General features: G+C 39.8%; 2 protein-coding genes across 3 annotated transcripts; both read right to left on the bottom strand.

The window, feature by feature from the left end:
- Nucleotides 1–37,807: 37,807 nt before the first annotated feature.
- TXNDC2 (thioredoxin domain containing 2) lies at nucleotides 37,808–40,713 on the bottom strand. The gene is made up of 2 exons (XM_036009443.1): nucleotides 39,793–40,713; nucleotides 37,808–39,708 (listed from the first exon to the last, which is right to left on the bottom strand). The coding sequence occupies exons 1-2, from the start codon at nucleotides 40,711–40,713 to the stop codon at nucleotides 38,755–38,757; spliced, it is 1,875 nt and encodes a 624-aa protein (XP_035865336.1). The 3' UTR covers nucleotides 37,808–38,754.
- A 10,988-nt stretch (nucleotides 40,714–51,701) lies between these two features.
- RAB31 (RAB31, member RAS oncogene family) lies at nucleotides 51,702–221,585 on the bottom strand. Of its 2 annotated transcripts, none has more exons than XM_028524670.2 (7): nucleotides 221,211–221,585; nucleotides 131,010–131,089; nucleotides 119,546–119,627; nucleotides 100,886–100,957; nucleotides 99,298–99,404; nucleotides 68,338–68,447; nucleotides 51,702–55,030 (listed from the first exon to the last, which is right to left on the bottom strand). In XM_028524670.2, exons 1-7 carry the CDS (start codon nucleotides 221,247–221,249, stop codon nucleotides 54,933–54,935), a joined length of 588 nt encoding a protein of 195 aa, XP_028380471.1. In that variant the 5' UTR covers nucleotides 221,250–221,585; the 3' UTR covers nucleotides 51,702–54,932. The 2 variants fall into 2 exon arrangements, with proteins under 2 accessions (XP_028380471.1, XP_035865217.1); XM_036009324.1 differs by lacking the exon at nucleotides 221,211–221,585 and adding an exon at nucleotides 145,696–145,875.
- Between the last annotated feature and the right edge of the window lie 1,182 nt (nucleotides 221,586–222,767).

The raw sequence follows: 222,767 nt of genomic DNA, 5'->3' as shown, positions 1-222,767 counted from the left end.
CTAAGTTGACATTTGCAAACCAAGCTTGAGCTCTTTTCTCCTCTTTCAGCTGGTTGTACAGAACCTCTACGTGGCCAAAGGTATGAGCTAGGGGAGAGGCACAGGGGCAACCACCATGGGAAATGTGGGTTTTGGGTTACCTGCTCATGTATGTAGTTTACTTGTGCTCTCTTTTCCTGTTTGGGCTCAATCCCAAATGTATCATTTCCATCTCATTATGAACTGCCCTGGGGTCTGTCTGACTTTATGACTTGGTTGTCCGACAGAAATTCTTATGACAGTTCCTGAGGAGCACCCCCAGATACATAGTTACTTCATGCCCCAGTAACACATCAGGATTTGTTCTTCAAAAGGTGTCAGATTCTCTGCTGCAGATGATATGGTTATACTCCGAAATACCAGAGCTTGCTATCAACATTAACAAGGTGCTACTGCATCTTTTCCCACCACAGACACCTCCAATGCCATGGACTCCACTGGATTTCATGGGCCACATAGCAAGCCTCAAAGCTCCACTCAAAATTGGCAACCTCCCTTCTGTCATCTGAATTGGAGCAGTATTCCCAGTGTGGAATGTGTTACATCCAGAAACCAAAGAGACCTCCCAGATACTGTTCTTTCTTCTTGTGGTAGAGGATGCAAGAGCAAGAATTTGGAGAAGATATCTCGGCACACGTATGATCACTGGACCTCTAAACATTTTTCTAAATTGGCAAGTTTCTGAATCTTCACTACCCTCCCAATCCCTCCAGTACACTAGCCTGTCCTACTATCCTGTTCAACCAGCATGATGTCATCAATGTAAATGGATCATGGTGACATACCACAGTATGTCCAGACAGTCCCAATTTCCTCATACTGTAATATAATAGAAGATGGAAAAGTTCATTATGCCCTGGAACAGAACAGTAAATGAAAATTGTCTGTTCAACATGAAATACAAATTCTCTTCAAAATGGAAAAGAACATATTTGCCAATTCAGTGGCCACAGATCATGCATAATAAAGCTCTATTAATCTGCTTTAGCAACAATGCTGCTCTGTTCAGCAGCTGCAATGGGACTACAGTTTGATTAAACTTGTGGTATTCTACCATCGGTTTCTGCAGGTGCCAGACCTGCTAGTAAAAAGGAGGCATGTTAGGAGGGACTACCACCTTGTGTCATTTCAGAATTTAATAGAGGCACTAATCACTATCATGTAATATTGCTTTAATTTACTATTTTGTCCTGGGAAGAAGAGATAGTTTAGAGGCTGGTGCTTCACCTTCTCCACTATGATAGCTCTTATCCACAAGCCAAGTACCCAAAAGGGTGTTAGTCTAACTGCTAATTATATACTCAAGGTCTAAGAAATGACCACTGAGTGCCTATATAAGGACCAACTATAATCCAGGTTTTAAGAAGAATGCTAAGGTTGGAAAAGGAAGAGGGACATACACAATATGACATTTCAGATCTCAGCCTAGATTCTGTCCACAATCCTTGGAAAGTCAAGGTGTTCCTTTTTTCCCATCATATACTGATCCAAACAAATGGCCAGTGATCTCTTTGGGATTGTTTTGAGAGAATTACCACAGTATTTATTTGCAACAATGTTGCTGAATCCTTTCCTCTGGAGATTTACCTACCTCTTCAGTCAATGGGTTCTGAATGTGAATGGTCTACCTCTGGAAACTGAGCAAGGGAACATGATTTTTCACTGGAACAACTACCCTTGGCTTACAGCTCCTCTATTCCTGCATTTCTAAACATATGCTTTCTCCCCTTCAGGGTGAAATTCCAAATTATCTCTCACTTTAATCCTTAGAAATGCCTTCTGCTCAAAAACCATCTTACAGTCCCTTATTTTCCTCAAGCTTTTTATCTCCCTTCCAATGAATGTGTTAATATTCATAGGCCATCTTTCATATGTGCCATACATTTGCCTCTTTGTTTAGAACGCTGATGTAGAAGCTAAAGAAAGAGAAATACAACACAGTACACAATTGGTTTTTGCATGCAATGCTGTATAGATTCTTTTAAAATAACCAACTTTCTATGCCACATTATCCTATGAAAAATGAAAATAATTAAAATATCTGTGTGAATAATATTCTCATAATTGGGCAGAATATAAACTTCTTAGGCCATTAAAGCAAACATCATACTGAATATGCTTATTTCATATGCTGAAACACATTACTTTTAAGTATATCTTAACACTGACCTATCATTGTTACTCTATATTTACACATTTTTTGCAAAAATATTTTATTCATGAATATGTTCATTTTCTGTGACTGCTGTAACAAATTACTAAAAACTGTTCCTCAAAATAACAGGTACTCATTTTCCCACAGCCCTGGAGACCATAAGTCTAAAATTAAATTAAGGTGTGGGCAGTGCTGTGCTCTCTCTGGAGGCTCTAGACCAGAATGTGTTCTTTGCTTCTTTCATCTTCTGGTGGCTGCTGGAAATCCTTGACTTGTAGCCCCTCTACCTCTGTTTTCTTCTGTGTGTGTGTGTGTGTGTGTGTGTGTGTTGAGTTTCCTTCTCCCTCTCTTGGATATGGACACATGATAGCATTTTGAGTTCACCCAGCTAATCTAGGATAATCTTCTAATTTCAATAGCCCAAACTGAAGTACATCTGCAAAGACGGTTTTTCCAAATATAACTTTTACAGGTTCCTGGGGTTAGGAACAGAAATCTCTGGGGTGACCATTCAGCCCACTACAGTTGGTAGTAATAATCTTCACATCAGTTTAAGATCTTGCTTAAAATTATCTCTGACACTTCCAGCCAAGATGGAGGTATAGGTAAATACACTGTGCCTCCTTGTATAATCAAAGCAAGGACAAGAAATTTAAAAACAAAAAACAATCAGAATTCCTGGAAAATCAAACTCTGTGGAAGTCTAACAACCAAGGAGTTAGAGAAGAAACATTCATTCAGAATGGTAGGAGGGTTGGAGACAGGCAGTCAGGGTGGAGAGGACTTGTGGCAAGGCAGTAGCTGGCAGACCAGGTGAGGCAGCGGCTGGTGGACCAGGGGTCCCACATTTGTGTGCAGATAAAGCTGGTGGAACAGGTGGGGAGTGAGACAGACTGCACAATGCAGGGTTCCAGCATGGGGAAATAAAGCCTCAAAACCTCTAACTGAAAAAAGCTGTGGGGGTTGAAGCAGTAGGAGAAACTCCCAGCCTACAGGAGAGTTCATTGGAGAGACCACAAGGTCCTAGAACATACACAAACCTACCCACCTGGGATTCAGCACCAGAAGGGCCCAATTTGCTTTTGGGTAACAGAGAGAGTGACTGAAAGCCCCCTGATGGCTCAGCAAGAGGCATTGTTCCCTCTCAGACCCCTCCACCACACAGTGCCAAATGCAGCAAAGTGGGTTGCCCTGCCTTGGTGAATACCTAAGGCTCTGCCCCTTATGTAACAGGTGAGCAGAGACAAAAATATGGCCCAAATAAAAGAACAGATCAAAGTTCCAGAAAAAATACAACTAACCAAGGAAGAGAGAGCCAAACTATCAGATGCAGAGTTCAAAACACTGGTAATCAGGATGCTCACAGAAATGGTTGAGTATGGTCACAAAATAAAAGAAAAAGTGAAGGCTATGAAAAGTGAAACAAAGGAAAATAAGCAGGGAACCAACAGTTATGGGAAGGAAATGGGCTCAAATAAATAGTTTGGACCAGAAGGAAGAAAGAAACATTTAACTGGAACAGAATAAAAAAAAACAAAACAAAACAAGAATTCCAAAAAATGAGGAGAAGCTTAGGAACCTCCAGGAAAACTTTAAACATTCCAACATCCAAATTGTAGGGGTGCTAGAAGGAGAAGAGGAACATCAAGAAATTGAAAACTTATCTGAAAACATAATGAAGGAGATTCCCCAATATGGCAAAGGAAATACATTTCCAGGAAGTCCTGGAAGCTCAGAGAGTCACAAAGAAGTTGGACCCAAGGAAGCACACACCAAGACACACCATAATTACATTACCCAAAATTAAAGAGGAGGAGAGAATCTTAAAAGCAGCAAGAGAAAAGGAGAGAGTTACCCACAAAGGAGTTCCCATAAGACTATCAGCTGATTTCTCAAATGAAACCTTACAGGCAAGAAGGGGCTGGAAAAAAGCATTCAAAGTCTTGAAAGGCAAGGACCTACACCTAGATTATTCTATCCAGCAAAGCTTTCATTTAGAATGGAAGGGCTGATAAAGTGCTTCCCAGATAAGGTCAAGTTAAAGGAGTTCATCACCACCTAGCCCTTATTATATGAAATGTTAAAGGAATTTATCTAAGGAAAAGGAATTTATCTAAGGAAAAGGAGAAGATCAAAATTATGAACAGTAAAATGACAACAAACTCACAACTATCAACAACCCAACCTAAAAACAAAAACCAAAACAAACTAAGCAAACAACTAGAACAGGAACAGAATCACAGAAATGGAGATCACATGGAAGGTTTTCAGCGGGGAGTGTGAAGGGGAAGAATAGGGGAAAAGATACAGAGACTAAGAAGCATAAATGGTAGGTACAAAATAGACAGGGGGAGGTTAAGAATCATATGGGAAATGGAGAAGCCAAATAACTTATGTGTACACATGGACATGAACTAAGAGAGGGAAATGCTGGTGGGAGAATGTACAGGGTGGAGGGAAATAAAAGTGGGAAAATGGGACAACTCTAACAGCATACTCAATAAAAATATATTTAAATAAATAAATAATAATAATCTCTGACAAATTACCCAACATAGAGAAATATAAGAGGTGCTTACTTAATATTACTACCACTAGTTGAAAATATTTTTAAAAAATCAATCAGGTTATTTGCCTGATTCTAATTCTCTTATAAAAAATAGCTGAGGCACTGTGAAAAATAATATTTTACCTAAATTATGTGTATATTTGCCAGTGATTAGTAAGCAAATCTAGCTATCTCTGCTTCTTAAATAATAGGGTTGAAAATTATCCAAAGATGAAGTGCAAAGTATACCAAAGCCAGGCTCAGACTCAAATGCTCATTTTTCCCCTACACATTAGTGAATATTGTTTTGACTTTTATGAAAAGATAGCAAACTTCATTATAGAATTAAATGTCCTGTATTTCAAATGGACTTTTTAGCCACCCATCCTATTAACTAGTTTACAGTGAGATTGGTAAGTATCATCTAATTACAGCTATCCACTTGCTAAAACTTTCTGATACAGTCCAATGATCTACTTAGGAAAGAAACAGCAAGGGTATTGCTAGGGTGGCACTCGAATGCTAAGATCTTTTTCATTCTGACCATGATCTTTGAAGTCAGGGGGACCAAACTCTGCATCATACCTCTGCCCCCTTCATTCATAGTTGTCCAAGGTAACAACCTTCTCCTCTTCCAACATCTTCCTTCCATTCTCTCACCTCAGTCCATCTTGTCTCTACACCCAGTAACCATACTTTGACTTTTATACCACTGCTCACCCCTATAGTTTGGCAAGTTCTGAAGCCCCCTCCCAATTTCATGGGTCTTATCCTAATGTTACAAGATGAGAGCCAGGCACAAAGCGGGTCTGCCTCAAGAAGGCCTGTAGTGTGTGGGTTCTTGACTTCATGCAAAAAAGATTTCATGATACAAGTGGGGGCAGTGAAACTAAGCAAGGGCTTAGTATAGAAGAAGCAACAGGAGAGAACCTATGCAGGCCTGCTTTTGCTCACTGGAAAGTAAAAATAGCAGTGACTGAAGTGAGCCAAGTCAGAGCTACTGTTAGCATAGTAGAAAGTCATACAGAAAAGGGGCCTTGGACACAGATTCAGATGATAAGCCTGGGATGAGCTGCCACTTCCTGCTGCTCCCCTGATTGCAAGTCTCGAGGAGACCCTTTGAGTTTAGAAGGAAAATAAAAGTTCATACCTGAGAACAGGCACAGGCGTGCTCCCATGTGAGTCTGCACTGGTATCCTTTTTCTTTAGGGCTTTTTTTTCTCTTCTGCAGGCAAAAGTCATACGGGCTGGCCCCAGCAGAACATTCACTAGTTTTCCAGGTGCATTTGTATGTGCCGATACATCAAAATGGACATATAAGGGAGTTTGGGATTATTTTTTGGTCAGCTTTACTGTTTTACTTTTACCTTGGGTCTGTCTGGCTCTAATTGGTTTTTTGGTTTTTGTTCCCTTGAATTCATCTGTTCTTGGGTTTGGCTGGCAAAAATGGCATTAATTGGGTCTCTATCCGCTAGATCCCTGACCAGAGTGATTTAAGCTACTTATTCTCTGGTCAGAAAGGAGAGGTACAAACCATCTGTTCTCAAGTTTTCTTGGTTAGGGAAGATAAGGTCTTGCAATTCACTAAACTGCCTGTAAATTGGTCAAATTGTTTGGCCTTATTTAATTATCTTTTCTGAGTTTCCCCATTCCACTTGCCCAGGAATTTCTGTAGCTTCTTACTATCCTGCTTCATTCAGTGCTTCATTTTCAGCTTTGTTGGGTTCTCTGCTATCTGATGAGAGAGGCCTCTACTCTCAGCCCTTAACATTCAGGAATTACTCATTTCCCTGTTGGTCAGAGGAACTCCTATCCCTCCCAGAGAGGGGCATATGGATAAGTTTCACTTGAATTGTTGAAAAGGCATCTAATCTCTATCCAAGGGAATCAACTAGGTTTATCAAGATCTGGTATTTAAGCAAGTCAATAAAGTATATTTGGTACCTATTTTTCTCTCAAACTCTTCCAAAAAATTGAAAAAGAGGCAATACTTCCTAACACATTTTATGAGGTCAACATAACCCTGGTACAAAGATCTGACAAGGGTAACACACACACACACATGCAAAACTACAGATCAATATCTCTCATGAATACAGATGCAAAAATCCTAAACAAAATACTAGCAAATCAAATAAAATAATACATTAAAAATATAATACTGTATTTTGTCATGTATAATGCACACCCATGTTTTTGGCCCAAACCTTCAGGAAAAAAAATTTTATTTTAATTTTTAATTCAATTATTTATTTTTTAACACATTATGGTACAAAAAATTTCATGTAATAAATAATTACAAAACACAAGGACAGATACAAGGTATTTAAAGTACTATCCATGTATAATGAGCATCCTTATTTTTTCCCTCAAAAATTTAGGCAAAAAAGTGCACACTATACACAGCAAAATATGATATCTCATGAACAAGTGAAGTTCATTCCAGAGGCACTAGGAGGGTTCACCATATGCAACTCAACCAATATAATACACAACATTAACAAAACATGGTAAAAATCATGTGATCTTATCAAAAGATGCAGAGAAGCATTTGATAAGGTACCAACATCCATTTGTGATTCAAACACTCAAAAAAGTGGGTATAGAAGGAAAGTACTGCAACATAATAAAGGCCATATATGACAAACTATCAGCCAACATCATACTCAGTGGTGAAAATTGAAAGTTTTTCCTCAATCATCAGGAAAAATACAAGGATGCCACTCTCACCACTCTTATTCAACATAGTTCTAAATGTCCTAGCCAGAGCAATCAGACAAGACAAAAAAAAAATGAAAGGCATTCAAATTGGAAAGGAAAATATAAAAGTGTCACTTTTTGCACCAAAGAACTATTAAAAACAATAAATAAATACAGTAAAGTTGCAGGACACAAAATCAGTGTACAAAAATCCACAGCTTTCCTACATACTAATAATGAAACTTCAGGAAAAGAATGAAAAAAAATTCTTTGTCATTGCAACAAAATATAATAAAATACCTAGGAATAAATATAACAGGGGATGTGAAGGAACTATATACTGAAAATTGCAAAGCATTTATTAAAAGAGACTTAAAAATACACAACAAAATTTAAAGATATTCCATGTTCATGGATTGGAAGAATCAACATAGTTAAAATGGCTGTATTACCCAAAGCAATATAAAGATTTAATGCAGTCCCCATCAAAATTTCAATGTCATAAAAAAAATAGAACAGGGGGACTTCCAATCAAGATGGGGGTGTAGGTAGACATGTTTCACCTCCTTGCACAACCATAGAGAGAATTACAACCAGAATCCAAAACTAGTAACACCCAGAACTGTCAGGAAATTTAGCCGTATGAAAGTCTGACAACCAAGGATTTAAAGAAGACACATTCATCCTGATAGGTAGGAGAGGCAGAGTTGTGGAGACAGGTGGAGAGGCAGTGTGGTACAGAAAGGTAGTGGCAACAGTAGTGGTGGAACACACAGGAGGGACACCTTAGGAGCAAACAATCCCAGCCCCAGGCCAGATGCACAGCCCAGTGTTCCAGCACAGAGAAGATAGATTCCCTTACTTCTGGCTGTGAAAACCAGCAGGGGTTGTGGTGGTGAAAGAAACTGCAGAATATTCACCACTTAAAGGGCCACCATGGTCTTAGAATATACACAGACCCACCAACTCCAGGATTCACCACTGAGACTGCAGCTAAGAACCACCAGTCGTACAGGGGAAAGGGGAAAGGGACAAGGGACTAGAAGTGGGGCAAGTTGCCACGCAAACCACCAGAAGCCAGGTGGTGGCAGTTTCCCCTCTCATAGCCCTCCCCACACAGCTATAAAGCAGTGAAGCATGTTTCCCTACCCTAGAAATTACCTAAGGCTCTGCCCCACACAATTTACAGGTGCCTTTTCTACATAGGCCACACTACTAAGCCAGGGAGTAAAAGCAGCTCTACCTAATACACAAAAACACAGGGAGGCTGCTAAATTGAGGAAACATAGAAAAATGGCCTGAATGAAAGGACAGAACAAAACTCCAGAAAAAAGAGCTAAGCAAAATGGAGATAGCCAATATATGAAATGGAGGTTCAAAACACTGGTTATCTGGATACTCAGAGACCTCCTTGATTATGGCAAAATAAAGAAAGGAATGACAAAAAGAAAAGAAAGAAAAAAAAGAGATAAATGAAGGTCACACTAAGTGAAAAAAAGAATAATCAAAAGGAAACCAGCAGAGAAGGGAAGGAACTGGGATTCAGACCAACAATTTGGAACATAAAGAAGAGATAAACATTCAACCAGAACAAAAAGAAGAAACAATAATTTAAAAAAATGAGGAGAGAATAAGAAGACTCTGGGACATCTCCAAATATTCCAACATCTGAATCATAGGGATACCAGAAGAGAAGAAGAAGAGCTAAACATTAGAAACTGATTTGATACAATATTGAAATAAAACTTCCCTAATTTGGTGAAGGAAATACGCATACAAGTCCAGGATGCACAGAAAGTCCCAACATGTAGGACTCACAGAAGAACACCCCAAGACATACCATAATTAAAGTGCCAAAGGTTAAAGATAAACAGAGAATCTTAAAAGCAGCAAATGAAAATAAAAGAGTTACATACAAAGGCATTCCCATAAGACTCTCAGGTGATTTTTCAAAAGAAACTTTCCAGGCAAGAAGGGACTGGCAAGAAGTATTCAAAATGATGAAAAGCAAGGACCTACAACCTAGATTACTCTATCCAGCAAAACTATCATTTAGAATGGAAGGGCAGATAAAATGCTTCCCAGACAAGGTGAAGTTAAAGGAGTTCATCACCACCAAGCCATTATTACAGGAAATGTTAAAGGGACTTATTTAAGAAAAAGAAGAAGATCATAACCATGAACTTAAAAAGCAACGAATTCACAACTATCAACCACTGAATCTGAAAACACACAAACAAACTAAGCAAACAACCAGAACATGAACAGAATCACAGAAATGGAGAATCACAAGGAGGGTCATCAGTGGGGAAGGGGAAGGGCGAGGATGGGGAAAAGGTACAGGGATTAAGAATCATAGTTGGTAGATACAAAGTAGACAGGGAGATGTTAAGAATAGTATAGGAAATGAAGAAGCCAAAGAACTCACAAGCATGACCCATGGACATGAACTAAAGTGGGGTGGGAATTGCTGGAGGGAACAGTGGAGTGGGGCAAAGAGATAAAAAATTAGGACAGATATAATAGTATAATCAATAAAATATACTTAAAATAATTGAAAAAAATTATCAGATTTGTATAGAACCACAAAAGACCCCAAATAGCCAAAACAATCCTTAGGGGAAAAATGAAGCCAAAGGTAACATACTACCTGACTTTAAATTATACTATAGAGCTATGATAATCAAAACAGCATTGCATTGGCAGAAAAACAGACATACAGACCAATAGAACAGAATTGAGAGCCCAGAAATAAAACCACACTTATGTGGGCCAATAATTTTTGACACAGGAGCCAAAAACATGCAATGGAGCAAAGAAAACCTCTTCAAATAATGGTGCTGAAAAAATTGGAAAGCCACATGCAAAAGAATGAAAATAGATTACAGTTTTTCCCTGCATACAAAAATTAATTTAAAGTGGATCAAAGACTTAAATATAAGATCAGAAATAATAAATTACATAGGAGAAAACACAGTTATTAAAATTATGAACTTTGGTCTTAAAAAATATTTTATGAATTTGACACCAAAGGCAAAAGAAGTAGAGACAAAAGTAAATGAATGGGACTATATCTAACTAAAAAGCTTATGCACAGCAAAAGAAACCAACAGCAAAACAAAAAGGCAACCAACTGAATGGGAGATGATATTTGCAAACAACAGCTTTAACAAGGGGTTAGTATAAAAAGCTCAAAAACTCAACACCAAACAAACAGTCCAATTAAGAAGTGGGCAGGGGACCTGAAGATACCTCTCCCAAGAAGACGTACAAATGATCAACAGATATATGAAAAGATGTTCAACTTCACTAGGTATTAGGGAAACACAAATCGAAACTACAAAGAGAACTACCTTTCACCTGTTACAATGGCTATTATCAAGAAGACAAGTAATAATAAGCACTGGAGAGTTGTGTTGAAAAGGGAGCCCTCATCACAGCTGGTGGGAATGTAGACTGGTACAGCCACTATGGAAAACAGTATGGTGGCTCCTCAAAAAATTAAGAATAGAGTTACCATATGACCCATCAAACCCTCTCCTGGTTATCTACCTGAGGAACTCCAAAACATTTATTTGCAAAGATATATGCACCCCTATGTTTGTTGCAGCATTATTTACAGCGTCCAAGACATAGAGACAACAAAAGTGCCTTTCAATACAGGATTGAATAATGAAAATGTGCTACATATATACAATGGAATACTACTCAGTCTTAAGAAAAGATGAAGTACTGCCTTTTGTGACAACATGGAGAATATTATGTTAAGCAAAACTGGTCAGTCAGGGAAGGCTAAGAACCATATGATTTCACTCATATGTGGGATATAAAGCTGAAACCCATAGACACTGACAACAGTATTGTAGTTACCAGAGGGAAGGAGGTGGTGGAGTGGTAGGGGATAAAGGGAGCCAAATACATGGTGACAGAAGATGGTTTGACTTTGGGTGGTGGGCACACAATGCAATGTATATATCATGTATCACAGAAATGTGCCCTTGAAATGTATATGATCCTATTAACCAATGTCATTCCAATAAATTTAATAGAAAGTAAAAGAAAAAATATAGTAATAGACATCCAAGATGGCAAAGGAGTGAGTAGAAACTACACTAACCTTCTCCCAGGACCAATCTGGAATTACAATTAAATTGTAGGGAAATCATCCAGAATAACCAATGGAAAAATAGCTGGAGAGAAGCCTTATAACAATGGACAGATGGAAGAAACTGCTTTACCACAATGTGACCAATAAACTAGATTAGCAACAGAAGGAGACAGCCACACACTGTAGATCACTGGTAGCCTTGAACAGGCTGTATAGGACAAGACTGGGAAGCCATTTGGTATCACTAGGAACATACCCAGAAAGAGAAAAACACACCTATACAACAGCATACAAGACATAATGGGTGGAGCTACTCTCAGTCAGCCAACCAGAGGATAGGGTCCACAAAAAATTACCCAACGTCAATCAAAACTAAATTACAACCAGAGATCCACATAAATGGTATAAAGAGCATCCCAAGAACATCAAGTTCGGGAGATCAAGGAGACTGCACCACTGAATCACACAGGTTTCCCACCACAGATGATCATACCACAATGACAGGGAATAAAATCAGATCAATCTAAGAAGCAGAAAAAAACCCAAGAAGAGTCACCTACAATGGAAAGAGAAAGAAACAATCCCCAATTGAAAGGAAAGGAGAAATCCCTAGAAAGAGTACTAAATGAAATTGAGGCGAGCAGCTATCAGACATTGAGTTCAAAATAATGATTATAAGGATGATCAGTGAGCTCAGTGAGAACTACAAAGAACTCCAGGAAATCTCTAAAGAACTTACTGTGAACTACACTAGCATGAAAAAGGACATAGAAAGTATCAATATGAGCCAGGAGGAAATGAAGAATACAAATCTGAAATGAAGAACACAGTAGAATGAATTAAAAGCAGGCTAGATGAAGCAAAGGATCAAATCAGTGAGCTGGAGGACAAGGTAGAAAAAAATTCCCAGACAGAGCAACAAAATGAAACAAAATTCCAAAAGAATCAAGAGGGTTTAAAGGAGTTGCAGGACAACATGAAACATAATAATATCCATATCATAGAAATACTAGAGGAAGAAGAGGAGCAAGGAGTAGAAAACCTATTTGAAAAAGTTATGACAGAAAACTTCCCTAACTTGATGAATGGAAAAGTCACATGAGTTCAGGAAGCACACATGGTCCTAATCAAGATGAACCCAAAGAGGCCCACTCTGAGACACATCATAATTAAAATGGGTAAATTTAAAGGCAAAGAGATAATTTTAAAGGCACCAAGGGAGAAATAGCTAATAACATACAAGGAAGTGCCAATAAAGCTATCAGTTGATTGCTTAACAGAAACACTACAAGCTAGAAGGGAATGGCAGGAAATATTCCAAGTAATGAAAAGCAAAGGCCTACAAGTAAGACAACTTTACCCCTCAAGACTCTCAATTAAAATAGGAGGTGACCTGGCTAGCATAGCTCAGTGGATTGAGTGTGGGCTGCGAACCAAAGTGTCTCAGGTTCGATTCCCAGTCAGGCCACATACCTGGGTTGCAGGCCATGACCCCCAGTAACCGCACATTGATGTTTCTCTCTCTCTCTCTCTCTCCCTCTTTTCCCTCTCTAAAAAATAAATAAATAAAGCCTTAAAAAAAAGACTTGGAAAATTTAAAAAAAGGAAACAAACAAAAAAACCCATTTTAAAATAGGAGGTGAAATAAGGTATTACCCAGAGGAAAAAAAAAGCTAAAAGAATACATCTCCAACAAACCAGCATTGCAAGAGATGCTAAGCAAATGCTTTATGAAGATAAAGAAAAGGGGGGGGGCAGTTGGCAGGAACACAGGTACAAAGGGGGGAAATGGCAATGAATAAGTACCTCTCAATAATAACCTTAAATGTAAATGAATTCAATGCTCCAGTCAAAAGACATAAGGTAGCTGAATGGGTAAGAAAACAGGACCCATATGTATGCTGTCTACAAGAGACTCATTTCATAACAAAAGACCTACACAAACTGAAAGTGAAGGGGTGGGAAAAAATATTCCAAGCAAATAAGCAGGCAAAAAAACCCTGAGGTAGCAATACTTACATCAGACCAAGTAGATTTCAAAACAAAGACCATAAAAAGACACAAAGAATAACACTACATAAGGTAGTGTTCCATCAAGCACCTATAACCCTTGTAAACATATATGTGCCCAATATAGGAGCATGCAAATATATAAGAAAAATCTTGGAGAACTTCAAGAAACATATTGACAACAACACACTCATACTAGGGGATTTTAACACACCATTTCAAAAGTGGATAGATCTTCCAAGGAAAGAATCAACAAGGATATTGTGGCATTGAACAACACTCTAGATCAAATGGACTTAATTGATATATATAGAACACTTCACACCACAGAAATAAAATATACATTCTTTGCAAATGCACATGGAATATTTTCAAAGATTGACCACATGGTAGGACACATAACAAACTCAAGAAATTCAAGAAAATTGAAATCATATCAAGCATCTTCTTGGATTATATTGGCCTAAAACTATAAACCAACCTCAGGGGGGAAACTCAGAAATATTCAAATTAATGGAAACTGAATAACATGCTATTAAATAATGAATGGGTTAACAGTGAGATAAAGGAAGAAATCAAAAAGTTTCTGAACACAAATGAAAATGAACACACAACAGCCCCAAACCAATGGGACACAGCAAAGGTTGTTTTGAGAGGGAAATTCATAACAATGCATGCCTACCTAAAAAAGATAGAAAAATTTCAAACAACCTACGCTACAATGACAACAACTGGAGGCACAACACAAACAAAGCCCAGAGCAAGTAGAAGGAAGAAAATAATCAAGATCAGAGCAGAATTAAATAATACAGAGAGTGAAAGAACAATTGAAAGGATCAATAAATCCAGAAGGTGGTCATTTGAAAAGCTAAACAAAGTCTATAACCAGATTCATCAAGAAAAAAAAGAGGATCCAAATAAATGACATCAGAAACAAAAGAGCAGAAATTACACTGATACCACAGAAATACAAAGTGTTGTCAGAAATTACTATGAACAACTATATGCCAAGAAATTTGACAACCTGGGTAAAAAGGACAAATTTCTAGAAACATATAATTTTCCAAAACTGAATCAAGAGGAAGCAGAAGACTGAATAGGCGGATAACAACTAGTGACATTGAAGCAGTAATAAAAAATGCCTGGCACACAAAATCCCTGGACCAAACACCTTCACAGGTAAATGATACCAAACATTTAGGGAAGAGCTGACTCCTATCCTTTTTAAACTATTCAAAAAAATTCAAGAAGAGCAAAAACTCACAAAATTCTTTTTATGAGGGCAGTATTACCCCAATTCCCAAACCAGGTAAAGACTCAAGAAAGAAACTACAGGCCAATATCACTGATGCACATAGACATTAAAACTCTCAACAAAATATTGGCAAACCAGATCCAGCAATGCATTAAAATGATAACACACCATGATCAAGTGGGATTCATCCTAGGGATGCAAGGATGGTATAATGTTTGCAAATCAATAAACATAATACACTAAATAGAGGGGGAAGATGGCAGTGAGGTAGGAGGGAGCAGATTCCACTTCCCCCTACACACAGGAGAAAAACCTAGAGGATCTACAAAGGAACAGAGCAAACAGCCAACAGTACCCCAGCATATATGAAAATAAGAGACGAAAAATTGTAGCGGACATTCAAAAACCAGATGGTAAGGAGAGTGCTTCAGAACACTAAGGTCCCAGGAACCAGCTCAGGGACCAGCAAGGCTGTAGCCCCAGGCCCAGCGCCTGCGGGGTGTACCACAAGGTTCTTGGGAGAGAGCTGGGTAAACTGCTCCCTCCCCAGCCAAACAAGGTTTGATCAGCACTGGGAAAGACCTGGTTGCTTGAAGTCGGAGAGAGGGGAATAAGGACTAAGTGGCAAACACACAGGGACTGTGAGTACCAACGGAGTGTGTAGATATAAGGTTGGGGAGAGTTGAGTGTCATGTTGTGACAGGGCCTGATCCCAACAGTCCTTGGTCTGGCTGGAGAATTGGGCTGTGCAAGAGTCTAGGCTGTTGTATAGAGTGGCAGGCTTCAGTAGGAGGAATTTCTCAAAAAGAAAAAGTGAAAAAAAGAGACACTGTTTGGGGAATTCTCCTGCAGAAATAGCTCCAGCCTCCTCCCCACCCAGCTGGGCAGTGCTCCCGAGGTAGTGCAGAAGCCCTGCGTGCCCCATGGCACTGGGAAGGCTGTGTGCCTGAACCATAGGGCTGGAGGCAGCCTGGCCGAGTGCTTGTGCCTGAAACTCAGTGAGAATGCATTCTGAGGAAGGTCCAGAGCCCACAGCAGTAACCCTGGGGAAAGTGCACTCTGAGGAAGGCCTGGATCCCACACCCAAGGCCCCACAGAGAGGCGCCAGGCTGGCTCTGGGGAGAGTGATGCTGACTGAGTGGAAGAAAAGCCCCTCAGCCTGCTGCGGCCAGCAAAACCAGAAAAACTGGAGTGGCCAGTTTGAAACTAGCAAGAGGCCTTTTTTTCGAAGTAATTTATAAATCTTTATTATTTTTTCATCTCTCAATTCCTTTTTTTCTCTCTCCTTTCTTGTTTTATTCGTTCTTCCTTTCTCTCCAATTTTATCTCTTCTTCCTTCCTTCTTCTGCTTTTTTTTTAAATACCCACAAGTGAGACAAAAAAACCTGGAACTGTGAAAACATCAGATTTGGATCCAAAGAGGGGCATACCAACAGCGGAGACAGTAAGACAAATTTCACTTTGCTGATACAGAGAACATGCAAGTTATTGCATATTTGCATTTTTTTCATTATTCTTACATATTTTATTTTAATAGTATTTTTGTGTTCCTCTTCTTTCTGTTTAGTCTTCTTTGCTTGGCTGGTTATCTTGCAGCATTTGACAGGCGTCCCCTGTTCTCTCTTGCAATAGTGTATTGCTAATTTACTGTCCTTCACTTCACTTGTGTTCCATTAGCACACTACTCAGCATCCTATACTCCCTATTCTTGTTACCCAGATCATATAGATTCTGTCACATGATTGTTGCTCTAATATTATTGTAAATAGTAGCTTTTCCATACAATTGTAAATATTACACAACATCCCTCCCAGATCTTAGCCCACTTCACAGGTACCTGAACTCTATTACTGTAGAGGTTAACTCTATTTTCTCACACACTACACCTATTCACTATCCTTTACTCTCAACTTACCTCAGAATCTGACCTCCCACTGCCTCTCTGCTTTCTAGATCCAACTCACGATCCTTCCCTCCCCAACAAGAGTCTTATCTTCTTTCCATCTTTCTAAAAAGTGGCTAGTTGGGCTGGATATCACAGTTAACACTATATGTAGCCAAAAGATCTCCTATCTCTTCTCTACCAGCTGCTACTGTAAATATCATAGAATACTCTTTTGCTGTCTTAAATCATTTTGCCTTACCCCTCGAACTGATCACAAAAAAGAATAGGTGGAAGCTGTGAACACCAGGATACCCACGGAGAGAGGAAACCCAACAACAAAGGAACCACCAACAGATAACAACAGAAGAAAGTGAATGAGGGAGTGGAAGCCACACTAAACTCAATCCAGGACCTATCTGGAAATACAACTAAATGGGGGAGAAATCACCCAGAACAAACAACTGAGCAAGAGCAAGAGAGAATCCTCAAAACCTTGCACGCATGGAAGAACCAGCTTCAACACAACCTGCCCTCACCAGCACAACAAAATACAAGAGGTGATGGACAGAGTGGCCCCCAGTTAACCAGCTAATGGGAAGGATCCACCAAAGAAAGACCCAACAACAATCAAACCCAACGACAAACACAGAGCCAACTTAAACGACTGCCCAAGACCAGTGAGATTGGGAGATCAAGGAGACTGTGCCACTGAATCTCACAGGTATTCTACCACAGAAGTTCACACCATAAACCCAGGGAGCCAGGACAGACCAATTTAAGAAGCTGAGGCTAACAAGAAGAGTCTCACAAACAATGGGAAGACAAAGAAACAATCCCCAAATGAAAGGAAAAGGGGAAGCCTCAGAAAGAATGCTAAATGAAATTGAGGCAAGTCAACCAGCAGATATTGAGTTCTAAGCAATTGTTATCAGGAAGCTCAATGAGCTCACAGTGAATTACCAGAAACTACAGGGAAACTACAATGAACTCACAGAAAACTATATCAACATGAAAAAGGAAATAGAAACTATCAACAAGGGCCAAAAGGAAGTGAAGAATATGATTTCGGAACTGAAGAACACAGTAGAAGGAATCAAAAGCAGGATCAATGAAGCAGAAGATTGGATCAGTGAGCTGGAGGACAGAGTAGAAAAAAAACACCCAAAAAGAGCAAGAAAAGGAAAAGAGGCTCAGGAAGAATGAAGAGGGATTAAGAGAAATGCAAGACAATATAAAATGTAATAATATCTATATCATAGGGATACCAGAAGGAGAAGAAGAAGAGTAAGGGATAGAAAACCTACTTGAAAAAGTAATGATGGAAAACTTCCCTAATTTGATGAGAGAAAAAGTCACCCAAATCCAGGAAACACACAGTCCCAAATCAAGAGGAACCCAAAGAGGCCCACTTCAAGACACATCATAATTAAAATTGCAAAATTCCAAGACAAAGAGAGAATCTTATAGGCAGAAAGAGAGAAACAGGAAGTAACATACAAGGGAGCCCCAATAAGGTTAGCAGCTGACTTCTCAATGGGAACTCTCCAGGCCAGAAGAGAATGGCAAGAAATATTCCAAGTAATGAAAACCAGAGGCTCTGCAACCGAAGCTGCTTTACCCAGCAAGGCTCTCAATCAAAATAGAAGGCCAAATAAGGAGCTTCCCAGACAAAAGAATTCTAAAAGAATATACCTCCACTAAACCAGCTCCACAAGAGATGGTAAAGGGTCTGCTTTAAGGAAAGGAAGGAAGGAAGGAAGGGGGGAGGAACACAGGTACAAAAACGTCAATGAATAATATCAATAATAGCCTTAAATGTAAATGGGTTAAATGCTCCAATCAAAAGACAAACAATAGCTGAATGGATAAGAAAGCATGACTCACACATATGCTGACTACAGGAGACCCACCTCAGGATAAAAGACCTACAGAGATTGAAAGTGAAGGGCTGGAAACAAATTTTTCAAGCAAACGGACAGGAAAAAATAGCCGGGATAGCAATACTCATATCAGACAAAAAAGACTTCAGAAAAAGGTCATAAAGAGAGACCCAGAAGGTCACTTCATAATACTCAAGGGAAGAATCCACCAAGAAGAAATACATATTGTAAATATATATGCACCAAACATAGGAGCACCCAAATACATAAAGAAAATCTTAGAGGACTCCAAGAAAGATATTGACAGCAACACAATTATAGTAGGGGATTTTAACACCCCCCTGTCAAAAATGGACAGATCTTCCAAACAAAATATCAACAAAGATATTCTGGCATTGAACAATGCCCTAGATGAAATGAACTTAACTGATATATATAGAGTCCTTCATCCCAAAGAGGCTAAATACACATTCTTTTCAAATTCACATGGAACATTTTCAAAGACCACATAATAGAACACAAAACAAGCCTCAACAAATTCAAGAAAATTGAAATCATACCAAGCACTTTCACTGATTGCAAGGGACTTAAACTAGACACAAACCCCAAGGAATAAAAACCCCCAAAACTCAAAATCATGGAGATTGAGCAGCATGCTATTAATCAATGAATGGGTAAAGAGTGAAATTAGGGAAGAAATAAAAAGGTTTCTAGAAACAAATGAAAATAAACTCACAACAACCCAAAACTTATGGGACACAGCAAAGGCAGTTCTGAGAGGGAAGTTCATAGCAATACAGGCTTACCTGAAAAACACAGAAGCACTTTAAACAAACAACCTAATCCTATGCCTGCAAGAATTCGAAAAACAACAACAAAGACAGCCCAGAGCAAGTAGAAGGAAGGAAATAACTAAGATCAGGGCAGAATTAAATGACATAGAGACTAAAAGCATAATTCTAAGGATCAATGAATCCAGGAGGTGGTTCTTTGAAAAGATAAACAAAATCGACAAGCCTTTAAGCAGGATCATCAAGAAAAAAAGAGAGAGGACCCACATAAACACAATCAGAAATGAAAGAGGAGAGTTTACAAGTGATACCACAGGAATACAAAAGATTGTAAAAAATTACTATGAAGAACTGTATGCCAAGAAATTTGAAAACCTAGATGAAATGGACAAATTTCTAGAAAAATATAAACTTCCAAAACTCAGTGAAGAAGAAGCAGAAAGCCTGAACAGATCAATAACAGCAGATGAAATTGAAGCAGTAATCAAAAAACTCCTGACACACAAAAGCCCTGGACTGGATGGTTTCACAGGAGAATTCTACAAAGCATTTAAGGAAGAGCTAACCGTTATCCTTCACAGAATATTCCCAAATATCCAAAATGATGGAAGACTCCCAAACTCTTTTTATGAAGCCACCATCACCCTAATCCCAAAACCAGCTAAAGACACAACAAAGGAAGAAAACCTCAAGCCAATATTGCTGATGGACATAGACGCTAAAATCCTGAACAAAATATTGGCAAACCGCATCCAACAATACATTAAAAAGACCATACACCATGACCAAGAGGGGTTCATCCCAGGGATGCAAGGATGGTTCAATATTCACAGATCAGTAAATGTAATACATCACATAAACAAAAGCAGACAAAAACTGCATGATCATATCGATAGATGCAGAAAAAGCATTTGATAAGGTACAGCACCCATTTATGATAAAAACACTCAGCAAAGTGGGAATAGAGGGAGCATTCCTCAACATAATAAAGGCCATATATGAGAGACCTACAGCCAACATCATACTCAATGGGCAAAAACTAAAATCTTTTCCACTAAGATCAGGAACGAGACAAGGTTGTCCACTTTCACCACTTCTATTCAATATAGAATTGGAAGTTTTAGCCACAGCGATCCGACAAGAAAAGGAAATAAAAGGCATACAAATCAGAAAGGAGGAAACAAAACTGTCATTGTTTGCAGATGACATGATAGTGTACATAGAAAACCCTATAGACTCTGCCAAAAAACTGCTCAACCTAATAAATGAATTTGGCAAAACAGCAGGGTACAAAGTCACTATTCAGAAATCAAAGGCATTTCTGTACACCAACAATGAAATAGCAGAAGCAGGAATCAAGAAAAAAAATTCCATCTGATATAGCAAAAAGAAAAATAAAATACCTAGGAATAAACCTAACCAAGGAGGTAAAAGACCTGTATTCAGAAAACTACAAAACACTGAAGAAAGAAATCAAGGAAGACACAAACAAATGAAAACACATACCATGTTCATGGATAGGAAGAACTAAAATCATCAAAATGTCCATACTACCCAAAGCAATTTACAGATTCAATGCAATACCTATTAAAGTACCAATGGCATATTTCACAGACATAGAACAAACACTTCAAAAATTTATATGGAGCCATAAATGACCCCAAAAGCTGCTGCAATTTTGAGAAAGAAGAGCAAAGTAGGAGGGATCACAACACCTGAACCAAACTGTATTAGAAGGCCACAGTAATCAAAACAGCCTGGTACTGACATAAAAACAGACACATGGAGCCCTGGCTGGTGTAGCTCAGTGGATTGAGCGCGGACTGGGAACCAAAGTGTCCCAGGTTCGATTCCCAGCCAGGGTACATTCCTGGGTTGCAGGCCATAACCCCCAGCAACCGCACATTGATATGTCTCTCTCTCTCTCTCTCTCCCTTCCCTCCCTAAAAAATAAATAAATAAAATCTTAAAACAAAACAAAACTTACCCTTCCATTAAAAAAAAAAAGGGCAAAATTTTCTAAAAACAAAAACAAAAATAGGCACATGGACCAATGGAACAGAACAGAGAGCCCAGAAATAAACCCAAGTCTCTATGGTCAATTAATATTCAACAAAGGGGGCAGCAACATAAAATGGAGTAAAAATAGCCTCTTCAACAAATAGTGTTGTAAGAACTGGACAGCTACGTGCAAAAAAATGAAACTCGAGCACCAACTTACACCATACACAAAAATAAATTCAAGGTGGACAAAAGACTTAAATATAAGCCATGGCACCATTAAAGTCCTAGAGGAGAACATAGACAGGAAAATATCAGACATTTCACACAGCAACATTTTACTGATTTGTCCCCTAGAGCAAGGGACATAAAGGAGAGAATAAACAAACGGGACCTCATCAAAATAAAAATCTTCTGCACAGCTAAAGAAAACAGTATTAAAATAAAAAGAGAACCAACCATACAGGAAAACATATTTGCCAATGATACCTCAGACAAGGGTTTAATCTCCAAAATATATAAAGAACTTACAAGACTCCACTTTAAGAAGATAAGCAACCCAATGAAAAAATGGGCAAAGGACTTGAACAGACACTTCTCCAAGGAGCGCATACAGAGGATCCAGAGATACACGAAACGATGCTCAGTATTGCTAGCTATCAGAGAGTTGCAAATTAAAACCACAATGAGATACCACTTCACACCAGTCAGAATGGCCATCATAATCAAAGCAACAAACAACAAGTGTTGGAGAGGTTGTGGAGAAAAGGGGACCCTAGTGCACTGTTGGTGGGACTGCAGACTGGTACAACCACTATGGAAAACAGTATGGAACTTCCTCAGAAAACTTAAAATGGATCTGCCTTTTGACCCAGCAATTACACTGCTAGGATTATATTTTAAGAACCCTGAAACACCAATCCAAAAGAACCTATGCACGCCAATGTTCATAGCTGCACAATTTACAATAGCCAAGTGTGGAAGCAACCTAGGTGCCCATCAGTAAACGAATAGATCAAAAAACTATGGTACATTTACACAATGGAATTCTATGCAGCAGAAAGAAAGAAGGCACTCCTACCCTTTGCAACAGCGTGAATGGAACTGGAAAGCATTATGCTAAGCAAAATAAGCCAGGTGGTGAAAGACAAATACCATATGATCTCACCTTTAATAGGAACCTAAACAACAAAACAAATAAACAAAATATAACCAAAGACACTGAAATAGAGAACAGGCTGACAGTGACCAGAGAGGAGAGGGAAAGGAATTTCAGGGGAAAAGGGGAAGGGTTTACAGGAACAAGTATAAAGGACACATGGATAAAAGCTGGGAGGGGTTTGGAAATGGGAGGGAGGTGGGGAGGGCTAGGGGGTGGGCTAGGATGGGAGTAAAAGACAGAAAGTTGTACTTGAACAATTAAAAAATTAAATTAAATTTAAAAATAATATAGTAAATAAACAAAATGAAAGACAAAAACCTCATGATGGTATCAATAGATACCGTAAAAGCATTAATAAAGTACAGCACCCATTTATGATAAAAACACTCAGCAAAGTGGGAGTAGAGGGAGCATACTTCAATGTAATAAAGGCCATATTTGAGAAACCTACAGTCCACATGATACTCAATGGGAAAAAAGTAAAAGCTTGTTCCTTGTCAGGAACACGACAAGGATATCCACTTTCACCACGTCTATTCAACATAGTATTGGAAGTTCTAACCACAGTGATCAGACAAGAAAAAGAAATAAAAGGCATCCAAATTGGAAAGAGGAAATAAAACTGTTACTATTTGCAGATGACATGATAGTGTACATAGAAAACCCTATAGACTCGACCAAAAAACTACTGAATCTAATAAGTGAAGTTGGCAAAATAGTGAGATGCAAAGTCAATATTCAGAAATCAAAGGCATTTTTATGGTGACATATCAGAAAGAGAAACTAAGAAAAAGTCCTATTTACTATAGCAACAAGACATAGCAGAAAGAGAAACTAAGGAGGGAAATCCCATTTACTACAGCAATAAGAGAAATAAAATACCTAGGAATAAACTTAACCAAGGAGGTAAAAGACCTGTACTCAGAAAACTGCAGAACGCTGAAGAAAGAAATTAAAGAACATACAAATAAGTGGAAGCATATACCATGTTCATGGATTGGAAGAATTACATCATTAAAATCTCCATAACACTCAAAACAATGGATTCAATGCAATCTCTTTTAAAATACCAATGACATTATTCACAGATTTAGAACAAATATTTCAAAAATTTATGTGGACCCAAAAACTACCCTGAATAGCCTCAGCACCTTGAGAAAGAAGAACAAAGTAGGAGTGATCACAATATTTGATATCAAACTATATTACAAAGCCACTGTAATCAAAACAGTTTGGTACTGGCATAAGAACAGATACATAGACCAATGGAATGTAATAGAGAGCCCAGAAATAAACCCAAGTCTCTATTGCCAATTAATATTTGGCAAAGAGGGCAAAAGCATAAAATGGAGTAATATCAGCGTCTTCAACAAATATAGCTGGGAGATCTGGAATGGTGCATGCAAAATAATGAAACTCAACCAACTTACACCATACGCCAGAATAAACTCAAAATGGATAAAGAACTTAAATGTAAGTTGTGATATCATAGAAGTCCTAGAGGAAAACATAGTAAAGTTTCAGATATTCCACACAGCAATATTTTCACCAATCTATCCATTGGTATTTTAAAATACCAGTGACATTATTCATAGGTTTAGAACAAATATTGTCCCTCTGTAGGGCAAGGGAAATAAAGGAAAGAATAAACAGATGGGACTACATCAAATTAAAAAGCTTTTGCATGGCTAAAACAAACATCATGAAACTGAAAGGGAACGAACTGTATGGGAAAACATATTTGCCAGTGATACCTCAGACAAGGGTTTGATCTCCAAAATATACAAAGAACTCATCTGACACAATGCCATGAAGACAAAAAATCCAGTTTAAAAATGGGCAAAGGACCTGAAGAGAAACTTCTCCAAGGAAGACATACAGAGGACTCAGAGGCATATGAAAGAATGCTCATCTTTGGCAGTCTTATCACACTCAATATCAAACTGCTATCTTTCAAGGACCTCAACACTTCCAGTATTCAAGATGACCACCAGCAGTTTCTGAACTGAACACTTGTATAACCAACTTTTATTTGTTCCACTACATTTATTTAGATATTTCATGAGCTCAGGATCAGTAGTTATAAGCAAGGTGTGTCTATATTTCTGCATTTGAGTAGAAGTTTCAGAGAGATAAATGCCACACTGATATAAAATGCTGTTGATGCCAAAAGAAAAGAACTTGATCAATTTTCAGTGCCACGCAGGGTCATGCCTTGCTCCAGAGAGAGCAGCCGTGCCAGCCTAAGCCCAAAAGTGGTACACGCACTGCAGACTGCAACCACAGAGCTCCTCAACAACTAGTTTCAAATTCTAGAAACTAATTTATTAGTTTTAATTAAAAACAGAGCTTATACTTTCTTTTTAAGAATTTTATTAATTATGCTATTATAATTATCCTATTCCCCCCCCCCGCCCCGTCCTTCAACACACCTCCCTCCAGCATCCCTCCACCCCCTTTGTTCATGTCCGTAGGTGGACCCAAAATAGGGTACACATAAGTTCTTTGGCTTCTATATTTCCTATATGATTCTTAACTTTCCCCCTGTCTATTTTGTACCTACTATTTATGCCTCTTATTCCCTGTACCTTTTCCCCCATTCTCCCCACTCCCTCTCCCTGCTGATACGCCTCCATATGATCTCCATTTCTGTCATTCTGCTCCTGTTCTAGTTGTTTGCTTAGTTTGTTTTTGTTTTTAGGTTCAGTTGTTGATAGTTGTGAGTTTGTTGTCATCTTACTGTTCATAATTTTGATCTTCTTTTTCTTAGATAAGTCCCTTTAACTTTTCATATAATAAGGGCTAGGTGATGATGAACTCCTTTAACCTTACCTCATCTGGGAAGCACTTTATCTGCCCTTCCATTCTAAATGAAAGCTTTGCTGGATAGAGTAATCTTGGATGCAGGTCCTTGCCTTTCATGACTTTGAGTACTTCTTTCCAGCCCCTTCTTGCCTGTAAGGTTTCATTTGAGAAATCAGCTGATAGTCTTATGGGAACTCCTTTGTGGGTAACTCTCTCCTTTTCTCTTGCTGCTTTTAAGATTGTCTCCTCCTCTTTAATCTTGGGTAATGTAATTATGATGTGCCTTGGTGTGTGCTTCCTTGGGTCAACTTTTTGGGACTCTCTGAGCTTCCAGGACTTCCTGGAAATCTATTTCCTCTGCCAGATTGGGGAAGTTCTCCTTCATTATGTTTTCAAATAAGTTTTCAATTTCTTGCTGTTCCTCTTCTCTTTCTGGCACCCCTATGATTTGGATGTTGGAATGTTTAAAATTGTCGTAGAGGTTCCTAAGCCTTTCCTCATTTTTTGGAATTCTTGTTTCTTTATTTTGTTCCAGTAAATGTTTACTTTTTCCTTATGGTGCAAACTGTTGATTTGAGCCTATTTCCTTCCCATCACTATTGGTTCTCTGTTTATTTTCCTTTATTTCACTTTTCATAGCCTTCACTCTTTCTTCTATTTTGTGACCATACACAACCATTTCTGTGAGCATCCTGATTACCAGTGTTTTGAACTCTGCATCTGATAGTTTGGCTCTCTCTTCCTCAGTTAGTTGTATTTTTTCTGGAACTTTGATCTGTTCTTTAATTTGGGACATTTTTTTTTTTGGTCTGGGCATGCCTGTTATGTAGTAAGGGATGGAGCTTTAGTTATTCGCCAGGGTGTGGCAACCCACTTTGCTGCATTATGATGCTGTATGTGGGGGAGGGGTCCGAGAAGTAAGAATGCTGCTTGCTCAGCTGTCGGTGGACTTTCACTCACTTCCTCGGCTACCCATAAGCAAATTGGGCCCTGCTGGTGCTGATTCCTGGGTGTGTGGGCTTGTGGACATTCCAGGATCCTGTGGACCCCTCCAATGATCTCTACTGTGAGGCTGGGAGTTTTTCCTGCTTCTGAAACTCCCAGAGTTTTTTGGTCAAAGTTTTTGAGGCTTTATTTCCCAGTGCTGGAATCCTGGGTTGCATGGTCTGTCTCACTCTCAGTTGTTCTTCTGGTTTATCCGCATGCAAATGTGGAACTGCCGGTCTGCCAGCTGCTGCCTCAGTCCTGCAGCTTCTGACTTGCTGTGAATCCTCTCTGCCCTGGCTACCATCTCCATCCCTCCTACCATACTGAATGAATGTTTCTTCTTTAACTCCTTGCTTGTCAGATTTCCATGCAGTTTAGCTTTCTGTCAGTTCTGGTTGCTTTTTGTTTTCAAATTTGTTGTTGTCCTTTTGGTTGTGTAAGGAAGCATAGTGTATCTATCTTTGTCTCCATCTTGGCTGGCAGTCTTTCTTTTTCTCTGGATGAGTCTGGTTAAAAGTATATCAGTCTTTTTTTTTTGTTAGACTTTCGGCAAGATGGAGGCACAGGTGGATGCACCGTACCTCCATGCACGAGCAAGATTAGAACAACAACAATTTAGAAGGAGAATAACACCCAGAACTGACAGAGAATTTATCTGAATGGAAGTCAAACAGCCAAGAAGTTGAAGTAGACCCATTCATCCAGACCAGTAGGAGGGGCAGAGATGAGCAGCCGGGCGTGGGTCGCAGCGCGTGGAAAATAGGGAGAACTGGGCACATAAGGCAACCGGGAGCGTGTAAGCCATCTGGGTCGTGCAAGATCGCAGTGGGTGGACCCTGAGTACGCAAGCGGCAGCTGGCGGACCCAGTGAGGCAGCAATTGTGGACCAAGTGCGCAACCCAGGATCCCAGGGAAGGGACTGAGATCCCAGGAGAACGGAGCTACCACCATTGTTCCCTCCCGCCCCCACCCCCACATACAGCATCACAATCTAGCGACTGGGGTGCCCAGCCCCGGTGAACACCTAAGGCTCCACCCCTCACCATAACAGGAGCGACCAGACCAAAAAAAAAAAAAAAAGAGAGAGAGAGAGAGAGAGAGAGAGAAATATGTCTCAAACAGAAGAACAGATCAATGCCCCAGGACTCATCCTTTTAAGCGACCAAGAGATAGCCAATCTATCAGGTGCACAGTTCAAAACACTGGTGATCAGGAAGCTCACAGAATTGGTTGATTTTGGGCACAAATTAGATGAAAAAAATGCAGGTTACCATAAAAGAAATGAAGGAAGATGCACAGAGAACCAATAGTGATGGGAAGGAAACTGGGACTCAAAACAATAGAGTGGACCAGAAGGAAGAAAAAAAACAACCAAACAGGAAAGAGTGAAGAAATAAGAATTCAAAAAAAACAAGGAGAAGCTTAGGAACCTCCAAGACATCTTTAAATGTTCCAACATCCAAATTACAGGGGTACCAGAAGGGGAAGAGGAAAAGCAACAGATTGAACAGGTATTTGAACAAATAATAAAAGAGAACTTCCCCATTCTGGCAAAGGAAATAGACTTCCAGGAAATCCAGGAAGCTCAGAGAGCCCCAAAGAAGTTGGACCCAAGAAGAAACACACCAAGGCACATCATAATTACATTAACCAAGGTAAAAATGAATGAGAGAATCCTAGAAGCAGCAAGAGATAAGGGGACAGTCACCTACAAAGGAGTTCCCATCAGACTGTCAGCTGATTTCTCAAAAGAGACCTTACAGGCAAGAAGGGGCTGGAAAGAAGTAATCCAAGTCATGAAAGACAAGGAACTATATCCCAGATTACTGTATCCAGCAAAGCTTTCATTTAGAATGGAAGGGCAGATAAAGTCCTTCTCAGATAAGGTCAAGTTAAAGGAGTTCATCATCACCTAGCCCTTATTTTATGAAATGTTAAAGGGACTTATCTAAGAAAAGAAGATCCAGAAAAAACATGTATAGTAAAAGGACAGCAAAGTCACAATTATTAACAACCACACCTAAAGCAAAACCAAAAGAAACTAAGCAAACAGCTAGAACAGGAACAGAACCAACAGAAATGGAGATCACATGGAGGGTTAGCAACAGGGGAGTGGGAGGAGGAGAGAGGGGGAAAAGATACAGAAAATAAGTAGCATAGATTGTAGGTTGAAAATAGATAGGGGGAGGGTAAGAATAGTATGGGAAATGTAGAAGCTAAAGAACTTATAAGTATGACACATGGACATGACTAAAGGGGGGATATGGGTGGGAGAGGGTGTACAGGGTGGAGGGGAGTTAAGGGGGGGAAATGGGACAACTGTAATAGCATAATCAATAAAATATATTTTAAAAAGTATATCAGTCTTGTATATGTTTTCAAAGAAACAGCTTTTATATTTTTGGTCTTTTGTATCTCTTTTTAGACTCTTTCATTTATTTCTACTGTGATCTTAATTATTTCCTTCCTTCTACTCACATTGGGCTTTTTTGTTGTCCTTTTTTCCAAGTTCCTTTAAGTGTGAAGTTAGATTATTTGAGCTTTTTCTTGCTTTTTGAGATAGTCCTGTAATGCTATGAATTTCCCTCTTACGATTGTTTTCCCAGTGTCCCACAGACTTTGGATTGTTGTGTCCACCTTTTCATTTGTTTCAAGGTATCTTTGATTTCTTCCTTGTTCTCATTTTTGACCCATTCATTGTTTAATAACAGGCTATCTAGCTGCCATGTCTTCGTATGTTTTTCATGTTCTTCTTGTGATTTGATTTCTAGTTTCATAGCATTGTGGTCCAAGAAGATGCTTGATATGATTTCAATATTCTTAAGTTTATTGAGACTTGTTTTGTGTCCTAGCATATAATCTATCCTAGAAAATGTTCCATGTGCACTTGAAACATATCTACATTCTACTGCATTGGGGTGAAATACTCTGAAGAAATCAAATAAATCCATTTGATCTGGTGTGTCATTTAAGGCCACTGTCTCCTTGTTGATTTTCTGCCTGGAATATCTATCCATTGAAGTCAATAGGGTATTAAAATACCCAACTGTGAATGTATTTCTGACAATCTCTCCCTTTATGTCCCTCAAGTTTGCTTCACATATTTAGGTGCTCCTATGTTTGATATGTAAACGTTTGCTAAGGTTATATGCTCTTGTTAAATTGCTTTATCATTATGTAGTGTCCTTCTTTGCCTCTTACTATTGCCTTGGTTTTAAAGTCTATTTTGTTGGATATAAGTACTGCTACCCCATCTTTTTTTCTTTTCCATTTGTATAAAATATCTTTTTCCATCTCTTTACTTTTAGTCTGTGTGTATTGTTTGATCTGAGATGGGTATCTTGGAAGCAGACTATATATGGGTCTTCTTTGCTTATCCATTCAGCTACCCTCTCTCTTTTTGTTGGAATATTTAAGTCATATACATTTAAATTTATTATTGATAGATATCTATGTAGTGCCATTTTATTGTTAGACTGTTTTCCTCTGGGATTTTTCCCCCTTTCTCTCTTTTTTTTTTCTGCTTCTTAAAGCAAGGCCTTTAACATTTGTTGCAGTATTGGTTTGATGTTAACAAGATTCTTTAGCTTTTTCTCATCTTTGAAACTTCTTATTTCTCCTTTGATTTTAAATGATCACCTTGCTGGGTAAAGTAGCCTTGGTTGCAGGTCCTTGCTTTTCATCACCTTGAATATTTCATGCCACTCCCTTGTGGTCTGAAGTGTTTCTGATGAGAAATCAGATGACCGTCTCATTGGTGCTCCCTGGTAGATAACTACCTCCTTTTCTCTTGTGGCTGTTAGGATTCTCTCCTTATCTTTAAGCGTTGTCACTTTAATTATGATGTGTCTTGGTGTGGGCCTCTTTGGGTCCAACTTGTTTGAGACTCTGAGTTTCCTGGACTTGTATGTCTTTTTTCTTCACAAGATCAGAGAAGTTTTAGTTACTATTTCTTCAAATAGGTTTTCAATCCCTTGCTCACTCCTTCTTCTGGTATTCCCATCATGCAGATATTTTTACACTTCATGTCCTAGATGTTTCGTAAGCTTTCCTCATATTTTTAAATTATTTTTTCTTTTTGCTGCTCTGTCTAGTTGTTTATTCTACTGTCTTCCAAAACACTGATTCAATCCTCTGCTTCATCTAACTTACTGTTTATTTCTTCCAGTGTATTATTTATCTCAGATATTGCATTCCTTATTTCTAAATGGTCTTTTTTTAATGGTTTCTATGTATTTTTTCATGCTGTTGAGTATCCTTATAATCATTACTCTAAACTATCTAATAAATCACCTGCTTTCACTTCATCTAGTTCCTCTGGAGAATTCTCTTGTTCTTTCATTTGGGGTGTATTTCTTTTTTAAAAAATATATTTTATTGATTATGCTATTACAGTTGTCCCATTTCCCCCCCTTTATTCCCCTCCACCCTGCACAGCCCCTCCCACCCTCATTCCCCCCCTTTAGTTCAAGTCCATGGGTCATACATATAAGTTCTTTGGCTTCTACATTTCAAATACTATTCTTAACCTCCCCCTGTCTATTTTGTACCTACCATTTATGCTCCTTATTCCCTGTACCTTTTTGCCCATTTTCCTCCTTCCACTCCCCCACTTATAACCCTCCATGTGATCTCCTTTCTGTGATTCTACTCCTGTTCTAGTTGTTTGCTTAGTTGGTTTTTTTTTTTGTTAAGGTTCAGTTGTTAATAATTGTGAGTTTGCTGTCATTTTACTGTTCATATTTTTTATATTCTTTTTCTTAGGTAAGTCCCTTTAACATTTCATACAATAAGGGCTAGGTGATGATGAACTCCTTTAACCTTACCTCATCTGGGAAGCACTTTATCTGCCCTTCCATTCTAAATGAAAGCTTTGCTGGATAGAGTAATCTTGGATGCAGGTCCTTGCCTTTCATGACTTTGAGTACTTCTTTCCAGCCCCTTCTTGCCTGTAAGGTTTCATTTGAGAAATCAGCTGATAGTCTTATGGGAACTCCTTTGTGGGTAACTCTCTCCTTTTCTCTTGCTGCTTTTAAGATCGTCTCCTTCTCTTTAATCTTGGGTAATGTAATTATGATGTGCCTTGGTGTGTGCTTCCTTGGGTCAACTTTTTGGGACTCTCTGAGCTTCCAGGACTACCTGGAAATCTATTTCCTCTGCCAGATTGGGGAAGTTCTCCTTCATTATGTTTTCAAATAAGTTTTCAATTTCTTGTTGTTCCTCTTCTCTTTCTGTCATGCCTATGATTTGGATGTTAGAACACTTAAAGTTTTCCCGGAGGTTCCTAAGCCTTTCCTCATTTTTTTGAATTCTTGTTTCATCATTCTGTTCTGGTTGAATATTTCTTTCTACCTTCTGGTCCAAACTGTTGATTCGAGTCCCAGTTTCCTTCCTATCACTGTTGGTTTCCTGTATATTTTGCCTTATTTCACTTTGGGTAGCCTTCATTTGTTCCTTCATTTCGCAACTGAGCTCAGTCAGTCCTGTGAGCATCCTGATTGCCCATGTTTTGAACTCTGCATCTGATAGGTTGGCTATCTCTTTCTCGCTTAGTTGTATTTTTCTGGGGTTTTGATCTGTTCTTTCATTTGGGACATTATTTTTCTCTTAGTACACCTGTTACATGGTAAGGGGTGGAGCCGTAGGTATTCACCAAGTCGGGGCAACCCACTTTGCTGCATTGTGATGCTGCATGTGGGGGAGGGGTCCGAGAGGTAACAGTGCTGCTTGCTCTGCTCTCTGTTGGTTTTCAGTCACTCCTGGCACTACCCACAATCAAATTGGGCTATTCTAGAGTTGATTCCCAGGTGAGTGGGTTTACGTACATGCTAGGACCCTTTGGGTCTCTTCAATGAACTCTCCTGTGAGGTTGGGAGTTTCTCCCACTGCCACCTCAGCCCCCACAGGTGTTTTCACTCAGAGTTTTGAGGCTTTATTTCTCTGCACTGGATCTCTGGGTTGTGCAGTCTGTCTTGCTCCCCAGTTGTCCCTCCCAGTTTATCTGCACACAAATGTGGGACCACCCAGTCCTCCAGCCAGCTGCCTTGTTGCAAGTCCTCTCCACCCAGCTGCCCATCTCTGCCTCTTCTACCAGTCTGGATGAATGTTTCTTCTTTAATTCCTTGCTTGTTGGACTTCCATACAGTTTTATTTTCTGTCAGTTCTGGTTGTTTTTTTTATTTTTAAATTTGTTGTTGTCCTGCTTCTGGTTGTGTGAGGAGGCACAGTGTGTCTACCTACACCTCCATCTTGGCTGGAAGTCCAGGGTCTATTTTTCTTCCCATTTTGGCTGCTGCTTTGTATTTTCTGCCTTATATTTTAAACTAATCAGCTATTAAAGTGATCAGTTGTAAATCTAATATATCTGTAACGAGCAATCAGTCTTGAACACCACAGGGTCGGGCCAAATAATTCCTATGGTTGGGGCTATTACTTCCCCTCAGGCTGATGACATTCCAAGAGAAGTGCTCTGCCTGAGAGAGATGGCTCCTATATTTTGGGGAATGACTCAGCACATGGATCCTGGTGTTTTTTTCCTTCAGTTCTATCCCCAGAGCCACCAACCCCAGACTTTCCTCAAGCATCTCTAGTCCACTCTGCCCTCCTTTTGCCAGCACCCAGGGTAAGTGGCTACAAATGAAATTTTGTGCTTTGGCCCTTTAAAAGTCTCTCTGCTTCTCCAGCTGTCTCTCCCTGGCCTACAGAACCCCTGATGCTTTTCACAGTTGGTTGTTATCTGAGTTCCTTTCTGGTTCCAGTGCTATACACTGGGGAGCCCAGCTTGGGGTTTAGACCCCACACTTCTCAGGGGGAACTCCCCCAACCACAGTGGGAGCCCCGCCAGCCCTCTTGCCTCTCCTCTGAACTCCCTACCAGTCATGTTGTGCTGAAGTGTTTTCTTCTGTCTGCCCATGGTTATAAGGCTTCTCTTCAGCTAGTGTTCAGTCAGTTATTCAGGATGACTTCTCTACAATGTAGTTGTAATTCCAGTTGGTCCTGGGAGGAGGTTGATGTAGCTTTCACGTGCTCCTCCACCATCTTGGATCCTTTGTTCTTTATTTCAATTAGTGTATGCTTCACCTCTGACTGGGTCTTTTTTATGCTGGTGAGGTCCACACTAACTTATTTGAGCATCCTTGTAACCAGGGTTTCAACTCAGCATCTGATAGGTTGCTTATTTCCACTTTGTTTAGTTCTTTTTCTGAAGTTTTGATCTGTTCTTTCATATGGGCCTTGTTTCTTTGTCTCCTTACTTTGGCAGCCTCCCTGTGTTTGTTTCTACATATTAGGTAGAGCTGCTATGCTCCCTGTCTTGGTAGCATAGTATAATGCAGTAGACATCCTCTAGGATCCAGTGGCACAGCCTCCTCTATCACCCAAGCTGGCTACTCAAGGTGTACCCTTCATGTAGGTTGAGTATACCCTCCTCTTATAGTTGAGCCTTGATTGCTTTTGGAAAATCAATGGGAGAAATTTACCCAGGCCAGTCAGCTGTAAAGATTGGCTCAGATCATCAACCTCTGCCCTCTGTGGAGGGTCACCTATGCAGGAGCCAGGTGGTATTGCTTGTGGTCTGTAGCTGCCCACTGGGTGCCTATGGCCTGGGGTTTCCTGAGTGGTGCAAGCCAAGGTCAGCCCCCATCAGTGTTCTGTCCTGGGACACCCTGCCTGAACTATAAAGCATTCTGAGATGGATGCTACTTGTACTGCGCTTGGAGATTTCCAGGTAAAGCTGAGCTGTGAATCTAGGCTGGCTGCTGTTAGTGCTGGGCTTGGGGCCACTTAAGAGGTATGAGAGCTTACTGAGGCCAGCTGTTGCATGTTTGATAGGATTTTGGAAGTTGTGAAGCATAAGCCAAGATCAGTCATTCATATGGAAAAGTCACAGTTTTCAGCTTGGCTGAAGCCATAAGTTGGGCAGGAAGAGTGTCATGGGATCTTCAGGTTTGGGCAAACAGTGTTAGCTAGGTTGATGGAGTCTCAGGTATGGCATCTACCTGACAGATCTTTGGCTCTGTTGGGGCAGTTTCAGAAAAGGGACAGCAGCATCTCTCCGACATTCTGTCTGGGAGAAAGCCGTCCCCCAACTCTAAACTTTATGCCACACACTTCAGTTCCTCCTTGTATGCCACTGGTACCTTTCAAACTGCTACACCAGTGCTGGAGCTCAGAGAGAGTGAGTCTGAGTAAGTCCGTGTGTGGTTTCTTTAAGGCCAGCTGCTTGGGACTCCAGAAGTTTCTTCTACCGACTCAATTTCTGCTGGTTTTGCAGCCAGAATTTATGGTGATTTTTCTCCTGGCACTGGAACCCTGGGAGAAGGTCTGGTGTGGGGCTAGGGACTCCTCATTCTTAAGATATTCCTTCTGAATTTTTTTCCAGTAATAATGTAGATGTAGGACTAGCACATTCTACCTCTTTACCACTCCTTCCAATTTGGATGGATGTGGTTTCTTTAATTTCACAGTTATCAGACTTCAATTCAACTTGATTTCTACTGGTTCTGAGTAATGGTTGTTCTCTATTTTAGTAATTTTGATGTGATTGTGTGAGGAGGCAAACTGTGTTTACCTATGCTGGCATCTTGACTGGAAGATGGCTCTTAATTACCTTTCAATTAACACTTTTTCTTATCTACTCTTGGGAATGATTTTCAATAAATTTTTAAGTATTTAGTAAAGTTCTTTCAATAATCTCATTGAGATGTGGGTTTGTGATTATATTATGTCTGCTAAATGAAGTGAAAAGAATCAATATCTTTCAAGTTTTTTCTCTAATGGGAAATTTGAACTGTTTCTCACTTTGTTCATAGCTTCTTTTTGTATACTTCTCAGAATTTTACATTTAGTTTTAATAGTCCTCACCATTCTTCTTAGGAATGTTGTTAGATATTTTATTTTTTGCCACTGTTGTGAATGAGACCTTTTCCCATAATGATTCCCAATTATTTGCCACTGAATCAAAAGGAAACTATTGACTTTTTGGCTATTATTCTGAATACTGTCACTTTGTTGAGCTTTCTTATCAATAGATACAAGGTTTTCCATTGACTTTTATTAAGGTTTTAGTTAGATTATCATCATTCACAGCCAAGTTGATTATTTGGAATCTTTCTTCTCACTAGAAATGCTTATTTCATCTTCATGTTACATATTAGAGGTCAAAACAATTGCTTGGTTTATTTAAGTGCATGATTTGTCTTAATTGGCAAAATAGAATGTTTATATTCAAGCCTTCTGCCAGAGACTAAATGTAATTTGACCTGGCTACCATTTGACTATTATCCCCCAAATCAAGAGAAATGTTGCTTATGGTGTGCAGTTTAAAGGACATGAATTAATTCTCTGGTAGTTTATCTCTCCTTAGATCAAAATAGATAGATCATCAGAGAACCACACTGTTTGCTCCACGTTTTCCTGACCCAACAGAATTCCCTTTGCAAAGTTGTGCTTTGTCTTCCTCCCTCGATTTGTATCAGGGATAGTATAATATCACCTGAAAAATCCATTACAATTATTTTAAAGGATTTTTTAGGCCATTGTGCGTGTCATCACTTAGTAACTTCAATATAAAGAAAAACCTATAATAGAAATGTCTTCAATACTACAGTCCCAGAAAAAAAAATGGTGTAGTTTATTCATGTTAGATTTCAGGGTCCCTAGTCCTTAAAATTACACAATCTAAAGTGTTGTGTGGCTCACTAAGTTGTCCACATGGGGCTCTGAGAGCAGAAGGTTTGGATTAATTTATTGAAATCTGGGCCTAAATGTCTAAGCAGATAGTTTTATATCAAAACTAGGCTTGTTCCTTATGGAAAATAGGAAAATTGAAAAAGTCAAAGGAAGGTTTCTTTACAAAGCAAAACAAACAATAGCTGTCTGAATCATTAGTAAAAGTACATATGCATATGAAAATACAAAAACGACAGACATACTGAATCTAGAATCCTCTAATGGGAAAGTGCTTTATGATCATAGCTTTGGCTTCTACGAATGATTATTACCAGGAATAGCCCTATAAAAATTTCTTCCAAATATATTATAAAAAATATTGTCAAGAATGCTATCCATTGTTCAATGTCTCAAACTTAAGGTCTCAGATAAAAAACTCCATTCAGGAGCCTAGTTACAGGAAAGCTTTGATTTCCTTTTTCAATGTTTGCTCCTTTATGGTGTTAACTTTGTTTCCTTTTTCTTCCTCCACCTTCTCATTGCTAAAAAGCTCAGAACAAAACTTGTCACTTAATTGGAGCAATGATATGAGCCCTCAGTGTTGACTTATTATTTATTTTCATGTTTTTAATTTTCTCTTATTAGATGATTATCTTTATCATTAATCATTCCAAATCTTTTTGAAAAAAAGGCCAAGTATGTATGATGTTTTGTTTGCTGCTGTTAGATGGCTGTTTTTAATGGCTCAAATAAGGTCTATGACCAAGATAGTAAGGACAGTCAGGAAAGACACATGTTGGACACGTTGCTGGAGCAGTCCCACTCCTGCAGTTAACTGAAGACAGGGCTGGCAACTCAGCTGGATAATTGAAGAAGCCAGCCAGGTTCCTCATGGAGAATGCATGCCACTCTAATGGAGGCAGCTGTCACTCAGCCCTTAAGATTAGACTAATTGAGGTAATGCAAACTTGGGTTACCATATTTTACAATTTTTCAAGAAAACCTAAAATGCAACATATTAAAGGTAATCCTGATTTTTGAAATGTTGGCAACTAGTTCAAATTCTTTAAAACATTCTGAACCAGCAGAAGATAGAATGGTGGTTGACAAGGAAAAGGGGAAAATAAGGAGTTGTTTTTTCATGGGTATAAAGTTATGGTTATACAAGATGAATAAGCTCTAGAGATTTGCTGTACAACATAGTGCCTACAGTTAAAAAATACAGTATTGTACACTTAAAAACTTGTTAAGAGGTTAGATCTCATATTGAGGATTCTTACCACACACAGAAAGGAAAAGGACACACAGGGAAATTTGTAAAGGTGATGAGTATGTTAATTACCTTGATTATGATAATGATATTATGGGTATGAGCACATGTCCAAAATCATCAGATTGTATACATTGAGTATATGCATATATATATATATATATATATATATATATATATACACTTAAACCCAAAAACCCTAGTAGCCTTCCCTTTACAATAATTTTGCTTTCCATGGTTTCAGTTACCCCTAGTCAACTGTGGTCTGAAAATATTAAATGGAATATTGAAGAAGTAAACAATTCACAAACTTTAAATTGCAAGACCTTAATTCATTAAGCTTTAATTGTTTTAAGTAGCTTGATGAAATCATGTGCCATCTGACTCCAACCTGCCCAGGACATGAATCATCCTTTGTCCAGCACTTCTATACTTTATATGGTCCCTGTGCATTTGTCACTGAGTTATCAGATTGGTTATCAGATTGGGACTTGGTTATCAGATTGACTATCATGCTATCACAGTGCTTGTGTTCAAGTAAACTTTATTTCACTTGATAACAGCCCCAAAGCACATGAGTAATGATACTGGCAATCAGTATGCTAAAAAGAAGCCTTTATGTGAAAAGGTATGTATGTATAGAAAAAACACAGTATACAGAGGGTTCATTACTATCTGCAGTTTTAGGCATTCACTGGACAGACCAAGCCACCATCTATAGACCAGACCAGGGCCTTGGGCTCCGAGACATCTGGGAACAGATGTCAGGAACCTAGTTACCAAGGAGACAAAATAGGAACTTTGCCACCAGGGAACTGATGTCATAATGGTGCCAAGGAGCACAGTGACTTAAACCTCAATAATAAAGCTCTTAACCTGAGAAAATCAAGAGTTTTTGAGCTCTGTCTCAGATTTTGTGAGCATTTATTAGGAAAAAGGGACCTAGACTTGAAATCTGGAACCGTAGCCTTGATTTCAGGGTTGCCACCAATGAATCAGGTTGGCAGGCCCATGGGACTTCCTGAATCCTCCATAGCACTCCCCACATAAGGTTAGATATGATATGTGAATCTTTCAGATTCTTTATTTATAAAAATATCAGAAACCCAAAATATATGTGAACATGAGAACTTTCCATTTTTAAACCATGTACTTCTAGAGAACTGTCTAAATTTCCAACATCTCTGCTGACAAAAATTGAGCTGAATTTTCAGTTTTCAAGGGTGAGGAAAAAAAATCAAGATAAAAAAATAGGGGACAGCTGGAATCCAATCTCCACCAAAGGAAATTCTAATATCATACTTTTCCACCAAGAAAAATATGGTCAATATACTTGAGTGCTTTGACTTCTTTTTGAAATGGGCACAGTTAACATCTACAATTTATAAGTAAGTACCATTTGGACATGCAATTTTGTTATACCTCTTTTTTATAAACAAAAAATCACAAGTTATAAACAGCTGACTCTTTGCAATGCTTTCAGAATGCACTACTTTAATTCTTCAATGATCGTTTTGAGTTTTTCCTCAAGGGCGCCACAAAATTCACCCACCTTTTCTTCTTTTTTGTAAAACTGAAAGGTTGGAATGCTAATGATCTCACAGTCTTTCACCACCTCCTCACACTCATCAATATCCACTTCCAGGAACACTACATCCTCATGCTTCACAGACAGGGAATGGAAAAGGGGCTTGATGGTCCTGCAGGGTCTACACCACATGGCTGAGAAGTCCACAGCCACTAGCTTCTCTCCAGCCTCCTTGAGTGCCAACTCAAAATCCTCTTTGTTCAGGATCATTTTCACCATGTTGATCTCCAAGAGCTCCGGTGTTTCTTCTGCTGGGATGTCACCTTCTACAGGCTGAATGGTTTCTTCTGAGGACTTGGTGGTTTCACCCTCCTTGGGCTGGATGGTTTCTTCTGGAGGTTTGGGGGTGTCACCCGGCCTTGGTGAAATGTTTTTTTCTGAGGAGTCAGAGATGTCACCCTCTTTGGATGAAATGAATTTTGCTGAGAGCTTGGGGGTATTGCCCTGCTTTGGCTGGATGTTTTCTTCTGGAGATTTGGAGGTGTAATCTTGCTCGGGTGAAATGTTTTTTTCTGAGTTGGAGATGTCACCCTCCTTGGGTGAAATGAATTTTGCTGAGAGCTTGGGGGTATTGCCCTGCTTTGGCTGGATGTTTTCTTCTGGAGATTTGGAGGTGTAATCCTGCTCGGGTGAAATGTTTTTTTCTGAGTTGGAGATGTCACCCTCCTTGGGTGAAATGAATTTTGCTGAGAGCTTGGGGGTATTGCCCTGCTTTGGCTGGATGTTTTCTTCTGGAGATTTGGAGGTGTAATCCTGCTCGGGTGAAATGTTTTTTTCTGAGTTGGAGATGTCACCCTCCTTGGGTGAAATGAATTTTGCTGAGAGCTTGGGGGTATTGCCCTGCTTTGGCTGGATGTTTTCTGGAGATTTGGAGGTGTAATCCTGCTCGGGTGAAATGTTTTTTTCTGAGTTGGAGATGTCACCCTCCTTGGGTGAAATGAATTTTGCTGAGAGCTTGGGGGTATTGCCCTGCTTTGGCTGGACAGTTTCTTCTGAAGATTTAGGGCTATCACCCTGTTTAGGTGAAATGGTTTTTGCCGAGAGATTGGGGGTTTTGTCTTGCTTTGGCTGGATGGTTTTGGCTGAGGAAATGGGTGTGTCATCCTGCTTGAGCAGGACGTTGCTTTCTGAGGAACTGGGGGTGTCAACCTGCTCGGACAGGATGGCTTTTGCTGAGGACTTGGAGGTGTCAGCCTGCTTGGGCAGGATGTTTTTTGCCGAGGATGTGGGAGTGTCAACTTGCTTGGATGGAATATTTTTTTCTGAGACATTAGGGGTTTTACCTTCTTTAGACAAGATGGTTTTTCCTGGGGACCTGAGGATGTCACCCTGCTTGGGTGGGATGGTTTTGGTTGGGGAATTGGAGATGTCATCCTGCTTGGATTGGATGTTTTTTTCTGAGGAATTAGCAGTGTTACCCTTTTTATGGAAGATGTTGTTTTCTGAGGAATTAAAGGTGTTATCTTCTTTAGGCAAGATGTTTTTTCCTGGGGAACTGCGTGTGTCACCCTGCTTTGGTGGGATGATTTTTGTTGAGGTATTGGGGGTATCACCTTCCTTGGGTTGCATGACGTTTGCTGAGGAACTGGAGATGTCACTACCCTGCTCAGGGAGGAACGTGTCCTCTGGCTGTGGAACTTTGGACTCCTCCGCAGGTGTGTGTTGTTTGTTGCTGACATCATGGGCAAAGGCCTTTTCCTGGGTGAGGGCTGGATCCAAGAACTCTGGGACCAGGAGAATCACATGGCTGGACAGAGCCTGTGATAGTGGACTCTCTGAACAAAAAAGCAAATAAAGTAAAATGCAAAAGAAGAAACAAAAAAATCTCTGATCATATATTTCACAGAAGACTTGTGTCATTCTTAGAGCTCACAAATGTAGTCTTATGAATGAATGTGAATAATTTAAATAATCACATTCAACAAAAGGCCAAGCATCATGTAATCACATGTATCCTTTATGTAGTGTTTTTTTAAAGATTTTATTTATTTATTTTTAGAGAGGGAAGGGAGGGAGAAAGAGAGAGAGAAACATCAATGTGTGGTTGCTGGGGGCCGTGGCCTGCAATCCAGGCATGTGCCCTGGCTGGGAATTGAACCTGCAATGCTTTGGTTCGCAGCCCACACCTTTGTGTAGGTTTTTTAAAATTACAATTTTCTCAGCTTAGTCCTATACTACTGCCTACGCCCTAAGAACATAGGTCCCTTAAGGCAACACTCTTCCCTCCCTCTTACCATTAGTATCACCTTCATGTGTTTCTGCTTGTTTATCTGGCCTCATTTTCGGTTCTTCTGGGGTTCCAGCTTTATCACTTTCCATTTCTGGTTCTTTTGTCTACATTCACTCCTACTTCATAAATGCCTCACAGTGAAGACAAAGCCATACCCTCCAACTTTTTCCAACCTACCCAGCCTAACATCATATAGGGAATAACATCTTATATTCGAGTAGTACTTACAGATGGTTTTCCCTCTCTGTACTCACAACAGTAATATTTGAGAATTTCATGACAGCCTTGATTATGGTGACCACCCTGTCTTTGAAGGCTTGCCTAGTGCCTGATATACACTCATAGGCAGTATTTCCTATAACACAACAAACTACTGAGGTAAGTACCATTATGATCCTTCACTTTACAAGTGAGAAATTTGAGCCTTAGAGAAGTTGTATAACTCACTCAAGGTCACAAAGCTGGTATGTGGGGCAGGTTCCAAACCCCCACTCTGAATACTACACTGTGCTATACTGTTTGCCAAATGTCCTGTCCAGGATGGGTAACTTGAAACCAATTTTCCTACAATCTCCCTCTAGGATTCTCCAGCTCCAGCTTTCACTTTACAACTTACCCACTGTAACCATCTACTAAGCGACTCCTCCTAATCACATTGACTTCCTCTGCAGAGTCCTGCCTAACTAACAGATGCTTTGTTTGAGCTATTTGGGTGGGAGTAGATTGTGATACAGAGGGATTCCCTAACTCTGAGGAAGAAATGAAAACCTAACCCTTTCCATCTTAATAGGTGAGGAACCAAGAGAACAGATACATGTGTCCTGGCCTCCCTTCTGCAGATTGAAACTTTAGAATGGATGCAGGTTAGATATTTTCTGAGGAAAGCTGAAAATATCACTCTCCGGGGTAGGCTCCTGGCCCCACTGCCTGCTGGGCACATGCCAGGGCTCTGGAAGTCCTGCATGCTCCAGAGTGGGGCTGTGAGTGTTCTAAGAAGGTCAGAGAACCAGGAGAATATATTTTGAATATTTTCCATGTCAAAACAGTTTCGCTTATAGCAAGAAACAGCAAACTTCCACAGCAAACTTTGCTGTAAAGGGCTAGAGAGCAACTATTTTAGACTTTGCAGATTACATGGTCTCTATTACATTACTCAGCTTTAATGTTGCAGCATGCAAGCAGCTGCTGTGGGTTGAACTGTGTCTTCCAAATTTCTTATGCTGCACTTTTAACCACCTATACAGATAAAAAAGGACTTTGATTTTATCCATGATATTAAATTTCCTTTTGCTTCATTAAATATGTATATATATATATCACATATTTAGAAATAAAATATTAACACTTCTTAATTTTGGGTGGTGAACATACCTACATGGATTTGTTGCATTAATCTTTGGAATGTTTTATATTTGTAAGACTTTGTGGAAAACACCAGCTGGGAGTCATTGTACATTCTGATGAGGGATGATAAGCAACTGGACAGGGACTGTGGTAGGCTATGGGGATGACGTCCCTTGTGCAGATGACTCATGTTACAGTGATATATGTCAACTCCTTGAGAACAGGCAGCTCTGAAGGAATTTAACTAGAAGGTTTAACTACAGTTCTATGTGGGTCAAATTGTGTGTTTGTGAAATGACAGAATATTATTTAAAAAGAGAAGCATTTGTCACAGAGAATCACTCTTCATTAAGAATAATTATGTAATCAGATCAACATAGCATAGTATGTATTTATCTCTGAAGTACAAGAATGCTTATGTTCAATGAAAGCCTTCATTTCAGTAATTATGCTAAGTGTAAGATTATCTACACTTCATATTTCTATCCTATTTTTTCTTATTGATATGATTGCTGTTTCAGTATTTTTGGCTAAAGTGGTTAGATAACAACTGGTTGTGTAAGTCATTGAATAGGCCTGGACTCAGTTTCTCTCGGGTTTTACTTGGTTTACTCACCATATCCTACTTTCCTTTAGAACATTCCCCAAATCTGAAAGATGTTGTGGGCTCACATAAAATAAATAAAACCATAGATCCATTTAAATATCTATTAGAGGATTATTTTTAACCTAGTTTCTCAGTTTAATAATAACAAATGCTGGAAAAAACTCCTAAAACATTCTAGGTGCTTTGAATGTCAAGGTGGATTGGTGAATTGCTTGCTATTCCTTCTGTTTCCCTGGATTTTCCAAATTTTCAAAAATTAACATTTTCATAGAATGTTATGGAAAACAAGATGGAGACTCCTAAAAAAAAATTAAACATAGAACTACCATTATAACCCAGCATTTCCACTTTGGCTATTTGTTTTTAAAAATTAAAACAATAATTAGAAACGATATATGCAACCTTGTGTTCATTACTGCATCATGTATAAAGCCAAGATGTGGAAAAGACCTAGGTATCCATCAAAAGATAAATGAATAAAGGATATGTGATATTTACATATGGTGAAATATTATATATAAAAGAGAATGGATAAAGATATGATATATATACATATCTATGGTATATATATGTGTGTGTGTGTGTGTGTATACACACAAGATATATATATATATATATATATATATATATATATATCTTGAGACAACATAGGTGGTCCTAGAGGGTATTTTGTTAAGTGAAATAAGTCAAATAGAGATAGACAAATACCGTATGATTTCACTTATATGTGGAATCTAAAAACAAACAAACAAACAAATAAAAAAGAGCAGAAACACTCATAGATACAGAGAACAAACTGATGATTACCAGAGGGGAGAGGGTAGGAGGTTGGCAGAAAAGAGGAAGGAGAATAAAAATAAAAATAGACATTTATATTGGAAAGAACATTATTTTTAAAAATGCTGAGTAGATGTGTTTCTACCTCTAAATGGCTCATCATGAAGAGGATTTGACGTGATTAATCAGAGTTTATCCATGGTACACATCTTGTGCCTTTGTACCTGGCTCTCTGAGGTCATTATCCTGTGCATTCCTCATTAGTTCTGGACACAATGGTACCTGTGTTTTGCTCAAAGGAAGGTGTATTATTGACTCTACTCAGTTCCTTTGTTCTAATATTTAACCCCCAACATTTTTGTGGTTGGAAAGATTTCTAGTATAATATTTAAAGCTCTCCTATGTAAATATTTACTGGAAAATTCTGTTTGCAGCTGCTTTGGTAAGATACAGGTTAGTTGTAAATTTGATGATGTTTTAATATTAATAGGTGCTACAAAACTTCTAAAATGCATATGACCCCTCCTAGTGCAAGAACATTGCTCTCTGCACATGGTTCCTGGAATTTCCCATTGCCCACCTTCTAAAGGAATCTAGATTAGTGTGTTAGCAGAGTGTACTTGCCTTCAGAACAAATGGCACCCACAGTAGAGTAGAACAGATCATCTGGTTTCATTGAACATCTCTTAGTGCACTAATTGTAGTTTTGATGTTTGGAGTCATGACACTGAACTTCCTGGGAAGAGCCCAAGATCATTTTTACCATATGTAAGTGCGGCATTCAGTGGGTACTTATAAATGGATAGCTAAAGGCACGAATGGATTACACCAGGTACAGTGGGAAGCAATTGAAGATGTACATGAAAACACTTGCTTTAAAATATATTTTTGCTAAAATTATCATTATTAGCACTTGGAAGACCATCATCCCCACACTAACCCCAAAATAAAGAAATAAGAGAAAGGTAAAAACACAAAAACAAAAAAACTATTCCCATAAGACTCTTCCAAACCATCCATACCATGTACAAAGTCAGAATATTAAAAACAAATGTTTAAACCAAAAAAGAGTGAAATGTCACATACCCACCTGGCCCCTCTTGTCAACACCACACATTAAGTGAAATGATGTCATATGGCATAGATCTTTCCTTCCCAGTCCTAGTACAAGTTTTTTGAGAGTAAGGGACATTCCATTGGCATCTCCAGTCTTTAACACACTTGACACTCAAGAAAAACTTGCACCGTAAGACTGAAATGCCATGTGAGCTTTTCTTTTTTCCCCCACCCTCCACGAATTACCTTCCTGGTCTTCTGCTACAGTACTGACTTTAACTTATAGGCTAACCTGCTATGCCAAAGTCTATGATGATTAGAAGAGGGGCTGTTATTCCCTGGGGGATCTGGGAAAGCTCCTAGGAGTACGTCCCACCCTTAGGAAACTGGTGTACTGCCAAGCAGAAAGGAGCAAATGGTGATGTCCTTCCTAGTGGAGAGAGAGCAACCAGGAGGTAGAAGGTGTCAGGAGCATCAGCCATGACCAATGACAGGCAGAAGCAGAGGCTGGGCTCAGATGAGAGGGATATTTCACCACCAGTTACAGAATTGAAATTTAACCTGCAATAAGTTGTCACAGAAAGTTTTAAGGAAGTGACATGATGTGGTATAGACATTAGCAGATTCACTGTTGATAGATTTAAAGGCAAAATATGGAATTCAAAGAGATCTGTTAAGAAATTATCACAATAGTTGAGAGAAAACATAGTAAAAGTCTAAACTAGGACAGCTGAAAGAGGGTTAGAAAGTTCAAGAAATTCCAGAAATAGATTTTACATAATTTGATAAATGCTTGGGAGGAGATGAAACTGACTCTCAAATGTGAAGCCTGAGTCACTGACAGAATGCAATGCATGATATGCACAGGTAACAAGATGGAGTAGGGTCTGTGTTCCCAGAAGGGACATTGGTACCTGAAGCAGGCAGCTGGGAAGCAAGGTCTGATATCTGGAAAGAAGTCAGGTTGGACCAAAATTTGGAAGCCAGAGGAAATAAATGAAATCATAAAATTAGATCAGAAGGAAGGGGTATAAATGTTGCGCGTGGGTCACCGGCCAGCAGTGACCACGGAACGCTGTGGATGGCTCGCCGAAAAACACGCGAGAAACAAACACATGCACAGAGACAAACTAGTTTCTGTGGGGAAGTAGGGACGAAATGGCCACCCCCCCTAGTGGGGAGCACCCCAATTTACCATCCATACCTGCTTTTATTGGGCTCATTTTGCATAATAATTCAGGTAAAGTACAGTACTTATCAGGGGGAAGTAAGGAACTATAGAAAACAAGGAACTCTGCTGGTCTATTGAATGGGGGTCAAAGAGCTGTAAGACTTTGAGGAACCAACTTCCTCCTTGGACCCCTCTCATTCAACTGAGAGCATTCTAAACAAAGAAGGTTTCACAGTAATTTACATGTTCTTTCTTAGGCCTGATCACTCAGGGAATCTGCCCTTTTCAGCACAGAGCTGCACCACCCTGTCATTGTTTCAGGCTTAGCACGGGAACTAAGGCAATAAGGAGATTTTCTCCCAGACGATGAGAACTCAGGCTATGTCAAAGCCAAGGAGCAAGGGTCCGTCACCCTCTTTTGCTGCAGCCCCCCAAGTCCTTCTTTTGGAGGGCCTCCCAAAGTGATCGTGCCTGGCTTAGGTCGTTCCCCCCGTGGGGAATCTTACCCGTCTTTGGCTAACCGACCAAGCTTTTGGGGGTTCAGTTATGAATAAAGCAGCAGAAGCAGCATTCCTGCCAGGAAGATAAGCTCTTGTCCCCTTGCTGGCTTACGGTTCCAAGGGCGTTCCCTTAGCCTTAGCCTAGGCGGGGGTTTCAGCTTCTGATACCAGTCAGGGCGGTTCCCAACATATAAATTTAGCAGCACCAGGAGTATGAATTTGCAGGGAATACTTACATTTAAGCAAATAAGAAATCTAAATGCACAGTGAAAAAAGTGAGGGGGAACCATGGCCCAGAAATGAGAAAAGGAGCATCAGGAGAGAGAGGTCAACAGCCTCAAATGCCCACGAGGAAGTGGGGAGAGTGAGAAGAGAGGTCAGTGGCGGGGCAGTTAGGTAAGTCATCGATAATTTTTGAAAGAGCAATGAAAAACAGCGGCCAAATTCCAGTGAGGAGTGAGTAAGAAATCAAAGACGTAGAAGATCAAGATTCCCTTTTGAAAATTTCATTAGTGTGAAAGGAAGAGAGGGTAGATTGATGGGGAAAGGGAGATGGATTGCAATTGATCAAAAGTAGGGATTTATGCACATATGTAAGTTGAGAAGTGGAAAACTGTGCAAGGGGAATTGTAAGATGTAAGAGAAAAATTAAAAGGTTGGCATGTGCTTCAGAAGTGAGTTGGGATCCTATCCCAAATGACCAGGAAAGGAAAGAATAGGTACAAATTCAAAGAAAACTCAGAGGCGAGGGAGAGCACAGGAAGCTGGCCGCTATCAGGTCACGCAGGCCCACTTGGGGAAACTCCTTTTGGTACTGGATTCTCAGAAGCAAATTCAAGTCCTCAGGCCCTACAAAGTCCAAATTGCCAGACCCAGATGCAGAAGTCATTTCAAAAAGCCAGTTAAGTCAGGGCTGAGCAATGGTATCAACATCAAGGTCAGGGTTATGGAAAAGATAAATCAAGCTCCTGAGCAGTAAGTTTCCGGAAAGTCACTGCAGCAGTTTAGGATCAGATAATGGTTCAGTGAAACCAGCAAATCTAGTTATTGGAGTGATTCAGCTCTTCCAGCCAGAGCTAGTTAACCCTTACCTCCCCAGCTAACACTTCCTTCTGAGATGCAAGAAAGATAGCATGGGCCTCAGCATAAGTAGTGTTGCCCTGCTTGCTAACAGTATGAAATTGAGAAAGTTAAGCTCTCCATGCTCCTTCTATACAAATGAGAATAATTGTGCATCCTTCTCAGATTGTTTTGTGAATAAAATGAGATACAATTTAAAAGTGTATAGCTCATGGGAAGTATTCAATGAACGAGAATTTCCTTTTCTTCATTCCTTTATATTTACAGTACATATAATGAGAGTTAAGAAAGGAGAAAATGGAAGCATTTGGAACAGCACTGGCATATTGCAGATGTTCAATAAGTGCTAATTATCATCATGATGATTATGCAGCCATTTAAAAGAATAAAGTACATCTGTAGGTTCTGATACATATGGAAAGAGCTCCAAAATATATTGATTGAAAAAGCCAGAACAGATTGCAGCGTGTTGCCAGGGGTGGTTGGGAGTGCAGTGGGGGATAGAATGAGTGAAGGACATCAAAAGGTACATATTTCCAGGTATAAAATAAGTAATTTCTGGGTATCAATGTACAGCATCATGACTAGAGTTAATAATTCTATATTGTATGTTATTTGAAAGTTGCTAAGTAAATTTTAAAAGTTCTCATCAGACACCAAAAAACTTCATAACTGTGAGGTTATGGATATTAATCAAACTTATTGTGATGACCATTTTGCAATATGTACAAGTATCTAAGGATTACATTGTATACCTGAAACTGTTATGTCAATTATACCTCAATACATTTTTAATTTTTTTTAATTAAAAAAAATACTTGTAACTAACATTTTAATTTGGACTTTCTCACTGGTCCATGGTCTTGGGTAATTTATTTAAGCCCTTGTCTCTGTTTTCTCATCTGTAAAAAGGAGATATAATGGTATCTGCTTCACATAGGATGGTGTGAAAATAAAGAATTGATATGATGTAAAACACCTAGGACAGTACCTGGCACATAGCAAGTCACTATATTTGTGTCAGCTATTATTGTTTTTGAGTATTTATTCTATGCAGCAGGGTAAGAAGTGCTTTCTGTAGACTGAAACCCTGACAGCCCACTCAGGAGGCATGGTAAGTGTTGCTGTTCATGTAAACAGCGCCCCCCATGGTTGCCTGGAGCTCCCCAACAGAAAGGCCTCTCCAAGAGAGTGTTCCCATTTAATCTTCATGACACACCTGCAAGGCAGATAGCTATGGGTCCACAACAGCTGGGTCCAAAGTAGCTATGTGACAATTGCGGGCAGATGTTTTCAGAATTCAGAATTTTGTTTGGATTTTATTAAAATAATATAGGCATCTATTATAGAACATCCAGCAGAGTCACTGCTGGTGGGGTAAATAATGACTATAAATAACATCACATCAGTCCAGGTCTGGTCTTACTGCCAAATGACTTCGTATGGAATGCAGAAAAAAATCTCTCCACTTATAAAACTTTTTGGATTCCTGCATTGGGATCAGTGTGAAAATAATTTATCTGCTGCACTTACATAGCAGGAAACTGAAGCTTGGAGAGATTGATCTGCCAAACATCCCACTGCCAGCAAATTACAGTTGGAGTCAAACGCAGGTGGTCTGATGCTATATTTCTTGATCTTAATTTCTACACTACATTGCTTCCCAAGGAAATAAAAATAAGAAAGTGGCAACAGAAGGACAGGAAAAAAAGAACTCTTCCCAAGTCCAGGACAAAAGTTGAAGCCTGTGGTATAATTATAATCACTAGGTTCTCTGTGCCAGTGCCTTACACAATGATTTCATTTAATCTTGATTTCTACCTTGTGATGTAGATACTATCTCTGTTTGTCAGAAGGAAATTAAGGCTAAGAGAAAGTAAGTTACTTGTTCAGGATCCTATGGTCAGCAAGGGGCAAGCTGATTCCCAAAGGTCCATTCCTACCCTTGTGGTCATAGTGCCTCCCCCAGTCAAGCTTCCCTTTGTGCCCTTGAAGGAACATCTCCTTCTTCCTGCCATTCTTGTTTCCCTTGTCTTTTTCACTATCTTTATTTCCTCTGTAAGCTTAGAAATTGCATACCTCTGATAGAACATTGAGGGCTAGTTCAGCACCAACTCATAGTAGCCCTCCACAGATACTGGATGGATGGATGATTTTATGAAGACAGCTCTGATAAGGTTCTTACACAAACTCCCGAGTTTTCAGCCTTGCCTCCCCAATACCACTCCCCACCTTCCTAAGTGGATAGGAGGCTAGACCAGAATGACCATCTGTAACAGTTTGCCTGGGACTATCTGATTTACTACTGTTGCCCCAGCTTGATGTTAAAAGCAACCACTTCACTCTCAGAAGTGCCCCAGTTTGGGTAAAACTAGGTGTGACTAAATTTGGCTTTCCATGTTAGACAGAATGGGGGCTCAAGGTAAAAATTATTATAGAAAATAGAAAGAGATACATTTTTGTACCTTTGAATTTTATAGCCAGTAACACTTATAACACTGTGATTTTTAATGTCACAGTATTCCATTTTAAGGATGTTCTATAATTTATTTAACTAATTTCTTAGCATAGGGCATTTGGATTATTCTAACTTTTCATTACTTTAAATGATACTGGGACAAACACATTAGTCTACACATCACTAATTAATTAAAACTGTTTAAGCCAGCTACCACATCATGAGGGCACCAGTATATATTCTGAGAGTGCCCATATTCTGTATAACTGCTAATGTGTGGTATTGTCTGTTTGGTTTTAATAAATGCTGGAAAGGAGGGGGAAGATAGCTTCATTACCAGAAGTACCAGAAACCCATTGAACTACACATTGCTGGCTATCTCAGAACTTTAGAGAAGACATTCTTGGAGATGGATACTCTTAGTTTTAGGATGAGGTCTCCCTCCTCCCCTAAACAGTAGGGCTTGTTCTCAGGAGCATCCTTACCTAAGTAGGAAGTATTATTCAAACTGCCACACAGAGTAATCACCCTTAAAATGCAAAAGTAAGGCTTATACTCTTACAAAACCAGAATACTGTGTCTTGGTGATGGTGGGTTTGGTGATTTTTTTTCTTGTTTGATTATATATGGAAAGCAGCTTCCCAGAATGAGCCTTGGGTAGACTCACATGCTGAGGACACTAGGCGCTGTTTTCCTCCCTCTCCACATCCTTTTCCCCATACTTGTCCATACACCAAATGAAGCTCTGCATGGAAGGAAGGCCTAGGATCCACAAGTGCAAATGAGAAAGGATGTGTGTGTTGGCGGGCAGGTATGGGTAGCTGAGATGAAGGGATGAGAATGGAAACCTCATAAAAGGTACTGAGTACGTTAAATTAGCAGTTAGCCTTATGAAGTCTTTCTAGCATATCTAGGAAGTCAGACTAATCCTTCACTGGGTATTCATATCCTATCTCTCTTAAAAACATTAATACAGCTAAATATACACTAATTAAACTCATACTTAAAAAATTACCAAATGTTATCATTTTGCCCTACTGGCTTCAGATTTTTATATCTTGAAATAAATAAAAATTACTGATAGTTAAATGCTCTGTGTTCCTCTCCCTGATCCTATTTACTTCCCTCCCTCCCTCCCCAGAGGTAAGCACTATTATGAAGCTGAGAGCATACATTATTGTTTTGTGTAAGTTTATATGGTTTTGTACTTCTACTTGCTTTCCTCACTCAGCCACGCCACAGCTCTGTTGCTCAGGCTGTGCACAGCACAGCTGCTGAGGGCTCCATTCACACAGATCACTATGAGCAGCCCCCTTGGGGGTGTGCAGTGTGTTAGCACCTGCACTTCACATTCTGTTTCAAGATACATGTTGATGCATGATGGGTCTTGAATTGGTTTTACTTATCCTATCATTTTTATCATGAGGCTATGCCACATTTTATTTATTGATTTCCTTAGGGGAAGATGTTTTGCTATTGCACAGTGCCAGTGAGTATCTTTATGAATATCTTCATTTTTATAGATACATAAGTTTCTCTGGGGAAAACCATTCTTTATTCTGATGTGATTGTAATTTTTAAAAATTATGCTACTAAACATTGTAATAAGAAAAAGACAAACATGGTAAAAGTTAAAATATTTATTAGTATGAATCAGTGTTATTAAACCAAAAATAACAGATACAACTGGGCAATGTTGAGGGCAGTGCTTTACTATAGAATGAATACAAGGTGGACAGGTCCTAATTGTCTACAGCAATGTCTTCTCTATGTGAGAACTGGGTCCAGCCCAGACAGAAGGCCTTTATAAAAACATGAGAAAAGGGAGGGGTTTACACAACAGAGTACTGACATTGGATCACTGGGTCTGGTTTCAACAATGACTGTTAAAAGAATAAACTAGATACTTAACAGGTCTGAATACAGCTCAGAGCCTTTTGTTTATAAGCTAATGCAATGCAGCCATCACATGCCATATTCCTCAAAAAATGAATTCAGTTCTCATTGGGGCACAGCCCTTTGGTTGGCTAAGGGTTAGTTTCAAGTCTTCAACCTTCTATAGTCTACAAGGTAACATCATATTCAGCATCCTAGTGTACTATTTTCAACCATGAAATGGCAAGTCAATTATATACCTACATAGAATACTTGTATGACTCCACTGCTTTCCATTGGAAAATAATCCCAATGAGAACCCATGCCTGTATTATATAACACACAGTCGTGAGCCAAACTCAGCCAGTGAAATGGATTATATGTTGATGAAACAAATATGAAATCATATTTACACATATACACATTATATCACACATGAAAGAAAAAAACAGAGAAAAAGGAGCAGTTTTGGAAAATTATGTGAAGAATGTTATATCATATGAAACTACTTGTCATTTTGGAGCAACAGTAATTACCAGGCATTTACATAATATTACTTAGTTATAGTTCAATTATTAAATAGCCAGGAAGTAATCATAAGGCAGAATTAAAGAAGAAAAGAAAGCCTGAACAAAGCTTGAGCATCTACCTTCAGAGATGACTCCACATTTCTGCAAAGGCTTCTGTGCCAAGTGTCGCTACTTTGTTCCAAGTAGTGATCATGTGTGTGTGTGTGTGTGTGTGTGTGTGTGTGTGTACACATCTGACTGGCTTGAACAGTTAAAACAGTACAGAAAGGTGAAGCAATACCCTCATGTGCCTCTGAAATAAAACTGTGACCCCATTCATGGGTAGCTTGCTACATGAGGATGAGATGAGCCATTTTATGCATAATGCAACCACTATAGGCCCAGTTCAAAGCTGAGAGGCTGTCTAGAGATAAAGCCAGGTTGTCAGGGATAAGTGAATGAGGGAAGGTTCCAAAAAGGCCTGCATGCAACCTGGAAAGAGGTCATTTCAATTTTCATTCTAATTTTTTTAACATTCAAAAGAGGCATGAAAATTGCTTGGCCTGCAAGCACAATCATGTTAATCAGTAATGTTCACAATGTGGAAAAAATCCTTAAAAGCCCTGCAAAGGCCCTGCCAACTCATTCAAATGGCACTTGCTAACATTTTTTGAGGTACCTGACTGGGAGAACTAAGAGGCACTTTTGAACCAAAAATAAGTGCTTCCAACCTTCACATTCCAAGATGTCAAACTACTCTTGCAAGCTGGGTGAAGAACATCAAGTAGACAGCATATTCTTGACTTTAAAAACATTCCTTAATTTTGTGATTTCCACCTGTTGTTTTGATTACCATCCACATAAACAAGTGTAAACTTGGCCCTGGTCTCTCAAGGACTCTTCCTCTTTGTTGAAGGTGGTACTCAGTGTCTCTATGCATCAGAGCACGGAAGACACAGATGTGACAAGTCTGTGAAGAAGCAGCCCACACTGAGCTACTCAAAGTTCAAGGTCTTTAATCTGTTCATGACCTCTCCCCTGGCTTTCACATTGCAGGTTTTCAATAAATGTTTGCTGGCCCTTGAACATTCATGAAAAGAAGGTATACAGGCTGGACCATGCTACATGGTTAACTATTTCTGAGGCTATTGTTTTTACAGTTTCCTAGCTCCCACAAAAGGCCCTGATCTGAACATCTTTCAACAATTGCCTTGCAGTATAAGCCCTAATAGGAAACCAACTACTTCTTGATCCCAGGTTTTTATGAAAGTTAGAATGGTTACTGAATTTGAATTTGGAACGGAAATAGCTTTTCTTCTTCTTCATGCTTTTTCTCCCTTTTCTGCCTTTGGATTCAGACATCTCTTATTAATTGAGCAGACAGGAAACCTTAAAAGGAAGGTTTTTATCAAAGCCTGTTCTTAGTTAATTCGTATTCTAGCATTGGGCCCCTATTAAGCCCAAATATCTACCTCCCCAAGCTTGGCATCCTCTAAAATGCTTTCTCCAATTTTGCAGTTGGGGTCTACAATCTTAAGGTGCTGGTACTTCCCTTGACTGGCTTTCCTGTATTAATTGCAATTATTAGAGGTCTGCCCTATGATATAGACTCAAATGTCCTCCAGTTAATTCCCGCCCCCCAGATATGATGCTGACATACTCTGTTAATAAAATAATACTCTGTGAGTTAACCCTCTCTAAAAGAGTAGGAATTTATTGTCAGGGAGGTGATGTGTTCCAAGTAGTCTCTGGAGTAATATGTACATCCCACATCTGTTGCTGCTTATACAGTAACCACTTAAATGGCTCTTCCAAACCAGGCCCCCCAACCCCAAAATTACATGCAATATTTTACTCAGATTTGATTTGTTTGTTTATATGTGACTAAAACCTAGGAAAGTGTTCATCAAGTAGAAGTCAGAGATGTAGGCGACAGTTTCTAATACATCTTTCTCTACTTTTATAACAGCTCAAGTCTACAGCTTGAGTGATGATCCAATTATACTCCATTGAATGGTAAATTAAATAAAATTAAGTTAACCTTTTAGTGAAAGCTGGTTAGGTAACAAAGGCAATGGCACTGAAGAAGTTACTTGAATTTGGCTAGGGAACACAGGCAATCAGAGTGGAACACCACTTTTAGAATCTCACACACACAGTAAATCAGTAAGAATTTTGTACACATTGAGAATGTTTTAAGGTTTTTAACAAAAACTCAACTATACTTATATAACATCCGTTCTCTTCTGTGTGCATTTTATGCAGAAAAGACTAGGTGGTGGATTTTTCCAGAGTTTTCTCAAATCCTTTAGGGACTTTTCCTGCCCTATGCCCTGCAGGTCTTCCAGGATGCCAAGCCAGTGTGCTCACTTCTCTCTAAGTGAGGTGCCAGGCCACCGAGAAGGGGGTCCTTCAGCAGTGCGTGGGGAGGTGGCTCTGGCTTCTTCAAGTACAGTGGGCCATGGGCCCTGGTCAGCAGCACCGTCGGCTGGCTGGCGCAGTGGGCTTCCCAAGTTTGATTGCTCCATTGTTTCCATTTTCGTGGGAATCCAAGGGTGGGATTTGGCGACCTGAAACAAAAAGGAGGTCAACATTGAGTTCTCTTTTCCCTGTTGACATCACACACAGATTGTGACTGTGCCTCACTTAATGTTTGTGTTATGTGGAAAGTAGAGGGGCTTCAGGTGTAACTCTCTCACCATCTCCTTCCCTCCCTTCCTTACGTCGTTGCTCTGCATGAAGTCAAGCTCATGTTTAGAACATTAAGGAGAAGTACAATCAGCTTCTTGGTGATATGGATTTCCTTAGACTTGGAGCCTCTTGCTTCTGAGTGAGAGTTTTCACCCATCTTCTCAGCACAAACACCAACCCACCGATCCTCCCCATCTTCCCACAGATCCATCCCGCTGGACCGAACTACTCCAGGCACCAGGACTTCAACAGGGGATACTTGTCTTTTATGCTACTTAAAACAGAATTGGACTGGGAATTGTAATCTTCCTCATAATGTCATTTATTAACACTTAGCTTGCTATTCCTCATCCTGCCAATGTACTTGGAGCATTAACTAAAAAAGCCCTAAGTAATCTTATCATCCAAAAGTAATCTTATTTTTTTAAATTTAATTTAAAATATTATCCTATACTCTTTGTAAACAAACACAAAATAAAATTTAAAAGGTAATGGAGGAGGATAGGGAGGTGATAACTAAAAGATATGGAGGTTTTGTTTTTAGATAATAAAGATATTCTAAAACTGACTGCTGATGGGTGTACAGATCTGTAACTAGACTAAAACCATTCGATTATGTACTTTAAATGGGTGAAATATATGGTATGTGAGTTTTTAAAAGTATATTGTTATTGAGATGTAATTGACATATAACATTACATACGTTAAATTGATCATTTATATACTGCAATATAATTATCCATAGTGTTAGCTCTGCCTCTATGATATTGCAAAATTATTGTTTCTTTTTTGTCATGGGAACAATTAAGATCAAGTTTCTTAGCAACTGTGAAATTTATAATATAGGAGTGTTATCTATAATCAGATATGTGAGTTTTATTTCAAAAAAATATCCTTAGAAAAGGCAACGGAATCTGGAAATCACAAATATTTATTTAGAATAGTTTCCAAAAATTTTCACAGGCGCCATCCTCACTTAACCCTGTGAAGTTGGTGAAATGGTTATCATCATTATCATTGTACTATGCCTCAGAAAACTTAGATTATATGCTAAAGGTCACAACAATAATCAGTGGCACAGATGGTTCTTTGTAACCTACATCTTGATTTTTCTGATGGATCTCAAAGCCTTCTTCACACTCTACCTCATTATTTCCCTATGCTACTTTTCTCTCCACCATGAAAAAGGCATGAAAGCCAGCTCTAAATAAGGATTTTTTAAAAAATCAGCTAATTAGCTTATTAGTTTACTAAGTAACCAGCAATTAGAAATGGAAAGGAAGTTAGTTCCAAAGACAAAGCCTTTCAGTACAATTGGATGTTATCTCAGGACCATAAAGAGAGTCAAAATCCCTGGTAGAAGCACATTTCTACAAGAAGCAGAAATAGTTCATTTCAAAGGTATTAATGCATTGTGTAGATAGGGTGGGTGGTGTGGCCATTCATCAAAGCTCAAGTATAAAAATTAACATCATTGGCAATTATCCAAAATTCAAAATGTATTGCTCTTCATCTAATTATGGATCAGATGGAAGGGTTGTAAAAATTTCTGCAGTTACTGCTTTTACCACTTCATATTGCCAACAAAACTATATAAAGCTTTTGCAGTCCTGACTGATGCGGCTCAGTTGGTTGAATGTCATCCTGCAAAATGAAAAGTTGCCAGTTTGATTCCTGATCAGGACACTTGCCCTGGTGGCAGGCCTGGTCTCAGGCTGGGGGCATGCGAGAAGCAACAAATCGATGTCTCTCACACATCAATGTTTCTTTCCCTCTTTCTTCCACCTTTCCCCTGTCTCTAAAAATAAATAAACTATTAAAAAAAAAGCTTTTGCAGGCCATTCTCAAAAAAGTTCACTCCTAATCCAGACGCAAATAAGAATGTTAAGTATGTATTTTTCTCTTCTGGACATGCTGTGTTCTTTAACTTGTTATAATTAAAAGGAAGTAAACAAAACACTTTTTCTACTTTGTCAACCTTAAGTGTTAAATACAGGAGAAAGTTCCCAACGACCTCAAATACTCTGAATTTATTTAAGTCTTGCCAAGTCAAGTGTTACTTACTCCTTGAAAAGAGGTGTTTTGGAGGGATGATAGTGTCAAGATACATCATTACTTAAGTTATTTAAATCAATAATACTTTAGGTGCCTCCTGAGTGTGTTAGGTACTGCAATAGGAACTTTTATTTTTGCATCTGAAATATTTTTAGACAAAATTATAATTCTGATTGGTGCCAGCTACTGCCCTAGTTAACAAATACAAGTATTGTTTACTGATCAGTATTTTCGGCAATATCAAAATCAATATCTATACTAATATCAACTTGTTATCCTCACGTTATTAACTCTAAAGTTAACAAAACAGCATTAAGCTTTTAGTCCTCCTAGACATGGCTTATTCTACATGCCTTGTGTAATAAGTTTTGTCCTATGAAGACTATCCCAAATATTTTAAAAATTTATTTATGAGGTATTCATTAAAATCACAAGAGGAGAATGAAAATCTGAAAACAAGAAACGTACAAAGAAAATGAAAATGTTAGGGCGGCCTGTCAGTACACTTCCTTGCTCTCACCTTCTTTCTTCTTCTTCCCTGCCTCTCACTTCTCTCCTGAGCAGACAATAAGCAAGACAATGTTTGGGATGCAAGATTAAGTTAAGACCTGAGTTATACCTCAAGGAGACTCCCTTCTTATTCATTTTAAACTTCAAACAATGTTTTTGAATCAGTTGTTGAACCTAGCTTCTTAGAGACAGCAGGTTCTATTTATCTTCAGAATATCTGAAATCTCACTTATTAGGACAAAATGTTCCTCAAAAACAGAATCACTGCAGTTTTCTCAGACTTCATTTTTGCTCATCTGGTAGAAAGAGTTTTGAAATCTGAGAGTCAGTGTCCTAGTTAAGTGAACTCAGTCAAGTTATTTAGTATCTCCAAGACCTCCTTCCATCACCTATAAAAAGAATGGGACAAAGTAACTTGATAACTACCTCACGATATAGATATATGGCTATTACTAATATGGAAAGAACTAATGACAATGAACAGAGTCCTGGCTCTAGGCACTGCCCAAGTGGTGTCTGCATGGGGAGAACTCATGCCTAGTGGCTCCCTGTGGTTGACACTCAGGGTTCAGTTACTAGGATTGAGATCTGCCTTGCTCCTTATACAGAACACTCATCATGAGAGGCACCCACATACCCCAGCTTCAGTGAGTGAAAGGAGGTGCTTCCACTTTAAGGCAAAAAGAGAGGAAATCCATGTCATAACAATGAGGCAAGAATCTTAAAAAGAGAAGGAAGCAAACAGCATTGTGAAAACACTAGAGCTCAGAATCTTATGGTCTGAGTTATTTGGAACTTACTGAAAGGTTAAATGTACTTAGACAAAAGAACAGTTCTAGAAAATGACCATAGCATTTTGTGCCAAGGCGATCACCTTGGAACACTGTTGAATTAGTATTAATCACACAGGACATAGACTAGGACAAAAATATACATACAAACATCTGAAAAGGCTCCAAGCATCATCTGCATGTTTCTGCTTTTACAGAATGTTCTCTGAGTACACAATCTTCACAACATGTCATCTTTGAGTATAAATCCTAGGCCAGAGTGTTTATTTTAATTAGGTTTGGATTGTGTAAGGTTCTGTTTAGGAAGAGTTAAAAGACTCTTTTTGGAAGTTCAGTTTTCCTGAAAGTTGACAGCCTAGAGGAAAAGCAGGTTTTATAAATGATTCCTCAGGAATGCAGTATGTGAAAAAACAAAGTTCAAGCCTATAAATTTTATCACAGCTCTAGACTAGAGGCTGTAATGCCTTTATATACAACGAAAATAAAACATCATGCTTAGCTGCCATTGTCCTCTTTCCATGTGTGGTGGACTGGCCATTTCCAGCAAGAGCTCGAAGTCTTCCCTGCCCATTTCTTCTCTCTCTTCATTCCACCTCCAGTATGTACTTGGCTCAGCTATCTTTTGTTGAGTTTTAATGGTGCTGGTAGTTGCTGTGTAACTTCCATTTCTTAATCTTGACTTTCTGAATCATTCAGATTAGTAAATTGACCAAATTTATTAAGACTTGGCAGTATTTCTTCTTGATAATGACCCTCAAGCATCAACATTTAGAGAAGGGGGTCTCTACAGAACACCGCAATGGCTCACAATCATGGGACATTGTCCTAAGAATACAGAACGGGGGCACAGAAGACACACATGACACTCGGGGTCACTCTCTGTAAGTATCCTCCTGCTGCAGTAAAGAGGACCGTATTGGAATTACTAGATGACCTTGAATATTAGAGTGTAGAGTCTAACATTCTATACAGAACAAGAATGGCTTAGGAGACAGGAAGTGAATTTAGTCAGAAGGCCTACAAAAAGTCCAGGCCAGGGATACTGAGAGCCTTAAAATGGAAAAGTCCCTGGCAACCACTCATCTTACTGTCTCCATAGTTTTGTGTTTCCCAGAATGTCATATAGAAGAAATCATACATTATGTAGCCTTTTCAGATTGTCTTCTTTCACTTTGTAACATGCATTTAAACCTCTATCATGTCTTTTTGTGCCTGAGATCTCATTTGTTTTTATCACTGAGTAATATTCCACTTTATGGATATATCCCTTTCAGTCATTTAAAAATCCTTGCCCAAGGATATGTTCATTGATTTTGGAGAGAGAGACAAACATCTATGTGAGAGCGAAACATCATTTGGTTGCCTCCCATACGTGTTCTGACCAGGGACTGAACCCACAACCTAGTTATGTGCCCTGACTGGAAATTGAACCTGTAACCTTTTGGTGCACAAGGAAGATGCTCCAACCAACTGAGTAATCTGTCTGGCCAGGGCTCTCTTTCATGTTTTAATTTAATATTTGGAAATTATAAGACACAAAAATCACAAGTCACAAGGAAAAATCTAACAAACTAGACTTCGTCAAAATTGAAAACTTTTGCTCTTCTAAAGACATTGTCAAGGAAATTAAGACAAGCCACAGCCTGGAAAAAAAATCTGAAATACAAATACCTAACAAAGAACATATATCCAAAATACAGAAGTGACCTTTAGAACTCAACAATAAGAAAACAAATAACTCAGTACAAAATAGTCTAAATTTGAATAGACACTTTACCAAAGAAGACACAATGATTGCAAATAAGCAAATGAAAAGGCACTGAACATTACTAGTCATTAGGAAAAGAAACACTAAAACCACAAGTAGACACCACTATATTCCTATTAGAATTGTTACAATTTTATCAACTGACCATACCAAATGTTAGCAAGGACATGGAGCAACTGGAGCTCTCCTACATTTGGGGTGGAAATGTAAAATGCTAAAATCACTTTGGAAAACAGTCTGGCAGTCTCTTAAAAAGTTAAACATTACCTATCAGATAAGCCAGCCATTCCAGTTGTAAGTATTTATTCACACAAAACTTCAGTGAATGCTCATGGCAATCTTACTTGTAATTGCCAAAAACTGAAAAGTGACTCAAATGTTAGGGAAATGGATTAACAAATCATGGTTTACACATGTAACAGAATACCACTCAGCAATGAAAAGGAATTCAGCAAAATCCATATGTTAAATTCTGTAGGACAATTGATCTAATTTCTTATAAACAAATTGTATGAGAGAAATAAAGATATCAGCTAATCTCTGTGTATGGAACTTAACTTGTATCCTGATTCAAACAATTGGATTATCAATGTAAAATGCCAACAAAGAAACCATTTATGACAATTATGAGATAACTGAAATCTGAACACTGGACATTTGATGTGTTAATATGATTATGGCACTATGATTATTAATGTGATAATGTAATTATTGTTATGTGAAAAAAGGCTACATGCTAAAAATATTTACGGATGAAATGTCTGAGATTCCCTTCAAAATAATACAGGTGGGGGGTGGGGCGGGTCTGAGGTAGCGATGAAACCAGCTTGGTTATGAATACATGATAGTTCATTATAGTATTCAGTTTGCTGGTGTATATGTTTAAAATTTTCCAGAACAAAGTCCTTTTTTAAAGTTCCCTATAATCTCATTACTATGAAAAACCATTGTTAACATTTTAATGTGTATGTATCTTGCCAATCTTTACCCAGAAGAATATATTATTTACTAGTATATATTATATGGCTCACAATTTATGAAATCAGGATATAATACAAACTATTCTATAACTTTTGTTTCACACTCAACAATTTATCTTTTTATGTCAGTAAATACAGATTTACATCATCATTTTAATCACTAGTTTATATTATTAGCGTAGCAGGATTTTTAAAAAACTATTTCCCAACTTTTAGACAGTTGAGTCATTTCCTGTTTTTCACCATGACGAATAATGTTACTGTTTAAACTACTGTTTGCAAGGAGAAGTAAGAAGTGATATGGACTAGAAGTTGAAAGCGTGGGCTCCAAAGACTGAATTCCTTCCTTCTAATATGGGTCGGGCCCTCTCACTTACTAGCTATGTGACCTAGAGCAAGTTACAAACTTCTCCATGCCCCGATTTCCTCATATGTAAACTAGGGATGATACTGGCACCTATTACATAGGATAAATGGTTCATTAATGAGCTAATATATATTTAAGCAACAACAGCACAGAATAAGAGCTTGCTATATGTTAACATAAAATTAGCAAGTGTTTGTTTTGTTTTTAAGTTTCTTTAACCTGCTCCAGACCAAAAGTAACTACTTAGAGAATTTCAAAAATCCAGTGGACTTAAAATAGCTAACACTCTGTGCAACAAGTGACTATGGAGCAAGACATGCTTACTGCCTATGAGTCTGTACTTCCTCTCCTTCACATTAACATCCTATTTTAATTTCTCCAAATCAACATGCATATACCTCTAATTATATTCACTTTAATAAACACTTATCATCTTGTTCTCAAACAATAACAGACAACAAACCTAGTTTAATGTCTACAATGTCTCCAGGTGTGATTTTCAGAAGAAGGTCTGGCACTTTGTTCTCTACAGTCAGCATCCAAATTCACTGGACCGAAGCACAGCTGTGTGGCCGAGGCCCCACTGCAATCCATTTTTCTAGTGAGCCTGCAGCCCCACCTCTTTCAGCCCTCAGGGAGGGTTTTTTAAAGGTATCTGAGTTGAATAATTAAAATGTGTGTTCCTTACATTCCAGAACCCAGTCTGCCAGGCTCATAACCAATCCAGCCCCAGAAGAACTTGCTCCTGTGCCAATCTTCCTCATCCCATGAAAGGGAACCCTGAGAGTGCAGCTCAGTGTCACTCATCCTCACCTGCCATTTCTAACCCGATACACAGTGTTATTGATTCTACTTCCAAGATTTCTGAAATTCATATCCACTTCTCTCTACCCTAGTCCAAGCCACCCCTCTGCTAGACAACTACAACAGAATCCTAAATGGGTGAGCCTTTTCCAAGTTTTCCTCCTCCCACTACACTCTCCAAGGGTGATCTTTGGTCAGGATAAATTGAATACCATTCATGCTTAAAACCCTTGAGGAGCTTCCAGTTGCTTTCAGGGTATCACTCTCTCCTTTCCATTTCAAGGTTGTGAGAGGACCTGCCTCAGTCTCTAAGCTCATCTCCCAGGATTGTCCCTTAACCCCCACCATGCAGCCTATCAGCTTCCTTTCTCTTCCTTAAATGCACCACACCACTTCCTGTCTCAGTTACAGTGTTCATTCAGCCTGACAGCCCTTCCAGAGTCTGCCCAACTGTCTTCTTCTCATTTTTCAGGTCCCACTTAAAATCATTTTCTCAGGGAGATCTCCCCACTCAAACTAAAGTCCCCATTTGTCACCATCCCCACAGTCTTATTTTTTTTTTGCTTTGTAGAATTTATTACAATGTGTAATTATATACCTATTTGGCCCTGTGCCCACAGTCTGTCTCCCCACTCGCTGTCAGTTTGTTTTGTTCACCATGACGTGCCCAGTGTCTAGCATGGAACCTGATCCATAAAAGAGCAGAGGACATATTTGTTGAACAAACAAATAAAGGGATACTAAGGCCTCTCCAATCAGATGGTATTGTGTAAACTTAAGTCCCCATAGAAAAGTGATTACATTTCATTTGATCCAGTGAACCCACTGAAACAGTATCTCCAGGAACATCATGAGATGAAGTTGAAGGTTCAAATTCAAAATCCTGAATCTGGTGCTATTCTACTTACTAGTCTCAGCATTATGGGGAACATGATGGAATAAGATATGCTCCCAGAGAACTTACAGTCTCACCAGGAGAACAGATGTATATCTGAAACACTTGGAGAATAATTTAAAGAAAGAATATGCTCCAGTGTAAAAATGATGCAGCACACCATAAATAACCTCAAATTAAAGGCAGGAACCATGGGTGAGAGTTGGGGCAGATGAAGACTTCATGAAGGGAGAAGATTTGAACTAGACCTTGAAGGAATTTAGGTTTGCCGGGAAGAAGGGAGGGGCATCACATACAGTGTCTGAGAGAGCTACTATATGACAGAGGAAATGAAGGCAAAGCCTGCCAAGCAAAGTCTGACATGAAGTTTGGTACCTGCCTTTCAAGTGACAATTACAGAGACAGGCAGAGAGAACAGTGTCATAAGGAAGACCATCAGGATTTTGACTTTTGATTTTTAACACTTTAATAAGTAAACAGCAGCAGAATATCCTTTGTGTTTTCCTACACCAATTTAAAAACTCAAGTGTACAATAATTTTCTCAACCAAGAATTCTTCTTATATCTTAACTCAAAGAGGAAACCTTTAATCTCCAAAGGTATAGGAACCCAAGAAAGAAAAATGAACAATACTGGATGCAAATGCATCAAAAAGAATTACCCCCAGGCAGTGGGGTCAGTAGGCCCCAAAACGTGATTTAGAAAAGGGTGCCTTAGAAAAGGGTGCCGGAGGAGCACCACTCCCAGGACACACACGTGGTGAGGACTGTGCACAGACCACCCAAAGCTGGGCAGTGCCTAGATCCATTCCATGGTGGCTTCAGCCTTTGAGAATTGATAATATTTTGGTAGACAATTTCCAATTAGAAAATATATTAACTGATTTTCAGAAAACACAGTTGATTCATTTCTGGTTTATGAACACTCTAGAAATGTAAAAGGGAAACATTTGTCTATTCAAATAAATATGAATTAATTTTGTTTAAGCATCTCTTTATAAGAGGACTTTTATTCTTATTGCTCATTTTTGTTTTCTTATTGCATCTTTTCTCCCAGGCACATTTACATCTGAAACACGGCTTTGGGAAGCATAGATGTCAGCAATCTCTCATTCTGTTTTGAGCTCAGAGAGAAGCACATGTAATACAAGCAGAAACAGGGAAAAAGAAAATAAATGAAGTGTCTATTGCTATATATTTAGGCGTACTTGGTACTGTGCTTTAAATTCCTGTAGTTAGTAAAATGACAACAAACTCAACTATCAACGAAGGAGCCTAAAAATAAAAAAAAATAAACAACAATCAAAACAAATACTAAGCAAACAACTAGAACAGGAACAGAATCAGAGAAATGATATCACATGGAGGGTTTTCAGTGGGGAGGGGGAGGGGAAGAAGTAGGGGAAAGGTAGCAGGAATAAGAAGCATAATTGGTAGGCATAAAATAGATGGGGAGAGGTTAAGAATGGTATAGGAAACAGAGAATTCAAAGAACTTATATATATAACTCATGGACATGAACTAAGGGGGGGAATGCTGGAGGGTTGGGGGTGCAGGGTGGAGGGGGATAAAGGGGGAAATTGGGAAAACTGTAATAGCATAATTAATAAAATATACTAAAAAAGAAAGTTACAGGCAAACAACAATTAAAAAAACAGAATAAAGAATAAATGATATTGTAAAGGAAAACAATAAAATAAAATACATTAACCTGTAGTTAGACTACAACAACTGATTCAGAAGAAATTCCCCTGAAAGGGTAAAGAGGCTGGAGGGCACCAGCACTTGCAGAATATATAGGGTCTGGCAGAAGTAACATCTGCTTGAGTGTGGTTGGTAGGGTAATATAATATGGATGTAATAATTTACAGTTTCTTTTTTTTAAGATTTTATTTATTTATTATTTATTTTTAGAGAGGGATGGGAGGGAGGGGGAGGGAGAGAGAGAGAGAGAGGGAGAGAGAGAGAGAGAGAGAGAGAGAGAGAGAGAGAGAGAGAGAGAGAGAGAGAGAGAGAGAGAGAAAGATTCAATGTGCGGTTGCTGGGGGTTCTGGCCTGCAACCCAGGAATGTACCCTGGCTGGGAATCGAACCTGGGACACTTTGGTTCCCAGCCTGTGCTCAATCCACTGAGCTATGCCAGCCAGGGCATAATTTACAGTTTCAATTTGAACATTTCACCTAAAATGTCACATGGTGTGCTTGATGTGATATTGTTGTTACAGAATTACATGCTTATGATTTTGTAATAAAAGATTTTGTAATAAAAGGGGTGTTACTTGTGCTGCACCCTGTATATGGAAAAAGATTTTGCCTCAGGCTGTGTATTTACAGACTTTTTTGCAAAGACACAACCAAAGTATAATGGGACAGAAACAGTTGTTTTTTTGACATGGGAGACAAGGTGATATGACTATTCTACAGCTTCTATAGGCATTAGTTATTTGAAGCTATAATTCTCCAGTGATTTAAGTAGAACACTTGTTTTTCTTAAATGAATTAACCAGGAGGACCTCAGGAATTCCTCAGTTAAAACCCCCGTCCCTTTGAGCCATAAAACCTCATATGCATGAATGCATTTATACTGGCTGAACCACACAAAGAAATATCTCCCAAATTAAGGTATCAATTCTTGCTGTTTAGGTTTGTTTTCTTCTTTGAGGTCCTTATTTCATTTGGTATTAACAAGTTACATAAACCTCACATTGAATGTCAGGTATACTCACGCCTTTGCTGAGCAGTGCCGTCTGCATTGTCTGCCTCCCAGGGACTAGAGCGGGGGAAAGAGTGCTAGAATGTACAGGGAGCTGCACAAAGGAAAGCTGTGGATGTCACGGTCATCAGGAGCTATCTAGCTTCATTAATTAAAAGCATTAATAAAAACAAAATATTTAATAGCTGCACAATTAGCCTAGCCTACCAGAAAAGCCAAATGCCACCAGGAAAATGAGTCTGACCTCAGGAAATAGGAGGTTAATGGAATGCGTTCAAGCCAACCCTCTCAGATGTCACCCAGAGTTACACAGTGATGGAGGGCAGCTGAGCAGTATCTACCCCACAGAGCACTGCACCCATGGCCCACTTTTTGGGAAGGAATGGGAGTCTGGGAATATGGGGGCTTCTAACATAAAATCACAGCCCTAGCCCTCCATAGTTCAACCACTCAGATAGATAATCTTGGAGAACATGATTCTGTTGACAGTGTGAAATGACAGCAAGAGAATGAATCCTTCTGAAGGAGACAGGAAGAAAAGGTGATGCAGAACCAGTGAAAAAAAGGATGGGATTGCATTCTTTCATGCATTTCTGTGGTGCAAGTAACCCAGTCAGGGTTCCTCATCTTCAGTGAATTCTCCATCAAGCCAAAAGAAACAAACAAAATATTCCCTAATGTGGGTTCTCAGAGCCTGAAGTAATGAACCAAAACCAGTTAAAAGGAAATAAAATCTGTTTTGGGAAGTAATGGCCCCTCTGACTTTGAGAGCACTGCCAACAATGACCTCAGAGAGATCAAACTATCAGTTTTCCTTCTGGAATTCCCTTCTGGAACTGTCTGGAGCCAAGATATTTGAGAACAACTGCCAACTGTTCAGGAGTTCAACTTTTCCCAAGGTGACCCTTAGGAGAAGTTTTGTGAGGTCCCAGCACCTCACAAAACAGTTATACTTCTTGCAAAGTCCCCAGTTATGCTCCAAAGGTAGCTCAGGACACAGTTTCCCAAGATCACTGCCAGCAGGTAGCCCTCTGGGGGCACTCAGAACAGAACATCATTACCAGAGAAGTTGTGGAGGTGAAATCTGGTCCAGCAGCTGTGACAGAGCTCTTAGATAAAGATTATTCATGTGGAGCCGGCATAAAGAAAAGGAAGCATAACATTACCCAGAACTGGAGATGGAGAAGTGAACCATCATCTTCTATTAATTAGCTGATCAGAAATGAGGAAAATATTTACAAATCAACTCTCCACCCAATTCCTAATTTCAGGTCATGTGGGATGCAGACACTATTTTGTTGGTGATCATCAAGCAAAAGAAAATAACTAAAAGGTTCTCTTATTTTCTAGAGTCATTCAGTTAAATGGGTGACTTTAGTTTCCTATACCTCCTCACTGTCTATTTTATTTCTTCTCCCCTCAACATACTAATATATGAGGGAAAGCAGAGTTTGTCACCCCAAAACATGTCTTTTGAGATATCAGTCTTTTTAAGCTGGCTATTTTTTTAAGAAAAGAAAGACTAAAGAAAAACCTTTAACCTTCCCCTAACTGCCTAAAAGGATTTAAATAGATGGCATCCCTTCTAGAAAGGGAGCTGTCATTACAGATAACTATAGTTTCATATAAACCAGCACGATAGACAGGGAGGAACATAGCAAAGCCCATTTTATCTGTCATCTCTTCTTTGTGTACCATCGTTAAGATGGCCCAGCAAACATTTATTTATCAGTCATTTGTTTTTCCATCACCATGTGGATTGCCTTCTTCCCCTTTGAATTCCCAAACCACAACCCATCCCCCCTTCTCCTTAGTTCAAGATGGCACATAAGTCTCAATTGCCAATTCTGTCCTGGGGTCCCATATTTTTATGAAGCCCTCATAAGTGCGTAAGTAATCAATTTGGTCATTTTCTCTTGTTAATCTGTCTTATGTCATTTTGATTAGTCTAGCCAGAAGAACTTAGATGGGTAAAACAAAAATTAATTTTTCTAGCCCCACACATAAAATGCTATAGAATAATTTTTTAATTAAAGTAAATTTTATTTTGCAACAGAGTTATTTCATTTTGACTCACAAAACATACAATTACCAGGTAAAAGAACAGAAGAATGGAAATTTGGAATTGGGAGACACAAGATGGGTCAGTGCTGACAAGCTCATGCTTGTAGGTTTTATATCCACATCATCAGACAAATTCATGCCAAGGAAAAGCTCTACTTCAGAGTTCAATAATTTCATCTATTGATTCTTGGAGGCATAAAAAAATGTAAGCTAAGCTAAAAACACAATTCTAGGTACTTACTGATTCCTTGAAAGAGCTCTTCAATATTAATAGCATTTTTTGCACTTGTTTCAACCACGATGGCACCTATGGATTCAGCATATTCCTTCGCATCCTTCAAGGGAACTTCCCTGGAAAAGAGGCCAAACCCAGACAGAAATGAATGCTCATTTGTAAAATATAAATAACCCCAGCAGACCAAACAAAAAGCTCATGTGGAGACAGCTCCTTTATTTTCCAGAAGAATATCAACTCCATGGCTCAGAAAGTATTAAGAATCTAGTTTGGAAGAGATGTGTTAAAGTTGAAAACCTGGTCTCTGGCATCCATGGATGCAAGAGGTGCATATGTAAAATACTGTTCCAGTCACACAGAATTAAAGAATTCCAGAACAGTAGGAAAAATCATTATGTATACATTCCAGCTTTCAGAGGTAGGGCTGATTTCAAATATTTTCCCCATAATAATGACTCAGTAGTTTACAAAACATATGTGTGCTTCTATGTATGCATTTCTGTAAGAGTCTACTATATCATTTTTCACAAATCAGAGAAAAATATGTGGCATGATTAGAGAGTTTTGAAATGAACATGTTATAGCTACAGCAGCTATGATGCAGTTTGACATATTTGGACTTTGACCTTTAAACAGCTGTTCCTGCAAAGCTTTTAGGACATGAATCCCATTTAAATTAACAATCTAAAATGACATTTATTGATCTACTTTTCATGTAAAGATACTGTAGTGTAGCCAAATGTTAAAAAGTCACAGTTTCTATTCTCCAGAAGTTTTATTTATTTATTCAACAAATATTCGTTGAGCAGATATTGTATGCCAATCTTTCTTGTAAGTGCTAGAGAAAACACGAGTCCTTGCCTTCCGGAGTCTACATCTGAGAGCACAGTCACTCTAATCCACAACATTGTAACACCTGTAGTATGTAGGTAAGCAGTAGAGGGGTAGAAAGTGATACATTTTGATCAGTGGAACTGAAGAAGATAAATTGGAGGGGATCATCTAAAGTGGGGCCATGCAGGGCAGGGAGAACACAGGTGAGGATTGTGATGCAAGGGCCTGATGAAGGTCCATGGTGAGGAGTGCCCTCATCCCCAGAGAGTATTAAAAGTCAATTCTGCACCTATCCCTGCCTTGGGTGTAGTGGTGGATTTACAAATGAATGATACAGTGTGTGAGAGAGAGTCCAGCAGGAATTGCAGCATATGGGCAGGAAAGCATACAGTGGCCAGTGAACTATGACAGGGTCCACTAGAAAGGTTCCACATTCTAGGAAAACACAGTGCACAAAATGGACTAGAGTGGGGCTGTGGGAGGATCTGGGAGTTTCTCTAATGCTGTGGGTGAGAGAGAACTTAATGCTGGACTCAGAGGGCTGTAGGAAAACAAAAAGGGAAGACGGAAAATCAGAACTGGGGGGGGCAGGTGAAGAAACTCTCTATCTTTCTATCTTCTTCCTCTTCCTCCACACCTGCCAAATTCCCTATGAATGGTTACAACTTGTTTAAAGAGCTACTGGGAAAATTCTCCCTTGGCATTTAAATTCTCTACTACCCCAAATCATGGGAGAGGAGAATGTTTCAGTTACTTGCTGGAAAAGGGCCTAACTAGAGCCTACCATATTAAATAAAGTTGACAGTCCCAGGATTCCACACCAGAGAAAAGAGGCCTCTTAAGCGATGCCAGCTGGAACCGGTACTTCATAACCCTTCTTACCAAAGACATACTGGGAAAAATTATGCTGCTGAATCTGCCTTCTACATTGTTTCTTACAAAGAAGCCTGGACTCTTGCAGGTATTTTTTTTAAATCTTAAGATTTTTGGTGTCAATAAATTTTACGTTTGAAACATTCCAGAAAAGAGCTTTTCTATGTTCAGTTTGGCATGTTACCCCATTTTTTAAATTTCTTCCTGGCAGTCTTTGTCAAACCACAAATAGAAGGGTGGTGCTCACCTCTGCCCAAATGTGGGACAGATAAAACATGTTGTGGCCTACTCATCTTCACCTGGGGGCAGGGCACAACCGGCAATCAAGGAAGCTTCCGACACCCCTCAGGTAAGAGGAGGTTACATACGCAGTTAAATGCTTCCGTAGCTTCCCTCTCATCAGCCCCATTGTGGCATGAAGAGGAGTGGAAGAGGTTTTGCCAGATTAAAGTAAAAACAAAGTCACTTGCAACACTATCCATGCTGAGGATAACAGTAAACCGGAAGGGCTAATTATCTCAGAGTCTACAGTGCGGGACCTTGAAATGGAGAGTTGAGAAAAGTGTGTCCTCAAACTTGTCCCACATTTAGAAACGGGTCTGGTTAGATTAATGACTTGCCCAAGATGACAGAGGGAATTGGGGTTGGAGGCAGGGTTGAACTCAAGGCTTCTGGCTCTACCTACTTTGCTCTTGTCAGGCCATGACAACACAACCACCAGCTGCCACCCACCCTCCAGAGGCCATTCTTTCAATCTTTGTAGATAAGGAATATATGCGTTCAAAATATCCTCAAACCGTGATATGCTAGAGTTGAGGGTGAAAGAAGGGGAGGGGCATATCCCATCCTCCTGAAGAACAGGTTGTTACTTTAAGAGTCTGGAGGGCCAGTGAAAGTCCCTCTAATATGAAGTGAGATTAGAAGGATCAACCACTGTAGTCTGCCAAAATACGTTCTCACTAGTGTGGTATAAGAAATATGCATGTGGCCTTGGTTCCTGGTTCTTGGCACAGGGCTCCTGAAACCCACGGAGTTTCCTAAGTTATAGGTGTGTCTTCTGTTATTCATTGAGAGCCCCATTAAACCAAACCTGAGTCTCTGATAGAGAGGGGCCCCTGGGCAGTTTCAGTGTAGAGCTGGTCACCTGAGCAAACAACCACAGGATTAGAGGATTGAACTTACAGCCCCACTCCCCAACCTTTAGGGAAGTGGAGGAAGGCTGGATATTTAATTAATCATGCATAACTAAGTAATGAAGCCTCAATAAACACTCGTAAACACAAGGCTCGGAGAGCTTCAGACTGGTGAAGGTGCTGGGAGGGTAGCATGTGCAACAAGGGCATGGAAGCTCCACAGCCCTGCCACATACTTTGCCCTGTGAACCTCTTCCATCTAGCTAACCCTGACTTGTATCTTTTATAGGAGAATTGTAATCACAAGTCTAGTAGTATGGGAACACCCAAATTTGCAGTCTGTTGGGCAGAAAAGTGAGAGTAACTTGCAGATTCCCAAAACTGGCAGCTGGCATCTGAAGTGAGGGGCAGTCTTGTAGGTCTGAGTCCTTAATTTGTGGAGTCTATGCTCATTTAGGGTAGTTAGCATCAGAATGTAATTAAACTGCAGGACACCTTATTGTTATCAGAAAATTGTTGCTAGAACAAACTGTGGAACCACAATATGAAAGACCCTTAGAAAGGTGAGAATGTACTTCATCAGAACTCTTGCAGACAAGTAAAAGAGCAATCTGGGAACTCCTTCAGCTGCATTTCAGGAGAGGCCCATTGCAGAGACCCAAGAGGCTGGAAGGTGGCATTCACTAGCGTTCTGTAATTAGGACCACATGAGACTATGGCATCCAATGACTTTTGTTCATTTTTTTCAGCAACTATTTATCAAGTGTCTACCAAATGCTGGACACTGTGCTAGGCATCGAGATAGGTAAACTGAAACTTGCCAAGGTATAAACACAGTTGATTTTAATGGAAAAGACTATTTGTAGACTTTTTAGACTAAAGTATGTATTGAACATCAGGATTCCTAGAAATCACTCAAAATAGTTACTGCAAACTAGCCAGGAAGTATAAACTTGAATTTCTTCTCCCTTCACCCCCACCATGTTCCCCCCTTGCACTGCTGTTCCTTCACCCTCATTCACATTCTGTCTGACCCTTAAATGTCAGCATTATCCAAGGTTTCTTTCTTGACTATCTGAGGCCTACCCACACTCAAAGCAGCAGGGACTGGCAAGCTATAGGGAGGCCAAGTGGTCAGGATGGAGGGTGGGATTCAGGGCAGTGGCTGGATTCCCTCTGGAACCAAGAGAAGACACAAATGGTAGGAGAAGTGGGAAAGTTGGAGTCCATGGGGCAGGCAGAGGCCCCCTTACTAAGGAGACACTGACTGCAGGGACCAGAAGAGACCAGAGTGAGGGTCAAAATCAAAAGCAAAACTGTTAGGATCAGGGAGGGGTGACTGTCTTCAACAGTGGACACTGTGCAGTAGAGCATTTTATGGACTCACTTGTGCATGGTCTGTGGTAACAGGCTCAGGGGGCTGGAGACACTACCTTTTCTCTTCCATATCTAGACATTATCTCCCTGTTGAGCTAGATGGTCATCACTACTTGAACAGCAAATGAACTTCACAATTATAACTTGTCAGAGCCTGATAACTGCCTTTCACCCACAGATTGGCCACTCTTTCCATAAACCTTTTACTGCTTAAGGCAGAAATCATGGAGGTGCCTAAGTGCTTCCCCTCTCTCAACCCTCAACACTAAGTAATGAAGCTTACCTGCCCTGGCAACCTCTCCTCTACTGATCCTGCCTCCCACTTCATTTGTTACAAAGATTTCTGTAGTTGCCTTGTTGTGTATTGGATTAATATGATTTCACATACATTTGTTCATGACTTAAATGAAATTCTTTTAACTCACTTGCTTATGACAAAAAAGCTGTTTGACAGAAGAATCAAGTAAGTCCTGCCAAGATGTCATTGCCCTACCTTTGTGGTCACTGATAAGCAGCCAGCTGCTGAGGGGGCCATTCTTTATCAATAAGAACATGTGGAAGCAACTATGGCCAAAGGGACATTTAGACTACAAATATGAAAATTTTGTGAGGACTATTTGAGATGGGGCATTCACTCCTACCTTGGTGAGGCACTCATCCTAGCCTAGGGTGACCAGGCAGCAAGCCTGGGAAAAGGATTAGCTTGCCTATCAACACTGGTATCTTCATTCCCTAGCAAAATCCTCTGGCAACAGGAGACTTTTCCTTTTGCACTGGCAGCTGGAAATCTGGAAATTAGGCACTTGGTCACTGACTCTGCCAAGTGCCTCCTTGGACTTTATTCCTTCATCTCCCCTTTGCCTGAACAATAGTATGATTAATCTGTCATTTGTTTGGAGTGTGTTGTTGTTTTTTATTTGACTCATTAAGAGATATTAGCCTGTCAAATTATTCTAATTCCCATAGCAAATCTGTACTAAATAAATTGCTGGCAAGATCAACTCAGTTTCTGGCCATGGCACTTATGTTGCCTCCCCACAACAAAAACTAAACATGCTTCTCTAAGCCTCCTGCAATCTACTATCTACATGTCCACCATAGGGATCTTTCAAAACTGAAAATCTGTGAAGTATTCATGTGAACAGAATTCTTCCATGTCTTACAATCACCTCAGGATAAAACCCAACACCTTAGCGGGACAAGGCTTCATGTCTTATACCCTCTGTTCACACTCAAAGCTACAGCCATTCCAAGCAAATGGCCATTCTGGGAACTTGCTGTGCTTATGTCTGTTTCTGGGTCATGCACCTGTTTCTGGGTCTTTTTCCTCTGTTCACCACTCCCCATTCAGTTGATGCTCTCCCACTGGTGGCTTCCTGGAAAGCTCAGTCCAGCAAACCCTCCACCCAGAAAAGATGCTCCTTCCCCTCTTCCCTTAACATTCATGCACATTCAAGCATAATACTATCATCCTTGTGAACTTGTGTGGCTCAAAAATAGGCTGTGGACTTCCTGATATCAGGATCGTTGTTTTTGTTTTAGTGTGTTGGGATCATAACAGTGCCCAGCACCTAGGAGGCAATCAATGAGTATTTGTTAACTGACTGAGTGACAAAATTACCCCAAGTTGCCTTCAGCAGAGAAGAGGATTCAAGTAAAGAAGGTGCCATGTGGACTTACAGGAGAGTGTGGGGGGTATTGAGAGTGTCAACTGAAAAAGTCTTAGAGGCAGAGGTTTATCCACCTTTCCAAATGGGTGGGAAGGGAGGCCTAGGGGTGCAAGCAAGATGAAAGAGAGAGTCTCCTGCTAGACCAAAGCTCTGATGTTAATCAGCTTATATCTCAGCGCAGTCCACACATCAGCCTGTTGTGTGTCTCAGATGCACAGCATCCTGTGGGCCCCAGACTTTTCAACAGGGTGTGCTGCCCTAGAAGGGTCCTTGTTTTGTTGTTCATGGGTGGAATTTGGCAATGTGGCAGCTGACTCATTCTCACATTCTAATTCCAGGGCTATTTAATTCTTGATCTTCCTCCACTGATAGAAAGGACACAGGGGGACAAGTACTCCAAGTGCCATTCCTGAAGCCTACCTGTGAGGGAGAAGAATCAAACCAGCAGGTTAATGTGGAACAATGCCCTATCCCTCCTAGGAGTTCATTGGGAATGTTCAGTTCCATGGGATCCTTTTGAAAGTCAGTGAAGACAGATGATTTCCACTGAGCCCACCTGTGCAGAAGGTATGTTCTAGCCATGGGTTTTAGTTCAGAATCTTTCACAGATGGCCTAGGAAGTAGCTGGTGTAAGAAAAGTAGATCATGTGTGCTACTAGAGAAGTAGAAGTATTTTCTTCTTTAACAGACAGCCCCTTAATGGTCACTTCCCTCAGGTCTTATGCTCCTCAATCTATCAGATGGGATGAATGCTTTATAAGAATTTTAAATGTTAAGTTGATACTATAAAGTGCTCAAAACAATACCTGGCACATACTGAGTGCTATATCAGTATCCTTTTAATAAATCTTTACAAAGCTGTATCAGCAAGGATGGTGGAATGGCACCATTCTTAAAAAATGCCAAAAAGATTGAGGATATGATGCAAAAAGGGGAAACAAGTAAATAGGAGGCTCAACCTACTTCAGAGTCTGAAGGCCTTTCATAGGTTTACCTGACTCAGCCCCTTCATTTCATGACCCAGGAAGACTCCCAGTGTCGTTATTACTGTTCTGTAGATGAATGCGGGAACACAGGCTACTACAGCCAGTTTGTTAAATACATTAATTTCCATAAATCACACCAAGAGAAAAAATGCAATATATTTTAAAGTCCTCTCTCCACAAGAAAAACCTGACATTATTTCCGAGTAACTTTTATTTAAAGATGGTGAGCAATTTTTCATGAGCCATGAATATTTCTTGTTCTGTGACATTCTTGTGCAGTTTCTCTGCCATTTTGGTTTGAGTTGTTTGAATTTTTAAAAATTTATTGGAAAGTGCATATAAAGAACCTAGCTTTTTGTAATATAGTTTCCAAATTTCTTTCAGCTTATCATTTTATTTAATCTTGTTTGTGGCACTTTTGCTGCACAAAAGATTTTTATAAGTCAGAATTATTGATTATTTATCTGACTTCTGAGTTTTGTGTCATGATTAAACGGTTCATTGAAATTCCAAGATTAGTTTTAAAATTCACTTCCTTTTTCTAAGTTTTATGGCTTTTCATTTACATTTAAATACTGGTTCATTTTGAATCTATATTTCCCCATGACCAGCTAATTACCCATAACTGATTTATTGAATTATCCCTTTTTTACAGTTCTTTTAAAGATCATCTTTATCATACTATATTTTCCTGTGTATTTCAGTCTATTTTGTCTCTGTTTTGTTCATTGATTGTCTGTCTAGTTCTGTGACAATGCTATATGGTTTTGTTACTAAATAATTAAAATGTATTTCCATATTTGCTGGGATTAGTCCTTGCAATACTATTTTTGCCTGTTTTATTTTTCTAGATGAATTTTAGGATCATTTCATAAACCCTTTTTAAAATGTTATTTTGATCATTTGACTGGAATCTCAGTGCATTCATGGTTTAATTTAGAGCAAAATGACATTCTTACAATGCTGAGCTTTCCTATCTAAGGAATAAGTACACATTTTCATTTAAGTCTTCTTTTGTGTCCTACCATAGAGTTGTAAAGCTTTATCTGTTATAGCTCTTGCTCACTTATTGCTAAATTCATTCTTTGGAATTAAAACACTTCAAAATTTTAAAAATGACACACACACCAAAAAAGCTGATTACTAGGTATTTAAATTGGTGTTGCTACTATAAAGAGAATTTTAACATCTAGTTGACTTTTTATTTGTTTATTCTTGTATATAGGTGAAAAACAGTTATTCAGCAGATAATCTTTCCTAATCCTGCCTGCAATTAAAGAAATTCACAAGAAAATAAAGATCACATTTCCATGTGTCAGAATGGCCAAAGATAAAAATGTTTAGGACTTCCAGCAAAGATGGAGGCATAGGTAGATAGACTTTGTCTCCTTGCACAACCAAAAGGACAATAACAATTAAAGAAAAAAATAACCAGAATTACCAGAAAGTCAAACTGTATGAAAGTCTAACAAACAAGGAGTTAAAGAAGAAACATTGATCCGGACCAGCAGAAGGGGTGGAGATGGGCAGCCGCAGCAAGGTGATGTCTGGAGGACTGGGGCAGGTGAGGCTGAGGCTGGCAGACTGGGCAGTCCCACATTTGTGTGCGGGTAAACTGGGAGGAACAACTGGGGAGTGAGACAGACTATACAACCCAGGGTTCCCAAGTGGAAAATGAAGCCTCAAAACCTCTAAATGAAAAAAACCTGTGGGGGTTGTGGGGCAGGAGAAATTCCCAGCCTCACAGGAGAATTCATTGGAGAACACCACAGGGTCCTAGAACATACACAAACCTACCCACCTGAGACTCAGCACCTGAAGGGCCCAATTGCTTGTGGGTAACAGAAGAATTGACTAAAAGTCTGTTCAGGAATGAGCAAGCGGCATTGTTCTCTCTCTGACCCTTCCCCTACATACAGCACCACAACACAGCCACGAGGGTTGCCCTGCCCTGGCAAATACCTAAGGCTCCACCCCTTACTAAGTAAGAGGCAAGCCAAGACAAAAATACATGGCCGAAATAAAAGAGCAAATCAAAGCTCCAGAAAAAAATACAACTAAGCAAAAAAGAGATAACCAACCTATAAGATGCAGAGTTCAAAACACTATTAATCAGGATGCTCACAGAAATGGCTGAGTATGGTTGCAAAATAGAGGAAAAAGTAAAGGCTATGCAAAGTGAAATAAAGGAAAATATATAGGGAACCAACAATGAAGGGAAGGAAATTGGGACTCAAATCAATGGTTTGGACCAGAAGTAAGAAATAAACAAACATTCAACCAGAACAGAATGAAGAAACAAGAATTCAAAAAAATAGGGAGAGGCTTAGGAACCTGTGGGAAAACTTTAAACACTCTTATAGCCGAATCATATCTGAATCATAGGGGTGCCAGAAGGAGAAGAGGAAGAGCGAGAAATTGAAAATTTATTTGAAAACATAATGGAGAACTTCCCTGAGCTAGCAAAGGAAATAGACTTCCAGAAAGTCCAGAAAGCTCAGAAAATCCCAAAGAAGTTGGACCCAAGGAAGCACACACCAAAACACATCATAATTACATTACACAAGATTACAGCTAAGGAGAGAGTCTTAAAAGCGGCAAGAGAAAAGGAGACAGTTGCCTACAAAGGACTTCCCATTAGACTATCAGCTGATTTCTCAAAAGAAACCTTTCAGGCAAGAAGGGGCTGGAAAGAAGTATTCCAAGTGATGAAAGGCAAGGACCTACATCCAAGATTGCTCTATCCAGCAAAGCTGTCATTTAGAATGGAAGGGCAGATAAAGTACCTCTCAGATAAGGTCAAGTTAAAGGAGTTCATTATCACTAAGCCTTTATTATATGAAATGTTAAAGGGACTTACCTAAGAAAAAGAAGATCAAAAATACAAACAGTAAAATGACAACAAACTCATAGCTATCAATAACCAAACCTAAAAAAAAATGAACTAAGCAAACAACTAGAACAGGAACAGACTCACAGAAATAGAGTTCACATGGAGAGTTATCAGCAGGGAGAGGGAGAAGGAAGAATGGGGGAAAGGTACAGGGAATAAGAAGCATAAATGGTAGGTACAAAACAGACAGGGGGAGGTTAAGAATAGTATGGAAAATGGATAAGCCAAAGAACTTATATGTATGATCTATGGACATGAACTAAGGTTGGGGGCAATGCTGGTGGGAAGGAGGGTGTAGGGAGGAAGGAAATAAAGGAGAGAAAAAAATTGGGACAACTGTAATAGCATAATTAATAAAATATATTTTAAAAATGTTTTACATTTGCAATGTTAATGTGGAGAGAGAGATATGCTCCTGCATTGCTGGTAGGATAATCATGTGATTCCAGAAAGGTCATGGCTAACTTCAGAACAACCAAGAACTTTTCGGGTATCACCCTGAGTAAACTAAGAAGTTTTCAGGTAACACCCTGGCTGGTGTGGCTCCGTGTATTGAGTGCTGGCTTGTGAACAGAAAGGACACAGGTTTGAGTCCCGGTCAGGGCACATGCCTGGGCTGCTGGCCAAGTTAGGTCCCCAATAGAGGGCACATAACAGGCAAGCACACATTATGTTTCCCTTTTTCTCCTTCCCTTCCCCTCAGTCTAAAATAAATAAATAAAATCTTTAAAAAGAGAAGTTTTCTGGTATTTTATAGTGGATGTACAAAAGTCCTCACTTTCCCAGAAAATTAAACACATAAGTTTTAAAAAAATCCTTTGATGCTAAAAGCAAAGAGACAAAATGAGGACAAACATGCAAGATTCCTGCATTCCTCTCTGTCACATAACAATCCTAACCTAGACTTCTCTATGTATCATCAGAGAACACCCCATGAATCTTTTAGGACATCATTCTCAGGTGTGTTCTACAGATACCTATTCCAGTGATCATATGGGGCTTGTTAGAAATAAAGGTCCCTGTGTCCCAGACCTACTGAACCAAAATGTCTACTGGGCAAGTCCCACAAATATGCATTTAGCAACTTACCAACAACTTCTTACGCATTCTACAGATTGAGAATAAGTCTTTCAGTGGGGTAGCCTGAGACTGATACTTTGGCAGTCTATTCATAATCTGACACTATGAAGTCCAGCGTTTAGAAATATGTATTACAATGACTACCCCTAGGACATGATGAAATATACAGTCATACACAATATAATAATGTTTCAGTCAATGACAGACTGCATATATGATGGTGGTCCCTTAAGATTATAATGGAGCTGAAAAACTTATATCACCTAGTGATGTTGTGGCTGTTGTAACATCAGAGTGCAAAGAGTACAAAAATCAACAAGGCCACGGTTGAGGCGGCAAACAAGATAAGGATGACACTGAGGAGCTTCTAGAGACAGTTCCTGAGGAACTGATAAATGAAGAGTTGTTAGACCTGGAACAGGAATGTATAGCTGAACAAGAGGGGAGATAAAATAAAACAGTGGGAGATAAAAAAGAATAAAAACCTCCAAGAAAATTCACAGTGAAAGGTTTAGCAGAAGCTTTTGCAGATAGCAACAAGCTTCTTAAAAGTTTGAAAACATAGATTTCCCCACCCCCCAACACTAAAAAATGTTCATTAATAGAGAAGACTGTTCAGGATGCACTATCTGCTTACAAGCAAATCTATGATGGGACCAAGAAACAAGCCAAACCAACCACCATGGAAATATTTCTGAAAAGAGTGACACCTCTTCAGGCAAGTCTTTCAGGAGGGATTCCTAAAGAAAGCATTGTTATCATAGGTGATAACAGCTCCACATTATTGCCCCTGAAGATCTTCCAGTGGGATACGATGTAGAAGAGAAAGCAGTGATATTGATGATCCTGACTCTGCAGGCCTAGGAGAATGTGTGTTTGTCTCAGTTTTTAACAACAACAACAAGTTTAAAATGTAAAAAAATCAATAAATAATTTTAAAATTAGAAAAAGCTTATAGAATAAGGATATATAGAAAGAAAACATATTTATATAGCTATACAATGTGTTTGTGTTTTAAGGTAAGCGCTATTGTAAAAATCAAAAGGTTTTAATTTTAAGTTCATAAAGTAAAAATGTTATACAGTAAACTGAGGTTAATTTATTATTGAAGAAAAAATTTTAAACTTTTAATAAACTTTTAATAAAAATTTAAAATTTTAATAAACTTAGTGTAGCCTAAGTGCACAGTATTTATAAAGTCTAAGCAGCACACAGTAATGTCTCTGGCCTTCACATTCACTCACCACTCACTCACTCACTGACTCCCCCAGAGCAACTTCCAGTCCTGCACACTCTGTTCATGGTAAGGGCTCTATACAGATAATTTTTTATTTTTTATACCTTTTCTATGTTTAGACAGATACTTAACATTGTGTTACAACTTCCTACAGTATTCAGCACAGTAACATGCTGTACAGATTTGTTGCCTAGGAGCAATAGGCTGTACCACATAGCCTTGGTATGCAGTAGGCTACACCAGCTAGGTTTGTGTAGTGCACTCTATGATGACGTTGACATGAGAATGAAATTCACCAATGATGCATTTCTCAGAACATATCCCCATTGTTAAGTAACACATAACTATACATTTTTCAGGCATAATTTTACAAATGACAAAAATAGAACAAAAGAACAGCGGTCTCAAGAGCTCTTCCCAAACAAAATCTTTGGTGGTTCAGGTAGGTTTTAGTTGTGTACATTATATTTCTAAAACACCTTAACAGCAATAACAAAAGCATTTTATATTATTCCAAACTCCTGAAATGCAACAGTTAACATTTCATCTTAAAATGTTTGCCCTGTATTTTTACTCTGCTCCAGCCATAGCTCCTTTCCAAGGTCAAACTTAAACAACCACCTAAGCAGGCCATCAGTAAGTAGCAAGCCAACACTGAGCAGGAGACAGCTGTCAAATGTCTAGCGGAATTATCTTTTGTCAAATCCATCCCACATGTTTAAGGTATTCTAGCCAAAAGCAATGGAAATCATTCACAACATTCCATCAAAATCTAGCAGAGGAAGTCTGCAGGCTGTTTGCAAAGGCTGTGGTGTGCCATGAGGCAGTCTCAGTCTTCTCTACTCCCTCAGACAGCTGCCGAAATGAATAATCAGGGCTTGTTGTGCTCCCATTAGCTCATATTTTGTCTAAATATCCAAGATATTTGTGTAACACACAGATGAAGCCCTGTTTTAGCAATAATTAAAGCAACAAAATCTTTTCAAAATCCCACTCCTTTTACATCTTTGGATTGGTTTACCTGTAAGGTGGAATTAAAACTAAAATGAACTTTTTAAGAAAAGGTAAAAAACCCAAAGAATAATTATCACCATCACAGTTAATTTCTGGTTGGACAATAACATTTTACAATGATTAGTTAAAGCTCTTGATATGTGTACCCTGGGAAGACTTTTTTTTCCCACGGGGCCTTGCCTGCTTATTAATGTGTGCCAGTAATTGCTGTTCACCTGCGGCCAGATTCCTGGTGTCAAGTTCTAACAAGCAGTGTCAGGTTTGCACACTTAAATGGATTGTTTCTTATGAAAAGGGTCAGAATTGATACTGAATGAGGGCTGAACAGAAAACATAGGTTCTCTAGGGGAACCTGGTCATTCTTTGGTTTCTTAATAACACTCCTCCAGACAGAAATTTAGGCGAGTCCTGAAGAGGTCAGAGAGAACCACTGGAAAGAATTATTAGCTCCAAATCCTCTGAGTATAATTAAATCAGCTGTCATTTTTTCTTGGTAGTTCAGAAATTATTCTCCAACATAAAATGGAGTAACAATAGCCTCTTCAACAAATGGTGTTGGGAGAACTGGACAGCTACGTGCAAAAAAAAATGAAACTAGAACACCAACTTACACCTTATACAAAAATAAATTCAAGGTGGATAAAAGACTTAAATATAAACCAAGACACCATTAAAGTCCTAGAGGAGAATGTAGGTAGAAAAAACTCAGATATTTCACGCAGAAACTTTTTTACTGACATGTCCCCTAGAGCAAGGGACATAAAGGAAAGAATAAACAAATGGGACCTCATCAAAATAAAAAGCTTCTGCACAGCTAAAGAAAACAGTATCAAAATAAAAAGAGAACCAACTGTATGAGAAAACATATTTGCCAATAATACCTCAGACAAGGGTTTAATCTCCAAAATATATAAAGAACTTACACGACTGCACTCTAAGAAGACAAGCAACCCAATTAAAAAATGGGCAAAGGACTTGAACAGACACTTCTCCAAGGAGGACATACAGAAAATCCAAAGACACATGAAACGATGCTCAATATCGCTAGCTATCAGAGAGATGCAAATTGAAACCACAATGAGATACCACTTCACACCAGTCAGAATGGCCATCATAAACAAAGCAACAAACAACAAGTGTTGGAGAGGCTGTGGAGAAAAGGGGACCCTAGTGCACTGTTGGTGGGACTGCAGACTGGTACAACCACTATGGAAAGCAGTATGGAACTTCCTCAGAAAACTAAAAATGGATCTGCCCTTTGACCCAGCAATTCCACTGCTGGGACTATATCCTAAGAACCCTAAAACACCAATCCAAAAGAACCTTTGCACCCCAATGTTCATAGCTGCACAATTTACAATAGTTAAGTGCTGGCAGCAACCTAGATGCCCATCAGTAAATGAATGGATCAAAAAACTATGGTACATTTACACAATGGAATTCTATGCAGCAGCAAGAAAGAAGGAGTTCCTACCCTTTGCAACAGCATGGATGGAGCTGGAAAGCATTATGCTAAGCGAAATAAGCCAGGCCGTGAAATACAAATACCATATGATCCACCTTTAACAAGAGCCTAAACAACAAAACAAAAAAACTAGCAAAATATAACCAAAGACACTGAAATAGGGGATAGTCTGACAGTGATCAGAGGGGAGAGAAGAGGGAATTTCAGGGGAGAATAGGAAGGGTTTACAGGAACAAATTTAAAGGACACATGGACAAAAACTAGGGGGAGGGTGGTAATGGGAGGGAAGTGGGGAGGGATGGGTGGGTGGGCTGGAATGGGAGTAAAAGGGAGAAAACTGTACTTGAACAATGATTAAAACAAAATTTTAAAAAAGGAAATTATTCTCCCTCATGGATCCTGTTCACTCTTCTTATGCAAACAATATATTAATCATTGAGATTACTTTTGTAATTCTTAATAGAAGTTACATTTTGAAACTCTGAAACTTTGGGCAGCATGTAAAGTGAAACAGAAAAGATTACTGTATCTATAAAAAGTCTCCAGGAACAAAAGCTTACCATTCTTCTTAGTTATACATTAATTGACGGCTTTTTAAAACATTCGTCCTCTATACATGAAAGCTTAGAATGAGTCATGTGGCTCTAGATTAGAATCAAGCCATCCACAGGAATTTATGTTTATCTTAATCTAGATACAGATGGAGATATATAGAAATAACTACAGATATATGTGTACACTCAAGTTAGCATACATATACCTCTGTTCACTGAAAAGTTCTATAACCAATGACACCTTAGTAGCAACAAGCACACCCAGCCCAGATCTTAGTTTCTAAACACTGTTGTCCAATGAAAGGAACGGGTTGCTTGAAGACATGGCTGATTCTAAGGCTGTGTCCTACAATATACAAGGTGAGCCTGGAACATCTTGTACCAAAAAGTAAGGAAGCACTCAAAAGCCAAAGTGGCAGGTATATGTTAAAGGAACATAGGAGCCAACAGAGTTGCCAGTGGCCAAAGTTACAACAATTTGAGCAGCAATTTAAATAACATTGTACTGCATTAAAAACCAAAGTATAAAATAAATATACATGAATCCATACCTATATAAATAAGTGGCTAAATGAAGAGACTAAATAAAGGGGCAAAAAGACAAATTTCACCTGCAGAAGAATGCCAAATAACTTATTTAGGTGCTCCTCCCTCAAAGCGATGGAGCACAATCCCCATCCCCTGAGTGTGGGCTGTGCCAGAGACATTCTTCCAAGGAGCACAGCAAGGAAAGGGAGTGGGAAGTGACTTTACAGTGGAGAAACCTGACAACCACAACCACTTCTTGACCGGGTGGTCAAGATCAATAGCATCAGCGGAAATCTGTGTTGGTAATATGAACCCTTAATGTGTTTAAATATGTATGATAAGATAAAGTAATAAAATAGCACTCTACTTCAGTGGTCTTCCTCCCCAAACCACATAACCCCAGTCTAATCAAGAAAAACACATCAGACAAACCTTAATTGAGAGATATTATCCAAAGTATCTACCTAGCACTCCTTAAAATTGTTAAAGTCATCAAAAAAAAGGAAGTCTGAGTAACTGTCACAGCCCAGGGGAGCCTGAAGAGACCTGACATTTAAATATAATGTAATATTCTGGATGGGATCCTAAACCAACAGCAACAACATTAAAAAACAGAATATTAGGGAAAAACTAATGAAATCTGAGTAAACTATGGACTTTAGTTAATAATGAAACATTAATAAAGTTCCTTAATTGTGACAAAGTTACCATAATAATGTAAGAAGTTATCAATAGGATAAAATATGTGTGGGATATATGGGAACTCTCTATACTATCTTTCCAACTTTTCTGTAAATATGAAGTTATTCTAAAATTAGTTTACTTAACTATTTTTAAAAATAAACCATTAAAATGAACACCCCCCCACAACATAGACACCCTCACCACATGGAGACATGGGCCTGAACACCCACTGACCTCCAGCAGACCACAGCACACATGTCCACATCCAAGCCACCCATTCTTCTGAAACTTCTCTGGGGCCAAAAAAACCACAATTGGTTAAAAAGATTCCAGATGATATCGTAAATCCAGCCCATTTATCAAAACTTATAAAAAAGCTGAAATAATTAAGGCAGTATAGTACTGGTATAAGGATGCATAAGTACACAGACAGAACAGAGAGCTCTGGAAACAGGCGCATGCACATGGGACACATGCAATATGACAGACATGGCACCACACATCAGTGGGAAAGAATGGACATCACAGACAACAACGCTGAGACAACTGAATGGCTATAGAGGAAAAATTATACAGCATATATTTTAAAAATCAACTCAAGTGACTTAAAGACAGATAAGAAAACAAAACTGTAAAGCTTTAAAAATGCCATCAAAATAGGGACATATCTTAATTACCTTGGGGTGTGAAAAGATTTCTTAAATAAGACCATTCCTTCTCCTTCTCTTCCCCCCACCAAAAAAAAGCATAAAGGAAAAAATAAATACATTCTACTACATAGAAATTAAAGATTTCTGATGATAAAAAGGCAATATAAAGTGAAAAGATGAGATAGAAATTTGAAGAAGATATTGCATATCTTGCAGAAAATATGACCAAAGAATAGCATTAAATATACATATTTTAAAATAGAAAAAGTGGCAAAGACTTAAACAGACTCTTCACATAAAACAAAACTTACTTGACTGCCCAGTAAATACATAAAAAGATGAAAAATTTATTAGTAACTGGGAAAGTGCAAACTGAAATTACTATCAGGTATCAATCCATACCCTAACATCTTACAGCACTAAGACTTGGTGAAACAGGAAGTCTCAGGTACCACTAGTATCCACTTTGGAACACACTGGCATTACGGAGCAAAACTGCCCATGTGCACACCTTGTGACTCAGCAATTAAACTCGTACCCACCAGAATCTAGTGAAATGCTTACACACAGCAGGCACTAACGGATGTACAAGCATGTTCAGGAAGCAATGTTCATAATAGTACCAAACTAGAAATAACTCCAATATCCATCAACAGTGAGATGGAGAGATTAATTATGAACAGTGTACAGCCATGAAAATGTACAAAATAAAGCCAAGAGTCATTGGCAATTTCCCAGGTGTGTTGAATGCAACCGACAAGTCATCATATAATACACACAGGTTTATTCCACTTATATATAGTTCAAAAACAGGCACACTTGAATCTGTCCCTTAGAAATGCAAACATTGTGGTAAAGTATAAAGGAAACAAAATGATTATCACAAAAGTCAGAGCAGTAGTTGCTTCTGGGTGGAGAGAAAGGGACAGGGATACAACTGGGGAGGGAAGCTCACTCAGTTATATAGCTGTTCATTTTATTCTTTTTTTAAGTTTTTTTAAAAGATTTTATTTATTTATTTTTAGAGAGGGAAGGGAGGGAGATAGAGAGAGAGAAACATCAATGTGCGGTTGCTGGGGGTTATGGCCTGCAACCCAGGCATGTACCCTGGCTGGGAATCAAACCTGCGACACTTTGGTTTGCAGCCCATGCTCAATCCACATAGCTGAGATATGTCCCCAGCTAGGGCCATTTTATTCTTTAAAATTCATAGTATTCTTTAAAATATACACACACATTTTATAGATTCCTCATTATAACTGAGAAAGAGAGATTCCAGATGCCCTTGTTGGCTCTCTGGGGAGCTCAGTCTTCAGTTCCTGGCCTCCTGCTTGACAACAGCAAGCAGACACAGGTTCAGCCACTTGCACAGCATAGAAGGTAGAAATATAGGAAGGCATGGCACATTTTGGAACACAAAACACACATTTTAACAACACAGCCTCTGCTCAGCCTCCTCATCTCATGTAAAGAAAATTCTGTGTGCATTTTAACATGGGCCATGATATTTCCAGACTGTTTAGTTGCTTTTTTATGTTCATTGCCTTTTGTGCTCTTTGATTTTAGTATTTAGAATAAGTTGGGTTTTTATTATCCAGTATTTCAAGTTCTCTTATTTGGTTTGCATAATTTTAAAGAACTTCTATATCCACTTTTGGCCTACTATAACACTGGAGTTTTATAGTAGGCCAAAACTCTAATGAGTTTTAGAGTCAATTGTAAGAAATGAAAGCAATTTATGCATTCTTAGTAAAAGTATTTCCAAATATATTTTTAATCTATTAAAGAACTCAACTTCATCCAAAATTTGAAACAACAGATGTGTGGTGATTTCTCACTTGGTTGGTGTGTATTTCAAGAAGCCATAGAAGGGAGATTTAGGTTGCAAAGTCCAGCTCCCACCCGTTTCTAGCTCTAGATTACACAGGAAATTGCATGAATTCCTACTTGCAGAATGCTCCTAACAGCTTACCTGGTGGTTGGCAAATAGATTTCATTTCTTTAACTGGTGGTGACTACATGGAGCATTCATTGTGTTAAGAAAGAGCCTCAGGCCACAACAGACTCAGGAAAAGTCAGTGCCATTGAGACAGGCCAGTAAGCCAGGACAAGTGCAATAGGGGAACTGAGACAGATAGCTGAACAAACTGGACAAGCAATTTACAGCCAGACACAAAATGTTACCTCCCTAGAGATAACATACAGCCCTCAGCTGTATTTCAGCTCCAGGCCCAGAAAAGCAACAAAACTAGGTGGGTGAAGCCAGGACCAGCTATGACTTAATGACCTCCTACCCTGGTACTGACCAATTAGTGAGGAACATAACCCTGAAAGAGCACACCTGGAAAACTGATGAATATTCCGCTGAAGCCCTCCCCTGAGACCTCCCTTAAGATTCCCCACCTGCAAAAGAGAGATAAAAACTCAACACTAAAGACCCAGTGCTCCCCTCTAGCCCTTCTTCCTTTTCTTCCCCTACTTCTTCCCCCACAGGCAGGCATCTCCTAAGCTCCCAGAGAGCTAAGGCAGCCCAGGCTAGGGTCTCCTCTTGTTTCTTCTATGCTAAGCCCTTCCTATTTCACTGTCCTCAGCTTTAATAAACATACCCTCAGAGTCACCTGGACTGATGTTGTGAAATCTTTCCTACATGAAGTCAAGAACCCACACACTACGAGCTGGCCCTAGGCATACCCACTCAGCGCCAGGCCCCCTGTTCTGTAACACCATGACTGATGGGCAATAGTGCCACAGGTTTGAGGGATGGAGAAGCAGAAGGCAAGAGCATCCAGTGTTTACCATCCTGGCCCAGCACATCAAGCCCAAACTACTCTGTATACTTTCAAGCCATTCATAAACTATCCTTTTACATTCTAGCTATCTTTTCCTCCATTCTCCAGAGAAAGTCATCAGGAAGATACTCTTGATGACTCTTCACCCATAACTATGCCAAACTCCCTCCCATCTCCATGCCTTTGTTCATTATCTCCCTTCCTGGAATTTCTTCTCACATGACTCATCCTTAACAGCCCAGCTTGCAACACATTTCATCCCGGAGTAAGCCTTTCCAAATCACTCTAAATAACTACAAACTTTCCCTTTCCTGAATTCCTTTGTCCTTTTTGCACCATGACTTTTGGAATTCTATTAAATGTAGTCTCGTATTGCTCATTAGATATTTTCTTCCCATGGGTAATACTCATGGCTCTTCAAACAGAAGTAAATAGCTCAAAGGAAAATATTGTCTCTTTTTGTGTACTTCCCATAGTGCTTTCTTCACAAAAAAGAACTACCAAAAATTAATTTCTAATTGAATGAGTGAAAACAAATAGGGCAATTTTCCTTCCTTCTGTCCCACTCTAGCTTCACTTCTCCCCTCAGATGCTCCTTTCCAGGGGTACAACCTCTATTCCAGGAAAAATCATAACTCACCAGCAGCATATCCACCAATCTCTCTCACCATTTCTTTTGAGATAACAGAAGGGTTTATATAAGACCTTAGAGACCATGAGTCCAGTCCTCAGAAGAGGAGAGGACACAGAGTCCCTGATTACCTACAGGTTTGTATATGCGGGGGACAGGAGAAACCTTGGGCAGTGCCAGTGACAGAAGATCCTCACCCTGGACATTACCTACCACCTCTGAATAGAAGGTCCCTCACTCCTAAACCCCTCATTTCCACTATCACTTCCCGCTACCATTTGCAAGATAATATTAATCAGGCCTCAGAGCTTTTCTTCCATTAGCACTTCTACATGATCCCTCTAAGTCTCTTACTAATTTGTTCACAGCCCTAGAGATGCCAGTAAGTGGTGGAATTCCAAGGAAAAGCCAACCAGAGACCCTTGAGCTTGAAAAGCAAGTCAAATTAGAATACATTGGAGGGAAGCCAATGTCCAAATGATCAAGCACATCAGGAAGACTTTCAATTTGGAGAGATCAAATTACTGCTTCAGAATCCTGCCACAGTTTCAGTTTTCCATGAGGTCTGAAGGGTGAGAGGGAAGCCCAGGCAGGTGTGGCCTGCAGAGACCTACACAGATCCCCAGAGAGGTTCCTGGACTTCCTCCTTCTTCCCTACCACAAATTCCTTTCACCTAAGGCAATGCTTTTCCAAGTATGGCCAGTGGACAACTTACAGAAGAAAGCACTTTTTAAAATGCTTATGTCTCCAACCTACAGCTGCCTGGCTGCCTATTGAATCAAAATTTCTGGAGCTGCAACCTGGCATCTGAATTTTTAACAAGTGCTTTACATAATTTTTACATTGATGGAACTTTTAAAACTACTGGAGCAAGGTGACCTGTTTCATGTTTTTCTTTTCAAGAATTCTTTGCCCCAATTCTTTCACCAGGCCCAAGAAAAGGCCATGCAGTCTCTTGCTGGGCTTCTCAGACTTTCTCTGAAGAAAGTGTCTGTTTATCTAGACCCCAGGCCAAACCTGTCCTTAGAGCCACTGGAATTAGCCCCATGCCACTCGCTACTTATTCAGAAACTTGGTGACCCGCCACAGACTCATGTCAGCTTGTCCTGAAATCTGAGTTAGGCTACACGCACCATTTACTCTCTCCACTCCAAGAAGCCCATGCTCTTCAAGTCAGCTGTTGCTCAGGACCTGCATAATCACTCCAGTTGAGGTTCTCATACTTTCTTCCAACCCTATACATCACTAAAATGTCCCCAACTTTGCAGTCCTTACCTCAGCATCAGAAGATGGTAGACAGAAGGGGGTAACCCTGTTTTCCAGGCCCCATCAGGAATGGAACACTCTCTTCCTCAAGAGCTGTTACCAGAGCTTCTCTTCTTCAGTGGGGAGGGAGAGGAGCCACAGGAAAGTAGGGAAATGACATTCACTGAGCATCTACTGTGTTCAAGCTCAGGACAGCCATCTCACATACAGTAGCACCAATTCCAGTTTGCTTCCTTACCTCAGATTTAAGAGACTACACATTACTCCAACAATTTGGGCACAGGAAGATTTCTGTCTAGAATTCTTCAAGATACCTAGGAAAATCTTTCACAAAGTTTAGAAGTATAAAAAAAATCAAAAGTAGAAATCTGGAATCCACTCAACCAGATGCCTCTGAAAGCTTTTCATTCTGGATAGTGTGGTCAAACCTTTATACTATCTTCTGGAACATCATGAATATGAAACACACCATACTGAAGAAAGGGCATCTCCTCCGAGAGGCTCTTCTACACACAAATGCCTCAAGTCGGCTGAGTCAAGTTCAGGGAGTTAATTCCATTTAAATTCCAGTACCCTCTCAAAATATACCAGGCAAACAAAGCTCCTCTTAAGTATTTACAAGTTTACGGAACCAAAGTCTATTAGATGAGACTGGTCCCACTACACACACACAAACACACAGCTCAATCAAATCTAGATATAGTTCCTCTCCAATGCTCAGTAAAAAATATAGTATCTGACAATTACAGGAGAGCAAAGTGTTTTAGGATTAGAGTAAAAGAAGGCCAAGTTCTAAATAAGGTCTGGAGTGTAGAGATTTGGCTAACTCCCCAGAAATAGATCATTCCAACAGGCAGAATCTGGAGCAGCCAGATTGGTTGACCAAGAATCTGGTTCCACTGCCATGGAAAGGTGTCAGTAAGCAGATGCCCATTACGGTCACAGGTCCTATCATTTAACAGACTATTCTTATTTAATGGGAAAAGCTTACACCCTGGGCAGGGACCAATCCATCAGGCTTCTCTTGTCCCCTTTTCTAAATGGGAGTTTTTAATATAGTTACCTGATTTTACTTTTGTATATTACATGTTCTGGGGATGAGCTCATCATTTGGCCCAGTGTGTTTACTAAAATTTATTTAATTATATATATATATATATATATATATACACACACACATATATATATAACATGCATATATATTGCAAATACATATATATCCATATATATGCCACTTTTAATAATTAGTTTTTATTCTTATCTTAATAAGCTTTTTGTTAATTGAACTTTTTATTAAGGCAAGTGTAGATTCACATGTAGATATAAAGAAATAATAGCAATAGATTCCTTGTAAACTTTTCCCAGGTTCCCCAAATGGCAACGCTTTGCAAATCTGTAGTATAATATGATAAAGAGTTGATACCCCAAATTTATAAAGAACTTCTGGGCCTCAACAGCAAAAAACCCCCACAAACAACCAAATTAAAAATGGGCAAAGGATCTGAATAGACACTTCTCCAAAGAGGATGTACAGAGGGCCAACAGACATATGAAAAGATGCTCAATGTCTCTAATCATCAGACAAACAAAAATAAAAACCACAGTGAGGTATCACCTGTCAGAATGGCTATCACCAATAAATCAACAAAGAAAAAGTGCTGGCGAGGATATGGAGAAACGGGAACCCTTCTGCACTCTTGGTAAGAATGCAGATTGGTGTAGCCACTGTGGAAAGCAGTATGGAGTTTCCTCAACAAATTAAAGATGGAACTGCCTTGGGAGTTCCAGCCAAGATGGAGGCATAGGTAGAAACCCTTCACTTCCTCACACAACCAAAAGGAAGATAATAACCAATCTAAAATCAATAAACAACCAAAATCACCAGAAAATCAAACTGCATGGAACTCAGACAACCAAGGAATTAAAGAAAAATCTACCAGAACAACCAGACTAGCAGCACTGCACAGCAGCAAGGAGGTTTGCCCTGCCCAGGTGAATACCTAAGACCCCGCCCACTTACAACCTATCAGTTGCACCAAGACAAAGAAATATGGCCCAAATGAAAGAACATAGCAAAACCTCAGAAAGAGAATTAAGTGATGAAGAGACTGCCAACCTATCTGATGAAGAATTTAAAGTCCTGGTAATCAAAATGCTCACAGAACTGATTGAGCTCGGTCGAAAAATAAAAGAACAAATGAAAGATACCCAAAATGGAATAAAGCAAAATATTCAGGGAACCAACAGTGACAAGGAGGAAACCAGGATTAAAAGCAATGATTTGGAATAAAAGGAAGAAATAAACATCCAACTGGATCAGAATGAAGAAACAAGAATCCAAACAAATGAAGAAAGGCTGAGGATTCTTTGGGACAACCTAAAACATTCCAATATACAAATAATAGGGGTGCCAGAAGAAGAACAGCAGCAAGAAACTGAAAACTTATTTAAAAAAATAATGAAGGAAAACTTCCCCAATCTGGTGAAGGAAATAGACTTCCAGGAAGTCCAGGAAGCTCAGAGAGTCCCAAAGAAGTTGGACCCAAAGAGGAACACACCAAGGCACATCATCATTAAACTACCCAAGATTAAAGACAAAGACAAAATCCTAAAAGCAGCAAGAGATAAGGAGACAGTCACCTACAAAGGCACTCTCATAAGGCTATCAGCTGATTTCTCAAAAGAAACATTATAGGCAAGAAGGGGCTGGAAAGAAGTATTTGAAGTCAGGAAAGGCAAGGAACTATATCCAAGATTCCTCTATCCAGCAAAGCTATCATTTACAATGGAAGGGCAGATAATGTACTTCCCAGATAAGGTCAAGTTAAAGGAGTTCATCATCACCAAGCCCTTACTATATGAAATGTTAAAGGCACTTATCTAAGAAAAAGATCAACAATATGAACAATAAAATGACAACAAACTCACAACTATCAACAAATGAACCTAAGAGAAAAGAAAAACAAAAACTAGGCAAGCAACCAGAACAGGAACAGAATCAGGGAAATGGACATCACACAGAGGGAGTTCAGTGGGGAGGGGGAAGGGAGAAATAGGGGAGAAAAGGTACAGGGAAGAAGAAGCATAATTAGTAGGCATAAAATAGATGGGGAGAGATAAAAAATGGTATAGGAAACAGAGGACACAAAGAACATATACGTACAACCCATGGACATGAACTAAGGGGGGTGGAATGCTGGAAGGTTGGCGGGGCAGGGGGAGGGAAGATAAAAGGGGGGGATTGGGAAAACTGTAATAGCATAATCAATAAAAAATACTTTAAAAAAAAATGGAACTGCCTTGACCCAGCAATTTCACTTCTGGGAATCTATCCAAAGAAACCGGAAACACTAATTTGAAATGATATATGTATCCCTAAATTCATTGCAGCATTATTTACAATCATCAAGATTTGGAAGTGGCCCAAGTGTCCATCAGGTGAATGGATAACACAACTCTGGTAACTTGCACAACAACATACTACTCAGTCATAAAATAGGAGAGAATTTTACCCTTTGCAACAGCATGGATGGGCCTGGAGAACATTATGCTAAGTGAAATAAGTCAGGCAGAGAAAGACAAATACCATATGATTTCACTTACATGTGGAATCTAATGAACAAACTGAACTAACAAGCAAAATAGAGACAGATTCATAGGTAGAAAGCAGGCTGACAGCTCAGGGAGGGGGTAGTTAGAGGGTGGAGGGATTGAGCAAAAATGAGAAAGGACTCATGAACACAGACAACAGTGTGGTGATTGCAGTGGGGAAGAGAGTGGGTGGAGGTGGAAGAATGCATAAGGGGGATAAATGGTGATGGAAAAAATACAATTTAAAAAAATCTACAATATAGAGATTTCTGGTCAAGACAGAGGCATAGGTAAACCTGCCTTGCCTCCTTGCACAGCTGTAACAAAAAATACAGCTAGGGTAAAAAACAGAATTGTGAGAATATCAAGCTGTGTGGAAGTCTGACAACCAAGGATTTAAAGAAGCCACATTCATCCAGACAGGTAGGAGGGGCTGAAACATGGAGACATGTGGAGTAGTGTGGAATGGCACAGAGAGGTGCAGAGATGGGAATGGGTAGTCCCACATCCACTTGCGGTGTATAAAAATTGGGAGAGATACCTCAAGAGCAATGGACCCAGCTCCACACCAGACACCAACCCCAGCATTCTAGCACCAGGAAGATAAGTTCCCATAACTTCTGGCTGTAAAACCCAGCGGGGGTTGGAGCAATGGAAGAAACTGTGGGATTCAAAAGATTCCTCTTAAAGGGCCTACAAAGAACTTAGGACTCACACAGACCCATCCTGTCTGGGATTTAGCACTAGGGCAAGAGCTGAAAGGGCACAAGTGGCATACAGGGAGAAAGTGAAGTCATTGGCAACAGGAAAAGTGCCAGGAGACAGCTTCCTCCCAGACAAAACTCCAGAGGTCAGGCAGCAGCATTGTACCCTCTCTGAGCCCTCTCCCACACAGAACAGCAGAGCACTGACATGGGTTGCCCCGCCCTGGTGGTCACCTAAGGCTCTGCACATACAATTTAACAGGTGTACTTTTCTACAATAGGCCACACTACTAACATAGGGAGTCAAAGCAGCTCTATCTAATACACAGAAACAAACACAGGGAGGTTCAAAATTAAACACAAAGAAATATGACCCAAATGAAAGAACAGAACTCCAGAAAGAGAAATAAATGAAATGGAGATAAGCAATGTACCAGATGCACAGTTCAAAACACTGGTTATCAGGATGCTCCAGGAATTCATTGGGTACTTCTATCAGCATAAAAGAGACCCAGGCAAAAATGAAGGTTGAATTAAGTGAAATAAATAAAAATCTACAGGGAACCAACAGTGGGGGGCATGAGGCCAAGAATCAAATCAATTATTTGGAGCACAAGGAAGGAAAAAGCATTTAATCAAAAAAGCAAGAAGAAAAAAGAATTTGAAAAAATGAGGATGGGCTAAGTAGCCTCTTAGATGTCTCCAAATGTACCAACATCCCAATCATAAGGGTGCCAGAAGGAGAAGAGGAAGAGCAAGAAATTTAAAACTTATTTGATAAAATAATGAAAGAAAACTTCCCTATTTTGGTGAAGGAAATAGACATACAAGTTCAGGAAGCACAGAGTGTCCCAAACAAGACCACACCAAGTCACATCATAATTAAAATGTCAAAGGTTAAAGATAAAGAGAGAATCTTAAAAGCAGCAAGAGAAAAGCAGAGAGTAAACTACAAAGGAGTTCCCATAAGAATATCAGCTAATTTCTCAAAGGAAACTTTGTAGGCAAGAAAGGGCTGGAAAGAAATATACAAAATGATGAAAAGCAAGGACCTACAACCGAAATTACTCTATCCAGCAAAACTATCATTTAGAATGCAAGGGCAGATAAAGTGCTTCCCAGACAAGGTAAAACTAAAGGAGTTCATCATTACCAAGCCATTAGTATATGAAATGTTAAAGAGAATTATATAAGAAAAAGAAGACCAAAATGATGAACATTCAAATGGCAATAAATTCACAACTATTAATAATTGAACCCAAAAACAAACTAATCAAACAAGCAGAACAGAGTTATAGATATGGAGATCATTGGGAGGGCTATCAGTTGGGAGGGAGAAGAGAGGTAATGGGAGGGGGAAAGGTACAGGGATTAAGAAGCACAAATTGGTAGGTAGAAAATAGACAGGGGGATGTTAAGAGCAATATAGGAAATGGAGAAGCCAAAGATTTTATATGCATGATCCATGGACATGAACTAAGGGGAGATTCCTGGGGAGAATGGGGTTATCGGGTGGAGGGGGGCAAATGAGATAAAATTGAGACAACTGTAATAGGATAATCAATAAAATATATTTTTAAAAAGCCTATAGTATAATGTCACAAACAGGATATTCCCTTGATTTACCCTATATTACTTAGATTCCCCCAATTTTACCGGTACTCTGTATGTTTTGTGTGTATGAAGTTCATCTGTGTAGGTTCACATGTCCACTGCCACAGAGAGGATTCTGAACAGTTCCAATATAGCAAGGATCTCTTGTGTTGCCCTTTTATATCCACATCCACTTTCCTCCCTCCCCGCTGCCCACATCACCCCTAACCATCATCTCTAGCAACCACTAGTTTATCCTCTGTTTCTAAAATGTTTTCATTTCAAAGTGGCATATAAATGGAATCACACTATGAAACCTGTGGGGTTGTCTTTATTGACTCAGCATAATTTCTCTGCAGGTTCACCAAGTTGCATGCACTAGTAGTATGGTTTTCTTTCTCGCTGGGTAATATTCCATTGCATGGATACACCAGAGTTTGTTTAGCCATTTACCTTTTGAAGGACATCTAGGCTAATTCTAGTTTGGGGCAATTACAAACAAACCTCCTATAAATATTCATGTGCAAGTTTTTTGTAAACCTAAGTTTTCATTTCTGTGGGATAAATGTCCAACAGTGCAATTACCAGGCCACACGATAATTGTAATTTAGGGTTTCTTTTAAGTTGCTGTTTTCCAAAGTGGTTGCACCATTTTACATTGACACTAGCATTGTGTGAATGATACAGTTTCTCCCCAGTCTCACATGTTTGTTGATGGTTTCTAATATAATTCCATTGTACTGTTAAAACATGCTTTGTACACTTTTAATTATTTTAAATTTATTGAGGCTTCCTGTATGGCTTAGTATTTGGTCTTCCCTGGAGATGTTCCATGTAAGCCCAAGACTAATACGTTTTTAAGTTTTTTTTACTTGCTATTCTCCTTTTAAAATAAAGAGACAGAGACAGAGAGACAGAAAAAGCAGGTCTAAGGTCGAGGGCATTTTGCAAATAACTACAGTCATGTACTGCTTAACAACAGGGGTAAATTCTGAGAAATGTGTCATTAGGTGATTTCATCACTGTGAGAACATCACAGAGTACACTATACAAACTTAGATGGTAAAGCCTACTACACAGCTAAGCTATTGCAATAGTCTGCTGTTCCTAGGTACAATGCTGTACAGCATGCTACTGTATAAAACAGCATGAGATTAATTCAAGCACAAGAGAAAATTACATGAAATTGGGAGTAACTGTAAATGTGCATGATATTTCTTTGTAGGATGATGGAAATGTTCTAAAATTAGATGTAATGATGACTGTACAACATCATAAATATGTTAAAATTTATTGACCTACATACTTAAAACACATGGATTTTATGGTTTATAAAATATCTCAATAAAATATAACAAAATTTTAATTTATATAATAATAAATGTTAAAAAATTTTAAGTTTACTAGTACCTTATTGACTTAATTAGAGGTTTGAAGGAGAATTGCAAAGGGAACCATTTCTTCCCACATGATTCAATAACAGGGAGCATCTAAAATAACTTTCAAGTATAACAAAAGATATGCATTCCACACCTTAAACTACAACCGCAGGATCCTGAGAAGTTGTATTCAAACCTCACTGAGGCCAAACTAGAAGAGAAAGGGAATCACCCAGAGAATCAGAACTTGTGTGATGTGAGAGTGGCCCCATGATGTCACCACCAGGTGTAGTAGCTGGATGTGGTCTTGAATTGTTTGCCATTGGGGATCGAGGGGCTGTGAGTGAATTTATGGTTGGAGGTGAGATGGATGAATTATGCATTATTAAAATTGTATATACAGGAGCTGGCTAGCACAAAGAATGCCCATGGAGGAGAACACTATACCAGTGCATAAAAGGTGAATTTCACTCTGAGAAAGAGTGTCTTTAGGTGCCAGTAGCCAAGGCACCATGTCACAGACATGTTTTGTCTGTCCAGGCTGTACTTTACTAGGAATTGACCATCTTCCAAACCAGCCACCCTCCCATTCTCATGGTTATGGTGGGAAAAGTGATTTTGCACTACCCAACTCCCTTCCCATGGCCACACATGCCTTGTCATGATGTGAGAAATCCTCCCATGGCAATTGAGACCAGAAACAGAGAGTGCCAGACTAAAGCTGGAACATGTGACACACCAGAGCCAAAGGCAGCCTATTTTCTACCATGAGGATACCAGTACTTTCCAATAAATTCCTTTTTGTTTCTTGAAACTCATTTCAAATGGATTTCATTTCCATGTAACTAAGTTCAAGTTTAAATAATTTTCTGTTTAGATTCTAGTCCATCAGCTCTCCCACAATACACAAGGCTCAGTCTACCAAAAGTCACACCTTTTATCACAATTCAGTGGTGTCAGATGATAGCATCTTCTCTTCAGCAAAGGCTCTCTAGACCCACCCATGCCAGCAATTCTGCTGGGAATACTAGGAGAATACACTGTTTTAGGATTACAGTAAAGAAAGTAGGGATCTGCACTAAGTCTGGGAAGTTTAAAGATTTGTTCAGCCCCCACAAAAACAAATGATTAAGTGGTGTTGATAGTTGTTACTATAAACCAACTGATACAATGTGATATGAAGTTTTGGAAAAAAAAGGGCAATTTGTCAAAGGCCACGTTAAGAGCTTTTGTAAGTCTATTTTATTGTTATTTAACTTTAGTTTAATTGTACTTGGATTAGCAAAATCTGAAGCATGATGTCATTGTCTTTATGAAAATCAACTACTGGAATTGCCGAGAATTAAATTAACTAGGGGAATGGTGACAACACAAATTCTCTATTTTCCTTTATAACATTTTTATTGAGTTGCACAATAGATAGCTTATGAGACTAGATATAGTTATCATCAAATCTCTAGCCCATGTGGACTGCATCTCTACAAATCTCTCTCCAGGTAAAGGAATTCAACAATCAAGTGTTTCTGGAACAAGCCCAAGTACTTACATATGATGAATCATATTCAGATATTAGAGTAAAAGAATGAGATTATATAGACCTGATTACAACCCTAAGTTAAATCTAGGAATAAAACAGTGATGTATGGAAAATGTTAAGAAGTTAACTCTCCTTACCACATGAAAGTGTTACTAAAATGGTGATGTAGTTATAATGACAATAATAATAGAAAAGGTAACAATAAAAATAATAAAACCATGTAGCCCAAAGACATTTAGTGTAAGGGATATAACTGTGCTGTTTATATGAAATTTGATTTTAATATTCATCAATGTGTGGCCCATCAAATTTGTGTTTTCCTACTATTTTCTTTTAATTCTATTCTGGTTGAATAAATAACACCTTGACCACCACAAGTGAATGACTATTAATTAAATTATTACACTGAGAACAATAGAGGCATGACAACTTTTTACACATAGACATTGAGGGATAAAGAATATTAAACACACACAAAAATTGTAAATTAATCTTACCTAATATCTGAGAGATCGCATTTGTTTCCAGCGATAGCCATTACAATGTTTTCTGGGCCATGTTCTTTCAGTTCTTTCACCCATTTCTTTAAGGTATGGAATGAGTCCTAAACCCAAAGTATAAATCAAGCATTGGAAACATTATGCATATAACCGTGTATATTTCATACATAATCCTATGTATTTCAACCAAACAAAAATACAAATACAATACAATTTAATGGAGGAAAACCATTTTCAGTTGGCTCGCATAGATGAACACACTTCCCTTATTTGGCACAAATTTTAATATTAGCTAAATTATACTTAGCCTACAAAATGTTCCCTTCTCTAAAACTGAAACCTGATAAAGTTAAGAAAATCATATTAGTATTTTTCTTCTATAAATAGCATTAAAAGTATAGACTTATGCAGATCATGCACCACAGAAATGTACACTTGAAACCAATGTCACCCCAATAAATTTAATAAAAATAAATTTCTGCAAAAAAAATACAAACAAAAAATAAAACTGAAAGCTAACAAAACAACCACCACCACCAAACTCTCATAGATGTGGACAACAGTATGGTGGTTACCAGAGGGAAGGGACGTGAGAGGGCAGTAAAGGGAAAAGGAGGCCAAAATATGGTGACAGGAGATTTTACTTTGAGTGGTAAACACACAATGCAATATACAGTTGACGTACCACAGAGCTGTGTACTTGAAACCTATATAATTTTATTACCAATGTCACCCCCAAAATTTAATATTAGTAATAGTTCCTTTAAAATAAAAGAATCAATAGCATTTTTTTAAAAAAAAGATAGCCTTGACTTAACATGAAAAAGGACTATAAGTCTTAAGACTAAGACAATGTTCATGCTTACCTAAGGAAAGAAAAAGGAAAACACAGACACACACACACTTTAGAGTCTGTTTTCCTTTCTGTCCTTTACTCACAATCTTTCTCCAGGAAACAAGCCAAGGTACAATAGATACCACATTTAGGTAAAAGTAGTCAAGAATTCATGGATGGTAACTGTGATGAATCATTGAACTAGCAGTCCTGTGAACTGAGTCAGCACTCCAAGAGCAGGAAAAAACATCAGCAAACCACAGCAGTCATTCGTTGGTATCCTAGATGCTCAATGTGATCACTCAAAATATATTTATATTATATGTACACAAATATACTATACATACATGAACATTTTCCTTGGCATTTTATGAAATGTGAGTGAAACACTAATAGAAGATAAGCATTTTATAATTATAAAGCATGAAGAACTTAAAAATAATTTTCCTTTTCCTACAAAGCTGACATTCTGGAGAACAATATTAGAACACAACACCTTGCCTCCATAAACAGTCAATTTTAAAATGAGTGTTCATTGTTTTTTTATTTAATTTAGTAGATAAATCTGAAATGCTTCCTTACGAGTAGATGCAATAAACTCAATATATACTGTCCATTATCCCCAACCACCACATTATGAATCCTCATTCCAGGATACCATCAAGATTCAAGCAGTGAAATCTCTGTTTTGGTCTTTCTAAGACAGAATCACCATGAATGGCATCTCAATTCTAAAGGGAACATTCTTACCTGTTTGGTAATATCATACACAATGACAGCTGCAGCAGATCCACGATAGTACATGGGAGCCAATGAATGAAACTGTTTAGGAACAATAAATAGTTTTAGGCCAAATTGAACACATTTTATGCAATCCCAAATTAAATATAACACTTTATCTTACAATCATCTTTATAAGATCCCTGAATTCCCTGTAGAGTTTTCCCAGAGCTCATATTAGATATACATTTTTCTCCTTGACTACACATATGTTATGGTTTATAGACCATGGAATTCACTCTTGGGCAAAGGCCAAAAATAAATTTTATTTCAAATGTTAATATCCTATGAATTGTCTTTTCTCTACAGCTCATCACTTACTTAATATGGTTGACCCAAGGCAATCTTATTACACAGGAATAAGAAAAAGACATTTGCCAAGGGGAAGAAAAGAGGAGGCTGGCATGGATCACAAGACTGTCCCTAACTGAGCCACTAATGAGGAATATTGCAGTAAGGGCACCTGGGCAACAGTGCTGGGGTCTGGATGGCTGCATCCCTGCATGGCGTGATGAATCGTGACAGTGAGTAGCTTCACTCCAGAATGTGGACAAAGCAAGTCTCACTGGTCACTAGAATAATTTATCCCTAAACAGGATAATTATTTTGAGGGTACATACAGATTTTACATGTATTTTGAAGAATGTGTCTTTGAATCTATTTGAATATCTTCCAATATATTTGGAGAATATATTGTGGAGGGGTTTTGAAAGTCATTAAGAAAAAGACAATTCAGCTCGACAAAAAAATGGACAAAGGATATACATATAGATAAATCACAGAGGAAGAGACACAAATTGCCAATTAATATTTTTAAACATGTGCAATTAAAATAAAATTAAACTAAAATAAAAGCAATAATGAAGCATTTATTAATATGTTAAATATTTAAAAAATGTAACGTATCCAGTCAGTGTGGATTTGGGAAGGGAGTCACTCTTATCAGCTACAAGGGAAAGTATTTTAAGACCTTCTTATAAAAAGACGCTCAACATCACTGATCCTCAGGAAAATGCAAATCAAAACCACAATGAGTAATCACCTCATATCTATTAGGATGGCAATTACTAAAAAAAAAATGTAACAAGCGTTAGTGAGGATGTGGACAAAAGGAAACTCTTGTATACTGTTGGTGGAAATGCAAATTGGTACAGTCATTATTGAAAACAGTATGGAGGTTCTTCAAAAAAAACCCCACTACAAATAGACGTACCATATGATCCAGCAATTTGCCTTTGTATTCAAAAGAAATGAAATCAGTATCTCAAAGAGGTATCTGTTTTCCACTCCCATGGTTGTTGCTGTATTCTTTACAATGGACAACATATGGAAAGAACCAAAGTGTCCATTGATGAATGAATGGATTTTTAAATATGTGATACACACACACAAGACTTTTCTGGAAAATGCCTAGCCATTATTAATATAACAAGAATTGTTTGCACAATATCAATGTAACCTGGCAGCCAAGGAGAGTGGACTGGTATGCACATACATGAACAATGATGACTTTACTGTACTAGTCAGTGGGGGCAGTAGATGCTGTTGAGGGAGCATGTGTACTGTGTGGCCATCACATTCAAAATTACTGAGTGAGTAGAGCAATGAATCTCCATCAAATTTTGTGTTAGGCTTGAACATTCCTCTGCAAACACTATTTGGATGATTCATAAGACTGCAGCTATGGGCAACTGGTGACTGGCACCTTCATCACAACACACCAGCTCACATATCACATCTCATGCAGAGTTTTTTAATGAAACATCAAATCACCCAGGTGACTCAGCCCAGATTCAGTGCCCTGAGACTTCTGGCTTTTCCCAAAACTAAAATCACCTTTGAAAGGGAAGAGAGTTCAGCGTGTTGATGAAATTCAGGAAAATATGATGGGGCAGTTGATGGCAATTGGGAGAACTGTGTGAGGTCCCAAGGTACCTACTTTGAAGGGGACTGAGGTGTCATTGTCCTATGTGCAATGTTTCTTGTATCTTGTGTCTTCTTCATTAAATTTCTCTATTTTTCATATTACAAGGCTGGATACCTTTTGGACAGATCACACACACACACACACACACACACACACACAATGGAATATTATCCATCCTTATAAAAGGAGTGCCTGTCATTTGCAACAACATGGATGAACATGGAGGATATCATGCTAAGTGAAATAAACCAGATACAGAAAGAAAAAAACTTCATGTTTTCACTTATATATGGAATCTAAAAAGTCAAATATATAGATGGAAGTAGAGAGTAGAATAGTGGTTATGAGGAGCTTAGGGGGCTGGGAGGATAAATGACCACCAAAAGGGACAAAGTTGCAGTTACGTGAGACAAGTAAGTTCTAGAAATGAAATGTACAGTATGATGACTATGGTTGATAATTGTTAAATCTGAAAATTTGCCAAGAAAATAGATTTTAGGTGCTTTTACCACTGAAAAACATAAGATGTGTTCATTACATTGACGGTAGTAATGATTTAATTATGTACACATACAGCAAATCATCATGTTGTATACCTGAAATATATATAATTTTTACTTTAAAAAAAGAAAGAACTTCTTTCAAAGCCAATGTCAGTACTATATATCAAAAGTTTCTGTTTGTATACCATTTGAATGATCAACCCCACTAATGAGAACATGTACTGAGTGATCTTCACAAACACAAAGACACTAATCTCTGTTGCACATGGGAGCAAATATTTAAAATGAACCTAAAGGTTAATCATAGAGAATTCATGAATAATTATATATATATGTATGTATGTATTCCACAACAGTTAAAATGATGATGAGGATTTTTATTTATAGGAAAAGGTATCCTTGACATGAAAAAAAAAAAGACTCCAAGTAGCCTATTAGCATAGTATGACTTAAGGTAAAATGTGTGTGTGTGTGTGTGTGTGTAGCATAGTATGACTTAAGGTAAAATGTGTGTGTGTGTGTATAGGTATAACATAATATTTCTCAAAACATTAACAGTGGGATTTCTAGTGACTTGTACATTTTTCTTATAAGAATCTGAACAGTACAAAATTTTACAATTATTTTTAAATAAAATGATTTTTAAGTTTAAAAAAAGCAGCCATTTTTTATTGGGGAGTAGAGGAGGGGACAGAGAGGGAAGGAAGAACTATGAATCCTGAAGCTTTTCCAGCAAACAACAAAACCAAAACTTATTTACTTTTATCTCCCACCCAAAACTCATCAGGGACTAAGTACTTGCCAAACTGAAATGATCCTATTTGGAAATCTGATGCACATCAGTTCCCAAGGTTTCCCTTTTAATCCCCTAAAGAATGCTAGTGTGGCTCTCACAGAGTAGAAGGAATCAGGCAACTCTTGCCCAACTCCATGCCCTCATGCAAGTTGCCACCTTAAACAGAAATTGCCCTGGTACCTCTGTGATTTTCAGGCTGGATGGAGCTCAGAACGAATTCAGGGGCTCCCAGCCAAAAGGCCTGGGCCACTTGCCATGGCTCACCAGAGGACAGCAAGCCTTTTACCATGCGTGCCTTTCCACGGTCATTGACTGCCCAACACTGTGTTTGTTATAATATTAGGCACCAATAAAACTATTTTATTTTACATTTTTTTCATTTTATTTCATTTCATTTTTTATCCTCACCCAAGGACTTTTTTTTTATTGCTTTTAGAGAGAGGAAGGGGGAGAAAGAGAGAGGGAAATATCGATGTGAGACAGAAACATTGACTGGTTGCTTCTCGTAGCTTCCTGGACTGTGGATTGAACCTGCAACCTACCTACATATGTGCCCTAACCAGGAATCACACCCACAGCCTTTTGGTATATGTCAACCAACTGAACCACATTGGCCAGGGCTCAATAAAACTATTTTATTAGACAAGATCGGGTGTGTTCAGGGTGGTATGGCCGGAGACTCAATAAAACTATTTTAATCCATCCTTTGGCAATTCACTCCACATGTAGAAAACAAAATAAAAATTTCTGCCCAAACAGAGAAAAAAAGTAATGTATTTTTGAAAGATTCCTGCTTTGCTAATGGCAGGAAGTGCATATAAAGTATCCTTTTAAAGCCCAATCACATAAAATGTCCATTTTTAAAAAATAACCTCAGGTAAGAATAGTCCTTTTTAAACACACCAAATAAGACAGTCACTACAAAATGCATATCTCAAAAATCAAGGTACTTGTGGACTCAATAACATAAGGAACAAACTGTGGATATCCTCTAAGACAGAATGCATTTTCAGCTATAACACCATGAACTGAAATGGTCACTGATGTGCAGGTCTAATGAATTATTGAATAGATCTTTGTATATAATGCATTACTTGTTCTTTCCTTCCTCCAAATGGAATCATTTTGAAATAAATCTGTTGGTGAAGCCACTTAAACGACTTTATTGCCACAGACTTGGGAGTTTTAGTGAGCTAAAAGTTCACATCTCAGTGCTAAAACCCAATAATGCATTGACCAAAGGATAATATTTGTGGAGGACAAAAGGATAAATCACTTCCAGCCTATAATATGCATTCATGTTCCCACACAAATATAAAGCAAAAGCACCACGATCAGCCTCAATACTGAACATGACATAATTTAATTTCCATGAGGGCAGAAGACTGACAAAGCACTCCCATAAAAGATTTCTTCTAGAGGCAAAGTTCACCATCATGGGAAGCTGATACGATATTTTTAAACCTCACCTTGAAAGACTATTTAAAAATTAGCAAGAACCAATGACAGTCAAAATCCTTTCTTCCTTAACTATCCAACAGAACATCTGTAATACCAAATAAAAGTGTTCAGATAACTCTCAGATAACATTTAATTTTTTAGAAGCACAGGAATTGTGAAAAGTCAATTTATCCCCTCAAAATAAATGGCTGTTTGTGTGCTTTTCTGTATGTCTAAGTATGTGTGAATACTTGTTTTTCTATTACTGTCTACAGGATAAGAGAGAAGGGAACTGCCTTTGAGCTTCTTAGTCTCCTCAGCTTTAACAGATGGATGTTAATAACTCTGTCCCCACTTCCAACAACTGGTAGAAGCAACTGGACAATGCATTCTGAGAGTATTGAAAATGTTCATATGCTTTGATTCAACAATTACACTTCTGAAGGGAATAATCAGAGATGATCACAAAGTAACCAAAATTCATTCTAGAATGATCAGTAATGCTGTAAAGTTGAAACCAGACTCAAGGTCTAACCATCATGGACTGAAAACATAAATTTCGCCCTGGCTGGTATAGCTCAGTGGATTGCATGCCAGTCTCTGAACCAAAGGGTCACCCATTTGATTTCAGTCAGGGTACATGCCTGAGTTGCAGGCCAGGTCCCCAGTGGGGGGCATGTGAGGGACAACCACACATTGATGTTTGTCTCCTTCCCTTCCTCTCTCTCTAAAAATAAAGAAATAAAATATTTTTTAAAAACCATAAATTTGGCTTAGCCATATAATGGACTACTAGACAGCAATTAAACTCAAGCTTTTGAAAAATATGAAATGGCACATGAGGCAAGGTGGCCTAGTTTGGTACTTTCCAAAGGTCTTCTGCAGAACTCTGTGCTCTTGAGGTGCTTTTTGGGGGGGAGGGGAAAGCTTTCTTAGCCAAATAAATTTGAGAAACACCACAGATAATAATGCTCCCCTGCAGGCTTACAAAGTATTGTTAGTAGTCTCTGAAAAAAACTCTGAAACAGACCCTTGAAGACTCTGACAAATGTCTACAGTAAAAACTATTTTAGTTTTAACTCAAATTGCTAATTTATTTTTTAAGCTAGGGAACTATGTGCTTGGAACCAACCACAGGGACATAGTACGAAAATCTAGACTCAAGGCGGAATCTGGAAACCTGTGCCTGGCTCTACACTGTTTTCCATTCTTTGTAAAATGGAGGCAGTGGTGAGGATGGGGTCAGTGGTGATAGCTAAGGTTCTTCCAGCTCTGTGATGACACTCATGGCCAAGGTAAGACAGGGTCTGGATGGACCCTCCTTCCCTTGCCATGATCCTGATCCTTGAGTGCCTTACCTGCAACACAAACCTCCCTTCTTCCTATCCCACACTATTGTGTTTGTGCATGCTCAGCGCACAGCAGAAAGTATTGTTCTGAGAAATCTCCCAATCCTTCAGACCACCCAGTCTGCTTCAGGCAAAATTCCTTAAATGCAGGTTTGTGGCTACATAAATTCCACAGCAGCAAAACTCAATATGTCAAGATTGAGCAGTAGTGGAAAATACACAAAGTTTCCAAACAAGGACAGGTTCCAGCTGGGCTTGGCCTCCCCAGATGAGAATTATCCAGGCCTGAAGTCTCTGGCATCAGGTCCAGGAACTTGCAGGCATTGGGTCTGTATTATAATTTTTCAGAGAATGCTCTGTCTCTGGTGAGTACTTCAAAGCAGCCCTGGGAGCCAGTGCTGGTCTGTCCCAGGTGCCAGCACACAATCAGAAATGGTCACCCTTCCACTGAATGCTGGGGCCATGGACAGCCAAGTGCAGAAGCCAAAACATATCCCGAGGTTCCATTCAGATTCAGACAAAGAGGAAAGTGGTAGAGAAAATTCCTGACATTCCCAACATTCTCAGCTGGCCAAAGTTGAATGGAAAAACTCTTACTGAATGTTCTCTCTGTGTCCTTCAGAAGTACATCCCTGACCACAGACTCTCCCCACAGAAAAACAGAGGGGCTGTTTCATATGCCTACTCAGATAACTTTTTAAAAATTGTTTTTAAAAATTTTATTTACTTATTTTTAGAGAGGAGAAGGGAGGGAGAAAAAAAGGGAGAGAAACATCAATGTTTGGTTGCCTCTTGTACACCCGTCAGTGGGGACCTGGCCTGCAACCCAGGCATGTGCCCTAGACTGGGAATACAAACTGGCAACCCTTTGGTTCACAGGCTGGCATTCAATCCACTGAGCCACACCAGCCAGGGCTCCCTACTCAGATATCTTAAAACCCAATAGTATGTAAAGTTGAATACAAAAGTGGCTGGGAGACTAGAGTATACCAAACTATTAATAGTGGTTATTTCTGAACACTGCCCATTAAAGGCAGACCACCATCTGTTGTATTATTTCTGAATTTTTTAAATTTTAACAGGATATATTACCTTTGCAATGAGAAAGGATCCCTTTTCCTTCTTATTACTTTTTCCTTTTTACTACTTTTTTTATTTTGATGTGCCAATTAATGTCAAAGAACTTCCTCAGCATTCAAGAATCAAAGGTGTGAAACCAAGTCCCAGGAGGGGATGGGATTTGGAGGTGACCTCACATGCATTTGACTCCTTATGGACAAGGTGCTATGCAAACTTTCTGTAGGAGCAAACGATCCAGCAAAATCCAAAATTTTTTTTTCATAAAAAAGGTTTTGCAGGATAGGGCTTAGTGTTTTTTTTAAAGATAAGGTAATGAACTGGTATATTTTGAAGCTTAGAATAATGTATAAGATGCAAGGTTCCAAAAATGCTATAGAAACTCATTTTTCCTACCCATGAATACCAACTGCAGGAAACCTCTGCTCCAATTCCTCTGTTGATAAGCAAAGGAAATTTCCTTGAAGTCCAGAACTATGACCCACCCCATCCCACAGTCGCTATTTTGTGCATTTAGAGGAAATGCCACTAAGGTCTGCTATTTCTCTCCCGCTCTCTACTCTGCTCAGGTTGGTTTAGTCTCCCCTATCCTTAGCTCTCCTGTTCCCAGTAAATGTCTATCTTCCAGATGAGTCTCCCTGCAGAACGGGGCAATAGGCAAACATCACTTGGGACCATGCCCAAAAAGGGGAGGAGACCCAGGGTCTGAGAGTGCCGCCCCCTGCCACGACAGGGCCTGAGCCAGCACTCCTCAGCCACCTTTCCCTCCTTGCCCAAGCCCAGGCCATCTTTCCTCAACTGTTTGTCCAGAAGTTTAATTGCAGTGGCCTCTACGCTGGTCACACAGCAGCCCAAGAGATCCTATTTTTAACAGCTGGCTTACAATATTTATATACATAGACCATCAAATCTATTTTTAGCATTTTATTATGGAAATTTTCAAATATATACATAAGAAAAGGCACAGTATTATAATGTACTTTCATTTTCTCATCTCCTAGCCTCAAGATCATACCAGAACCCTAACACATGGTTCTGGTATGTCCCTCCCCCTCCTCAATTCTCACCCTATCTCTACCACTGGAGTCTTCTGAAGCAAACTCTTAACATCATAATGTGTAAACTATAAAGCAGAGTAACTTTTTTCTTCAAATATAAGTCCAATGTGTCACTTTCCATTCGAAATCCTTCTAACTAAGCATGAAATCCAAACTCTGTACTACAGGTGTAAGGCCCTAGGCACTTGGGCACTAGGTTATTCTTGTCTCCAGTTCCTGGCCTGCTCCCTGTCACAAGCAGCCACACATAGCCCAAAGACCTTCACACATACTCTCCCCAGGCTGGCCCCCCCTCCACTAGACATCCACAAGACTTACTCCTTCACTTTATTCACCCATTCTCAACTGTCACCTCCTCCAAGAACCCTTCCCTGACCCCCTATGTAGGCCACAATAGGGACTCAAATATTTAATAGCTGAACATATGTGATGAATCAATAATCCTGTGAAGGCAGGTAGACAATAGGGTTGTTCTTATTTTACAGATGAGAAAATAGGCTCAGGATGATTGAGTAAATTGCCCACACACATATAGCTTTTAAATGATAGAACTAGACCTTGAACACAGGTATTCTGACTACAAATTCCATGCTTTGTCCACCCCTCAGCTACTTCTCTGAAATGAAACATTGCTTAAGTTGATGAAATTAAGATACAGCTTATGCTAAATTTATTCATTCATTCTATAAGTATCTATTGAACACTTGATACATGACAGGTACTGTTCTCAGCAATGGGGGGACAAGATTTGTCAGGTAGAATGATAGCCTCCAAAGATTCCACATCCTAATCCCTGGAGCCTATGAATATACTATGGTACATGGCAAAGGGAAATTAAGGCTGCAGATGGAGTTAAGGTTGCTAACCAACTGGTCTTCAGATGGAAAGATTATCCTGGATTGTCTGGTTGGGCCCAATGTCAACCCAACGGTCCTTAATAAGTGGAAAAGGGAGGCAAGAGAATCAGAGGGATCTGAAAATGCTGTGCTTCTGGCTTTGAAGATGGAGGAAGGGGCCACTAACTAAGGGAAACAAGCAATCTCTAAAAGAGGTAAAGAAACCAACTCTTCACAGAGCCTGCAGAATGGAACACAGCCCTGCTTGTAGCTTATATTGGCCCAGTAAGACCCATTTTGGACTCCTTATCTTCAGAACTGTGAGAGAGGGAATCTACTAAACATATGGTCATCTGTTACAGCAGCTACAGGAAACAAATAGAAAAGGGGAAGAAGACAAGATCCCTGGCCTCAAAAAGTGAATATTTTCTTGGAGTGAAGGAAGATGAAGTCAGACCCTCTTCAAAGGGGATGCTCTAGATATGTGTTTCCAAACAGCAAAGTCTGTGCTCTGAGGACACTCCAGCTGCTCCTGTTTGGACATGTTCTTCTCAGGAGCATGCTCTTTTGGTAATTACATGAAGTCCAGGTGCCTAATTTCCTTGTCAAGAATGAGATGCATAGGCTCCATAGGCCCTTTTGTCTACATACTAACCAGATTTAGGAAATTAACTGTATATAAGAAAAACGAAGAAGAGAAGCACAAGTGCTTCTTAGATCCTTAATAAATGCAACCTTAACCTCCCTCCCAATGCCTGTCTCCAACTCTGCTGCTGTAATCTTTGCCACGGGTCCTCTCACAGTCAGCAGAATGGAACTTGGCCTCAACTGAAATGCACAGGCAGTGCCTCACTTAGGGCAACCGAGACTAAAATACACACCAGTCAAATGTCGTGGCAAACTTGTGAAGAATCATCTAAGAGTCACCTTCCCTTCTAGAACCTGCCTGTCCCTGAGGAAGGCACACAAGAAGGAGGAGGAGGAGGGGAAGATGCCTACCAGGGAATAGAGGAAAACAGTGGGGTCTACTGTGACACAGAGAATGCAGAAGGGGACAGGGGCTGGGTCTACATTCATCCTTGCCTCTAAAGATCAACTCACAGCTGAGATTTTCCTCCCCACTGTTTCTGTCTCCCACTTCCCATTCCCTTTCCTTCACTTCCCACCTCACTGGCCAAGTACAGAAATGTTTCAAGTGTTTCCCAAAGGACTTACTAAATTGATCCTAATATGTGAACATGTCCCTCCTCCTTCTCTCCTGTCTGTGATACTATGACATCCAAGAGTGCAATTCTGCACCTTAGCTCCTAATTTCCTAAATGACATCAACACCTCCAAACAGCACAACTCCGGGGATATATTCCAGCAAAGGTGCTGCAGCTTTGCCCACACAGCTGCCAGCAGATGCCCCTCCTCAAATATTACTGTCATGCTTTCCTTCCACAGTTTCAGTTGCCAATTTTCAACATCACAGCACCTCCTCAGCTGTACAACTTTAACTGAAGATGGTTCTTGAGGCCTCTTCTAAAAGACGATGACATGGCGTAGCCCTATCGATAGCAGTTGATCTCATTTTTAATAGCATACACCCAACTACAAGTTTCTAATATTTCCTTACTGTGGGGGCAGGGGTTGGGGAAATGGAGAGAGGGGATATTTTTCTCATCAAGATCTCAATTTGTACTAGTTAAAGGTGCGATCCTCTTTGGAAGGGGAGTGGGAAGCAAAATCATATATTTTCTCTCTCACTGAAGAGAGGTTCCTAGGAAAATCATTCTCTAGTGGGTTCGTGGAGAAGGTGCCATAGGGTGAAGCATTCCCCTTCAACAGTGGGTTAAGAGCCAGATTCTGAATGTGTGCCATTCGCTGGTGGTATTTGGAGCTGAGCCTGCTATTTCCAGTGGCTGCAGGGCAAATGGAGGAGAAAACAAAGAGCAGCTCATTCTGAGCTTGTAAGAGGCCCCATTCTTCAAGGATTCCTGAAAGCAAAACTTTCTCTGACTTGAGCAACAGCCTATGAATAGTGAACCACTTTCTTAACCATAGACACTAGAGCCCTGAAGAAAGATGAGAGGGAGAAAGAGAGGGGGAGGGAGGAGAGAGAGAGAGTTTCTTTTGATGTTAAAGCCTGACATTGGCCTTGGATATATGACAGCTTTGGTTCTCTTATCTTTCTCAGGGACCATTCAGACCCAGTATTTACACCACAGCTTTGCTCACCTGCATCCTGGCCCTCTGAGCACAGGTTGTCCAATCACCTAACCTTTCCAATTATGGTAGATGGGTAGGTGCTTACAAAATTAAGCCAGTGCAGGCAAACAAGCAGCCTGGTTAAACAGCACACAGTGCTCAGATTTCATGGTTGCACACATAAACTGTCAGCTCCTGGAGAGCATGTGCATGACTCTTCCTTCTTCAAGTGTCCAGGGTTTAAGGACGACCTCTGACAGAAGGAGAAAGTAAAGGTTAAAGAAACCTGGGTGGCGCAATTAGAGATGTTTATTTATTATATTGTGAGTTTTTCTGGAACACTTGAAATATCTCACAGGTGAAAAAAAAGTTTGTGCACTCACTAAGGAAGAGACCATAATAGGCCTTTTGAATCAATGAGTTTCAGAATATTATCTCATTACCTTTAGTAGTATGTATTAAGGTATGTTTGTGTCTGGTCCTGAGTTAGATAACACTGCTGAAAAAAACAATCAGCTTCAAATAGTACTATTTTGAAGATAGACTTCTTTTTTTCAAAAAAACATAATTTAGTCAAATATCATAAATTTCAAGGCTAATAGTGGTTTGACAAATTTCAAGTGATAACTTTGCAAATATAACCTTGTTTGTGGTTCTATGTGAGTTTACTAGAGGGAGCACATTTAAATTTAGAAGATTTAATACTTTATTCAGAATTTTTCTTTGGGCACTACTTTGAGGTCAAGGCTGAATTTCCAATCCACACATAACCTCCAATGAAAGGAAAGACAGCATACAACTTGCTTATCAGTTTTAATTTAAATAAGGAGTAAATAACCTCAAATTCATCTAGAATCCCTATCAAAATCTTAGCTGCATTTTTTTGTAGAAGTTTACAAGCTGATCCTAAAAATCATGTGGAAATACAAAAGACCCAGAATAGCCAAAACAATCTTGAAAAAAAAATTGGAGGACTCACCTCTCAATTTCGAAACTTACTAAAAAGTTACAGTAATCAGGGCAATGTGGTACTGGCATAAGGATAAAATTTTAGATCGAAGGAATAGAACTGAGAGTCCAGAATTAAACTCTCATGCTTGTGGCCACTTCATTTTCAACAAAGGTACAAAGACAACTAATTGGGCAAAGAATATATTTTTAACACATTGTATTGGACAACTTATTTTGTATGATATTGACATGCAAAGAATGAAGTTGAATCCCTTCCTTACAAGATATACAAAAATTAATAACAAATGCATTATAGAGCTAAAACTACAAAATTAATAAAACATATAGGAGTAAATCTTTTGTGATTTTGAGTTAGGCAAAGACAAGTGTTGGCAAGAGTGTGGAAAAACTGGAACCTCAAACATTGCTGGTAGGAATATAAAATGGTGCAGCCACTTTGGAAAATACTTTGGCAGGTTCTCAAAATGCTTAACTTAGTATTACCATATAACCCGTTAATTTCACTCCTAGATATGTAACTAAGAGATTTTTTCAAAACATGCATCTGTACAAAACTTATACATAAATGTTCATAAAACATCACTACTCATAATAGCCAAAAAGTGGAAACAGCCCAAATGTCTGTCAACTAGTGAGTGGATAAACAAAATGTTGCACATTCATACAACTGAACATTAATCAGCCATAAAAAGGAAGAGAACACTGACCCATGTCACAACAGAAATGAACCTTGACAACACTATGCTAAGTGAAAGAAGCTAGTCACAAAAAACCACAGACTATAATTCTATTTACATGTAATGTCCAGATTAGGCAAATCTAGACACTGAAATTAGCATAGGACTAAAGGACTCTATTTTTGAGTCTGTATATGTGTTCTCCAATTTCATCTTTCAAAAGCATAAAATGAGTTTGATTTCAGAAATCAATCTATTCAACTTCAGATGTATTTGTAGAGTAGTGAAGAGTTTCTATGCTAATAATGGAACCATCAATTCACCTTCATGGAATTTATGACTGTGGTCTATTTAAAATCCATATTTTATAAAAGCATTCATTATGACTCAGGCAGTCTGTTAGGAAAAACAGGCTATAACAGGTATAACACTGACTTCAAACAAATGATACAAAAAAACCCAAAATGATGTTAATATTTTTTATGTTAGATTCTTAAAATAGTGGTGCTCTGATGGATCAAACCAGGAGAATGAAGCCTGACATTCTTCCAAGACACTGACTGTTAAATTGCGTTATCCTATGGATTGTGATTGTGTCCTAAAGCAGAAACAGAGTGATTTGGAAGCACTCATCTAGAAAATGAAGGTTGTATTTCCTATTGTGATAGGAAAAAATTTAATAGCAATAGGGATATTCCTGATCCCAATATAGTAGAATAACAAAGAAGAATGGGAAAAGGAAACTCAATGGAAAAGAATAACATGATAATGCATTAGGATATAGGTCTCTCTTGTCTCCCCACACAAACCCTGCTGGATGGAAGATGGGAGGACAGAGCTGTGCAGATCGATTACTTTCTCTCCTTGGGGACCTCTGAGCTAAGGTTCCTGCATATGTCCTTCTGACCTGCTGCTGCTGCTCTTCCTCACAGCTCAGCATGAAACAAAAACCAGCACAACAATCCATCTGAAGAGGACGGGATGAAAACCCACAAAAGCCCACATTCTCCCCTTCTCAACAATCTTCTTGGTAGCAAGAAACTAACTGCACAAACCTTGTAAATGTTGACCTTTAAATAATCATATTCAACCATCAATTGAAAATGATTAACTTTTTAAAATGTTTTTTACAGAGGCACCCTAAGGATTACCATTTGCCATTGAAAGAATCAAAGGATGCCCATCATATATAGTTGAATGAAAATTAAGACAGCAAGTCAAGAATGAATGCTCTCTTACACAAAGAAAGGAAAAAAGAGGGTAATAATTTTACATTTCTAGTACTCAGAGGGGAAATATAATTTTTCAAGAGTATAAATTGTACAACAAATGTAATATATATAATTCATACTGGGCTGTAGGTAGGACATTAACCATAATGCCATGTATGCTAGGCAGAACTTGGTTCAGTCAGTCCACAAATAAACAAATATTAACTAATTAACATATGCAAAGCACTGTGCTGAGCATTATCCTCCTTGGAGAACACAGATCTACATCTTTATATTGTCAAATCATAAATCCAAAGAGATTTTGTTTGTTTAAAATTATGAAAACTAAGGAGAAGAGTAGCACATTTCTACAAAGATAAGGAAGGATAATAAAAAGCACTGGACTCCAACAATTAATGAGACAGAGCAAATAGCAATAGGCACAAGCAACAGCGGGGAATTTATTTTTAGCTCAAACATTAGGCAACATCATTACAAGCACGATTAAGTCCAGCAATAAGCTGCCAAAACAACTGAAAAACTGCCATCAGTGGGGAGATGCAAGACTGCACCATGGGACGCAAGACAAGGACAGCCTGAGGATAACAGGCCTTCGAGGGTTAGAGAGATTGGATGTCAACAAAGGCCATGTAGATAAGGCTCACACTCTCTCCACAAATCTAGATTCTAAAAACAATTCACCTGAAATTATCATCCAAAATTCAATTACTCTTCCTTGAAGCAATGCTATGGAGTCATGTCTTATACATATAATACTAATAATTATAATAATATATAACACTAATCATACATATTATACTAATATATATAATACAGCAGTATAGTCAAAGATGTCTATAACCTGTAATTGATGAATTTTAGAAAAAAATTATAGTAATTAGAAATACCATCATATACAAATCTTTCTACTGCTATTTTGCTTTGAGATGGTAAGTGGGCCAAACTGCAAACCATAATGGTCACTTTAGAGTACCAAATTTCATCAGAAGCCATCAACCTCTTGAATATTATATGAGAATAGGTAGGTAAGTATAAAATACTCTGCTTAGATCATGCAGAAATCTCTCCACTAGAGCACTGTATTGTCAAATGAAAACAGGAGGTTATAAAGAATCATGACCTCATTAACATGTGATTATCAACACACAGAATGAGATACCTGAAAATGGTCATCTAATGTCAATAGTGGAAATATCTGGGTAGTGAAATTTTGGATATGTTTACTTTCAATTTCATGGCTCTGTGTGGTTTTTCTATGAGAACTAAACTATAAAGTTCAAGACCCAGACTACTGATTCAAATATCAGCTTTATACCTTATTGACTATGTGATCTTGAGCAAGTTACTTAACCTCTATGCATCTGTGACCTCCCCTGACCTCAGAGTGCTATGAGAGGACAAGAGCGTTGGTACAGAGAAGGCACCCAGAGCAGTACATGGAACACAGCAGGCCCTCAGGCCACACCAGCCAGTAGTAGAAGCAGCAGTACTGCTAATACTAAGCCAGCTATTTGTAAAACTGACTTATTACACTCACAAATAGTGGCTGCAAAAGCTACTACTGCATGACCAAAAGTAAAAAGGGGAATAAGAAAACACCACTGTAAGTTTAAACAACCAAAAAAAAAAAGAGGTCCCCAAGTAGACATTTTTTTCCTTGAATCTGTCCCCTTCATTTCAGGAGTCTGCATGCACAGCTGACTAACAGAGTTGAAGGGGTGCTTCAGACAGTAGCTTCATGTATGCAAGTCTGTTCTCTTAATTTAGCAGCAAAAAAGAAGACATTCTAATGAGGTTAGCATTTGTAGGCCAGATTTGTCCTAATTTAAAAAAAGAAAGAAATTTTTGAAATGCTTTAATCTATGAATGCTGGAAAGTTAGTTTTAAATGAGGATTTATATGAAATGAAAATATATAAATACACACTTGATTTGTTAGGAGCTGACAATGAAAATAATGGGTTATCCTGAACCCTGGATTCTCTGCCTTTGAAGGGGAGAGATAATAAACCGAATAGGTAAATGAATTAAATAGTATATTAGAAGGTGGTAAGAGCTAGAAAGGGAGGAAAAAGGAGGAAGTGTTAACATTTTAAGTGGGGTAGAAAGAGAAGGTGACCTGTGGGCTTGGATCTGATGAGGGAAAGTTTAGCAAATTCTAATCCATAATTATTTGCTCTAATGAAAGTTTTAATCAGGCTGACATCTCTCAGTTAAGACAAGGTATTGGTTATCCCTGTGCTTCCTTTATTCTGACCACTCCTTTCACCTTTGATAGTATACACTCTAGTGTATATTATCACACAGATTCCCTGTCATAAGCAGGTTGTTGGTATTCATTATTTCACTTCTTTTAATAAATGTCTTTTTTTATTTTATTTTAATTGCTGTTCAAGTGCAGTTTTCTGCCTTTTACTCCTATCCCAACCCACCCCCCAGCCCTTCCCACTTCCCTCCCATTTCCACACCCCCTACTTTTTGTCCATGTGTCCTTTATACTTGTTCCTGTAAACCCTTCCCCTTTCCCCTGAAATTCCCTCCCCTCTCCCCTCTGGTCACTGTCAGCCTATTCTCTATTTCAGTGTCTTTGGTTATATTTTGCTTGTTTGTTTGTTTTGTTGTTTAGGTTCCTGTTAAAGGTTAGATCATATGGTATTTGTCTTTCATCACCTGGCTTATTTCACTTTTTAAAATCTAAACACATCAACTTCTTAAATAAATAATCTCCATAAATAGTTTCAGCAAATAAAAGAATTAAGAATACGAAAGAAGTCATCCTTGAACAGACACTTCTCCAGGGAGGACATACAGAGGGCCCAGAGACATATGAAAAGATGCTCAGTATCACTAGCCATCAGAGAGATGCAAATTAAAACCACAATGAGATACCACTTCATACCAGTCAGAATGGCCATCATAAACAAATCAACCAACAGGTGTTGGAAAGGTTGTGGAGAAAAGGGAACCATAGGGCACTGCTGGTGGGAATGCAGACTGGTGCAGCCACTATGGAGAACAGTATGGAATTTCCTCAGAAAACTATAAATGGAACTGTCTTCTGACCCAGCAAGTCCACTGCTCAGATTAAATCCTAAGAACACAGAAACACCAATCCAAAAGAACCTATGCACCCCAATGTTCATAGTAGCACAATTTACAACAGCCAAGTGCTGGAAGCAACCTAAGTGCCCATCAGTAAATGAGTGAATCAAAAATCTATGGTACATTTACATAATGGAATACTACACAGCAGAGAGAAAGGAGCTCCTACCCTTTGCAACAGCATGGATGGAACTGGAGAGCATTATGCTAAGTGAAATAAGCCAGGCAGTTAGGGACAAATACCATATGATCTCACCTTTAACTGGAACATAATCAACAAAAGAAAAAAGCAAACAAAATATAACCAGAGACACTGAAATTAAGAACAATCTGACATTAACAGAAGGGGAAGGGGATGGGGATAATGGGAAGAAGGGTTTTCAGGAACAACTATAAAGGACACATGGACAGAACCAAGGGGAAGGGTGGAAACAAGAGAGGGAGGTGGGTTTGGCCTGGGTAGGGGGAAAATGCAGACAACTGTAACTGAACAACAATAATAAATAAGAAAGAAAGGAAGGAAGGAAAGAAGGAAAGAAGGAAGGAAGGAAGGAAGGAAGGAAGGAAGGAAGGAAGGAAGGAAGGAAGGAAGGAGTCATCTACTGTTTCTGGCAGCCCAAAATCCATTCCCCTATTTTTTAGTAAGAGAACCTAGATTTTCTTTGGGGAACCAAGCCTACCTGACTTTCAGCTATTGCAATTCAGGTGGAGCTGACAACTCTAGGGTAAGTGTTTTACTTGGCACAACCAGTAGGAATGCCAAATTCCCCAAACTCTGTACAGCATCAAGTTCAAGAGTAAGTTCCTGACCAAAATTACCATAGAGAACCCTCAGGTGCCAAGATACAGGGTGTGACTTGGGGGAAAAAGTGCTTTCCTTCATTAGGTTGCTAAAGTAGCAGGATTCAAGCCTACAGTTGCTTATAAGGACATCATTGCCACCCTTGGTGAAGGGAAAGAGAGGGTCTACCTAATGAAGCCAAATGGTAAGCAAGCAAAGAAAAGGAATAGAGTTGGGTGTCTTTGACAATGTGTTTGGAGGACTTGAACTCAGCCCTGCCTTACATGTGCACCCTCTTACATTTTTCTCATTGCTAAAGGGTACATTTCTTGCCTTGGCTGGTGTGTGTCAGTTGGTTGGGCACTGTCCCACAAAGCAAAAGGTCTTGGTTTGATTCCTGGTCAGGGCACATGCCTGGGTTGCTGGCCAAACCCAGGTTGGGGTGCATGCAAGAGGTAACCAATCAGTGTTTCCCTCACACATCAATATTTCTCCCCCTATCTTTCTTCCTCCTTTACCCTTTCTCTAAAAATAAATAAAATGTTTTAAGAGTACATTTCCTTTTTTTGCTTAAATCATTTCAAGGTGGGTTTCTATCATTTGCATCACTAGAGTCTTGACAAAAACAAAGAAACCTATAGAAAGCAATTTCAGTATTTTCCTTAGAAAGACAACAACAACATATCCTTACCCGTTCCTGACCAGCAGTATCCCAGATAAGGAACTTATGAAGTTCATTTCCACAAGGCACAGTTTTGGTCATAAAAGAAGCCCTGAAAAACAGAATCAACATCTCCACATTACCAATTATTCCCTACAATCTTTACAAAGACTTCTGTTTCAAACAAGTTAATGTTATGCCTCAGCAGGACAACAAAACCTCCCAGCATTGTGCTTGTCCTTGGGGGTCCACTAGGAGGAAGAAAAAAGGGCTGTTAAGAGTTCTGTCACCCAAAAGAAAATATTCTGCATTTTCTGTTAGTCCAACTGGAGGTTTAGAAGGGGAAAAAGGCAAAGAATATATTCAAAACACTTTCCAAAAACATTTGTCTTCAGTTATTCTAAGATAATATGCCGAAGAGCAGGAAATAAAACAAAACCATAGATTTAAACACTTATTATTATGACAATTAAGAGTGAAAAGAACAGCTGGTATTTGGGCATTTTGGGCAGTTTGGGCTCTGCAATGGCACAAAGAGAAAATTGCCTTACATTTTTACCTATGCTATGAATCCAACACTAGCAGCAATGAAAATACTATCTAATTCTCATCCGACTTGCATAAATGAAGGGATAAAGATTGATAGCTTAACAAAATTATGCTTTCTCAGCAAAAAAAGGATGAATTTGAAATTCTTGGTAGATAATGAAACACTTGACATTTAATTTTGTGCATATTTCCTCTTAGGCTTTTTCTTTGTGCTCATGAAAGATGTAAAAATCTAATACAAGAAATGTTTAATACCCTTGACTTTTTGTGTGTGTAAGATAAAGCTTCCCATTCATTAAAAAACAGTAAGCATCCCCAATAGTGGAATGAGAAATGAGAAACCAGAAATGAGAAACCTTCTGATGTGATGGAATAAGAAGTACATACATCTCCTATGCTGCATTCTGGCCAAAAACTGTTCATCTGAATTTAACATGAGGAAATAATCGGCAAATCTAGAATATAGAACATTCTATAAGGCAACTGGCCTGAATGCTTCAAATAAGTCAATGTCATGAAAAGCAAGCAAACAAAAGGCAGGGAGCTTGTTCTAGAACCTAGATTAAGGGGCAAAAAGCAATAAAACAACCAAATGTATTCACTATATGGACCTTGCCTGGATCCTGAATTAGGAGGAAAACAGCTTTAAAAGACATTTTGAGGACAATTGGAGAAATTTAAATTTAGACTATAAGTCATATATTATCCTTGAATCAAAATTAATTTCCTAGGTATAAGTAATGTTCTGATTCTTAGGTAAGAGTATGTTCTTATTCTTAGGAGATGCATACTAGAATTTTTAGGGGTAAAGTGTTGGGATGTGTTCCTTCAATTTCATATGGCCCAGCCAGTCCACTCAGGCCAGCACAGAGTCCAGCACTATACCCACTCAGCATTCACCCCAGTAATATTTCCTCAACTTCCACTTTACCCTAAGACAAACTACAGAAGTCCCAAGGAGAAAGGTATATATCCCTGCAATTCTTGCACTATTCCCACAACATACACACACACACCAAAGTTAATAGAGGGTTCTAATTATCAATGTATGATTGCACTAAATGGATATTCTAAGTACTTTTCTTAATGTGATATGACTAAATATTAGCAAAACCACATCTGTCCCATGACATTTCATTTCTTTAAAAGTACTCAAAATATATATCCCAGACTACTGATAAGAACAAATACATTCCAAAAATGGAAATGGAAATGGAAAAAGTGCTCAAGATATACATCCCAGACTACTGATAAGAGTAACTATATTCCAAAACTGGAAATGGAATTATTTCTTATTACTTTATTTTCATTATAAAAGCAATATATGTATAATGTTTCACAAAAGGGAAATTCAAAAAATGAAAAGAAGAAAATAAAGATCAGTTGTCCACTTAACCACCTAGCCATAATCATTATAATCGTTACCAATAAGTTGGTATACATCCCTCCAAATTATTTTTTACAACTTTTACCCCCAAAATTGATCATTCACTACATAAATTTTGTTTCTCATCTATTTTATATATCATGGACATCTTCCCATTTCTATAAATATAGATGAACATCATTATCTAAAATGACTATTACACACCATGTTATAAATTTATTCACTTACCCAACTGATAGACATTAGTCACCTGTTTTCACTATTATGAAAATAATTAAATGAATATCATTGTACCTAAATCTGTGGGTCTTTGTACAACAATTTCTTTGGAGTTAATTCTTAGAAGCAGACGTCTTCTACTTTGCTACAGTCACCGAACTATGGATTGTACCAACCTGCAAATCCATGGCAGTGTATGAGACCACCCTCTCCACAATTAATACAAATCCTTCAAATCTTTTCCAATATGACAGGTAGAAAATATATTTTCAGTCTTATTTTTGTTGTGTTTATTAGAAGCCTGAACATCATTTTAGTGTTTATTGTTCCTTTTATTTTTCTTTTGTATAATCTTCATGACATCTGCGTGCTTTTCAGTTGGGGTGTTCATTCTTTTCTTATGCACTTTTTTAGTATTTTATACTAAACTGTTGTGATAGCATACTTTAAAAAAAATTGGGGGGAGATTCAAGATGGTGGCAGAGTAGGTGGAAGTTACACTCACCTCCTCCAAGTACCAAACCGGAATTATCACTAAAATATAGAGCAATCAACATGAATAACCAACTGAAGACTAGCTGAAGAGAAGTCTTATAACCAAGGATTTACAGAAGAAGCCACACCAAGACTAGTAGGAATGGCAAGGATGTGAAAACAGCCAGCTCTGTTCCCATGGGCAGTAGCAGAGATTATGGAGGGACATGTCATCTACAAAGGTTCCTCCTGACAAGTGTGAGGTCTCAGTCTCAAGCTGGGCTCCCCAGGCCAGAGCACCAGAGCCAGGAAAAGGTGCCCATGTAACACTTAGCTGTGAAAATCAGTGGGGATTCTCTCCACCAGGGAGAAAAGGGGGTCCGCTAGAGATGCAGGCACCCTCTTACAGGGCCAATGCACAAAATCTCATTTGTAGCCATCCACCCAGCAGAGGGAAGGCAGAGCAGACTAGAATCATGCAAGGAGAAACTGGTGTTTGTGGCTTTGGAAAGACAGTTGAGGGGACAGCCACTGGGACTCCTGTGTTGACTCATTCTCTCATGACTCAGATACCATTTTTCTTACGTGGAGAACTAACCTCCATATGGCATCAGCCTAGGGGAAAGGAATAGCCCCACCTTCTGAACTCCCTGTCACCCTCACTCTGTGGAGCTCACACCCAGCTGAGGAGTCAGGTGCCTGAACTGGGGTGTTAAAGGTCTCAGCAGACTCAGGGGGTGTCAGTGACTAAGTTGTATGGCTTTGGGGTAAGGGCCATTACCCCCACTTTCCCATGAACCTGACTGACATCTCCTACTCACAGGCAATTCACTAGCACCATCTTCTGGGTTCCCAGAGGCACCCCCACCCTCTACTCTGGGTGGCTCTGCCATGCCGCAATCTGGGCAGAATACAGGACAGAGTTTTGTGGCTCTGAAATGGGGCCACACTTCCCACCTTCCCCCAATCCTGACTGGCACTCCCTCCTCTCCTAGTTCCCAGTGGCCCCACCCTGTTGATATTAGGCTCCTGGCAGACTTTGGGACAGACTAAACTGTATGGCCCCAGGACAAGAGAAATTTTCCCTCACATGTCCGACCAAGTGCAGAGCCTTCTCTTCACACAGTCAAATTTTGGTCTGGTAGGGCCTGATAAACTCTGCTGGTCTCATTCTGATGACTCCCTGAGTCTCTGCCCCACCACACGAGGTATGCAAGCACCCAGTGGGTGGCAGCTAGACTTGTTATCCCCTAGGATATTTGCTGAGTGATCTCAGACCCAGCTTTGGAGACCACACTCCCCTACCTGGTGACTCACTGAAAACCTATCTCATGCAACTCAAGTACAGCCAGAGGCTCCATCAGTGACTGAACCTAACAAGTATTCAGATAATGGACCCAGGCAGAGGCAGATATCAGGGTTCCATGGGAATTTTGCTGAACTGCTCCAGGGCCTGGTGCTAGTAAAAGCCAGCTGTGGTGCACAACTTGATCTTTCTGGCGCACAACCAGGTCCAGCAGAGGCAGCCACAAGCTGTAAATCATTTTGTAGCTCCAAACAGGTTGTCCAGGCCAATCATAGGCAGCATCTAATATTGGTCTGCACCAGAGTCCCTCCCAAGAGGTCCTAGAGCCAACACACCCAACAACCAGTTTCAGAAAATATCAGAACACCCTGGCTGGTGTGGCTTAGTGGACTGAGTGCCGGACTGTGAACCAAGAGGTCACTGGTTCAATTCCCAGTCAGGGCACATGCCTGAGTTGCAGGCCAGGTCCCAGGTTGGGTGCGTGCAAGAGGCAACTGATGGATATATCTCTTGTGCATTGGTGTTTATCTCCTTTTCTTTCTCCCTCTCTCCCCGTCTCTCTCTAAAAATAAATAAATAAATCTTTAAAAGAAAAAAATTCATCAGAGCAAGATCCATTTAGTTTCACAAATGACAGATCCAAAGGAAGATCTCAGCAGAAACCACATACCCTGCTGATGCCTCAGAATTTGCCATTCTGCTCTCATATATTGTTATCAGGGTTGATTCTCATAGTCAGCCAGCCTGAGGGTCTACCAAACATAAAAAGACCAGTAGCAATCAAGATTCACTTAAAATAGGAGGGCCCACATAACTCACACAGGATCATTCCAGGGGCACTGAACCCAGGTGATCAAGGAGAATGCAGCAGTGTGCAGCAGTGTGCAGCAGCGGGTCCCACAGGACACCCTACCAAGTCTGGGAGTCATAGCAGATCTATATAATACATAGAAACACAAAGAGGAAGCCAAAATGGGGAAACAAAGAAATAGGGCCGAAATGAAACAAATCTCCAGTAAAAGAGCTAAATGATATAGGGGCAAACAATTTACCAGATACAGAGTTTTTAAAAAATGGTTATAGCCCTGACCAGTGTGGCTCAGTAAGTCAGGCATCATCCCACAAAGTGTAAGGTCACAAGTTTGATTCCCAGTCAAGGCATATGCCCTGGTTGCAGGTTTAGTCCCAGGTCAGGGTACATTCAAGAAGCAACCAATTGGTGTTTCTCTCTTGCATTGATGTATCTCTCCCTCTATTTCTCCCTTCGTTTCCCTCTCTCTAAAAATAAACAAATAAAATCTTTTAAAAAAATAGTTATATAAAAATGCTCAAGGATTTTAGCGAGAACTACAAGGAACTTAGGGAAAACTACAAGAAACTTAGTGAGACGTACAATAATATGAAAAGGGACATAGAAACCATAAAAAGAACCAGTTAGAAATGACAAATACAATACCTGAAAAAAGAATACACTAGAAGGAATAATCAGTAAGTTGGATGAAGCAGAGGATTGAATCACCAATTTGGAAGACAAGGTAGCAGAATACATCCAATCAGATCAGGAAAAGGAAAAAGAAATTTTAAAAGTGAGGATAGTTTAAAGTTCCTTTGGGACAACATGAAGCAAACTAACATCTGGATCACAGGGGTACCAAATGAGGAGAGAGTGAACAAGGGATCAAGAACCTATTTGAAGAAATAACAACTGAAAACTGCCATTACCTGATGAATGAAAATGACTTACAACATCAGAAAATGCAGGGTCTAAAACATAATGAACACAAAGAGGTCCATACCAAGACACATCATAATTAAAATGGCAAAGGTTAAAGATAAAAAGAGAATCTCAAAAGCATCATGAGAAAGTCAGTTACCTACAAAGGAGCTCCCGTAAGACTGTCAACTGATTTATCAACAGATACATTTCAGACCAGAAAGGGTTAGCATGAAATACTCAGTGATAAAGAGCAAGGTAGTACAACCAAGACTACTTAACCCAGCAAGGCAATGATTTAAAAACTGAAGAAGAAATAAAGAGTTTCCCAGACAAGAAGAAGCTAAAGGAGTTAATTACCAACAAACCAGTATTACAAAAAAATGTTAAAGGTTCTTCTTTAAGAAGAATAAATAAAAACAAAAAACATAGTTATAAAGAATAAAATGGCAATAAATATGTACCTATAAATAATCAATTTAAATGTAAACGGCTTTGAACCTGCCAAGATGGAGGATAGGTAGATACTCTTTGCTTCCTTGCACAGCCAAGAGAAGGCTAACAATCAATTTAAAAAAAAAAACAAAAAAAAAACAGAGCAGCCAGAAAACCAAACTGTATGGAAATCTGACAAACAAGGAGTTAAATAAGAAACATTCATCCAGACTGCTGGGAGTGGAGGAGATGGTAAACTGGTGGAGATAGGGTGCAAGACAAGGCGGTGGCTGGTGGTTGAGGCAGTCCCACATTTATGTGCAGATAAGCCAGGAAGAACAACTGGGGAGTGAGACAAACCGCACAACCCAGGGCTCAAGCGGGAACCGAAAGCCTCGAAGCCTCTGACTGCAGAAACCTATGGGGGTTGCAGCAGTGGAAGAAACACCCAGTCACACAAGAGAGACTGTTGGAGAGGCCCACAGGGTCCTAGAATGTACAGAAGCCTACCCACACAGGAATCAGCACCTGGAAGAGCACAATCCACTTGTGGGAAGTGAGGGAAGTGATAAAAACTGGGGTGAGAGAAAAGTAAGCTAGCACTCGGCATTGTTCCCTTTCTGACCCTTCCGGCACAGACAGAGCCAGAACAGAGCAACATGGGTTGCCCCACCCTGGCAAATACCTAAGGCTCCACACCTTACAACATAGCAGGTGCACCAAGACGAAGAGATACGGCCCAAATACTCCAGAAAAAGAACTAAACAACAAGGAGATACACAACCTATCAGATGCAGAGTTCAAAACACTGGTAATCAGGACACTCACAGAAATGGTTGAGTAGTATGGTCACAAAACAAGGGAAAAAAATGAAGGAAGGCTATACCAAGTGAAATAAAGGAAAATATACAGCGAACCAACAGTGAAGGGAAGGAAACGGGGACTCAAATCAATTATTTGGAATGAAAGGAAGAAATAAACATCCAATTAGAACAGAATGAAGAAATACGAATTCAAAAAAATGAGGAGAGGCAGAGGAACCTCTGGGACAATTTTGAACATTCCAATATCTGAACTATAGGGGTGCCAGAAGGAGAAGAGGAACAGCAAGAATTTGAAAACTTCCCCAATCTGGCAAAGGAAATAGGCTTCCAGAAAGCCCAGGAAGCTCAGAGAATCCCAAAGAAGTTGGACTCAACAAGAAACACACATATAATATTTGCCCTTTAACTTTGCTTATGGAATTTTTTCCATAAATACCTTTTAAACATCTATATAGGCAGCTGTATCAATATTTTTGTTTTTGTGTTTTTATTTTTCTTTTTACTTTGATGTAAGGCAAATTTTCATTCATACCTCAGTCTATTCTAGGCCAGTCATCCCCAACCTTTTGGGCACCAGGGACTGATTTTGTGGAAGACAATTTTCCCATAGATGGGGGTCAGGGGAAGAGTGGAGCTCAGGCAGTACTGCAAGCAAAGCTTGGCTGGCTTGCTCTCCAGCTGCTCACCTCCCGCTATGCAGCCTGGTCCTAACAGGCCACAGACCAGTACCAGCCCACGGCCCAGGTGTTGGGGACCCCTGTTCTAGGCAACAGGATAAATGATACATCAATCCTACCATTTTTAATTTCTCAAACTTTAAAAGAAAAGTTCTCAGAAAACCAAGTTCGTATCTTTAAAATCTTAGAATCATAGACTTTTAGAGCTGGAAAAACATGAAATATCCAGGCCAACCACTTCACTTTACAGATATACGGCAGTGGGGGCTTCTGAGACCCAAATGACTAAACTGACCCTGGTCAAAGAAGAACCCAAAGGCAGAGTCAGGAAAGCATACAGAGTCCCTCACTGCCAGTCTGTGTGGAATGAACACTTAGAGAGTCCCTCAGTTTCCTCATATGTGCAATAGATCTAATATCTACTCTACACGACCTACAAGGCTGCTGTAGAATCAAATGAGGAAATGAAATCTGTGAAATTTCCTTTTGGTAACAGTAAGGCTGTGAGGAACAGCTTTAGTAACAGTAATAATGCATAGCATTATACTTGTACATATATACCCCATATACAAGTACATGCATGCATATGTACACACATATACACGTATGTACCATTCTCTATTCCAGATTTCTTGCCACTAGGAGAAAGACTATCAATATTGGAATGAAGATTGGTCATTAATCTTTGGTTGTTTGGGGTTTTTTTTTTTCAGCCTCTTTGCTAGCTTTCAATCTTAAGAAGCCAAAGTCTTTTCTTCTCTATAGATTTCCTTCCAGAGTGGTAGTGGAGGAGCATCGGCAATGCTGAACTGACTTCATTACCAGTGGGAACGAAAATCTGGCAGAGAAGTAACCCAATTTCCTTGTGAAAGTTAAAATAGAAAGGGAAATACACACACATATATATGTTCAAGATGTCAACACAATCTGCTTCAATAGCAGAGCCAAGATTTTTCAGGGTGAGTCACAGGAGATGATAAGAATTAACTCTTCAATACTAAGACAATAACATTTTACAACCTATGGCCTGTTCCCTATGATAAGGTGATCTCAGTGGGAAGAACAAGAGTGGACTTTAAACGTGGACTAACTTGGTTTGAGTCACAGGTTTATTGTTCACCTAAACGAATCACCTAGCTGTTCTGCCACTTGGGGCCAGCAGGGTTACTGAGAAAAAGCTTTTGCACCAGGGACATGAACTGAAATGTCTATGGGACCAAAGAGGACATGTAAACAAGCAGAGTGGACTTGGCATAAAAGTAATACTGATAAAAATAATTGTAGTAGTGTAACAATAATAGTAGTGGGGAAGACATGGAACAGAGAGGACTCATCCACCCACAGGGAGTGCCTATGTCTCAGGTGCACCCAGCTTCCACCATGTAAGCATGTGCTCTACGCCTACTGATTTTGTAAGGGAAGCCAGAAATGCAGGTTTATTATATAAAAATCTTCTGATTCTTCATTATTGGCTTAAATTTCTGAAGAGGCTAAATAAAAACACTTCTATAAGCCAGACTGCCAGCCCACCAAATCTACTAGCTGAGATATGAACACAATCTTTTCTAAAAGTACTCCATTTATGCTATCTTCCAAGAAATCTGTTTGTTCCTGCTAGATTTATTTTTCTGAAATTGTGGTTTGGAAACATTTTCTCCAAATCTCAGAAGACAGGAAAATTTCTGAGCAATTTTAAAATTGGGAAAATAAACTATATCAGGAAAAAACAACAGATAAGAATGGTAGAGCTGAGCTTAATCTTGACTCCAGAAAAAAGTGAGGAATGATGTAGGCAGAAAGCAGAATGGCACATAATTTAATGTTACAATTGTGTTTATGAAGAAATTTTCATGTGTAAGAAATGTTTAAGTTAAAGTTTACAAGAAAAAATTCAAAATCATGTATGCAAAAAACTCTAAATCATACCTAAAGCTGATGAGTATATAGAAAAATAAGGACAACCTTTCTGACAAATGATTTGGCAATATCTATCAAAAACTTCAACTATGTTCTTATTCTTTGACTAAATCACCCCATTACTATGAATTTAATTCAATGAAATAAAAAGAGGTGCATGCAAGCATTTATGCCCATGGATATATATCATAACAGTATTTATAATATTTTTAAATATTTTAAACTACCTAAATGCCTTAAATGAAAAATAAAGCCATTAAAAATCATTGCTCTTAAAAACACTTAATGGCATAGAATTTATAATATAATGTTGAATGAAAAATATGTTTCATATATATATAGGAAAAAATGGAAGAAAATATACTAAATTTATATTTATACTTATAGTAACAGTTACATTTAACACTTTTATATGTTTACCATATTGCAATAGGAGCATTCATTGCCTTTTTATTTAAAAAATCATTAAAAAGGAATTGAGGTATATTATTTTTTTAAAAATTTAAGTTTTAAAAAGTAGGCAATTGAAAGTCCCTCTTCTAGAAACACACTTCAGAATTAATCACTCTTACGGGTTTTACCTTTTTTTATCAAGAAACACAAAGTGGCAAATCAAGGAGAAAAAACGTGCATCACAGAGAAGAGTGAAGAGAATTTCTTCGATAAAACTGTCCCCAATCTACAGAAGTGCCTATGTTGGAAGACATTTCTTCATTGGTCTCTTGCAAGCAGAGGCAGTGTCTTTTTCCCAGACCGTGTATTCAAGGATGTCTCTATAGAAAATAGTCTTGGAAGGGAGAGAGAATGTCTTACTCTGGAGCAAAGCACAGGCATGCCTACTGTCTATTATAAATGATTTGGGTTCCTTTCAAACTCAGAAACTCCTAACTTAGAGTTTCTTTTCTGTTACACAAGCTACTGCATGTAAGGCATCACTTGACCCTGTTCACATCACCCTATGGGAAATTGGTGCTTAGGGAACCAATGTAAAATAATACTCTAGCTACTGCTATTTCCCTTGTCTCTGATCCTGGAGACCTGTGTCTTCTACCAGTGTTTCGGGGAAAGTTAACTACAGACCCTTCATTCAGTTCCTGACACATATTTTTGTGAACATGTTTCTTTAAACCACTTTTTAACCATAAAATGTGTTGGTTTTTCTTACTTCCTCCACTCCAACCACTGGCCTATCAACCAACTACTCTTGAGCATCTGCTTATGCTGTCATGAATTTTCTCTACTTACATCCAATAAAGACAACTGCTTGTCACCAATTCTACAGAATTCCTAAAATATATTCATGCACCGTTCCTCTTCTGAGGGATATGAAACCTTACTCTCTTCAAGGATCATGCTATCTTTAGGGAGAAAAATAAGTGAGGCCAAGCTCTAACAGAGTGAAAAATCAAGCACCTGGAAAACGTATAGCAAAAGCACATCTGGCAAAAGAATCCATAGGAAAAGGGAAAATGGAGTAAAAAAAAAGTACTTACACTCCAAGGTCAGAGTCCCAGAAGTGAAAAATCCACCCCTCTCTCCCCAAGCATTACAATGGAAATGCTGACATTCAATTAGCTCAGAAAAGGAAAATCAATCTCTCCCATAGACTGCACAGATAGCTCTGCCATGTGAGTGGACAGCATTTCCAGGTTTACTGGCAGATAAGTTACAGCAGAGCCTTTGGGGACTTGTCCTGGGTCTCATCTTCCATCTGGAAAGAAAGCTGGTGTGATTTTGAGAATAATGCTCTTTGAGATCAAGGAAATGGCTTTAGGCTGCAGCATAACAATAGTTAGCTAGGAAAAATCATTGACAAGGACAGGAAGCCCAGACATACAACTTAAAAGTGACTGAATTTCTGTCTAAGTCTTTATCATTGGAATTAATTCTCACTGGCTAGGATGAAACCACTTGAAGGCCCAAGCACGAAGTCACCTCTCTGAGCTCTTTGAAAGAAAAAAATGTGGAAGAGAAGAACACACGGACACTTACCCAATGGTCGGGCTGATGTTGTGGTCAAAGTGATCCTGGACAAATCGACATACAATGCTTGATTTCCCAACCCCAGTGTCCTGAAAAAGAATGAGAACAGAACCATAAGACGAAGGGTACCAATTATGACCTAGTATAAACACAGAAGCAGAGGACAGGAGAAGTAATTTCTGGTTAATAGTTGGGGGGGGGGGGGGGGGTGATACATTGTCTTCTATTTCTTACCAGTACTTTCTACAATGAAATTGTATTCTTTCAGAGAAAGAAAAGTATGGTAAAAATAAGCATTAGAAATATGTTCCACAATAATAAACTAGAACAAGTATGTCCACAGTACATGTATTTCCAGAAATTTGGAAATTTTTAGAGTAGTCTAAAGAAGTATAGCAACACTGTTTTGGTAGAGATAAAACTGATTTTGTTCAAAACCTTAGCACTCAAAAAATGTGTAATCTATTTTTCTAGGTATCACCTTGTAAGACCCATGAATTCTAACTTCTCTATTTCTAACATTTTCTCTTTAGAATCTGATGTCTGCATAATAATCTCATTTTGCTTAATTATATGAAGGTCTCATCTCAGCTCTTTCTCTGTTAAATAATTCTTTAAAGCTAATTAGGATACAGGTCCAGTTACACATTGGAAATCAAACACATGTGTTTCTATCCACTCCCTTCCAAAACCCTTGCAAAATGGTTTAAGGAATAAAATATGTAAATATACAAGGTCAAAGAGAAGAGATAACACCAGACAAATGATGCCAACAAAAAGAACTTGTCCAAATGGTCACTGAAAAGAAGAGCTGGAGCCTTAAGTCCCTGCAGGGAGGAAAGCCAATGAGAAGCAAGTCAATTTGTGTCACAGCATCCTGAACACATCAAGAACTGAAAGAGCAGGCTGAAATCAGGGTCAGTGAAAGGTTCACACAAATATATCCCTAGTGTCCCAGGCCACATAACCAGAGGATATGTTACAGGGTGCAGCCAAGAGGGGGGACCCCAAATGGGCATTTTGAAATGGGGTCCAGAACTTAAGGTGTCTAGGAGATTTTGGGATGTCTCCATCCCCCCCACCCAGGGTGTGGGTTGGGGGAAGGGACAAATGGAGCAGGGCCATTGAGAGCTGTTTAGCATAGCAACAGCCTTGCAGCTAAGCTCTGGTGTGGTCGTTTGGCATATCTATAACCTTTGACTGGTTGCATAGATAAGTTAAGTAGCTGTGATCAGCTCTAAGCCAGGGGAATGGAAGTAACTTCCCCACCCAGATGTAACTGGCGGGGGGGGAGGTCCCCTGCGTTACGGCGCCTGCGTGGGAGCTCAGAGAGGATTGGCTCCAGGACATGGGGCCACACCTGCCCAGACTCATGATGGCAGCCCAGTAAAGCTGGAAGGATACGAATTCTGGCATGTGAAGCCGAGTGTGGGAGGAGTCGGAAGTGAGGCTGTAGAGGAAGATTGGCCGCGGGGATTTAAAAACCCAGATTTGGCGGCCATTGAGAGAGAGAACCATGTGCAGCCCTGAGGAGGAGAGCCATGTGCAGCCCTGAGGAGAACCATGCTGCTTTAGGAGGAGAGCCATGCATAGCCCTGAGAGGGGGAGAACCATGCTGCTTTAAGAGTGAGAACCATGCGCAGCCCCGAGAGGAGAAGGAGAACCATGCGGCCTTGATGGAGTGGAGACTCCCGCATCCCAGAGAGAGGGAACCACGCGGCAGCCCTGGAGGAGAGAACCACGCGGCCTGGCAGAGTGCGGACCCCCACAGCTTTAGGAGGGGGAACCACCACCTGGTTTTAGCAGAGATCCCGGTGACTCAGCGGAGGGTGTCGGGAACCCAGGGAGGTCTCCCAGTCGAGAGGGAGTACTAACTGGGAAGAGCCAGAGGACTACCTGAACCATGGACTTCTATTTCCTTTCTTGAGATACAGTACTCTGGACTGGGCAAAGGGGGAAGGAAGGAAGGACTGTGTCTGTTTGTAGGTGTTTTAAGGGACTTTGGGATTTTGGTAAAGACATTAGGTCATTACTTTAAGTTTGTATAGCATTAAATAAACGTTTCCTTTCCTTTTCACGAATCTCTGGCATTGAGAGACGTCTTTCCTCTGGCGGCGGACATAACGGACCCGGGGCCTTCTTTCAATAATAGTATATCATCCCAGGCCCCCCTTGTATGTTCTGTAACAGATAGACCCTCCTGAACTCCAGAAGATGGGAAGTTGACTCTCCAGGAAACCTGCACCAGATAGGGGTTGGGCTTGGGAACTTCACATACAGTTCGGGGAGCACCCAACGCTATTCCCCTGCCCTGTGCAAGCCCAGACAGAAGAGGCAAGGATTCACACCTGGGCCAGAGGAAAAGCTCTGCAGATCCTGATCCTTGGAGTCTCCCAACTAAAGGCCATGTGTGCGCCAGTCAACAAGCCTCTGTGCAAACAGAATGTTTGGTACCATTCTAATCTTGTGTACCACACATTTATACCCACAACAAAAAAGCAGGACGCTCATTTAGAAAGTAAGACTGAACTTACTCTCAGAAATTAAAGACATAATGGTAGAAATGGAAATTTCAAAGGAAGAGTTACAAAATAAAGTTGGGAGATTGTCCAAAAAGGAGAATAGAGGAGGATAAAGGAGAATAAAACAGTTGGCAATAACTTCTCTTCTGAGAAGGGTGGCAAGGCCATGGATGTAACATTTGCAGACTATCAGTATAGAAGTCCTTGTCAGAATGTGCTTATCTGAAAGGATCATGGAGATATTTTGAGATACATAAGTGAAAGGGAAATGAGACATGTTTAGCCCAAAAAGAAAAAAATAGTCATACAGTTTTCTTATACTAAAGGTATAACTTTTATAGCCTAAATATCAAGAGAAATGTGTTTTTCTTTAGACAGTGAAATATGAAATGAGATTTGAAATGCCAATTGACAAACTGAATTATTTTTACTTCTTGCTCCTATGTTTTGGGGACAATTTCAGCAAACCTGGCAGGTAAAGGGCATTGGCTGGCAATGTTCATCAGAAAATCATTCTCCAGAAGGTCTCGCATGCCAATGAGAGAGGCCTTTATGGGTTCTGAGCCATAACAAAACAACTGCACCAAAAGCTGTTTATCTGAAGAGTGCAGATCGATGTGCAGAGTTCAGAAAGGAGATGACAGAATTAAAACTTCAGCTTCTCAGATTCCAAATCAATGTTGCTGCTATTTCTGAGCTGCACCCTCAATATGGATTCTGGCTAATCCTCCCCACAATCCCCCAAACCACAATACAGTTCCTTTCACCTCAGTTGCTTTTAAAACTCCCCATGGATGAGCAGATCCTGACCTTCCTTTGGTCCACACAACCCCAAGGAACTAGAACTGTGCTGTCCTGCTTTTGAAGACAAAACAAACAAACAAACCTGCTCTTTTATCAAGTGAAACATTTTCTGCAAACTGTCATATTGGCAAGGTGGGGATCTCTCCCCAACACAGACCACACTAATTATTTTTATGTTTCCACACTCATGGGTGCAAACCCACCCCAACACAGACAGCTTTCAAATTTATTATCCCACAAGAAATGCTAAATGATTAAATCTCTGGCCTCTGCACCCACTGAAGCCATTCCCACAATGATTTCATTAGTGGGAAGACAGATTAATGCGAAGGTCTCTCTTGTTTCTCTCCAAACCTCTCAGTCATAGTTTAGGAATTCTCTTTCTCAGGGCTCTTCTGTGCAACCATTCCTCACTGGTCCAGCAAGCAATCACCAAGTGCTGCCTTCCACATGCCAACAGTAGGTGAGTCCTGACCAACGGGAGATAACACAACCCCTCCCTGGCTTCCTACTCTCACATCCCAGGGAGAACAGCCTTCACGAGTTCTGAGCCATAATAAAACAACACCACCAAAAGCCATTTATCTGCAATGTGCAGACTGATGTGCAGGGTTCAGAGAGCTCCACAACCACAAAAGGTGCGTTAACAGAGGTAAGTATCTGCACACAGTGGTAAACAGGGTTGCTCTGCCTGTGGCTGGCTAATCCACCACCCAGAGCTCAGGAGACAAATCCTTAGATCCCAAGCTTTGTTCCTTTTTGGCCTTCCTTGGTGTCCTTCCAGCTTACACCAGGCTCACCCTACTTCCAAGCTGAGAAAACCACCCCTCTGAAATGCCTCTAGTTCATCCCAGATGGAAGAGGCCCTTCCCCCTGGAAGCAACATTGCACTTATTCTCTGTGGGTGGCCATTCGTGTACAAGGCCTTGGCTGCATCGTGTGTCTTCACAGTCAGGACTGCTCTAGGAAGCACATTTTGGAGTCTATCCATTCACTCTATTCAAGGGCTCTGCTCAAAACAACTGACTCGAAATCCCAAAAATAGCCCAATGGCTCCTGCAAAGGTGACCCCCAAAATGCCCTTGAAGATGAAAAATTCGAAAGCCATCTTATTCATCTCTACTCATCATCTTCAACAAATAACTCAAGCTAAAATGCCAGCTTTTCTGAATAGTTAAAGCGGCAAACCTGCTCAGATTTGAATTTAACAATTAATTCTTCCAGCAAATACACTGTTTCTTTTCTTTTTACGTTTTAACTCTCACCATTTCTCTCTTACTCACTTATACATTTATAGGAAAAAAAGTACAGGGCAAAAGCATAGGCAGACTTTTAGTTTGCTTTAGAAAAGAAAATATAAAGAAGAGCTTCAAATAATGTCTGGCCAGCGTCTTTGGGACGGCTCAAGAAATGATCTCCAGAGCCTCCTTCTCCCTGGACCACTGCTGTTCCCCAGCTGGCCACAAGGGGAAGGCCCTGCTCCAGGACTGCAGAAGAGAGCCTGAAGCCAGGATAGTAGGCAATTTTCATGACTCACTCAGCTTTATGAGGTTCGTTTTCCTGAAGGAACCTCATCAGATGGTGACACACGCAAGAGGAAAATGCTCGTGAGTCATGCACCACACAGGAATGCATAAAGGTTTAAAGGAGGAAAAGAGAAGAAAGCCTACTGGGTGACTAAAGGAGTCTATGAAGAAAAAGAAAGGATGAGAAGAGGATCATGGCTGTCTACCATTCTCTAGAAGCCACTTTATTTTTAGTGGACTTATGGCAATGGAAGGAAACTCAGTTATGCATGTATTTTTCCATTCCATAAGAGTATCATAGCCCATCTTGTCCAATCTCCTAGTTTTGCAAAAGAGGAAGCTGTGTGACTTCCTCAAGGTCACACAGCGGGCTAGTAGAGTAAAAACCAAGTTTTCTGAGTCCCAGTGAAAATCTCTTAAGGTTCTGACCAAGTTAATTCTCCTCCCTGCCAAATGTATGGTTCCTCAAAAGAAAAAGTCCATCTTCTAGAACTCACAAAGAATACTTTTATTGCTGCTTTCTAGTTTTACTTTCCATAGTAGCAGCATGTGTTCTCAACATATAGCTGCTGGGATTTTTTTCCCCTTTTTTGCCTATAATGTAGAGGACATACTACCACTACTGGGGAGGTAGTAGAATAAAACCAATTCTGATTCCACAAAACAGGAATAAAGTTTGGTAAAATTCTCCCTCTGAGATAACCAGTGTTTAATTGTATTTTCTTCTATAAAGTTGATGTCAAATGCATTCTGAGGACCAGCAATTGGTCACATCTACTTACTGGGAACTGGATCTCTCACAGTATTCCTCCCATACACATTATTATTTGGGCTATTAATAACAATTTTCTGAGAACAGCCACTTTTTCTGACATGACAATCTCTGCTTTTGGCTGCTGCCACGTAAAACTCTAAGCATTACCTGGCTCATTCCTGGGCCACTGCAACAGGCTTCTGGTAGGAATTCCCACCTCTCAAAATAAAGAATGGTAAACTTGGGCAGATCTATCATTGCCACCTAACCCTCTGATGGAAGATGTCCCTAAGCAGTTCAGTACATGCTCTTTTATTGAACCTGAAAAAGGCCTCAAAATCTTTCCAACCCAGCTCTGCAAAGAATCACTGCAACTCAATCAAGGTGGGTTCTCAGAACAAATGGCTGTCCTCTCCCATGGCTGACTGTTCCCAATAGTCAACACACTCCTACCTACTCCTCCACTCCAACCTCACTGCATGCTGCTCTGCGGCTGCTCTGGACATCTTTATAGTGGTAAGGTTGTGGGAGAAACTAGTAATATACATTCTTGATCACATTATAAATCAATACGCTTCTTATGAAAAGGAAATTATAAATCATAACAAGAAGACACACAGACGCAGGAATTCCATTATAAGACTAATTAAAAGAAAGGGAAAAATGAGCACAGAAGAGTTCATTGAAGTATATTTATAAGAAGTGGCCTAAAAATAACTATAGATAATAAACTGTGCCATAAACAGTAATCTTTTAAGCTTGCATTTCACAACCAGAATGTGAAAGAGGCAGAACACAATTTGTCAATAACATGAGTCATGGAAATGATAAATCCAGCACCTGGCCTAGGAGTCAGAGAGAACTGATGTAGCAAGAAGTTTTGCATTTATGTATTTATTTCATTCAGACATCCATTTACTTGTTTAGATTTTAAACTTTGCATACTTCTAAAAAGTCTTAAGTGTCTTACACATTGATAGAATTAAATTCAGAATTTAGGAGGACTGTAGAGGCCAGCCAGATCTGTAGGTAGAGAGAAACAAGATAAGGGGTAAAAGAGTTAGAACATGGAATGGCAAATGGTTTAATCTTCTGACCTCAAAAGTGAGGGAAGCCAAGTGCACCGCAAAGTCTGAACCAGTGGAGTAAAGGTCTTGTCAAGGGCACTGGACACAGCCACCACCCCCATCCCCTTGCACATGATGGCCTTGTATGGGGACAAAACTCTAGGCAGATGCAGAGGAGTGCCTGTTAACTGGGAGCAGAGCCATGCATACCTGGGAATTTGTTCCACTTTGGGGAAGATGGAAGAGAAATCTGGAGGAAAGGTGTGGCTATTGCGGAAGAGAGGAGGAGGTCATGAGGGAGAAAGAATTTCCATTTCCTATACTTGCAGGATGCTGCAAACCCAGGACTTCATCACCAACCACATCCTATGTCAGAAGGCCAGGTCCCAGCCATCCAGGCAGTAAAACCGAGGATCTTTATGACTTTGATTAAAATTAACTTTAAATCCTAGCTTTAAGAGTCACCCTCTCTCTAAATACATATACAAATATATACACACACCCCTCAGAGACCTAGCCTTTTCCCAGGATAACCCAGCAATGCCCAAGGCAGCAGAAAACACCAGCCCAGACCTGACTAATGGTCACACAGTCTAGGCTAAAGACAGCATTTTGACCTAAATTGAGGTCACTGAGCCCTAAGGCAGAGTGACCACCCTGGCTACTTCTGAAACGTTAGAGGGACATCAGAACAGACTTCAGAACTGTCCTCAAGACCTGAAGAAATGATTTATTACTTTTACATCACCTCCAACCAATCAGCTCCCAGCATGACTCAGAACCCCCTAACCTACAGTGTCTTGTAATTTTGCCTCATATAATCTGTAAACTACACTACATTGGGTAGTTCAGGCTTTTGAGCATTAGCTTCCCATTCTCCTGGGTGGCACTATTCATAATAAAATACCCAATCTTTCTCCACTGAAAATCTCCATGTTTAGTGTTTGGGCTCTGCTAATGCTGGGTGGACAAACTCTTTCTGTTCTATAACACCAGTGCTCCTCAATGGCACCACCAGCCCAAAACCTGGGTCCACCCAGAACAGAAAACAAAAAAGAAGTCAACACAAAGGAATATGCCTCTGTCAGGCTCAGGAATCAAATCTGGGAAGTTCTGCAGTATGCATTTAGAGGTTTCAAAGAAATCCCACAGAAATGCAGCACAAATTCCATATGAACTCACCAAGCTTTTTTTTAAAGTTCTAGCCAAGGGGAAGAAGGCACACATCACCCTTTCATTTCTCTGCAGTGGAATTATAACAAAGCAACCATGGAAAATCTCAATCACACACACCCTTTACAAAAGTCAAAGGTCACTGCTTCTGATGAAACTAAATTGACTGACCTGAGGACTCAAGATCAGACACAGAACATCACCCCCAGAGCTTCCACTGTGCTCCCTAGAGATCTCTGATGTGTCACTCTAACTCTGTGTCTATAACTTCCTGCCCACAGGAGGACTGAAACACTTTGTTCCTGGATACCATTCATGGATATACTGAAGTATAGACACGATGGGTCTCTTGGCCCCTGAGCCCCTAAATAAAGTTTTGCTGGTATAAAATAATTCCCATGCATCCCTGGCGCTTTTTACCAGATTCTTTAGCAGTGAAGAGGATTTCAATATTTATAAGTCACAGGAATCACTACCAAAAAAGTGCCATAAAAGCAAAAAAAACATCATTAAACTCAAGTCAATAATATGCTTGTTTTATTACCACACATTCTATCAGATTTCATCTGGTGTGGTGTGACCTTTATCCAAGCAAAGTATATCTAAGCCTTCACACACTATGTTCTAGGAAAAAGTGACCTAACAATGCAGGAAAATCCAATCTAGGCCTCTTACTGTATTTAGGAACCATACCACAAATTATTTGGTAGAAACACAATATAAATAATAAGCTTTTGAGCATTCCCAGAAACAACTCCACAATTCCTCTTGTCACAGTAATTTTGAAATATGTCAATGATGTGTATTATAACAAATATCTTAAATCCATTTACAAAGGGGAACTAACTACATATATGACAAAAATAGAATTGAACCATCTCACTGAAAAATGTGGGATCTGCCCCAAGTCTGAGAGTCATTAAGATTTTGTCTTCTTTACCTCATGGGAAAAAACATAGCTTATATGCTAATTTTAAGCATATAAGTAGCATTAATGAATTTAAGCATTTACATTAATGCCACATGGGCATTAGTGAACATAGCTTAGAAATTCCACAACCCTCTAGTCTAAATGTATTATAAAATAATCTGGAGACTTCTGGTCAAGATAGAGGTAGACAGGCTTCACCTCCTCAAACAACCGTAGGAAGAATTACAAACAGATCTCAAAACCAGTTTAATACCCAGAACCATCAGAAAGTTGAGCTGTATGGAAGTCTGATAACCAAGGATTTAAAGAAACTACATTCATCCAGAAGGGTGGTAGGGGTAGGGTTTTGGAGACAGGTGGAGAGGTGGGGGCAGCATGGAAAGGTGGCAGCAGCAGCAGCAGAATGAGAGGAGGGATACCCTTGGGAGCAAGAGATCCAAGCCCCAAAGCCAGACTGCATAGCCCGGGGTTCCAGTACTGGGAAGATAGATACCTGTTACCTCCCAATTTCTAATTGGCTGTAAAAAACCAGCAGAGGTTGGGATGGCAGAAGAAGCTACCAGATATTCACCACTTAAGGGCCAGCACAATTTTAGAATGTACACAAACCCACACACTCTGGGATTCAACACCAGAACAGCAGCTGGAAGGGCACCAGTCACACACAGGAAGGGGTGAAGTGACTGGAAATGGGGTGAGTGCCAGGCAAACTGCCAGAAGCTAGGCAGTGGCATTGCCCCCCTCAGAACCCTTCCCACACAGCCACAAAGTGGTGAAGTGAGTTGCCCTGCCCTGGCAATTACGTAAGGCTCTGTTCCACACAATTTACAGGTGCCTTTTCTACATAGGCCATGCTACTAAGACAGGTGGTCAAAATAGCTCTACCTAATACACAGAAACAAGCACAGGGAGGCTGCTAAATTGAGGAAACAAAGAAAAATGGCCCAAATGAAAGAATGGCACAAAACCCCAGGAAAAGAACTAAGTGATAGCCAGAGATAGAACAGAGATAGCCAACCTATCAGATGCAGAGTTCAAAGCACTGGTTATCAGATGCTCAGAGAACTCCTTGAGTATGGCAAAACTTTAAAAAAGAAATAAAGGTCACACTAAGTGAAATAAAGAATAAGCCACAGGACACCAACAGAGAAAGGAAGGAAGCTGGGATTCAAACCAATGATTTGGAACACAAGGAAGACATAAACATTCAGCCAGAACAAAAGAAGAAAACAAGAACTCAAAAAAACAAGCATAAGCTGAGGAACCTCTGAGACATTTCCAAATGTGCCAACATCCAAATCATAGAGATGCCAAAAGGAGAAGAGCATGAAATTCAAACCGTATTTGAAAAAATAAGGAAAGAAACTTCATAAATTTGGTGAAGGAAATAAACATACAAGTTCAGGAAGCAGAGAGTCCCAAACAAGTTGGACCAGAAGAGAACCACACCAAGACACATCATAACATCATAATTAAAATGCCAAAGGTTAAAGATAAAGACAAAATCTTAAAAGCAGTAAGAGAAAACAAGAAAGTTACCTACAAAGGAGTGCCCATAAGACTATCAATGAATTTCTCAAAAGAAACTCTGCAGGCTAGAAGGGACTGGTAAGAAGTATTCCAAGTGATGAAAAGCAAGGACCTACAACCTAGATTACTCTATCCAGCAAAGCTATCATTTACAATAGAAGGACAGATAAAGTGTTTCCCAGGGAGGTAAAGCTAAAGGAGTTCATCATCACCAAGCCATTATTACAGGAAATGTTAAAGGGAATTATTTAAGAAAAAGAAGACCAAAACCATGATCATTAAAATGGCAATACATTCACAACTATCAACAACTGAATCTAAACAATAAAAACAAACTAAGCAAATAACCAGAACAGGAACAGAATCATAGATATGGAGATCATTTGGAGCATTTTCAGCTGGGAGGGGGAAGGGAAAGAATGGGGAAATGGTACAGGGATTAAGAAGCATAATTGGTAGGAACAAAATAGGGGGAAAATAAGAATAGCAGAGGAAAAGAGAAGCCAAAGAACTTACACATGTGACCTATGGACATGAACTAAAAGGGCGATTGCTGGAGAAAAAGGGGGATACCAGGCAGAGAAGGACAAAGGGGGATAAAAACGGGGCAACTGTAATAGCATAATCAATAAAATATACTTTTAAAAACTGGGCACAAATTTAAAAAAGTAATCTGAAGTCCACATACAGAGGACTAAGGTTCAAAAATGATCAGGAGAGATAGAGGGGCAGAAATCCTACTAGAGAATATAAAGAAAGAAGCAGAAATGAGAGCATGAAAGTGCCAGAAAGAGATGATTAGATGCTTCAAAAGGAAACATAGATACATATCTCACTTTATTCACTCAATTCTCACCATAGCCCTTTGTAAAAGGGAACTATGGTCTTAATGTGTATGTGAATTGCCTGCAGTCCTATAAACTAGTAAAAGCATAATGAAGGTTCAGACTTCCCTTTCCCCATACCCAGCACTCTGTTCACTCACCAAAACCTCTCCAGAGAACAGGCATCCACCTGCACATTAGTTTATTTATTCAGTGTCTGTACAGTCAGCAATGTGAAAGGACAAGCGATGAGAAGATAAAGTCTTGATTCCTGCAGTCAGGACACTCACACATCAGAATTTAGCTTTAGAGGAATCAGGCAGGAGGTTAGAGTGATGGAGACTGAGGTCATTGAACAGGTAATCATCAATACATGAACTGGATGGCTGATGGTTGTGTTCCAAAAGTGCATTGTTGGCTAATCATTTGAAATTTGGATATGCATTTTTCCTTTGAAATAACACTGTGAATAAATAATGATGACTTCCCAAACTTAGACTAAGCTGTACTCTACAAGGAAGAATTCAACACCCATGTATAGTGTTGCTTCCGTAGGAAATTTACTCTCATTTCAAACTGGGAATTCCAGGCAGTAGGAATCAGACTCCTAGGCCTTTAGTACAAGCAGAATGTCCCTGAATAGTAAGACCCTGGGGCAGCAAATTGTCTTGTGGATTTGGACTCCAGTAATATTATCAATAGTATAAACTTTTCAGAGGAGCAAGAGTGAGCAAAATAGTAATGAGCAGTGACAAAAGCTGCCGTTTACTGAGCACATAAAAAGTTCCAGCCACCCAGCTAGGCATTTTATACAGAAAAGCATCAGCTATTACTCTTCGGGGACTGTGTCTGCTCCATTATATCTCTTCTACCCTTCTGGACTCCAATTATCCCTACATTAATCTTTCTCACCTTATCATACATATATCTTTTATATTCTTTTTTCATCTTTCATCTTTTTGTCAGAGTTTCGGTTTGGAAATTTTCTTCTGAACTATTTTCTAGGTTTTTTTCTACAATTGTATCTAATGTGAGAGTAATCTCATTTGTTGATTTCCTAATACCAGTTATTATATTTCTCCTATTGTAAAATTTTCATTTTATAGTTTTCAATTGCTTGCCAAATTTTGACATCATGACTTATAGTTCCTCAAACATATTAAACATACATATTTTAAAGCCCATGTCTGATAATTCCATTTTCTAGAGCCTCTGTGGGTCTGTTTCTACTGTCCGTGAAGAGGTTTTCAGTCATATTGGCTTGTCTCCTAATATACTTGGTTGTGTCTAATTAAGTCTTAGCAGCATCATTTTGGAGGAGGAAACCTGAACAATTTGTCTAAGGACATGGGTGTCAAAGCTAAGACTCCACTCAAGATCTTCTCTGACTCTTAGATGAATGTTTAAAAAGAAGAAATGGCCTTGCTTCTAGGGCATCATCCATCCCCCCCCCCCAAAAAAAATTATGCAAGTAAGAAAACAATTACAATATTAAAAAATACCATTGCCTTCTACTATTGTAAAATTATTCCACATTTGGCAGATCTGGTAGATTACAAAGTTCAGCATTATTTCAGCCATGGAGCACTCTGGCCCCAATGGTGGGGTGGCTTCTTGGCCGTGCTGATGTCAAAGAAATGTCCTAGGAGCTAAAGTCACTGACGTATCTATCAGGAATAAGAAAAGATGAGTGCCAGAGGCTCCATCCCTTTCGTCTCCACAGCTCTTAAAGAAATCCTTATGGTCACCATCTCTCCTCCTGCTTTAATTCTCAGATAAGTTAAAAAAGAAAAAGAAGAAGGAAAATATTTCTTAAATGAAGAAAAGGAAGATTCATAACTCATTCACTTCCATTATTCTTCTAATAGCTCTCTGCATTTTCAGAGAGCAGTTTGTCCCAATGTGCAAACTCTGTGCAGCTAAGCAGACAATTCAGTTTATGTAATGAGTCCAAGGAGGTGTGACTTACTGTTTTAAAAAAAAATTAACATCGTTTTTTACTTAAATCATATTTCCTACCAAAGGAACTAACTGTGCTTATGCCACCTTTCTTTCCTCACAAGTATTGCATGTGTGGGCTCTTGGATGGGTAAGAAGGGTCACTAGACAAATGACAGAGACACAGGCTCCCCTTGTCCTAGAGAGAAAACCCACTGACTCCATGAGTTACATGACCAACATAGGCACCAAGCACCAAATGCTGGATTCATTATGTTCTGTACTTTTTTAAATAAAACCCTCAATAATCACTGTTCCTAAGTTGCAGATTTGGCAAGGATAAATAATTATCATAATTGCAGTAGGCAGTTTCTAAAATGGTTCTCGATGATCGCCTGTATGTGGCCTGGACCAAACAACTTGCTCCTAAAAAACAGAATATGGTAAAAGTGATAAGTGTCACTCCCAAGGTTAGGTCATAAAATACTGTGAATGCCCTTTTCCCCACACTTCCGCTTGCCCCCTCTCACTGGCTTGCTCTAATGAAGCAAGCAGCCATGCATGGGGAACCAGGAGGCAAGGAACTAAGAGAGGCTCCAGCCAATAGCCAGCAAGCCTCAGTGCACATCTACAACAGGCTTCCAGCCACTGCTTCCTGCCAGCAACCACCAAGGGAATTGCAAGCATACCCTACCCCAGTTCCATTAATGGGTGATAGTGGCCCCAGCTGACACCTGATTGTTGACTTGTAAGAGATCCTAAGCTGGAGGACCCATAAAGCTATGCCCATAAACCATGAGATAAGTTCATTTTGTTTTAAGCTGTTATAAATTATATACACAATTTATTTATTTATTTGAGACATAATTGACATACAATAAGTATAAAATTATATTAGTTTCAGGTGTACAGCATAATAATTCTAAGCCAGTAAATTTTGGGGCAACTTGTTACACAACAACAAATAAGTATTACAGATGTAATGGATAATATTTATTGTAAAGCACTGACTATGAACCAATTTTATTTCATCAATACAACAACCCTAGTAAAGTAAGGTTATCCCCATTTTGCAGAATGGGAAATTAAGGCTGAGGGCAGGTCAGCAGTGTGGGAGGTTGGCCTTCAAATAGGGCAGAGTTGTAGATGACTCACAAGGCTCTGCCTTGAGTGCAGCGATTCTAAATATTCCTACAGAAGTTCACTCTCAGGTCCATGAGAAAGGAAAGATAATACATTGCTTTAACTGAAAAAAGAAAAAAAACTATTTAGAGTGATTTAAGCACTGAGGATAAACCTAAAGGCAGTGAATGAGCTTGCCGAAAGAGATACAACATAAAGCAGTAATTCAGTCTTAAGGGTAAACCGTTAGAGAAAATATCACAGCATCCAGGAACAGAAAACAAAGAACTGGAGACTTCAGAATTTGCTATTAAGATCTCATCATAGACATTTCAGAGTTGCTCTGAGTAACTATTCACACAGCTCCCCGTGAAGTGCTGTGCTATTTTACTGAGTGCCTTTTCATCTCATTGGAAACATTCATCTTCATTTGGTATCATTTACACACACTGTGAGGAAACAGGGAACCCAGCTGAAGGAATGGGCTGTTTTGGTTCTTCCTACCTCTCCTCCTCCCCTAACACACCAGGTGTGAGCCTTAGGAACCAGGACAGGACATTTCACAGGGAATGTGGGAATGTTCTCCCATTGAGCAGTTGGACCATGGCCAGGATGGTAATGCCTGAACCTGGAAACATGGAGAACATATTGGGGAGCTTGGTTCCTCATCTCTTGGCTTTAGATAATCATATTAACACACCTCAAAAGATTACTTTAAAGAACAACTCATTAAATTGACCCTAAATCTCAGTGGAAAAAAAGTGGAATAGCAAAGTCTTAGAAGAAAGACAAGGCCAACAACAACCCAACAATTTACTTGCCCTCATACTACTGTGAATATGTGTATTGAGACCACCACAGGCTAATGCTCCCCTTCTCACCATTATCTTCTCCTCCAGCCAGGGGGCTTCCAAGCAGATACAATCCTGATAAGTGACACATCAACACATCAACACATCAGAGCCACAGCACCCAAAGACCACGAAGCATTTGTCCCTTATTAGAAACCAATGCCACTGCTGTTATTTCTATACCACCATAAACAGTGTGAACCAAAAAAGGGCTATGTAAACAAACTTAACAAGCTCAGTGATCAAAAGTAACAGGATGATCCAATCATAAATTCCTAACTGAGCAAGTTGTGGTGGGTAATTCCACCCTAGTAAAAGTTTCATCTTTGCCTTAAGAGAACCCCTCCATTGTTCTTGTGATCTAAAACAGCATACCTTTGAAATGCCAGAGTGATCTTTTTCAGACCCCTCAGATATAGAGCCACCCTCACAGGAGCACGCACACCATATGCCTCCTTGTTACCTTGTTTGCCCCCATACCATCTCTATTGACTGTAAATGTTAAACGTTAGCTATCCTGCACCACCCATGTAAAAAAAGTCCATTTTTCTTTTTATGCTATCCTAGAGATTTCTCCTCTTTGCTTTCTCCCTCCTCCTTAATCTACCACCAGTGGCTTTCATGTATCTTTTTCACATTTTCTCCTTTGATTTAAGTTATAAAACAAACTGCAACTTATATTCTCCAAGGCATTTTCTCAGTCCATTGAGATCTTGCTTCCAGGTATGTCCTCAGTTTGGATCTAATAAACTCTTTAAATTTTTTTCTGTAGGTTTGGATCTCCTTGCATGGACAACAGGCAAAAGCACTTTCCATTCAAGTGTGAGGCAAGAGCACTGGGACTAAAACAAGGCAGCAACATCTCACTCCCACCTCTCCTCTGTCTCTACCAGACATCTGATCTCACACAACCATACTGCTCTTTAGTTCTGTTGCCACATCTCTAGGATGAGGCTCAGAAACATATCATAGACATCAGACATCGAATATCCCCCTAAACTATATGTAAACCTTTGATAGGCAAGTTTTTCTGGTGAGAAGGTCCTTCATCAGAGTCTCAGTGTCATCTATGACCTAAATATTTTTAATGACTTCTGAAAACACAGATGCTTCTGAGGCCCTTCCATTCTAAGAAGCTGAGGGGACATATTTCATGTGTCCTTCCTGATCTCTGCATGCCTATGAACACTGGGAAAGACAAAGCTACCACTGCTTATCCATCTCAAATCTGCATACTGCCTGATCTCTAAGATTATAAGCTCTGCTTCATCTTCCACTGCCCTACTTCATGTCCCCACCCACCAGGGCCATCTGGCGAATTCTGAAGATGTTGTAAGTTACACTGTCTTGAGGTTCTGCCCTCCATGCTGCACTCTCAGAGCAGAGGTACCAGCAGTGGTGGTCACTGGTCATCCTTCCAGGGAGAGAGGCAAGGGAATAAATGAACCATCGACATACACACAGGTACACACAGCATAGCTTAGAATTTGGAATCAGAACAGCCAGACCACTTATCACTTGTCTGACATCAGAAAGGGAAGAAAATTACTTTTTGGTAAGTCCCAGCAGAATCATATGTCCCTCCCACCACAGTACTCCTAGCCCAGTGAAGAACAGACAAGTAAACTGGAGGGTACCATATACCATGATGAGTGATATAATGGGGAAATAAAGGGACATCTAATCCATATTTGAGAGATCAGGGGAAGTTTCATGGAGTTAGGGGAATTAAATCTAAAACTGGAAGTACGAATTAGCCAGGCAAGGTGAAGAGAAGGATTAGAGAATGGAGGAAAACAAGAAAGCAGTGAGAATTCCAGCAACGTGACAAGCAGAGGCCATGGAGAGAGGAGAAAAGCAAAGAGGCCTCCCATGAACATGTGGATTGAGAGGACTGGGACTGGCAGATGCCCCTTCTGCTCCTTCCACTGATACCACTCTGACTGGAAGGAATTATCTTTAAAGAGGCTCCCTAACTCAAGGCTTTATCTCCCCACTTCTGACATTCCTACATATGTCCCTGCAGGGAATCTGAAGCACATGTATACACATATGCACCTGCACCACACACAGGCACATTTGCATATGTGCACACACAAGCACAGACACACCCTCCGCAGACATCACTCCACTGGCCCACTGTTCACTGTCCTGGATTATTTTCTTGTCCATCTGGCTAAAGCAGGGATGATATTTCCCAGGAGCCCTTTTCTCTGTAGAGTCCTGAGTTACAGTTGGCCAAAAGAGAAATCTGAGGGAAGTCAAGACCAGTCATTACTCTCAAGGTCTTCAGCACACAGGTAGGATAAGCTCCCAGCAGTACCCACTTGCATGTCTGCCTCTTCTCCTGACAGCAGCCACAGGCCTCCCTCTAGATGTAGTTAGAGGCAATGGCTGTGCAGAAGCAGTGGCTGCCCACAGACATGGGTCCCAGCCCCTCTATAGGCCACTCACTGCTGGTCATGTTGGCTTCTCAGAGCTTCCAGGAAAGGCCCCATTGGATCACCATGCTGGTGCTTTTTTGATTAGAGACATTTCCTCTGATCTTTGAGTTCCTTCTAGTCCTTCTCTGCCCCAGCCACCCATACTGAAATCAAGTACAATTACTGTAACAAATCCCTTTCACATCACTCAGTAGTTCTGCTTCCCTGACTAAATTTTATATAATATTTCCCACCAGGGAAAAGCAACCTGGAAACAAAAAAGGAGGAGCATGCAAATGAATGTGCCAGAGAAAGAGGTAAGCCAGGCAGTACAATGTCAGGATGGTTTAACTGTGAGCACAAGACTGGCAATCAATCAGAACAGCCCAGAACACCCACCATCAAGGCCAAAGACATTTCTCAATTATTCTGTTAGTGAGTTTGGACTTTGTCCTGAGAGCTGTGCCAACCAAGGAAATCCTCCCAGTTATGAAACTGTAAGAGGACTTGAGGGAAATCAAAAGAGGAAACAGAGCCAGTTAGAAGGCTGCTCTTCCATTCATTATATGCTTATTGAGCACCAACCATGTGCCAAGCATTCTCATACATGATAGCCACCAATGTCTATCATGTTGGCACTGAGACACCAATAAGACCTGAGCTTACACTTCTTGACCAATTCCATAGGACAGACTGAAGGAACAGTTCATATACCCCAACTAAATTTGAAGAGTTAGTATCCTCAGAGCACTCACTAATACGAATTAATACTCAGAGCTTTACAGACTGCCAAGCCGAGATCTTGTGTATGTAGTTAACTCTCATGATCCCTTAATTAAAATACTAGATGATAGTGATATAATTTAATCAGATGAGACATACGCACACTTGGGGGTCATATAGAGAAGAGCAAGAAGTTAGTACATGCAGTCACATTATTTATAAGCTGGGGATATTACAGTCTGTTCACAACTTATCAATCTTCCTTACTATATTACTGTTCTGGTTAGATAATAGTTTTTTACCCATGATTATTAGAAATCATCTTATAATTATTAAAGTAAAAGATATCAAGGCCTAGTCTTGATATCACACTAGTATCAGAAAAGAGACTTGCAAGAAAAGGAGGGAATATATCAAAGGAAGGAGCATTGCACCACAGAATGGGAGAAAAACCATCCCACTGCTATCATGTGGGCCTGCCTTCCTAGTGTTTTAGAGTTCCTACAGTCATCCAGAACTTCTGCAAGTAATGAAAAGACTTTGCAAAATAAAAATAAAAGTCATCAATGAATTTCCAACTCCAGGAAAATTACTACCATCCTCCTTTTCAATCTATGCTCTTTGGAAATAAATGCTAAGGTCTAAGATGGCGGCTTTACTATAGGCAGCGTTTTTCTCGGCTTCTGTGAAGAGGAGAGAAACTCGCGGATCGGTGGAGAAACAGAGCAAGTGGACTTGGTTACCGAATCACTTTTGAAAGCAGGACATCAAAAATTATTGCAATCACTGGAAAACCAGACGGTAAGAAGTCTACTACAGGACGGAGGGGGCCTAGGGATCAGCGCGGGGTCTAGGGGTGGGCAGACCCCAGGCCTACTCGGGGTGCTCCGGGGTCTGCCCCAGGGCGCCCGGGAGAGAGAAGTCACTGCTCCCTGCCCGGAATACTGGGGGTGAGCAACTCCAGGGGAGAACGTTGCTAAAAGGAACAGATTGGACAGTGGACTGGGAAAAAAGAGCCCAGGGACGGTGAACACCCGCCCAGAGGCCTGGGAGGAGTGAGGGACAGTAGCCGACAGGACCTGGGGCAGCCTGAAAGGGCGCCTGTAACCCTAGCCCGGTGGAAGTGCAAATTGGTGGAGAGCACAGAGCCGGGCCGCGCTCCGGGCTGCTCTCCGCTCCACTCTCGCCCCATAGGGAGGCTGCGAGGTGCGTTTCTAACAGTGGTGGTTCAGAGATTTCCAGCCAGCCCGACCGGGGAGCAGGGAAAGGCGCCCACACCCGGACGCAGTGCGGTTCAGCGGGGAACACGGAGATGGAAACGGCTTGGCGAGTGCGCCGACAGGATGACTGACTCTCGTGCGCTTTGATGCCGGAAGGGACACAGCGAGGCACTTAGGGCGAGGCGCTTAGGGCGATCCTAGACCCCAATTTCAAAAGTTTGGGGGAGGGGAGCGCCCTTTTACGATCCCCAGGGAGGGCGCAGTGAATCCAAAAACGTTGCGGGTGCCTCCTGGGATCATAGAGCTGGAAACCTGCAGGACCTCGGAGTCTGAAGAACATGGGAGTGAGATCCAGAGAGCCGGTGTGTGCAGCAGCGCCCAGGCTTCCTGACAAACCAGCTGAGGTCTGGCTGGGAGAGAGAGACGGATTTCAAAGGTCCTTCAGCCAGTTGAAGCCAGCAAGATCAGAAAAACTGGTCTGGCCAGTTAGAAACCAACAAGAGGTTTTTTTGTTTTTGTTTTTGTTTGTTTCTTTGTTGTTGTTGTTTTGTGTTTTTTTTGGCTTTGTTAGGTTTCTCTGGCTGGTGTTGGTTGATTGATTTTATCTTGTGTTTTACGTGACATTTTATTTTTCAATTTCTATTACTTTTATCTTGCAATCCCTTATGTTTCTCCTCCATCCATTCTAATATTATTCTTTCCACTCCAAATTTATCTCTCCTGCACTCCATCTCCTGCTTTTCTTTCCTTTTTTTTTAATCTGGCAAGTTACTATAAATTTGTATTATCCTTTTCTCACTCTTCCAACATTTTTTATTTTAATAATATTTTGGTATTCTTTTTCTTTCTATATAATCTTCCTTGCTTGGCTGGTTATACTGTCATTTGATAGGTTCCCCCTGGTATCTCAGTCACATGGTGTTGAGAAGTTACTATCCTTCATCTGTGTTCCTTTAATACACCTCTCAAGGTTCTATACTCTTTATTCTTGTTATCTAGACCTCATCGATTCTGCCACAAGACTGTCACTTTGCTATTACTACTAGTAAGACCTAGTCTATACAATTGTAATTGCTTCTCAATACCCCTACCTGATCTCAGCCCACTTTGCAATTTTCTGAACTATACTATTGTGGGGGTTGTCTCTATTCTTTTACTCACGACTCATATATACTAATCTTTAGTCCAGTCCTACCGTAGAATCTGACCTCCCACAGCCTCACAGCTTTCTAGATCCAACTAACAATCCTCTCATCCCCAGTAAGAGTCTTACCTTCTTTCCATCCTTTCTAAAACGTGGATAGTGGGGTGGAGGAACACGGTTAACACTATAAGGAGCCATAGGATAACCCATCTCTTCTCTACTGGCTGCTAAAGTAAATATCATAGTATACTGTCTTGCTGTTTTAAACCATTTTGCCTTACTCCTCCAACTGATCACAAAAAAGAATAGGGGGAAGCTGTGAGCACCAGGATACATGAAGGAGATTGCACCACTGAATCTCACAAATATTCTACCACAGAAGTTCACACCAAAATTAAAGGGAATTAGAACAGATCAAATTAACAAACAAGAAGAAAAAAGAAGAAACCCACGAACAATGAGGAAGCAAAGAAACAACCCCCAATTGAAGCGAAAGGAGGAAGCCTCAGGAAAAATGCTAAATGAAATAGAAGCAACTCAACTATCAGATAGTGAGTTCAAAACAATGATTACCAGGAAGTTCAATGAACTCACAATGAGCTTTCAGAAATTAGAGGGAAACTACATCAATCTCACTGAAAACTATATAAACATGAAAAAGGAAATAGAAACTCTCAACAAAGGTCAAGAGGAAATGAAGAATACAATTTCTGAATTGAAGAACACAGTAGAAGGAGTGAAAAGCAGGCTTGATGAAGCAGAAGATCAGATTAGCGAGCTGGAGGACAAAGTAGAAAACAGCATCCAGAAAGAGCAAGAAAAGGAAAAGAGGCTCAGAAAGATTGAAGAGGGATTAAGAGAAATGCAAGATAATATGAAACGTAATAATATCCGTATAATAGGGATACCAGAAGGAGAAGAAGAAAAACAAGGGATCGAAAACCTAGTTGAACAAGTAATGAAGGAGAACTTCCCTAATTTGATGAGAGAAAAAGTCACACAAATCCAGGAAACACAGAGAGTCCCAATCAAGAGGAACCCAAAGAGACCCACCCCAAGGCACATCATAATTAAAATGACAAAATTTCAAGACAAAGAGAGAATCCTAAAGGCAGCAAGGGAGAAAAAGGAAGTAACATACAAGGGAGCCCCAATAAGGCTAACAGCTGACTTCTCAATGGAAACACTTCAAGCCAGAAGAGAATGGCAAGAAATACTCCAGGTAATGAGAACCAGAGGGCTGCAACCAAGGCTTCTATATCCAGCAAGGCTCTCGATCAAGATAGAAGGCCAAATAAGAAGCTTCCCAGACAAAAGAAGTCTAAAAGAAGACACCTTGACCAAACCAGCTCTGCAAGAGATTCTAAAAGGACGGCTTTAAGGAAGGGAGGGAAGAGAGAGAGAGAGAGAGAGAGGAACACACGTACATAAAAGACAGTGAATAAGTACCTATGAATAATAACCTTAAACGTAAATGGATTAAATGCGCCAATCAAAAGACATAGAATAGCTGATTGGATAAGAAAAAATGACCCACATATCTGCTGTCTACAAGAGACCCACCTAAGGATAAAAGACCTACACAGGCTGAAAGTGAAGGGCTGGAAACAAATCTTCCAAGCAAATGGACAGGAAAAAAAAGCGAGGCTAGCAATACTCATATCAGACAAAATAGATTTCCAAAAAAAGTCCATAAAGAGAGACCCAGAAGGTCACTTCATTATACTCAAGGGAAGAATACATCAAGAAGACATAAATATTGTAAATATATATGCACCCAACATAGGAGCACCCAAATACATAAAGAAAATCTTAGAGGACTTCAAGAAAGAAATGGACAGCAACACAATTATAGTGGGAGATTTTAACACCCCACTATCAAAAATGGACAGATCTTCTAAACAAAATATCAACAAAGATATTGTGGCATTGAACAATACCCTTGATGAAATGGACTTTACTGATATATACAGAGCCCTCCATCCAAAAGAAGCTAAATATACATTCTTTTCAAATGTACACGGAACATTCTCAAAGATAGACCACATGATAGGTCACAAAACAAGCCTCAAGAATTTCAAGAAAATTGAAATCATACCAAGCATTTTCTCAGACCACAAGGGACTAAAGCTAGAAACCAATCCCAAGGAAAAAAACCAAAAACACTCAAAATCATGGAGATTAAATAGCATGCTATTAAACAATGAATGGGTCAAGAATGATATTAGGGAAGAAATCAAAAGGTTTCTGGAAACAAATGAAAACGAACTCACAACAACCCAAAACTTATGGGACACAGCCAAGGCAGTCCTGAGAGGGAAGTTCATAGCGATACAGGCCCACCTAAAAAGGTTAGAAACATTCCAAACAAACAACCTAACCCTGCGTCTACAAGAACTCGAGGAACAACAACAAAGACAGCCCAGAGCAAGCAGAAGGAAGGAAATAACCAAGATCAGAGCAGAATTAAATGACATAGAGACTAAAAGCACAATTCTAAGGATCAGTGAATCCAAGAGATTCTTTGAAAAGATAAACAAAATTGACAAGCCTTTAAGCAGACTCATCAAGAAAAAAAAAGAGAAGACCCAAATAAACACAATCAGAAATGAAACAGGAGGGATTACAACAGATACCACAGAAATACAAAGCATTGTAAGAAATTACTACAAAGAACTGTATGCCAAGAAATTTGAAAACCTAGGTGAAATGGACAACTTTCTAGAAAAATATAATCTTCCAAAACTCAATGAAAAAGAAGCAGAAAGCCTGAACAGACCAATAACAACAAAAGAAATTGAAGCAGTAATCAAAAAACTCCCAACACACAAAAGCCCGGGACCAGATGGTTCCACAGGAGAATTCTACAAAGCATTTAAGGAAGAGCTAACCCCTATTCTTCACAGACTATTCCAAAAAATCCAAAAAGATGGGAGTCTCCCAAACTCTTTTTATGAGGCCAATATCATCCTAATTCCAAAACCAGATAAAGACACAACAAAGAAAGAAAACTTCAGGCCAATATCACTGATGAACATTGACGCTAAAATCCTCAACAAGATACTGGCAAACCGCATCCAACAATACATTAAAAAGATCATACACCATGACCAAGTGGGATTCATTCCAGGGATGCAAGGATGGTTCAATATTTGCAAGTCAGTAAATGTAATACATCACATAAACAAAAGCAAAGACAAAAACCACATGATCATATCAATTGATGCAGAAAAAGCATTTGACAGGATACAGCACCCATTCATGATAAAAACACTCAGCAAAGTGGGAATAGAGGGAGCATTCCTCAACATAAGAAAGGCCATATATGAGAGACCTACAGCCAACATCATACTCAATGGGCAAAAATTAAAATCTTTTCGACTAAGATCAGGAACAAGGCAAGGCTGTCCACTTTCACCACTTCTGTTCAATATAGTACTGGAAGTTCTAGCCACAGCAATCAGACAAGAAAAAGAAATAAAAGGCATTCAAATCGGAAAGGAGGAAACAAAACTGTCACTGTTTGCAGATGTCATGATAGTATACATAGAAAATCCTATAGACTCTACCAAAAAACTGCTTGACCTAATAAATGAATTTGGCAAAACAGCGGGGTACAAAGTCAATATCCAGAAATCAAAGGCATTTTTGTACACCAACAATGAAACAGCAGAAACAGAGATCAAGGAAGAAATCCCATTCGAAATAGCAAAAAGAAAAATAAAATATCTAGGAATAAACCTAACCAAAGAGGTAAAAGACCTATATTCAGAAAACTACACAACACTGAAGAAAGAAATCAAGGAAGACACAAACAAATGGAAACATATACCATGTTCATGGATTGGAAGAATTAATATCATTAAAATGTCCATACTACCCAAAGCAATTTACACATTCAATGCAATTCCTACTAAAGTACCAATGGCATATTTCACAGACATAGAACAAACACTTCAACAATTTATATGGAATTATAAACGACCCCGAATAGCTGCTGCAATTTTGAGAAAGAAGAGTAAAGTAGGAAGGGTCACAATACCCGACACTAAACTATACTACAAGGCCACTGTAATCAAAACAGCCTGGTACTGGCATAAAAACAGGCACATAGACCAATGGAACAGAACAGAGAGCCCAGAAATAACCCCAAGTCTCTATGGTCAATTAATATTTGACAAAGGAGGCAGCAACATTAAATGGGATAAAAATAGCCTCTTCAACAAATGGTGTTGGGAGAACTGGACAGCCACGTGCAAAAAAATGAAACTTGAGCACCAACTTACACCATACACAAAAATAAATTCAAGGTGGATAAAAGACTTAAATATAAAACATGACACCATTAAAGTCCTAGAGGAGAACATAGGTAGGAAAATCTCAGATATTTCATGAAGAAACTTTTTTACTGACGTGTCCCCTAGAGCAAGGGACATAAAGGAAAGAATAAACAAATGGGACCTCATCAAAATTAAAAGCTTCTGCACAGCTAAAGAAAACAGTATCAAAATTAAAAGAGAACCAACTGTATGGGAAAACATATTTGCCAATGATACCTCAGACAAGAGTTTAATCTCCAAAATATATAAAGAACTTACACGACTGCACTCTAAGAAGACAAGGAATCCAATTAAAAAGTGGGCAAAGGACTTGAACAGACACTTCTCCAAGGAGGACATACAGAAAATCCAAAGACACATGAAACGATGTTCAATATCGCTAGCTATCAGAGAGATGCAAATTAAAACCACAATGAGATACCACTTCACACCAGTCAGAATGGCCATCATAAACAAAGCAACAAACAACAAGTGTTGGAGAGGTTGTGGAGAAAAGGGGACCCTAGTGCACTGCTGGTGGGACTGCAGACTGGTACAACCACTATGGAAAGCAGTATGGAACTTCCTCAGGAAAATAGAAATGGACCTGCCTTTTGACCCAGCAATTCCACTGCTGGGACTCTATCCTAAGAATACTAAAACACCAATTCAAAAGAACCTATGCATCCCAATGTTCATAGCAGCACAATTTACAATAGCTAGGTGCTGGAAGCAACCAAGATGCCCATCAGTAAATGAATGGATCAAAAAACTATGGTACATTTACACAATGGAATTCTATGCAGCAGAAAGAAAGAAGGAGCTCCTACCCTTTGCAACAGCGTGGATGGAGCTGGAAAACATTATGCTTAGCGAAACAAGCCAGGCAGTGAAAGACAAATACCATATGATCTCACCTTTAACAGGAACCTAAATAACAAAACAAAGAAGCAAGCAAAATATAACCAAAGACACTGAAATAGAGGACAGGCTCACAGTGACGGGAGGGGAGAGAAGAGGGAATTTAAGGGGTCAGTGGGAAGGGCTCACAGGAATAAACTTAAAGGGCACATGGTCATAAACTAAGGGGAGGGTGGTAATGGGAGGGAAGTGGGGAGGGTGGGAGGGGGGAAAGGATTGGGATTAAAAAGGAGAAAACTGTATTTGAACAATGATTAAAATATAATAAAAAAAGGAAAAAAAGAATGAACGGTAAAAAAAAAAAGAAAGAAAGAAAGAAATGCTAAAATATTTCACTTAGTTTAAGAAATCTGACCAGGAAACACAAGGTTGCCCTACATCATACTACCCAACATTACAGGCTCTGAGTAGAGGTCAGCAGAGCAGAAGCCCCCACTCAGGCCCACAGCCCAAGTCTCTAAGGTCAAAGATTAGACATCCTCATTTTTTACCATCCAAAAGAGAGAAATTGGCTGTGCCTGCTGGGGCTACACATGAAGACAGACTCAGATGTGGACAAATTTCCCTGAATCGGTGTACTGCTGACATAAGAAGCCATGAAGATATGCTCTCTGATTGCTAAACAGCATCCTCAATTGCCTCCCCACCATCCCCACACCAGCTAAAGGCCAGCTGAATGTCAGAGGAAAGCAAGTGACTGCAGATGTATTCTTCACCGTTATGCTAGATACTAAATTACAGAGCCAACCTCAAGTTATTAATGTTAAGGCACAACCTTGGTCTAAAAAAAATCTGCCACCCTCCCAGCATATAAAACTAATCTGAAACCTCGCCAGAAAGGAATAAATTCCTACAGACAGAGGTTAAGCTCAAGGGCAGTGAAGTGAACCTAGCCGAAAAAAATAAATGCATGTGTCCAGTTAGGTTGAAATTACAACAAAAATGGCTTCTAAGGAAAAATTAAAGGGAAGGAATGAAGACATCATGGCAAAATGGAGTTTCTGAGTTTCCAAGTTCCAAATCACAATTGTCAATGAGCTATTAAGTATGCTAATCATGTTATTCACGATGATGTATTTCTCTTCCACTCACTAAATATATCCTGTGTGCCTACGTCATCCAAAGCACTGTGTTAGGTGCTAGAGATTGAATAGGATATCTCTCATCTTCTAAGTGCATAAAATATACACACAGGAACAATATAAAGAGCCAGACCTCAAAGCCTAACAGCCTAGAGAAGTGCACTTTTGTCTTGAATTCATCTTCATGACAGAGATAAACAGCCATGTACTTCACCCAGGGACAATGTCTCTCCCACCCTAGGATGCAACTCTTCTGGCCTAAGGGTGATTTCCTTTGCACCTCACAATTCCCTTTGCATGATGCTAGAATATGCCCTTCATCAAAAGTTCACACAAAACTAAAACAATAGCCTTTCTTTACCTTAACTTTCATTCTAAAGGTTTTATGGCTTATAAAGCACATTCCTGTTCAGTATTGCATTTGATATTCACAGTGACTCTGAAATATTATTATTCCCATTTTACAGAGGGAGAACTTGAGGCCCAGTGCAATTCACAGTCACACTGCTCACAGAAATGGGGCAGAGCCATTCCAAGCCTCTGTCTCCTAAGTACTTTCTTTCCTCATCACTAAAAGATCTTCATTGTACATCTTAAGTCCTGCGAAGTCAACAAAACCTAGAACCTCAGCATGGGATCACGAGGGCCTTCAAATGCCAGGGAGGAAAAAGTCCAGAGCTAAGAAATCTCAAAGTGAATTAACAGGCAATGTACAACTTGTAAATAAACAACTTATGTTAACTTTGATATTAAAAAATAATTTTATACAGATAAGTATAGACAACTAGGTAACAACTGCACAGCACTGACCATATTCCTCCTCATGATGTTACGAAAGTGTAACACAATGAGTTTGAAATTCATGTACTGACACCCTGAAATTCTGCTTGTGAAAACTTTGAGGTCTGTGGGTATAAATCTCTTTAATAAGTTTATTTTAGGGTCAGGAAATAAAATGTGTAGTTTATGCTTCTCACAATAGAAATCATCCTTTGCATAAGTCACTGAATATTCCCAGAGATGTTGTGGGTAAACAACCTATATACAGTGTAAACATTCCATAAAGTAATTGTCTCTAGATAGCTTTGACTGCACATCCCTGAACGCAGAAAAAGTTCACACATATCCTCTGATATATGTATACTTGTTTATAGTGGTATTCATGTATGACTATTCAGATACTATACAATATATAAAACATATACAGAAATAGAAATTTTAAAAGAATGATAGCGTAGTCGAGATCCTCTCAATATTGTGATACCAAAGTGGAGCAATCACTGGATGTTGAAGCTAGTGGAAGCTGCAACTGCTCCCTATACCTCCGGATTCCATGCAGGCTGTTTTCACAGAGGCTCTGGTCTCAAAGAGCCTGGCAGGTGTTGCAGATACACTTATAATTACCACACGCAAGCACTGGGGGAAAAGATTCTCCCAGTGTCCTTCCACGCAGAGGCTGGGAAACATGCAGAGATGAAGCGCCCTGAAGCTAGAACGGTACCATGAGAAGTGAGGCTGGAGACAGCCACCCTGCCACCCCGCCACCCCTGACAGGGGAAAAAGGAAGCAGCTGTGCAGAATACAGCACTCCAGGATGGCTAGTGGTCCTAGTATATCCTCTTCTTCCTGAGGCCCAGCTGCATTGTTGCTGCTGGACTCCATAGGACACTCTATAGTTTTTCTTTCTTTAATTGGGTCTCAGGGCATGTTGGAACCTTCTGATGTCCAGTAGCAGCACAGCAGCTGGCTGCCCTAACTGCAGCTTGACCCCCAGAAGGAAATATCCCTAGGGATTTTGTAGATGAACCCTGGTCATATTACTTATCACCACGCCCCTTTCCACTGGGCTTCTTCCCTTTGCCATCACACCACCACACACTATTTTTTTTTACAGCATTAACATACTCAAGTTGGTTTCTGCAACAAGTATTGGTCTGTCTGTCTCTGACCACAGCATCGGGAGCACACACTCACTCGAGCATATTTCATCTGCACCATGGGCCATGGTCATGTATTGCTCTGTGTGCACTCAGAATCTAAGTCTGAAAACTACGTGCTATGCACCCCTGATTTGTGAAAGAATGTTATTTCTATATACTAGCTTTACAAAAAATACACGATTAACTTAATTTTAAACACACACAAAAAATTAGTGTCCAAGAAAGATGATTACTCACTCCAAGAGTGACGCCATCATTCCGGTTTGGAACCATTTGTCTGTTGATGTTTTGACTCAAGGGAGCAACGATACACTGCCCCCACCTCCCCCGCCAAATTCTCTCTCAGGCAGTCAGGGACACTGCAGTTAGATTGAAGCAACAAACCCAAAGGTTTACAAGTAATAATTTGGTCAGATGAACCAAAGGAAGTATGTTTCTTCACTTGGTGGTTTGGACAACTTCAGGGGTCAAAAAAGAGATTAGACCTTCTCTGAACTCAGGGTGCAAACTTCTGATTTGCTGTGATCTGACCATATGACCTTAGCTGTTAATTATAAACTTTGGCTTCCCACCCATAAATCTGGTGGCTTATTCAAACTGTCACTAAATACTTTCCCAAGTGTCTCATGCGTATTAAAACATGGTGGTAAATGTGCCTACAGTCCCCTGTTTTATGTGCCTGTCCCTATCCCCAAAATAGGATTAGTATATGTAAGAATGCATTCCCAGAGTCCCAGCATGCCAAGCCTGCGCTCTTACCACAAGACAGGATCCTTTTCTGTTAAATGGATCTAAATGGCAAACTGTATTTGTGGCAGCCAGGAACACAGGGTCAGCCAGAACACAGACGGCAGCAGCATCCTGCCATTCTGCTGACCAAAGGAAAAAAATTTTGGAGTTTGCATTTTCTATTATGTTCAATCTTGACTCTAGACCCAAACCAGCTAGCTGTTTATGCTCCCTCAAAACAGTAGCAACAAGGCTGGCTGACGTCACTGTGCTATCCATTTTATTCCTTCTCCACAAAAGCCAAGACACACATTCCTAATATACAACTGTTCTTGCTCACACACGTTTCCAAAACATCCCCTCCTTTGATAAGATGCCACAGATTCACAAGGCATCCCAACTCTCTACCCTCTGACCAGTCCATACCACATTGGTTTGTTAGCAAGGTGGCCAGCTCAATCTGGAGTTAGTTTTGGGAGAAACAATGATGTAGTGTGAAGAACAGGAAGAAAGAGACAGCAAAGGACCCACTAGCCCAAGGACCAGGAAATTCTTCAGCTTAGCCTTTTATTCTGGGACCATTGTTGTGCCTGGCAGAGATGGAGGCGGGGGAGGTGAGGGGAGAGGGAGGGAGGAAGAGGAGACAAAGAACATCTTAGTGCTTCTCATCAGTGTGGCACCTCAGAGGAACCAGCAGGATTTGCCTCCCCTATAGAAAATAATACTCTAATGATTTCTTTTTACATACACATCAAGCTATAAAAATTATAGACACTTGCTTTCCAGGTAAATAAATCAAGATCTGATAGTCATTCTTGGGAACAATTTTGCAAACCTTAACCACAATTGTTTTACTCTTCTTAGTTACTCTCTCTCTTTTTAATTGGAAGAGGACAATATAAAATAACTTCAATAAAAGACACTTGAAGAGATCATGGCCTGGAACACTGTAAATAATGACCCCCAGTTCTCCCACAAACCCACTGCTTATGGTAGCACAATGTTGTGGTCAGAGGGTGGGTTTGGTGTCAGACAACATGGAATTTAAATTTCTTACTGAGTCTTTCTGTGTTTCAGTTCCCTCATCAGCAAAACAGGAGTAATAATAGGGCCTATCTCATAGGACTATTGTGAAGATTAAACGAGATTATATGGCCACAGATTTTGGAACAGTGCTGTCCCAGTGCAAATGTTCAATAAATGACAATTGCTGTCATGATGACTGTGCAGCTATTTAAAAGAATAAAGTACAAGTACAGGTACATATGGAAAGAGCTCCAAAATGCAAATCTGTAATGACTCTTTAGTTTAAAAAAGATCTGTGTGTGAGCACACAACATGAAACATTGCTTTAAAAAAATCACAACAGCATATTAATAGTGATTATAGAGAAGCTTTCACTTTTCATTCTGTACCTTTCTGTATCATTTGAATTTTGTAATCTTATACAAAGTACTCCTTTTATTTATTTTTAAATATGAAGAGATGTGATCTAGGTAGAGGGATTAGGGTACAAATTTTGTCTTCTTTAAGTTTCTCTCTATAAATGTAACATACCAACATTTTCTCCCATACTCCTAGGATCAAAATTTAGAAAGACCATCACCTAAATCAGATTCTTGCCTCTGTGAAGTATGCCATAAGTAACTGGTGTTAATCAGAATTAACAAAGCCTCTGAAGTGGAATTTCAGGCAACTCACTGGAAATTGTGCATAATTCTGGGATCTCTTGGGTGTGTTTCCCGTGGTTGTTATTGACCATAGGCGTGATATGTGTCATGTGTTTTTGGTGGGAAAATATTAATACTGATGATCTACACCCACTCTCTCCTGGAAGCTAATGACTCACATTGAAACAATCCCAAACATGTAAATTGTCTACACTTGTTTGTTTTTACTGAAATGCAATTTGCATGACACAAAATTAACTGTTTTGAGTGAACTCAGTGGCACTTAGTACATTCACGATGTGTTGCGACCACCACCTCTATCTAGTTCCAAAGCATTTTCTTCATCCCCAAGTAAGTCCATACTCATTAAACAATTATTTCCCATTCTCCCCTCCCCATAACCCCTGGCAATCACAAATCTACTTTTTCCCTATGGATTTACCTATTATGGAAATGTCATATAAATGGAATCATACAATATGTGACCTTTTGTGACCAGCTTCTTTTCATTCAGCATGATGTTTTCAAGGTTCATCCACATTGTTCATCCGGATCTGAATACTAGACACTTATCAGACATTTGATTGCAAATATTTCCTTCCATTCTGTAAGTTGTCTTTTTACTTTCTTAATATCCTCCTTTGATACACATAAGTTTTTCATTTGGATGAAGTCCAATTTATGCATTTTTTTCTTTTCTTGTTCATCCTTTTGTTGTAATATCTAAAAACCATTTGCCATATCTAAGGTCATGAACCATTAACCCTATGTTTTTCATTAGGAGTTGAATATATTTAGCTCATATATAGGTCATTGATCCATTTTGAGTTAATTTTTATATATGGCATGAAGTAAGAGTTTAATTTAAACATGTGGATACCCAGTTGTCCAATGTCATTTGTTGAAGAGACTATATTTTTCTTGGTACTCATGTCAAAAATCAATGGACCATAGCCATATGTATGGGTTTATTTCTGGGATCTGAATTCTATTCTGTGATCTATATGTCTATTCTTATGCCACTGTTTTACCACACTGTTTTCATTACTGTAGCTTTGTATTAAGTTTTAAAATTGGAAGTAGGAGCCCTCCAACTTTGTTCTTTTTCAAAAATAATCCTTTTGGCCCTGATCAGTGTGGCTTAGTTGGTTGGGTGTCATCCCTCAAGGCAAAAGGTCACTAGTTAGATTCTAGGTCAGGACACTTGCCTAGGTTGCAGGTTTGGTCCCCAGTCGGTGCATGTATAAGAGGCAACCAGTCGATGTTTCTCACATCAGTGTTTCTCTCCCTCTCTTTCTTTCTTCCTTCCTTTCCCTCAACATACATACATACATACACACATACATACCTTTTAAAAATAAGAATAATTTGCTGGGGGAAGGGAGCATAAGGGGGCTAAAAGGTAATGTAAAAAATTACAATAAATATTAAATAAAATATAAACACAAAAGAAAAATAAGTAAATACAAATACCTAAAACTTAGTATAAATAAGAAAGGTATGGCATGAAAGTAAAATATATTTTAAAAATAAAACTAAATGCACATTCTGACCTTGATTATATCTCTTGCAAATATTGTCAAGTAGAAGGAAAGATGAATAATCATATCCTCAATCCAAAAATAATAATCCTTTTAGTATGCTGTTAAATTCAGTTTGCTACTATTTTGTTAAGGATTTTTGCAGCAATATCATAAGGAACCTTAGTTTGTGGATTTTTTATTTTTTGCCTTATAGTGTCTTTGTCTGACTTTGGTATCAGGGCAATGCTAGATTCATAAAATAAGTTAGGAATTATTCTTTTCTCTTATATATTTTGAAAGAATTTGAGAAAGACTAATGTATTTTCCTTTAAATGTTTAATAGAATTTATCAATAAAGCCATCTGGTCCAGTTCATAGCAGCATTATTTACAATAGGCAAGACATGAACACAACTAAGTGCCCATTAATAGGTAAACAAGTGGCAAACTAAGCAAACAACTAGAACAGGAACAGAACCAGAGAAGTGGAGATCACATAGAGGGTTTTCAGCAGGCAGGGGGAGGGGGAAGAATGGGGACAAAAGGTACAGGGAATAAGAAGCATAAATGGTAGGTACAAAATAGACAGGGGGAGGTTAAGCATAGTATACGAAATGGAGTAGCCAAAGAACTTATATGTACGACCCATGGACATGAACTAAGTGAGGGGAATGCTGTTGGGAGGGTTGGTGCAGGGCAGAGGGGAATAAAGGGGGGGAAAATGGGACAACTGTAAGAGCATAATCAATAAAATATATGAAAAAATAAAATAAAGGAGTCTCATATGGCTCATATCAAAAGAAAATAAAACAAGTTGTGTGTATGTGTGTCTATATATATATGCACACATGTCTATATGTACACACATACATATATACACATATATGCATACTCATACATAATGAAATATTATTCAGCTGTAAAAAATGAGGAAATCCTGTCATTTGTAATAACACGGTGGTCCTTAAGGGCACTATGCTAAGTGAAATAAGTCAAACAGAAAATGAATACAGTATGATCTCACTTATATGTAGAATCTAAAAAAACAAGATGAAAGAGATTAGATGGTGGTTACCAGAGGCAGGGCATAGGGAGAGAACTGGAAGGTCAAAAGGCATAACCTTCCAGTTACAAGGCAAGTAATTATTACTAGGGATATAATGTAAAACATGCCACAGTTAACACTGCTATATAATATACAGGCAAGTTGTTAAGAGAATAAATCCTAATAGTTGTCATCACAAAATTTCTTTCTTTTTTTCTTTATATTGTACCTTTATGAGATGATGAATGCTAACTACACCTATTGCAGTAATCATTTCATAATATATGTAAGTGAAACCATTCTGTTTATACCTTAAAATTATAAAATAATGTATATCAATTATATCTCAATAAAATGAGGGGTGGGGTAGACATCTGGTCCTGAATTTTTCTCTGTTAGAAAGTTTTCTATAACTGATTCAATGTCTTCGTTATTCAGACTTTCTGTTTCTTCTTGGGACTATTATGGTAGTCGACACTTCCAGGAATCTGTCCATTTAATCTAGGTTATCTAACTTCTGGGCATACAATTGTTTATAGTACTCTGTTAGAATCTATTTCATTTTTGTAAAGTCAGTAGTAATGTCCCCACTTTCAATTACTGATATTTTAGTTATTTGCATCTTCTCTCTTATTTCTTCACAATCTAGCAAAAAGTTTGTCAAGTTTGTTGATCCTCAAAGAACCAAATTTTGTTCTCATTGATTTTTCCCTATTGTTTTTCTATTCTCTATATCACTAAAATCAGGTTATTGATTTGAAATCTTCTTTTTAATCTACAGCCTCAAATTTCCCTTTGGCAGCATCCCCTAAGTTTTGGTATTTTGTGTTTTTCATTTTCATTCATCTCAAATTATTTTCTAAATTCCATTTAATTTCTTCTTTGACTCATTGGTTGTTTATGAGTCTACATTCATTTTTACTGTATTGAGAGAAAAACTTCTAATGTCCCAAACCCCTTAGCATTAATGACTTCTTCCACCTTTTGCATCAAAATTCCTCTTACTAGGGTCCATTGTTATTACTGGTTAGCTAGGAAGCATGGCATCTTTGCTATTTTTCATAGAAACCATAAAATGTTATGTTAAAGAACAATTATCAAAGGTAAAATCTGACTTTCATACAGCTATAAAACGAACATGTGTTCAAAGATTTTATTATTAACAAGGGAATAAGTACAATGTTACAAGCTTAAAGGAGAAGTCAGAGAAGCACAAATGTATATGGATTAAAGGAATGATCTAATTAAAGGTTAAAATGAATTTACAAATAGACAGCAAAGTGACTTTTTTTTTCATAAAGGAGGTGGGGAATGTTAAACAAAAAAACTTCCATGGCTGAAAGTCTTTCTAGAAGAAAGGGACTACTGGGCCATGGCTAGCAAGAAAAGGAGACCACGTCCTGGGGTGTGAAGTCTCAACCACCAGCAGCAGCACCAGATAGAAAAGGCAACACATCTGCTGTCCTGGGGCCAACGGACTTCTCTTACACACCAAGTGGAGGAAAGACAGATGTAAGTTGTTTCAAAAGGATTTACACTGGCTGTAGATAAAGGGGGTGGGAAAAGTGGGAGTGGGACTAATTCTGGGATAGGCACAGAGTCCATAAGGAAGAAGAGTTTGTTCCTGTGGACTGGTTGTGAGCAACAGTCTGGAAAGTTCCTTTGTAAACAAGAAGTGGAGGCTCCTGGGGTCCCATGGCACCTGGCTATTCCCTCATTGTCTAATAGAGGGGTGGCTATTCCCTCATTGTCCCTCTATTAGACAATGAGGGAATAGCCACCTGGAAGTTAATTCAAAGTTCCAAAACACACTCAGGACTGTGAGCAGTCTTGTTAGCTGACCAGTTATTAATAGGCTCTTCAGTCTCTTTCTCTTACTCTCCAGCCTGCTATAATTTAATTTAGAATATCTCAGAATTTTTCTCTGGCACTACAACCACACTGATAGATTTTTTTCCCATATCTATAGACAGTAATTATTTTGCATTGCTACCAGTCACCTACAACTTTCAAAAATATAAAACAGACCAAAGGCAAGAAAAGGCTAAAACCAATACCTTGGAAGGGTGTTCTCTACATGACACATAGTTTTTTTTAATATAGACACCAGTAATTTTTTCTGCCTATTACAACTTTCCTCACAACATTGTTATCGAACAGACGTGCATTGGGGTGAGGTACAGCAGGTGGTACAATATACTGTTACTGAATGGACCCCCTTTCTCCCCGGGTCTCCCTGTACTAGGTTCACCTTGCCAGACACCAGGGAATTATAGCTCTCCATTCCAGAGATTGATGAAAAGGAAAGGAATTATCTATTCAAAAGTTATACAGACTTAATGACTTAATGTCTTCATTAAAATCCCGAAGTCCCTTAAAACACCCACAAACACACACAGTCCTCCCTTCCCCCCTTTGCCCGGTCAAGGGTACTGTATCTCAGGAAAAGAAATACAAGTCTGTGGCTCAGATAGCCCCCAGTTCTTTCCAGTAATCCCCACTAGGCTGGCAGGCCTCCGGCAGTTCCCAGCACCATCAGCCATGTTGCAGGTATCTCCAGTTCTCTCAATCCAAACCCGTGTGGCACCTTCTCATGGCTAACCGGCAAGAGTCCTTTCACCCCTTTCCTCCTTGCAGTGTCTCTCCTGCATTCTTCCAAACTGCTAAGAGATGTCTGCATCGCTGCTACATCTTGCTTTCCAGCTTCCTAAGGTGCATGACAAAGGGAGCCCCAAAGCCCCGTGCTTCCCCCTTGCATGACTGCCGCACCTGGGTTTAAATCCTAGCGCCAATCTTCTGCATCCCTGTTACCGACTCCTCCCACAATCGGCTATACCTGCCAGCATTCCCATATTTATCCAGCTTTTCTGGGCTGCCAAAGTAAGTCTGGGCAGGTGTGGTCCTGTGGCATGGAGGCAGTCATCTCCAAGCTCTCATACAGGCACTGAAATCAGGGGGAGTTGCCTCCCAGTTACATCCTGGGTGGAAGTCACTCCTGTCTCCCTGGCTTAAAGCACAGTCACAGCTATTTAACATATCCATGACACCAGCCAAAAGTTACAGATATGTTAAATGGCCATTCTAGAGGTTATTTGCAAAACTGTTGCTATGCAGAACAGCTCTCAATGGCCCTGCTCCCTGTGTCCCATCCCCCAGTTCAGATTTGTGGGGGCAAAGACATCCTATATTTTTAATATTTCCTGGACACCCTGAGTTCTGGACCCCATTACAAATCCCTCTTTGAGGGATGAGGTTCTGGCTGCACCCTGTTACAATATGACAAAGTATGTGAAAGCTAAAGGAGTAGATGAGAAAAGGAATCAGCAGAGGCAACACCACCATTAAATAAAAATAAGAATTAAAAATGGGAAAAGATTAATGGGCTTCAGGTTACCATCAGGCCCCACAACTTCAGTGCAGTTAAGAGGTGGCCTGGTGGGAGGAGAAGGACGGACCCACAGTGAGGTGAGTCCGCTGTCCCACAGGCATGGCCACGCCATGCCATGGGGAGTCCACAGTGGTGGGACCTTTGGGCTAACATCCAGATCTCTCTGCAAAATGAGACCCAGGCCTGAAAGAAAGGGGCCCAGCTTTTCTCAAAGATGGTGCCAAAAGCAAAGAAGGAGGCCCCTGCCCTCCCAAAGCCAAACCTAAAGCAAAGGCTTTGAAGGCAAAGAAAGCAGTGCAGAAAGGCGCACACACACACACACACACACAAACTCCATATGTCACCCACCTTCAGATGGCTGAAAACACTGAGGCTCTGAAGGCAGTCCATCTATCCTCGGAAGAGCACCCCTAAGAGGAACAAGCTTGACCGCAATGCCATCAGCAGGTTCTCCCTGACTACTGGGAGTCAGCCATGAAGAAGAGGACAACAATACACTTGTGTTCATGGGGGATGTCAAGCCAACAAGCACTAGATCAAAGAGGCTGTGAAGAAGGTCTGTGACACTGACGTTGACGGCACCCTGATCAGCCCCTAGAGAGAGAAGGCACATTTTCGACCGGCTCCCAACTATGATACTTTGGACATTGCCAGCAAAATTGGGATCATCTAAATGAGTCCAGCTGGCTAATTCTAAATATAAAAAATTTACACTGTGGGGAAAAAAAAGGTGGTGGTGACAGGCAAAAGCATCAGACACAGGACAAATAAACCAATTTGGGCTGCAACGTGGCAAAACCTGGCACTGGTCACTGCTTCCCAGAGGGGGATGTGGTGGACTCAGCATGCCAGGGATGACTAACACAACCTGTTTTGCATGTAGACTGGAAAGGGAGGTTTCCTGGAGTCCAGGAACAGTCAAAACCCAGGCCTTTCCTCAAACCCACTCAGGGTCCAATTTGGCATCTCTCTGAAGGCTCAGAAAAGAATCAGCTAGGGCACTGCTTTCCTAACCATCAGCCCTACTATGAACTAGCCCTTCTAGAAACGTAGAAAAAATAGTAATTTTCAAATACTTTCCAGATAGGCACTACATAAACATTCAGATTTTATTATATGACTTGAAGCAATACTTCGTTTTCAACTGAATCGAGATATACAATATAATTTAGATATGACATCTATCCTGTTTATTTTTTGTTACAAACATTGTTTTATAGCTTTCGAGCACATGAAAGTTATTTGTACATCTGTTAATCATTCTCCTCATATGCTAGTAATGCCTGTACAGGGAAAGTCGCCACACAGAACTTAAAAAAACATACACAAAATTCAAGGAAAATAAATTATTTCAAGCAAAACTATTTCCATCAAACCTAAGTTGAGGGGCTGAATTATTAAAGCTTTGTCCCTGGTCTTTATTTTGCTCTGTAAGCATTGCAGACTGGTTACAATTACTTTCTAATGGGCATTTTTTTCCATCCACGTTTTTACAATTTAATAGTGTACAATTTAATAGCTTTTAATTTGTGTTCAGAGCTATGCAGCCATCACCACAATCAAGAACATTTTTATTACCCTAAAGAGAAACCCCTCACCCCTTAGCTGTCAGCTTCAAACTGCTACCCTTTCCCTCAGCCCTAGGTCCATCCACGTTTGTGAATAAAAACATATCTTTTATTAGAAGATAAAAAGCTATGAAGAAAACATTGAGTATGTCCTTAGCATACACACTTGCACAGCTAAGGGTTGGCGCCACACTCCCTTCCAGCTGCTTTAACAGGACTTGGCTGTTTCTCTGTCGCATTAGCATTTCTTTACTCTTCCTGCTCAGACAAATGGGATGTTGTTCATGACAGGAACTTCCCAGAAGACCCATCAGCCCTTCAATGGGAAGTATCAACAGGCAGTTTAAGCCCTAGAATTCTTTGAAACCCACACAAACCTCTCTTTTCTGTTTCCACCAATCCTGCACCATGATGTCATGAATCTTACCCAACTCCAACCAGGTTCCTGCTCTGAAAGCCCTCCTTAAATCAAACTCGTAATCCTCAATCATCAGACCTTGCCTCCCCCTACCAAGACTCTGCCAACACTTTTGCTTTGCTAAGTAGTAAGTAATGTCTTATCCACAGGATGTTGGTGAGGTCTGAGGACAATTCTGGACAGGACAGAGGGCAGGAAGCCTGAGTTCCCACCAGCCATAGGCCTGGAAACCACTAACTTACTTTCCCTGTCTGCCTCAGGGGCCCCTGTATCTTTAGGAAACCTGTGGGCACTGAATGAGGGAGAGGTTAGGTTCATAAAAGACAAAGGAGCCTTGTGGAAACTGAGGTTAGAATTTCCAAATGTAATACCCCCCCAAATGGCTATCTCGGGGTTTGTTAGAAAGTAACCACACCCAAGAGAGCTAACAGGCCCCTGTCACTTCCCAAGGCTGGAGGAGCTGTAGGGACCACCAATATGCAGTCAAGCAGATGGTAACTTAAATAAAGCACATATGGATGCTGTAGGGAACCTAGGTGGGAGGCAGCGGTCTCCACTCCTAACAGTCCTTGAAAGCCACCAAAGCACTCTGGACATCTGCCTGTGTGCATGAGTGTGAGGCAGGCTAGGGAAGGGGTGCTGGCACATGCACACGTGCACAATAGTAGTGGTGGAAGGAAGGAATGCAACTTTCTAGGTGGCCTGCCCTCTGGCTGTAAATCCTTGCTAGGTGCCATTCCCAGTAAAGCTTCATCAGTTCTCACCCCACTAGTTCTTGCCTTGCCTCTTTGACACTTATAGCTGCACCCCATTCTGGACCTTGTTTGCCAAAACCCAGGGTTGCCTCTGACTACCTACTCAACCTCAAGCACAAAATGCCCCAGCAGGAGTAACCCCTGCCTCAAAGCAGTACCTGCCAGGGACTTGCCAAAGTTCAACATCTTGCAGTACAGGCCAGTAGGCACACATCTGCACTGCAGTGAGGGCTGCCGCTCACTACCACCTCAAAGCCTCCTCAAGGCCATGCACTGCCACTGCAGACCCCGGTGAGACAGCTTGCATATGTCATGTCCCAAGGAGACCTGGTTTGTTGTTTACACCCCTCATTCTAGCATTGGTATGACAAAGCCAGAAAATGAGTGATGACAGTGAGTTACCACAGGGTGGGTGAACATTAGCCCATCAACAGAATTTTAAAATCTGCATTTGGAGAAGTAAAAAAACTTTTACTGTAAAGTGATGTATTACTAGTGTAATAATGCAAATTAAATCAAGCTTCTGAGAAACTCAACTTGTTTTTCTAGAAATGTTAGAAAAGTAGAAGACTTCTACAGTTCTTTCTTGAAAGGAAGAACAAATTGACTTTTATTGAGAACTTACCATATTACAGGCATAGTTCTTAATGTTCTCATGTTACTTGTGCTATCTAACTATAACAATACCTCTACGAGATAGATATCATTACCAACATTTTACAAGTCTAAGGCTCAGCAATCCAACTTAAGGACACATGAATAGCAAGTGACAGGGTCAGGATTCAGTCATTCATTTGGTCTAACTGGAATCTCCACACTCTTCTTAGAGTCCAGAGTCTAAGAGAAGAATCAATTCAAATCTATGGTCAAGGCATTGCTGGCCTGGCAATGTCCTCATTGGAACATAAATGGTGCTCATGAGAGAAGCTATTGCAGATCTAGGACACCCACTCTCCCCTCCATCCATTAGAAAAAGAACTCCAAATTTAACTGGTACAGGTGGCCATGGGACTCAGTTCTGGCAAACAGGAGAGAAGCATAGGCTATGTGTTGGCCACATAAACCACCAAACCAGTCCTGAAAGAGCCACCAGGACTGATAAAGGAGAAAGAAATTAGTTCTCTCCCACTCAAATCACTGTATTTGAGATTTCTTGTTTCAATAGCTAATAAATACAGATCTAAGAAACTTAAAATCCTGTGTACTCCTCTCTAAATAGGCTAAGAATTATCTTTCTAGCTTCTTCTTTCTAATTACCTGCTTAGCATACCACTTCAGAAGGTATATACAGGTACATTCACCCTGGGCCCCATGTCTGAATTCTCACAAATTCTAGGTCCAACTTTACAAGATTACTTGTATTATATGACACTATACCAGGCATCACAATCCATTTCTTTAAACCCATATTTTCCCCAATGTCCTTATTTGGGAAATGTCACCCACCCACATTTAGGTATTGGGCAGGCAGTCTGTCTGCCACCATGGTTTCCCAGTGGCCCAGGCTGGCATTACCTCATTTGAACTGAAGCTATGCTCACTGTCCTGTCAGGTTGCACTTGGCCTTTAGCAGCTGCATCTGGTTTCACACACAAATGGCCAGTGGGGTTGCCACGGCAGCAAGTGTCATTTAAATACTGGCAGGCTGGGTATCTGCCAGGACCAAGTTGTCGGTAATCCTGTCTTGTTAGTTAGTGTTAAGGCAGACAAAACACTTTTTATGACCATTCAGCAACAAGAGCTTTAAAAAAACAAAAGCAGAAGGGGGTAGGGTGTCTGTTGGAACCTTTGACCTATTTCGAGACCTCAGCTTAGATGCCTTATGAAATGTAATATTTCGGCCCCTCCACATATAACCTACCATCATTACCAGGGATTATGTAACAGCTATAGGAAAATTTGTTCTAGCCTGCCATTTCTGTCTCCACGATAACCTATTACCAATCCAAGATTGATTTGCTGTGACATCTGCTGCTATCCATGATCAGAATAATAAGCACAAGCAATTCACTTTGGCCATGACATTTTAGTGAAGAGCTGCAGTAGAAGATGACATACATCTGCTCATTAGTAGTAGCACATAATTAACAGCATTATTTATCTACCCAACAACAAACAGTATAATGAAAACACTGTTTCACAAAGAGAAACCAGCATGATCCTCTATATGTTGAATTATGAATGCTATACTCTACCACCACTCATTCTCTACTATAATATAAATATACTTTTATGTTACATAGATATATTTATATATTATATACTGTATACATTATATTACACCTTATATAAGACAACTCTGTGTGTATGTGTGAGATCACCTATTACAGAGGCATGACTAAGGCTAATCTTAAATTGAAACAGATGGAATCACCAGCTATACTGACAAAAAGAATGCTACAGAATTAAACTGACATATGAAACTGTGTTTTTTATGGCATTTGATTGGACTTTTTATAGGCTTGACTTTGTCACAGGAGCAGAATCCATTATCAACAGAAAGTCATAAAACTGAGAGTGTCACCTTGGCACACTATTCTAAACTTATTAACTGATCCTAGGCTAGACACATAAATCTATTGATCCATTCTTACAATTGGTACACCAAACGTTTATAAGTGCAAGTAGCTAATACACTGTAATATTTATGTGAAGGAGTAAACTAGAAATACCATAGATTTAAGAACAAAAATAATGAAGCTTACACCTGCCATCCAACAATATCTCAAAACACTGCCACCAAAACCTTTTTAGTATTAGGGGAGAATTTGGAAATTCACCATATATTCTAATGTAAATTATACACAATTTTCAAAGCAAATCTATTACCACCATAGTCTAAAGTCTTTGTAAAAACTGGAAACATAACCCTCTTAAGACTTTCCTTGACTTTGGAAAATGTAATTATTAACAAACATTTGCTAAATTAACTTTGGGTGCCTGATACCATATTAACACAACCAGCAAATATTTACAAAGAAAATTCCCAGGATGAATGCCACTATTTTGGTGTGCTGAGTCATCAGGAAATTTATAAATAAATGACAAATGAACAAGAGGAAACTGGGAGGGTAGGAACACCCCTCCGCAGTAACAGAGAAGGCTCCCACACCACTGCCTCCAGCATCACATCATTGAGTGTCACCTACGGGGAGGTCCTGAGTCAGCTCTGGTCCTGTATGGTCCCGACAAGACAAAAGAACTCGTGTTAAAGATCAGTAACAACAGTGGGTAGCATGTTTCTAGAACATCAGTTCTTGATTTAGGAACTAGATACTAGAATCAAAATAAAATGTTTTAATAATGGTAGAGATGTTATTTACTTTCTACATCAAGATGGTAAAGAGTGTGAAAAAATGCCCCCTTTAAAAAGAAGACATACAGCCCTGGCCAGTGTGGCTGAGTTGGTTGGAGCATTGTCCCATAGCCAAAAGGTTGCAGGTTTGATTCCTTGTCAGGGCATGAACAGGAGGCGGCCAATCAATGTTTCCCTCTCACATCGATGTTTCTCTCCCATTCTCTCTCCCTCTCTCTCTCTCAAAAGCAATGAGGAAGAGTCCTTGAGTAAGCATAAAAATAAAATAAGATAAAATTTAAAAAAGACATAAATTTTGAGAGAATAAAATCACACACAACATGTCTGGAACATGATGCTGAGGTGAAAGGGCCTTTCGATCACTTAGCAAGTCCCTCCCTGCATGTAGCTTAAGGATACAGTAATTTGGTCCTAGGGCAAAGCAACTCAAAGCAGTTGCCACTCCAGGGAGATTTCAGTCACCAAAGTCAAGGAATACATCTCAACACCTCTTCTGACTTAAGAACCCTGTCATCCTCTGGCTATATCCATCATCTCTTCCACATTGGTCACACAAAGGCCAGGTCTGCAGGGGGCTACATGGTCTTCAGGCCCTGAGCCCTGCACGTCTTTGCCTTGGCAGTCCATTAGATCTCTATGGACTGACTGGGTCCACAGAGCCAAGTGGGAGCCAGGACCAGGTCAAGGAGCCTTGTGGTCAGGGTCAGGTTTCTCACAAATGCGTCCTCCATGGGGAGTTTTCTGGGTCTCCTTTGTACGTCTTATCTATGGTCTTTCCTTCCCCCCACTGCCTCTCCGTCCCTATTTCATGACTTTCACTTAGTATGAGCTCTACCTCCACTACTGCAGACTGCCTACCCAAGTTGCTTCAAACAGATCACCATACTTGTGTCCTGACCCAGGTCAAAGTGACACATTTAAGCAGAAAGGAATTTATAGAAAAGATATTCACATAGAAACAAAAAGACACACAATAGACACAACAGAATGGTTAGAACTGGATAGAGGCCAGGAGTGAAGTAAAGAAATAAAAATGAATTAAAGCTAAAAAATAAGAGAGAGGATGTATAATACATGGAGCTGGTATAATAATGTGGCATGAACTGAGAAGTATGATTCATTTAACTATCCATACCTGAAAAACACAAATACAGGGTAAAATGAGAGCCGTAACTCTGGTTAACTCATGAGATTTTCAGAAAAATCTGCAGAGATGGGCTGGGAAAATAGTCAATGACCACAGCCAAAATCACACTAAGATGTCAGGCTGGCTACATAAGTCTGCTGGGTACTGCTTGCCCAGGTCTACCTGCCTGCCACCGTCTCAGCTCAACCCAGGCAGTGTGGGGTATCCCACCTCCTCAGGGCCTGGCTGCTAGGCAAAGTCTGTGGTATGGGCCTCTGATTATGGAACCTGGTCCTGCACTTGGAACCAAGCAACCAAAGAGGTATTTGGCCTCTTTAGCTTCTATTTAGAAGCCAGGATCTGTTTCTGTACTAAATTAATGCTATAAGGAATTTCTTAAAATAGGAGACAAATATCTACACTTTTCTTTCATCTTATTTTGCAGTTTGTATAACTCAGACCTGGGTCTGTGCCCAACTCAGGACAAAACTCAGTTTAGTTCAAATGAGAAGCTGCTCCTTCTTGGACACTTTTTAGGTTCTCAGAGAAGCTTCTCTACATTCGATCTGGAGACTAACCTAAGGCAGTCTTCCATCCCATGATTTTTTAGGGTTATAGGCAACAAAAGTGTTAACATTCCAGATAAAATAAAGTTCTGTTAATTCAGAGAGCAATGAGCACCTTTCCTACATGTGAAACTTCACCACTGACAAGCGTGAATTCACATGCATGACAGTGCAACTGCATGGTGAAATATGTCGGGTTCTACTTTAGAGCTAAGGAACATACAAGCTCACTATGATCAGTTCTCCACCATTACAAAAGAGAGTTTCATAACAAAAATAAATAAATAAATAAAATCACCATTTCAATAAATAGTAAACAACTAAAACGGAAGAAAACCCCAACCCAAAACTTTAAGTGTGGCAGACCTAAGCTGTGAAATTGTTACAGGTGTGCACTTAAAGTAGATCCTTCCTGATTTCTTTTTCTGATTTCAAACATTCAGACTTCACCTCACAAATCTGAACACACGCATGCAGTTTAAGTGTACTTATGAAAAGAATGTTTCGAAATTCCTTCAACACTTCCTTTCAACATCCAGTAACCTAACTCTTCTAAGTGCTTAACATGGGAAAGACATAGCAACAACTCTTAGTTAAAGCTGAAAAGGCAGGTGAGGGCCAGGGCTGCTTTCTTCCACTGGAGCTCCTAGAAGGTACCTGGCAGACATCTTGCAACCTAGAAAAATGGTCTTTCTTCTCCCTCCACCACTAACCAGAAATCTGCCCATGTAAAATGCTATCTTGGGCTTCAGAAAATATGTAGCGAGCATGTGTGCCCTTACAACGTGGTCGCCCAACTTTGTTTAAACATCTCCTGAAACAAAGAATTCAAAGGTCATCCTCTAAATTCCTTCAGCCAGTCTTGAAATGTCACCACTAAAGTTGCTCTCATCCAGATGGGCTCTATCCCACAGAACATCACAGCCCTGAGTGGGCACAATGCCCCAGGTAAAATCGATGGTTCAGGAACCAGCTTCCAGTAACCAAACCTGAAAGCAGAGTGGCCTTGGCCACTATCATCTTCAAGGCTCACCCTGAGCTTACTCACAACCTGAGTAGCTAGCTTTGACCACACTCCCTGGTGAAGCACGTCACCTCCTCCTGCACTTATACAGGAGGCAGCTGGCACAGTGGTTGAACAGCACAGCCAGTGGAGTTCACGGGCCTGGAGGTGAACACTGGTTCTGCCACTGATGGGCTGCGGGGTCCTGGCAAGTTGAACTTCTCAAGGCTTCCATTCCAAGTGTACCATGATGACATTACGAGCTGCAGCTCATTAGGCCGGTAAAGAGGATACAGAGAGACAATCTGCTTAAAGTCTGGCATGGACAGAGTTTGATAGATACTTCTATTTATTTTCTACATTTGGTTTGAGGGACCTGAGTTCATCACCCTCCTTCCTTACCCCTCAGTCCTACAGGTCCCTCACTACATGGCAATCCCATTAAATAGAACATATTCCTTCCCCTCCACATTTTTAGACACGTCTCTCCTTCAGTTAAGGAGAATTAGACCCAGGGTGGCAAAATTCACCTACTTTTGTCAACAAAAGTATAAGAAACAGAAATTTATTTTTAAATAATATGTTTTTTAAAAATAATTTCACCTCACCAATCTCCCCTCCATTCCCCAAAAATATGTTTTTCTAGACTCTTCGTTTTAATAGCTACCACCTCAAACTTCGAGGCCCTAATTTATCTGTTAGAACACTAGAAGATTATGGCATGAGGCTTTCTCCAACCATGGGTCAGAGTCTAAGAGTGATGGGGAGACCAGCTGCAGAGTCTGGGAGTTGAGCCTGAGGACACAAGGATCTGACCAGTGGATCAGAGAACAGAGGCAGGGAGCTAGGAGGCAGGCAGCAGCTCATGAACCCAGGGGTTCTGTCCACACCTACCTTTGGGCAACTCCTGGAAGTAAGGAGGACCCAGGAAAATGGGATGAGACTTGAGATTGGGGTTGGGACACCAAACAGAGAGTAAGAGTCAGGGTTCTATGCTGAGCAATTAAGTATAATGAAGAGGAGAGCCTGTGCCTCTAGAAACAATACTGACACTGGAGAATGGGACAATTCTGGGCACAGGAAGTGCTGTATTCCTGGAAGCAGCCAGACCCCAGTCTGGCTGGCAACAGCAATGCTAGATCGAGCACTGGAGTGTGGGCCACAATTTCACCCACCAGAGCATATGCTCTTCTAGTCCACAAACTACATACACTGGAAAGTACTGCTCATTATTTAGAGAGATAAACCAAAGCTCTGGGATCATTTTAAATGCACGGTGTTACATGTTAAGCTCCATTTATCCCTAATTCGCAATTCCCACTGATGTAGCAATGTCTGGACTAACTCCAATGGAAGTGATCTCACATATACTGAAGTGGAAAAAATAAAGACTTATAGCATAGAATACCCAAGCGATATAGATGGTAGAAACTGTAACTCATGGCTCTCTTTGCTTTTTTTTTTTTTTTTTACCACCAGTCAAAACACATTAGCCATCATACTTCAGAGCCAGGTACCACTCCAGCTCAGTTCACAACATCCCTCTTTCCCTTTAAGTTACCCTCAAATTTTTCACTCATGAGAGTGTCTTCCAGCAATGACTCAATTAATTCAATATATGCAATGTTCCAGTCTATTATTCTTGATAACATGAGCACTGTCATAGTCAATCAAAACTCACTATATTCTCATTACTTAGCAAAACTCCTGCATGTTATAGTGGTTCAATAAATATTTGTTGAATGAGTAAACCAGTTAACTAGCTCTGACTTGCAGCCCCTGGCATTCAAGGCACCTACACTGTTCAGCTCCCACAAGCCAACTCCTTTATGCAATTTCTAAATTTGCCTGAGGCTGATTGATTCAGCATTCAATGGTACTTTTAATAGAACAATATAGAGTCCGAAAATAGACCCACATACACATGGGAGTTGCATTTATGACAAAAATAGCATATCAGATCAATAAATAATGATGAATTAATCAATAGATGGCATTAAAACAATTACCAAGGCATTTGGAGTTAAAAAAGAAAAAAACAAAATCCTTTCCTGACTCTTTATACCAAAATAAAGTCCACATGATTTAAAATGTTTTTTTTTTTTAAAAAAAGGCATTATGAAAGTGCTGGAGCAAAATATAAATATAGGCAAAACTTGTAATATTAGAGTGTGCAAGAACTTTCAAAGCGAAACACAAAATCACAAAGAGAAACAAAAGATATGTTTGATTAAATAAGGATTTTAAAATATTGGTAAGATTTTAATTTTTTAATATACCTTATTGATTATGCTATTACAGTTGTCCCATTTCCCCTCTTTATTCTCCTCTGCCCTGCATACCCCATCCCACCAGCATTCCCTCCACTTTAGTTCATGTCCATGTGTCGTACATATAAGTTCTTTGGCTTCTACATTTCCCATACTATTCTTAACCTCCCCCTGTCTATTTTCTACCTACCATCTATGCTACTTATTCCCTGCACCTTTCCCCCTCTCCATCTCCCAGTCTCCAGCTGATCTCCATGTCATCCTCCATGTGATCTCCATTTCTGTGATTCTGTTTCTGTTCTAGTTGTTTGCTTGTTTTGTTTTTGTTTTTGCTCTTTAGGTGTCATTAATAATTGTGAGTTTGCTGTCATTTTACTGTACATGGTTTTTATCTTCTTTTTCTTAGATAAGTCGCTTTAACATTTCATATAAGGGCTTGGTGATGAACTCCTTTAGCTTGACCTTATCTGAGAAGCACTTTATCTGCCCTTCCATTCTAAATGATAGCTTTGCTGGATAGAGCAATCTTGGATGTAGGTCCTTGCCTTTCATGACTTGGAATACTTCTTTCCAGCCCCTTCTTGCCTATACGGTTTCTTTGGAGAAATCAGCTGATTGTCTTATGGGAACTCCTTTGTAGGCAACTGTCTTCTTTCCTCTTGCTGCTTTTAAGATTCTCTCCTTATAGCTAATCTTGGGTAACTTGATTATGATGTGCCTTGGTGTGTTCCTCCTTGGGTCCAATTTCTTTGGGATCCTCTGGGCTTCCTGGACTTCCTGGAAGTCTATTTCCTTTGCCAGGCTGGAGAAGTTTTACTTCATTTTTTCAAATAAGTTTTCAATTTTTTGCTCTTCGTCTTCTCCTTCTGGCACCCCTATGATTCAGATATTGGAACGTTTAAAGTTATTCTGGAGGTTCCTAAGCCTCTCCTCATGTTTTTTTAATTCTTGTTTCTTCATTCTGTTCTGGTTGAATGTTTATTTCTTCTTTCTGGTCCAAACTGTTGGTTTGAGTCCTGGTTTCCTTCCCATCACTGTTAGTTCCCTGTATATTTTCCTTTATTTCACTTTTCATAGCCTTCATTTTTTCCTCTATTTTGGGACCATACTCAACCAATTCTGCAAGCATCCTGATTACCAGTGATCTCAACTCTGCATCTGATAGGTTGGCTATCTCTTTTTTGCTTAGTTGTATTTTTTCTGGAGCTTTGATCTGTTCTTTCATTTGGGCAATATGTGTTTTTTGTCTCTGCACAACTGCTATATAATAAGAGGTGGAGCCTTAGGTATTTGACAGGGTGGGGCAACCCACGTTGCAGCATTGTGGTGCTGTTGGTGGGGGGCAGAAAGGTCTGAGAGGGAACAATACCACTTGCTCAGCTCTCTGCAGACTTTTGGTCACTTCCCCCACTACCCACAAGCAAACTGGGCCCTTCAGGTGCTGATTCCCAGATGAGTGGGTTTATATGCATTCTAGTACCCTGTGGGTCACTCCAATGAACTCTCCTGTGACAATGGGAATTTCCCCCACCCCTTCAACCCTAACATTTTTTTTTCAGTCAGAGGTTTTGAGGCTTTATTTCCCTGCACCAGAATGCTGGGTTGCGTGGTCTGACTTGCTCCCCAGTTGTTCCTCCCAGTTCATCCACACACAAATGTGGGACTGCCCCCTCCGCCAGCTGCCGCCTCATCCACCCTGGTCCTTCAGCTCCTGCCTTTCTGAGAGTCCTCTCCACCCAGCTGCCCATCTCCACCCTTCCTGCTGGTGTGGGTGAATATTTCTTCTTTTACTCCGTGGCTGTTGGACTTCCATACAGTTCAATTTTCTGTCAGTTCTGGTTGGTTTTTGTTTTTAAATTTGTTGTTGTCCTTCTTTTGGTTGTGCAAGGATGTACAGTGTGTCTACATGTTGGCTGGAAGTCTAAATATTGGTATGATTTTTAAAAGTACAATAAACAATGTATAACAGAAACAACAAGCTGAGGGAAAATATGTGTTACGCAAACGATAAAGGGTTTGGTTTCTTAATATACAAAGAGTTCTCAGAAACCAGTAAGAAAAACAAGACTTTTTAAAAATGGGTAAATGATGTGAATAGGTAAGTAAAAGAAAAAATAGTCAATAAATATATGCAAAGATACCCAGTCATTCATAATTAAAGATAAGAAAATCAGAATTGGTTATCACTTTTAACCTATAATCTAAGTAAAGATAAATGTTTGATAATATTCTGTGTTGGTAAAAATGTAAAATCCTCAAACCCTGAAAGGAAATGTAAATTGATACAATATTGGAGGCTAATTTTGCATTAACTTTTTAAAAACAAAAAATTTCATATATCTCTGACCCAACATTTTATTTCTAGAAATTATCCTGCAGACAAACTTCACACACATTCATGAAGTTTGAAATACAAGAGTTTTTACTGCAGAATTGTTTGTAATATTAAACATTTATCCTTAGAGCACAATTAAGTAAATTGTGATATATTGTTGTGATAGAATACTATATGACTTTTAAAATAAATTAGGTAAATTGATACATACTAACAAGAAAATATATTAAAGGTTTACCTTTAGGTGAAAAAGGCAAGAAAGTAACATATGAATAGATGATATCTAGAAAGAAATGAGTAGAGGAAGGTGGTCTCTTACTTTTCATTTGTACCTTTCTGTACCATTTTTATTCTTTATAAGTATTGTATGTATTAAGTCTAGTCATTAAAAAGAACGAAGTTTTCCTCATAGAAAGGTTTTCTTCAATAAAAATGGAAGCAATATTTTCAATATTTGAAAGAACTGTTTTCAAATGCCCATCAACACTTTAAAAAGGTTTATTTATCTACAACTAATATGCTTCTTAGATTAATTAAATGACTAAAATAGTCCTCTAACGACATCACTTTCCAAACTCTTTTAAATACCAGCACACCCACAGCATTATATTATTTTTACAGCATTGGCCACTGGTGGCTGCAGCCTGCCCTGCCACAGCAGCCAAGGCCAGGCCAACATGCGAGTCTCTGCACCCTCAGGACCCAAAAGCAGCCCCAGCCCACTAAATAAAGGGCTCCTGTTCTAGGTGTTTCTATCAAACAACACCACTTTAATATAATTAGTTCAAAATAACAAAGATTCTACACTAAGTATATGTTACAGTTTTATGGTGTTAGAAGTCAGGAGGAGAATGGGCTACTTTTTTCCTATTTATTTATTTATTTATTTGAAAGAGGAACAGAGAGGGTTTCTGGGAGGCTGGTAATACTTTACTTCTGGATCTAGGCACTTACATAGGTCTGTTCAATTCATAAAAATCCATTATGCACTATATTTAAGATGTGTACTTACTTGGTTATGTATATTATATTGGTTGGCCAAAAAGTCTGTTTAGTTTTTTCCATAAAATAAAAGATATTTTCATTTTCACTAATAACTTTATTGATTTGGATATTTTGAGTATGTCAGCTACCTTCCGTGTGATATAACTTTGATTGTTCTCAATTAATGTCTTGATTTGATCACTATCAACTTCAACTGGTCTACCTGACTGTGGAGCATTGTCCAGTTAGAAATCTCAGGCACAAAACTTCACAAACCACTTTTGACATATTCAGTCAGTCCCAGCACCTTCTCCTTAAACTGCACAAATCTTTTTTGTCTGTGTTTCAGTTGCAGTTTTATCTTTCTTGAAATAATAAAGCATAATATGCTGAGAATTTTGGTTTTCTTCCATTTCCAATATTAAAATGGCTACACAAAAACTCACCAATTTTGATAAGTTTTTAAAAATGTACACTGATACGACAGTTGTCACAATACAATTTAACCACATTGTTTCAAATGAAGTTAAAGACAGCTAAGCTCGACTAGAGACATCTTACAGAAAAAAACAAAATAACTTTTTGGCCAACCCATACTTCAATATAAAATGCAGAGGATGTTAAAAATTTGGTCAAATTAGTGAAAATAATGAACCTCTACAGCATCACATAGTAAATCAAAAGCTGCTGGTTAGCACTTAGGCCTTGCCAGGTCCCCTAGGAAAGCAGGTTAAAGAAAAATGTCAAAGATGGAGACCGTCTTGTAGAAAATATCTGTTTAAACTTTTCTAAGCCCAAGGTTATCAGGATGTAGAATTGTTTGGGGTGAAACAGGTCAGAGAATTTTTTGAACATGCTATGCCAGGCAGGTTCTCTATTGAAGAGTTATAGATGCAAACTGTTGGCGGTTTGTGAAGGAGGAAACCGGATCCTGCTGTTCGTGACTTGCACAGTAATCCACATCTGCCTGCCCATAGGCTTGTCCTCTCTCACTGTGCTACACTGGCAGGAGGCCTGTCCAGTTGAGATTAACACTTGTAACGGCAGACCTAGAAATTTCCAAAATCTAACAGGCCATCACAATCCAGCAGGCTGGCCTTCCCGATTGACCACAATTCACAAACTGACATTTGCTAAACTGAAATACAGCACTTCACATGGATCCTATAAAGGAGTAAAGAGAGAAAAAGACTAATGAAAGATGACTGCTTTTTGGACACACAAGCTGGGAAATGGAAAAAGCCAAAAAGCCTCAGCACAAGGATGCTCCTCACACACAGGATTTGAGATCTTGAGCAAAGCTTTAAGATTGCTAAGCCTCAACCTCTCACATACAAATAGACACAAAATGCCTGCCACATAAGGTTTGAGGATTAAATGAAACAACATCTGGACAGCACACTGTAAACTATAAAATGCTAAACATATACAGGGTATTGTTGTTTGCTTGCAATTGCTGTCATGCATTAGTGTTATAATGGATGTATTATTAGGGCCTTCTTATTGTCACAAACATCCAACCTTCCCCAATATAGCACTTTTCCTCTTCATGTCTAATATATTCCCAGAACTGAGAAACAGTCATCTTACTTCACAAGAAAACCTGTGCAGGACCCTGACATTCTGGGAATTTTCCTTTTTCTCCCATGGAAATACTTCATACCTGGTTCAAATTATTCAATCAGATTATTAAATTATTATTAATACAAGACCTTTTATGTTTTTAAAATCCTCCCTTATTGATCCAGTGGTGCCCTTGCTACTACATGCCATTGTGAACAAGTAATTTATGACTAACACCAAAGTTTGCCACGCAGCAAAGAAGTTACATACATTGGGTCTTGCAGCCCTACAAAGCCAGCTCTATTCCTCAAAGTATCATCTATTAGCAGTGAGTCTTTGTGCATGTTACTCAACTGCTCGAGCTTCCGTTTCCTTATCAGTAAGATGGCAATAACAGAACTCACCATTTATTCAGTAGAGGCAATAAAAGATGAACACAAATCCTTGCCATTCCTTCCATTCAGATGTAAAGTCTAATTCTCCTGCCTTTACTTCTGGGCTGGCCTTATTTGCTTGATTGATAAAATGTGGCAGAAATAACATTCTGGGATCTATGAGAGTGAGTCACAAGAAGCTTTTTAGCTTCCGCCCATGGTTCTTAGAACACTTGCTGTAGAAACAGCCAGCCACCACGCACCAAGTCTGACTGCCCTGAGACTCCATACTGTGAAGAAGCCTGAGCTAACTGTGTGGAGAGGCCACATGGAAACTGATACCTGGTTAGTCTCAGCTGATACAGCCACACCAGACCAAGCACCAGACATACAAGTTAGGAAGCCTTCAGATGGCTCCAGCCCAGACACCATCTGACTGACACAACACGAGAAACCCCAAGCAAGAACCACCCATCTGAATCCAGTCAACTCACAGCACTGAAAAAGAACAATAAATTGTTATTTTAAACCACTAAATCTGTGGTGGTTTGTTACACAGCAATAGATAACTGAAACACTCAGCATAATGTTGGCACATGTCAACTGTTATAATTACAGCGGTACTCATAAACTAGAATGATTTCCAGATCTTTTGTATGGTGACATCCTTCTTAAAGAAAGGCACTCTGAAGGGCTTTCTTGATTGGAAAAGAATAGAGTAAGTTTTGGCTTTGATTCCAAGACTATACACCAATCTTTCTCAACTATTACTGATGTCGTGATTAGGCATAGGGACAATTACTAACTTTTATAGTGCTTATAAGTTTTTAATTACGTTTTTCTTGTACCCATTGGTATTTTTTAATGAGGAGGATGTCAAGGACATATGAAGAAGACACATTTCCCTCACACTCCACTCATAAGCAAGAACAAAGATGTGCCCATTTGGTTGTGACACAATAGTTATGATGAACAAATAAAAAGCACAGGGCCCCCACAAGTGAAATGTGCAATAATACAATTCATGTTAATAGCAGCAACATATGCAGAAGAGTAAATTATATCAATTATAATTTTAACAATATTTTAAGATATTTATATTTTTATTGTACAATATTATATACTAGGTTATCTTACAAAGATTAACCTATATAGTGGAGGTCTAGAAATAACACAACTCAAAAATAAAAGAAATAACACAACACATCCTTGTATTTTACTTTTTAAACACTAAGGTTTATTTTATTTTTTAAGTTTAACACTTACTTTATTGTATTTTTCCATTACCATTTAGTCCCCATATATCCCCTTCCCCCAGCAATCACCAAACTGTTGTCCATATCCATGAGTCCTTTTTCCTTTTCCTTCAATATGTCCATCCCCTAACCCCACCACAGTAGTCATCTGCACTCCATCTGTGAGTCTGTCTCTGTTTCACTTCTTCAGTGTGTTCATTAGATTCCCCATACGGGTGAAATTGTGTGGTACTTGTCTTTCTTTGACTGGCTTATGTTACTCAGCATGATGTTCTCCAGGTCCATACTGTTGCAAAGGGCAAAATTTTCTGCTATTTTAACAGCCGAATAGTATTCCATTATGTAAATGTCCCATAACTGTTCTATCCACTCATCTCCTGATGGACAGTTGGACTACTTGTATATCTTGGCAATTGTAAATAACACTACAATGAACACAGGGTTGCTTATGTTATTTCAAATTAGTGCTTTGGGTTCCTTTGGATATATTCCCAGCAGTGAGATCACTGGGCCAAAACTCAGATCCATTTTAAATATTTTGATATCCCCATACTGCTTTCCACAGTGGCTGTACTAATCTGCATTCCTACCAACAGTGCAGAGTTCCCCTTTCTTCCACATCCTTGCAAGCACTTGTTGTTTGTTGATTTATTGATGATAGCCATTCTGACAGGTGTGAGATGGTATCTCATGTGGTTTTAATTGGCACCTCTCTGATGATTAGTCATGTTGAACATCTTTTCATATGTCTATTGGCCATCTGCATGTCCTGCAAAGCCATCTGGCATGGGGTTTTTGTTTGTTGGGAGTCTTTTGAGTGCTGCTTCAATTTCATTAGGTATAATCTGTCTACTCAGATTTTCTGATTCTTTTTTATTTATTTTTCAAAAATTGTATGTTTCTAGGAATTTATCCATTTTATCCAGATTGTCCAGTTTGTTGACATATAATTGTTCATAATATTTTCATACAATCCTTTGAATTTCTTTGGTGTCAGTTGTTATTTCTCCTCCTTCATTGCTCATTTTATTTATTTGTGTCCTTTCTCTTTTTTTCTTGATGGGTCTGGTTAAAGGTTTATCAATTTGTTAATACATTTTATTGATTTTGCTATTATAGTTGTCCCATTTTCTCCCCTTCACTCCCCTCTGCCATGCACACCCCCTCCCACCCACATTCCCCCTCTTTAGTTCACGTGCATGGGTCATACATGTAAGTTGTTTGACTTCTACATTTCCTGTACTATTCTTACCCTCCCCCTATTTTCTACCTACCATCTATGCTCCTTATTCCTCATACTATTTCCCCCCTCCCTTCCCCTCCCACTCCCCTGTTGATAACCTTCCACGTGATCTCAATTTCTGTGGTTCTGTTCCTGTTCTGGCTGTTTGCTTACTTTGTTTTTGTTTTTGTTTTAGGTGTGGTTGTTAATAATTGTGAGTTTGCTGTCATTTTACTGTACATGTTTTTTATCTTCATTTTCTTAGATAAATCCCTTTAACATTTCATGTAATAAGAGCTTGGTGATGATGAACTCTTTTAACTTGACCTTATCCGGGAAGCACTTTATCTGCCCTTCCATTCTAAATGATAGCTTTGCTGGATTGAGCAATCTTGGATGTATGTCCTTGCCTTTCATGATTTGGAATGCTTCTTTCCAGCCCCCTCTTGCCTGTAGGTCTCTTTTGAGAAATCAGCTGACAGTCTAATGTAGTTACCTCCTTTGTAGGTGACTGTCCCTTTTCTCTTGCTACTTCTAGGATTCTCTCCTTCATTTTAATCTTAAGTAATGTAATTATGATGTGCCTTGGTGTGCTCCTCTTTGGGTCCAACTTCTTTGGGACTCCCTGTGCTTCCTGGACTTCCTAGAAGTCTATTTCCTTTGCTAGCTTGGGGAAGTTCTCCTTTATTATTTGTTCAAATAATTTTTCCACTTGTTGCTCTTCCTCTTCTCCTGCTGGTACCCCTATAATTTGGATATTGGAACATTTAAAGATGTCCTGGAGGTTCCCAAGCCTCTCCTCATTTTTTTGAATTCTTGTTTCTTCATTCTTTTCTAGTTGGATGTTTCTTTCTTCCTTCTAGTTCACACCATTGATTTGAGTCCCAATTTCCTTCCCATCACTACTGGCTCCCTGTACATTTTTCTTTATTTCACTTAGCATAGCCTTCATTTTTTATCTAATTTGCAACCAAATTCAACCAATTCTGTGAGCATTCTGATTACCAGTGTTTTGAACTGTGCATCTGATAGGTTGGCTATCTCTTCATTTAGTTGTATCTTTTTCTGGAGCTTTGATCTGTTTTTTCATTTGGGCCATTTTTTTGTCTTGATGTGCCTGTTATGTAGTGAGAGGTGGAGCCTTAGATATTCACCCGGGCCAGGTAACCCAAGTTTTTGGGTTGTGACGCCACATATGGGGAGGGGGTCCGAGAGGGAACAATGGCACTTGCTCCACTCTCTGATGGATTTCAGCCATTTCCCCTACTTCCCACAAGCAAATTGGGCCCTTCTGGTGCTGATTCCTGGGTGGGTGGGTTTGTGTACATTCTAGGACCCTGTGGGTCTCTCCAACAAACTGTCTTATAAGGCTGGGAGTTTCTCCTGCTGCCACCTCAACCTCCACAGGTGTTTTCAATCAGTGGTTTGAGGCTTTATTTCCCCAAGCTGGGATCCTGGGTTGCACAGTCCTTCCCACTCTCCAGTTGTTTCTCCCAGTTTATCTGAGTGCAAATGTGGGACTGCCCACTCCACCAGCCGCCACCTTGCTGGCCAGCTGCATCCTTGCGCGCTCTGGTCCACAATTCACCGCCTCACTGGGTCGTCAGTCACCACCTTGCCCATCACAGTCCTCCAGCCACCACCTTGCTATGAGTCCTCTCCGCCCAGCTGCATGTCTCCACCCCTCCTACCAGTCTGGATGAGTGTGTCTTCTTTAACTCCTTGGTTGTAGGACTTCCATACAGTTCGATTTTCTGTCAGTTCTGGTTGTTTTTTGTTTTTAAGTTGTTGTGGTCCTCCTTTTGGTTGTGCGATAAGGTGCAGCATGTCTACCTACACCTCCATCTTGGCTGGAAGTCTTCCAAAGGTTTGTCAATCGTATTTATCTTTTCAAAGAAATAGCTCTTGGATTCATTGATCTTTTGTATCATTTTTTCTAGACTCTATTTCATTTATTTCTGCTCTGATCTTTATTATTTCCTTCCTTCTACCCCAGGCTTTGTTTGCTGTTGCTTTTTTTTAAACATTTTTTATTGTTGTTCAAGTACAGTTTTCTGCCTTTTCCCCCCAGCCCTCCTCACCTCCCTCCCCTGTTTCCACTCCATGTTGTTATTGTCCATGTGTCCTTTATATTTGTTCCTGCAAACCCTTCACCCTTTCCCCCTATAATCCCCTCTCTACTCCCCCCTCTGGTCACTGTCAGCCTGTTCTCAATTTCAGTGTTTTTGGTTATATTTTGCTTGCTTGTTCGTTTTGTTGATTAGGTTCCTGTTAAAGGTGAGATCATATGGTATTTGTCTTTCACCACCTGGTTTACTTCACTTAGCATAATGCTCTCCAGTTTGATCCATGCTGTCACAAAGGGTAGGAGCTCCTTCTTTCTTTCTGCTACATAGAATTCCATTGTGTAAATGTACCATAGTTTTTGATCCATTCATTTACTGATGGACACTTAGGTTGCTTCTAGTGCTGTTCTTTTTCAAGTTTCTTGAAGTATGTACTTAGATTGTTTATTTGAGCTTTTTTTTGGTTTGTTTTTTCTAGATAAGCTTGTAATGCTATGAATTTCCCTCTTAGGATTGCTTTCCCAGTGTCCCACAGATTTTGGGTTGTTGTTTCTCATTTTCATTTGTTTCAAGATATCTTTTGATTTCTTTCTTGACCTTGTTGACCCATTCATTGTTTAATAACATGTTATTTAGCTTCCATGTCTTTGCATGTTTTTCAGTGTTCTTCTTGTGATTGATTTCTACTTTCATAGCATTGTCATCCAAGAAGATGTTTGATATGATTTCAATCTTCTTAAATTAATTGAGACTTGCTTTGTGTCCCAACATGTGGTCTATCCTAGAAAATGTTTCATGTGCACAAAAGTATATATATTCTGCTGCTTTGGGGTGTAATACTTTGAAGATATCAATTAAATCTTTTTGACCTAGTGTGTTATTTAAGGCCATTGTCTCCTTGTTGATTTTCTGCCTGGAAGATTTATACATTGAAGTCAATAGGGTGTTAAAATGCCCAACTGTGAATGTATTTTGTCGATCTCTCCTTTTATCTCCCCCAATATTTGCTTTACATATTTAGGTGCTCCTATGTTGGGTGCATAAACATTTACTAGAGTTATATCCTCATGTTGGATTTTTCCCTTTATCATTATGTAGTATCCTTGATTGTCTCCTACTATAGCCTTTGTTTTAAAGTCTATTTTGTCAGGCATAAGTACTGCTACCCCAGCTTTTTTTCTTTTCCATTTGCATGAAATATCTTGTTTCAACCATTAACTTTTAGTCTGTGTATATCTTTTGATTTTTGGTGGGTCTCTTGGAGGCAGCATATATATGGGTCTTGTTTTCTTATCCACTCAGCTACCCTTACATCTTTTGGTCAGAGTACTTAAGCCATTTACATTTAAGGTGATTATTAGTAGATATGTATACATATTACCATTTTATTGTTAGATTGTTTTCCTCCTTTTTTCTTTCCCTTTTTTTGTCATCTTCTTCTTAATGTAAGCTCTTTAACAGTTGTTGCATACTGCTTTGGTGTTAATGAGCTCCTTTAGCTTTTTCTTGTCTGGGAAGCTCCTTATTACTCCTTCAATTTTCAATGACAGCCTTGCTGGGTAAAGTAACTTGGTTGCAGGTCCTTGCTTTTCATCACTTTGAATATTTCACACCACTCCCTTCTGGGCCTGAAATGTTTCTGTTGAGAAATCTGATGCAAGTCTAATTGGTACTCCCTTGTAGGTAATTACCTTCTTGGATTCTCTCCTTGTCTTTAAGTCTTGTCATTTTAATTATGATGTATCTTGGTGTAGGCCTCTTTGAGTCCAACTTATTTGGGACTCTGAGCTTTCTGGACTTGTATGTCTTTTTCCTTCACCAGATTAGGGAAGTTTTCAGTCATTATTTCTACAAAGAGGTTCTTGATCTCTTGCTCACTCTTTTCTCCTTCCCATGATGCTGATGTTGCTACATCTCATGTTGTCCAAAATGTTTCTTAAGGTTTCCTTGTTGTTGTTTTTTTAGTTCTTTTTTCTTCTTGCTGCTCTGCCTGGGTGTTTTTTCCTGCCTTGTCTTCCAAAACACTGATTCAGTCCTCTGCTTCAATGAACCTACTGTTTATCCCTTCTAGTGTATTATTCATCTCAGATATTACATTCTTCATTTCTGACTGGTCCTTTTTTATAGTTCCTATCTCTTTTTCTTGCTGTTGAGTACCCTTATAATCATTGCTGTAAATTCTCTATCTCGTAAATTGTTTGCCTCCATTTTGTCTAGGTCTTCTGGAGAATTCTCTTGTTCTTTCATTTGGGGCCTATTTCTTTGTCTTCCTATTTTGGCTGCTTTTTTGTATTTTCTGCCTTAGATGTTAAAGTAATCAGCTGCCAAAATGAGCAGTTGTTAATACTCTAATCAAGTTGTAATTAATATTCTGCTTTAAGCACCACAGGATGGGACACAGTATTCCTTTGGGTGGGGCTATTGCTTCCCCTCATGCTGATGCCACTTGGAAAGGAGTACTTTGCCTGACAAAGATGGCTTCTGTAGTATGAGGAATGACTCAGCACATGAATCCTGGTATCTGTTCTTTTGGTTCTCTCCCAAGAGCCACAAGCCCATGCTCTCCTCATGTGTCTCTAGTCCACTCTGCCCTCCCTCTGCCAAAGCCCAGGGTAAGTGGCTGCAAATGAAATTTGGTGTACTGGCATTTGGTGAAGAGGCTGTCTGCATCTCCAGGCATCTCTCCTGTCAGGGAGCAATCTGGCTGCTTTACAGAGCTGCAGGTTATCTGGGTTTCTTTCTAGCTCTGGTGCCGTAGGCTGGGGAGCCCAGCTTTCCGTTTAGACCCCATACTTCTCAGGGGGAGCCACTGAAATATTCCTCCAGAACATCACCTGCCACCAGTGGGAACCTCGCCAGTCCTCTCATGCCTTCTCTGTATTCCCTGCCAGTCATGTTGTGGTGAAGTGGTATCTGCTATCTGTCCATGGTCATAAGGCTTCTCTCCAGCTAGTGTTCTTTTGGTTGTTCCAGATGATTTCTCTACAATTTAGTTGTAATTCCAGATTGGTCCTGGGAGAAGGTTAGTGTAGTTTCCACTTACTCCTCTGCTATTTTGGATCAACCCACAACTCATCTTTTTAAGTATACAGAACTCATCTTTCTTTTTTTAAAAAAATTACATGCCATATTTATTAATAGTTCCTTTTCAACTGAATTGTATTGGAAGATCTTGAAATAACTGAGTTCATGAATCACATGCTTCAATAAATAATGTCTTCATGAGAAGGGCATTTTATAAAAAACAAATGCATAATTTGCTTTATTTTCACATATATTGAAGTTTCAACAGAATCTATGTATATCCACAGAGATTTATAGGGTTCTCAAGATTGCCCATTAGATGTGCCACATCAGAAAAAGCAGTAAGTCTGTAGAACCAGGGCTTGCTACTCTTGGAATAGCATCTCAGACTGCCACTCAGCATGGTTCAGAATATACCTCCACATTCCACCTGGTGGTGCCCAGGGACCAATGATCAAGTGCAGCCTTCCTTTCCAGAGTCCTGTAAACACTGACACATCATTAGGGAACAAAAGCCTCCATTAGCCATGGCTGACCTGAGTGGTTGGAGCAGTGTTTCTCAGATCAGTTTAAGACTCTACAGGATTGTACATGATGTAACTCCATGAACAGTAGATTAACAAAAGAATGTCATTCTGATGTAAAAACAAAGTCACAGTCACATATTTTAAAGATGACTTTCCTAAGGGAACAGAAATAATGTGCTATCAAGAATAAATATTATTAGAAACAGATCTCAAGAACATTTTGATGGTCAAATGCAAGTCTGAAGTTTAATCTTTAACCAAAAACAATTACATTGCTGTAAAATCAAATGATTGATTCTGACTTCCGGCAAGATGGAGGAACAGGTGGATGCACCGTGCCTCCTCGCACAACCAAGACTAGAACAACAGTGATTTGCAGATAGAATATCACTCAGAACTGACAGAGGATTTATCTGAATGGAAGTCGGACAGCTAAGAAGTTGAAGTGGACCCGTACATCCAGGCTGGTAGGAGACACGAGCCAGGCAGGCGCGGGGCTGGCGCAGGTCGGCAGTGCGTGGAGGTCAGGGAAAATTTGGCGCAAAATCCGCGCGACAGCCATCCAGAGAGCAAGAATGCAGCTGTGATCCCTGAGTACGCAAGCTGCAACTAGCAGACCCAGTGGGGCAGCGATTGTGGACCAGGGCAGAGCTCGAGGCCCAGGATCCCAAGCAAGGAAGGATCTAAGCCCAGAAGAACAAAACTACTGCCATTGTTCCCTCCCGCTCCCGCCCCCGCCCCGCCCCCACAAATAACGTCACAATCTAGCGACCGGAGTGCCAAGCCCTAGGGAACACCTAAGGCTCTGCCCCCCACCGGAACAAGAGCAACCAGACCGGAAAAAAAAAAAAAGGAGGAGAGACAGGGAAAGACATAAGACATGTTTCCAACAGAACAGATCAGTCCCCCAGGACTCATCCTTTTGAGCGACCAAGAAACAGCCAATCTATCAGATGCACAGTTCAAAACGCTGGTGATCAGAAAGCTCACGGAATTGATTGATTTTGGGCGCAATTTAAATGAAAGGATGCAGGTTACCATAAAAGACATGCAGGAAGATACGCAGAGGAGAGCCAATAGTGAAAGGAATGAATCTGAGTCTCAAAACAATACAGTGGACCAGAAGGAAGATAGAATCAACCAAGCAGGAAAGCATGATGAAATAAGAATTCAAAAAATCGAGGAAAAGCTTAAGAGCATCCAGGACACCTTTAAACGTTCCAACATCCGAATTATAGGGGTACCAAAATGGGAAGGAGAAAAGCAACAGATTGAACACGTATTTGAACAAATAATAAAGGAGAACTTCCCCAATCTGGCAAAGGGAACAGTCTTCCAAGAAATCCAAGAAGCTCAGAGAGCCCCAAAGAAGTTGGACCCAAGAAGAAACACACCAAGGCACATCATAATTACATTAGCCAAGGTAAAAACGAAGGAGAGAATCCTAGAAGCAGCAAGAGATAAGGGGACAGTAACCTACAAAGGAGTTCCCATCGGACTGTCAGTTTATTTCTCCAAAGAGACCTTACAGGCAAGAAGGGGCTGGAAAGAAATATTCCAAGTCATGAAAGACAAGGACCTACATCCCAGATTGCTCTATCCAGCAAAGCTCTCATTTAGAATGGAAGGGAAGGTAAAGTGCTTTTCAGATAAGGTCAAGTTAAAGGAGTTCATCATCACCAAGCCCTTATTTTATGAAATGCTAAAGGGACTTATCTAAGAAAAGAAGATAAAGAAAAGACATGTATAGTAAAAGGACAGCAAACTCACAATTATTAACAACCACACCTAAAGCAAAACCAAAAGAAACTAAGTAAACAACTAGAACAGGAACAGAACCACAGAAATGGAGGGCACATGGAGGGCTAGCAGCAGGGGGGAGGGAGGAGGAGAGAGGGGAAAAGGTATAGGGAATAAGTAGCATAAAATGTAGGTTGAAAATAGATAGGGGGAGGGCAAGAATAGTACGGGAAATGTAGAAGCTAAAGAACTCATAAGTATGACACATGGACATGAACTAAAGGGGGGTAACATGGGTGGGAGAGGGGGTACAGGGTGGAGGGGAGAGAAGGGGGGAAATGGGACAACTGTAATAGCATAATCAATAAAATACATTAAAAAAAAACAAATAAAAATAGGGATCTAAGATGGTGTCGGAGTAGGAGGAGCAGATTTGGCTTTCCTCTGCTCAGGGGAGAAAATCCTGACCGATCTATGGAGTAGAAAGGCAAGCAACCAACATATTTCAGCATTTTTGAAAACAGAGGACCAAGGATTGTGGCAGAACCAAAAGAACAAAGAACGGATCCCAAGGGGAGTGCTGCAACAAGGTAGGGTCCCAGGACAAGCGTGTGGTCCCTGGGCTGCAGCCCCAGGCCTGGGGCCGCTACTGGGTTTACCATAGGGTCCTTGGGAGAGAGCCAGGTCAACTGCTTCCCTCCCCAGCCCAGCAAGGTCTGAGCGGCTCTGGGACGAATCCAGGTGCTGGCAAACACACGGGGGCTGTGAGCACCTTTGGAGGCGGTGGACACCGGAGGGGCTGAGTCACGCAGCGGACCCGGACTCCCACGGTCACCGGTCTGTCTGGAGCGTTTGGCGGTAGGAGAAGTCAGGCCACTGTGGGGAGCGGCGGGCTTGAACGGGAGGAATTTCTCAAGAGGAAGGAGTGAATAGACACAGACACTGTTTGGGGAATTCTCCTAAAGTGATCAGTGGCTCCAGCCTCTCTGCTTCCCAGCTGTGGGTGCGCTGGCCCGGGCGCACCAGCCTACGGGCCCACCGGCCCACTGGCGGACGGGCGCACCTGCGCACGGGCGCGCCTGCAAGGAGAGCATCCCCGCACACCAGCCCACAGCAGTAACCCTGGGGAAAGAACTGATTCCCACACCCAGGGCCCAAGGCTGAGGAGCCAGTGCGAACTCCACTGGCCAAGGAAGAAAAGCCAGACAAATCATCCTTCAGCCTGCCTCAACCAGCAAGAGAAGAAAAACCGGTTTGGCCACTTTGAAATCAAGAAACTTTTTAATTTGTTTCTATTTTTTTAAATAATTTTTAATTTTTTAAGTTTTATTGTTTTTATTCTCTTTTGATTTCTTTTTCCTCTCTTACCTGATCTCTTGTTTTATTCCTTCCTCCTTCCTGTCCTCCAATCTTATCTCTTCTTCCTTCCTTCATCTGCCTTTTCTATTTTTTACTTTTTAAAATTTTTTCCTAAATACCTACAAGTGTGACAAAATCCTGGATCTGTGAAAAGACCAAAGTTGAACCCAAATAAGGGGCATCACAACAGCTGGGACAGTGAGATAAATGTCACTCTGCTATTACAGAGAACCTGCAAGTTATTGCATATTTGTATTGTTATTATTTTTCCAGTGTTCCTACATCTTTTTTAACAGTATTTTTATATCCCTTTTCTTTTTGGATAGCCTGCTTTGCTAGGCTGGATATATTGTATGACCTGACAGCTTTCCACTGATATCTCTTTCTATACTGTATTACTAATCTACTATCCTTTAATTCACCTGTGTCCCATCAGCACACTACTCGATGTTCTATACTCCCTATTCTTGTTACCTAGATCTCATAGACTCTGTCATATGAATGTTGCCATAATATTATTGTAAATAACTGCTGTTCCATGCAATTGTAATTACTTCACAACACCCCCCCCTCCAGATCTTAGCCCATTTCAAAGTTTCCTGAACTCTATTACTGTAGTGGTTACCTCTATTCTCTCACACACTACACCTATTTACTATCCTTTACTCTCATCTTACCCCAGAATCTGACCGCCCACAACCTCCTACTTTATAGATCCAACTCACAATCCTTCCTCCCCCAACAAGAGTCTTACCTTCTTTCCATCTTTTCTAAAAATCAGCTAGCTGGGTGGAAGACCATGGTTAACAATATACATAGTGAAAGGATCTCCTACATCTTCCCTACTTGCTACTACTGTAAATAGCATAGAATTCTCTGTTGCTGTCTTAAACCATTTTGCCTTCCCCCTCCAACTGATGACAAAAAAGAATAGGTGGAGGAGGTGAACACCAGGATACCCATTGGAAGAGGAAACCCAACAACAAAGGAACCACTAACAGATAACAGCAGAAGAAGGTGAAGGAGGGAGTAGTAACCACACAAACCTCAATCCAGGACTTATCTGGAAATACAACTAAACAGTAGAGACAGCACCCAATACAAACAACTGAACAAGATTTCTTTAAACCTTGTACACACAGAAGAACCAGCTTCAACACAACCTGCCCTCACCAGCACAACAAAATACAGAAGGTGGTGGACAGAGTGACCCCCATTTAACCAGCTGGTGGGAAGGAACCACCAAAGAAGGACTCAACAACAACCAAAACCCAAAGGCAAACACAAAGCCAACTTAAACGACAGCCCAAGACCAGTGAGCTTGGGAGATCAAGGAAACAGCACCACTGAACTCACTGCTATTCTACTAAAGAAGTTCACAACATAAACCCAGGGAGCTAGAACAGATCAATATAAGAAGCCGAGGCGAACAAGAAGAGTCTCACAAACAATGGGAAGACAAAGAAACAATCCCCAAATGAAAGGAAAGGAGGAAGCCTCAGAAAGAATGCTAAATGAAATACAGGCAATTCAACTATCAGATACTGAGTTCAAAGCAGTGATTATCAGGAAGCTCAATGGGCTCACAATGAGCTACGAGAAACTACAGGGAAGCTACAATGAACTCAATGAAAACTACATCAGCATAAAGAAGGAAATAGAAACTCTCAACAAGGGCCAAGAGGAAATGAAGAATACAATTTCTGAACTGAAGAACACAGTAGAAGGAATGAAAAGCAGGATCGATGAAGCAGAAGATCAGATCAGCGAGCTAGAGGACAAAGTAGAAGAAAACACCCAGAAAGAGCAAGAAAAGGAAAAGAGGCTCAGAAAAAATGAAGAGGCATTAAGAGAAATGCAAGACAATATGAAACGTAATAATATCCGTATAATAGGGATACCAGAAGGAGAAGAAGAACAAGGAATACAAAACCTATTTGAAAAAGTAATGATGGAAAACTTCCCTAATTTGATGAAAGAAAAAGTCACACAAATCCAGGAAACACAGAGAGTCCCAATCAAGAGGAACCCAAAGAGGCCCACCCCAAGGCACATCATAATTAAAATGGCAAAATTTCAAGACAAAGAGAGAATCTTAAAGGCAGCAAGGGAGAAACAGGAAGTAAGATACAAGGGAGCCCCAATAAGGCTAACAGCTGACTTCTCAATGGAAACACTCCAAGCCAGAAGAGAATGGCAAGAAATAATCCAAATAATGAGAACCAGAGGCCTGCAACCACGACTACTTTACTCAGCAAGGCTCTCAATCAAGATAGAAGGCCAAATAAGAAGCTTCTCAGACAAAAGAAGTCTAAAAGAATACACCTCCACTAAACCAGCTCTGCAAGAGATGCTAAAGGGACTGCTTTAAGGAAACAAAGGAAAATAGAGAGTGAGAGAGGATCACAGGTACATAAAAGGCAATGAATAAGTACCTATCAATAATAACCTTAAACGTAAATGGATTAAATGCTCCAATCAAAAGACATAGAATAGCTGATTGGATAAGAAAACATAACACACACATATGCTGTCTACAAGAGACCCACCTCAGGATAAAAGATCTGCACAGGTTGAATGTGAAGGGCTGGAAACAAATTTTCCAAGCAAATGGACAGGGAAAAAAAAGCCAGGGTATCAATACTCATATCTGACAAAATAGACTTCCAAAGAAGGACGATAAAGAGAGACCCAGAAGGTCATTTCATAATACTCAAGGGAAGAATTCACCAAGAAGACATAAATATTGTAAATATATATGCACCCAACATAGGAGCACCCAAATACATAAAGAATACATAATACATACAAGAAAAGACTTTCTTGAAGTCTTAGAGGACTTCAAGAAAGATATGGACGGCAATGCAATTATTGTGGGGGATTTTAACACCCCACTATCAAAAATGGACAGATCTTCTAAACAAAATATCAACAAAGATATTGTGGCATTGAACAATACCCTAGATGAAATGGGCTTTACTGATATTTACAGAGCCCTCCATCCCAAAGAAGCTAAATACACATTTTTTTCAAATGTACATGGAACGTTTTCAAAGACTGACCACATGATAGGACACAAAACAAGCCTCAACAATTTCAAAAAAATTGAAATCATACCAAGCAATTTCTCGGATCACAAGGGACTGAAACTAGAAAACAACCCCAAGGAAAAAAACCCAAAACATTCAAATTCATGGAGATTAAACAGCATGCTATTAAACAATGAATGGGTCAAGAATGATATTAGGGAAGAATTCAAACGGTTTTTGGAAACAAATGAAAACGAACTCACAACAACCCAAAACTTATGGGACACAGCCAAGGCAGTCCTGAGAGGGAAGTTCATAGCGATACAGGCCCACCTAAAAAGGTTAGAAACATTCCAAACAAACAACCTAACCCTACGTCTACAAGAACTCGAGGAACAACAACAAAGACAGCCCAGAGCAAGCAGAAGGAAGGAAATAACCAAGATCAGAGCAGAATTAAATGGCATACAGACTAAAAGCACAATTCTAAAGATCAATGAATCCAAGAGTTGGTTCTTTGAAAAGATAAACAAAATTGACAAGCCTTTAAGCAGACTCATCAAGGAAAAAAGAGAGAAAACCCAAATAAACACAATCAGAAATGAAACAGGAGAGATTACAACAGATACCACAGAAATACAAAGCATTGTAAGAAATTACTACAAAGAACTGTATGCCAAGAAATTTGAAAACCTAGATGAAATGGACAAATTTCTAGAAAAATATAATCTTCCAAAACTCAATAAAATGGAAGCAGAAAGCCTGAGCAAACCAATAACAGCAAAAGAAATTGAAGCAGTAATCAAAAAACTCCGAACACACAAAAGCCCTGGACCAGATGGTTTCACAGGAGAATTCTACAAAGCATTTAAGGAAGATCTAACCCCTATCCTTCACAGACTATTTCAAAAAATCCAAAAAGATGGAAGACTCCCAAACTCTTTTTATGAGGCCAACATCATCTTAATTCCAAAACCAGATAAAGACACAACAAAGAAAGAAAACTACAGGCCAATATCGCTGATGAACATTGACGCTAAAATCCTCAACAAGATACTGGCAAACCGCATCCAACAGTACATTAAGAAGATCATACACCATGACCAAGTGGGATTCATTCCAGGTATGCAAGAATGGTACAATATTCGCAAATCAGTAAATGTAATACATCACATAAACAAAAGCAAAGACAAAAACCACATGATCATATCAATTGATGCAGAAAAAGCATTTGATAAGGTACAGCACCCATTTATGATAAAAACACTCAGTAAAGTGGGAATAGAGGGAGCATTCCTCAACATAATAAAGGCCATATATGAGAAACCTACATCCAACATTATACTCAATGGGCAAAAATTAAAATCTTTTCCACTAAGAACAGGAACAAGACAAGGATGTCCACTTTCACCACTTCTATTCAATATAGTACTGGAAGTTCTAGCCACAGCAATCAGACAAGAAAAAGAAATAAAAGGAATCCAAATCAGAAAGGAGGAAACAAAACTGTCACTGTTTGCAGATGACATGATAGTGTACATAGAAAATCCTATAGACTCCACCAATAAACTGCTTGACCTAATAAATGAATTTGGCAAAACAGCGGGATACAAAGTCAATATCCAGAAATCAAAGGCATTTCTGTACACCAACAATGAAACAGCAGAAGCAGAAATCAAGAAAAAAATCCCATTTGAAATAGCAAAAAGAAAAATAAAATACCTAGGAATAAACCTAACCAGAGAGGTAAAAGACCTGTATTCAGAAAACTACATAACACTGAGGAGACAAATCAAGGAAGACACAAACAAATGGAAACATATACCATGTTCATGGATTGGAAGAATTAATATCATCAAAATGTCCATACTACCAAAAGCAATTTACACATTCAATGCAATACCTATTAAAGTACCAATGGCATATTTCACAGACATAGAACAAACACTTCAACAATTTATATGGAACCATAAACGACCCCGAATAGCTGCTGCAATTTTGAGAAAGAAGAGTAAAGTAGGAGGGATCACAATACCTGACACTAAACTATACTACAAGGCCACTGTAATCAAAACTGCCTGGTACTGGCATAAAAACAGGCACATGGACCAATGGAACAGAACAGAGAGCCCAGAAATAAACCCAAGCCTCTACGGTCAATTAATATTTGACAAAGGAGGCAGCAACATAAAATGGAATAAAAATAGCCTCTTCAACAAATGGTGTTGGGAGAACTGGACAGCTACGTGCAAAAAAATGAAACTGGAGCACCAACTTACACCTTATACAAAAATAGATTCAGGGTGGATAAAAGACTTAAATATAAAACGTGACACCATTAAAGTCCTAGAAGAGAACGTAGGTAGGAAAATCTCAGATATTTCACGCAGAAACTTTTTTACTGACTTGTCTCCTAGAGAAAGGGACATAAAGGAAAGAATAAACAAATGGGACCTCATCAAAATTAAAAGCTTTTGCACAGCTAAGGAAAACAGTATCAAAATAAAAAGAGAACCAACTGTATGGGAAAACATATTTACCAATGATACCTCAGACAAGGGTTTAATCTCCAAAATATATAAAGAACTTACACGACTCCACTCTAAGAGGACAAGTAACCCAATTAAAAAAATGGGCAAAGGACTTGAACAGACACTTCTCCAAGGAGGACATACAGAAAATCCAAAGACACATGAAATGATGCTCAATATCGCTAGCTATCAGAGAGATGCAAATTAAAACCACAATGAGATACCACTTCACACCAGTCAGAATGGCCATCATAAACAAAGCAACAAACAACAAGTGTTGGAGAGGCTGTGGAGAAAGGGGGTCCCTAGTGCACTGTTGGTGGGACTGCAGACTGGTACAACCACTATGGAAAGCAGTATGGAACTTCCTCAGAAAACTAAAAATGGATCTGCCTTTTGACCCAGCAATTCCACTGCTGGGACTATATCCTAAGAACACTGAAACACCAATACAAAAGAACATTTGTACCCCGATGTTCATAGCAGCACAATTCACAATAGCTAGGTGCTGGAAGCAACCTAGATGCCCATCAGTAAATGAATGGATCAAAAAACTATGGTACATTTACACAATGGAATTCTATGCAGCAGAAAGAAAGAAGGAGCTCCTACCCTTTGCAACAGCATGGATGGAGCTGGAAAACATTATGCTAAGCAAAACAAGCCAGGCAGTGAAAGACAAATACCACATGATATCACCTTTAACAGGAATCTAAACAACAAAACAACAAAACTAGCAAAATATAACCAAAGACACTGAAATAGGGGATAGTCTGACAGTGATCAGAGGGAGAGAAGAGGGAATTTCAGGGGGGAATGGGTAGGGTTTACAGGAACAAATTTGGAGGACACATGGACAAAAACTAGGGGTGGGGGGAGAAGGGGGGAGGGTTGGGTGGGTGAACTGGAATGGGAGTAGGGGGGAGAAAACTGTACTTGAACAATGATTAAAATAAAAAAAATTTTTAAAAATTATAAATAAATAAATAATAAAATTAAATTAAAAAGACTCTACAGGATTGTTTAAAGGGAAAAGCAGTCCAAGGACTCCAATGCAATGTAGACTTTAGTTATTGTGTAAATATGTACAGATACTGAAAATTTACATGAACTGTTTATGCTGTTGTAAAACAACAAAATAAAGAGAAATGTATTAATTAAATGCAAACTAAACTATAAATCCAATAACATTCAAGTTAGCATTAGACTAATATGATGGGTAATGCTGCTCTGCTAAACTGAAACAGCTCTGGGCTGTCTTGGATTCTGAGGCCAGCATGCTCTGTCACCACATCCCATGTGATGGTTTAATTCCCTCACACTCCACTCACAATCTATGGGCAAAGTTTCCATTTCTACCTTTGAAATAGTCCAGGTGGGACCCTAAACAGCCCAAGAGTGACCCCACTCACCACCTAGGCTGCTGCACTCCGGGGAAAGTCATCATGACTTGGCCTCCCACCAGGCCAAAGGCAGCAGCAGTCCTCTGCTAGCTCGCTCCCTTTGCATACATACTCCTGTGATCACAGTCCACCCTTCACATGGCTGCTAGGGAGATCCTCATAAAAGTTTAAGTCAGATCCTGTCACTGCTCCATATGAAAATCTCCAATGGCTTCTGCACTGGATTCCCAGGATATTTCACAATTCCCACACTGAACCACAAGACCCCATGTCAGCAGGCCCCAAATCTCCTTCTCCTCTCTTTCCAATGGTCACTCTGCTCCAGCCACACTGGCCTGTCTGCAGGTGCTCAAACTCCCAGGCAAGCCCTTTCCAGCCCCCCTTGAGGGACCCCACTGTTGAGAAAGCACAAATATAAACATTGAGTGTATGTATGTGTGTGCATCTCTCTTTTGAATTGTTTTTCTCTTTAGAGGTCTCTGGTAGGTGTTTTATCTCATTTCCTGTCTGAAACCACTCCCTTTATACTGTAATTAACGTCCCAATTTTGCTTTCTAGTTTGCTTATTGATCTGTTTATTGTGGTTTTAATTTTTTAATTTTTATTGTATTGGTGTAACATTGGTTAATAAAATTATATAGGTTTTAGGTGTACAATTCTATAATACATCTGTATATTGCATGTGTGCTCACTACCTAAAGTCAAGTCTCCTTCATCATTATTTATCACACTTTACTCTCTTCTACCTTCCTCCTAGCCCCTTTCCCTCTAGGTACTTATCATACTGTTGAGTTGGGTTGGTTTTTGTGGTTTTGGTCTTTTTGTTTAATTCCTTCACCTTTTTCACCAGCACCTAATGTTCCCCCACCTCTGACAGTTGTCAGTCTGTTTTCTGTATCTATGAATCTGTTTCTATTTGATTTGTTAGTTTATCTTGTTCATTAGATTCTACATATAAGTTAAATCATATGGTATTTGTCTTCTCTAAGTGGCTTATTTCACTTACCATAATACTCTCCAGGTCCATCCCTGCTACTGCAAAAAATAAGGTTTCCTTATTTTTAAAAACCAAGTAGTATTCCACTGTGTAAATGTACCACAGCTCTTTTTTCATCCAATCATCTACTGATGGGTACTTGGGCTGCTTCCAAATCTTGGCTATTGTAAATAATGCTATAATGAACATAGGAGTGCATATATTCTTTCATTAGTGTTTTGGGTTTCTTTGTGTATATTCCTAGCAGTAGAATCACTGAGGCATGAGGCAGTTATGTTTAATTTTTTGAGGAAACTTCATACTGTTTTTCACAATGGCTGTACCAATCTACACTTTCACCAATAGTACACAAGAGTTTGCTTTTCTCTATATCCTCTCCAATATTTGTTGTTTGCTGATTTATTGTAAAATGATATATCATTGTGATTTTAATTTGCATTTCTCTGATGGTTAGTGATGAGCATCTTTTCATATGTCTGTTTGACAGTTGTATGTCCTCCTTAGAGAAGTGTCTTTTCAGGTCTCTTGACCATTTCCATTTGGATTGTGTTTTTTTGGTGTTGAGATGTATAAGTTCTTTGTAAATTTTGGACATTAACCTCTTATCAGATGTATCATTGGTAAATATGTTCTCCCATTCAGTGGGTTGTTTTCATTCATTGGTGATTTCCTTTGCTATGACAACACTTTTTAGTTTGATATACTCCCATTTGTTTATTTTTTTTCTTTTGTTTCCCATGCCAGAGGAGACGTATCAGAAAAAATATTGCTATGAGTGATATTTGGGATTTTACTGCCTATATGTTCTTTCTAGAATTTTTATGTTTTCAAGTCTTAGACTTGAAATAAGATTAAAAACTTAATCTTAAGTTTTAGTCATAATCTCAACTCATAAAAACTTAAATAAGATTTAAGTCTTTAATCCATTTTAAGTTTATTCTTGTTTATGGTTTAAAAAGATGGTCTAATTTCATTTTTGCACATCTGTCCAATCTTCCCACCATTTATTGAATGGACTATCTTCATCCCATTGCAGGGTATTAACTCCTTTATTGAATATTTTTAAGATTATTTTATTTTATTTTATTATTTTTAGAAAGAGGAGAAGAGAGGGAGCAAGAGAGGGAGAGAAACATCAATGTGCCAGGGAAACATCAATCAGTTGCCTCTTGCATGCCCACAACCCAAGCACGTGCCCTGACTGGGAATTGAACCAGCCACCTTTGTTCGCAGGCCAGTACTCAATCCACTGAGCCACACCAGGCAGGAGTTCCTCTCTTGAATATTAATTGATTATATGGACATGGGTTTATCTCTGGGCTCTCAATTCTGTTCCATTGATCTGTATGTCTGTTTTTTGCCAGCCCAATGCTGTTTTGATTACCATGGCCTAGTAATATAGTTTGATATCAGGTAGCGTGATTTCTCCAACTTTGTCCTTCTTTCTCAAGATTGCTGTAGCTACTCCAGGTCTTTCATGGTTCCATAAATTGTTGGAATATTTGTTCTAGTTCTGTGAAATATGCCATTGGTATTTTTATAGGAATTGTGTTGACTTTATAGATAGCTTTTGGGTAGTATGGACATTTTAATGATGTTAAGTTCTTCCTGTCCATGAACACAGTATATGCTTCCACTTATTTGTATCTTCTTTCAATTTCTTTCTTCAGTGTCTTATAATTTTGTGAGTACAATGCTTTTACCTCCTTGGTTAAATTTATCCCAAGGTATTTTGTGATGCAATTTTAAATGGGATTGTTTTCTTAGTTTCCCTTTCTGGTAGTTCATTGTTAGTACATAAAAAAGGCAACTGATTTCTTAATATTTACTTTGTATCCTGCAACTTTATAGGATAAATTCATTTATCAGGTCTAGTGGTGTTTTGGCAGAATCTTTTTCTCTATATACAGTATAATATCATCTGCAAATAAAGGCAGTTTTACTTCTTTCTTTCCAATTGGGATGCCTTTTATTTCATCTTCTCCTCTGACTGCTGTGGTTCCAATACTATCTTGAATAAGAGTGGTGAAAGCAGACATCCTTGTCTTATTTCCAATCTTAAAGAAAAAGCTTATAGTTTTTGCCCATTCAGAATGGTGTTGGCTGTAGGGTTGTCATGTATGTTGACATATACTCCCTCTATTCCCACTTTGCTGAGTGTTTTTATCACAAATTGTTGCTGGATTTTATCAAATGCTTTTTCTGCATCCACTGATATGATCATGTGGTTTGTATCCTTCATTTCATTTATGTAATGTATGCTATTTATTAGTTTGCAGATATTGTACCAACCTTGCATCCCCAGAATAAATCCCAGTTGATCATGGTGTATTACCTATCGAATGTATTGCTGGATCTGGTTTGCTAATATTTTGTTTGGGGATTTTAGCATCTATGTTCACCAGGGATAGTGACCTATACTTTTCTTTCTTTGTAATGTCTTTATCTGGTCTTGGAATTAGGATGATACTGGCCTTATAAATGAGCTTGGATGTCTTCCATCCTCTTGGAATTTTTTGACTAGGCTAAGTGGCTTTATAAGAGAAAGCCAGGATTACTAAGGACTTAAGAGTTGGCATTGGTGCCATTCTTGCCAAAGGTGGGTACAACATCAACAAAATGCCAGTTGTACTGCCTCCTTTGTTTGGCCTGACCAGCCTTCTTCTCTTTCTCCTGTTTGGCCACATTGGAGGGTTTGACTTTCCCAGCACAGGCCAGGGAACCACAGACTTTATCTCCAAATATGCAGCCAACTACTTCCACAGTGGTCAAAAACTCCACCTCACGTTTGCTCAGGGTAGCCTCATCCTCTAGAGGCATGCCTGCCAAAAGCACAACTTGATCTTCTGGAGCAATATCCTCCAGCAAGGCTACATGAGCCTTGATCTACCAACAGTCTCTCCACCAGTCAGCTCAAGGGTATATAGCTCCTGGGCACAGACAAAAAGCTGTATGTCAGTGACTGAACTGCTTTCCTCTTGAATTTTATGGAAATATTTGAGGATAGGTGTTAGTTCTTCTTTGAACATTTGGTAAAATTCACCTGTGAAGCCGTATGTTCCAGGAACTTTATTTGTGGTAAGTTTTTTTTACTGTTTCATTTTCACTAGTTGTAATTGCTCCATTCTGATTCTTCCTGGTTCAGTTTTGGAAAATTATATGTTTCTAAGAATTTATCCACTTAGTTCAGATCTTCCAATTTGTTGGCACATAGTTGTATATAATAGTTTCTTACAATCCTTTGCATTTCTTTGGTGTCAGTTATTAGTTTTTCTCTTTCCTTTCTTATTTCATTTGGGTCCTCTCCCTTTTTTTCTTGATGAGGTTGGTTAAAGGTTTGTCAATCTTGTTTATCTTTTTTTTTTTTTTAAAAAAAAAAGCAGTTCTTGGTTTTATTGCTTTTTTGTGTTGTTGGGTTTTTAATATAAATTTACATTTCATCCTGCTATGATCTTTATTATTTCCTTTCAACTACTCACTTTGACCTTTGTTTGTTATTCTTTTGCTAGTTGCTTTAAATGTAAAGTTATATTGTTTATTTGAGATTTTTCTTTGTTTCTTGAGGCAGTCCTCTAATGCTCTGAATTTCCCTGTTAGGTCTGCTTTCCCGGTGTCCCATAGATTTTGGATTGTTGTGTTCTCATTTTCATTTGTCTTAAAGGTATCTTTTGATTTTTCCTGGACCTCAATGTTTAGTAACATGTTACTTAGCCTCCATGTGTTTGTGTGTTTTTCCATTTTTCCTTGTGACTGATTTCTAGTTTCATACCATTGTGATCAGAAAAGATGCTTGATATTATTTCAATCTTTTAAATTTATTGAGACTTGTTTTGTGGCCTAATGTATGGTCTCTCCTAGAAAATGTTCCATGTGCACTTGAAAAGAATGTATATTCTGCTGCTTTGGGATGAAATGTTCCCAAGATTTCAATTAAATCCATCTGGTCTAGTGTATCATTTAAGGCCTCTGATTCCTTATAGATTTTCTGTCTGAAATATCTATCCATTGATGTCAATGGGGTGTTAAAATCCCCTACTATGATTGTATTTCTGTCAATCTCTTCCTTTACATCCACCCAGATTTGCTTTATATATTTAGGTGCTCCTATGTTAGGTGCATATATGTTTACAAGGGTTATATCCTCTTCTTGAATTGATCCCTTTATCATTATGTAGTATCCTTCTTTATCTCTTATTATAGATTTTGCTTTAAAGTCTATTTTGTCAGATATGATTGCTACCCCAGTCTTTTTCCCTCCCCATTTGCATGAAATACCTTTTCTATCTCTTCACTTTTCATCTGTGCGTATCTTTCACTTTGAGGTGGGATTTCTTGTAGACAACATATATATCAACCTTGTTTTCTTACCCATTCAACTACCCTATGTCTTTTGATTGGAGAATTTAAGCCATTTACATTTAAATAAATTATTTATAGGAATGTATTTATTGACATTTTATTCTTTATAACTATGCTACTCTTGTTATTGTTGTTGTTGTTTGTCTTCTTAAAGAAGACCCTCTAACATTTTTTGTAATACTGGTTTGGTGGTAATGAACTCCTTTAGCTTTTTCTTATTTGGAAATCTCTTTGTTTCTCCTTCAATTTTCAATAAATAGCCTTGCTGGGTAAAGTATTCTTGGTTGTAGGTCCATGCTTTTCATCACTTTGAAGTATTTCATGCCAATCCCTTCTGGCCTGAAATGTTTCTGTTGACAAATAAGCTAACAATCTTATGAAAGCTCCTTTGTAGGTAACTAATTGTCTTTCTCTTGCTGCTTTTAAGATTATCTCTTTGTCCTTAACCTTTAATTGTGATGTTTCTTTTTTTAAGAGTTTATTTATTTACTTTTAGAGGGAGGGGAAGGGAAGGAGAGAGAGGGAGAGAAACAACAATGTGTGGCTGCTTCTCACGTGCCCCCTGCTAGGGACCTGGCCTGCAACCCAGGCATGTGTCCTGACTGGGAATTGAACTGCAACCCTTTGGTTAGCAGGCCTGTGCTCAATCCACTGAGCTACACCAGCCAGGGCTAACTGTGATGTTTCTTGATGTGGGTCTCTTTGGGTTCATCTTATTTGGGACTCTAGACTTCCTGAACTTTTTTGTCTCTTTTTTTTCTTTCACCAGGTTAGGGAAGCTTTCAGTGATTCTTTTTTCTCTTCTTTAATTTTTATTTTTTATTTTAGAGAGAGGAGAATGGAGGGAGAAGAGAGAGAAACATTGATGTGAAAGAGAAACATCAACTGGCCACCTTCCGTATGCACCTTGATCTGGGACCAAACCCACAAGCCAGGCTTTCCCTTTACTGGGAATCAAACCAGCAACCTTTCAGTTTGCGAGAAGATGCCCAACCAACTGACCCACACCAGTGGGTCTTTAGTGGTTATATCTTCAAATAGGTTCTTGACCCCTCACTCTCTCTCTTCTCCTTCTGGTAACCTTATGATGCAGATGTTGTTACACATCACATTGTCCCAAGGGACCTTTAAACTATCCTCATTTTTTTAATTCTTTTTTCTTTTTGTTCCTCTGGTTGGATGTTTTTTGCTATCTTGTCCTCCAGATCACTGATTCAATCCTCTGCTTCATCCAACCTACTGTTTATTACTTCTAGTGTATTCTTCATTTCAGATATTGTATTCTTCATTTCTGATTCATTCTTTGTTATGGTTTCTATGTCCTTTTTTATATCTGTTGTAATTCTCACTAAATTCCTTGTAGTTCTAAGTTCCTTGAGCATCCTCATAACCATTACTTTTAACTCTATATTTGGTAAATTTTTTGCCTCTATTTCTTTTAGCTCTTTCTCTGGAGATTTCTCCTCTTCTTTCATTTGGTGTATGTTTCTTTGTCTCCCCATTTTGGCTGCCTCTTTGTGTTTGTTTTTATGTTTTAGGTAGATCTGCTATGACTCCCAGTCTTGTTAAGGTAGCCTATGTAGTAGTTGTCTTGTGAAACCCAGTAACACAGTCTCCTTGATCCCCTCCTCTGGTTGCTCCAGGAATGTCCCTTGTGTTGGTTATGTGGGACTTCCTGTTGTAATTGAGTCTTGATTTCTATTGGCCTATTCATGCTTCAGGTAGACTCCAGGCTGGCTGACTGTGAAGATAAACTCTGACCACAATGTATGAGCTGCTGTGCAGGTGCTGACCTCACAAAGTAGAATTCACCTCAGTAGGGTCTGATGCCTGCCAAGATCTCCCTTTGGATATGAAGCTAATTGGATCTTGCTCTGATGTTGTCTGAAGCTGGCCACTGGGTGTGTTTGTTCTGGGACCTCTTGGGAGGGACTCCGTTGCAGACCAATATCAGACATTGCCTGTGATTGGCCCCAAGTAACCTGTTTGGAGCTACAAAGCAATCTATAGTCTATGGCTGCCTCTTCTGGGCCTGGATGTGCATAAGAAGGACTAAGCTGTGCACCAAGGCAGGCTTTTACAAGCACTGTGCCCAGGGTCAAGTCAGCAAAAGTCCCAAGGAAACCTAATATATGCCTCTGCTTGCATCCACTTGCTGGCTGCCTGTTAGACTGTCACTGAAAGAGTCACTGGCAGTACTAGAGTTGCATGAGGTAGGTTCTCAGTGAGTCACCAGGTAGTGGCAAGTGGTGTTCATCATGCTGATACAGGTTCAAACTCAGTGCAAATGCTGGATCTGAGACCACTCAGGAGATGTCCCAGGGTATACCAAGTCTAGCTGCCACCTGCTACGTACTTAAAGACTTTTGTGGTGGGGCAGGGCCTCAGATAGTCATTAAGGTAAGGCCAGAAGAGTTTATTAGGCCCAAACAGACCAAGATTTGCCCAAGTTAAAGGACAGCACTGCATTACTAGAGTGTATAAGGGAGAAATAAAATATTATGTTTGTCTTTGCTCATAGATCTTCTCAGTGAGGCCTTTCTCAAGCCCCTATTTAAAGTCACAACCTCCCAAACAGCACTCATAAGCCCCTCCTTGCTTTCTTTCTCTATAGCACTTGTCACCATCCATCTGTCATATTAGGTATTTATGCCTATTGCCTCTACTAGAATGTCAGCTCCATGAGGTCTAGAATTATGTTTTGTCACCTGCTATTGCCCAACCCTAGAGGTGCTTGGTAAATATCTGTGGCATGTGTTATGGAATCACCTGGTGTTCATATGGTCCCAGTGCATTATTTATGTACAAACTCTGCTTCATTTCTTTTCTCATTAGTCGCTTTTAATGGGCTTTAAAGTTGTAACACAGAGTTTTGTTATAGGATGATCACCTGGAAGATCCAGGATGTCATTTTATTTATTTTTTAAAGAACAGCATTGAAATGAACAGGCAGAGAAAACATGCAGATCCCACAGTACAGATCGGCCAACCCATACCTTTCTTAGATCCCATTTTGAGAAATACTAGATTAAAAAATGGTGAGAAAGCAGTAGTACCCACAAATGAAGAGGTCACAGACCATATCCCAAACAGAAACAGCTACCATCCCACAGTGGAATAGAGAGCCCAAGTAATGACCTGCATAAATGAAAGCACAGCACTACCTGATAAGCCATTCAAAGTCTGTGTCCCACTGATGACACCTGTCATTTCACTATCCTAGGGTATAAACTTTCACATTTGAAGGCCCTTACAATCGGATCCAAGTTTACATTCCACTTTCATTATCATTATCTCCACTGACAACCAAACGAAGCTCTACCCACCAAACATCTCCTTGGGCCCTGTGGTAATTTTTTATGGGTTTTATATTAATTACCCCAGTAATGCATGCACACTAAATAAGCCAACAGAGAAGCAAAAGAGAAAAGTAAGTTATTTATAAGCACAAATCAGCCCCTGCCCCACCTGGACAACCACTTTGACATTTGAGTCTTTTCAGAACCCATCTGTACATAACGTAAATAGAGCCACTCCATCCCTTCCCGAAGGGACAACATTTCCCTCTTCTGAAATCAAACTAGTCATTAGGTATTCTCAGGATGCATACACAAGCCCTCCTTAGCCACTCCCAAATTCCATCAGACCTTATCTTAGGAACATTTGGCAATTGTCATATAACATCCCACCCAGTTGTCTGGTGTTGTTACTTAACCTTTCCCATGTATGCCCTAGCAGACCAAGTACCCTGCTGGACTATGTATCTCCAAGACAGAGTTCCTCCTTTATGGGAGACTGTGAGCCTACCACATGGCAGCCACATATCCCTAATCATCCCTCACAGCACAGGAACCACTAGTTAAATCTTTACTTACTCTATACAGACCCATTTTGTTGTTTTTAGAACAGAAAATGCTTGCATTACTCTTCTGGCGGGGTCACTGGCAGCAGGAGGAAAGTCCCTGTGTGGAGCTCATCATACTCCCTGATCCATGAGGGGGAACCAATGAAAAGCAGAAACAGAAACATTTTCCTCTCAGAACTAAGCCCTGGGTGCCTCTTTAAAAGGAGGACAAGCTGATGATTCATCCATGAGAAGGGAAGGAAATAAGGAAACAAATTAAAATTGTGGAAGAAAATGATCCTACAGGGAAGAACAGACATCTCAGAAGAAATGCGGCAGGATGGTAAGCTCAATGTTACTCACAAAATTTAAAAAGTGGTTGTCTGAATGTAAAACAAAATACAGGGAAAGAAGAAGAGCTATAGGCAGGTGAGCCATGAGGTAAAGGAGGGCAGGCAAGATGATTTCTTCACACCTGCAGGAGTTCGAACTAACCAGAGGAAAATGAGATATCAGCAAGTTGGTACAATTATCCAATATATATGTTATTATAAAGAAAGGATGCTAAAGGCATCACCCTATATCCCTCATGTTTGTGATCTCAAACAAAAATCAACATTTATCATTTTATTAGTCATTTCCCCTGCTTCATAATTAGATTCAAAATTAAAATACTTTATAATGAAAAAATAGCCTTTTAGAAGTTTGTTATGAAAAAGTTTAGAAAATATTTGAGCTGCTAAAATGAAACATGTCTAAAATGAAACATGTAGTATAATGCTATGAGATCTTTTTTAAAAAAGACTTTCTTAATTAAGCTTAAGCCTGCTATAAATATAAATACCCTGGCTAGTAGTCTAACTGAGGGTGGGGGGGGGAACCCAGAACAGTTCACTCTTCCCTCCTCCAGCAAAGGGCAAGTATTACGTGATACAGAGTGTGTGTCTGTATCTCCCTCCCTCCCTCTCTCTGGCTCTCTCCTTATCTTCTGCTCTTTGTCTCTCCCCTTCTCCTCTCTCTCTGTCTTTCTGTCTCTCTCTCCCTCCCCTGCACTTCCAGGAGAGTCTTTGATGGAGGCATTTTTTTTAGAACTACACAATCTATTTTCAGACCCTAATTAGTACAGTGATTCCATGAAGACAGAAAGCAAATAATACTGGAGCATTCAGAAATCTTTTTCTTCTAGATAAACAAATACCACTGATACAAAGGGATCTGGCTCTCCAGTATCTTGTTCAAGAAGAGAAAATTGGAGGAAAATGATTTCTCCTAGGTTCTGCTTGCTCTCTTTCAGGGCCTATTCAATCTTCTGATAACCCAAGTCTTCTAGGAGAATCTAGGGGAACTAAAAGTAGCCTAGGCTACCTTCTGGGTTAAATTCTGAGCAAGGAGAAGCCAACTTTATGACCTCCAGTGAAGTCAAAGAAGGCCTGAGGCATCAGGAGTAATGAAATACATCAGAAAAAGACTCACCAAAATGGAAGATTCCACAGAGAAACTCATTCAGTGACACTGATATTAAATACCGCTTTCCTTTTTCTGATTTCTGCTGACAAAGTTAGGCAACAAGAAAAACAACTCCAGCTTTGGTCAGTATGGCTCACTTGGTTGGAGCACTGTCCCGTACACCAAAATGTTGGGGGTTAGATTCCCCATCAAGGACACATACCTAGGTTGTGGGTATGGGGAGCAACTGATCAATATTTTTCCCTCACATCAATGTTTCTCTCTCCCTCCCTTTTTCTCTCTGTAAAATCAATAAACATGTTGAAAAAAAGGAAGAAAGACAACTCTGGCTCCATAGGACATACGTGACTCTCAGCAGCTCAGAAATCATGCCATGGAACTGAAGATGCAGAATCAAAGTCAGCCCCTGGGTAAATGTGAGGTGACGCTTCTATCCGGGCCCTAACAGAGACTGATCACACCTGATCACCCACCACCCAACCAAACTGCTCCCCACCTCCCAGAGGCCCTGTGCCCCTCTCTCAGCTCTGTCATGTCTTCTTTCCATATAAAACCTTCGGAGAGGCTATATAATTCATTTCCCCCAGTTTCCTGCTAAAATGTAACTTTTACAAGGTCAAAGCCCTTTGTCTATTTTGTTCAGACATGCCACTGCCTGGCACTTGTAAAAGCTAAGAGTTATTTTCTGAATGAGTGCCACAGAAGTAAATGCAACAGAATATTTTAATATTATACATGAGCACATAAAAAGTAAGACCATTCAACACCACTTATGTTGTCTTTTCACCAAAATGCTTAACCCGAAGAAGCAATGAGGAAGCAATCAGACTAAGATCTTGGGACTTTCTACAAAATAACTGGCCTGGATTCTGCAAAAATACCAATGTCATGGTGGAGGAAAAAAAGGAGAGGAATTGTTTTAGGTGAGAGACATGACAAACCAAGAAAATACATGATCTCTGACTGGACCTAAATTTTTTTATATACCTGTTAAGGACATTTGGGGACAATTGAAAAATATGTTGTATCGGTGTGAGTTAATACTATTACAGTTGTGCAGGAAAGTGTCCTTTTCCCTAAAAGATACATACTGAAGTATTTAGGGGTGAAGTGTAATGATGTCTCCAATTTACTTTCAGATGGTACAGAAAAAAATGTATTAGTATTTACATACATTAGAGAGAGATAGAAAGAGAAAGCAAGAGTGGCAAAATGTTATCCCTACTGAATAGAGGCGAGAGGTCTACAAACATTCACTGTACTATTCTTTCAACTGTTTTGTAAGTTTGAAATTTTTAAAATAAAGCATGGGTAAAGGGGAGTTAAAAAGAAAAGAACTCATGCCAGAGGGACAGTGGAATCAATAGGAAAGCAAGCAATCAGCCCCGCAGTAGGAGGACTGTGCTCCTGGCCTCCCTGCACTCTCCACCACATCAGCCCTCCAGAAAACACCTGAGAACTGGAGTCCTGCCTGCTCTCCCCCATGCCTGGGGTCCATGCCCACCTTTACCCCTTTGAGACATGTTCAGATCCTTCCCACTACAAGAAACCTTCCAAGATTGCTCCCTTCCCAGCACCCACTATATTTCATTTAAACTCCACCGTCTCCTACTGCACCTTCAGCAACCCACACATGACGAAAGTCATGGATACTAATTCCTGTGCACATGCTTCCCCTTCCTGCCCAACCAGGAGCCTCTCCATCACAAGCAAGGACCAGAATCCCACTCTCCCTACTTTCTATATCCAGCAGAGCATGCATAGCACCTTATCCACAGCAAGTACTCAAAACAGACCTTGATTAAAAACTTTCTGTCCCTCACCTGTCCTTGTGTCTAATAAAAGGGAAGACAGTATCATCATCACACTGTTACTTCTGTCATGCATGATTCTGTGGTAAGTGTTATCACAGGAACACAGGCCAGGTAGTCTAGCTTATTGGTAGTGTGTCCACATCCTGGGAAAGGCTCAGCACTCTTTGAAGACAGGCATCACAGCTGTCCCATCTATTTCAACCACCCACAGCTCCCAGCATGAAAGAAGCACTCAATAAATGGTGAATGGTTGAGTGAATGAATGTTCATTCCATTTTCAAACACATATTATAAATTATAAAAACTAAAGACAATTGAAAGTATAATAGTTGCACAGACCTGAAAGCACTGAAATTAACATGTTAGACACAAGTAAATTTGAAGACCTTTTCTCATTCATGGACTCAAAATCTTTTAATGTCCTAGCACCTTAAAATATAAAGTTTTTTTATTTTCTGATGGCTATTGCCTTGGATCAAACCTAAGGAATACAACACACTCCTTCAGACACTGAATCAGGGCAAACTTATGGAGGGCTATCAGTCTGACAGCTATAGACAAAGGAATGGAGAGGGACCACAAGCACTTTGAAAATGCTCCACAAATGATTCTGATACACACCCCAGAGAAGCTTTAGCTCTGAAATCAGAGGGAGAGCTGCATTCATGCTGATACTGAACAAAAGAGAACAAAGGGACCCTGGTGCATTCCATCAGCCTGGCTCAGGGTGACTATATGCTGGGCACTGCTGGGCAGACATCCCATTATGTCCTTTTTTTTTTTTTTACAAACACATGACACAAAGCCCCTACACTCGATATAATGTTATGTAAAATATGTAGAGAGATACTGTCTTCTTTTGAAAATATAAAATAACAAGACATGAAAATAAGCAAGTTTCCATTAAATACATAAAAAAAATTTAAAAGAAAGCTTTGCTTTCCATATCATTGAAGAAGGAAATTATCATTTAAACTATATTCAAGTTTATTAAACAAATTTTAAAAAGTATTATAGCCCTGGTGGGTGTGGTTCAGTTGGTTGGAGCATCTTCCCATAAACTAAAAGGGTGCATATTCAATTCCTGCTCGTGGCACATGCCTAGGTTGCGGGTTCAGTCTCTGGTTGGGGTGCACATGAGAGGCAACTGATCAGTGTTTGTCTCTTACATTGATGTTTCTCTCCCTCCCTTCCCTTTTCTCTAAAATCAATAAGCATGTCCTTGGATGAGGATAAAAAAAGTATTATAAAATGTTTAACTTTCATCAGCTTCAAGGTTTATGTTGCCCCCAAAATTTTGTGTGTAACTGAACTTTCAAATCTACTAACACCTTCTGACTGATTTCATTCTGGATTCTAAGATGTCAATTTCTTTCAGATTTTTTTTGCTTCTTCTCAGTTTTCTTGTGTTTCTTCCTGAGAATGGCTAATGAAAATTTCACCAATATTATAAGGTATCATTAAGCAGTCATCATCTACAAGCATGATGTCCTCACAAGCATCTTCTAAATTTTGGAGTTGTTTCTTTTTCACAACCACTTCTTCCTCCTTCTCTGCGATTCTATTTGTATTCCATGGAGATCTGTTTATCTTTTGTTCATTTTCAAAAGTAGCATTGCCATCTTCTGCAGTAAGGCCTGTATCATTTACATCTATCCTCTACCCAGCACCACCAACGCTGAACCACACTTTCCAAAAGGGGTTCGATTTAATAGAGGAATCAAGTGTGGTTAAAAAAATAATAATAATAATACATTATATTTCTAGCCTTTCTGCACACCCTCTCACCCTCAAGAAAAATGCTAGTTTCTGAGAAAGAAAAAAAAAGTGTGTACGTAAACAGAATCTCAGACTTGGAAAGCAAATGTGATGGTTGCCTAGCCTAGTACTGCCCATACTATGCATTCATTCTTTCCACAACGACTCGAACAAGCCCATCTAACCTTATTGAAGATGTACAGTAACAAGGAGCTCACTACTGCACAAAGCAGTCCATTTGAGGTTCCATAGCTCTCATTGATCTGCCTTACTGTGAGTAGAAGTCTGCCCTCAAGAACTACATGGCCCTTACCTGTGCATAGGTATCTGAAGCCCCCACTGCTTCACCAAAGATGAAGCAGTGGGGGCCACACGAAATCCCAGGTATTTGAATTCTTACCATACAGACTCCAAGAAGGGCAAAAGAGAGGAATCACCAAACTCCTTATCAGAGGCAGAGATGTCTTCAGTTTCTCTTAACCATGCCACTCAGCTGTTGAGGAAGTGGCAGAAATCTCTAAAATGTTGTCAAGACAACCAAAGTCCAAATATAAATCTCTGAGATTCCACTCAGAAGCAGTTTTTAAGTGTATGCACATACACACCCAGAGGAAATAATAAAAGATCCTCTCCTCCTCCTCCTTTTTTCTTCTTCCTTCTCTCCTCCTCCTTTTCCTCTCTCTTCTCTTTCTCTTCTCTTGCTTTTTGCCACAGAGTAATATGTGTTAAAAATGCATACTGGGAAGCTTTCTGCATCTGAGGTTGGAACAGCTGCTATCTCAATATTGTTTTTGTCAAGTTTTTTTAACACACTTTCCTGTTTTTAAGCTATATGTTTTATAATACTAGTTGAGATTACAGAGTGGGACAATTGGCACTCTACTAGCAAGAAGGAGACTCATGGGGTCCTAGGTGTCCATCAAGGACCCCTGTCAAACACACCTTCCTGTATGGCTAGCTTGCATGGACGGCCTGATTTATCCCAAGAAAGGTCACTCACAAAGGCTTTGGGATAAATATGGGGAAGTACACCCACAGTAAAAATCAGAGCAAAGAATTTATAACAGGGAGCCTAAAGAAACCCAATGTGCTTGAGTCCTTGGTTTTTCCAACAGCACAAAGCATTCAGAGAATGTTCCACAGACTGTGGTCAAGTCCATCTGGGAGACTTGTCAAAAGAAATGAGATCAGACATACCCTAAAATCAGGGCTCTGAAAGGCACAGGTACAAGTAAAAAAAAGACATGCCATCTGGTCCACTGTCACTTCCACCTGATGCAAATGATACGCGCCCCCCCCCCCCCCCCCCCCCCCCCCCCCCCCCCCGGTCAGGAACCTCCGACCCTACAATGGGAGCAAAATACTACAGCTGAGAGATAAAAGTCTGCTTTGCCAATGCCTGAAACAACCTTGGGAAGCACATCCGCAAGTAATTACTAAGCAATCAGAGTTAAAGATGGCACAAAAAAGATAGCTCCTCAACCTCTCCAGTGAGACAGTAAGAGTCTAGTTAAGAGGCCTGCATTTTCCATCACCTTCTCAAGGGGGCCCAACAGAGAGTGATCCCAACAGAGGGTGTGGCTTCTATGGTCTCTGTCCTACTGAGACTTCAGGGAGGTGTGGCAGTGGCTAAAAAACAGGAAGCTTGGTGCTAGCCATATGCAAGACTTCACAGACCTCCTGACACAAAGAGCAAAGGCGCTTGGGGTTCCTGTTAAATGTATGAAAGGACTTTGGACTTTCGAAAGTCCAGCCACTACCCACAGAGTTCTCTCTCAAACCAAGAGAACAAATCCAAACCAATTACTTACAATGGCTTGACCTTACCCAAATGCTCTCTCACTTAAAGCACTACCTTATTTGAGAATACAAGTAGCAGTTGAGAATACAGCCTGTCACACACATCTTGCCCAGGACAGGACCAGTGAAACTGGAGGGCTTAACAAATATAAGGTCAGTGGCCTTTCAAACAAGATATCCTCTGACCTAAATAAGAATAAAATCTAGAGCCACTCTCAAAAACAAAACAAAACAAAAAAAGGCCATGAATGTGATGTGATATGAATGGCACTTCAAAGCTTCTGTTTGCCCAGAAACATCTTCCTGCTCTTTGTTGGCACTGTTCTCCTTTTCCAAGCTCAGACTTCTTACACCAACAGAGTGACTGCAAAGAACCAGCAAACAAGGGTGAGGCATTATGTCCAGGAAGCCACTAAGAGTGTGTTTCATTCTCAGAGTTAAGAAAAAAAAGAAATAAAGGGATTTCCTCCAGCTTTCTCATCTCCCAGGCCTGCTAGTTGTCACCCTGGAATCAGAGGTTAGCTGGAAGTGATACCATATATCTAAGGAGATCATTTGGTATAGTCTTCTGCCTTAAAAGGAAAGATGTTATTATGTCCACTTTATAGATGAGGTGGCCAAGGTACTTATCCAAAACTGCTAGTGAGTGGAAAAGAATGAGAACCCAGGTTTGCTGCTTCCAGGTGCAGGACTCTTCCCACCTGATCCATTTCTTGTAGAAGGATATAGAGACTGATCAAGCAGTGAACTTGATAATAATTCATGTAATGGGACAGGGTCTGTGCCACCTAAGTAGATGACAATGGAGAAAACATGGAGGGGAGCAAAGGGCAAAATATCTCCTACTTCATTTATTCCCAATGCCAATCCTGACACACACAACCCATGTTAAAGTTGCTTCTCAATTCTCTGATAGAACATTCCTTCTAAGTGTTTTAAGGCCATCTATGAGTCTGAAATGACTCTTCACAAGGAAAACATGGGATTCCTGGAACTGATGTCTGGACTATAGTACAGAGACCAGCAGGCAGTGAAACCCACCCTTGCAATAACAATAAGGTCAACAGGGGAAGACCAGAGCAGCATCCTATTCAGATCCCAACTGTGGCTGAGCCCGCCAAAGGTTAGGAACACTAGGGGAGTTGTGTAGGAGTGACAAGCAGTTTGCTAGATGCCCTGGAATTCTAGGAGAACCAGAAAGTCCAGTGGAAATAGGAGTTCTGGCAGAGGAACAACTATGGGAGATGGTGATGCACACAGTCCTGTTAAAAGTTCCAGACAAGCCTAAAGGGAGCCTGGACACTCCATTGATCTGCTACAATTCAACCCTAACCTAGAATCATTTCCTTTTCATACACTTCCTGTACATCCATCTTGACAGACCAGTTAGCGTATCTTTGAGACAAGTAAGAACGAGTCTACCCTCCTAGCTGCTCTTTTTCTAGGAAATGGTTTACTAGGGATCAGATTTGCAGAGGGCAGTACAACTAGGTATCAATGCCAAATGCTGCTGAAAACACAGCTTAAAACTAACTCTTTCAAAAGAAGTAATTCTAGACTTTGATGTTGGTCCCTCCCCCCCCCCTAAAAAAAAGACAAATGGCCTTTAACATTCTCTAAACTCCCCGGGGTTGTTTTCAAAGGGCTGCCCTGTCATCTGACAGGTCTGCCAGAACCCAAGGCTTGGGTATTTGTTTCTGTCTTGGTTCCTGGCTTCTTTCACGTTTCTTCAGGATAAGTAAGAAAGCCCAGTTTGGAAGGGGAACTGGTGATAGAGAAGGACTTTCTCATCCTGCTTTTATCCCGGGCACAGAAGTTTTCTAGGTGCAACACTCTACAGTACTTTTTCACCTCCCTGTCGAGCTTTTCTACCCCCGATAGGCCTTCCTTTTTAAAAAGTGAATAAACCAATTGCTCCTAGGAGGCAAAAGAGAACCTGGTGCCTCGGCCGAGTAACTTCAAGTTTCCGCTGGAAGGAAATTATCAAAGGAGGAGAAAGCCCTGCACCACCAGAGGGGCCGCAGCCGGGACCAGGACCGGCCACGATCTTCTAGTTCCAGCAGAGGGTCTCAGCACTGGGCCCCAGCCCCAGCCCCAGCCCCGGCCCTGCCCCCAGCGCAGCGAAGCCTGAGCAAATCCCGGGAAACCGACCAACTGGCGGTGGAAGGAGTCTAGAAAGCTCGGCAGCAGGCTCGACCTGGACCTCAGCAGGGCTCGAGAAGAGGGAAAGCGGGGAGACGGGACACAGGGACAGAGGGGCGCACGGGCCAAGGGGAGGCGAGGAAGGAGAGCTGCAGGGTACCCATGGGTGCAGAAACTACGGGGGCGCACGGACTAGGGGAGCGCCGCGAACCAGGGAGGCTCACGGACGGTTGGGGCGAGAGGAGGTGGACACGGGAGTAAAGGAGGGCGCACGGACCAAGGGGATCCAGGAGTTCGCCGGGACAAAAAGAGGCTCAAGGGCTGGGGGGCCGCAGGAGATGACGGGGGTGCAGGGGCTGTAGGAGGCGCACGGACGAGTCGGGCGCAAGAAAGGGTGTCCCCGGCGGACGGCGGTGCAGGACTCACCCCGAGAAGACACACTTTGAGCTCCCGTATCGCCATCATGTGCTCGGGGCCGGACCGGGCAGGGGCTCAGCATCCTCCGGGGCCCGGGCCGTGTCTCCCCACGCCAAGCCAGCGTCCTCCAGTCTCCGCCTTTTCCTCGCGGCACCCGCTGGCGGAACCGCCACCGCTGCTATTTCTAGGCCTCGAGCCCTGCCGCGGTCGGTCACGTGGCTGCGGGCCGGCTCCTCCCGGGGCTCTGGATCTGACCTCCTTGGGCCCCAGCTCCCAGGAACGCCCCGGGGCCACGTCAGCCGCCCCGGGACCTGGGGTGAGGGCACTGCCCCTTACCTCAGACCAGCTCAGCAACTAGACCTGCTTCTACTAATCCCCCTCTGGCGTCTGCCTCTCCAGCCCCGACCCGGTGCAATGCCCGGGGGCTGGGAGGAAGACTTGGCCCCACAACGGGCTTCATCACTGACTATTCCATTCCTCATCTGAAAGTGGGTGCTGTCAGCCCAGGTCATTTGTATGGGAACATTTGGGAGTCTGTGTGTCTGTCCCATCGTTAAATGGCATTATTTATAGGTTCCCCCGCGGAGATGAAGCCAAGCAAGAGACGATTGTGAGGATTAGAAGGAGGAGTTTACCCCATGTAGCCTTTTACTCTCAGCCCTGAGTTCATTTTTCCATATGTAGTTGAAAATGGTGCTATTCTATTCCCCGTCCCCCCAGGCAAAACAGACTTGTCGGGGTCAGAAAAGGAAACATGCATTCCAGAGAGGAAGCTGCCGTGCTCAGTATAGACAATGCTACAACTTGCCCGGGTAGCCAGAACACCCAGCCCTCAGAAATCTAGCTGGAAATGCACAGCTCCCGGCAGACCTCCCGCATCCTTCCTTAACCCGGAATTAAGAAGAGGTTCTGGCCGGAGACAGTCGAAGGAGGCCTGTGGATCTACCACCTTTTCTTCTCCGTGCCTGGCCCAGTGTGCCTCATCTACTCAGAGGACTTCGTTTGTTGCCGCTATAGAGATGTCAGCCTTTTGGGCTATCTAACTAACCAAAATAATTCACTGGCATTTCCAGTTGGAAATAATAATATGATTTTTTTAAAAAAAACAAACAAACAAAAAACCTTCGTGACCTATCCCAAATTCTCAGGCCTCTCTCCAAAGTTGCCAACTTTGATCAAGGACTGTTCTATTCCCCCAGTAAACAACCCACCTTGATTATTTGGCTTTGTTCCCATTGAAGCCTGGTTAGTTAGCAACCCAGCTAGCCCCATACAATGGGGACTTCTGAGTCATGACCTCCAGGGAGAAAATCCTAGAAGCCAGAGTCAAAACAGGCCACAAAACAGACAATTGGCAATTAAATTCCCCAGAGCAACAGGGGCTTCCCCTTGATTGGTGCAGAGTCACTCACGTAAGTCTGGACTGAACTGTTTAAAAAGTAGCCTTAGACAAGATATAGGTCCCATTCAACATGGAGATTATTGTATCAGTGTCAGTCCTTGGTTTAGCATCCAAAGCTAGGATAGTCTTCTATGTGGACGGAGAGAAAAGAGGCCTGTCCAGAA

This window comes from Phyllostomus discolor, chromosome 9 (genome assembly GCF_004126475.2).
Source record: "Phyllostomus discolor isolate MPI-MPIP mPhyDis1 chromosome 9, mPhyDis1.pri.v3, whole genome shotgun sequence".
Lineage (NCBI taxonomy): Eukaryota > Metazoa > Chordata > Mammalia > Chiroptera > Phyllostomidae > Phyllostomus > Phyllostomus discolor.
Note: the sequence above shows the minus strand (reverse complement) of the source record. Positions and strands in the feature narration are given on the sequence as shown.

Coding starts and splice junctions, on each gene's coding strand:
- TXNDC2 (XM_036009443.1), bottom strand. CDS start 40,713: ATGACACAAGTCTTCTGTGAAATATATGATCAGAGATTTTTTTGTTTC. Junction 39,709..39,792: donor CCAAGCTCTCAGCAAAATTC/ATTTCACCCAAG, acceptor TCTCCAGAAAAC/ATCCAGCCAAAGCAGGGCAA.
- RAB31 (XM_036009324.1), bottom strand. CDS start 145,860: ATGAGGAACCAAGCTCCCCAATATGTTCTCCATGTTTCCAGGTTCAGG. Junction 99,405..100,885: donor TGTATGATATTACCAAACAG/GTAAGAATGTTC, acceptor CTTTGGGTTTAG/GACTCATTCCATACCTTAAA. Junction 55,031..68,337: donor AGAGCTCTTTCAAGGAATCA/GTAAGTACCTAG, acceptor TTTTTGTTTCAG/GTCGCCAAATCCCACCCTTG.